The sequence below is a fragment of the Phoenix dactylifera genome, chromosome 1, assembly GCF_009389715.1.
Source record: "Phoenix dactylifera cultivar Barhee BC4 chromosome 1, palm_55x_up_171113_PBpolish2nd_filt_p, whole genome shotgun sequence".
Taxonomy (NCBI): domain Eukaryota; kingdom Viridiplantae; phylum Streptophyta; class Magnoliopsida; order Arecales; family Arecaceae; genus Phoenix; species Phoenix dactylifera.
In genome coordinates, this window is record NC_052392.1 from 15,777,450 (window position 1) to 16,064,964 (window position 287,515).

Here is a 287,515-nt window from a genome sequence, read left to right on the forward strand (position 1 = left end):
CCCATATCGGACACGGCCCAATGGGCCCGCATAGACTCGGCCTAATAGGGCCCCCAAGGTTGGCTTCTAATTGGTTCATTTATGCAATAAAATTTATTGCGGGGACTAATACTTAATTACAGGATGCTGTTCTATAATAAAACTTGAGTAAAGGAACCAAACAACATATTTGAGGACCTTTACGTAATAAATCTTTCTTATAGGGATCCATCATAAATTACAGAAGACCCTTTTTATGAAATAATATACTATCAGGGCTTAATTGCAAAATTCCATTTATTGGCTAAACAGGTTCCAGGTTTCGGGTCGGGTTTCGGATTTTTGGATTTCTGATTTCGGATTTTGGGTTTTTTTTTTAACCAGGCCCAAGTTGGGCCCACAGTGAACCGGGCCCAAGTCAGGCCCCCGGTGAACAAGGCCCATGCTTGGCCCTGTTCGGCTCGTAGGGGCCTTCTTCCTCCCCAAAACCCCACGGACAGGGAAGGGAGAGGAGGAAGAAGGAACATTGGGGGGAAGGAAGAGGGCCGGCATGATGGCCGGCCTGGGTGGCCGGAGGCCATCCCTCGGTCGATGGCCGGCCGACTGCGGTGGCGGCCGGTGGCCGCTGCGGTGGCCGGCGTCAAAAGAGTAACCGAGAATGATCTCGGTTTGGGGCCAAAATAAAGAAAATATGACATGATTGATCTTAGATTCAAAGGCTGGAGGGAGCTTACCGGCGGTGGCAGAGGCGGTGGGAGGAAGATCTCGACCGCGGGAGCCTCAATCCGATAGCAAGCGGCGGCGGCGACAACACTTTCCGAAGGAGAAGTGATCCAGAAACAGGGGAGGCTCGGGTGGTGGTGGTGGATGGCCGAGGCGGCTCACCGGCGACTTGGGAAGCTGGAGCAGATGAAGGAGAGGGAGAGGATAGGGAGGAGAGGAAGAAGAGGGGGCTTGGAGGTGACCGATTGAGGAGAAAATGAGGGTTTTTATCAACCCCCTCGTAACGGCTCTCCGCCGCGAAAATCACGGCGGTCGAGCGAAATCCACGGCCGTGGTTGGCTGCGGATTGACCGGAGGGGGGGTGCCGCGGGATACCCGCGGCACCCTTGCCCTGTTTTTTCCCGGAGAGGATCGCCATTGCGATCCTCTGTTCCGGCTCTTCCCAAAAGAAGAACGGGACTGAAGTCGGCAGCCGACTTCAGCTCATATCTTACACTATGTAAAGAATATTATTTGTTTAACTAAAACTCATTGGCGATGTTTCAACTAGTTGTGCAAGCTTTTGCCAAGACATGTATATTTTCAGTTTTTTTGGAACATACCCTTGCAAATATAGCTTATTATATTATTTATCCTTCAAAAATCACTATTTACAGACATACTCTGGAAAAACATAGATCTTCACAATATTAGTTAAAGTATTAGAATTTTCAAGGATATCACTGCATAAGGGTAAAAGTGTGTATTTATGCTTGAAATAATTATTTTTAACACTGTTGGTCAAAAATCTAAATGGGGGGTGTAATTGCAAATGAGGGATATATGTGCGGATATTGATTGTTGAGGAACAAATACGCAATGAGCCATATTTATAGGTGTATTTTTGCAAAAAAAATATATATATACTTTCCATATAAAAGAAAAACAAAAATTTCTTTGATGAGTGCCAACTAGCCCTAGCATGTTGTGTGCCGAGACTAGCTCATACATATTCGGCACTCTAAGTTCCAGCTAATCAATCCTGGTACTCTGCATGTCGAGACTAGCTCGTATTTTACGAAAACTTAGCATCGAAGTTCTAGCAAGTCCACACATGTAACATGCCAAAAATAGTTCATATTTGACATGAAAAAGGTAAGATGAGTTCTAACTAGTCCCAATACGTGACATGATGAGACTAGTTCATATTAATTTGACATTCCAACTAATATTCAAATTTGTCTCGATCGTTTGGACTCCATATGTTAATTTTTTCGAATGAAACTTTTAACTCAATGATTAGCTAAATTTCATCAAAAGTTATTTCATTTATCATTTGCATTACTGCAGTTACAGAGTAGGATAGCATTATAGAGACCTTCAGTCAATCATGATCTCTGTTGATACAAGTGATTGATGTTTTCCAAGAAGCAGTTACTTCATCGCCCGTCCAAACAGGGGACTGCAGGGATGACCGTACCGCGTGTCTTTCCATGTGCGTTCAAGCAGAAGGCTGTTGCTGGCCTTGCAGGGTCTGCAGATGTGATATTTACATTCGCCAATGTAATGCCTGTGCAAGCTGTGCTTTCGCTGCACCTTAGAACAATGGCTTCATTGTCAGCTGATGAACCTGCAACTCCGTCAAACTGCACATTGCTCACTTGAACGGCCGACGTCTTCATCACCATCGAATGCAACCAAGAAAAACAAGCTAAGTGATAAATTAGAAAAATTTGTACAGCCACCAGAAACCAAGATATGAAGTTATATTGCAACTATCTTGTTTTTTCCAATCATTTTGATGCAAGGAGTGCTACACCCATGCACACCTTGAGATGTGAAGCATCTACATGCATTGCATTAACTATTTTTCTTCATACATGCTCTTCTGTGTGGTCGATGCAAAAATAAGGCATCGTTGCAACTCACCAAGCAGGAGGTGATGTCATGTTCATATTGATTGCTGCATTGCTACATTATTGAAAAGGTGGACGTTTTACCTTGTTGGCACAGTTGTTGCGATGCTCGCAATAATATTGATCTATTATTATGGGCCTCCTCGCCGAAAACATAGTGAGATTCTTAAACGATATACCTTTTGCATAACCACGTCCACCCTGGCAGGAAGGAACTGAGTTAGTAGGGGGAAAAACTAAACTTTCGTACAAATATTGTAGAAGGACAAAAAGTACTATTCTAAGAACCAACTGCACTTAATTTCAGATGATTGGCATCTCTTCAGCAGAGAGATCCAGTCCGCAAATACACAATGCTTATTAATTTTTTACTATGAGAACAAATCCACATTGAGAGTTTACCTGCCATGTCTTTATTCTTGCACCATTGGTAGTCTGGTAGAAATTACAGGAGGAAACATGAATTTGCTCCACTTGTGCTATGGAGCCATTTCTACCCAAGCTTCCAATACTAGAAACAAGCAAGAAAACGAGGCTCGTTAGTTAAGACATGCTCTCAAAAAGAGTTAAGACATGTCAGGATGATACAGTCAGGTTCAACATGCCATCACTTATTTTTCAGAATTTTCAAAAAAAGATAGAGAGACCTATATTCCATGCTGCAGTTACCTAGCAAGATTGCAGATATTTGGAGATGCATCATTCAAGATTCAAACCTAGAACTTCCGATTACTAAGCACAAATGTATGATCGCCGAGGCACGTCCCGATTCATAGTTGTCATGACATTGCAAAGGCATAAGCATAGTGTTTTGATATAAAAGCTCAGACAAACAGTGTTTAATTTCCTCCGATTTTATAAGTTATTCAATTTATTTACATTTTGAAAACCATATTATAATATGCTGATCATCCGATTCGGATTTTGTTTTTACAATAAGCATTTTGTTTCCCATTTCATCGATCAACATAATGAGTGGTGGTTTTCATGGTCTCTTCACATATTTTCTCTCCATGACATTGCCTATGTGAAATGCTGCGACAAGCGGCGAAAACAAACCTTATGCCATGGCCTGGACCACAGTCTATCCAACTGACATTTAGGTTGTAAGTGCCGCTTCCAATGGATATGCAATCATCTCCTGTAGTCATAGAAAAACAGACACCAGCTTAGAGTCTAAAATTTCTGATGTTTCTAATATAGATTGTTTCTGTAGATCGTATTATTTGCAACAAACAGTCGTAATTTATAGTGAAGAGGAGATTACCTGTACCGATGGTAGAATGAGTGATTTGCACCTCCTGGCTTCTTTCGATGTGCACGCCATCTGTGTTTGGACTATCTGCAGGAGCTGATATGCGGAGCTTGGTAAGATTGGCACCAACAGTGTCGTGTACGGTTACATGCATCATGGGACTGTTCTTGAAACTTAAGCCTGACAGCTGGACGTGCATGCAATTTCCAATATTGAAGGCCTACATAAAACAAGTTTTATCATCTCCTGATGAATATAACAACTTCAGATCAAATCACATCTTCATGCGAGCACCGAGAACATGCTAGCTCTAGCTGCTCTTGTTTTGTTTCGTTTGGTTTTGTTATGACTCGGCGGCGGCGGCAACCATCTATTTATCGGATATTCTCAGAATTCTTTTGCAAACATGATGCATCAATCTTTAAACCTGAATGCATCACAAGAAGTAGGTTTGGCATATCAAGATTAGCAGCATCTCATGCTTCCTTCTATGGGTTGTTATATATGGAGGTTCCATATATACAATGAGATATTGCTCGCCCAGATGCTTGAGATATTTCATAATAATATTATCCATTTAAGTTTTATGATTGTCTTGGCTACTATCTAAGGTAAAAGAAAGTCTTGGCAATGACATGTTAGTAATAAACAGAATATACTTTGACCAACAGATCAACCAATATAACTGTTGCCATAATTGTGTTTAAGAAGTCATCAAAAGAAAATGATTCTACGAAGAATATATATAGATGTTAAATAAATTACCAGTAACAGTTGTAGGAATGAAATGTTCAATGTTTTTGACATAAAAATTGATTTGGCCATTGGAAACACAGAGATTAGTTAAATGGCTAATAATATAATCTCCAAAGCAAAATTCCAGGAATCATAGCTACCATTATATGCCATGCATACATGTTTATTTGTAGGAAGTTAACAGCACTCACCATGGGCGCTGTTGCACATTGCTGCGATAGAAAAGGAACAAAAAGAAACAATGAGCACAATTGATTGTCGAACAAAAGTAGTGGAATTTTGAAGTGAAATATATTCAAGCGAGAAGAGAAAATGACAACCTTCTGAGCTATACAATGCCACCAAATGGCACCTTGACCATCAATCACGCCCGATCCAGCGATGGTTAGACCCTTAATGAACATAAAGTTGATCCAGTGTACTTTGTTTAATATCCAAGTTTTATTGGGTGCCAAGATAGTTCCATCAATCTACATTCCAGGTCCCAAACAAATATATTAGAAATTCATCAGTACACCTGCCAAAGTCATTTCCGAATTTTTTTTTAGAGCACGAATCTCCTACGATGCACAATTTACACTGCAAAATGCTATATAGCACTCGGTGCACTCTATCAAAAGATGGATGGCTATCAAACAAGGCAGTCTTATATATGCAGTGCCTTGTAAAGAAAAATTCTAATTAGAAACTATATTTCCAACTCTATAATAGAGGATTATAAGTCAGTCGCATATCTTCTTAGGCCCCAACAAATCTATTGTCTTAAAATGAGGACATGTCTAGATACCAAACATCATATCCAACTTGTAATTATTTTCCAATAGTTGAGAACTAAGAACATTGGAGCAATACTAAGCACACATGTTTCATGTCCATAAATAATTCTTCTGCCACATGGCATGGGGGATTGGTCTAACTTACAATATTTGGTGCAATACATGGGGGAGAGGTTTGCTAATTACCGATGCAATATTAGCGCACATAAAGGACAATTCAAACCTATTTTCTTAGGGCTGTTAAATTTAAGAAATTATAAAGACCGAAAGCAATCGAAACATTGGTTCCCCCATCCTCAAATTCTTAAATTCGAACCATCTAAAATGTGACTTCTTCTCATTATTTTCAAAATCTAGAAATAAGGAAATCGAGCAGCCTGCATAGTTATGCTCTACCTTCAAACCTCCCCATTTCATCAACCCATCTCTTCAGTCCGGCATATTGTACGTATAATATTAGCAATACTACATACTTTTAATCGATAATTTCATAACTAATGCAAGAAATAGTACCTGTACATGGATAGAAGATTTGCAAGGCCCCTTGAAGGACACTGCACTTAGCAAGAATGTCTTCCCCGCAGGTACAAGGACGGACGTCCCAGCTTTAGAATCCGTGCATGCCGCATTCCATGCAGCCATGAATGCCTGCTTGGTAAGAGATACCATGAATACGTTATCCATATTATATCATGTAGCGCATTCGTTAACTAAATGTGGTTTTTTTGGATGGACGGTACGTGTGGCGTTGTTAGCTAATCTTGCCATATATAGCTTATTTTGCACTTAGGTGGATGAGAAGATGCATCCTTCTTTTTTCTTTTTTTTTTTTTTTTTTTTTTTTTTTTTTTTTTTTTTTTGCTAATGAAAAGGGATAGGGGGGAGGAAGGGACAAGCCCACCCCCGCGTAGCAGCTCCCACTGGGCCCCCGCCCCGCCAGGAGAATGTTCGATGTGGGCAGAAATAGCCGTGTGTTGAACACCCCGATCGGTTTTACTCAGAAGATGCATCCTTGCAAGTTGCGAAACAGACGACCAAAAATGGTCTGATGAACGTAGGAACCTTTTTGCCACTGTGAAACATATGCTGCTGTCATGCTATCAACAAGCCGAGCGAGCAGCTAAAAGAGTTCACGTCAGCAAAATCACATTGGTCTCCATGCATGTCCCCTAGAGACAAGAAAACGCTCCAAGATTTTCTTCTATATAGGGTCATTTGTCATATTCTGTCTTGAACTACGTGCATCCTTCACACATCTAAATCATTTCGTGTTTGCACGTGTTGAGAGAGAGAGAGACAGGGAGAGATTAGAAGTTCTACCTGGGTGTCATCCGTTCTGCCATCTCCTTTGGCTCCGTAGCCTGTAACGTTGTAAGTTGGACCTGACAAGACCCCAATAGCAAGTGAAGCAAAAACGAGAACGAGGAAAACGTTTGCAACTCCCTACAAATATATACAGAGATTATATCAAAAAAGAGACAAACGAACAAAGACGCGACTTGTTTAAGCGATATTGGAATCGAGATAAAATATAAAAACAAAATTATCAGCTCCATCACCATGCTATCCTTGGTTTAGTGGTACGTGACAAGTTGTACAAAGTTCCTCGAGAGTATACTCAGCCCATAAAAATGAATGAGAGCCCGTCCATTTTATAGAGATCTGGTTCATTGTACACGTCCTCTATCCTAATAAGAAAATTGTTATATAGTGCCCAAAAAAAAATGAAATTAATTGTTATATGGTCATATACACTGATTTTTTTTTTCCTTATATGGTGCAAATTCAAGGGAAGAGTGATTGCTTCCCAAAACTCTTGACCCGAATACTATGACGTTACAATATCATTTATTTTTCTACTAATATCGTTTAATGATGTATATTAATTTCTATCCCTTTTCTTATTATGTATCGCACAATGGTCATTTACTAGCATATAATACACAGCAATCCTTTTAATAACAAGTGGTATAATATTATAATGAATGCAGTATGATATTTTTGTTAGTTTAAGAAATAATATGCTTACTTATCAATTACGTTATTTATTTTTATCTTTATTTTATATCATAGTTATGGATAGTTAATTATATCAATATATTATTGCCAAAAATAGCTTTTGTCTTGAAAGTTTGAGTTAATTATATAAAACTCATGAGTAAGAAATGTAAATCTTGCCATAATAATAATGACAACAACAATAACGATGATGATGACAATGATCATTATGAAAACAAACAAAATTAAGAAGATAATGAAAAGTAGACAATTTATATGTTTAAACAGTTCTTACCATAATAATAATGGCAACAACAATGATGATGACAATGACAATGATCATTATAAAAGCAAACAAAATTAAGAAGATCATGAAAAGTGGAAACTTTATATCTTTAAACAGTTCTTACCATAATAATAATGACAACAACAATAATGATGATAATTACAATGATCATTATGAAAACAAACAAAATTAAGAATATAATGAAAGGTGAAAAATTTATATCTTTAAATAGTTTTTACTATAATAATAATGACAACAACAATAATGATGATGATTACAATGATCATTATAAAAACAAACAAAATTAAGAAGATAATGAAAGGTGAAAAATTTATATGTTTAAACGGTTCTTACCAGAATAATAATGACAACAACAATAATGATGATGATGACAATGATCATTATAAAAACAAACAAAATTAAAAAGATAATGAAAAGTAGAAAATTTATATCTTTAATTAGTTGGCTAGCAAATCAAATTAGCGAAGCCATTAAACCAATAGAAGAGAGAAGGAAATAGTTACCCTACCAAACACTACTTTGCCACTCGTTTGGTTCATGGGAAGAGGAGAGGAAAAGTATAGTCAACTAAAAAATAGAAAAATAGCTCATATTTGGTTGGAATTTTCAAATGAGAGAGATAGAGAAGTAGCTTTATCATGGAAATAAGGTTTCCACATTTCATGAGAAAAAATCTATATGAGATATGGAAAAATTTAATTCTCACCGGCTAGAAATTGGGATTTTTTTTCTAGAAGTGCTCTTTAGCTTTTAGATAGAATAGAATTAGGTTTTTTCTTTTATTAAGGGTATAATAGGTATTTTACATAACTTTTTCAGAAAAATAAATGCTCAACCAAATATCAGCCAATATGTAATGTGTTATTTTTTTATAGCCAACCAAACATGCGAAGACTACTTTTCCAGCATCATAGATTTCCAAATTTGCTCGACTTATCTGTCATCAGTTCATGAATCACGAAAAATTCAAAGCTCTCCCGTTAGTTGTTAACTGTTGCCATTCCAAAAAGTTATTAAAAAACAAATAATTAAATAATTAATGTGATGCGATGCGCCACCCATGCCCATACTCATCTCTTGGTACAGTCGCTCATGAGCTCTTCTGACTCCCTCCCTCTATCTATGTTTCTCTCACTCTCACTCCATTGCAACGGTTGCCACGTCATTCAAAAAAAAAAGAAGAAAAGTTACTAATTAATTATTGGGACCCATTCCCATCTGGGGCTCCCTCCCATTGGACCTCCACTCCATTTGATCCATTGGGCGACTCTTTGTTTCTATTTATTTCTGTAGTGTTTGTACTTATCAACACATACTAGGTGTTTATTCTAGGAGGTTTGTGTTTATTTTGGAATAGTTATTGCTTATTTATAAAAAGCTTTTGTTTATTTCTGAAGGGAAATACAGGAAGGTAGTGAGTATCCATGCAGTTTTTTGTTTCTTGCTCGCTAGTTTTTGTTTACTCTAAGAAGGTTTATATTTATTTTGGACCACTTATTATTGACTTCCTTCAAACTCTACATTTATCCATCAATGTTGGTGTTTACTGTGCTTGAGCCTTAACCTGATTGAGGGAGGGCACTCGAATTTTATTTATTTATATGGTGTTTGCATTATTGTTGCAGACTAGATGTATATCCTAAGAGGTTCATGTTTTTTTTTGCGTAGTTAGTATTTATTTTTGAGGAGTTTGTATTTATTTATGGAGGGGAATGTAGGAAGGTAGCAAGCATTTGTGCGGTTTTCTATTTATCGTTCACCTATTTTTATTTACTCTAAGGATGTTTTTTTAATTTTTGACTACATAGTGTTTACTACCTCCAAACTTTGTGTTTATCCTCCAACATCATTGTTTATTGTGAGCGAACCCTAACCTAACCAATGGTGGACAGTAGAGTTTCTACTTATCTCTACAATATTTGTATTTATTGCGAAAAACTAGGTATTTATCCTGAAAGGTTTGTGTTTATTCTGGAGTAGGCATCCATTGGAGGGGAGAGAGCCCGAGATGGGCATGGGTCTCAATAATTAATGATATCTTTTTTTGACTGTTGTTATAATGGAGAGAGAGAGAGAGAAAGAGCTTTGGAGTGGCATCATTAATTATTCAATTTGGTAGCTGCTGATGAACGCATCATATCTTGTCGCATTAATTAATTATTTTTTTTAATTTTTGGAATGACAGCAGTCAACAACTGGCAGGGGAGTTTTGGATTTCTCATGGTTTATGTCAAATGGATGATAGATAGGTTGATTGGATTTGGTGCTTACTACACTTAAGTGTAACATAGTCAATCTCTCGTTCTCTATATATAAAGAGAGAGGGAGTAGGGCTTGGCTATACTTGGATGGATGTCCACTCAGATCCTATCATATTTATATCGGATAATAGAGTTTCCATATCAATAATTCGAATCATTGGATATGATTTACTACCTCTAAGCTGCTTACACACCAAAAATTATATAATTTTAAAGCCCTTAGCTTACGTATCAAGTAATCAAAAGCACGTATAATTTAATTTTATTTAGACTGTCTAATTTTTTAACAGCACATAGGTGCTTCAAATAATATGAATTTTAGTATGTAAGTAATTCAGAAGGGTAGATCATATCCAATAGCTTGAATAATAGATGTGATCTTAGTGTCTAGTGTAGACTTGATCGAGTTTGAATAGAGATCCACTTAAGTGTAGCAAAGTGTGTGTGTGTGTGTGTATTTTTATTGCGATCTAGGTTTATTCCCTTGTCACTCGAAGCGAATTACGATAGAGGGATAGAAAGAGGGTGGAGACAATGGTGGAGAAGGTAAGCAAAGGGAGGAAGGAGCAGGTGGTGACAAGGGCGTACACCATCTATCTCCACAAACACCTTTCGGGATAGTTACACCTCCCCCCTCCCCCCCACCCCCCCACCCCCCCCCCAAAAAAAAAACTCTTTGGACAACTCTTAGCCTTTTATTAATTTTTTTGATCTCCAAATTTCGGTATCATCTTTATTGATTCATTTATCTCAAATATCTGCTATCGATAGCAAACTTGATTCAAGCAGTAATGAGGTATTACAACATGATTACGGTGCATTTTAATTTTAAATTTTAAATATTTAAATTTAAATTTGAAATGCACCAGAAATGATAATCATGTTGGCATATCTGACCATCAACTCTCCATACCAAGGCTCAAATAATGTGCAAATTTGAAATGGTGAAGGTGTGATCATCAAACACATTAGATCTTCTCATACCACCACTTTATCTCATAAATGACTCTACACGATACATGGATACCACAGCTACTTACCACATTACTATTGAACTCGAAATTTTAAGCCATCATGCTATACACAAGCATCTAAAGTTTCAGTAACATGCTGCTATGGATACTGAATTCACCACTCTCCAACACATTGGTACATGGTATCTCTCGTTCCATTTCTGTCCAATATGAATGTTGTAGGCTATAAGTGGTTGTATTATCTCAAGCAAAACCCTAATGGTTCCATCAATAAGTACAAGGCGTGTCTTGTTGCAAAAGGTTTTCATCAACAACCAAGAGTAGATTTCATTCAGACTTTTAGTTTTGTGGTGAGGCAAAATACTATTCATATCATGTTAACTTTGGCCCTCACCTTCAATTGTTCTCTTTGCCAACTCGATGTTAACAGTGCCTTCCTTCATGGAGATCTTCAAGAAGATATGTACATGGCACAACCACCTGACTATGTGGATCCATGGTGGCCCACACATGTTTACCACATGCATAAGTCTATTTAAAGTCTTCGATGGGCCCCTAAAGCATGGTATGAGAAAATTACTTCAAAACTTCTTAAGTTGGGTTTCTTCACATTCCGGTGTGAAACATCACTCTTCATTCGTCATGAGGGTCCCCACTCCATTTTTCTTCTCCTCTATGTTAATGATATTATTATCACTGGTAATAGCCCCACTTACATCTCTACTCTCATTACCAGGTTAAGCTTGCATTTCAAAATGAAATGCCTTGGACCCTTAACTTATTTCCTTAGTATTGAGATCCATCACCTTCATCATGGCCTTCAGCTTTCTCAAATTAAATATGCTCTTGACCTACTTAAATGGACTAAAATGCTTAGATATAAACCTATCAGCTCTCCAGCCGCTTCAACCAAGTTAGGCCACACCACTAGTCCCTTACTATCTGACCCAATCCACTAGCGCAGTGTTGGTGATGATTTGCAATGCATTTCCCTCACTAAGCCCGAGCTCTCCTTTGTAGTGAACTAATTTACCCAACACATACAATCCCCAACTGAAGACCATTGGATTGTTGTCAAATGCATCTTGTGTTACCTAAAAGCTACTCTCTCTCATGGGCTTTTCTTACAGCCTAGTCCCATTAAACTTGAAGCTTATAGTAATGCTGATTGGGTTAGCTACCCCATTGATCCTCGCTCAACAAGTGGTGGTTATCTTTGTCTTAAGTTTCTTGGTTTGTTACCGGATCATCTATGGAGATTGAATATTGAAGCTTGGTCCTCACAGCTGTTGAAATCACATAGATTTGCTTTCTCTTGGGTGAACTTTGCCTTCCACTCTAGACCACCCCTCTCGTTTGGTGTGATAGTGTTTCTGTCGTTTCCATCACATTCAATCCAATTTTTCATTGTTGCACTAAGCATATTAAGCTAGACTATCACTTTGTCCATGAAAAAGTGGCCCATAAAGAACTAGACATATTTTTACCAATGATCAAGTGGCTGACATCTTCACTAAAGGTCTATATCCTATCCGCCTACGCTATTAGCAAGGCAACCTCAACGTTTACGCTCGCCCATTAACTTGAGAGGGATGATAGCAGATTTGATCATTACTATTTTTGGTACATTTGAAATATGAATTTGAATTTCAAATATTAGTCATTGATAGCAGACTTGATTCATGCAATTGTGAAATATGCCACAATGATTACCATTAATGGTGCATTTCAAATTTGAATTTGAATTTTAAACATCATCAATGCAATCATCTTCCTTCAATCTTGGGATATGCAAAATTACCATTTCTATTGTATGTTAAATTTGAATCTAAAATTTGTAATTTAAACACAAATCAATTGGGTCAAACTTTCTATCTGTATTCTCTACAAATTCAATACAATTCAACGGTGGTAAACGCGACCATTATTCTCATTCTCAAAAATTTTCTGTTCTTTCTCAAAAATCTTCTTTTCTTTCTGGTCAATATTTGTGTAGAGATTGCACCTACTATCAATGTTTATGGGGATTTCTTATGATCACTATTGTGCCATTTATGTTTGTGATGATCTTCTGAAAAATATGAGCTCTCTCTCTTTCTCTCTCATCTTTGAGACACAGAAGCACACTGTATGAGCATAATTGTCTTCACCACCTCCCTCTCTCTCTCTCTCACGCACCTTTGAGACAGAAGCACACTTTTGCTTTTTGTTTTGTCTTTGTGAGCAAGCATTCTCAATTGTTTTATGAAAACCAGCATATCCGAACTGCAAACAAAATCTGATCCAATGGTACAAACCCTTCATTCTTGGTTTTATTGGAGATGTCAAAGGGAGAAAACTTTGTAGACCTGATCCTCTTTTGCTGATTTAAACCCTTGCTGTTGTTTTAGGCTGGCTTCTCGCAATATTATTTCTGAGGAGCACTTTCAGGAAGATGGCCCCCAAAGCCATGAAGGAGATTAGGAAGTTTGCACAGAAAGGAATGGATACATCAGATGTGAGAGTCGATGTGAAGCATAACAAGCACATCTGGAGTAGAGTGATTCGAAGCCTGCCAAGGCATGTGCATGTGAGAATCGCCCGCAAGAGGAATCAAGAGGAGGATGCCAAAGAAGAGCTCTACTCATTGGTCACGGTTGCAGAGGTTCCCCCATAGGGGTTTAAGGGGCTGGGAGGAGGCCGACTAAACTATCTTCCTTTGTTAATGTTGGTAAATGGTTGTACAAAGTCATTCATTGGAGATGTGATTAGTTTAGAATATTGACTGTTGGATCCAAATTCACTATTATGTCCAAATTTAGCGTAGTAAACTTTACAAAACAACAGTTTAATAATCTACCTGAATGGGCTAGAGGAGTGCATCTCCTCTCTAACTTAAAAAACCACCGACTCCCTTCAACTCGCATGATCTTTTTTCCTTTCCATCTATGTGTTACATGTGTATCATATATGTATTGTGAGATACGTTCAATTTAGAATATCTTGATCGAGGTACAAAAGTAAAACATGTTTTATATATCAATCAAACACTATAACATTACTGGAAGCCTTTTACTGGCAGCTCATCAAGAAGGCTGGAAGCCTTTTAGCAAGTTTTCTAGGATCGGTTGTGCAGAAAGGTCGGTTATGTCCGCTCAACTATACGAAGTGGAATGATATGTCGCCTTTGTATAAAGTTGAGCTTCTTAGAGTTATAGAGGTAAATAATTGAATTTGATATTGTATGTTAATTTGATTACTATCATAATTATAATTTTGATTTAACATTATTATAACATTCTTTATTTTAGTGTAGAGCAAGTTTGTACTCCCTCTAGACAGCCATGACTAGGTGCTAAAGTTTCTCAACCGCAAATGGAAAGAATAAAAGGAGAGTTGAAGACGGACTACAAGGGCGAGGGTATGACAGAGAAGGACATTGCTCATAATTGTCCTCCTGATGTATACGCTCATCAGTAGAGGGAACTTGTTCACTATTAGTTTTTCGAGAGATGACAGGTTGTGTATACTCTCTCAATACCTTATATTGTACTTATTATTAATATAGATTGCAAATATATACATCAAATATATTCATTGGTAGAGCTGCACAAGCATCTCAGGCATTTTCTCACACATTAGGCTCGAAAAGTTATGCAAGGCATAAAAATGAATTCATAAGTTTTTTTGAAACTCTTCTATCATATATTACGTATCATGAATGATATATATAGCTTGTCAATATACTTTTTATTGTAGATGAAAAAGCATGGGAGGGAGCCTGGCGAGGTGGAGTTCTACAGAATGACTCACACCCATCAAGATCGCAGCTTTGTCTAGGAGTCAAGCGATATGTTGTATGTATTCATCTTTAATTTGTGCAATAATTTTTATTAATTTTATTTTCTCAAACATTAATATGAGACTTTTTTTTCTAAAATATAAGACAGGGTTATATTCCTTATTTCGGAGCATATCGAGAAGTCACCATCATACGACGAGACCAGTTGCGTAAAAACTCAAATGTTCGGCGAATTGATGGGCTCAGAGCGTTATAGTCGAGTGAGGGGTTATGGCATTGAAGTTACCCTCACTTAATTATCTGTAGCGAGCAGATATACCCAAGACACCAAACGAAGTAGAGCACTATAGAAGTTTGTAGTCTGAAGGCAACGATGGAGGAGATGAGGCGAACCATCAGATAGAGACGGAGGAGATGAGGCAGAGCCATCAAATAGAGATACAATCTTTGAGGGCACAGCTTGACCAGATTGCATCTATGTTGCATAGGTTTGTCCCTCCTCGAGCAAATAACTACATCTATTTAAATATTTTACAAAATTATCATATATTTTTATATGAGCTTAATGATTTTCATATTCTTAACTTCTAAAATTTTTATTTTTTATTGTAGGTGCCTGATACTTTCTCTACTCGTAGAGATGATGATGATACCAACGACCGTTGATAGCTCTTAGACTATTTATTTAGAAGTTTTATATGTATATTTTTTATATTTTTTGAAGTATATTGTAAATGTAAATTGACAATATAAATATAATCATATTTGAAAATATGAATATTTTGAATAATCTGTTTGATTGTGACATATGTTATTATATGACTTTTGTTGTGTATGTATTTGGTAAATGTATACAAAGTTTTTAATTTTTTTAAAATATTTTTTAAAAAAATAATTTTTACGATGCTTTAAAGCGTCATTAAAATATATATTAGTGATGCTTATTAGCATCATTAATTAGAGACACAAATAAGTGTCACTGATATAAGACGCTTCATCGCCGATGCTTTTAAAAAGCATCGGCAATTAGCGACGCTTTCAAAAAATGTCGTAAAGTTTTTTTCGACATTAGCATAGCTGACGCTTTTGCAACGCTTTAGAAAGCGTCGGAAATAAAACTATTGGCGCTTATTGCATCGTTATATAGATTAAAAAGCATCGGCAATGTCTGATTTTTTTGTAGTGATTATAACATTACTCCTGGCAAGTGGCTATATGAGTATTGATGCCTGAATTTTGTTGGAGATATGTTCAATTTAGAATGTTGACTATTTGATCCAAATCTACTGTTGGATCCGAATGTAGTGCAATTTGCTTAATGATATGGTTCCCTTAGGATCTACTCAAGTGGACTAGAGAAGTGCATCTCCTCTTTGACTTAAACAAAACCACAAACTCCTTTCACTCTCATGATCTTTTTTTCCTTCTTATCTATATGTTACAATAGAATATTTTTTTCTAAAAAGATGATTTCTGAAAATATGATACCTGAAAAAATAGTTTTGGCATGTTTGATTGATCATGACAAAAGGACACCTTTTAGAGTGGCTTATGTTTGGTTGAGCAACTGCTTTCTTAGGAAAGTTGTATGAAATACATATTACGCGCTTAATAAAGAGAAATACATTATCTATAGATTTTGATGGCTTAATGGTATTTCAAAAAAAAAAAGACTCCAATTCGCAACCGGTAGGAAAGTACTTTTTTCATGTTCCTCATGAATTTTTCTTTTCCATAAAACATGAGAATTTTATTATCATATTAATGCTACTTTTTTATATTTTTTCTTTGAAAACTCCAACCAAACAAAAAATATTTTATTTAATTTTTTGTTGACCATACTTTTCTTCCTACTTTTTTCGCAAACCAAACGAGTCTGTATATTATGCATATACCGAGTAGCCCGAGATACATTGCTTTTGGCTCCTTTACAATAGCTACTTTGGATCCAGCTTTTGCAATAGCTACTTTGATGTTTTTGGTTTAGGGTTTAACCAACATCAAGAACTAAAGGTAAACAACTTTTTTATCTCACTCCCGCGCTTTAACAATGTTTCAATGCGGGCAAATGGTCTCCTGAGATATCCCATTAGCTAACGACCCTTATAACGGCCGTCAACAGCTATTCTTTTTTTTTTAAAATTGAAAGTCATCAACGGCTATTCTTTAATTCAATGCAGTGGTGATGTGGCGATTTGGTATTATGGTTTTATTATATAAATATATGTTTTTATACGACTTACACTGTATCCCTTGTAGCCGGTCCGTCCAAGTCTCGAGCGGAGCGTCAAACCGACCTCCTAGGTTTACACATAATAAGGTCTTTCTACGGGACTCACACCGTATCCCATCGTAGATTATAAAACGCCCCTCCCTCCCGCTTTCGAAAGCGGACGGGTTTCTTTTCCTCTTCCTTCTCCTTGAAGCTCTCAGGCTCCAATCTCATTCACCACCACCGACATCGAGCGGTCTCCTCCGTCCGCCGGAGAGGAATGACTGACGTCGTACGCATATGAATGTCCGCTTCTTTTCTTTGCGTCAAGGTATTAGTTCTTGGCCTTCTCCCCCGACCGTTCTTGGCGCTTCTTTAGATCTATCGCAAGAAAATATCCTCCTCGGTATCACCTTCTCTTTCGATAATTCTTTATGCTTCTTGAGATCGTTCTTGAGATAATTTGCAAGAAGATTTAGGCCTTCGGTTTAGGATTTCAGTAGATGTTCTTTTATTGTTTTTATTTCTCGTAGATCCATCGGTTTAATTGAGAAATTCGGGTTCCGATGCTACACATGTTGTGAAGTGAACTACTCATCTTTTAAGGCTGTTCACCAAGGAGTCGCTTAAAGATCGGACGAGCTGTGGGTATAGTCGGTCCGTCGGTTATTCAGGCTTTCTTTTGAGAGTTTTAAGCGATTTTTAGAAAAACTTTTTGAAAGTTATCTTTATGGTAGCCTATTCCGAATGGGGTATCTTGATGGTTTCCTGAACCCGCCTGCACCTATTTCTAGGGTTTCTCCATATGTGATTTTGTTCTGCTTTTCCTTGATCCCCAAACCGGTTTTTCTGCAGCCAGTGTTTAACCTGATTTAACTTTCTAGGCGCAAGATTTAGTTTTTCAAGAAATCATCTGTTTTAAATTCTTGATAACTTTGTGGGTTGTACACTTATTTGAACGTTGCTGATTTGCTTTGATTGTTGATCTAGTGGTATCACTAATTTGTAGTATCTGTTACTGAAGATTTTTTTTAACTAGGGATTACATTTGCGGAAATACAAATGGCCTCTCTATTTTATACATACTCATGTTGAGTGTTGACATCAGTTTGTGCGGGTGGTCCAAGAACATCTGATCATTTTGCAATAGTAACATGAAAATAGTTGTAGTCCTCATATGGTTGCCCAAGTTGGACTAACCTCAGCTAAATTTTTTTTTGTAAGTTCAAAGTTTTTCGCTGAAGAGCATATATTGGGTACAAGAAAGTTTTAACTCCATCTGTTAGTGTAATCACATTCTTGCCTATTAATTAGATAAGCTTATCTCCAATTTTACCCATTAATCTGATGATTTTACTGACGTAGGCTGAGGAATGTCCCAGTACGACAGGGAGTGGCTACATTGGGGGTATGATGCTTCTGATACATATTTGTTTGTTTGTTTACTTGTATTCAATGTTAATAACAGAAGAGTAAAGCATTTTTTGGCTGGATATTCTTACATCTCCTTTCCATGAATGGTTAGAATCTTCTCTCATTTTAACTTGTTCTATAATCATCTATATGCTTGATAGTTAATGCACAATCACACTAGCAACATCTGCATAAAGAATCTGTGATCTCCCTTATAAAGTGAGTTATCCTCTCTTCAATTGGTTCAGCAATCTGCTGTTGATTATGTTTTAAACTGTGTTTATAGCAGGCATGCATCCTGCTTTCCAAAGAAGCAACTTTGGAGAATATGGTATGAACCTTCGAGATGCTCTTATTTGGCTTCTAAACTACTATTTGTTTACTGTTTGCTTTAAAAGCAGGGAGATTGGATGAATGGGAGATACAAGGACCTGATGTCTCGATCAGACTCTGCAAAAACTAAGCTTGAAGAACTAGTAGCAAAAAAATCCGAAATTACTGCAGCCAGCAACAAGGTATAGCTTTTTATCACGGGTGACAGAACCAATTTATAAAGATGAGGTCTAATGTTCTAGAAGTTGAACATCCCACAAGAAGAAAATGGAAATGATTTTCATTTTCTTAACAGTTAAAGCAGCTTATCGAACAACTAAAGTACAAAATTGAGGACGTCCCAGTTAGTCTACAAAACCCAATTCATAGATGACCAATTATCATTTCTTCCAGGTTCCATTGTCCAGAAATCTTTTTCTGCTTCATGTTTATTGTCATGAGATGCGCTGGTGCACAGAGCCTCTTCTAAAGGAAATGGATGAGAATGCCATGGAAGAGGAATACAAGGCTCTGTTGGGTGATAAATCTGGAGAAATGGAATACTTGCACTCTCTACAGGATCAGATCTATCAACTATAAATGTAGTGGATTTCCGTTTCTAAATAAGCTCTAGTAAATATCACATTTATATGTGCTTAAAATTTGAGAATATGACCCCAATCCCTGAGTGTGGCCTGTCAAACACTCAAGAAAGGTCCAAAACAGCTGAAATGAATAATTAAATGCTAAACCAGTATCATAGACAGGTGACTATTTTTATAAGCACTAAATTGAATTTACTTGATGTGCTAATGCAGCACAGCAAGCCAGCTTCCCCAGTGAGAGGTTTGTGGTCTCTCGCAGCCTGCTCCTGGTGGACCAGGAACTCCGGCAGCTGTGCAGATTTAGCAGAGTTTATGAGCATTTGCCTGATGGCAAATACTTCCGTTTGTTTTCATGGATTTAATGGATTGAGCACCTTCTAGCTGGAGGAGCGCAAACACTCTTTAGAAAATAGGAGCTACTTGGGGATTCCAATCACAGGCAGACGCCTACGTAGGGCGGAGTGCATTTAGATGGAGCAGAGCATCATGCGCAAACTGGAGGGATGGCAGGCCAGTGCTCTCTCCATTACGGAGAGAGTCATCTCGATACGTTCAATCCTGAGCTCGATCCCTGTTTATTTGTTGTCCCATACCATGGTGCCATTGGCTGCATTGCGGTGTATGGAGAGACAATTCAGGAGCTTCCTGTGGGGGCGCCAGGGGGGCAGGAGTGGAGTTCATCTTTTGGCCTGGAAGACGGTCTGCCAATCGACCAGGAGTGAAGGTTTGGGGATTCACTCCCTGATTGAGAGACGGGAGGTGCTCGCGATCAAAGTAGCAGCCAGATTTCTCTTGTAGCTGAGCAGCCTTTGGGGTGCCCTGATACGGGCTAAGTACGGAGATCCAGCTGACGCATCTGTATTCCGTACTAGTTGTTGCAGCTTTTTTGTCTGGAGGGAGATCTGCGCCCGTGCCCCGGTGGTTCTACCGGAGATCAGATGGAAGATTGGGAATAGTCGGAGTATTAACATTTTGGAGGACAACTGGTTCTCTGAGGTCCCGCTTCATAGCTGGCCCACCATGATTGATGTCGACTGTCTGGAGGGGTGCAGACTTTATGATTTACTTACCCCGGGAGGGGGGGCAGGCATGGGACGAGGATCTTATTCGACAGGCCTTTGGGGAGCAGCTAGCCAAGCGCATCCTCTCTATACCGATTTTATCTATGGGGGCAGCAGATAGGAGTGTATGGAGCACGACGGAAAGTTCGGAGGTGAGGGCTCGGAACTTAGCCCAGGTGGTTAGGAGGTTTCCGACCCGACAGATTGAGGAAAGCTGGATCTGGAGGTTGCGCATCCATCCATGAGTGACTATGTTTGTTTGAAAGATGGCTTGGGGATGCTTACCCACCAGAGGTACGCTGGTTCGGCATGGGGTACATGTCCCCTTCGAGTGTCCGACGTGCCCGGAGGTGGAAGAGTCCATCTTTCATGCCATGTTTGGATGCCCGAGGGCCGCCCAGATCTGGGGATGTGCTTGGGGGCCCTATGATCCACGGCTGGGGTGGTCATCGACTAAGGACCTCCTGCTCTTCTTGGAGACTTCAGTGAGGAGGACGGGCCTGGAGGGACCAGGGATCAGAGTTGCCTACCTAGCCTATTACTGCTAGCTAGGTAGGAATGCCTGGATCTTCGATGACAGCAAAGTTCATTCAAGACTGGTTGCGAACAGGACCCTTCGTTATGCGGAGGAGATCCCCGCACTGTCACGCTGTCAAAGCTGCCTAGCTAGCCTACCATCACCAATACCGAGCGGTCTCCTCCATCCACCGGAGAGGAATGACTGACGTCATACGCATATGAATGTCCTCTTCTTTTTTTTGCGTCAAGGTATGAGTTCTTGGCCTTCTCCCCTTACCGTTCTTGGCGCTTCTTTAGATCTATCACAAGAAAATATCCTCCTCGGTATCACCTTCTCTTTCGATCATTCTTTATGCTTCTTGAGATCGTTCTTGAGATAATTTGCAAGAAGATTTAGGCCTTCGATTTAGGATTTCAGTAGATGTTCTTTTATTGTTTTTATTTCTCGTAGATTCATCGGTTTAATTGAGAAATTCGGGTTCCAATGCTACACATGTTGTGAAGTGAACTACTCATCTTTTAAGGCTGTTCACCAAGGAGCTGCTTAAAGATCAGACGAGCTGGGGAATAGTCGGTCCGTCGGTTATTCAGGCTTTCTTTTGAAAGTTTTAAGCGATTTTTAGAAAAACTTTTTGAAAGTTATCTTTATGATAGCCTATTCCGAATGGGGTATCTTGATGGTTTCCTGAACCCGCCTGCACCTATTTCTAAGGTCTCTCCATATGTGATTTTGTTCTGCTTTTCCTTGATCCCCAAACCAGTTTTTCTGCAGCCAGTGTTTAACCTGATTTATCTTTCTTGGTGCAAGATTTAGTTTTTCAAGAAATCATCTGTTTTAAATTCTTGATAACTTTGTGGGTTGTACACTTATTTGAACGTTGCTGTATTGCTTTGATTGTTGATCTAGTGTTATCACTAATTAATTTGTAGTATCTGTTACTGAAGATTTTTTTTTACTATGGATTACATTTACGGAAATACAAATGGCCTCTCTATTTTATACATACTCATGTTGACATCAGTTTGTGCGGGTGGTCCAAGAACATCTGATCTTTTTGCAATTCCTTTTTTTTTATTAAGTCATTTTTACTATAATCACCTTATTTATGGTGTCTATTACTGGAGATATCAATTTGTTTCCTCTAGAATTTGGCTTACAGAAGTAAATTTAGTTTCTCCGCTCTATATGTGCTATTTTTTTGCGGATTTGTGAAATATTGTGTTGTTTGCATTGTTGGTGGTCTTTCATCATCTGATCTTTTTTGCAATTACACTCTTGGTCATCATTAATTGTTATTATGTTTTGTCATCCTCTAACTTTTAATCTTTCACAACATTTAATCTTCAACCAACTTGGCCTCCATGAAATTCTGTCTCAAATGATAGATGCTACACTGCTTATATATTTTTAAGAAAAATGATAAGAAACAATGAAGGTCTTCAGTCATAGCCTAGACAACAATGTTGTTGTCTAATATTAAGTCACCGTCAACAAGTTTTCACTTTTGTCATAATTGCCAGCAGTAGTTTTTTCCTTTATATATATATTAGTCCATAAAAGTAGGTAATCGTTCCCTTTAGCATTATGTTAGAAATTAAATGAGCATCCATTCTCAGACTCATATGCCTGAATCGTTGATGACTAGAGAAGATTAAAGTTAACATGATGTGGAGTGTCTAACAGAGTTGCTCTCATAATTACTTAAGCACAAATAGTACTTTGTTAACACCGAACACTTCTATTGAAGCTCCAGGATCTTAGCTCCTCGTTCAAATCTCCAAGAGGAGGTGAGAGCTTTGGCTGAGCTTTTCCTTTCTTCTACCGTCCAAATTTTTCATCAGCATTTCTCTGTTCTTCCATAAAATTTCTCTCTATCAGATTCTTTGGTCTCTATAGCAAGCATATATTGAACAGAGATTGGTGCACGAGAGAGATGTTGATGGAGGTGTACGTGGAGAATATGAAGAGTTTGTGTGCTTAAATGAACTATGATTCCTTATACTCTCTTCTTTTGTTGCATTTGGATCTTTGGATCTCTATATATTTGTGGAGTTAGGTTTCGTGTAAGCTAATGAGTTTTCTTTGTTTTTTTCTCTATACATGTCTCGCTATCTTTTGTTTGGGGACTTAGTGATCAAGGAGTACATGGGCATGAGATCCATTGAGGAGCAAAAGTAGAAGCATTGATCAAGGCTTTAGAGAGAGAGAGAGCGCTACAGCTAGGTCTTCTTCTCCTGCCCCAGTTATCCCCTTTTTTGCTCTTGTATGTTTTCTTTTTAATTTCTCTTGTTGCTTTGGTGTCAAATCCTTCTCACACATGCAGATACACCAGTGCGCCCAAATACACAGTCTCACACTGCAGCATATATTAGCAACAGAATAGTCGTCTTTAGCTCTTAAGATGGAAAGAATGAAAGCTCTTTCTTTTTTATGAATCTGACCGGAGAAAGACTAAAATACGGCAAATTAATGGCTTTAAGGGCACATGCGAGCAAAGTAGCTCTTTTGTCATCTCTTCAAAGAAATGGCGGCAATCAGTTTCTTGCTGCCTCTTTGTTCTGGAAAGATCAGGTACAGCTATTCCTACCACCACAAGAGATTGTGGGCCCTCGTGCACTTGACACATGTCCAAAGTGGACTGCTTTTAGCTATTCAATTGTGGCATCCATATTTAGCAGTTGAATTACAATTCACCCGGCTATCTTTCTTGGTTGGCGGCTGACTTCAGCCAGGATCAAAACCCTGCCACCTTGCCCTACTATCTGAGCAAGCACTCGATTGTGTCTTTCTTTAGATTTCATTTAGACAGGTATGCAGTAGATGTTCATATTAAATATCTCGTTCTTCTACATGTTTCTTGTAATTACTTACAATAACTAGTGATATTGAAGGTAGGGAGCCTGGAGAGAGCGCGGCTGAACAAGGTGGTTGAAGATATGGTGAAGATAAAGCCTAGATTGACTCTGAGACAGTGGAGACGAAGCAGAGGAAGCTCTCTTACATGGAGAAAGAATCCTCTACCCTTTCCAATGTCATCATTTTCTAAGACATCCAAAGATATTAACTAGGTATATGATATTCTCATTGATCTTGCCATCAAAAAACAAAAAGATATACTCAATGATCTAAAAAGATATACCCTTCAACAAAAGAGATCTCACCCAACTGCATGTATAGTGTTGTTTCTTTATTTGCAAGTTATTGGAGAAGTATGATATATGGGTTGGCAGTGATTGACCTGGGGACAGGTAGGCAGCATATCTAGGTGTTGTTTAGGTATTTTGACAGCTTAACCATTCTTTTCTTTCTCTCTTCCTTTCTTTCTCCCTTCCTCTCTTTTTTTGTTTTGTTTTGTTTGTTTTTTTTTAAAGGTTGGGAGAACTCCAATCATCACTTATAGCCAGTTATTTCATTTGTCGAAACATTGGGATCTCTGCCAACTGCATGTATATTGCTTCTTTATTTGCAAATTTAATTGGAGAAGTATGATATGTGGTTGGCACTTGGCAGTGATTGACCTGGGGACAACTAGGCAGCATATGTGAGTGTTTTAGGTATTTTGACCGGTTAACTACTCTTTCTTTTCCCCTTCCTTTCTTTCTCTGTTTTGTTTTGGTTTGTTTTTTGTTTTTTGTCCTTGGGAGTACTCCAATTGGTTAACTATTGCAATTGGATCTTTTATAGTTGGAGCCAGGCATCACCTAGAGCCTAGTTACTCCATTGTTCAAAATGTGCACACCTCAGTTTCTCATTGAGTGGGTTTGAGATAGGCCTACCTTTTGGTCTGGAATAGAAATTGAATTGTTCTATATATATATTGCAACATATAATTGTTTGAGTTAGCCAGAATCAGTTTATGTGATTGGGACTCAACCTAAATTATTTTGCAGTGACAGCAAATAGACTCGGTGGTACCTGATTGCAATTCTTTTGCATCAATCTAATATATCTGGATTGCAACATGGATATATAAATATAGGATCATCTTAAACATTATCATCTACAAATATGTCTCAATACTTTGGAAGTCAGGTTTATTGCAGGTTGAAAAATCATTACAAAACCAAAACAAACTTTGAGATCTAATGGAACTTTCTTGACCATAAAAATAAAAGATATAATTAGCTTAGCTAGTTAGTTTTGTTTAGCATTTTCAGGAAATGATGCGCCTAAATCTGGATAATGTTTGTCTTGTTCCACAGATCTGCCACTTGCTTTTTGTGGTACCTGTTTCTTTTTATAAAAACATGTCCAAATTTAAATTTTCCACTACTTGCCCAGCCTTGTTTTTTGGGTCTGGTAATTGTTCTAGATGGTGATTAGCTTGAGGGAGGACTTGAGTTAAATTCAGTCTTTAACTTTTAAACCTTGATACCTCTATGAGGATCGCCTTAGCTAATGTTCTGCATGCCTGAATTTTCTTTTGTGATATTGCATGCAAGTCCCTCATCATGTGAGCATGAATGGTACTTGTCGGCTTGTAGCATTGTCTGTTCTAGGCTCAGCAAAGAGAACAGAAGAAAAGGGTAGGAAAATTTATACAGGTTCTGAATTGTATTGACTGATATTGATACATCCTGGTACTCACTTTTGTTTCTCTGCTTCATTGCAGACACTGGAGTTTCTTCAACAAGAAATGGCCATCCTATCAGAAGAAATAAAACAGAAAAAGGTATGCTGCAGTGAGAGTTCTATTACATTTTCTTCATATCGGTTACCAAATTTTTGGTTTTTAATAGATTATACTAATCAAAGATCACAGATGAGTTGAACATCAAACATTAGGCTCTGGTGAAGTCTTTCGAAGCTTTTTTGACCTGTCATATCTCCCCTTTGCTTGTCTTATGCTTCCTGTTTGCAATTCTGTATAACAAAAACTTTTAATATTCATATTTTCCGTTCTTTTTGCCTTGTCGTTAGGACTGGTTGAACTCACATAAGCAGAAAATGATAGAAGATGCTTGACTAGTAAGTTTCAGTAATATTCACTGGGATCCTATGCACACTTGGATACAATATTGAATTGCAAGCACTCCTTGTTTGTATGACTGGTTCAGCTGTACAATAGTAACATGAAAATAGGTACCATATCAATTTTCTTCCTATGAAAATAGTTGTAGTCCTCATATGCAGTTCTTGTTGCCCAAGTTGGACTAACCTCAGCTAATTTATTTTTTTTGTAAGTTAAAGTTTTTCGCTGTAGAGCATGGATTACTTGTATGTGTACAAGAAAGTTTTAACTCCATCTGTTAGTGTAATCACAGTCTTGCCTACTAATTAGATAAGCTTATCTCCAATTTTACCATTAATCTGATGATTTTACTGACGTAGGCTGAGGAATGTCCCAGTATGACAGTGAATGACTACATTGGTGGTTTGATGCTTCTGATACATATTTGTTTGTTTGTTTACTTGTATTCATTGTTAATAACAGAAGAGTGCAGCATTTTTTTTGGCCGGATATTCTTACATATCCTTTCTATGAATAGTTAGAATCATATCTTGTTTTAACTTATTCTATAATCATCTATATGCTTGATAGTTATGTACAATCGCATCAGCAACATCTGCATAAGAATCTGTGATCTCCTTTATAAAGTGAGTTATCCTCTCTTCATTTGGTTGAGCAATCTGCTGTGACCTGATGTCTCGATCGGACTCTGCAAAAAGCCAAAAACTAAGCTTGAAGAACTAGAAGCAAAAGAATCCGAAATTACTGCAGCCAAGAACAAGGTATACCTTTTTATCATGGGTGACAACGAATTTACAAAGATGAGATCTAATGTTCTAGAATACTTGCACTCTCTACAGGATCAGATCAATCAACTATAAATGTAGTAGACTTCTGTTTCTAAATAAGCTCCGGTAAAAATCACATTTATATGTGCTTAAAATTTGAGAATGTGACCCCAATCCCTGTGTGTGGCCTGTCAAACACTCAAGAAAGGTCCAAAACAGCTGAAATGAATAATTAAATGCTAAACCAGTATCATAGATTACTGATACACAGGTGACTATTTTTATAAGCACTAAATTTAATTTATTTGATGTGCTATTGCAGCACAGCAAGCCAACTTCCCCAATGAGAGGTTTGTGGTCTCTCGCAGCCTGCTCCTGGTGGACCAGGAACTCTGGCAGCTGTGCAGATTTAGCAGAGTTTATGAGCATTTGCCTGATGGCAAATACTTGCGTTTGTTTCCCTGGGTTTAATGGATTGAGCACCTTCTAGCTGGAGGAGCGTAAACACTCTTTGAAAAATAGCAGCTACTAGTTTTTCAGCCTGTAATAAAATCCTATAGATGGTAGTTACTGCAGCACCTGCGGTTTGGCAACCTTTGGTAATGATGTTGTAACTTTTGTATTGTATCTTCTTTGCCCACAGGGAATTTCACAAGCTGTTACATGACAATGTGGAGAAGAGTACAGGGTAGAGCTGATGGGTGAAGGTACGGGTTGCATGCTCAAGACCTCAATACTGTTCAAAACTGTGCAATGCACTGAACACTGGTCTTTGTAAAACTGGTAAACACAAAAAATTTGGGGAAAAAAGAAGAAAGAAAACTAATGGTTATATTATTGGTAGACTTGGACTGTGTGATGTGCTGTTAAATTCTACGTTCTTGGGTTCAGGTAAGTAATCATTGCTAAAGATTTGTCACTTGTTTTATTACTCAATTTGATGATCGATTAATCATGAAAAAGATCAGGTTCTTTATGTCCAGATATCACATGTACATGTAACTTGAAGCTGACAAATGTCAAGTAACTTGTGAGCAAATGACTCAATATCATGTTCAAACACAGATTTCAGAATTAGGAACAAATGCTGGAATATGCTGTAGAATGTGAAATGTAATTTGATAGAAGCTTGTGCGATAATAGGGGTGCAAATGGATCAGGTCGGGTCCTGAGTAATCTCGACTCGATCCAGTTTTTTGTTCGGATTCTAATTTTGGATCCAGATTCGACCCAATTGAAGATCGAGTCAGATTGTATCCAGGGCTACAATTTTTTATCCAACAAGTGATTCGGGTTGGGTCGGATTCATGTATAGCTCAAATCCGATCCAAAAAAATTCAGATCCAGATCAGGTCCAAGTCGGGTTCGGTCCAAGTCTGGATTATAACACAAAAAAAAAGAGCTGGAAAAAAGCACTGCACCAAAAAAAAAAAAATCCACATACACATGGGTTTTCAAGTTGTAGGGCTAAATGCCCAGTATTTTTATGTTGAGATCAAGGCTAAACTACTAGCCTAGGATCATAGGATTCTGTAAACAAATTTCAACATAAAAAGAAATGGTAATTCAAACAAGAAAGAAAAGGCTGAAATAAGGAAAGAGTGGAGAAGCCTTCGGGCTCGTTTGGTTCGCGGGAAGCATTTTCCTTCCTAGGAATATGATTCCTGGGAAACAAATTCCTAGGAAGAGAATGCCTAGGAAAGTAATTTTGGCATGTTTGGTTGACCATGGGAAAGTGACAAATTTCCAAGGTACTTATGTTTGGTTGGCCATCCACTTTCCTAGGAAAGTTATATATAATTTCTATTCTGCCCTTAATAAAAATTAGGTTTTTAATGCCTCTTTAATGCTTCTTTAATGCTGAAAGGACTTTTTGGGAAAAAGTAAAAATGGAGTGATTCCCACCTCATGGGAAAGTAACTTTCCCATGTTTCTCATGGGAAAGACTTTCCCATGAAATGTGGGAATCACATTCCCATGGGAATATAACTTTCCCTTCTCTCTCCTTTGAAAACTCCAACCAAACAAGAGGCATCTCATTACTTTCCCGTTGACCACACTTTCCCCCCTTCTTTTTCCGCGAACCAAACGAGCCCTTCAAGTAACCAAATCCCTCCTCTCTGTCTCTCCACCCAAAACAAACATACTGTCCCCAACTTCCCAATATGCCCCTATTCACGCTAGGAAATTCTCCATCTCCCTTCCATCAAGGGAAAGACTTGTAGCCAGCTCCTTTTCGCGTTTTATATGGGGCCTTTGCTGCCTTCTGGTCCCGGACCACGGTTGGACACAGAAAACAGGGCAAGGGACAAACTAGGGACTTCGATGCCGGTGGTCACATGCTTATGTCCTTTGTAGCATGTAGGGAGTCCCTTCTTTCTAGTCGGCACAACGGTCATCGCGAGTTGAAGATATAGGATTTCGGAGGAGGAAGATTTAGGGCTTCGGAGGAGGAAGGATGGAGGATAACAATGTAGAGCAAGTTGAAGATTTAGGATTTCGGAGGAGGAAGATACCTTGGGAGAAGGGACGATGCACGCAGCACGCTGAAGTTGCCGAATGCCGAAGAGGCTTGCTGAATCGCTGCAGATCTAGGGTTTTGCTCCGTAGGAAGGAAAGCTTGAAGGGGGAGAATGGAGATGGACCCGGGAATGAATGGTTCTCTAGGATTCCTCCGCCCCTCAGCACTCAAGGAAGGGAGGGTTCTACTTCTCTAGGGGACTCAAGGCTTTCGATTTAGGCCCTGTTTGGGGAGTTGTTGGCATTAGTGCTGTTGGAAGTAGAGTTGTTGGAAGTAGAGCTTTTATAAAAAGTTATTTGCTATTTGGTGGAGCTTTAACATTTGTTTGGTAAACAAACTGAGCAAGTACTTTTGTATAACAAAATGACCATAAAGGATATTACTAGTATTATACAACAGAGCATAATCAAATATAATATATATTAATATATAAATATATAATATAGTATAATATTAATGTAATGTAATATAATATTATTATAATATAGTACTATAACATTATATACTATAAGATAATAATTTAATATAATATTAAATTATTTAACACAATATATCAATGTATTATAATATTATATTATATTATATTATATTTATAGTATAATATAATAATAAATGTATAAAATATTATAATTATTAGCGTAAATTAATTTTCACTCCTCTGATGATCATTATCTCTCTAATAAATTTTCTAGCTAGGTGATAAAATTGGTTAAATAATTACTAATATTTATTTTATTTATTTTATTTATTATTTTATTTCATTGAAATATATTTATTTATTATCTTATTTATTTATTTATTCATTTATTTATATACAAATTTATTTATTTATTTATTCTTTTCTTTTCTTCTTTTTTTCTTTTCTTTTTTCTTCTCCTCTTCTCCTTCCTTCCTCTCTTTCCTTCTTCTCCTTTCTTCTCCTCCCGCGAGGCCGGCAACGCCGGAAGGGGGCCGGGATGGCGGACCGCAGCGCCTGCTAGGGAGGCGGCGGCCATGGCTGTCTCTTCCTCCCCTTCCTCTTTTTTTTTATTTGTTTTACTTCCCACCACCCGAAAGCTGTGGTGGGTCGCATCGACAAGCCGGATGTCTGTGCTGGCTCGCCGGGGCGACAGGCCACAGCGGCGGCTAGGGAGGTGGCCACTGGTGGTGGCTGCCACCGTGGGCAGCCACAAGCTGCCTCCCACAACAACCAAAAAAAAAAAAACACAGGGCCGACGGCGTTGAGAAGAAGAAGGAGATAGAGAGGGGGGAGAGAGAAAGGGAAGGGTGAGAGGGAAAGAGGCAGTGGGATGAAGGATTTTGGGAGGAAAAAGAGACTTTTAAATAGGGATATTTTGGTAAAAAAAAAGCTTTCTGATAAAGCTAAAAATAGCATTTTTGAAAAGCTCCAAAATAGAGCTTCTCCCAAAAAGCTGTTTTCAGCTTTCTGGAAAAGTTAAAACAGCTTTTCAAATTTTTTACCAAATATCGTTTTTCATCCAAAAATACTTTTGAAGGATTAGAAAGTACTTTTTGGCCCTTCAAAAGCTTCCTCAAATGGAGCCTTAATAAAGCTGCAAATAGGCTCATGAGTTATGGGCTTATGGCTGAATCGATGATGGCTCTGGCCTCTAGCTGATGCTTAATCAAATAATCAATAGAATGGGTTATGAGTTATGGGCCTGAAGACTAAAAAAAAATGGGTTAACCAATTAGTGAATAGGTTATGGGTTGCGACCTGCGAGCCTAAACGGATAATCCGGGTTTGGATCAGATCGAATCGGATCATTGGATAAACGATCCGCATTGACCCAAAAAAATGGATCGGATCGGGTCGGATCGAGATTGTGTTGACCCAGACCCAACCCGAAATACAGAACAGGTCCATGGGTCCTCTAAAACGGGTCGGACCAGATCTAACTGAATCGGATCGGGTCGGATCATGAATCTTCGGGTCATGGGTCGCCCGATCCATTCGTAGCCTTACATGATAATTGATAAAACAATACCTAATAAATGTGCCAAAAAGAGACCATTAATAAGTTCAATAACCTACATTGGCACATTGGTCGAGGTAGTTCTGTTAGGAACTTGGAAGATCATTGGGTGAGTGATGCATCTCAAAAGAGGTCAGCGGCTATGTTTGATATATATCAAATCCAAGACACTACAAAAGTCAGCGATTTCATCAGTCAAGAAGGAAATTTGTTTCAAGGACTATTGCAACCTGGATCCTCTCACTTCTTCCAGTGGATGAAATGCATGATGTTATTGGATGAAGAGTTATGAGAAGGTTTTAAGGTCTTCGATGTCTATAAGCAATTCTGATGATAAAAAAATTGGCGGGCAGAGGAAAGCTAGCACACTTTGTATTTTGGACCCTGATGACCATGCTGTCTCCCGGAGTCATAAATTCAGGGCCATAATTGCTATTCACTTGACTGTTTTATTTTTTATATCAATGTTTACTTTCTTAGAATTATGTCACGTTTACGTGTCTTTTTTTTTTTTTTTGGCTACAATATGACACTTTGGATGCAATGCCATCCGTAGCTAGGGGAACGGCCCTAGGTGTTGGAAACTTGTAAGGAATATGATCATGATTTAAGTCCTCTCTGCTTGCTCAATTGTTGCCAACCAAATCCACATTGGCACTTATTGTGGCCAAATCAGAAAATTGGCACTTATTGTGGCCAATTTGCCCACCCTACCCTCCAGATCCGACTCAAATTGGAACCGATCTCTCTCTCTCTCTCTCTCTCTCTCTCTTGTGCAAGGAGTAATACCATCCAATCAAGTGTTTGGTTGCTTTTCTATGATTTCATTTTGCACATATTGTATATATTCTTTAAATTTAGTGATAGGGTTGTATATTTCGTGTGAAAGAAAGATTCACCCTCTTTTTTTTTTTTTTACATAAATCCACCATTGGATCACCCATCATGTAGATCTTAAAACACTCCAAATTTTATTATTCATCCATCTATACAAAGCTTAAATTGGACAGTGGTGGATTTGCGTGAAGAAAGATGAATCCGAAGCCAACTCGTCCAATTTATCCCCTTCAAGGTTGGATAGCTAACCTGACTTGTGCCACAAACTCACGGCCAAAAGCTTAAATACTTTGCTTGTTCTTTGGTTGGGTAAGCTGAATTAACGTATGGTTGTTTACGGAATGGAAAGCCTATGACACAAGGTAGCCTAATGGTCCCATCTAAATGATATACATTGTTACAACAGGTCATGCTTCCAGGTTCCGATGAACCATAGAAACCATGGAAGTAGTCAAATGGACATCATCGACCTACGGCATGATTCGCGCCTGCCTCGGCCATGAGTCCCCAGCGCCCTCACCAATCGCTCGAGCCCCAGACATATTGTACAACTCCGCAACGATCTATATCAATTACGGCCTGTATGGATGGTGACGGCCCAATCCTTTGGGCCCATCTAGCGACGCAGGGATCTTTTGGGCTCATGTGGCGACGTAGGGATTTCGGCCCACGCGATCGCTTTTCCCTGGGAGGGAAGCTCTTCGTTCAATGCGAGCCTCCAAAATCAGCCGCGACCGCGCAAGCGAGCCAAAAAAAAGAGATCCAGAGAGAAAGGGTTTTTCTCTCCGAGGAAGAGATCTCTGGCCTCCGAGGTTGCTTTGGGCTCGGCTCTCGGCGAAGCTAGGGTTTCTCTTCTCATTCCCGGTGAGCATCTCTCTGATTCCTCCGCTCTGAAATCTCTACTGCAAATTTCGGTTTTTTTTTGAAAAAAAAATTACAAAAGAAAAAATACCTTTGTTTTGAGGGATGATCTTTGATTCGCGTCCGTTTGCTTTGGCGTTTCGATCCTAGAGGTAGGAAGATTAGGTTATGGACGCTCTCCAACATAGAGAGATAGGGTTTTGCTTCATTAACAAAGGCTGTTAAAAGGAGTTTTCCATATTAAATCACCACAGGTTTCGCTAATAATGAGTCATGTTGGAGTGCTATTTCTTCTCCCGTAAATCTTAGACAAAAGGTGTCTTTGAGCTCGAGAGTCGGTTTCGCTATAATGATGAGTCATATTGGAGTGCTATTTCTGCTCCCGTGAATCGTAGACCAGAGGTGTCTTTGATCTCGAGAGTCGGTTAGCGGTGGAAATTGATGACCGAATTGTGGAATGAGGTTCCAAGAAACCATAACAGATTCGAGCTCCAGTAGAAATAGGGTGCGTTGATATGTCCAACATTAAAGTGCAGTGATCTTAACTTGAAAACTTCGTGCTATGGATTGTGAAAGGGTGTTGACTAGAAAACTTATTTCAGTGGATGGTACAAGAAATTTAAAACATGTCTGACTACGTTCTTCTGATAAGGCTCAGATGGGAGCTCTTCTTTGCATTTCGTGGCATTGATGAGCTGTTTTGCAAATAAAAATCCTAAAGAAAATTTCCTGGACAATTTGAAGAGAATTTGCTTTATTTTGCATATTAATATTCGCTGTTATGTTTTAGTAATTTATAGTTCATACTGTTGCATCTTGTTCTGTTGATTATGCTTTTCTGCATTGTTGTTTGGACTTCTGTGTTTTTACCCATTAAGAAATATAAGAAAAAGGCAAATCATAAGCAGCAATCTGTCACGTTGTTCCCATTTCGACTTATTGATGAACAGATATATGGATTTATTCATGATTGTAATTGGTTATTTTATTATGACCGTAGATATGCAAGGGAACCTGCAGATCTCTCCAGATTTGGAGCACTCTACTGACAGTGGCGATTCTAAATACTTATGTGAGCTCAGCACCATTCTCGTTGCTACCATTCAAGAAGTAAAAGACCGGGTTTTCTCAAATAGAGTTTATTTTCTGCAGTCAGCTATATCCAAGTTTCCAATCAAGATCAAAAGTTCTACAGAGAAGTCTAGTTGATGCCAGGAAAGCCGCAGAGGATGAGTGGAAGAAAAAAGAAACTTCCCTCTTACATCGAATAGAAGAGATCACTGTCGAAAAGAAACATGATCAAGAAAGAATCCAGGAACTGAAGTGTTCTGCAGAAGAAAGTAAGGCCAGGTTAATGAGCACTGAGCAGTTGCTGAACAAACATGAAGTTGAGAAAAAACTTCTTTTGGATAAACTGGAAAGCATGGAGAGAAATGAAGAGATCATCGCTGAGCTCAGAAGGCAGCTTGAGCAAAAGACAAGGGAGATTGCTGAGGAAAAGGAGCTGCAACAAAAGTTATTGCAACAAATTGAGGTGAAAGATCAAAAATTGTTCGTAGAGCAGGGCAAAAGAAGAGCCTTAATCGAGGATTTTAGTAAATTGAAAGAAAGTTACAGACACTTAAAATCTCAATACTATTTTTTAGTTGGAAAGATTGGTGATACAACAGATAAAAAATATCATCCAGAGAGGATGGAAGATGAAAGGGCATCACCAAGGCCTCATCTGAACAAGAGAAGCCTCAATGGTAAGAGTTTATTGTTTAGCTTACCTTTTAATGTAAGTACATTTAAATTTTAAGAAAAAAGTCTCTAGAAAGCACTTGACCTAAATCAAGTTAGAAGAAATGTGTTCCAGAGAGGACTTTTCTTTTGGTGAATTTTCTAGTATAATGGACAAAAGCGTGATTATGTTAGGAAAGCCGCTAATATTTTACATGGGAATAGTTTTGTATGAATTTGTGAACTAAATGATGTTCATCCAGATTATTATGGTAGTTTGAATGCATAATTGAGATCGGCATTTTATGTGTTGTACTGTACTGGGCAATATGAATGTACTGTACTGGGCAGTATGGGATGTACTGTACTGACCTGTATGGTACTCATGCAGCATAAATGTTTGTTACGCCGTGATATCGACATATGGTATAGGTGATGTATTGACTTCAACCATGTACCACGTGTAGGTACAGCGGCATACCATACTGGCAAGATATCAGTAATACTTTAAACATCGAGACAAATAATCCTTTTCTCTGATTTTTTATCACTTGCAAATTGAGATAAAAAGGAGGGGCACCGAGCTTGCATCCATACCAAGTGAACTGAAGATTGGGAATATCCTTCAAGTATTATCAAGATATTAGATCACTTTAGTATTTTTTATAATGAAAGATGTCGTGCTTTTGTTAGAGAGAGAGTTTTATAATCACTCTCCAATACATAGTATTATAAGGAAATTCTTAATCAGATTTTCTTCATCCTGCCTATTTGTCCAGGACAACTATTTTTTTGAGAAGATATTAAATTAAAATTAAATTTTGACTGTGTTGTAGATATAAAAGAAAGTGATCAAGAGGTCACCCAGCTTGCTTCTAAGCCAAGAGAAAGGACTACTGATATTGTTCTCAATGAAAAGCCTGAGGCCAGCCGAGATTTGGAACTGGTTAAAGGTTCAAATACTGATTTCCGCATCAGTATATCATCGAATTCAAGTGTCCTCCAACCAAAGAGCGTTGCTGTTAATACAAAACCCGAGTCATTATCTGGCATGAGGCGAGCTAGTTCATGTTGGAGGAATACTAGGGCACGTCAAGGATCAGGGGTTGCAGATCCACATGATGACTTTCTTGACAGTCCTATGGAGACTCTGAAAAACTTGAACAGGGGCCTTCTTGAAGAAGCACAAGGTCTTCCTGTCCCTCCTCCGCAGGACATGGATTTTAATAACTCAGATGATGAGACACAAGATATGAATGCTGACGCTGCTCCACGGCAGCAGCATATTTCAATTCTAGATTCAACAAGCAAGGGATTTAAATATGTGGAGCCTGTGAGAAAGAAGGTTGAGCGGGAGAATCTCAAAGGAGTTGAGTGCAAGCAGTGCAAGAAGTTCTATGATGTGGTTTTACCTGATGGAAGTAGAGGAAAAGGAAGCAGTTTGGACACCGTAAGCATGCGTTGTGAGCATCATGATGGTGTTTCAAGGCATAGGTACAGGTATGCGCCTCCGATGACCCCTGAAGGATTTTGGAATATTGGATTTGATTCAGATGTATAAAGTCTTCTCTATAAGCATTCTTTGTTGATCGTGTAGACTGTTATCTGAAGTGGAAGCAATTCTTTTGTTGTTTGCTTATCTTTAATCATGACTGTTAATTTGCTTTTTGAGGTCCAATTAATGTTAGACTTGGGCAACATGAGGTTCTTAAAAGGTAATGGATGGAGTAACGTCTCTCAAATGTTGCTTCTAGAACATTAACTGTTGCAATCAGTTATGCAGCTGACGATTTAGCAATTTCTGGATCTTGAGCATTGGGATGGAAAATTGGCAATCTCTAAATCACTTATAAGTTCCAATATGGATTTACCTATGAGCATTTCCTCCCATTTTGTGACAGAAAGTAACCCCTTTGATCGAATAGACCTGATCGGGGTCATTTTTTTCAGCCATGTGAAACAGCATCAGATATGAATTACTTCTTTCTGATTTCATTTTACTTGCTTATTTAATGATGGTTCTCAGTCATGTTTTTTTTTATTGATTTGATTTTCTTTTCTTTTAAAGTTCCAAGTATATGCAAAACGTGTTTGCGTCGTATTGTGAAATTTGATTAGCATAATGAAGAACTTTAATTTTAGTAATATTTTCAAATTCAGATTCTCATGCACCGCATTTGTCATCTATATTTACAACTCTCCCTAGTAACCAATAGTTTCTTCCCAAAAATCTCACTTTCCAGAAATTTCAGATTAAAGGAATAAAAGAGCATGCTGGTCAATGGTTAAAACATAAAAGCATGCACCAGGCTCTAGACGTGTTGAACTTTGACAGTATGACTGAGATTTTGGATAGTTCCCTCCAGCTTTCCTCTTCTTTTTTCTTTTTTTTTTTTTTGACAAGGAACAAGTGAATGGGAAGCTATTTCAGACTTCAAGTTTCAAGTATTGTCAGATCCTCTCTCTTTCAAATGTAAGGCATTCATGAGTATTCAGTAGGGTATGGCTCTGGTTTCTATTGGTGTGTGCTTCAACAGAAATGTTGTTGATTATTGAGGATGTCCGAGAATGCCATGGCGAGAATTCTGTAAGATTAAGGTGCGGCTAACTATAAAACCCTACCCACATACATCTAGTCTTCTATATTTCCTTCTTTAACCGTTATTTTGCTGTATTTTGGAAATTAGGCCTCCCGCCATAGGCTGATGCCAATTTTTCATCTTGAGTTCTCATTACTTCTTCTGCCAAAAATTATATCATGGATGATACAATGATTTGTAAAACCTTTGAAAGCTCATGTGATTTTAAAGGAACATTTCATGAATGGTTGATATAAAATTATCTAAGTAGAATGACTGATGTAGGTTACATGCACATTAATTGTCATCATTCACGATGAACAAGCGAGAGAGATGCTTCCTTCATATGTTTATTGCTCTCATCGGAGAGGATTTTCATTTTTTCAGTAAACTGTTTTGAGGTTAACAGCAGCTATAAATATCCTTTGTGTAACTTACTACATGTGTACGTTCTTGGCTGCCTCTTTTCGTATGCCATATTTGAACTACTATCTTGGTTCTACTTCTGCCCTTCACCCTATTTATCAACCGATATGAAACTTCTGCACTTGATGTATCTAAAGAGGGCAGTGTGGTTGGGCTGAAATTTTTATATAACTGGTCAATATTTTACTGAAAAAATAATGAAATTACATCAAACTTGTTTTAATATTTATTTTTCCAACAAGAGTATAAAAATAAGAAAATGAAGAATGGGTTTTTTTTAAAAAAAAAGTGGGAACTAGGGAGCGATCCATGTCCACAACCTGGTCTTTGCTTGACATTCCCCTTCGACCACGAGCATGTTTGCAGGTGTCGCTTAACTGTTTACCTCTGCACTTTTATTTTTCCACGCCAATGTGATCTCCAATACCAGTTTTCTGTGTCCCTGCCTATGGAAACCTCGGTAAAATAGCCCTTTGTGAAAGTACGCTGAATTCTGTGATGCACTGGAAACTGAAAAAGATCAAATAAGCTAATTGCTGCCCTTCACTGTGCTATCCTAGACCAGTCAAAGTGGTGAGTCCATTCATCAGCTTTCAATGATCACAGCGCGTATCAGAATGGGCAGTGTCAGAAAGTGCATCCCACTTCCCAGCCATCAGTAGTGCTGTGAAGAGGTCACATGCTGCGCGTACAGATGTACTATTGATGATTAACGAATAAATTGCTCATTGGGATCAGGACCACAGCTATAAGAAATTAGTTGAGTATTGCTTATGGAGAAAATATATTGGTCCTGAAGTGCTTGCCGAATGACAAATCATGTAAATCATAACCACGGGCAGTTCGCATCATTGATTTTATTTTTGTTCGTAAATGTCGTTTATATGCTTGAGATTTTGCCATCAAATTTGATTTTTTGCACATGCTACCATGGCATCTTGTTCATATATAAAATTCTGTATACAGAAAAACATGAATGATATTTCTTTTCTTCCTATATGGTTATGTTTACTTGATCAAAGATTAGACTTGAGAGGGTAGATCTCACTAGCCATTACTAACCAAAAGTAAGGGTAAAAATTATACCTGAAAACTCGATAATCTGACCCAATTATTTTTCTCAGGCATATTTTTCTTAACAATCACCTATTGCTGTCTCAATTCCAAGATTCTAGCCTGCACTTAGATTATTATATTTCAATCAGACTAAATATAAATACAAACTTAAATCTGTTTTAAAATTGGTTGATTTTCTTTTACAAATTCAATCATTCACTTTCCATGTCGTACTATTCCTTTTCCATCACAATCTGCCATAATTTCACTGCATATGAAGGACTGTTGACCCTTAACCAGTTGGCACACTAAAATCATGCGCCAAATTGAACCTCAAAAAAACTTGGATCCGATTATTAGTCAAGTTGGGATACAAACTCAGATCTTACTCATTTTAATGGATCTGAATACCAATCTCATTCAATTTTCATATCAAGTTCAGATATGGATATAGCATAGATCCATTATATATCTGGCCCGTTTACAGCCCTAGCTCAAAGCATTAAATTTGGAATTAGTAAAAATATATCTGGTTCCCACATATAACTAAACAGGTATACAACTGCTGAGATAGCATACTGCCTGGTGAGACAAGAAAATAGTCAGATAACTACCACAGACAATAATTACTGGAGCTTGTTCTGCATGCCACAGTTTATATAAATTTGTAAGTTCTTACAACAAAATGTATATATGATCTACATTTTCTTAGCCACGAGAAGTTTAAATTCAGAAACTCATAATGTTGGTTCCCTGATCTAGATTCATCGTGCATTCTTTTTGAAGAAAGCCACACAACCTATGTTGAAGATCATGATGCCCTGTATTGTATTCATGGAGATTCAGAGTTATGTTTAAATTGGAATGCTGAAAACTGAGTAACAAGGATATCATATAAGAAAATAGGGTTTTATCATATTCTGCAATTAATGAGCAGAGAGCTGATAACTCTAAAGAATGTAGAGTTAATACTCTCATCTTCCACTCTACTCAATCTAACAATAGTATCTTTGCTATGTACATCATGAGCATGCTCATAATATGGCAGCAACCACCACTGCGACTTCAGAGTTCCGTCTTCAACTGGTTGGAGTGCAGCGATACTACTTCAGAAACAACAGAAACAGAACATGAAACAAGTCAGCCAAGCATTTCAGTGTTTACATCCCAAAATGGACCCAATGAAGTGCAATGAGACATTTGGTTGTGTGCATGGGTGGTTTTTTTTTATTAGGAGGGGGGATGAGCTGTAAGTTCCAAGGCCACGGCATGATCAAATATTAAAATTTGTAGAGATGCTCATAAACATCATCAGTTCAAATTTCATGACGATATGGTAGCAGGACTTGACTTATAATTATGACATTGAGATTGCTATAAACTTAATAGGCAACAAGCAGCCTCATCACATCATTGATTATATGGTTACAGACATCTTAAGGGACAGAATTAATGTCAGTAAGCAAGTGATCAAGTCTTATTTCCTATTCCAATCCAAGCTGATTCTCTATTTAAAAAATTGGATAGGTGTAGTATCTGGTATGGGACCAAAAAGATAATTGATGAATTGGATGAAGATGACCCTACTACTCAGGTGAACAAGCACCAGCAATAATTTACTAGAGACGTCATGTAGCCAGACGTACAGCAGCAGAACTTCTGAAATCTGGTCCCCATATTGTTTGGGTCCCCACTAGGTTTTATGAATCCATACCGTAGTCTGGGTGGTCCATTAAATCGATGAAGTTAATATGTACAATGGAGTGGTACAGACTCGAACTTCTTTTCAGGAATCTTCATGACCGTAGAGATCTGGGCTGAAATGCACTGCACCTATGCTCTTTCTAAAGCCATGCATCCAGCTCAGGGAGTGCATGTTTGAGTCATATTAGGATTAGTGCTAGCTGGGTTACCTAAAAGCCTAATTTGTTTCAAGTATTTCTGCTGAATAGCATTTTTTTCTTAGCAGCCTTCACTGTGAAAACAGTGGTAGAGAAGATTTGAGGGGAAAACAGAAAAAGGAAAAGATCTTAGAAATATTTCTTTAATTGATTATATACTGCAATCAATGAAGCTTAAGTCCAAGCTTGTCACTTCCTTGGAACTAAACGTACTTTTATCGTCCATCATACTCTCTTTAGGTTAACATATAAAGCATGTGGTGCCTTTTCAGTTCAGGGCCAACTATTCTTTTTGTTTTTGTTTTTCCTTTTTCTTTCCCATCAAGGGTTCAGATTCAGTTGTTGGTAGGTGAAGAGGAATCTAAAGTGAGAAGATAGTGCGTATTGTAGGTTGCTAAGTTTCCCTCTCTTTACTAGGTTGCCATCGGCCACTAATGCAATAGATGACAGTAACTAAAGAAGTACTGCTTGAGTAAAGATGTTAAATTGAGGTCGCCTTACCATATTAGAGGTGAATCTGCTACAGGATTCAGGGATTATAAACATTATGAACTGATCTTTCAATCTCCAGTTGTTTGTGGACCCTCTCAAACATGTATTGGAAACCACTCCCTAACTTTTCGGATGCTTAGCAGTAAGTCTAAAAATTTATTAGAGGTTCTGCAGAAGCAAATGTTCAACAAAAGGTTTCTCAAAAGACCTAGGTGCTAAGCAAGGGGCCCAAGATGCTAAATACAGATGTAAATTCCTCAAATTCAAGGTAAAATTCAAACTCATCTTTCATGATGTGTCGAATGAAAGCAACTGGGGCTGTGAATGGTCCAAAGAACTGGCCCTAGGGCCAGCAGTATTGTGGATCAGATTATATTACAGCAGTGATAAATAGACTTGCGTGTGAGCTGGTTTGCACCAACCTCAGTGTCACAACAGCTGGCCCTAAGATAAGCAGTTTATAAGCGCAAGATCCAATGAGATAGCGAGAGTTAATACGAGGACTTATTTTGGAGTATGGGGTTTGGAACATCAGAGAAAAAAAAGGAGCCATGCTCGGCGACAAAAGACAGTTGTACAAGAGATGGCGGGGAGGGACCACGCGGGGGGGGGGGGGGGGGGGGGGGGGGGGGGGGGGGGGGGGGGGGGGGGGGAGGGGCGAGATTTGAATTGCGGTGGGACGAGTAAATGCGACAGCCCCGTTGCTGCAAGCAATCATTTATAGACTCGGGCCCCACACGGAAAGGAAATGTCACGCCCCACGCCCACCAATCGTGACCGCTGCAGCGAGGGTTCGTAGGGCAGCGGATCTCCAGTTGCCCAAAACCACTCCTCTCTGAATAAATTCTATAGGTTTCCCAGTCTCACGTACCATTTCCCTATTTCTACTGCTGCCATTTAGTACTCAAAAAATCCCAACTGAGTAACTTTCAACGCGGTTATATTTTCACCAGACGACCATAAACAATAGAATATAATAAGAAAGTCAAGCGGTCCAGGGCATACCGGAATTGGCGGGGTCGTAGCCGAAAAGCGAGGTCCCCGGGTGGACAAAGAGGTGGGGCGAGTCGACCCTTTCCCACACCGACGGCGTCTGATGCGGGTGCACCAAATCGACGTGCCAGATCTGCTGCTGCGGCTGCCGTCGACTCTCGTCCGTGGCCTCCGTCCACGCAGACTGCTCCATTCCACCCCCGCCCCGTCCGTTACCCACCGACACCCGTCCACACTGTACCCCAATCACCAAAAACGCCAGTGGTCATGCCTTTTTTTTCTCTTTCAATTTCTTTTTAAAAAAAACACGGAAATAAAGAAAAGGCGCGAGTGGATTCCACGGTGGATGACTAAGGAGAGAGGGTGGGAGGATGCGCGGCTAGACGGTAACAGGGGAAACTCGTGCGAGGATACAAGTTCGTTTACTGTAATACAAAATTTATTATATTTTTCTTACGCCAGCTGTTTCGGGGGTTTCAGATTTGAAGACACTGCTGACCTGAATCCCTAAAACGCCGTGCTGGGCATCAACTCAGAAGAAAAAAAAAAAAAAAAAAACGTTGTGCTGGACCGAGCTGTAATTTAGTAGGCGACAAGGCCGAGCAATCTGCACTCCAGCGGAAGCGAAGGAGGGAAAAGCATTACGGGTTCGGGTAGTGAGATCGGCCGTCCGTTCCACGGCCGGCATTCCTTCCGGCCAATTAAATTCCCGGTGCTGCTGTTTGCTTGCTCGCAGAGTAGCATTGTGATTGATTGATTGATTTATTATTATTTTCAGATGGCGGCATGTGATTCAGAGAAGGGGGTCGGGACGCAGAGAGAACGGCGCCCGAGGCGTTACCTCTGCCGATAAAAAGCTGTCGAGGCCGCTAAAGTCGATCCGGGGGTGCACCGCTGCCAGCCTCATCGACAAGAGCTGAAATCCAGAGTTGTTATTATTAATAATACAGTCAATCATTTATCATTCGATAAAAAAACAGAAGAACCGGGGCAAAAAAATAAAGGACAAGAAGAATCAACAACGAAAGCCCACCCCATGGCACTAACAGGGGATTTAGTAATTTACGAAATGCTCTAAGAGGGTGGGCATTTTGGTAAATTCGATGGTGTGTTAATTTGGAGGGGAGGGAAGTTGTGGGGGGTGGTGGGACCGTAAAGACGTACCTCAACCTGTCGTTGGAGGGACTGTACGTGGTTGATGATTTCATCCAGCACTAGGGCCGTACCCGATATCTGCAACACAAATGGGCAAGGCTGACTATAGTTTTCTTTTTTTTCCTCCGTCAACTGCGAGTTATGCTCTCATGGCAGATCAAATCCAAAAAACTTTCAGGGACTCCGAAAAATTACAATAAGATGTGATTTGCGAAAGAAGAGAAAGAGCAAACTGAGAGTCCATTTAGCATATGCAAACAATCTGGCAAAGATCCTGTGCCCACGCCCAATCTGGACTTGTGTTGAACTCAAATTGAGCTTGACCACAACTCAAGTAATTTCAAATCTACAACAAGCTGTTAATGTTTAAAAAAACAATTACAAAATTCGTTCTAGAATCACAAAAAGCGATTAAGAAGATATAAAACGTTGCCTACTTTGCTATATTTCGAGCACAAAACAACAGCTAACGGGACAAGTCTCTCGCGCCATGTTTCTGTGTTTCTATTTTCATGTTCTAGGCACGAGTTTAACTAGATTACAAATCAAGTTTACTACTTTGTCAGCACGGGAGGAAAGAAGTTTGATTTTGTATATAGGACTTAACGAGTAAATTATAAAAAAAAAAATTAAAATTTATGTTTATTATATTTATACCTAATAGTTTTATAAAATCTACACTTACATTCAATTAAATTAACGGCGTTCGTGAATCCATTTACCTCCTATTAAAAGTCAAAATTGTCCTTGAGTAATGAGTAAATTATAAAAAAAACTCTGAGATTAGGAATAAATTATACTTACATCCAATAATTTGAAAAATCTACGCTTATTCCTTTAAGATTTATTTATTGAACACTTTAACTCATAACTTACAGAATGTTAGCCAAATCGTTAACTTAAATAGAACCTAAATGCCATATAATAAAAATTTTGAAAAAGACCAAATTAGTCTTAAATGATATAATATCCACCCAATGAGGAAAACAGCTATAGGCACCATGGATTTGGAGCTTGATCTTAATGAATCATAAAAAAAAAGCTATATGCTAAGAAAAAAGCAATCTACATCTATCAAGTAAATAGATGCCTCTAAAATTTTTTGCCGCAGAAAACTAATATTAAGAATTTTATCGCTTGAGCTAACCTGTTTATGGTCCACGCCAGTCTATGAAATTGCAACTGATGCACCCTCAAAAAAAAAAAGAAAAGAATTCTTAAGTACGTACTAATTTGGATCCTTTTGATGATATGCTACTAGAGCCATCATAATTCTATATGTAAATATAAAAATCCTCATGTTAAGGAATCATGTTTACGATATTGGACAAATAGAACTTAGAATCAGCGAATGATATACCGACATTCATGATATTTGTGACGTGATGGGTGAAAAAGTGAAAACAAAACCTGATCAAGAAGGATGCTTGTTACTGAATGCTAGTTGAGAATTAAGAATGCTCGTCGCCATATGTCGATTGAGAAAAAAATTTATCGTCATTCACTTGTTAGGAAAGTACATTCATGGTGAGGTGGCGAAGCGAGAAAAAAATCCGAGCCATTCAATCTCGAAAAAAAGAAGACCCTTAAAAACGGAAGATTTCAAAGAACTTAAAATTTATTCAGCTACAGGGTGATGTACAAATTTCATTTTATAATGGTTGGTGGAGGGGAGCTGCGTCTGTCACCTGCGGTAACAAAAAGATAAATCTTTCTCAAATCCGAAAAAGGCCACCCAAAAAAGAGCCCCCGAATCACATCGTGTTTACTTGCACTTCGTTTCCAGCTACAGATTGCAACTGAAGGCCCAACATCAAAGCATGCGAACCAAGCCAACCGTCGTTCCGTAGGCCTACCCGGAACCACGAATCATGTGGCTCCATTTGATCCCAGCCGTCCAGCTACCAACCTCACAGATCAGCCCCAATCCATAGCAAATTTACGAAAAGATAAAAAAAAAAATTTTGCATGAATACTTTTTTTTTTTAATATCGACTTTTGCATGAATAGTTTTTTAAAAATCAATATTTGCATGCATCTAAAACACTTATTTTGCTATTTATTTTTTTTATTTTTATTTTTACATATATATACTCATGATATTTAGCACCGTTAAAAAAATTAACAGTTTCAAATTAAAATAATTAAAATATTTTTAATAAATAGATGTGAAAAAAATATTTATAACATGATCGCGATTAAAAACAAAAACAAAAAACAAAATTATATTTTATTTTTAATTAAAATAAATGTGGTTCTTATTAATAGTATTAGAAGAACGGTAATATTAGACGCATTTGTAAAAAATAATATTTTATAAAAATACAAAACTAAATATAAATTTTAAAAAAGTGTTTATATAAATTTAAATATTTAAAAAATACCCATGCCAAAAAAAAAACCCAAAATAAATAATCATGTAGGTAGACCAAGTCATCCCGAGTGTTTCCAAGATGTCCTAAAGTTCCTAGAATAAATAATTTTTACCGCACTACCTTACTGCGGCCGGCAAAATCGTATCTTTTTAAATAGTTATGAGCAATAAGAAAGGAAGGCTCCATTTGATCTCGACCGTCCAACCACCGGCCTTCAAAAATCACACCCAAATTCCACGACAAATTTACAGAATCCTACAGGAGGACCTATAATTACACGTCCTTCCTTTAATAATCTACTGCTCCGACGCTGTGATTTTGCTTAATTTTTAATAAGACGGAGTAGGAGAGTTGGCTAATAGAGGGGAGTAATTATATCAAACCTAGAGGAAATCAAGAACTAACCTTGCTGCAACCGGGGACCAGCTCTTGCAGGAGCTTCATCCGTGCACTTATTTTTTCCCTCCTCGCCTGAAAAATAAATAATAATTAATTTAATTAAAACATGAGTACTTTATTTTAAAATAATCCGGTGATGGAGATGGCTTAATTAATTCAGGAATATCCGCTAATCAAGGGTGATTACCCTCTCCGCGAGGCTGTGGCTATCCGTGGCCTGGCCTCGACGAGCTCGGACGTGCACGTAGGGAAGCTTCTCTCCGGCGGTGTTCTCCTCGGCACCCTTCGCGCTCCCCTCCTCCGCGCTCTTGGTCTTCTTCGCGGCTCCTTTCACCTGCAAAATTCCAGAGATAGAAACAGTTCGCGCCCGAAACCCAGTTACCAGAAGCGGAAACCCTTGAACTCTTCGTTACCTTGTTGCCCTTCTCCGCCTCTTTCCTCTTCGCCGGCCGCTGCGGCCGCTCGCCGGGGATTGGGCAGATCGGCTGGGAGTCGGAGTCCGCTGGCTCCGCCTTGGGCTTCGGAAAGCGGTCGCCGGAGTGGGACGGGACGGAGGCCGCCTCCGGCGAGTCCTCGGCGGCGAAAACGGAAAGCCTCGCCGCCCGCTCCACGAGGGCGGCGTTGGAAGGGAAGGTCGGGGAGAAGCCGGAGGGGAGGGTCAGGGCTTTGGGGTCCCTCAGCCGGAACCGCCACAACTCTCTGCCGGAGGTTGCAGCGGCGGCGACCGCCGGGGAATCGTCGGAATCCGGCTGGTGCAGGAGCTCCACGGCCTGGTTGGCCGGGAGGCCGAGGAGGGCAGTGAAGGAGCTGCTGCCGCCGCCGCCGCCGCTCGCCGGCGGAGGCTCAAGGCTGGGGTGCATCGTGTTGTCCCTCATCAGACTCTGGATCTCCTCCTCGAACCGGAGGGATTCCTCGATTTCCGGCGTGTACGTGCCGGAATTTCCAGATCCGGCGCCGGAGCTTCGCGTGGGTTCCATGGATCACCTCGAACCGAGCAGTTCCTCCCTAAATCCAGCGTCAATTCCCCAGATTCCCTCAAATCTCCAGACCCCTTAGACTTCAGGGAGATCAAAAACTAATTCTCCTCGGAATCAGGAGATGAAACTTAGAACGCCTCCCAGAAGCGATCGGAAACCTGGCGAGAGAGGCGGCGGCCTCGAATTCTTGCGAGGGAATCTGGGAATCGCGTTGGAAACCCGGTAAACACCGGAGAAAACCGGGCTCTGGGCTTGGGAGACCGCCCTCGCAAGCAAAGCGGCAGAGGAAAGGACCGCTAAGTCGAGCTCGAGAGCATTATATAAAGAAGATAAGAGAAGAGGAGCTCTCCGTCTCTGTCTCTCTTCTTTTCCTCGCTACGGTTTTTACCACCTGAAAGAGAAGCTCACCGAAAGGAACCTCCGAAAACCGTGTGAAAAAGATTTGAGCGACAGATATCCGAAAAAGGGAAGAGGAATATGGTCACCTGCGGTGAGGATAAGAACGCGTTTTACCTTTTACGTACAGCAGTAGAGTTTACAAGTACACCCTTGGATTCTTTGTTTTTTTTCAATGGGGTACGAATTTCTATTTTATTTCAGTTCATAAGGATCGCAGTAACGTACATTTTTCCAGCTAGATGGCTCACCAAAGTTAAATGGAAAACATCGCGAGATCGGTTATTAGAAGTGAAAGTTTACTTACACTATAGATGCATGGTGTTTTGAGTCATCACCCAAAAAAAAAAAAAAATCTTTGCCTTGCAACGAAGTAAAGTATCTTTAAATCAATCAACAAGAATTTCACTTGTGATTACCAGAATTTCACTTGTGATTACCACCAAAGTATTGACGACAACTACTATTCTAAAATAGTCTTCACCAACGATAGGATCAGTAAAATCTAATTTACAACTTCAAAATTAGCGCGCTAATAATTCTTTCCCTTTGAAATCTTGGTATTGTTTAGAACATGTGCCTCATTTCTTCCATAAAAAATGCACCTCCTCCGAATTAAGAGTTGTTATAAGCAGACCTAACTCAAGATTGTCATTTTGTTGAATCAAGAGCTACAAATAATTTCAAACCCTCCTTTATAGTGCTCTGCGTGATACTTTTTGATTCTAGTCATAATTAACAAATTAATGAAAAGAACTATAGTCAATTTGGATATCAATCTTTTCATGGGGATACATTGATTGTATTGATTTTTCAATATAAAAATGGCCCACTCGATGTTTTTAACTTAGTTAAGAATCCAAGTATATCTACTCAAGTACATATAACTATTTTACGTCTTAGAAAATTCTTTAAAAATTTTAATTTTAGCCTTTTTTTTAGAAAAAGCATGCAAGTATATTTTCTAAAACGTATATATAGTACACATGTATAAACTTATATGCACACAAACTATTGCCAATCATATTGTCCACATTCGAAAGGTAGCAGAGTTAGATATGATCTTCCATCTAATCAGACAATTTTTCTACTCTTTATATGATTTATAAATGAATACATTACTAAATATGGAAATATTAACAAACTCGTGGAGAATGAAAATGTATGGAGGTGGTCACAAGTTAAGCCAAGGATTCATGATATGATATTACAATATATGTATATAATTCTGCAAGGTTAACGTCTTCATTAAACTAAACCCCATAAAAGGAAAAAATGCAATAAAATTATTTAATTTTCTTGGATGTCTTGAGATAGTTTGCGAGGGAGGAAATTTGGATATGAAATACAGCATGGTGTTGTTAATACAGTGCAAGCATTATAGTTTGCTGCACCAATTCACTTGATTTTGTACATAAATATAGAAGATTATGCAATAACAAAATTATATTTATTTTTGAATAGTTAGCATTCTTCTTTTTCATTGCCAAATTTTCTAGCCTTATTGATGTGTTCTTAAGTCAACGATGCACAGATGTGTGCATATGTTGTAGCTAATATTCTTATGACAAGAAATGTGATGATCTTAAGTGAAGCAGACTATAAAAATGGAAAGCCCCATTTGTCATAATTTTGTAAATGAAATGCTAGTTGGTATGGCTTTAGTAATCTTTGTTGGTTATTAGCTTAGCCCTGCTTCACATTCATGGAAATAAGTTTTCTTGTTTTATATAATTGATTCTTAGAAAAAAAAACTCCTGGTACATCTATAAGGTTTTAGAAAGAAATTACAAGAGATCCTGTAAAAAAAATGAAAAGGAAACATGTCAATTCTGAATCCTATGTTTATAATTTTTTTATATTTATTTGTATGTCACTATGATAATTATTGCACATAGTTTATATCCCAAAACAATTTTATAAGATAATGGGAAAGTATCATAGATAATTGGTACATCTCTAATCGTCAAATATTCTAAAACTCCTTTCACTTCAAGGTTGTTTTACAACTCTAATCGTCAAATATTCTGAAAATCCTTTCTCTTTGAATCTTCTAACAATACTAACCCAAAAATCTAAAGAAATAGGTTTCTAGAAGACATCGGAACCAAACAACTCAATTTTATTGTGAGCCCAAACCCAAGCAGCCAAACAAATTGGTTTTATTATGTTTCCAGCTGGTTGACTCAACGTTGCATATACTGGCATGCATGAGTTTGGGCCTATATCTGAAAATTGAACTAAGTCAGCATTTTTAGCTATCTTGGATCGAATTGAAAATAGAATTAAGTCTATTTTGGTTCCACTTTTTAAGAACTCAATTGGATTGGGTTAAGGAGTAGGGTAACCTAGTCACTAGATGACCCAGTCCACACATACATACATACCTACATACATACATATAGTTGAATGTATATATATCTATGCATAGGCATACTCATATGCAAACAAATATTAAAATTAGTAAGAGATTAATATATAAAATATAGTTAATTTTAAAGATTCTTCCTTCGTGATCTTGAGAAAATATATTAAAAAATGCTTTTCAATTGATCTCATCCTTATAATAATAATTTTTCTTTTTATGATAATAACTCAATTTTTTAATAAAATATTCATAATATATGCATGTATATATATATGAATACGAATATTAGGAGATGCAAATAGGTTGGATTCTGGGTGATCCTAATTCGATCCGATTTTTTGTTCGGATTCTAATTTTGGATCCAGATCCGATCCGGTTGAAGATCGGGTCGGATTGGGTCGGATCCGAGTCGGATCGGGTTCGGATCTGAATTGGATCAATTTTTTTTTGCTTTTGGGGAAGAATTTGGCAAATCTAATTTGGTGATGTCATAATTATGAGGTGCTGGGTGATCCCTGACTTGAAAGACTTGCAATTGACCTCCGGTCAGAACAGAGGACCGCTGACTTACTAACTAAGTCGGTCAACAAGCCAAATTTCATATCACACTATTTTTTGTCCATATGACTGATTGGACGGAACTTGGTGTCTCCCAGCTCCCCTCTCATGAGGACAAAAAAAATCTCAGACCTTCCAAAATCCAATTCCATTGCAGAAAACTGGCACATGACCCATATTCAGTTCAGCGTTCCCTCACTTCCTCCCTGCAGAAGTTTTAAAAAACAAAAACCAAAAAAAAAAAAGGAAAAAAAAAAAAAAAAAAAAAAAGCCAGCTACCGAGACACCAGAGGTATCAACAGTGTAATAGATCGAGAGAGGATCTTAACGGACCAATAGTGCCACGACCCACAAAATAAAAAAAAAACTCTTTTTTGCTTTTTTCCCTTCTCTTTCTCTCTTCGGGTCCATTTGGATCGGATTGGATCCGTTCGGTAAACCCGGACCCGACCTAGAAAATGATTCGGATCCAATTTTAGGATCCGACCCGATCCGCGGGTCCTAAAATTCGAATCAGGTCGGATCTACGCGGGTCGGATCTCGGATCGACCCGACCCATTTGCAGCCTTAACAAATATAGTAGAGAAAGAATAGATGAAGATCTTTTTTTATTTTATAAAATTTTTTATTCATTCATTCGATTATTATATTCTATTTCTTTTGTTCATGTTTTTTTGATTCTAGAAGAAGGTATTTGGAAAAAAAAATTAAAGAATTAATTCGTTCTTGATAATCATTTCTTTAATTAGTGAATAGGAGCATACTCGTTATCAGAATCATGGCGAGGTATTTCTTGATCGTTTCTATAAACTTAAAGTCCTTATTATGACTCAAAATTTTGCTTACGATACCTCATGCAACAAATTTAAAAGTTATTGCAATATAAAGTATAATATTTTATAAGCACTATAAAGTATCAGTACAATATAACAACTTTTATTAGCATTCTGCAAAGCTGCATCATTATGCACTTACTATGTTAGCTTTTAAAGTACTACTATAAATTGCCGTCTTTTGTTACGATTATAAGGTACCATAGTAATCAAAAAATATATTTAGTAACATCCATGAATAACTGTTGCAAAGTTGTACACCCTTTTTAATAGTTTCTAAAATCATTATTGCATAGCATCATCTTTTGTAACGGGTACAAAATATCAAAGCCGTTACGATATTATAAATTTTTTATAATATTTTTTAAAATTGCCACTATCAAATATAATTTTTTGTAACGGCTATAAGATGCCGTTGCTATTTTCAAAAAATTATTATTAAAAAATATTTATATGATAAATTTTATCGAATGGTAACCAAAAACTATATTTGCTGTAGTGCCTCCATCTCTCCCGTGAATTAATAAATAAGCCATAAGTCGACCCAACTCGTAAAGCACTGATCTTGTACCGCCCCGGCACTAATCAAGAGGGAGCAACGACCAACCTTCCGTTTGTCGTGATAAATATTAAATAGCAACTTGAAAACGGGGTAAGTTCACCGGACGTCAACTTGAATGCCTGACACTAGAGATCGAGGAAATAAATGTCAAAGGACGAGAAGATTAAGAGAGCAGCAGGAAACGGGAACAGGGAAAGGTGCTAAGAAATTAGAAGAACTTGGGGAGGACAAAGGACGTTTGGGCGCTGGCTTTTTGAAACGGCGGTTTTGGGGGACGGGGGCAGAGGAGTGGATCAGGGGCCGTATGCTTCTCCGTACGCTGTCGCTGTCTCTATACGGGGGGTATATATCCGTAATTCCGTATGTGGGGTCGCACGGGGGGACCGAGCTTCGTCGTCAAAAAAAGAAAAAAAGCCGACACCCTTTTTTTAAGCCGGCGCCTCGACGCGCCGTTTCCCCGGCGTTTATTGGTTTAAGCGTCGGATCCACGCCGTCCGTTTGATTGCCTTTTTTTTGTTTTTTGCTTCCGCGACGCCGTTTTTCCGTCATGACGCCGTCGACGGTTGGTGGGGAGTCATCCCCCGAGTAAGGGTTTATTTTACCAAATTCTCAAACATGACCGTAAAATAGTGTTATTCCGATAAACTTTTTCATTCTAAGTTCTATTTTGTTAAAATGATAAAATAGAATTATTTTACATAGTAGGAGAACTAACCCATCCTTAGTGCAATTTTGTCCCTATCTTATCTTTAGACGTATTGGCAGGAGGGTAATTTTATTCTTGTAGTAAAATCTAAAAAATTATGGAAGTCTGAATCCACTTACTCCTAAAGATGTAGAGCCAAGCAGGCTCTCTACTACTGGGGACTCTCCTCCACATTAGGTTCCCATGCATATAGCCTTTCTAAGTGAACTCATCCATCCCTCTTTTACTTGGTCGGAGAAAGCAGATATTGCTAGATATTTTTGATATATTTCGGAATCGACATATGCTGACAAGACGAGCCGATCAATAAAAGTTTGCTATCTAACCGCAAACTAACTACTCAAAATTTGCAATGTGGTCCATCTAAAACGTATGAGGAAAGTCCTCTGCATCCTGAACTCTCTTCATAAATAGCAACAACTTGGCCATATCTCTAGCTATTTTCTAACACACATGGGCGAATACTGCTACGAAAAACATGGAAGAAATCTATGGACAAGATATGTTACCTTATCAACAAGCGTATGCCCCTCAAACTACTCCACGATGGGTTCTAGCGCTCACATGCATTCTTGGAGCCCTTCAGATAAGTTCTCTTTCGACTCTCTCATGCTACATCTCTCCTTTTCTCAAACTTGCTCTTATTTTCTGAAAATCATGTCTAACTTAGGCATCGGTGGATTTCCCATCAGAGTTCTTTATGTTTTTATTTTTGCTTGAAGCCAGCATCGGAGCGTTGTCCGAAGCCGTATTCGTTAAATCAGTTGCTTTTTTTTATTTTTTATTCAAGAACTTCTTCGATTTATTAAATCTCTTCCACCTTTTAACTCCGTCTGAGCATTGCCATGGAAGCATACGACGATCATATCCAATCTCTCCAACTCGGACAGCAGGCGAGCCAGAAACTCTAGTGATCACCACTAACGTGGTACGTAGATCCAAAATATCTAGTGGTTTTCTTAAAAACATCGAGTGGTTAACTTCGTCATTTTAGCTTGAGAGCTAGAGGGGTTTAATCACATATATAACTAAACTCAAGAATTTATAGCGGTTCAATACAACTTCAATGGTTTTGCTTAGGAACGGCAATGAGTCGAAGCAGGATTAGACGAGCAGAATTAAACAAAGTGAGTTGAATGGATCAGATAGGATAAAGTTATAATTTTTTTTATAATTTTTTTTTATACTCCAAAAAGAAGATTTATGAAAAGTTATATATCCGGATTATGTTAAAAGTTAATTCTATCATTATCCCTATCTATTGCGGGTAGGATAAAATTTATCCTATTCACTATGTAAGTATAATATTTTAAATATTGGCTATAAAAAAAAAAAAAAAGAAGACAGAAAGCCTTATCCAACAGGTACTGGATTTAAATATGTGGAGCTTGGCTTTTAGAGTTTATAAATAATTCTTTGTTTGTATCGAAGGCTTATGCTGTGAAAGACAGGCTTCAATCCTGTAGCATCACACAAGAAATCGGGACAGGCGCGCTGCAGCAATTTAGACCGTCCAAATAAATACACCACGTCAATGGACCCAATTCCAGTCTGGTTCTACTCATCATCCTGTCTGTTAAGATTCTATCCAAAGGACAAGCCCATCCGTCTCGGCCATCAGCCAATTGATTTCCTTTTTTGTAAGGGTAAGAATTGATGCATTTATGATCAGTGGTCCCCAGCCGTCCATTAGATGTACCCCGGAAGATCTCGCGCTCCAGAATCCCACAAGTGGATGGGACCCGTCCGATGGACGGCCCAAATAAGCCGAGGATACACTGATCACAAGGTGTGCAGGGGAAAGATTCGGTGGCCCCGGTGTACTCCCTTCCACAGAGATCTGCCCGCTGCCCGGGCCGGCCTGCCCGGCCCCGACACGAACACGGCAACTGAAACAGCGATAACAGAACCTGTCCCCATACGGTACCTTATACTCGCGAACCGTATATAACCTTGGGCGGATATCGCCTTTTACGGGTGTGATCGGTATGCGGGCAGTATCAGATTTCCGACCGATGGGCCTGGCCCACTGCTCCGCTCTTCCTTATCCATTATCGCGGGCCCAATGCACCGGTTACCATTGGCTAGGTCCTGTAAAACAGGAAACGCCGTTGGCAACTAATGAGCGGCCGACATGTAATGACCGGGAGGTCAGGGTACATATCATCCACTTCAAGGCAGTAAGAGCTAAACTTCCTAACCTGATCATCATTCTGTTGGACTCATAGATAACACAGTGATGTCACTAAAGCAGCTCGAATCTTAAAGTCCATGCACTTGCATAAGTATATCGTTTACATGAATGGGAATTTCTACCAGGGCAAAGCATCTAGATTTGCATTTCCAATAGAATATACACGATGAGCTTGGGCTCATATTTGCTTCATTTACAATTAAATTGTTGCAGCAAAGTTGGTGTTTGACGCGATGATGGCTATTACCTATTGAGAGTACTCTTTTTTTATATATAAAAAAACAAGAAGATAGGGGGTATATCTAGATATGTGATTGAAATTGGGTGAGAATGAGACTTAAATTCAAGTCATTGTACTAACCTTCGATGATTTTATTAATTATACTAGTCAGCACACTTAAGCACCTTCTTGTGCTATTTGTACATCTTTTATGATTAAGATTTTTGACCCCAATACTAACCAAGATCCTTTTTTTTTTACCATCCTCAATTATATGGTTCAATGGGAGGATTGCTCATAAATCAAATTTGTAACATTTGTTTGACGATATTTTAAGCATGGTAGGTTACGAGAAATCTTATTCCGATTAGGTTAGACTAGTTGGAAACGAACTTTTAAGTGGATGATTGAGTTCCCATGAAAGCTAGCTCAGGCTACATAATTACACGATATCTTGTCGAGTATGATTTTACAAAGATTGTAATTTTAAAAATCTCCATTGATGGTAAAATCAAAGCTAACCCAACTGGTTGCATATTTCTTAGCCCGGCATGCAATTCATATGAATGATTTTTGAAGCATGGATAAAAGAACCCTACTTTATTGTAGAGTAGCTGCTCATTGGAGCTTCTTCTTGATCTTTTAACATAACTTTTCCATCTTTCTATCATAAAAGGAAAAAACGGGGCATAACTAGAAAGCTCTACCAGTAAGCTAATTGCATGCAAGTGGCTCAATTTAGATTGAAGATAGTGAGCTTTAAAGTAAGTCATGCTGAATTAACATAAGGGGAGGGCATTCATCTTTCCAATTGGATACTTCATTGCAAATGCCGATTCCTAATTTAGTTCACAATTAAGCCATATGGTAGCTGAAAAATCATGATATAGTCATAGCATATTCTTGAATAAAAGAACACTGCACTCATGTATCCGCTAACAAAACAAAAGCAACAAGATGAAGATGAATATATATATATAAAGTAAATTATCAACTAATATCAAAAATAAGCTCACCTTCCTCTAGACAAATCAATCCATCCTTGAAGACTTCAGGCGTCCCTTTTCTACCTTCAGCAGTGGTTTATGGTCCTCTCAAATAGAAAGCTAGAGCAGTCTTCAGGTCTAGGACACTGCTAGTGCTTTTAGAAGTCTTCTCTTAGCCTTGAAATGTCAAATATAATATCCCCATATCTTGAATGCCTCAATTAAGCTTGGATGAGGTAACAATAGACCCTAGTTGCTCGATTAAATAAAGGAGCCATCAAGCTGGAGATTCAAGAGGGGTTTGTTCGTTCGTTAGAACCTATGTGCTTTCGGAGCTGGATCCATCCTCCCTTTTCCTCAAAGAGCAAGTTTTGGTTGAGTTTTTTTTTTTACATATTTATTTTTTAAAAAATAATTTTAATTTTTATAAATAATTAATAGTTGTTAGCTCAGTTGGTTGGTAACTTTCTTCTAAAATTTTGCTTGCGGGAGAGGTTTAGATCAAACGACCGTATTTAAGTCATAGCCGAGCTAAACTTATCAAAATTATATCTACGCTTGAATCTAATTGTCCCTGCGACTCCTTTTTTTTTTTTTTTTATGTATATATTGGAAGTGTAATAACGAGACATTCAAGCATTAGTTAGGCCAGAATAAGCACAAAGCTAGTAAGCACAATAAATTTTGGTAATTGCCCTCTTCAACTTTGGGGAAGCAAGTTGACATCTTCAAATCAGCCTTATTTTGAGGGTGATGGAGGTCATGTCATGCGACCCATCGAGGTCTATTCAGCAACCACACCATGAACAAAGGCCTGTAGTTGGGGCCTGATTTGTGACCACTCCCTCTTTGTTGCTTACTGTCTGATATCACCCCTAAAGAGGCTTTGGATGTGATGGTGAGGGATCCTTTCCTTGTGGTCCACTTGGCTCCACTTCTGGAACCATACCATCAGTCCAGCTATTTCCGTTTCCCCATCAGCCTTTGCATCGCCTAATGGAGTCCCCATCATGTCCTGCACTGTCTGGTTGCCCCAGCTTTTCTCCAATGATTAAACCCTTAATCCTGGAGCCTTTTCAAATGCCCACAAAAGGCATGATTAGAATACCCCACCAATCCAAAAAAACATTTCTGTTTCCTTCCTTGCATTTTTCTCGATTGGTGCTTTTTTTTTTTTTTTTTTTTAGCTAATGCGGATGGATCATACCTGACGGATACGGATACGCCCAATAAATCAAAAAATAGGATACCTCAGAGTACCAAAAGCAGCTCCCCATCTCCAGTCCACGAGGTACCTCCGGAATGACGAGCTACATACGCAACCACCCAATCCGCAGCACCATTGGCTTCACGGTAGATATGCTTGGCCTGAAAAGCCCATCCATCCCTCACCATAGCCCAAATGTTACGGAGTAAGGGATGGTCACTGCCGTCACCCGTAGGACCCCCCAATCCATTGGTGCTTGTTTGCCACAAGTGATTGTGGTTCTTTCTGAAGATAAAACTCATGATCCCTTCATCATTATATATATATATATATATATATATATATATATATATATATATATATATATATATGTATGTATGTACGTATGTATGTATGTATGTATGTTTTCGTATTTATTTTTATCATTGATGCTCGTATTCCCTACATTTTTTCAAGGATGGCTTTGAGACTTCTTTTACCTTAACATACTGCTCCATTTCACCAAGTATGATGGCTATGAATCATAGTTTAATTAACAGTTTTCAAGAGAGTAATAATGAAATATATTTCATGATGTAATAATGAAATGACCAGTCTTTTAGATGGTGTTATACAATAGCCTAAAACATTTGTTATGTGATCTCTTCACCTTTTGTGCTTAATTAACATCAATTTCAGCATTCTGGATTTCAATAGCAGCTGCTGTATATTGACAAACAAACAAAATAGTCAAGCATCTGGAGCTTTGATGTCAATTTTATTTCTGACGACGCGTATAAGCGGCGTCTTAGGTCACAATCTATGATAACGCTAATTAGCATCGTTTATGGCTGATGCTTTTTAAAGGCGTCGGCAAATTTTGGTAGACTGAAAATCGCCGCCGCTTGTAAGAAGCGTCGGCAAAAAAGAGTAGTTAAAGAACGTTTTTTCTGTAGTGCCAAAGAGCTGTTAATCATGACATTGATTATAACGTGTAACAACAAACTAAAGATTTGAACGTGGCCACTGCATGACAGATTACGGTGTCCTCGTGACCATGTTATAAACCCCAACATTTTATTGAAGAAATGCAATTAGAGAACTTGTCCCTAGAGGTTTGGTGCAGCATCGGATACCGTGGTGTTCAGGTACCCAAGAACGTACGTCATGAGTTTTTAGCACCCTAAGTTTTTGCCTAGTGACATGCTATTTTAATTCGAATGTCCATCTCCTCTCTTCTGTGGTCCAAACTTAATTACAACATGAAGTTGATGGACTTAATGCACCCAACAAAGATAAACATGCAGTGTCTAAATTTCCTTGTGCCTCTCTATAGTCCACATTAGGGGTGGCAATCGGGTCGGGTCAGATACAAATCGGGTCAAAAAATTATAAATCTGAACCCGACCTGTTTATTAAACAGATCAGGAATTACAACCTAAATCCGACCTGTTTAATAAACAGATCACCTGACCCGATCCGTTTAAGATCCGTTTAAGAAAAAAAATGGAGGCCGGCGGGATGGGAGGGGAAGAGAGAGAGAGAGAGAGAGAGAGAGAGAGAGAGAGGATGAGAGACCGAGAGAGAGAGGCAGAAGGGTAAAGGAGAAAAAAATATTAACTGCTCATCTTCTTCCCCGATCGGCCTCCCTCGCCACGGCTGCGCCCGAGCCGCCACCCCGCACCGCCCGCGGCCTCCCTCGCCATGGCTGCGCCCGAGCCGCAACCCCGCACCGCCCGTGGCCTCCGCCTTGCCGCGTCGTCGCCGGAGCTTTACCAGTCGAACCACTGCCTCAAGATCTGCCGTGACCGCCGCTGTGCCGCCGTTGCAGCGCCGCACCGAGCCACCACCGCTGAGCGCTGTTGCCTCCATCGAGCGCTGCCGCTTTCGTCGAGCGCCGCCGCTTCTACCGCTCCGCTGCTCGAATCCAACGCTCCCTCGCCTTTCCGATCGGACGCTCCACCGCCTTATTCGAGCCGCTCGCCTTTCCGTTCGGGGCTCGTGATTTCTTTCGACAAGAGAGGGAGAGCCGAAGAGGTGGGAGGCGAGGGGGATTCGACGGAGAGAGAGAGAGAGAGAGCCAGGTCCATGGAGGGTTCAACGCGACGAAGGGAGGGATGAGGAGGTTCCCTGACGGTCTGACGAAGGGAGGGATGAGGGTTCAACGCGACGAAGGGAGAGATGAGGGTTCAACGCGACGCCCTGACCCCATCCCATCTCATTAAATCATGCTGGACCTATGGGCTAAGCAACCTGTGGGCTGTGGAGATAGGTAGTAAACAACAGCTATTGCTTTTCTTTGGGCCGAGGCTTGGGCCGGCCCTGTTTGATCCAATCCAACTCATATATTAAACGGGTTAAACGGGTCAGACATTTAAAATATGTATCCGACTCAATTAATAAACAGGTTAAAGGGGTCAAACTGTTTATGACCCGAACTTGTTTAGGCCAAATCCGAACCTGTTTATGGCGGGTCGAACACGGGTCGGGTTGGCGGGTCCGGTCATATTTTGCCACCCCTAGTCTACATCTTGGTTCCTACATAGAATACATGTCGGCGCATAGCCGTAAAACTTATTATGTAGGCAGAGTAAATTTGTGTTCATGTTTATTTGAATGCATGGCTTCTTTTTCTTTTCTTGATAAAATATGTGCATCCTAATATTTGCCATAATTAGGTTTAGTAGGATAAGGTTTCAAACGATTCGGCTGACTCAAGCAAGCTTGGTTGATTATAAGCTTGTGTTACTATTGGGTTGGATTGATTCACTTCTGGCTTGACATTGATTTGTGTCTTCTGGCTTGACATTGATTCACATACATGGAGATATCATTACAACAAAAATAACTTTTGGCGGCAAAATACTTATGACATTTCTTATTAAATACCATTATTCTTTTTTTTGCTGCATTATAGTATAAATGCCACTATTTTTCAACAAGTATTGTTTTATTTGTAGTACTTTATTATAAATGCTGCTATAAGTTTATATTCTACATCATATAACTTGAAGTGCTGAAAAATAGAGCTGCGATTTTGGCATTCAACTAATAGGCGGGTAAATAATATCATAATTTATGTGATGTTGGACAATTGCCACTAAACTTTAAATTATTAATTTTTACATAAAACTTGAGTTTGGTCACACCAATGCCATCAAATTTGTTATCGTACACATATCTTCTTAGCATTAGTACATATAGGTTATTGGTTTGATCAAGCTTGTATTAAAATAGTAAAAATCAAAAATTATTTAAGATAAAAATGTAATGTAAAAAAATACTATCATTTTTTGTATAAAAAATAATGATTACTTTTTATTATAGCATAAATAAAAGTAATCATGAATTAACTATTCTTAAAGAGTTTGTAAAAAAATAATATATATGAATATGTGACAACAAAAGTTAATTTTTAAATATTTTTAACAATAAAACTTTGTAACTATCATAAATAATTAAATAAATTAAGTTTATTTTTGATTTTTATGAAAAATAAAAGTTTTTTTAAATAATGATTAAAATATGAAATATTAAAATGTACATCAAATATTTATTTAATGACATGAATGTGAGTTAATAGGTTAATAAAACAATTTTTATTTAATAACAATACAAGTTGTGACTTGGTGGTTAATATAGTTTAATTTTGATATTTTTTATTGATATTTTTTTGAAAATGCTGATAATTAATTGTCAAACCATCTTAAGCCAATGCATATGGAAATATCATAAAAAATTCTGGTAAAGGTATTTGTGGCATTCTTTCTAGCTTATGGTAGTATTTAAAAATATCGCAAATAATCGTTTTGCTGTAATGTATCTAGAAGATAAATGTTACATCAAGCTATTTGTGAGGCATGATGAGCAAGCTTTTACGGTGCACAATAGCACAATATGCCAATCTTCATCATTGATCTGATTGGGAAGAAAGAAGATTTTTTTCAACCCGCTCAACTTGAATCTTTCGAAAGATAACTATAAGAAGATAGATGATAAGGACATTAGAGCCTTTCATTCTGATGATCTTAAGCCACCGGATTGAGTCAGACCCAGATTGGGTCCATTTGAATCTGAGTCACTTTTATTTTATTACATTATTTGTTTTTGTTTTAGTCAAGATAATTTGGTCATTTTTTTTGTTATTAGACTAGTCAATTGGATTTATGTAGTTGGATCAATTTAGTGGACCAATTTTGGTAAGGGATTAATTGATATAAGGGTCCAAATTTGGTTAGTGTCAATTGATTGATTTGGTCAATTGATTACTTGATTTGGTCAAAATGTAAGGTCTATATAAAGACCATCACTCTCATGTATAATGCAATAGATGATTGAATGAAAAAATTCTAGCATTCTTTTTGTTCTTCTTTTTCTTCCTCCTCTTCTTTTCTTTCCGTGTCTCTATAACCTCTTTTTCCTTCTCTTTCTTTTCTTCTTCCTCTCTCTCTTCCTCCTTACAGTGGTCCGCCATCAATAGATTAATTGTGAAAGTATGCTTGAAGTCCTATTTTCTTTCATTGATGATCAACGCCTCTTAAACTGAAATACATAGCCTCTATCATAATACTAGCAAGATCCCTTATTTAACAATTTGGGTTGAATTCCTATTCTAGTTCGAATATGACTAGATATCCTAAAATAAACACAACTAATAGAAATATTCTAAAAAAGGCTAAAATTTAGAAATATTTTTTACAAAATAAAAATTTTTGAGAAGGTAGATCTCGACTTCTACATTAACTTTGCCTTCTGTCGCTCTATCTGATTTTTCTCGGATAGAGAGCTATACCCAGTCAAAGTCTTACTCGAAAAAGAAACTTTCGATTTTACTAGCTTGTTTTGGGGCCTAATAATGGAATTTCATCCCAAATCAATCTTTTAGTTGTAAATCTTGAAAATTTATCCAATTAAAAAAAGAGTGAACATCTTAATCGGGTATCGTATGACCAAGTTATGGCCTCGGAAAGTTTGACCCGTGACTCGGCTTTCCAATATGGCAGATCTCACTTCTGAACCCTATTCAGCCTGCTTGTAGTGGCCCAAGTGTTCTACATCGGGTCTGATGATCTTCCTAAATACTTGTAGTGGCCAAAGTGATTCACATTGAGTTTGGTGATCTTTTTGAATATTTGTAGTGGCCAAAATAATCCACATCGAGTCTAATGGTTTTTCTGAATAGTCGTAGTGGCCAAAGTATTCAACATCGAGTCTGGTGATCCTCCCAAAGTAGTCTATGTCGAGTCCAGTGATCCTTCTAGATTAGTCAGTAAAAAATATAATAGATTCACTGCAAAATATGAACTCATGAGATTTTTCAAATTTTATTATGTCTTATTACAGTCCTTGTCAAAAGGTGGGCATAATGATTCATTTATCTTCGATAGGTAGCAGAGACTTGATGGTCAAGTTCAAGGCTTTTATTGAAAGAGATAGGTTTTTAAATATAAAAATCATCACACATTATATGATGAAAGCCCTAAGCGAAAAATGATAGACAAAACCCATGAAATCCATGCAAGTAAAGGGCTATTCACAACATCTATGCAAACAGTGAGCCTTGCAATACCCTTACTATGTCAAGATTTTTTTCGACACATCCTGCAAAGAGAAAGGTGATGCAGAGATAGGTTACAAGACTGGTGACCGTGGCATCTGCATTTTGTTGGTTGGTGCTACAAGTTTACATGATTAGATAGTCTCACCGGCACAACTATGGACAAGTAGGATGAGGCTACAGTCAACTACCATTCAGGCCATTGATGTTTGGTTAGATGGTCCCCCTCTTTGATTACTGTAAGGGATATTTCTAGTGCTCTACAAGGCTAGTCTTCATCATTTTAAAGTATCCTACACCTTCAAAAAGGCAAGTCGTGTTTAGGTTAAAGAATCATAAATCTTCTTTCGCGATGCCAACCATTGGATACATCTTGCACATATTTTGAAGTAGTTCAATTTTTTTCTTTTATCTATCTGCACAGATCTTAGAGTAGCTATTGCATGACCCAATAGTTGATGTTGCGGGAATCATTCTTTCGTGCAAAAGATACAACCCGAACCCTAGATATAATGCTGGGAATCCATAATATCAAGTAACCCAGCCCAACTCTAATCAAGTTTAGGCTAAAGCCCAAGCTTTCTTCGGCCCAGAAGAACAACCTAGCCAGGTGGGCCTTCTCCTGTAGGCTGGAGCGCTTGCATTCCCATTTCCAAACCACTCTTTACAGGTGAAAGAAACGGAAAACATGGCGGCAAGGAGACCTCTGTCTTCTTTCATCCCTCGCCTGGCGCTCCGTTCGTTCGCTTATGATCTGTTTTCCTTCGCTTCCTGGGTTGTTATATTATAGTTTTCTAACAGCCACGAAGCCTTCCGCCGAGATGGGAGCCTCATTCCTCTCCCTTAGCCTAGCCCAAGCACAGATCCCGAGCTCCCCCCCGGCTTCCGCCTTCCGCCGGGTTCGGTCCTCCGTCGAAGACCTCAAGGGTCAGAGAGTTGCGGTCAGTCTCCCCACTCATCTGGATTCTTGTTCTTTTTTTTTTTTAAAAAAATAAATTTTTAGAAACAGAATGCGGGAGTTCTACTGATCTGGTTCAGTCTCTTGCACTGATTAGCAGCTATTCATTCACAGGAGCCACATAGTACCGGTGTTGCGCTTCTTTCTAATTTAATGCAATTTCAGTCTATCTATCATAGGATCGATCAAGATTTAGTGAAATTCAATGAAAAGATTGAGTCCTGTGTGAGGAAGTGGTTTTTAGGATGTATAGGGACCATTCTACTGTGTTTAATGTTTGTAGTATGAGCAATATTTAGTCTCATTATTTATTTCTTGGGAAAGCTATACGTTTTTACTTGTTCTTTTTTTTTCTTCTTCTCGTTTATCTATATATAGATTCGTAGCAGGATGGCATCGTAGCTGCCATCCATTTTCACTTAAAAATTATTTTTATTTTGTCGAGCAATTTCAATCTAAGAAACTTATCCATAGGCATTGTTCCTAATTGGAGATGGAAACTATGTAGAATGGAGAGGGTAGGGCGCAACTAACTGGCTGGTTTAGTGTTATTTTATTGAACCAGGCTCTTTCAGTCCAATGCTGGTAGAATGATGTGGTACCTTTGTAAGAACATCTATAAATAGGATCATGAACCAGTCTTCAAATAAAGGAAGCGTACCTGGATCCATTGTTTTCAGGATGATCAAGTCCTTAGTTCGTATCTCCCTCTTGGCCCCTGTTCGAACACCCGGTGATGGAGACCGATGCAGTGTTCCCTATCTAGGCAGAGGGTGAGACCCGTTATGTTATCCTACCATCAAGGATAATGCCTCCACTTCTCACGGGATCGTAACTGACCACGATGTGGTCATGTGGGTCAAAACCCAACATTCTCCCACTTGACCCATATGACCATACTTTGGTTAGAAATGATATAAACATTAGGCGCGCATCATTCTAATCCATAGTCAGTTGGGTCATCATAATACCATAATTAAACAGCTTACTAATGCGAGTCAAGGCGGTTCCATATCAATATAATGACATAGTTCCTTCCAAGTACTACAACACTAGCAAATTATTTAATCATAGTCCATAAATGAGAAGTATCTTTAATAGTCAAACATTATGTCTTTGTCAAAGACAATTCCTGTAATCATACATTCAAACCCATACATGTACATATATTTGAAGAACAGGAAAATCAGAAACATAATCAATTATATCTAAGTGTCAAAGAAATAAACATAATACAATCCTCAACTAATATCATGGATTATAACTAAGACCCATTCTTTCAACATGCTCTTTAAAAGTCTTCGGTTGTAAACCTTTTGTCAAAGGATCTGCAATCATGAGCTCTGTCCTCATATTTTCTATAGACACATTTTGTTTCTGAACTTCCTCCTTGACAACAAAATATTTAAGTTCGATGTGCTTGGCACCATTAGAATATTTGTCGTTTCTGGAGAAATGGACGGCTGCAGTATTGTCACAAAAGATTCTCAGCGGCCTGGCAATAGAGTCGACAATCCCAAGTCCCGAGATGAAGTTACGCAGCCACAAACTATGAACCGTGGCCTCAAAGCATGCCACAAATTCTGCTTCCATGGTGGACGAAGCAGTGCTTGTCTGTTTGGCACTTTTCCATGAGATTGCTCCTCCAGCTAATAGGAACAAATAGCCAAACGTTGACTTTCTACTATCCACACATCCAGCAAAGTCTGAATCCGAATAGCCAATCACCTCAAGGCTATCTGACTTTCTATATGTAAGCATGTAATTCTTTGTTCCTTGCAAGTATCTCATCACCTTCTTTGCAGCTTTCCAGTGATCCATCCCTGGATTACTTTGGTATCTTCCTAGCATTCCAACTGCAAAACTGATGTCCGGTCTGGTACAGGTCTGAGCGTACATCAAGCTACCAACTGCAGAAGCATAAGGTATATTTTCCATCTGCTTACGTTCCAATTCATTCTGTGGGCATTGCATGAGACTAAATTTATCCCCTTTCTGAATTGGAACAACACTGGCTGAACAGTTCTCCATACCAAATCTCTCTAGAACTCTGTCTATATATGCCTTTTGAGACAACCCTAACAATCCACGTGATCGATCACGAAATATTTCAATGCCTATCACGTAGGTTGCCTCATTCATATCTTTCATTTCAAAGTTCTTTGAGAGAAAAACCTTAGTTTCATACAATAAGCCAAGATCACTACTGGCAAGCAATATATCATCAACATATAGGACCAAAAAGATAAACTTGCTCCCACTGACCTTCAGGTATATACACCGATCAACAGTGTTTTCCTTAAAACCGAAGGAAATGATGGTATCATTGAACTTGCGATACCATTGTCGGAAAGCTTGTTTAAGACCATATATTGACTTCTTTAATTTGCAAACCATGTGTTCTTTTCCCTTTAATGGAAAACCTTCGGGCTGGTCCATATAGACTTCTTCATCTAAACTTCCATTTAGAAAAGCAGTTTTTACATCCATTTGGTGCAATTCTAAATCATAATGTGCAACCAAAGCCATAATAATTCTAAATAAGTCCTTTTTAGATACAGGAGAAAAGGTCTCTTTATAATCAATGCCTCCTTTCTGAGTGAAACCTTTGGCCACCAGTCTGGCTTTATGTCGTTCAACATTACCCTTTGAGTCGAGCTTGGTCTTAAAGACCCACTTACACCCAACTGTTTTACAACCTTCGGGCAAATCAACGACATCCCAGACTTCATTCTGATCCATTGATTTCAACTCATCTTCCATGGCATCAATCCATTTAGTAGAATCAACACTTTCTATGGCTTGTTTAAAAGAAACCGGATCTTTTCTTGTCCCTATATCAAAATCAAATTCTTGTAGATAAACCATATAATCATTTGGAATGGCAGATCTTCTTTCTCTTTGAGATCTCCTTAATGTCATCCCTTGTGGTTCCTCTACAACTTGTTCAGTGGTGATAACTTCATTATGGAGTGTTTGATCATTAATTTGTTGTTCATTGTTATTAAACTGTGTGACAATTGTAGGAACAACAATTTTCTTAGAAGTCATGGGTAAAGGGACTTGCACCCTAACTTCTTGAATTTTCACATTTTGTAGTTTATCACTCCCACTGGTTTCACCATTCTCAATGAATTTGACATTACCGGTCTCTATAATTCTTGTACTATGGTTAGGACAGTAAATCCTATACCCTTTGGATTTTTCGGGATAACCTATAAAGTATCCACTAATCGTTCTAAAATCCAATTTCTTTTCATGTGGATTATAAATTCTGGCCTCCGCCGGACAACCCCAAACATGCAGGTGTCTTAAACTCGGTTTCCTTCCTGTCCATAACTCAAAAGGAGTTTTTGGAACTGCCTTACTAGGAACCCGGTTTAATATGTATACAGCGGTCTTAAGGGCTTCCATCCACAACGATATGGGTAACGGAAAATTACTTAACATACTCCTAACCATATCCATAAGTGTACGATTACGCCTTTCATCTACTCCATTCTGCTGTGGCGTTCCTGGCATAGTGTATTGAGCACGTATGCCATGCTTTTCTAAGAGTTTAGCAAATGGGCCAGGGTGTTGTCCTGTTTCATCATACCTACCATAATATTCACCACCTCTATCAGACCTGACAATTTTCACCTTTCTATCTAATTGTCTTTCAACCTCAGTAATGTATACCTCTAGGACATCCACTGCCTGAGATTTTTCATGCAACAAATAGACATAACCATAACGTGAAAAATCATCAATAAAGGTGATAAAATACTTCTCTCCACCAAATGATGGGGAGTCAAAAGGCCCACAAATGTCTGTATGGATAATTTCAAGAAGTTCTTCACTTCTTGTGGCAACTTTCTTTGTGTGTTTGGTTTGCTTTCCCTTAATGCAGTCTACACACATACCGAGATCAGTAAAGTCTAAGTTTGACAAAATCCCATCCTTTACTAATCTCTCTAATCTTTCTTTGGATATATGACCCAATCTTTTATGCCACAAGTTAGAAGATTTTTCATTTATCATGTTTCGTTTAATTCCAACATTACGATGCAAGGTCATAAGAGTTTCAGCAAAATGATTATCAAGATTTACTTTATATAAACCATCACACAAAACACCAGAACCAAGAAAGACATTGTCTTTGAAAAGACGCAAACTATCATTCCCAATTTTAAAGAAATATCCTTTAACATCAAGTTTAGAAACAGAAATTAAATTTCTAGAAATAGAAGGAACATAAAGAGTCTGAAGCAAATCTAAATGACAACCAGTATTTAAAAGCAAACGATAGGTTCCAACAGCTGTTACAGGAACTCTAACTCCATTCCCCAAAACGATAAAACTCTCATTTGGATCTTGCATCTGGGTTGTAAGGAATCCCTGCATCGTATTTGAAACATGAACATTAGAACCTGAGTCAAACCACCAAGTATTAGAAGGAACTTCAGTAAGGTTTGATTCAAAACATACATAAGCCAAAGGCTTACTTTTCTTTTCAAACCATGCCTTGCGTTTATGGCAGTCCTTTTGATAGTGTCCCAATTTTTTGCAGAAATGGCATCTATCTTTGTTTTGTTTCTTCTTATGAACCTCGGTATCATGATGAGGCTCTTTACCCTTGGATGGTCCACTCTTCATGCCCTTTCTTGGCTTCTTCCATTTCTTCTTGGCTCCATGACTTACAAGATTGACAGAATGATATCCTTGTTGCTTAAGTCTTGTCTCCTCTTGAACAAGCATACTGGTCAATTCATTCACATTCCACTTATCCTTAATAGTGTTATAGTGAATTTGAAATGATCCAAATTGAGGAGGCAAGGAGTTCAAAATAAATTGAACTAAAAAGGATTCATTCACATCCATCCCAAGAGCCTTCAGCTTAGCAGCTATATTTGTCATTTCAAGGATATGCTCATGCATCCCACAAGTACCATCAAATTTCATGGTGGTAAGTTTAGCCATTAATGTCCCAGCCAGAGACTTATCAGCAGATCGAAAACGTTCTTCCACAGTTTTCAATAATGCTTGAGCACTGTCACATTCAGGAAGCGTTGACTTGATATTGTTCGCTATACTCATCCGCATAAACATAATGCTCAATCTGTTCGATCTTTCCCAAGTCTTATAAAAAGACCTTTCTTCCGAGCTGCTCAAATCAGTAATGTCAGCCGGTTTCTCAGATCGGAGTGCTAAATCAAGATCCAGAACACCTAGGTGAAACTGGACTTGTTCATTCCATTCTGAGAAATTAGTTCCATTAAAGATCGTAACAGATGAAGCTTGCGAATGAAGCGAAACAGGAATAGATACTGCAATAAGAAAATTAACAATAAGAAAATGCTTACAATATTAACACTTTGAGTTAGCAATAATGATGAATAACATAAACAGTATTACCATAATACACCTTTGGGTAGTAATTATGAAACACTAAATTACTATTATGGTGATTCCCAATTCACCTAGGAATAATTAATGATATAGGTCCAAAATTTAAATAGGTCTGTTGCCTTTGAGCATCCAATACCTATTAAATCAAGGATACTCATTAATTATCCTAACTCAGCAAATCAATCATTTGAAAGTGGTGCACCTTTGGGCCAATCCATAATATCTCATGATTGAAAAACTGTAAGTCATAATTTGCAAAGTCATTATCTTAATACCTGGGATTAGAGTATTTGATGACTTGATGTCTATTAAACATTCTAGTTGGGTTACTTTGGCAACTACCAAACTATATCATAATATAGACATCAAATTAAAATAATAACATTGCACATAATTGACAATTCATAATATGACAAATTAAAATAAAACATGTATTTAATATTTTACAAATCTACACAATCAGTACATGTGTCATATCATGCTATCAAGTATATTAAAATGTAAAATAAATGACAATTTTTTTTTTATTATTATTATTATTTTTTTTTATCACATTATCCTACAAGGACCTCTGCATAAATAATATGTTTTACAGGGACTAAATTAACATATTTTGAGGACCTCTGCATAAATGATATGCTTTACAGGGACTAAATTAACATATTTTGTTTCTTACAGCCCTGGAAGGATGTCAGCATAAATAAAATATTTCACAGGGGCTTAACAGAAACAATTTCATCTTTTAACAGGCCTCTAGGGATTTCAGTATAAATAAAATACTTTACAGGGACTTAATAGAAATATTTTCATTTTGTAACAGCCCTCTAAGACTTTAGTATAAATAGAATGTTTCACAGGGACTTAAACAGAAACATTTCATTCTTTTAACATCCCCGGGAGGGCTGTATGAAAAAATAAAATGTTTCATAAGGGCTTAACGGAAAATTTCCCTTCTATTGGCTAAACGAATTCGGGTTTCGGATCGAAACCCAAAAAAAAAAAAACCCGAACCCATTATGCCTGTTATGCCCTTTTAAATGCAGCGGGTTAACGATTACGGGTTCGGGTTAAAACTCAAAACCCGGACCCGTTATGAATAATTTAATATTTTTTTTTTTTTTTAAAAAAGAACTGAAGACGGGTCGATCCCGACCCGTCTTCCTCCTCTTTTAGCGGCGGGCTAGGGTTCCGCCGAACCCAGCCCGCCAGCCTCCGGTCGCCGGGCGACGAGCGCGCCGCCTCCTTCCGGTGGACTCGCCGCCCGGAGGCGAGCCCACCGGCGGTCGCACGCCAGCAGGGGCAACGCCGGCGGGCTAGGGTTCCGCCGAACCCAGCCCGTCGGCCCTTAGGAGAGGCGGGCGGCGATCATGCCGCCGGACGAAGTGCCGCCCGACGGCGCCACCGGGATGGGCCCGACGCCGGACGAAACGCCGCCCGACGGCGTCACCCGCAGGAATACGCCGACCGACGGCGATCATCCGGTGAGTTTTATCTTCCGACCCGTCCCTTTTTTTTTTTTTAGGAGTGGGAGGGAGACCATGGCCGGCGTCTACGCCGGATCCTCTTATGGCTCACGGCGACATATGCCGGCCAGATCCGGCGTCAGCAGGGTCAAAGCACCAGTGTTGGCTGCCCCCTCCTTTATCAAAGGGCCAGAAGGTGATGAGATCGCCTCTATGGTGCCAAAGCCATCCAGGGACAACGCAATGGTCGACTCTCGGCACAGTATCCCGGCATCCCAGTGACGGCCGGTCAACATGGCGATGATCAGATCGCCTCTATGCTGGCCAAAACGATCATTGCCTTGTCCCTGTGATCTACCCTTTCACTGTGATCTGGTTCTAGGATGAACCAGGCTCTGATACCACATGTAAGAACATCTATAAATAGGATCATGAACCAGTCTTCCTATAAAGGAAGCGTACCTGGATCCATTGTTTTCAGGATGATCAAGTCCTTAGTTCGTATCTCCCTCTTGGCCCCTGTTCGAACACCCGGTGATGGAGACCGATGCAGTGTTCCCTATCTAGGCAGAGGGTGAGACCCGTTATGTTATCCTACCATCAAGGATAATGCCTCCACTTCTCACGGGATCGTAACTGACCACGATGTGGTCATGTGGGTCAAAACCCAACAACCTTAATATTGCCTGTAGTTTCTTGCTTATAACTCCGAATTTGTAAACATGGGAGTGAAGCATAGGCAAATCTAAATCTTATTAATCTCAGATTCTGCAGACCAGACTTTTTGGCAATCAATGATGAATGACGGTTGTTACGGCATTTACATAGGCTGTTGCTGAAAGAAATCAAAACTGACTACGTAACTCACCTGAGATTAGAAAAGGAATAGTGATATATGAACACCAAGCTGGACTGTTCATGAGTGATGTTCAACTGGTATTGGACCTACATGATATATGTATACTTTGGTGCAGGCATGCAGCTCTGTTTAAGCAGTTTTTGTTGCCACTCTGGTTTCTTTTGTTCATTTTTGTAATGTTTTGGCAGGTTGTAGGCCTAGGGGCATCTGGGAGGGCTGCAGCAAGGCTTGCTCTTGCTAGAGGTGCTTGTGTTCTTGCCATTGATAAGAATGAAGAGTTGGTCCCTTTAGAAGTATGTCTAATTATGATTGGATTATCAGAAAAGACTGTTCTTTTTATTTAAACCTCTTTAATGACCATGATTTTTTATGGTTCCAGAACGATCCTCTATTTGCGGAATATGCTGATTTGCAAACAAATCTTGGTTATTGTAATGATATGCTTTTAGAAAGCGCAGACAGGATAGTTGTTTCTCCTGGAGTTCCTCTTGAGGAGTATGGTCTTTCTAATTTGCTGCACTCTGTATGTTCTCCTGACCAACCCTTTTCCTTTCTGTTCTTGTTGTTTTTGATGTTGTTTGTGCCTGTTACTGAAGATGTTGTTTAGTCTACTTTTGGCATCTCAATATGCATCCGGTGTTTTCACTGCACAGAGAGAGAAAGATAGAGAGAGCATCCTGCGTGTCGACAATTTACCAAATTCACCATATCATGTCGTAATTTTTGTTGCTTGAAATAAACCTTTTCTACATACTTAAATACATTCCTATGTGAATTATGACTCTGACTAATATCCACCACCACTGTTACATTGGACTTCATTTAAAGAAGCTTGCATTTTCTAAGGATTCAACCTTCATAGGAAAAATATGGACTGGAATTCTTAAAACGAACCCGGGTCAATAGGATGTCACATGTTCATTTGAAATTTTTACAATCTGAAAAGTTAGAGGCAGATTATGATGTTTCACTGACTAAACAATATTTGTTTACTTAATCTATCAGATATGGATTATTCCATCTCTTAAACATACTATTGTTGCTAAAAGGAGGTTGCTTTGCTAATGTGAAATTGCAGGGATGGCAAGTGATGTCGGAGTTGGACTTTGCCGCGGAAGTGTTGCCTCAAAATATCAAAGTTTTGGCAGTGACTGGCACAAATGGGAAATCCACTGTGACTTCTTTTGCTGGACAGGTAACTAGATCTTCTTATCCTCTCCAAGGACTGAGAGTTTTCCCCATTGACCACTTCTTGCAAAATCTTCTAACAGATTCTATGTTTTCTGGCCAAAGAAAAATTTTGAAGGGTGGGTATTATCATCTTCCAATTAGAATGACTAAAAGTTATATACCCAAATTATGTTTCTATGGATATTTGCTTCATTAACCATGTTAGAATAGAATAGGAGCTAATATTTTGATATTATTGCTACCAACCTTTCATTAAAATTGGAAAACATTGGATGCTATACTTGTTGTAGAGTAAACTCTACTTTCTTAGGTAATTGCCAAATGTGGCATCATCTCTCTCTCTCTCTCTCTCTCTGTGTGTGTGTGTGTGTCTGTGTGTGTGTGTGTAAGTTGGACAGTTAAGATGAGGGCGAGTCTTGGCATAATGGTAAGGTTGCTCCATTGTGACCTGGGTGTAAGGTTGCATATATCTGACCCTTCCTAGACCATGTAGTGGCAAGAGCCTCGTGCATGGAATGCCCCTTTTTCAGACAGTTGAGATCCAAACTAGGATTTGGTTGTGAATGGAAAAGGGATTTCTTGAAGTATAGGGCTAGGGTGTAATGTTCTTATATAACTATTATGGAAAATGATTTGGTCAACTGAATAATTGAAAGTTCATTGAAATTTTCGAGTATATATATATATATATTGTGCACTGAGATTCCCTTTTTTTAGGCAGTTAGGATCTAATCTAGGATCTGGTTGTGAATGGAAAAAGGCTTTCTTGTAGTATAAGGCTAGGTATAATGTTCTTATATAACTATTCAGGGAAATGAATTTGTCCACTCTGGATAACTAAAAGTTCATTGAAATTCTTGAGTTTCATGGCAGCTGCCAAATATCAAACTCTCTCTCTCTCTCTCTCTCTCTCTCACGCCCTCCCTCTCTCTCTCTCCCTCCCTCCCTCCCTCCCCCCCTCCCCCCCTCCTCACGTAATCTTTATCTCATTGCAGTTTGTGTTTATATGAATATGCATGATATTCACAGGAACCACAAATCTGTTATGAACATCAACAAAGGATATAACCAAGATTTACCCTGCTAGTTTTGTCAAACAAAAATTTTGGTTCAACTTTTTCTGTCATACAAAGATATATGTATGCTGATTCTTGTGCAGTTAAGTTATCGTTTCATAAACTTTTTCTGCCATGAGCTGGGTTGATATCCAAATACAGTTGATTACTTATTATATTGGCCTATACTGGATGCAGATGCTTCATCATTTGGGCATTGAAACCTTTGTTGGAGGAAACCTTGGAAGGCCACTCTCAGATGCTGCCATTCAGTGCTTACAATCATCTTCAGGAAGGGACATATGTCAGGCAAATATCTTTCTCCCTTGATAGAACATAATCATTGGAATTCTTGTAATTAAAGACATATTGTGTTCACAAATAACATATAAATGCTTTGCCGATGGTTCTGTGCTCAGAGATCTATTTTCTAGTCCATATGGGGCTATCATACAATGCAGTCTTTTGTCTATGTTTTGCCAACCATATGAATTTCTTGTCTGTTAAACTTCATGTGTTGCTTTTGCATGAGAGCCATGAGGAAGGACTGTAGTTCAAATGACTAAAAATTTTTTTTTTTTTGGCTAGGAATCATTGCTAATCATATTGATCTTGAGAGTGATGGCATACAGAAGTGTTAATGGTTTGGTGATTTTTACACTTTAAGCAAACAAGGTGAACTTGGGAAACGCTGACTCACAAACCCTTGTGAGGAGGCCTATTGGCAGTTCCTTGGGTACTTCTGTTTGGATTCTAGCTAATTTTCTGCATCCTCATTGTCTTTTAGTGTCCAATCCATGATAGTTCAAAGAAAGTTGTTAGTTTAAAGTAAGTGGACGGTTATTTGTCATGTCTAATGGTTGTTTTAGACTAGTTAGTTGTTAATAGGTTATTAGACTTTTGGACCTATAATATATATCTTCTCATTCTCTTGTTGTACTTTTGCCAACATAACTAAGGGGCCATAGCTTGGTGCAATAGTAAAAGGCTTGGGCCGACAAGTGCAATGGCACGGGTTCATGTCCTGGGGCAGCCACTATGTTAAAAAATGTCAAGATTAGGTATGTCCCTAATCCACCTCTCCTAGGACCCAGGATTGTCGGAACCATAACTAGGTGATAGCCTTGAGGATGAGCCTTGGCAGAACGATAAGGTTGCTCTGTAGATGACTTTGGTGTCACAGGTTTAAAACACGAAAGCAGCCTTTCCGTGTGTCGGGCTAAGCCGGCATACATCCGACCCTTCCTAGACCTTGCAGTGACATGAGCCTTGTGCACCAGGATGCCCATCTTTAACTAAGAAGTAGAAAACAGCAGCACTAGTTTTATTTGGCCTGCTAAGTTCAGTTGATTTGGAACTTCTTATTTTTGAAGAGTACCTCAAATGCCTCCCTTTTACTTAAATCTAGTGCTCAAACATCTTCTCGGATTTCTTCTTCTGATTAGTTTTAACTTATACAGTTTCATATTCATAGGTAGCTGTGGTGGAGGTTAGCAGCTATCAGATGGAAATTCCAATTAAGTACTTTTCTCCTGCAGTAAGTTGGATTTGGAGATTTCAATTATGTTTATATGAGCATCTAATAATCAAATCATTCTTCAATATTTTTTTTATTACTGTAAAGGTTGCAGTGGTTTTAAACCTCACCCCTGATCATCTAGAGAGGCACAAGACAATGCAGAATTATGCTGCTATGAAATGCCGTCTGTTTTCTCATATGAAGCATAGCAAACTTGCAGTCCTTCCAGTTGGTATTCCCATATGTACCCCCCTGTGAAATTTTGGGATCTTTAAAAATATAAAATAATGTTGCTTTTATTGAGATCAAGTTTTGACAATGCCTTTTCCATGACATTTTCCAGCAAATAATTTTGTAACCTCTAGCTATTTATGTGAAAATGGAAAAATTATTGCATTTGATTCTATTTGTATTTTTTTAAAACTTATTTTCAATTTATTTGATGCTGACAGTAGACAATGCTTATCCATATGTTAGATTGTCTATTCCCATGACGCAGAAGCATATAATTGTTCCAGAGGAGAATATAATTGTTCAAGGGAGACAGAAGTGCATACCTTTGTAAGACAAGCCTTTGTTCTTGTATGTATGACTCTGATTCTCTTCTAGTCAGAAGTCTAGGTGGGTGTTCATGCTTCTTGTTCATGTACTTGACTCTCATGTGAAGCAGTAACTTGAACTTCCTATCAGATTTTAGGCTCTATTACAATGTCTCTTTCGTATTCTATCATAGATTTATGGCTTTTGTCCATAAACCATCAAGATTAGATACACAAAATCATGAGTCTTTCCTTTGATGAGAGTTTGATTATCATTTCCACTATCATAAAGGCTGAGGAAAATAAAAGAGAGTTGTGTAGGACTTTTGAGTCACCCTATAGTATAGGTTAAAGATTGACTTTTTAATTGAACTCCCCTAACCATTTCTGTCTCCAAGATTGAAATAAGGAGCTATATGATGGACTACATTTACAGCTGTAGTATTTATTTCCTTATTCTATATTGTTTGGCTGCTTTTTAGTCATTTTTGTGTTTTGTAAGTGAGCATGAACCAATGAAGTAACATCGTACAGACCTCCCAAATACTGACAAACTAACATTCAACTGCCTGTGAAGGCCTCAAACTATTATAGTTGTGTAATGCAACTCTTCAGTCTAAGTTGTCCGTTTTTGGGCTCGACTATTCCTCCTCTAGGTGAACCTTGGAGGCTTGCTACCCAGTTGCATGACCATAAGTTAAATAGTCAAAATGGTGGACCTACAAATACACCGGTGAAGTAACATTCAACTGTACTTGTGAAGGCCTTGAACTATTATAGTTGTGTAATGCATCTCTTCAATCTGAGTTGTCCATCCTTGGTTCAACTATTCCTTATCTAGATGAACCTTGGAGGCTTGTTACTGAGTTTGAATAGTCAAAATGTTATGTCACCTAGCAGCAAACTGGCCTTTAAGGTTTCATGTAACTGCTTCTCTTGCACCAAGTTGCTTTGTCTAGGAATTTGTTACAACTTCTTGAGGGTTGATATCAGGCTAAAAGCTGGTTGTAGAATGTTCTTATATATAGATCAATCTTGCCTTAACTTTAAAGCCATCCACACATAGCTGGGACAAAGCTAGTTGGTTAAAGTTATATGGAATCAATCTTCAATATCTTGTTTCTAAGGAACCAGAGGATGAAAATAGGCAGAAATATGATACACATATTTCAAGTTGGCATTTGCAGTATGATATAACTGAATGTCTTTACTCATTCTCTTGAATTATAGCATACTTGTAGTTGTCTCAGTGACAATTTGCCACCAATTGTGCTGAATGATGGTATTGGAAAAAATTGTTTCAGGAAATCATTACTTAAATGAAGCTCTTAGCAGTCACGCAAACAGGTGTAATGTTGCTTGGATAGGAGATCATCCAGGCATTAAAGTAAACATTCTCTTTTAGAGTGGGCTCATGCATTTTTGGTCGTACCACCACTTGACCACAACATTTATTTGTGACCTTGTATAGATAGATATTGAGACAAAAGTTGCAATACTCAGCATTCCCACATCTGAATCAGTCACGCGTCTTCAACTGGGATCTCTGAAGGCGATAGGCACCCACAACTATGGTAATGCAGCAGTGGCTGCATTTTCAGTTCTTGGATTGGATGTTGGAATTGATACTGATTCCATCAATTCCACTGTGGAAATCCTAAGCATCTTGCCTCATAGGATGCAAGTTGGTAAGCATTTTTTATCCTTCGTCATGATTAAGCTTTGAATTATATCATGTACCTAGCTATTATGGAGCATGATGAGAGTGAGAGCGAGTACATATGTATGGATGTATGATCACATAAATATATGGCACTAAACTGTTTAGACTCCATTTTTCTTAAAGTAAATTCTATCTTGTTTATAATTGACAACACGATTTTCAATTCTCTACTACAGCTGCTTAATTATGCATTTATGAAAACTAAATGCAACCATCATGAAGTCCCCATTATCAAGAATCTCTTCAAGTTGACTTCAATTATAAAGTTCCAAACATTCGCTTCAAGTTGGTCTAGGAGCATAGGAAAATTTAGAAACATTAACTTGGTGCCACTAGGACCATCATTTCCCTTATTCTGCTAATGTATGCTTTAAAGCCATTAGTGCATATGTTAAAGTTGATGCATCCACAGGCTATTTCACTATCATTGCCTGTTGAGTGATGTACAAGTTCTATATTGACAAATTTAGATGCCCAAATCAGGAATATAATTAGCTCTAGAGCCTCAGTAAACAAACTTTATAAAATTAAACAAGAAGGGTAGTTGCTGAATTCTGTTGCTAGTTGATCGCAACAGTTGTGATGATTTCTTACTGCACAACAGTCTAGATATTGCATGTTATCTTAGGCCCAAACCAATTAAAAATATTTTGTTCGAAGGGTTTACTTTTGTTCCTTTTTAGAAAAGTTTTTATGATGGCTAAATAAATGATATGCACTGGAATGCATGTAATAAACAACAAGCCCCATCTGTTGCTGGCCAGCATCATTGTTTGATTCATGAAGACAATTGGATCAAATTTTGGGTCATGATCTAGGTGAGTCAAGATCTGGCAATATGATTCTCTAAAGAAAAAGGGAAAAAATGCGATGTTTAGCAAAGAGGTTTTTACCATTCACTTGCACTGGTATAAACTGTCTTGTTTGATCTACATTCAAACTTCTATATCATTTCATATTTTTTTTGATGTTCAAATGTAGTTTTCATGGATGCTCATGGAGTGACATGGGTGGATGACAGCAAAGCTACAAATGTTGAATCAACATATACAGGATTAATGGGTCTCAAAGATCACAAGGCAGTCATCCTTCTTGGTGGCCTTGCGAAGGTAACTCCATTTCACTTTCATATTTATAACAAGGGACATGCTTAGTTATTAACCAGTCTTTACTTCTTCTTCTTTTTTTGATTTTTGGAAAAGAATGTGAAAACCTAAATATTTTGAATGTTCAAGAAAAAGCAAACTTATTAGACAAGTCAGACTGCTAGAACCAGCTTTGGTTCATTCGGTAATTGTGTTCAAATAATAAATAGCATCCTTGTTTGTAGAGGGAAACTTTGGAGGGAACCAACTAGTAGATGGTTCAATTAGTCATTTGCCCCTATCCAAGTCAAATGAATGATTTGCCTGTTGGTCCCATTTTGGACCTCCATTATGTTTCCTGTGGCTTTGCCTCTCTATGGCATAGTTCCCAATTTTTTTAAAAAATCCTTATTTTTTGCAACATGTAATAGAAAATTGTCTATTGCGGCAATGTTCTGCAGTATATCAAAGTTACAGCCTCCAATATTAGTTTTACAAATTTATATTAGAAGAATCTATGAGTTCCCTATACATCTTACATTCCATTCTTTTTTGCTTCTTTAGGTCTTAAGCAGTGAAGGATCCAATGGTTTCGAACAACTAGTTGAGCTTCTTAATCATCACAGAGGTGTCATCACTGTAAGTTTTCTGCAGATATATAGCCATTTGTCATTGTTTTATCTAATTAATGAATTGTTCATGGATAAGCTGGCAAACTGACAAAGATGTGGGTAATTGTTCATAGTTTGGATCTTCAGGTGCTATGATCCAAAAGACATTGGGTGATGGTGGACTTAGTATTCCTTGTGTTAGAGCTGTGAACCTCGAGGAAGCTGTGAACTGTGCAAGAAGCATGGCCAGACATGGTTTGTCATCTTCTTGCTGTTAAAAATAAGCATTCATAGTTTACCTTTGTAATGAGTATCATTCAGTGACATATTGCCCTGCCTAGGACTTTTCTGTTCCAGATGTTTATACTAAACTGTACTTAGGACAGTTGCCTGTCTAGCTGTAGGTCTACCTGTTATGTTTTCCCCTTTATATTTCCTTTTTTTTCTGTTATTTGACTACTTTCAGTGTGGACTCTTATTATCTTGACCAGAAACTAATCTCTCTCTCTCCCTCTTGCTCTCTCTTTTAATCTTGTGCAGGAGATACTATTCTTTTGAGCCCAGGCTGTGCTAGCTTTGATGAGTTCAGAAATTTTGAACACCGAGGGAAAGTCTTCCAAGAATTAGCACTTTCATTGTAGTAGATCAAGTGGATTCCGACTCCAAACTTCCATTGTAGGGGGCAACGTAGCAGACCCAGTATGCGATCTGCCTTGTGTTGTAGACATCAGAAATTGACAATGAACCTTTATCACAACTATAATCAGATAAGAAATTCAAGATTTGGAGTTTCTAGCTTTTCAGTCCATTCAGTGCCTCTATTTGGAATCTGCATGCCATCTTTTGTTACAGTTATTAATGAAACACTGATTTATTTTGGGTATAACTGTGGGAGCACCACAATTTGTCTGTGGGAACATTATGTTTATTTCCCGACGACTTAGAACTATGTTTGTTTATAATGGATTTTTAGGTTATACGTGGTAACCTGAATATTTTAAGATTGCAAGATTCTGAACCAGGGCCGGCCCGAGCCCTAGGCGACCGAGGCGGTCGCCTAAGGCCCCGGGCCAATGGAAGGCCCCGGGAGGCTGGCCAAAAAGAAGCAAAGGCCCCATATAAAACGGGATCAGGGGCTGGCTACGAGTCTTCCCCCTTGATGGAAGAGAGGTGGAGAGTTTCCTGACCTGCGGAGGGGCAATAGTTTTGTTTTGGGTGGGGAGAGAGAGAGAGAGGAGGGATTTGGTTGGCTTGATAGACGCCTGAAGTCACTCTTATCTTTCATCCCTTCTCTTTTTTGGTTTTGGTCTTGGTTTTCCCTCCCTCACATTACTCCTGAACCAGCTGGGCCATCCGGAAGAAAGATAGGGGGATTGGAGATGGACTTCTTGGAGGGTGGAGATTCTTTTAGTTTTCTCCTCTCGGTTTCTTCTCCCCTCTTGGGTGGTAGAGAGAGAAAAGGAGGGAGGGGGTTGAATGGCTGCCGTGCTGCGATGTTGCAGTTGCTGCTTGGGTACTCACTTGAAGGGGAGATGGTGGGACGGGACTTTTATTGATTAGATGGAGTGAATTTCCCATAATGACCCTACTTTCTCTTATAGTGACCTTTTTCTATCCGGCTCTTGCTTGACATGGTAAACAGTATTGCTAGGCATTATCTCAGTTATTTAATCAATTTCATGGCCCTTTATTTAGAGTAATTACTTTTATGTGCTTCCATTTAAAAATTATATTAAATTGAAAATGCTTCTTTTCTATCTTGGTTAGATTCATATATCTTTATTGAAATAATATACTTAATAGCTATCTATTTTCATATATTTTTTTAAATATTTTATATTTATTAAAAAAATTATTATTAAAAAAAAGGCCTCGTTCGTTGGATTCGCCTTAGGCCCCGGAATGTATTGGGCCGCCCCTGTTCTGAACCTCAACAATTTTTGAAACATCATTTCTTTCATCTCTTTTCACTGTCAGAAATTGTTTTGTTTCGACATTTCATCCTCATATTTAATTAAATTGAGGCAGCAGATGTATACGTACTGCATGCATGTTTGCTCTTGTAATCTTGTACTTGTTAATGATCATCTCCCTTCCTCTCTTTCTCACCTTTCAGGCCGAAATAAAAGACCCTTAGACTGTTAATCAGGTAAATGATGGAGTTCAAAATTGTTCAATGGGTCACTTCCGGCTTGCAATTTGCTTGACCTATTGAATTGTCAGGTTGTATCTTATTAGGTGTCTGAATTTTCCAATCAGTATAAAGTATAAAGATTATAATGTAAGAAAATTTTACTTCAAAAATATAAAGATGGCATGTGCTATTCGATATGTAACTTAGAGACATTTTGGTCATTCACTTCTATATATTCTGTAAGATGTCCAAATCGAGAAACAAACTGCAGGAACCTACCAGCGACAAAATAATACAGAATCTATTCAGAAACTTATAATTTTTTTTCCTGCATATATATTTCATGTAGAGACTAGACTACTCACAAGCTGCATATATGAAATTAATGATTGGGAATAAGCAATTGCCGACTTAGCACTCATTTTTTGATTATAAAAACTGAAGAATTTTCAGTCATTGCATGAAATTAGTAACTTTGAAAAATAACTGATATATCATTTTACATAGCGTTTAAATTAAAATTAATTTTCGCCAACATACTTTCAGTTTTGGATCTCTATATAAAATTATATTAATAACTCAAAAAAATGCTAGGTAAGCTAAAAAATAACTATGGACCTTTAACTAATTTTTCTCTAAAGGAATTTCATAGCGAGCGCAGCCATATGCGTTTTTAACGCGAACAGCTCAGGGACCTATGGGTAATAAAATATTTCGCTAGGGATGAAAATGATTTTTCCGTCTACCGTGCGGCGGTACGGGGCTTTGTATCGTCGTCATCGGGTCGCCAATAAAACACCACCCTCGACCCTTCGTCTTCTAGTTCCCTCTAATTCCTATTAACCTCCCTTGGTCCTCACCCCCTCTTCTCTCTCTGTGTCTCTGCGAGGCATCCCAAGATTCCATCAGAGGATCGAATCCTGTGGCTCGGCTTCCTTGAAATCTAGGGTTTTCTCGATTCTCCTCTTCCCCTTCTGTCTCAATTATTCTTCTAAGTCGACGACTCTCGGAGATCCGAGGTATGCGAAAATAGGATCTTGACGAAATTATTCATTCGATCTTTTACGATTTTGCTGTTTTTCTCTAGACTCTCAATCTAAGGTTTCGGGATTATTACGAGAACGACTTCTGCTCTTTTTTGAATAGGGAGCGGATTGGGGTTTCTACGTTGTTGATTTTTCGAGTAAAATTCGATTTTATTATCGCCCTTCAATTGGGGTCTGATCGGGTTTTTTTTTTCTTTTCAATTGGGGCCTGATCGGGTTTTTTCTTTCCTTGGTATGGATTGGGTTTGTTAGTTACCAAGGTGGTTAGAGTTTTGTTGTTTGTTTTATTATTTCTTGATTGACCGAGAGAGCTAGGGTTTTTATTTTTTGCTTCATTAGTGCTCTTCTAATCCGTTCTTAAAGAATGCAGCTTATTTTCATTCCCAAATATAGCTTATTTCTATTGTCTGCACCACGAGAAACCGACCATGGAGAAAGGAGTTGGATCTGACCTCTTTGTAAACGATGGTTCTTTTATGGAAAAGTTTAAGCAACTCCAGCAAGAAAAGCAAGAAAACGCGGAAGCTGAGAAGCCTAAATCTAGTACTCCGGCTGGCTCTTCTGTTTTTGTGAAGCCAGCCGTTTTAGGGAACAAGAGGACATTGGATATGAAGACGAAGACCAACCCTCCTGTATCTGGTGGAAAGTTTGCCTTCAGCTTGAAACAGAAGTCCAAGATTGCGGTGGCCCCTGTAAAATTTGTTGCTGATGAAGAGGAGGAAGGAGAGGATGTAGAGGCTGGATCTAATGACGAGCCAGCAAAGCGGCAGAAATTCAGTCAAGAGGATGCCTCTAAGCCATCATCACATCAGGGGGATGTTGGTAATTGCTCGTTTTCCTGTCTGGTATATGCTGCAATTGTGGGTTAGGAAAGCCTTAATATTTTTAGACTATTGCTATTTTCCAGTAATTGCTGGTTGGTAAGGAAATATTAGAATATTTTGCTTAGTCCCATTCTTAAATGGAAGCTGATTCACAAAACATGCCTAGACATTAGAAGAGATATGGGAACTTTTGGACAGAAACTATGAAACTTGTTCTTTTATTTATATTCAATTTGATGAAAATTTTTTTCTCATTACTTTCTATTTTTGCATGCCTGCATGCATGAGCTTATGAATGTAAATGGTTGAATTGGCTGATTCATAAAGTTTTTGCTATTACTTTTTTGTTTTTCTTTTCGGGGGGATGGTTGGATTAAGTCTTGTCAAATATTTCTTTTCCTGTAAATGGTTCTGCTTCAATTGGCATATTATAATTTATATTGTTTTATTTATTGACTCTTTGTGGGTATGATGTTATACGTAAATATGCATTGCAAGCTTGTTCATCTCTCTCTCTCTCTCTCTGTATCTATCTCTGTCTCTCTCTCTCACTCTCACTCTCACTCTCTGTGAACCTGAGATGACCTTTAAGTGGATTTTGTGGGGGGCTGACCTTTAAAGTTAACTATTTCAGAAAGTTCGTATAGGAGACTAGGCCAGTGCTCTATCCTTTTTATATATGATGGTTTTTATATAACATTTTCTTGGATATTAGTTATGACTGTTTTCATTATTTTTAATAGCCATTCATGTTGAGTGATGCATGGCATTGCTGTGAGAATTTCTTCAGAAATATTCTTAAATGTTTGCGCTAAAATCAAATTGAATAACTTATTCCTGTGAAAATTAATTCTCTGTTTACATTTCTATCAGATTATTTGTTACATTGATGATTAACATCCATCATTTTCAGCTGTAATACCTCAGAATTCGGTGCCTTCATAGTTTTTTGCAACTGAATATATTTTTCATTGCATGAGTTATAGGCCTGCAGTATTTTCTTTGAGAAATTGGAGGTGATTTTGTATAGGAGCCAGCATTACCGTTTTCTCCCATCAAATTAACCATTTTTCTTAGGCTTTAACAAATCTTGAAGTCACCTACTGGCATTTGTCTACGAGAGAAAGCAGAAATGTTTTAGTATACTGACTGAAAAGCACTGGAAAGTGCACAGGAGGCCAACTTTCCTGTTCTACCTCTTCATTCTTTTCCTTCTCAAGTTTAGTAAGCGCTCTTCAAACTTCAGATTGTTAGTGTAATTAAGACACCCTTTAGTCTACCACCAGGGTTGTATGTTTCTCATGATGATCCACTAAGAATGGATGGTGTGCTGAAAAATTTGCAAGATCCTTAATCCTACTAGGTTTTGTCTTCCATGTTACCAAATTCAGATGACTCTTTCTTACATAATTCAGCAATGTTGCTGATTTTATCCTAACCTTACTATTTAGGTTCATATCTTGTATATTTTCTAGAAGAAACCAAAATGTCTGATTTTTATTGAAAATGCGAGGGAGCAGCTCTGACAAAGAAGGTGGAACCGTTTCGAACCGCCCGATTCAGGGCACACGGACAATTTCGGCAATGAAATCGAGAAGCCGATGGAGGGGGAGAGAGAAGGAAAGAGAAGAAAAGAGAGAGAGAGAGGAGCGAGGGAGAGGGAGGATGGTGGATGGCTGGTGGAGGGCCGTGGAGTCGCACATAGGGGTGGAGGAGGGGCTTCGTCTCTAGTTTTCCTATTTTGTTCAAAACAAGGATCTCGGAGGGGGGAGGGGCCCTTTTTTAATTTTGAAAATTTTAAGTGAAGTTGGCTACCCTCTTGTCGACTTTATTTTTTATTTTAAAAAAATTAAGTGAAGTTGGCAAGAAAGTTGCCAACTTCACGTAAAATTTTTAAAATTAAAAAAGGGCCCCTTTTCAGAATGCGGAGCACCTCCTCCGCCTCTTTGCACGACTCTGTGGCCCTCCGCCGGACGTCCGCCACCCTCCTCTCTCCCTCCCTTCCTCTCCCTCTCCCTCCCTCCTCCTCTTTTCCCCCCTCCAGTTGTCCCTCTCCCCTGCCTCTATGCGTGTCAGGTTGCGCTCTATTGGTCTTCTCCCTCTCTCTCCCTTCCTCCCTCCCTCTCTTTTCCTCTATCTTGTTCTCCCTCCCCCGTCGCCCACCCCCCCCCCCCCCCCCCCCCCCGCCCCACCCTCTCTATTGTGTAGGTATAGGCCTGGCATGGACCGACACAGGAGCATATGAATTGTTGCTGAGCAACCGGTCCGGACCTTCCGGTACTGGCACTACAATCCTTGCTTTGATGCTTGACATGTTCACATGCATATTACTACATTTTTCGGCATCACGACTTGCACTCCTTGCTCCATTGCACTAGAGGAGTTTTTATCACATGTAAGATGTGTGCCAGGCTTTCTTGAAGGTTCTTGTCTCATGAATGCAGCTTGTATCTTAAATATCTATCGACCTTGGTGGAAAGAGATGCTGATTGAAAGAATTGGAAAAATATGGCACGCCTGCTACAACAGTAATTTGCATTTCTTTGTTCATTCTCCTGGTATTAATGAGTTCTTTAAGTGATATGCAGCACCATCTCCCCAAGTGATCCTGCAGTGAGGAAAGTTGCTGACAAATTGGCAAGTTTTGTCGCAAAAAATGGTAGGCAGTTTGAGCACATCACGTGTCAAAGAAATCCTGGAGATACTCCTTTCAAGTATGTATGCTTTCTTACTATGTCTATGCAGATATAAATTGTTTTGCTATAAAGCATGTTTGTGCAGCAGATCTGATGTCTCTACATGGTAGATTTTTAACTCTGTTGTTATAGAATGCTGCTTTCAAATTAATGCGTGTATATTTTGCTATTAGTAATGCATTATATATGATCGATATTCAGCTTCAATGTAAATTATTAATTTGGTTTCTAAAGAAGGAACAGTCACAGACTCGCAGTATTCCCTGTTGCATCTCATTCTGTAAAGATGTGGACTCAAATAGAGTGGATAAAGGTCCTTTATTTTTATTCATTTGCTGTTCCTTTTATCTGTTTGATTTGTTGTAAGTGGGCTGAGTGGGAACTGACTTCGCTGAGGGGACTTTGGCTCCTTACCAGCTGAAGTCACTGCTGGTCCTTGAGCTCAATTTCATTTGGAGTGGGAATTCAGCCACTTCATGGTAACCAATGCCCCCAAAGTAACTTCAAGGTGCTCACTCACGAGCAACCGAACATGCCTTTATGCTAACTCATGGATGCATGTCTGTCTGTCTCGGAGGAGTGGAATAAAATTTGCCATGTTGATACAATGTTAACCAAAGGATTTAACGATAGTGCAAGTTTTTTAGTGTAAAGCTTGTTCTGATAGCTAGGAAATGAGTAAATTTGAGTAGGCAATACAAAATAAAGTGACGGGAATTGGTTGAGATGGTACGGAGAAAAATAATCAAATAATTACCAACTTCAGTAGTGCATGAGCATTTCTTACACAAGAGTCCCTATCTGGTAAGGTTTTGAATATAAACTTGTATATAATGAGTTTCATGTTTTGATAGCTTGATAGTTAGTTGTAAAATATTCTCAAACTTTATTGGGCCACTGGTAAACCACTCAGCACTGGTAATGTATCTTTACTAGCATAAGTTAATACAACACCTTATAACTGTACTTGAGTCGTTATTCTAGATTGCAGAGAAAGGGTAACCATATAAAGGTTTGTGCTTTCATAAATTGGTCTCTCTATTTTCTATTTTTAAGATTTGTTTGAGAATTATCTATCAATGTTATTTTTTTGTCGGCAACACGAATCAAGAGAGTGGCATGCCAAGCTAGTATACTGTTTGGCATCATTCTAGCATCAGGCTGGCAACATGACCAATACAATGCTTGATACCTGTATCGCAATGTATGCAAAAATGACGGGAGGAGGGCATCATAAGAGATGGATTTGTTTGGAAAAGACTTAATTATTGGATAATTTAGTTAACATGATTTGGTAGAATAAAATCCTTGTCAAGAATGAATAGTGATAAAGAAATGTTGAGTCTGACTTAAATATACAACAAGCTTTATTTTGTAGTTTTGCATGGGTGAACCTTATTGTGACACATTATTTTGGAAGTTGGAGAACTTTGGAAATTTGATATGTGATTTGGGGTTGGAATTTGAGTACATGCAATGGTGTCATTTTTAGTTACTTCAGAATTTTGAGGACTTGATGTTCTATTCCTCTGCTCCTGTTTGGTTTAGTGAGACTGGGTTAAGTGGAACAACTTTGGGGCAGAAATGAAGGGCAAATTGGAATAATAAACAGATCCTGGCATTTTAGCAGAATCGTTGTATTCAAGTTTATCAATGCCAAGTGGAGTTAATAAGGAAAAGTCAGATGTGAGTTTTTCTGAAATCCTCCTGTTGCTGCTCCTTTTGCCTCCTTTATAGTGGAGGAAAGATTGTTACTTAGCAGGGTGAGCTGGCATTAACTGGTTTAATTTGTTTGTTCTGTATTATTCTCAAAATAAGGAGGGACTTGAGAGTATATAATGTAAAGAACTTGCATTTTCTTTTTCTATTATAACTTGAATTGTGCATCCCAGTGAAATAAGCTTTCCCTATTGATTATGATATCACATGTATTTAGGAGAACAGGAAGATGAGATTCTTACAGATTAAATAAAAAAAATACATAGTGCCACATGATATCCGATTCCCCTAGGGGTCTTGATTTCATGATGATGGTGCTTATTTACCAAAAAACATGTGCTAGTTTTGATCTGCTCAGGGATGGAGCCAAGATTTTTCCTGAGGGACAATAACAAGTAAACAAAGTCTAAACAAGGCAAAACTTTATTGATTACAAAATGTATTATATATTGAATTTGTGCATTACATTCATAAAAGAAGCTTTATCAAACATTACATTATTTTTTAGATTTGAGCATTTAGATAACAAAAATTGTAGTTTCTAAATATCATATCCCAGTTATGATGAAACATTTTTGATATGTTGATGTGTGTACAGGAAGTTGAATTTTTCATCCAACAAAGGCAAGTGAAATTAAGTGAAATTGAGCTAGAAGAATAGATAAAAGGGTGCATTAAGAGAATAATTTTAAAAGATGATGAGCATGACATAGCCATTCTTGATGAGAAGATATACTCCCCACTGACCCGCCGCGTCCATGGTACCACTTGATTCTATATGTAACATAGCCTCTCTATCCCCCCCCCCCCAAAAAAAAAAAAAAAAAAACTCTCCCCCCTCTTCTTTGTGAAGACTAATCTATGTAAAATCTAGACTAGTCGTTATACCTTTCTTTCCTACAGCTAGATTCGACAAGAATATAAGAATATTAGGTTTTTCCGGTCTTTTCTTCTTTCTAAAGAACCAGCGATTTGAGACGTATAAACTATTCCACTTTAAGGCATGCCTCGACCCCTCCCACATGACGGGCCTTGATGTCGATAAAGTCGAGCTGGTCATCGATCAGGGTAGTCAATTTGTTCCTTATTTACTGCCATGTCGCCACCTCTCTGCTCTCTCTTTCTTATTAGTGGGTGCAAACCCTCTTCTCCTCTCTTCCTTTCTAATAGCCATGCCAATTCTCTCCCTTATTTAATTTCCCATCTTAACTACCACAAAATATTTCAATCTTTCCATACTCTGTCTCTCTGTACTCTCTTTGCCTCTTTCCTTTATATTCAAGGAAGCTGATAAAAGAGCCCTAATTGCTGAAGAAGTGGACTTGAACATGATACGTTGGTGACATGCTACTTGATGATAATCACAAAGAGGGGCCATACTCATGAACTTTTAAGAGATTGTTCCAAGCCTGGGGAGCTGTCCTTGGGTATGCCTTTTTCATAGAATTCAAACATCTTTGTAAAGATGATATGTCGGTGTTGCTGGAAATTGGACCCGGGGGCAATCTTCGGTCGAGGGAGAGGGAGCTGCGGGTCACCACGGCGGGGCGGCGACCAGTCGGCGGGCGGCGTCCTTCGTCTGGGGTGGCCGGAGAGAGGGAGCTGGGGGTCCTCACGGCGGGACAGCGATCCGTCAGCGGGCGGCATCCTCCGTCTGGGTGCCTGCAGACAAACCGGTGGCCGGGTTTTCCGGCGCCGGCCCTCCGACGCTCAAGTCAGGGAGGGGGCAGATAGTGTAAGGAGGAGATGAACAGTACTTGTAAGGCGCGGAATTTTCCAACCCCCTCCTGAGAGGCCAAGGCTCCCTTTTATAGGTGGGGGTCGGTTTACCTGTGATGTAACAGGGCGAGGCCATAGTACGGCTCGGCATGTGGCTCAGGTCGGCGCACGGTCAGGCGAATCATTGTACTGATGTCGGCGGTGAGGGCGTCGTACGACCCGAACCAGTACGCTACCAGGCGAATCATTGCATTGGTGTCGGAAGTATGGCCGAGATCAGAGACTTATCATGGTTGACCAGACTCTGCTGGGCTAACTTGCCGTGGAGAGCCGAGGATCCGTAGATGTCAGGAGCCATGCGCATTAATGGTGGAGTAAGCCGGAGATCCACATTAATTGTAGAGTAAGCTGGAGATCCGCATTAATGGTGGAGTAAGCCGGAGATCCGCATTAATTGTAGAGTGAACCGGAGGGTTACAGCGGCCATGCGCAATAAATGCTGAAGCAGTGGCAGGGTATGGTCCTCAGTTGGACCTCAGAGGAGTACGGCCGTAGTAGGTGGCTGGCAAGGGTAGACCTTGAGCATCAAGATTTTTCTAGGTCGGACGTCTTGAGGTCGGACGTTCCGAGGTCGGACGCCGACTTCGGCTGTTCAGGGTCGGCGATCGTGCGGCTTCTTGGGGGCATTTGTGTCACTTGGGGGGAAAAATCTTATTCCCCCAACACTACCCCCCGACTTCCGAGTTCGAGCGGCTTGCGGGCTCGGACGTGGGAAGTAAAGTCTATCATTAAAGTTGGGGGGCGAATCTCGTCCGCGCCCTCATGTTTCTCGGAGTGTTTATGGCGAGACCCGCGCCCTTGGGCGTTTCGAGGTTGCTTTATTCAGCGAACTTATGGTGGAGCTCGTGTCTTTACGTTTCTCGGAGCGGGTGTAACGGGGGTGGCGTCTCTTGGATCGCCAAGATCGCTTTGTGCGGCGGACTCATGATGAGGGTCCTTTGTAGGGAGCGCGGACTAATAGTCGAATTATCGCCGAAGGTTTTCATAGTTATTGCTCTCGGACTCTGCCGAGATTTCAGTGAATAAGGCTGGAATCTCTGAAGATCGCCTTAGTATCTGTGTTCGGCTGGTGCACTTGCGGCCGGGACCGCTTTCTCAGCTAGACATCGGAGTCTATGTATGGGGGCCGAGTTGGGCCCCAACTTACGAAGACTTTGCTCAAGTTGAGACTTGACGAGTGGAGACTTGTCGAACGGAGCATGCATAATGTAATTAGGAGATCGGTCTTAAGCCGACCCATTGGAGTAGCCCGACTTTGGGGCGAGATAGGACTCCAACGTTAGATGATTAGCGGTATGTAGATAAAATTTGACAAGGAGGGCATCGAGTTGGATGTACCTCTTGCATTCTCGGAGTTGTGTTTCACATGGCGGAGTAGGTTGCTTCCCTTTCTCGTCGTCCTCCGGAGTCATTTTGACTTGTAAGGGGGCTCGGGCTTCTCACGGACCCGACGACACCCACCGAAGTTGAGAGGATCTGGGGAGGCTTTATTGATCTACAGTTCTTTTCGAGGTCGAGGGAGCTTGGGACCTTCTGGTCGGACCTCGGGGCGCCCCAACCTTAGTTGAGGAGTCTTGTGTCAGGTCGGCGGGCCTGTGGGCGCTCTACCGAAGTAGGGTGCGCGCTAGTTCAATGGCAGAGCTCTGCTTCAGAAAGTATTGTCCGCTTCGGAGATCGGGGATCGTCGACCGCTCCCGGGGCTCCACTTTGTGGCGCCCCGGGTGGAACCACCCTTTCCACCCCTCACGGCTTCGTCCCGAGGTCGAGGGAGTTTGGAACTCAGCGGTCGACCCTCGGGGCATCCCGACCTTAGTCGAGGGATCGTTCGTCAGGTCGGTGGGTCTGGGCACGCTCTACCGACCTGCGACGCTTCCCGAGGTCGAGGGAGTCTGGTTCTCTACGGGTTCTCTACGGTCGACCCTCGGGGCATCCCGACCTTAGTCGAGGGATCCTTGCGTCAAGCCGATGTTTCATCGTCCTGCGATACTTCTCGAGGTCGAGGGAGTTTGGGACTCTACGGTCGAGTCTCGAGGCATCCCGATTTTGGCCGGAGAATCTGAGGATCACAGACGGCCCAACATTAGAAGAGAATTACAGTCATCAAGATAAGAGAATTATTTGCAGAAAAGGAACTGAGCCCATTGTCCTGATTGTCTTGAACCCCTAGGGGTTTTACTGGTAGTACATTCGTAGATTCTCGGAGTTCCAGCTTTGCGGGATCAGGGTCCCCTCTAGGGACTTTAATTTATACGCCCCTGGTCGTTGCACCCGGGCGATTTGATACGGTCCTTCCCAATTTGGGGCGAGCTTTCCTTGCTCGGTCGGTTGAGAAGCCTCGGCTCTCCTGAGGACGAGGTCCCCTACTTTGAAGAGCTTGGGCTTGACTCTGGAGTTGTAGTATTGGGCCGTTCGCTGTTGGTATCTTGCCATGCGGACCCGGGCGACCTCTCGTGTCTCTTCGACGAGGTCCAAGTTGCTCCTGAGCTGGGAGGAATTGGTGTCGGGGTCATAATGCTTCACCCTTGGAGAAGGCAGGCCGATCTCCAACGGGATGACGGCCTCAGTGCCGTATGCTAGGTTGAAGGGGGTCTCTCCCGTGGGCAGTCGGAACGTGGTCCGGTACGCCCAAAGGACATTGTACAAGTCCTCGACCCACTGTCCTTTGGACCGGTCAAGCCTAGCCTTGAGTCCCTGCAAAATAGTGCGGTTAGTTACCTCAGTTTTCCCGTTTGTCTGGGGGTGAGCAACCGAGGTGAAGCGGTGATCAATGCCGAGCTCGGAGCAAAATTTCCTGAAATGGACATTGTCAAATTGTCGACCATTGTCGGATATAAGGATACGGGGTAGTCCGAATCTGCAGATTATGGACTTCCACACGAAGTCCCGCATCTTTTGCTCGGTGATCCGGGCGACGGGTTCGGCCTCGACCCATTTGGTGGAGTAGTCGATGGAGACGACCAGGAACTTTCTTTGTCCGGAGGCTTGGGGAAAGGGCCCCAGGATGTCGATCCCCCATTGGGCAAATGGCCAGGGGGCGATGATAGAAGTCAGCAGGGCCGAAGGTCGGCGCTGGATATTGGCGTTTCGCTGGCACCGATCGCATTTCCGGACGAAATCCGTCGCATCCTTCTGGAGTGTGGGCCAGTAATATCCTTGCCGCAGGATCTTATGGGCCAGTGCCCGACTCCCCATGTGATTTCCGCAGATCCCTTCATGGACCTCTCGGAGGGCAAAGTCCGCCTCGGAGGGGCGGAGGCATCTGAGAAGGGGAGAAGTGAATGATCGACGATAAAGTCTATTCTCGTACAGGACATACCGGGGGGCTTGGCGCTTGATTCGGCGAGCCTCCGTCTCGTCATGAGGTAAGGTCCCGTCTTGGAGGTAGCGGACGAGCCCATCGATCCAGCTTGGCTCGGAGTCGATGCACATGGTGGGCTCGGGTTCCTCCGTGCTGGGGATCTGGAGATACTCGAGCGTTGTTCCCTTGGGAAGCTCGCTCATGCGGGAGGTTGCCAATTTGGATAGCTGGTCTGCCCTGAAGTTTTTCGCCCTGGGAATGTACTGAATATTGAAAGAATTCAGGGCAGACGTAAGTTCCCGCACCTTTTGGAGATACTTTTGCATGGATGGCTCTTTAGCTTCAAAGTCTCCTTGGATCTGGTTCACTACCAGCTGGGAGTCGCTGAAGGCCGTCAGGTCTTCCACTTTCAGTTCTTTCGCCAGCTTGAGCCCGGCGATGAGGGCCTCATACTCGGCCTCGTTGTTCGAAGCCGGGAACTCGAGGCGCAAGGCTTGCTCGGCCACCACTCCGTCTGGACTGGTGAGGATGAGTCCGGCTCCACCTGAGGCATTTTGAACCTTGCGGGAACCGGCTCATCCTCGATCCGGCAGGAGAAGGGGGACTTGGTAGTGAACTCAAAGTCTCCCTCCTGCCTCGCCTTCTTACTGTGGAGCGCTGCAATTTGGCGCTCCAAGTGCTCAACCTTTCTGTCGAGCTCCCCCACCCGCGGGATTGTCGCCGCGGTTTACGCCGGCTCACGGCGGTCCGGGGCTGACTCAGCCTCAGAAGGCTGGAGTCTTCTGTTGAGATCCTCCCCCGGTAGCTCTCTCTGGGGGGAAGTCCGTTCTTCGTTATTGGCTCTGGAGGAGCCATGTAGATTCTGGCCGGGGAGAACCGGGCCGTTGGGAAGAAATTCCGGCGGGACCTGGGCCTGCGGGGGAAGCGTTGGTAAAGCTTCCTCGCGTCGCAGGCCCTGAACGGCGGCGGCCAGGGCCTGGACTTACTGTACTAAGGCGTTGAACTGTTCCGGCTGGACCTGAGGAACTGGGTCAGCCGGAGTTGGAGAATTCTGGACAGAGCGTCCAGGACTTTGCGGGGGACGCCGGGAGACGTTGGAGGCTCCCTTACTTCTCAACTTCATGACTGCTACTCGGTCCCTTCCTCTAGCGCCAACTGTTGCTGGAAATTGGACCCGGGGGCAATCTTCGGTCGAGGGAGAGGGAGCTGCGGGTCACCACGGCGGGGCGGCGACCAGTCGGCGGGCGGCGTCCTTCGTCTGGGGTGGCTGGAGAGAGGGAGCTGGGGGTCCTCACGGCGGGACAGCGATCCGTCAGCGGGCGGTGTCCTCCGTCTGGGTGCCTGCAGACAAACCGGTGGCCGGGTTTTCCGGCGCCGGCCCTCCGACGCTCAAGTCAGGGAGGGGGCAGATAGTGTAAGGAGGAGATGAACAGTACTTGTAAGGCGCGGAATTTCCCAACCCCCTCCTGAGAGGCCAAGGCTCCCTTTTGTAGGTGGGGGTCGGTTTACCTGTGATGTAACAGGGCGAGGCCATAGTACGGCTCGGCATGTGGCTCGGGTCGGCGCACGGTCAGGCGAATCATTGTACTGATGTCGGCGGTGAGGGCGTCGTACGACCCGAACCAGTACGCTACCAGGCGAATCATTGCATTGGTGTCGGAGGTATGGCCGAGATCAGAGACTTATCATGGTTGACCAGACTCTGCTGGGCTAACTTGCCGTGGAGAGCCAAGGATCCGTAGATGTCAGGAGCCATGCGCATTAATGGTGGAGTAAGCCGGAGATCCACATTAATTGTAGAGTAAGCCGGAGATCCGCATTAATGGTGGAGTAAGCCGGAGATCCGCATTAATTGTAGAGTGAACCGGAGGGTTACAGCGGCCATGCGCAATAAATGCTGAAGCAGTGGCAGGGTATGGTCCTCAGTTGGACCTCAGAGGAGTACGGCCGTAGTAGGTGGCTGGCAAGGGTAGACCTTGAGCATCAAGATTTTCCTAGGTCGGACGTCTTGAGGTCGGACGTTCCGAGGTCGGACGCCGACTTCGGCTGTTCAGGGTCGGCGATCGTGCGGCTTCTTGGGGGCATTTGTGTCACTTGGGGGAAAAAATCTTATTCCCCCAACAGTCGGCATTTGCATTTTCTCCAGATTTGCAAGTTAAACTGAAAGGATTTGGGCTTCATATGCAATATGATAAGAGTGACTGTGGGAATAGATTCTAGGCTTACAATGTGCTTGATCAGCTGAAATTGTGCCTTGACAAGTTCAGGGCACTCTAAAGAAGAAAATGTTAAGTTATAGAGGGCTAAACAGATTTGAAATGCTGTGGGAGAATAGTTTAAATTTATGTAGCATATAGAGGTTTGACTTCAGGTGTTTTTTTGGCAAAATACTGATCGTGAACAGAAGGAAGAAGCTTTGCGTTTAAATCCTGAAAATGTGTTATATTGTAGCAAACCTTAAATGAATTGGTAGAAAGTGCCATTGGATAATCTGATGACATGATTATTCAGGATCTACTCATTATTGAGAACTTGCTGCAAATGCCTCACCTTCGACACGATTCCACATAAAAATACTATCTTATCACTTCCATGCCCATTGATTAATGCTTATTCGTGTATATGGACACAAGCAAGGATGTATCCTAGTCCTATATATCTGAAGCAGCACATGATGTGGGTCCTTTTTTCAGGAGGAGCCAGTTGTGGATAAAAGTTGGATTTGGGGTTGCCTTACCTGTTTTACAGTAGTTCTAAGAGCACTTGTTCTTGCACAACAATTGGATTTGGGGCTGCCCTGCCTGATTCTATGATAGTTATATGGACGGTTTCTGCATAACTTAGTTTTCTTAAGAGTTTCTTCATTTGCCTTTTTATGCTATTTTTAGACCTACAGATTGACCAAATCTTTGATAGTAGACCATTTGAATGAACATGATCTTTAGGGGCCTAGACATTGTGTGTAAGATAGTTTTTCACATACTCTGGAATATGGATTTTCATTTTTTATCTAGTATATTAATGATTTTTTATTGACATTTTGTGCTTTGCAGATTTTTGTTTGATTCAAGCTGTCCAGATTATAAATACTACGAGTATCGGCTTCTTGAGGAGGAAAAGGCACTTGCGCTGTCAAAGGATTCTCAGGCATCACAAGCTGGTTAGTAATAGCACATGCCTGACTCCATCTTTTCCAAATTCTGAGTAGCTTATTCGATTTGAAGACAGAAGAAAGGAATTTTCTGGCCTGAATGCAATCTGATATATTTAGGTGGTAATTTCAAAGTTATAACCTTCTCTTTCTGACAGCTAATGCAAGTGCTTCAACTTCTAGAACATCAAGTGGTTCTCAAAGGAGCAACTCCCAACAACATTCTAATTACCAAACTCCTGCTTTGGCGTTATATGGGACTTATGAGGAGCCTGCATCTGCAGGAAGAGCCTCCACTAATGGTATGCCCCTTCACTTTCTATTATTTAATTAACTGTTTCAATTGACATCCTCGAGTAAATCTATTTACGTTAATGATTTCACTTTGAGCTAGTTGTAATGTAATTTTCATGAATTAGCTGCCTCTGGATTTGGCATTTTCCTTGCAAGTTTAATGTTGGTGGCATTTTTAGAGGCACTTATAGAAGTGTTCTTGCTCTGTGATGTCCCCAACGCTTATTGATTGAACAACATCAAAGCCAATACCTTTCTTCTGTTTGACTGTTTGCCTTGTTGGCATGTGCTGGTAGAGATAGAGAGGTGCTTGCATAATCATTTTTTTGTTATCGGTATTCATGACCATTGGAGAGTCATTTTTTTTCTTTTGCAAAATTAAATAATAGGTTGATTTTTCTTTGTGAGATTAAACATAATAGGTATTTCTTAGCAAGGATGTTGTTTGACATTTTTTTTGTTGCATGATTATAAAATCGCATCACGACTAGCTGTCTCGCCACAAGATCTAGACTTCCATATTTGTTTCTTTATTACATCATTCCCTGTTGATGATTTTATACCATTTGTTGAAACAAAAGATAATTGAAATTTGCAACATGTAATGCTCTCGGAAAGTTTTGATCTTTCCTTTGACCAAAATGACTCATCATAATCTTTGTAAGTTGCACCAAACTTGGATCAGGTTGAAGTTTTGGGAATCCGGAATTGGACAGTAATATTTTCATGGCTAACCATGAAGAAGACCTCTTTTTTTAATATATATATATATATATATATATATATATATATATATATGTTGATTTCTAGTGAACGCGGATCTGAGATCCTGGAGGACAGAAGTTGTGATTACAGTAGCAGGGTGAGCATGCTTTGTCTTTTTCGTTTAGATGCTGGCATCTTTTTCTTTTTCTGATATTTAATTTGTAGTCGAGTTTTACTCAGTTTTTACTCTATTGTTATGTGGTTTTTGCACATGAGGATAAATTTCTGGATTTGTAGTTCTGCCATGCTCAGGTTTTTGATGATTGTTAGTGTTGTCAAAATCCAAAGGTTTGATGGAAGGATAAAATTGAACTATTTGATACAATAATGAAGTTAGGGGAGGTTTGGATAATTTTTGCCATGTTCCCATGCAGCCACAATATGGCTTGTCATATGCCGTAGGCATGGCTCTTTTTGATTTGCTTGATTCAGGGTCTATGGCACCTTTCTCTTGTGCTTGTTGATGAAGGAACAAGAGGAGAGCAATCTAGGGCATGCCTGCTTTTCTGCATTCAACACCTCCTCCTAAAGCCATGGCAATGGTTGTAATGCTTTCTAATGCCTAATTACTTCTTGAGGGGTCAAGGGTGGCAGGAACATGTATTCGAGTGTCTTGTGCGGTTTTGGGGATGTGGCAACTAGTGATAGAGAGAGAGGGCGGTGATTGCCATTCTGATAGGATAGGCGAGGTCAAAAAAGGATATGGCCAAAAGGTCTGCCCAATATAGATCCAAACCAAAAATGTGGTAGCAGTGTATGCCGAACCGGCCCATACCGGCCGGTACGGGCCGGTACAAACCAGTCCGGCCAGCTACCGGTACGGCGGAGCCGTGGAAACCGGTACAGGCCGGTTTCTTGCCGGAGACGAAGAAGACGAGGAGAAAAAGAGAGAGCGCGGGGAAGAGAGGGAGGGAGCCCACCTTCGGCCGCCATCGGAGAGCCGCGGAGGGGCGTCGGAGGCCGGTGGGGGGCGGCGGAGGCCGGCGGGGGGTGGCGGAGCCCGCGGGGGCGCTGTGGAGCCCGCGCTCTCTCTGGTTCTCTTCTTCTTCCCCGGTTCCGGCGGGGAAGAGCTTCCCGGTTCGTACCGCCCGGAGCACGGTATGAACCGGCCCGTACCGGTCCGGTAGGCAACTGGTACGCCTACCGGATCCGGTACGGCGGACCTTGTATGGTAGTTAACATGGACCCAAACAAAATATAGCCCCAAAAATCTGTTGCTTAGATGTAGTCTAAATATGTTAAAGTCTGCATGAATAACTTTAAGACTCAAAATGGTTTTAAAGAACTTCAGTATGTCTACATATAGAGAGAGTAAAGCGATTGTGTGGGCACAATTGTGAGGTTGGTCTTGATCGGACGATAGGGGCCCAACACTGACGATCCATGCTGTTAGATGTGATGTACTATCAGAAAATCATGTGTTCTGGAGATCTCTAGCCTACGCATCTAGCGGTCAAAAAACATGCTTTGTTTCATGTTATTTGAACTAACATTTTTTGACAACTCGATACATAAGCTGGGAGTTTCTATCAGATGATAATTGGTTTGTAAGTACTGCTATGGGACACTTGACGGTCATGTTCCATTTTCAGGTGACACGGGTCCTCAGATTTGAGATAGGGTGGGGAGCCAACAACCTTTTCCCTGTATTCCACAAAAACAAATCATACTCATTAATAATTCTAGTTTCAAAAAATGAACTCTGCGCTCATTATGCAGGTTAAGCTATATGCAGCTTTTCTTACTCTTCCCTGAGATGGATGTGGAAGTTGTAGTGACTGATTGACCTAATCTTGTTGAATTATATAGTTTTAGAAACTAAATAACTTCTCCAATTGGTTGCGATATGTGGATCAGAATAAAAATTGCTAGAATAATGTATGCTATGATTGTTTGAACAAGTTCAACCTTCCTTCATGTTGTCTCCCGAATACAAATTGGAATGGATGCATTCTCTTGCAGGTGATTCCAGTGGACCTTCAGGTGCAGATCCTATAGCAATGATGGAATATTACATGAAGAAAGCTGCACAAGAAGAACAAAAGAGGCAACCTAAGCAGTCAAAAGATGAAATGCCACCACCTGCCTCTCTACAAGGTCTTACTTTCTCACTATTTTTTTTTTATATTCTATCTGTTATGTTTCTATTAAGTGATCGAAGGGTTGCATGGTATCAAAAGGACTAAGTTGGTGGAGTTCGAAACTTAAAATCCTACGATAAAGCTACCTCCAGTTCTTGTCCTTTTTCTGATTTAGGACTCGCTGAAAGTACTTTGTGATGACTATATTATATAATTCACAAATAGCTGCGAGCAAAGGGCGCTGATATTACTTAGAGCTTTTGAGGCTTCTATTTTTCTTTTCTTTGTGGTTTTGCAGCTCCTGTCAAGAAGGGCCATCACATGGGTGACTACATTCCACCGGAAGAGCTGGAGAAGTTTCTAGCTGCTTGCAATGATGCTGCTGCACAGAAAGCAGCTAGAGAGGCTGCAGAGAAGGCTAAAATCCAGGCTGACAATATTGGACACAAGCTTTTATCTAAAATGGGCTGGAAGGAAGGTAATATCAATGAATGCCTTTTTAGCTTCAAATGATTGCTGAATAAATTTTGCCTTTCCACTCGTGGAGGCTAGAGCTGGAAAGACTGGCTGCTTTTGTCTCTCTCAGTGAAGCCTAATCTACTTCCAAGATTACCTTGGGTGATAGACCTCACCTTATGGTGACAATCTCTTGTATGGAATCATCCATGTCTTTGCAAAACTGCAGTTGATTAATCACTTTTCTTTTGCTGAGATATGCTCTACTCAAAATTACAATGTTCCCTGCTGAGATTGATGATAGCTTCTTGTACTCAAGAAAGTTCTTGTGCATCATTTTTCCCCTGCTGGAAGCTGATCGAACTGTCTCCTCATTTTTGACAGTAAACTGACATCTTATGGATCATCATATTGTATGACAATTTTTTGTTGGATATAACCTATGTTTTACTTGCAGGGGAGGGGCTTGGCAGTGATAAGAGCGGCCGTGCAGATCCTGTGATGGCAGGAAATGTCAAGTTGGATAACTTGGGTGTTGGTGCACATCAACCTGGTGAGGTCACACCAGAGGATGACATCTATGAGCAGTACAAGAAGCGGATGATGCTTGGTTACCGTTATAGGCCAAACCCACTGGTAAATCTCCGTTTCATTTCAATCACCTGTGACAACCATTAAACATATGCGATGCAATATCTGACCTTCTGGTCTATTCTTATGCAGAACAATCCCCGGAAAGCATATTACTAAGGAGAACACCTGTGGCCTGGTCAAGCTGTAAGTCAGCCATCCGTTGTGTGCTTTTAAAGTTGGCCTCTATTAATGGAGTGATAATTATGAACTTTCATGATAGAATCCGATGGAAAAAAATATTTAAATATGAGGCAACATTCTCAAACTGTATGTATATTACTAATCTCTTCTAGTGGATTTGGTCTTTGACAGGTTTGTGATTCGATGCTTGATCTTTTCATCTTGCAGAAAAAATTGTGGGTTTGTGATTCCAATATTCGTTGTAAGAAAATTAGGAGTTAGAGGATTGTTCAGATATTGTGATTAGTCAGAGTATATGTTGTGTACCGAGCATGCAGTGGTTTTGAACTAGCAGAAAGGGGAAAACATATAACTCATTTAATCTTATTTGTTTCGTCTTCGTTTCCTCAAATTTGACATGTTTCAGTGTGCATAAGTTCAAAATTGTTATTTTTTTTGAAGTCCTTTAAATTATTTTCATCTATTTTGCTATCAGGGAGGAATGCTTGTTTGTAAGAATTTTAAGCTCGGTCCTAGAGTCTTTTTTATTTTTTTTTATTTTTACTACGACGGGTAATTCATACAACATGTGTATGGATACACCCAATAAAGTTAGAAAACAAAATATCATAGAGTTTTTGAGGCAGCTCCCCATTTTCTGTCCATACAGTGCTGCCGGCATGGTTGGCCACATAGGTGGCCATCTAGTCCACAACTTCATTGGCTTTTCTAAACATATGCTTAGTCTGGGCAATACTAGCATCTTTCATCATCATTCAGATATCATAAAGCAATGGATGGTCATCGGTAGCGACTCTTGGACTTTCCTAAATCTAACTGATGACTGTGGTTGAGTCACTTTCTAAAATGACTTAATTAGTTGATAGCGTGCATGCTGAAGATTCGTCCAAGGCTGCAAGGTAAAGGAGAGACTGCTTTTGTTCAACTAAAGTATGATTGTAATAAGGAGTTAACTCATGAATTATTCAGTGCCCCCCATGTGAGAAGATTTACTTTCTTCATGCTGTTATAAATTAGGGGATGGTCAGGTCAGATGGTGTCGTACTGCAATAGAGAGAAAAAAAAAGGGTGGGAATTTCAGATTTGTCCACCGATTTTCTGCAACTGCTTCGCCTAGTGGATGCTACGTGTAGATGGATCATCGCCCGCGCGCGCCCCCATCAGCCCTCGTCTTATCTTTGCATGGAAGCGTGAAGCTAATGTTTCATGTTTGTGTAGCTCTTATCCTATGGTAAATGCAATACGTACAGAGACAAAACTTTTGCCCCCATCAGATGTAACTAGGATAATTTCCAAAAGCAGCCCTTTATCATTGGAATCAGGTCTTATCGGCGTTTCTTAAAAATAATCAGAAAACATTTTGTAAAGAACAGTTTGATCCAAAGTCGGCAAAGGCCGGGCCAGCGGTGAATGCAAGAGTCGAGGCGTCTTTTGGGGCCCCGCAGAGCTCTGACTTTGCTCCGGTGGAGAGCCTCCCTTCCTCTGCGGCTAGGACGCAGATCATAAGTCTAAGGTGCGACGGATCAAGGCAGTGCTCGAGAGTGGTCCGCGGAGCTCAGAAGTGGTGAGCCAGTCTCGGTTAGATGAGTTGTGAGCAAGTCTCGGTTAGATGAGTGGCGGTCGGAGGGAGGCTGTTAGCCGGAGTGGAGGCATCACAACCACCGTCATCCCCTCTTTTATGATGAGGTTATGTTTTGGAGCTGAAGGGGGGATGGAGAAGCCCTCCTTCCTTTCTTCTTTTGGAAAACTTGTGGAATTGCATAACCCAGATCTTTGTTTGTTGTTTGAAACACAGCTTTTGGGTAGACGCTTACTCCAGGTCCAGCGTTGTTTCTCGGCGTCCCGAGCCTTCTATGTCATCAGGCTAGTTGAAGTAGTTTATTCATTTGGTGAGACATTTGCACCTACGCTTTGAGAATAACGGCTAATACGAGAAGGCTGATTGTGGACGGGCAGAATGTCGATGTGACAAAGGGATACTTGGTTGTCTAATATCTGGTTGAGGTAGTGGCTGGCCATAGCTCACACGAAAACTGTGGCTGGTACGTGGGTTTGCGATCTATTAATGCCTAGGGAGGGGAGGTGGAATTTTGCTCGGGTTGTCCACCTTTTTGGGGAGCGATTGGCAAGGAGGGTACTGTCTCTTGCGATGCTTAAGCATGGTGCTCCTGATGTAAGGGTTTAGAGATCCTCTTGTAGCTTGAGGGTGAGGGCTAGAGACCTTTATAATCTCTTTTAGAGGAGAGGCAGTGCAAGGCTTCATTATGCTTGGATATGGATGTTTGGTGTCCATTTAAGAGTTGCACTCTTTATCTAGAAGGTGGCTTAAGGTTGCTTTCCAACCAAGAGTGTAACAACTTAGGACCTCACTGAACAAGACTAGTTGGAAGGTATTATTTGAGCTTTTTGGCTTTATATAAATACCCAATGTCTACTTAGTATATAACTGTTGGGGGACTAAACACATAACTTCATGGGTCATCACTTACTCTCTCCATTTAAGCTTTGGCATCCTTGCCAAGCTAAGAATCCAAATTCATTTAAATCTAGGCACAAATACCTCAAATTCAATCTAGACCTATGCTGCAGCATCCTCCAATTCATATGGGCCATGGATTAGGTCTATTCTGATATTGTTTTGCAACAATCCATGACTTCACCCAAAAAGGCTACTTAGAAAGTACTATTTGAGCTCTTTAGTCCTGTATAAGTATCTAAGATTTACTTAGTGCATAGCCGATGTGGAAACTAAACACATGCCTATAGTGGTCCTCACAAGGGGTACTCTAAGCAGATGCAAGTTGAACATCCCATTAGCTTGTTCTTGCTGTGAGGTGGAGTTTGTTGTTCATATTCTTTTCCAGTGCATAGGGGTGGTGCAGGTATGGAGGCCCACTAGCAGTCTTTTGGAGATGCTTCAGTTGGCAACCTAGTTGAGACCTTCCTTGCATACCTAAAGGGTAGCAAGAGTGGACTGTCCATTAGACCTCCCAGTATTAGGGTTGTATATGTTGCCTACGATATTTGGTTAGCTAGGAATGATTGAATTTTTGAGGATAGCAACCAGCCGCTGAGATTTATTTTGAAGAGAACTCTAGCTCAGACTGCTAAGATCATCCACCTACCTACTGTTGAAGAGCTTATGATAGCTCGGGACATCTGGGACTTCTTTTCAGCTCCTGCAGCGACTCAGATGGTTTTAATCACTTGGGAGCACCCACCCTCGAGCTTCCTTAATATCAACTTCGACGATAGTGTGATAAATGATGGCAATAGAGGCGAAGCAAGGTTTATGATCAAAGACTTGGATTCTAGGCTCTTAGCTGCAAGCGGAAGTCCGATTTTTGGTACCTCAATCTCCGGAGCAAAACTGAGCGCAACTTGGGTGGGCATCATTTATGCATTGCCAGTCTTGAGAGTTGATTTCATTTATGTTGAGGGCAACTTTGCTATGGTGGTTGGGTGGATCCAGAAATAGAATAGGGCGGTAGTTACACACCCTCTTTTGCAGGATACTTGGAGGTTGGAGAGGAAGGGCACTTCATTCTTTACCGGGCATGATTACAGTGAGGAGAACAAGGCTACAGACTTCGTGGCTTCATTCATGGCAGAGCATTCTGGTGAGGTGCTAAGGACTGACTTAGTAGCAATTTTGATGGCTCTTTATGATATTTTATTTTTTAATTTTGTTGGATGTATTCATACTAGATTAGTATGAGTCATCTATCCTAGCAAAAAAAAAGAGAGTACAATTTGATTTGTTGGCACCAATAAGATCATGGAGGTACCATCCCAGCAACTTGTCGTAATCCATAATTGTCTTGGATATGATTTTTTCCTTGAATAAATGTTACTAAGCATAGTCTTAAATCAAAAAAAGTTTCAGCACACTCGGCTTGCAGTATGGTGTAAAAAAAGAAGTTTATACATGCCAAAAATTGATATCAACTCCAAATAATTTGAGCAGTTGTGCCAATTGAAAGCTTAGTTTCTATTTTAGATGTGTGACACAATATTAGCTTCAAAATTTTTAGAGTCATAAAAATTTTAAATTTAGATTTGCTAACATAAAAGCTTAGTTTATATTCCATATTTGGAAGCACTATAATCTTCAAAAATTTCTCGAACAATGGCTCTCCTGTAATTTCCGGATTTTGTTTTTTATTTTTATTCTAAAAATTTCACGACCCCCTCTTCCCCCCACGGGCATGCTACAGCTTTGCTACCAAAATTTCTCTTTCTTTTTTTATTTTTTTGCCAACCAGATTTTCGCCAAATGCCGAACTTTTTGCTCTCTTCTCCTGGAGAATATTATTGTCTCGTCCACCACGTGGCCGCGTATACCGCACCGTGATACGTGTTTGCTGAATGGAAGCCTTCGGAACCAGTGGGCGTTGATTGGCTTCGTGCACGGCCACGCAGTGTGGGCAAAAATTTCTCGTTATTTTGACGGCTAGTAATCTCTCCATTGAAAGAGCAGACCTCATCATCGTCCACGTGGCATCACCCCATTTCCGAATCCTTCACTCCCAGCGCCCAAAATTTGAAACCCCCCCTCCCTACAAAATCGCGCCTCCGTCGCCCTCTCTTCCGCCTTTCTCCTCCCCGGCCATCTCGCCATGGAGAACGACGAAGACGCCAACCGGCTCGGCTGGGGCGCGACTCGCGCGCGCCCTGCCGTCGTCTCTTTCGGCCTCCTCTCCGCCCGCTGCCTCTCGAGCTGCTTCAGCGAGACGAGCCGGGTGGTCCCGGTGGCGAGGAGGACGCTGGCCTGGGTCTCCCTCCAGGGCCGGCTGGTCGGCGCCCAGGAGGCCACGTCGGCGAGTGCCGTGGGTCAGGGCTTGAGCCCAGTGGAGGCCGCGGCTTGGGAGATCTTCAGCCCCCTCCATCGCGTCCTCATAGTCGCGATCGTTGCCGTCGCGGTCGCCGAGTCCAAGAAATCTCAGAAGATATCTCAGTTGCGGCGATCCGCTGATCTCAGGGTTACGCTTTATTTTTAACGAACAATATTTCTTTTTAACTCAAACTTTCGTGGAGATTTCGTGAATACGCCGCATCCTGTGATTATATTTGTATAATTCCTCTTCCTTTTTCAACACATTGTCTATATACTTTGCGTCTTTTGGAGGTTTGCTTTTATTGAAATAGATTCCTGTGGCGTTTTGGTTGGGACTGCCGAGCTCTCTCGATTTTTTTTTTCTTTTTTTGCTTCTATTTTCTTTTACTCTGTTCTGGGCTCTTGAAAATTTAGGTGCTTTGAAGTTTTCTTTTTGAATGAAAAAAACTATAAAACAGAAACAGAGGTGGTTCTTTGTGGAAAGGAAGAGCCTTTTCTTTTATAGTTCTAATTGTCTTCTATCTATCAGTAGGAGATAATTATTATGTCAGGATTTCCTTTAAGTTGTTTTCTTGAAGGTTCTGTGATTGCAGGGCTTTCTGTCTACTTTGTTTATGCCCAAGGAGTTCAATAGATATCAGGTCTTTTTACTTGGTGCTATTTGATCCTGCAGGACCAAGTGCTTCTAAGCATGCAGCAGAAACTTGATGACCTGTGTGAACAGTTGAACTCTTCGAAGTATGAATCCATGGAAAATGCTAGAGAGTCTTGCCCAGTGGATGATCAGTTTGCAGCTGATGGAATGCTAAAACAGAAAGGAGCTGCATTTTGCAGCCATGACCATCCATTTCCTGAGCTGAATCCAGAAAGTGGGATTATTCCTCTTTCTAAGAATTTATCCACTTGGACAAGGGTAGGAGTGCTACATTGTCTGGATAGAGAATATAATTTGTGGTGTTGCTATGAATGCTTTTTTTGATCTCTTGCTATTTTTGCAGGATGTTAATGAAACGGACACTGCTAAGGACGATGTTTTTAAGACAACCCACGTGAACATAGGAGAGCAAGAGGAACGCAGGATGTCTGATCTTTCTGATATTTGTTCCAGCATCACATCTTCCATGGACATTCAGGTGAGGTTGCTCTTGGAACATGATTTTGATTTGACTTATCAAGTTTGTGGGGTATTTGTGCATAATCTTGGCTTAAATATTATATGTTGGTTGCATTGAGATTAAACTTTTAACAAGGTTGTTACCCTATCTAAGACTTGGATTTAGTGTTTTTTTTGTTTTTAAATAACGTTTTTGGGTGTAAACATTTTGGGAGTCTTTTATGCATGGATTTCCTAATTGTAAAGAAATAGATGCATCATGGAAACCCATATTAGTGTTGACCATGAAAGACGATTGCTGAATGGGAAAAGGACCAAGCAATCTATGGTTTAAAAATTAAAATCTTCCTCAATAATTTTGGTTTTTCTTGCCATGGTGGAAATGTTGGCTCACTCCCACATTTAAGGTGTGAAAGAGGGGTGGAGGCCTGTTGTGTGTGAGGCTGGACTATGCCCTTCACTAAACCAGGCTCCACGTGAGGCTTCTCCAAATTATACGAACATGAAAAGGAGAACCAATAGCTCACATACACTTGAGCATATATATAAAAAAAAGAAAAAGAATGGAATGAAAAGAAAAGGAGCAAGGAGCCTGCATCTGAAGAGGAACGATCTGACAATCCATTCAAATCAACTTACAATTTAATCCAAGTCATATAAACAGTCTGGTTTTCACTTTTCACTGTGGTCTTGCTCCAAAGTCTTTGCATTTCAGGCTGTGGGTTTCTGAACTATTGGACCGAGAGTCTAAGACTCTTTCGTAAATGTTGAAAAAGAGGACAAATAGCTGTAATATTTCATCTCAACAAATGTCTAAGGCCTCATTTGGTACTTAGGTTTCAGAACAAGAAAGCAAATTTAGCTAGATTAAGTGGAGTAAGTTGGAGGAAGAAATGGAGGGTAAAAACTATTCCACCTTTTTAAACTTTCAAGAAAGCATTATTCCTTGGTCAAGTGGGTTATGAGGGCTAGGAGGTGAGAAAATGAAGCATTTACTGCATACCAGATTTTAAGAAAACTTATTTTGCCTTTGAGAAAAAGTGGTTTAACCCAGCTTCACAAATGACTGTTTGGCTGAAAAGATGGAATAGATGGGTTAACTTTCATCACAACTTAACCCTGGAACGCAGCCTGAAGGTATCTCTTATTTTAGATAAGTAGAGGGATGGACGAAGCCAGAACATAATGTCTGTTGGCTATATTCTCTCTCTTAAGCCATTTTTTTCCTATTTTAAATTATTATCCTTGTCCCTATTTCTGTTGGCGCTTTGGCCTTCTAGGTTTCTAGGGAGTGTAACCCCTAGAGATCTTGAATGTGTTAGACATTGTATTATGATATTGGATTTCCATAATTTCATATGCATTTACAGTTGGAAAATCTCTATCTTAAGGAGAATCTTTATTTAGGGCATCTTCCTAACAATCTTTTTTCATTCCTTCTTCTGTCCTTTCCTTTCTAGCTTCTACATCTCCATAATTCATCTTTTCAACACTTGCAGCATTTGAGGAATCATAAATTGGCACCAGTATTGAGCCTTTTTGTCCCCCATTTTGGATAAAGAAAGGTCTCTTTGTTTTAATAAAGTGCTCTATTACGAGGAGACACTTTTGCTATGTACTTGATGCGAAGTGGATTTTTCATAATATCACTTTGCTGTATGGAGTGGTTGCTATTATTCATTCAGATTTCATATGGTTGATTATGAACTGTTTTGATCACATTATAGATACACAGGTGTTGTAATATTTTCATCATTTGCAATTTGCAGTAGTAAAATTTCTATCTACATTTTTAGGTTGATTACCTGAATGTACAGGCAGTTTTTCTTTGGTCATATGCGCCTAGGGGATTGTCCAGTTGACTACTTAGATGCATTGGCTTGGTAGTTTTTCCTTCTTTCTTTTTTTAAACCTTTGGAATGTGGTTTTGCATACAGCTGAGTGCACTGGCAGAAGGGCAAGAGTTTTACAATCTCAGAAAGGAATGTGAAGAGAAAGATGCCACCATAAAGGAACTGACTGCTGCTGCACATGCATCTAGTGCTGCTGCCTCCAAGGTATTTATGTATTTTAATCTTGTTTAGCTTAAAGGATATGATGGTGGGTTTCTCATCTTTTTTTTGTCCCCTCTATGACAGAGAATTGCAGAGCTGGAAGAGATCATAAAAAGGAAAAACATGGTGATCACAAGATTAAAGAAAGATATGGTAGTTCTAGAGCAAAAGGTGAAACTGAACAATGCTGATTGCTAAAGTTTGTAAAACATAAAGATCATCATTTCTTTCTCTAGATGTGTCTGTACTGAATTCAAATGTAATACAGGCTATTCAACTGATGAGGCTTCAGAGGCCATCTTCTGCTGCATCAAACAGTAGTTTGCAACTTCCAGTCATGGCAAGTAATATTCTCTACGACTTGAGCAGCACAAGTCCATCGTCGTCAGATTCTGATTCTCCAGTTGAGCATAAAGAATGCCGTCGTCGCAGTCTGGTTACACATGATAGTCCTCAATGGTACAAATCGGGAGCTGTTACAAGTCTGACATCAGCAAAATCATGTGGTTCCTCAAACATCTCGACAGATAGATTCCCGAATCAACATTCTGTTAGTCCTGCTAAAGAGTCCCGTGATCCACATAAATATGACACTGTGCAAGATTGCAGCGCAGAAGCAATCAAGAGTCAGGCTCAACCTTCAGCAAATTCTGCTAGTTCCTTGTCCAGATCAAGAGATAGCTTCCTGAAGCGGAGATCTGTTAATCCTGTTGTACAAAGTTATAGTACTCACAGAGCTGACTCAGCTGTGGCATTGAAACCAAGGAGATCAGAATCTTCTGGTGGAGATTTCAAAAGAGCTAGAAGGCATAATCAGTCAGAATCAAAGAGCAGAGTTTCACAAAAGAGATGGGTTTAGATTCTCAATATCACCTTGGTATTTTCTCTGTTTGATCTTTATATGCAACTATATTCTTAGTTCATATTGCAATTCTTTGCCGTAAATGTCAGAGACTTTTAAAACATTGCACTAAAGAACTCAACCAAGCTTTAGAACGGCCATTATATTTCTTATTTGTTGCAGACCAGAGTAGGTGCTTGCCAGGCTAGAGAAATAACTAAAGAGATCAAAAGAGATGTTAATTAGGAAGAATTTAGGTCAATAATATTTCAATCTTGATATCAAAGTTTGCTGAACTAGTATAGAGGATCGTACCAACCAGCTACCGGTTCAATATGATATCGGTAGGTATCATACCAACTTGAGCTGCACTAGAACTGGTGGGAGGGAGAGTGAGAGGAGGGAGAGGGAGAAGGGGAGGGAGGGAGAGAGAGAGAGGAAAGAAGCTAGGGGGTTCAGGGATTTTGGGCAAAGTTGGGTTTGCATGGGCAAGGCTTCGAGGGAGGGGTAGGGGTGTTGAGGGTTTCTAGGATATCAAGTTATGTCGAATGGAGAGTGGAAGAGAGAGATGTGGAGGAAGGGATGCATAGTGGTGGTCCATGGTTGTCATTTTCGATTATAGTTGCAATGACGGAACCTTAACCCTAGCATGAGAGAGACAACACGGATCGGAAGATAAGAAGGTTTAAGATTGAAGACCCAAATTGCTCGAACCACCCTGAACCAAGTGGAATGAGGTAGTCCGCTTGATTTGAGCCGGTTCGAGAACTGTACCAACCCAAACTCTCCTAGTAACCGATGAGCTCGGATTGGTATGCCCCGAATCAGACAGTTTGAGACGAGATGGCTGACCTTGTTTGACGTTATGGATATAGGTCTAGGTGCAGTTTTGCAAATGTTTGAGATTGAGGGGCTACTTCATCCAACTTTTTAGTAGTTTCATGACGCTTTCACCGGTACAACTTAGCATAGTCTCAAATGGGCAGCCTAGTGAACGAGGTTTCCACCATTGTGGGGATTAAGGAGGGTTAAATTTATGCAATCCTTACCCTTGTATGTAGAGAGGTTGTTTTCATGTTCTCAATCTATGACATTCAGGTCACAATAGAACAACCTTACCATTGCAATAAGGCTCACCCTCCCGAGCCTCAAATAACTAAGGAAAAAAGAATGAACAAAAGCTATGATGTTCTTAAAATGATAAATCATTTGGTAGTTTATAATGCATATGTTACATGGAAATATTAGAATCCAACATAATATAAATTTGTCGTGAATGTTTGTTCTACTTTTCTTTTTCTGTATATTAATTTCTGTTGAGGTTTTGTTTGATTGAATAATTGTGCTTTGCTTGGGTCCCACGTGAAAGAGTGTAACCCATGCAAGAGATGTGTATGAAACAGTGCTGTGAAAAGGTGCTATGTTCAAGTTCAAATACTTATAGCCAATATTTGTTTAACGGTGCAAATTTCAAGTTTAAATCCATATGCTAGTAACTGTTTTGTACGGTTAAAATAACTTCAATTATTTGGCAAGGGTTGTGACTCTTGAAAAAGACATCTGAAACTCAATAAATAGAAGACTCTCTATGTTCTTCAAACACTACAACAACAATAACCTATCAGAAGAGTTTTTGTTTAGAAAGACTTCTTGTGAAAGTCCTTCAATTTTGGTAGTTGCAGTACCTTATTTCATTAGGCTTTGTTGTGTCCTGGGAACGTATTTTTCTGTAACGCATTAGCAAACTTTTAGGAGTGGGGACAAATAACGTTCTAAAGATAGTGTCTTTAGATACGCCTCAAAGCCTACAGGTTTCTATCTCTATTTTATTTATTTTATTTTTACACCTACTATCTCAACAATTTTAGAACGTTATTTGCAACTATGGAGATAGAAACGAGTGTGGCTTCAATCAAAATGATGAATCAAGATCTCATCAAACTTGATCAATTTGATGGTAGCAATTTCACCCGTTGGCAAGACAAGATGATTTTTCTTCTCACTGCAATGAAGGTGTATTATATTTTGGATCCCAATCTTACACCTCTCCCTGAACCATCAAATAATGAAATTGCAAACAAAAGGAGGAAAGGGCGAAACGTTCTGAAGACGAACTTCTATGCCGTGGGTACATCTTGAATGGTTTGTCTAATCATCTATATAATTTCTACAAGAAAATGAAGTCTGCTATAGAAATTTGGAAAGCATTGGATTTCAAGTATAAGGTTCAAGAAGAAGGTATGAATAAATTTTTAATTGCTGATTTTTTTGATTTTTGTATGGTTGATAACAAACCTATACTCGATCAAGTTCACGAGTTACAAGGTATTGTTAATAAAATTTGTGCTTCAAAATTAGTCTTTCTGAATCATTCTAAGTTGGAGCAATTATTGCAAAACTTCCACCATCTTGGAAAGATCATAGGAAGTAGCTTCTGCATAAGGTGGAAGATTTTTCATCAGAACCGATTCAGAAACATCTTCAAATCAAAGAGGAATCTTGTAACTGGGATAAAAGAGGAGAAATTTGGTCTAATTCTAATGTTCAGGTTGTTGAGGCCGGATCTAGCCATACAAATAAGAAAAATTACGAAACATCTAAGAACCATGCCAACAACAAAAGGAATAGAAAGAACGACAAATGTTACAATTGCAGTAAAAAGGGGCATCATGCCAAAGAATGTCGTTCAAGGAAGAAATTGAAAGAGTCTGCAAATATAGTGGAAGAAAAACTTGTGGCCATGGTGACTAAAATTAACATGGCAGACACATCTTTTGGGTAGTGGTTTGACTCTAGGGCTACATTTCATGTGTGTAAAGATAGATCTCTTTTCAAGACATATGAATAAGTAACTAATAGCCAAGAGGTGCAAATGGGAAACCATGTTCGTGCCAAGGTTGCTGGAAAAGGCAGTGTTGAGTTGAACTTCACTTTGGGAAAGACAATGACTCTCTCGAATGTTTTTCATTTTCCTGATATGAGAAAAAATTTGGTCTCAATTCATCTTGTATTTAAGAGAGGCTTTTGGGTTGTTTTTGAATCTGATAAGCTAGTCTTGACAAAGAATGGGACATTTGTTGGGAAGGGTTATGGTTGTAATGGGACATTTAAATTAAGTATTAATGAGAATAATATTTCTTCTTCTTATATTGTTGAGTCCTTTTCTTTATGGCATAGTAGATTAACACATTTAAATTTTAGATCAATTAAGAACATGAGCAAACTTGGATTAATTGATTACCATGATTCTGATTGTGATAAATGTGAAATATGTGTGAAATCTAAAATAGTTAAAAAACCTTTTCCTGGAGTTAAAAGAACCATTGAACTTTTAGATTTAATATATTTTGATCTTTGTGAGTTCAATGGTGTCTTAACTCGTGGTGGAAAAAGATACTTCATCACCTTTATTGATGACTTTTCTAGATATACATATGTTTATCTTATGAAAACAAAAGATGAAGTATTTGGAAAATTTCAAATTTATAAGGCTGAAGTTGAACATCAACTGAATAAAACAATTAAAGTTTTAGAAGTGATAAAGGTTTAGAATATTTTTCAAATGAGTTTGATAATTTTTTTGAAATGCATGGTATCATACATGTTAATTCTGCACCTTACACGCCATAATAAAATGGTTTGGCGGAAAGAAAAAATTGTACTCTTGTTGAAATGGTAAATTGTATGATTATGCATGCTATGTTGCCTTTGAATTTGTCAGGTGAAGCTTTATGTACAGCATGTTACTTGTATAATAGAATAATTTCTAGAAAAACTAATCTTTGTCCATATGAATTGTGGAAGGGTAGGAAGCCCAATTTATCATACCTCAAAGTGTGGGGGTGTTTGGCATATTATAAGGTTCCTGACCCTAAGAGAACTAAATTAGGTCCTAGAGCACTAAGAAGTGTCTTTGTTGGCTATGCTGAACACAGCAAAGCGTATAGATTTCTTGACTTGGAGTCAAATACAATTGTAGAATCCCGTGATGTTGAATTTTTTGAAAATGAATTTTATTCAGATTCTAAAGTTGTAGCGACCCAAAATTCCGAACCTTTGAATAATGTAAAGAAGTCTTTGATTCTTAGTGAAGAACCTAGAAGAAGTCAAAGATCAAGAAAAGAGAAGGATTTACCTCCAGACTTTATCTCATCTCAATCAATAAACTTTCTAGCTGAAGGAGATAGAGAAAAATTGACAAATAAAATGCCTATAGTACTTAACATTGAGGCTGATCCTTAGACATATTTAGAGGCCATTTGTTCTAGAGATGGTGCATTTTGGAGAGAAGCCATAAATGATGAGATGGATTCAATTATGTCTAATAACACTTGGACATTAGTTGACCTACCCCCATTTTCTAAACCTATTGGCTGCAAATGGGTTTTCAAAAGAAAATATGGTTCATATAATTTTGTGCAAATGTTTAAAGCCAGATTAGTAGCCAAAGGTTTTAAACAAAAGGAGGTATAGACTACTTTGATACATATGCTCCTGTGGCTAGAATAACTTCTATCAGAATTCTTATGGCATTGTCTTCTATATATCATTTGCAAATACATCAAATGGATGTTAAAACTGCGTTTTTAAATGGTGATATCAATGAAGAGTTGTACATGGAACAACCAGAAGAGTTTGTCCTTTCAGAAATTGAGAATAAAGTGTGTAAATTGAATAAATTATTATATGGTTTAAAACAAGCGCATAAACAATGGCATGAAAAATTTGACAAATGTGTTTTGTCTAATGGGTTTCTCCATAATGGTGTTGATAAATGCATTTATTCAAAGTTCAAATAGAATATGGTGTGATAGTATGTTTGTATGTCGATGATATGTTGATCATAGGTACAAACATGTTGGGCATACTTGAATCTAAGAAGTATCTAAATTCTAATTTTAAAATGAAAGATCTGGGAGAAGTTGACACTATCTTAGGAATTAAAGTTAGAAAACATAGTGGGGGCTATGCTTTGTATCAAGCACATGATATTGAGAAGATGCTTTTGAAATTCAAACATCTTGGCCATAAAAAATTTAACACACTTTTTGACTCAAGTGTTAAATTAATTGAGAATTCCGGTAGAGCAATTGCACAACTTGAGTATGCTAGTGCTATTGGTAGTTTAATGTATCTTGTGCATTGTACTAGATCGAATATTGCTTTTTCTGTTCGTAAATTGAGTCAATTACAAGTAATCCCAGTGGAGAGCATTGGAAGGCAGTCAGTAGAGTCTTTGGTTATCTTAAGAGGACCATGGGACTTTCTTGTTGCACTTGAAGGTTACATGGATGCTAGTTGGATAACTAACATGGGAGATATTGTCTCAACTGGATGGTTATTCCTCCTTGGTGGTGGAGCTATTTCATGGGCATCTAAGAAGCAGACTTGTATATCTCACTCAACTATAGAATCTGAATTCATAGCGTTAGCGGCAACAGGCAAGGAGGTCGAATGGATTAGAAACTTATTATTGGATATTAAGTTGCGGCCTAATCCAATGCCACCAATTTCTATTCCTTGTGATAGTGAAGATACCCTATCAAGAGCTTACAGTAGTACATACAATGGCAAGACACATAAGTCTAAGACATGAGTTTGTAAGACGATTGATACGTGATGGAATAATAACAATTAGATATGTGAAGTCAAGTAAGAACTTGGCTGACCCTTTTTACCAATGGCCTACCTAGAGAAGTGGTAAGGGTAACATCTAATGAGATGGGGCTAAAACCTTTTCCTTTTTTTTTTTTTTTTGCTAATGCGGGTGGATCATACCTGACGGGTACGGATACGCCCAATAAAGTCAAAAAATAGGATACCTCGGAGTGCCAAAGGCAGCTCCCCATCTTTAGTCCACGAGGTGCCTCCGGAATGACGAGCTACACACGTAGCCACCCAATCCGCAGCACCATTAGCTTCACGATAGATATGCTTGGCCTGAAAGGCCCGTCCATCCCTCACCATAGCCCAAATATCACGGAGCAAGGGATGGTCACTGCCGTCACCCCTAGGACCCTCCGGATCCAACTGATAACGGTGGCTGAATCACCCTCTAGAATGATAGACCTGGCCTGTAACACACACCGGGCGTGTCGAAGGCCCGCCCAGGCAGCTCTCAGCTCCGCACTCGGAACCGAAGTGTCAAATAAATGACTACCCCCAGCAGCCACAACCCTAGCAGACGGGTTCCGAATAACGAAACCCGCGCCACCCCTCGTGCCACCATCTAGGACTAAAACCTTTTCCTTTAGTCACCAACAATCGTAACCCAACCCAAAAGCAGAAATTTACTAGTCAAAGGTTTAATGGGTAAAAACAAATTGTTGATAAGTGACTTAGCAACACTGATATAAATTGTGCGCTCCACTCAAGAAATTTTCTATGAAAAGATGTGCATCAGTGTTGTCCATTACGTTAAAAGAGGGATGAATTACATTCCTAATGAGGTTTAAAGTGTTTAAGCAATGGAGGCACAAAGGGACTTCACTTATATGAACGTAGAGGTGGTGCCGCTTCTCACGACAATTTAGGTTTGCTCTCTGGATTGTTCATGAAACCAGGAATAGCACATGGCCATAATAGTGCTAAAGCATTTTATTTGAAGTCTTTGTTAACAAGATGTCATTATGTGTATAGTATTTCCGTTTTGTCATTATAGAGTAATTGGTTTAAAGATAAGGCCACCAATGACTCTGACACAACTTGATGTACTTTTACTAATTGAAGGTTTAAGTTGTTATACACCTTCTTGTATTCATAATGATATGATTATTCTTCTAATATAAAATTGTTGACAATTATACAATCAAAGTGGGAGATTGTTGAGGTTTTGTTTGATTGAATAATTGGGCTTTGCATAGGTCCCACGTGAAGGAGTGTAACTCATGTAAGAGATGTGTATGAAACAGTGCTGTAAAAAGGTGCTATTGTTCAAGTTCAAATACTCACAACCAATATTTATTTAAATGGTGCAAATTTCAAGTTTAAATCTATCTGCCAGTAACTGTTTTGTACGGTTAAAATAACTTCAATTATTTGGCAAGGGTTGTGACTCTTGAAAAAGACATATGAAATTCTATAAATAGAAGACTCCCTGTGTTCTTCAAACACTACAACAACAATAGCATATCAGAATAGGCTTTGTTAGTTGTAGTACTTTATTTCATTAGGCTTGTTGTGTTCTAGGAACGTATTTGTCTGTAACCCATTAGCAAACTCTTAGGAGTGGGGACAAATAACGTTCTAAAGATAGTGTCTTTAGATACGCCTCAAAGCCTACAAGTTTCTATCTCTATTTTTTTTTTTTTTTATACACCTACTGTCCCAACAATTTCTTAGGTATATGCCAAAACTTATACATTTAATATTGCTAGGTATATGCCTAAACTTATACATTTAATATTGCTAATTTGACCAACTTTTGCATAATATACCATGGGAATATATGTATTATCAATGATAGTTTATAGTTGGTATATGTACTCACAAATGCATAAGCTCTGCTGTTTTGTTTACATTATCATATGCATCCAAGTGGGCCTTGTGCAGTGCATTCACCATATATATGTCTAGAGAAGCACTCCATATGCGATTGCTGCAGTTGTTCCACCAGACCCCATCACATTGGCAGATAGCTAACTGACAGGTAGATTTGAGGCTGGTTACTCCTTGCAACAACTGTGCCCCTTGAACATGATGCAGGCAGTGGATTTTCATTATTTTACTGTTTTTTTTTTTTTTGCATTGGCGACAGGTTTTGGCCCTTACTGTAACCAATTTTGATTGCATAGGAATAGGAGTTTGTTTAAAGAGGATTCTCGATCACACATATATTAACACTCATGTTAGAAATATAGTTTTGTGATGGTGATATTACATACTGCATGATCAGGTCGTATGGTTGAGCTAAAAAGCTATTGCTGTTGCCAATAAGTTGACCTAGGGCTGTTGCATTGGACAACCAGTAAGGCAATGGGACCATTAATTTTTGCTAGTTCTGCAATCCTAATGAAGTTTTGACAATTTAATGGTAGTCTTATGATCAAGAACTTTGCCAAGTTTACACAATATTATGCTATTGAACATTGGGATGCTTTATGGTTTTCTTGAAATTTGAAAATTTAGAAGTATGTTCTGTTGAGATTCGACCATCGGTTTATGGTTTAAATATATCTAGTATTTACATGCTCGAAAATATCTTGTAACCTTCTTTTATCAACTGATCCTTTTAAATCTGTTTCTGTTTTGTGATTAATCCTGATCTAAGTTTCCCTGATACTTGACTTTTTCATTTTCAGATATTGGAATTAAAGAAAGGTGGCATATAAAGCTAGTGCTTGAAGATATTGATGCCATGCCATCTGTATGGGCAGTGGTTGATCAAACATTACTCAGAGAAGTATAAGAAGGAAAGACATCGCTCAAGCTAGATACTACATTATTCCTTCCATCGGCAGTCACTATATGATATTTTCGATACTTTACTCCTATATTTTCTTCTCTGTTCTGACAATATGATACCTTCGGTCTTAAATTGATTCCAGCACTCTTTTGAAAGAAAAGATTCCATTCAGTTTTGATAGGAAGAGGTTAATACTTCGCTGCTTTGCTGCATACTAGGCTATCCAATTAGTTTTTCGTGTGATGCATGAGATCTTGATATTGCTTCATCTGCTTGTAGTAGACTGCAGTTCAAGATACTGGCTCTCAGATTAAGATAAAAAAAAAGCTCTGGCGAAACAATTTTGATCTCTTAATTGATGGTAATATACTCCTGACCAGGTAAATCGATTTCCTATGGTTCTTCGGATTTGACAAATCCTGTCCCGCACCATTAACTTTCATGGTGATTACAAAATATTATGTCAGTGTCATCTGCCACCTCTTTGCATGTAACAAGGCAGGGATGCTGAAGGTGTATAATTATATTCTAACACTGCTTGAAATCGGCTAATATTATACCTTGCCACTGTGCTTTGACATGGAGATAGAATCGATAGATAGCAGGATGTGAAAATGAGATTCCAGACAGAGCCTTTGAATAGGGTAAATAAACTAGTTCTCTCTCTTGCTCAATTTTACTTGAATAATAAATCCACGAAATACTCACTCAACTTCTTTCCACCATTCACTTTGCTTCATTTTTTTGGCACAATTCACCATACCATTTCAAAGGTATTTTTGAGTTATTACAAGCATTTTTAGTTTGGCTGCATGGTTTTTCCAGGCGAGCTCTTAGAACTTTGTTTTATGAGATTCCAGACCGAGCCTTTGAATAGCGCAAATAAACTGGTTCTCTTACTCAATTCACAAAAAAAGTTGCCACATGACTCCAGTTCGATTCTTAAAGCACATAATTACGCATGCATATGCGCACGTGCTACGACCTACGCAGTGGAGATCTCAACAAATTGTAGTGTCTCTCGTTTAGGCTTTAGTTTTGGAGATTCTTAACATCATAAATTGGCCTCCACTACGTGAGCCCGCTTTGTCTGGAATCGCATTGACGCGAAGTTTGCAGAGGCGACCCGGCACGATGGGAGTATAAAAATCTTCGTGGAAAACTTAGAATGCGGAAATGACCGCACGAGTCGAGCCGTGGGACCTTGCGTGCGCTGCCATGTCAAAAGCGTGCGCATGATCGCACCGCACCTTGCTCTCTTCTTCCTTTATTTTTTTGCCTTACCATTTCTCCTCGATCCTCTCTTCTATTATATTTCAGGGAATATAAAAGTAGAAGTGGTGGAAGAGAGAACAGAGGAGAAGAGAGGGAGATCCATATCAGATGGTCTTCACCTCCTCCTGGATATCTCCTGATCGGATTCGGATCTCCTGTCGGTCGTCGACTCGGTCGTAGAGTAAGGAGAGGGAAGCGAGGATGTCGAATCTTTACGGGGAATTCAACCAGAAGATCGACTATGTGTTTAAGGTGGTGCTGATCGGGGACTCGGCGGTCGGGAAATCGCAGCTGCTAGCGCGCTTCGCCCGCAACGAATTCAGCCTGGATTCCAAGGCCACCATCGGCGTCGAGTTCCAGACCCGCACCCTCACCATCGACCACAAGACCGTCAAGGCTCAGATTTGGGACACCGCCGGCCAAGAACGGTAGCGTTTTATTGTCTCTTGATTTTGTTTCTTGGGAAATTCTGTTTGGTTTATTATTAATTTATTATTATTATTATTATTATTATTATCAGAGTTTCATGGGTCTCGGATTTAGGTGTTGTTGGTTGGTGCAGAATTGGGTAGCATGGTGGTGTAACTAAATTTTGATAATTGTTTAGGTTTGATGGGCTTTCTCTTTGGAATTCTGGATCTAGGTTAGCTGCTGTTGTCGAATCTACAAAAGGATTGATTTGGGTTCTTGAACTTGAAAATCTTTGTCGGCCCTATCTAACCTTTCGTGAGTTTTTTTTATTTGAATAAATCTCTTGGCTTTGATAGGTCTTCTTTGTTTCCGTTATGGGTCTGACTTAGATATTTAGATTGATCAACCATGGATGATGGGCTTACTTTTTCATTCCTTTTATTTCTTAACTGAGATTTATGGTTCTGTGATTTGAGTTTCTGCGATTTTGTTTTCAATTCTCTCTGGGAGATCACAAGCTTTTCTATTGGAAGGATCAATGCCACCACAATTATTTTATGATGTAATGGTGTTCAATTCTCTCTTACGATTGCAATTTCTTATGTAAAAAAAAAGGCCTCTAAATTGAGTTTTTCATGACGTTTTTATTGTCTCCATTTCTATAAATCATAATAGATGGTAATCTTTTCTAACTTCAAATATTTTGGAGATTAAGATTTGTAAAGAACGAGCCATGTTTGCCGGTTGAAGTATTATGGGTTAATTTGAGTCATTAAGTGAAAACAAGATGGAGACTAAAACATAAGTCTTTTGTTGCAGGATCTCTGGGTCTTATCACTGTTAGGGTATAATAAAACCTCTGAGCTTTTGAGATTTAAGACATTTGCTGGTATAAAAAGTTACTATTTGACCTAATCCAGAGATCTGGATCTTATATTTGAGTTGGAAAATCGATCATATTTTGCTAAAATTCAAACCCAAACTATCTTTTATCAAACTCAATGAAGGGTTTTTTCTTATTTATATTGTAATTTCTTGAGCAAATGGACACTTATTTAATTTTCTATATAAATAAGATTTGTTATGTATACTTCTTGAGTCTTAGTCTTAACCCAATGTACACATATTGGGAAGGGAATCAAAGATTAACACCTTTTGTATGGTACTTGGTACCAATCCCATGCTGGTTGCTGGCACGGGCTTCGTGCGGTATCTTCCCGCTGATATGCGCTAACACTTAAATCCTAGTAAGACCTATCTGTTGGAAATCAACATATGGAGATTTTACGAATATGCAGGGCTATATCTGGCCTAAATTCCCTTATTAAGTTTCCTGCTTTTGTTTAATCTGTAATTTGTTACTGGTTCTCTTATTAGAGTAAGATTTGGAAGAGAGAAAGGCCTGATGCTATCTTTTTCGAAAGGCTTCATAGTTTCCTTTTCATTCTCACACTTAATCTTGGTCAAACTATCTGATGAAAATTTGGTCGCCTTGCATCAGTTTTGGCTGGATCACATTAAGAATGTTTTAGATTTTAAGGTTTGCGATATGATTCCCACTACTTGGTGAGAGGTGCAGAAGAAGCTGAACAAGCTCAATTTGGGTCTTATGATTCTGGCTATGTGATGAGAATGCTTTGGATCTTTGATGACGTTTCTGGACGGATCGACTCCTTGGCTATCTTGTCTTCTTGTTATTATATTTGCTTGTCTTTTACTTATACTAGTCCTCAGGCACATGCAATGCTCAGCGAGTCTAATAAGAATTGAAAAATGGATTAGTGAATATAAAAACACTTCTTTCATAAGATGAAAACACCATTTTGGGATTTGGGAGGTGGCTATGATTGGGAAGATACATGCCATGATGATGGTTGGAGAAGTGAGAGAGTGATGGCTATCAGGACGGTTAGGTGATAGAGAGGAAAACGAGGTAATTTGAACAGTATTCTTATGCACCTCTTTGTAGATTTAAATAAGATTGTTTTCTAATAAGAGAACTATTTATAATTCCAACTTTACACATGGGGACAATCTATATAATACTAAGTTTCATTAATTGTATTAAATATTTTCTGATATGGTCAAATTTGACTGACCGAAAAACCTCGGCTCACACTTTTTAATATAGTATAGACAGACCTAGTTCCCTGTTATATATGTTTCTTAATTTTATGAACCAATATTTATGCCCTAAAAATGGAATTTCAGCTGTGGTTGCTTTCTCATTCATTTTGTTATGACATTCTCATGACTGTCTGCGAAGTCCTTTCAGATAGTGAATGATCCTCAACTCCAGCCACAAAGTTTGAGATTTCCTTGTTTGTTATAGCCTCCTTAAGTATTTTATGCTGAATTTTTTAAAATAAGATTGCATTTAAGCACCAAGCCGATATGTCATAAGAATTATCTGTGAAGCTCAATACCTGCAACCTTAAGGAAATGTGTCCAGCTTACTCTTGAACTCCTTCAGCTATCCTGTAAGTTAAACATAGAAAGAAAATTAGGCAAACAGAATCAATTATTTCTCAAGAAATTGAAACTAGTCGCCTTTTTAGCTCTGGAAGCTATCTTTTGAAGGGCAGTCCATTCTAAGAAACTACAAAGAGCCATTAATTGTGAAGCTAAGCTATTTACGTCATTATTTTCCTTATAATTGGAGGAACTGTTTCCTCTCAAGTTCCTTGGCAATTCTAATGCTGATGCTCTGGCTGGTGATGGGTGCTAGGTACCGGGCAGTGACAAGTGCATACTACAGAGGTGCAGTGGGGGCATTGCTGGTCTATGATATGACCAAGCGCCAGTCATTTGATCACATGGCAAGGTGGCTGGAGGAACTACGTGGGCATGCCGACAAGAACATAGTTATCATGCTCATTGGGAACAAGTCGGACCTTGGGACCCTTCGTGCCATCCCCACAGAGGATGCAAAGGAATTTGCGCAGCGTGAGAACCTCTTCTTCATGGAGACATCTGCACTCGAGGCCACTAATGTTGAGACTGCTTTCCTGACTGTCCTCACTGAGATTTACCGCATCATTAGCAAGAAGGCTCTTGTTGCCAATGAGGAGCCTGAATCCGGGGGGAACTCAAGCCTACTAAAAGGAACTAAGATAGTTGTCCCTGGACAGGAGCAACCAAGTGGGACCAAATCTGCATGTTGTATGTCCTCGTAGGTGGCATGGTCTCTCATCAGGCTACCTTCTTTTGTCAAGTCTTGGTTGATTTTTCCATATTCCGAGTTTTTGCATGCTTGCCATTTTTTAAAAGTTTACTAGGAACCGTCATTTACTGGATTATTGAATGCTGTACTCTTTCCTTTCTTTCTTTTTCCTTCCTTGTCCCTGATTCCATCTTCTGTAACGTAACGAGAGCACATGGAATGATTCTAAAGTGCAGAAAGTAGTGGATTTATAGTCCCATGTCTTATGCGTTTTCCAATTTTATCAAACTAATCATTTTTAATCTTGTAATTGATCCTTTTGACTTATGAAATTTCTGATGACGAGAAAACACTGGAATTTGAGTTTGTTTACTCTGGGGTTTCATGATGTAGATCACTGGGCCCCAAAAGGATCATTTAATCTGAAGCAGAGTTTGTTTCTGCAAGGTTTGTATGTTGTAGGTTACACTTCACAGGCCCTTAGCCATATTTGTGGTCTTGTTTATAAGTTTTCTGCACTTTTATCTTGAAATAGAACGTTCTTGGTATATATTTAGTTGATGAGCTTAACTTGTTTTCCCGATTCACATTTTTTTAAAATATTTCTACCATCATGTAACAGTTAACTGAAACCAAGATCCCATTAGTACCGTTGCCGGCATTTCATAATTTCTTGTCCATTTGAGACTGAAAACTTGTGTTTGAAGACTTCCTTGTCCACAAAGACCAAATCGTAGCATCTGATAGGAGCAATTATTTTTTCTGTCCATCAACAATACCAATAAGAAATGCGTATGAACAAGGATCTATTTAAGCATGTAAGATTTTGGAAGCACTTAAACTACCATGGAGGGCCACATGAAACCCAATTTTCTGGTAGAGGTTTATTAGCTATAACCCAATTATGGAGGGTCACATGACACTCGTCTCTTTGATTCATCAAAGAGACGACTGTCTTTAACATGAGTCACAAAAGTTACTTACTTTTCCCACTTCTAGTGGATTTTTCGTAGTTTCTTATGTGCGGTTGGTTACCATCTGATCTTGGACACGTTGCTAGTTCACGTCTTTTTCTTGGGAAGTTTCCCGTTTGCGGATGTATGGTTTTTGTTAAACGAGGATGAGGATTGATATAGCTGACATGAATACTTGGGATAAAGCTTGATGGTAATGGTCCTGGGTTTTGTTAAATCATAATGCCTTTAATTCACTCAGTCAGTCACGTTACTGCACTTCAATGGTTGTCATTCATTAACTGTATAATTTGTATTGTAGAAATGATGCAAATTTGTTCATTTATCATCCTATAAACTGACATGTAAAAATAAATAAAGATTTAGTACTCCATCCCGTCTGTAACTAGAGTCCTACCTTTTTCTGTGCACCAATTTATTGTCATATACTGAATAGTTGTCTAGTAGACAAGTATAATGTAATTGTCAATATATATGAACACCATTTCAAATTTTTAAAAAATCACTGTTACATTTCAAATTATAAAATCAAAGTAAAATCACCATGGACAAGCTTGTCTTCTTGCTCTTCCAGACAAATTTTCATGTCATTTTGGCACAACTGGCTATCACCAACTTGTATGACTCCTGGCTTACAAAGGAAATTTTGCTTCAGATGAATTGAGGGAGTAGGTTCAATTCTGTCTTCTATTTCTCTGCCGCGCCATAAAAAACTGCTGCTATTCCTCCTTGTTTGAGTTGACCGTGGTGCATTTTTGGACCGTTAACAGTTGTTACTTGAGAAGGACCTTCCTGCCTTTTTTTTTCTTCTCTTTGTTTTGGCTGCTTCTGTAATTGTAGCGTGGATCAGGCAGCAATTTCCTAACCGATGTACCCCTGAGGCCATCTCCTGATTTGGTTCATGAGAAAGGAACTTCATCTAAGTCTACACGAAGGTAGTGGCCAGTAACGCAACCGTCCTGTTTCTTTTTGAAAAAAACAAAAGAAGAAACAGAAATTTTAATTATTTCTTTGACTGTTCTGAAGTTTTTTTTTTTTTTTTTTTTGAGGTAAAGGGAGGCAAAAAGAAGCTATCCGACTTTGATTGAAGATTATCGTATTTACAACTGAGTTACATTGTCATGGGAAGAGATGAATAGATGCGAGAAAAAGAAGCTAAATGGTTCTAAATCAAGTATCTGCTAATTAGGACAAAGAATGTTGATGCTCGTAAAAAGAAACAGTGGAGAAAAGAATCTCATTTAGACCAATAAGCAGGAGCATTCATTGTTTGGAAGTTTCAAGTAATTTTATAAAGATTTCCAATCCAACATTTTCTTGCTATACTATTAAGAGCGTTGTTTGGTTGATCTCAGAAGACTAATCTACTGTACCTCTTTCTATATCGGAATCAGACCTTAAGAAAAGTACTAGAACTCATAATGACCACGAGCTTCAAATTTTCTGGAAGGATCTCTCGAGAGAGAGTTTGACTTGACTGTTCTAAAGTTGAAACAAAACTTGTATGTAAAAAAAAAAAATTGAAACAAAGCCAGAATTCCCTGGAGGAGAGGGGGGGAAAAAAGAAAGAATATTTTAAAATGCATTGCGGAATCCTAATAATGCTTCCATTCTAACTTTCTAAGTAGCTTTGGAGAGAGCAACACCCATCCACCTCGGCACGCTTGTACAAAACCAGATTGGATTAAACAAACATCCTATGGCATGCATCGGGCATGGAAGGAAAAAATAAAAAAAAAAGGTTGAGATGATAGTTTTGACGACGTAACCTCACATGCTGGAACTTTGATATCCTATATTTTATTTTAGTTTATTTTTGAAATTCATAGCTATATTTTATTGAGATGTGAGCTCTAGGCTATTAATAAAGTGAAACTCTATCCTCCGTCTTCTAAAACACATGAACCTGATACTACTTGATTCTCCACTCCAAGGAAGATTGACAGTTTGACACAGGCCAAAAAAAAAAAAAAATCCTTAGAAAAATTAATGTAGGTGTTGGGAGAAAAACCCCAAGTCATACCGCCACGGAGGCGCTCGGCTAGAGAACGCCGACCGGAAAGGCGCTCGACTAAAGGACGCCGACCAGAGAGAGCGCCAAGAGGCGCCCAACCAAAATAACCAAGTAGGGATGCTCGGCTAGAAAGAGCCGACCAGAAGACGCCGACCAAAGAAGCGCTCGAACTAGGAAGCGCCGACCAGAGACAAAGCGCCAAATAGAGGCGCTCGGCTAGAAGGTGCTCGCCCAAAGGGCGTCGACCAGAAGTACTAGAAGCAACCCCGCCACAGGGCGCCCCTCTGGGCGACCAGCTCGGCTCGGCACCTTTGCCGAGCCGATGCCTTGACTAATACTCCTCCCCGCCAAGCTTTCTCGAAAGGTCCGGCGGCTATACACGCGACTCTACTACAACCTGCCACTATCTCCAAGCCATCAAGGCATAAGATCTCCGCAGGTATTCGGCACGACCTGTCATTAATGCATGAGACTCCCTCAAGTCTCCAATGCACTCAGTCATTTAATGAACACGGCTCAAGACGATCTCCGGATCGCTGAACTATCAAAGCGTATGGCTCTCCCTGACCGTCGGTTCATTCGGTAATAAATGCACTTACCATCCACAGACCCTAGGCCCACCACAGCCGGCGGTTCAACCACTCCAACAGGTCCGATCGACCATGACAACTCCCTGGTTCCGGTCTGATTCGGTCCCGTTCTCCACTACGCCATTAATGGGCCAAATCATGCCCAATTATGACGAAAAGAGACAAATTCCCCTGCCACCTCCCAGATAACGTAATCCCCTTCTATAAAAGGAAACCTGGGAGAAGGGAAGGGGGGGCCCCCGGACAGAACCCTCCTGGACCGGGTGAAAAGAAGCAAACAACACAGACACAATGGAGGATATCATCCTCTTCATCTTCTTCATCTTATCCAAATATTCCTGCTGTCTTCTCCATATACTCTCTTCCTTGCTCTCTCCACATATCTGCCCCCTCTGACTTAAGCATCGGAGGGCCGGCGCCGGGGAGCCCGGCCACCGGCTTTTTGCAGGACTTGCGCCCCCAGGAGGACGCCACCAGCCAGCGCACCGTCGACCACCGTTCCTGCGGCGGACTTACACCCCTCCAAGAGGACGTCACCAGTCGGCGCGCCGCCGACCACCGTCCCTGCAGCGAAGCTCCTCCTTCCCCGGCTTCGCGGTAGCCCCCGGGTCCAATTTCCAGCAACAGTAGGGATAAGGTGCCAATATCTGTAATGTACGTGCATGCCACAAATCATGATTATCGATCTAAATTCCATTTTTTTGGTACTAATTTGCGGAGCTTTTCCTGTGACTTGTTTCATCTTGTACTTTTGTTAAAAAGATTTGGGCTGGTGGGAAAATATGGTCAAGACTCAAAGCTTAGAGACAAAAGCACCAAGTCACCATTGGTGGATGCTCTAGAATCTAAATTCCAACTGATTGAAAGGTCTTCAAGATCTTATCTCCATCTGAAACCACCTTGGTATCGCAGCCAAATGGAACTTACCACGTAGCTCGGTTGCAGGAATTTCTTATTATTCACAGTTAAAATGGAGCAGCCACCGAAGCCTCAAGTAACTTGACCTGACCCCTCATCCTTGGATGGATGTGACTCGTGGCTTTCCCGGCCCCTTGACAGCCATATCTCTAGAAGACTAGAACCCAACGGCTGAAACGCACTTTGGGGAGCCTTATTCGTTTCCCCGGCGGCTTAAACCCAATCCGAAGGCCGTCTTCCCTTTCTCCCAAACGGCGTACGCGTGTTCCCTCGGCATAGCGGACCGGTCCAAGCTTGGGAACCACGAAACCGACGGCCCTTGATTAATCTGTTCTATTTTCTTAGTTCACAGTCAACTTACGCCCCTATATAATTTGACAGGCGATTGTGTAATCGCCTTCCTTCGATTAACAGCACCAATTACTCCTGCCTTGGGTTTTAAGGTCTCTGCTTCTCTTTCTCCTCCCGTCCGTTTCTTCTACTTCTCGTCGTTGGGTTTAAATAAAAGCACTTTTTTTTGGGCATTTTCTCTCCTTAATTCTTCGTTACTTTTCGATCGACGAATTCTTGTGGAAACATGACGAAGAAAAATCGTTTCTTTTGCTGTAAAGAAAACGCCTTCTTTTTCACCCTTCCTATCGCCTGTTCTTTGTAAAGGATTTGGCCGAAAAAGATCTTTGTTTTTCTCGGGTCCGATCATTAGGCGGAAGGGGGTAGTAGAGAAGAGGAGGGGTAGAGATGCCGGTGGATGGGGGGGCGGCGGCGGTGGTGGCGATCGAGTGCGTGGCGGGGAGCAGCAAGGCGGATGAGTGGAGCGGCGGCGGGGAGGCGCTGCTGCAGACGGGGGATGTCGTGGAGGAGATCAGGATCGGGAACTCCCCCGCCGTCCGATCGCCGTTCAAGGGCGGGCGTGCCGGCGTCCAGAAGCTCCTCCACGCAGCCTTCAAGCGCGGCGACACCTCCATCCACGTCCGCGCCCGCCGGGGCCACGGCAACGACGCCGCCGCCGACCTCCAGGCCTGCATCGTGCCCCACCCCGCCGCCGGCCGCCGCCAGTACGTCCTCCGCTCCCTCCAAGATCCCAATTACGCCGTCGGCTTCGTCGACCGCTCCGAGAGAGACTGCATCGCGATCCAAGGTAAAAGCCCCCCAAACGTCCTCATAGAACTTTTTATGCGATTCATTTTGCCGTCTAGAAATATCTCGCACCCCCCCCCCCCCCCCGCCGCACAGTTCTTGGGCTCTTCGCATATAACCCCTTGGATAAATCCGCATTTACGATAGAGTACACTCACTTTGGAGAACACCCGCACATGGTGTTTCGGATATCGAGTGACCATAACTTGGAAGCGTATTTTGTGCAATTGACTACCGCGGAGCCAGGAATGATGAGTTTAATGTTATTTTAAGGGTTTTATGTGTGAAAAAAATTTAGAATCGTTTCTATTACATGGGCTCGGCCTCTGGGCCCGGCATTTAGTTTTATGTAATGCAGTAGGTGGTGTGTTCATTGGTGCGCCGGTTCAAAGAATTTACTTATTCCACCGTTGACTTTGTAGTTTGTTGACTCCGTTATATATCTAGGAAATGATTCTAGTATATTCTAATCTACGTGTCTTTTGCTGAGAAATATTGGTAGTATCCTTGGATTGATTGGAATATTATAAGACCATACTATTAGAATATTAGGCCAGGATGGGTGGTGGGGCCAAGACCAGCTTGTCTTGAAGTTGATAAGATGCTTGTCATTCTGCTTAGGATTTCTTCTTAATTCTTATTGGTTTGTTAATGTTTTGATACTATTATATGCAGCTGCAGTGTGAGAGCATTTGCTGTAAGCTATTCTTATTTGTTTGTTAATGTTTTGATACTATTAGTCCTATCTATTTCTAAAGTTATTATAAGAAGAGGAAGATTTGAGCACCATAACGTACTATTTCTGTTTCTTGAAAAGTTAACAACTGCTATTAGCCCTTATGGCGGTAATGGTATTCCTTTATGGTGTTATCCCTATTGGTGTAATGCATCGATCGGAATTGTGTTGATTTGGATAAATCGAAGCTATTTTGGAACTGCAATGAAGTGTTTTTCATGAATTTACAATGATTAATATAGTTGTTTCATGGATGAAATTTACTTATTTTTGGTAATACTGGATGGAATTTATCTAGTTTGCAGTAATCTAACTCAATTAACTATCGAATCAATTTCAGCTTGCATTTTGATTGGAAATATAAGAAAATTTTCTTACGATATGCCTTCTAGAAATCTGACCAGGTCGTCCGACCAGTCAAATCATTTAATGGCAAAGGAAATCCTTCGATATGCCTTCCACTAGGGATTGTGATCAATAAAGAGTTAAATAATTTAATTAGTTTACAAATCATGCCTATTCGTTGTCATAAAACAATTCACAATACCTTGAGTGTGCATAGAAATTAATCCTGGTCTCCTAGATGATTCAATGTATTAAGAACTCTTATCTCTTTTTCCTTGTTTAGTTAGACGAAAGGCGAGAATTATCTGTCTGCTACGGAACCTCCAACATTAGTAAAAAAATTACTCCATAAATTAGTCAAGTACAACTCTATTAAACTTACTCTATTTCCACTAATCACTGGCTTCTCCATGATCGGCTGAAAGAACTGGCAGGAGTAACTAACGGTACTTATTCCCTCAAAGAAAAGGAGTAACCAACACTTGCCTTGTTCTACAAATGATAAAATAAGGCTGTTATCTCTACATCTGTTCACAGTTGGAATTCTTACACTCATACATTATACCTTCATTTGAAAAGGCTCGAGGAGCTCGAGGGTGATCTGTGCACTGAGCAAAGCTCAGCTTCAGGACGGTTATGTGTCATATCCTTGGGAGAAGAAGATGAGGGAGTCGCTGTCCATACCACGCTCGAGCTGCGTCCTGTCGCTGCTTGTACTTCCCAAGGCATCGGACCCTTCAGCCACTCGCTACAACTCTCCTGAGGACACCTTAACCCGGGCCAATGCTTGGCTCAATTCCTGTCAGACCTCTGGGGTTCCCATTGTGTTCATGAATATCCAGACTGAGGCCCTACTCACCAAGGTAAGCTCAAGGCCTGAAATCTCTGCATGGGAAGGAAACAAAAAGATTTTCTGAAGACGCTGCAATGAGGCTTTTCCTATAGTTTGCAAGTAAGAACTGAAAAGAATGTTTTCTCTTGACAGATCTCTGGGGAGACAGCTTCCTCTACCGTAAACATGGGATCACTGACTGACCTCTCAAACTTGGCGAACGTGAGTCTGTATGGGTTTGAGGATTACCATGGTGTGGACATTGGGGTGGTAAGGGCAGTTCGGCTCTGGTACACTCCAGCCGCAGGGGAAATGGCAGTGGAGATCAAGCTGCAGGAAGGCGATACCAGGCTCGGCTTTGCAATCAGTCGCACCGAAGAGGTATTTTCTTGCTCCTTTTGACCATTTTCTGCTAGATGTTTTTATTCTAATGCATTATCCCATATTCCTTGGGCCATGTTCTCTCTCTCTTGATTTCTATTATCAGATGAAAATATTCATCTCCACTGCTGTAAAGCTCACGAACGTTGTCGTACTTCACAGTATTTACATATACCTCACATGTTGTATTCATGATTTCTTCATGAATATATTTATGGACACTTCATTGCTATTTTAGTTGCTGTCTTTCTTGTCATCTCTCATCAACATTATTCGATGGCATGCTTATATTAAAATTTCACATCTCTAGCTTTCAATGCCGGCTTGCTGCACTAAATTTTCAGGGACCTTGATTTTTAGTTTGGTGGCTATGCTTGAAACACAACATTCAGTTTACGGAGAATACCACCTATTCATATAATCATATAACGGAGTGGACTTCCTTTCATACTCCTTGAAACATGCAGATGATGTATGCTCTTCTAAACTCTCTCTTGTTTCCAGGGTTTTATCTACATATCATCAGTAACAGACGATGACGGCACGGAAGTGGCTGCAGCTCGATCAGGGCTGAGGGAGCTGTATAAAGAAGCAGCAAGAGCGTCGAAGTTGTTGGTGATCTCGAGGGTTGGGAACGAGAAGGTCCTTCCATGGATGGTGTCCACCTCGGGAGCCATCCGATGCTTCGACACGGTCTCTCTCAGCCAGAAGCTCTCGCTGCACCGCCATGCACTGCGGCCCATTTTGCTCTACGTGTTCATGTGGGAGACGTCTCCATCCGATCTCGGCAGAGGGGTCGAACGGTACGAGACTTCGGCTCCTCCACCATCCTTTGCGCCGCCGCCTCCAGCGGATGAACTGCCAAGGAATTTGTACTTCGCGGATGGATCCCAGCCGGCGCTTGGTAGGGACACGGCTGGGGATGCGTCCTTCAGATTCCACGACTTCTCGCTTCCGAATAATTGGGTATGATCTTCTTCAACTATACCAGCTTATACTACTATGTATGTATGGAGCGTTCTGTGAGAAGGTCCTTGCCTCTTCGTTAGCTGTTATCGCTCTCCCTTTGTGCTTGATTCATTCATGGGGAGATTTGTGGAAACAGAGGTTCAGCTATATATCTAGCTTGCTTTGATGTGTCTTAAAATACTAGGTATGCTGTCACCTGGTTCCTGTTGCAAATTGAAGCTAGAACCAGTTTGTTAAGAGGGTTCTTGAGTTCTAAAGAGAATAAGCTTGTGTACATTTATGCACACCTCGTCTTGATCCATTTTTGGCTGCTGCAGGACACTAGCATAGCAAGGAACCATTAGGAGTACATATTTGGCTGTTTGCATAGGTTACTGTTGGTTTAAATGAGGTGAGAGAATTTTGTGACTTGGGAAACCATGGATAACAACATAATCCCTAAAACATTTGGTATGGCATCTAATCTCTCTCACACTAATCACGATCGCCTATGTTGAGTTTATCCAACGGATAACATATCCCGGAATAGGGAATCCTAGAAGGCATAAGAGTTGCACTTTTTTGTTTCTGGGTTACAATTGCACCCCTCCTTCAAGCAGGAGTTTCTGGGTTTGAGCTAAGGTGGTTTGTGACGTCTGGTGGTCCAGCAAAACATACGGTCTTGGAACCAATATGAAACCTTTTATATCATATTTTCAAGATCCTTAAATCTTAAAATAATCATAATAACAAAATATAACCGAAAAAATTTTAAAAATTGAATTGACACCGTATCAGTATATTTCCATGTATCAAGTACCAGTACCCTATCATACGGTATTGTATCAATCCGCTACTATCAAACCCAGCATCATGATTGCGTATCTTGAGTACTACCTAAGTTAACTAATCATTATTCTGAAGTCAAGAGTACTTACGGCATATATAATCTGTGCGAGGAGTCTAACGTTTTAGTTTGATTTTCATAATTACGTGTTGGGCTCCAAACATTGTTTCTGTCACATATGAAAAGAAAAGCAAAAAAAGAAAAAAACTAATCCCGTATGTGTGAGAGAGACAATTTTAAAGCCGATTACCACCACCTACGTTCCAATCTAAGCCAATTAAGCCTTTCCGAGCTATAGTGCTAAAGAAATTCTGGGACAGATCCCTTCTTCCGCTGCCACTACAAGAAAATACACTTTCAGCGACCACTTTCGGCGACTAAATGAATTGTGGTCGCTGCAAATGAGACTATTTGCGACCAACATCCTTGTTAGTTACTGAATGATTGTCCTACATCGGCGGGGTGGAGGTAACACGTTTGGCGACTAAAGTTTGGTCGCGGCAAATAAGGCTATCTGCGACCAACATTCTTGTTAGTTACTAAATAATTATCCTACACCGTCTAAATGCATATTTCGTCATGGAAAAGCAATACCAAGTTGGCACGAGTCCAATATTTCGGGCGGGCTGGAGGTAAAACTTTTGGCGACTAAATTTTGGTCCTTAAAGGTTCACCTCCAGTGACTAAAAAAAATTTAGTCCAGAAAAACTTTTATGAATGGCGCCTTTTTCCGATGAAAAAATTGGGCAGAAAGTTTGAGTTTTTTAGTGACCAAACTTTTGGTAGTGGAAGGTTCCCGTAAAACCGAACGATGTTGTATTAGCCCCTGTAAGATACTATTATACTAATTTCTAAGTTCAAAAAAAAAAATTGCTTATTTTTCAAATGGTGCTGTTTGACACCTTAATTCACTTAGGCATGCATATCCTCGTCTCTTCGGCTAAATCTCAATCCTACAACTTTTCTTCATACTTAAATTTTTTTTTATTTTTATTATTATAATATAATTTTAAAAGCTCAAGCTTGGTGCTTGACTCCTTGTCAAATAAATATACGGATCGACAGGATATGCGGCATACGGACGTGGAAATGGGAATCCGCTTAGAAATACATAGAATTCCTGGACATCCTACTGGCAGGATCGAAAATCCGCTTAGAAATAAATTTGCACGCATCCTTGTTAGTTACTGAATGATTGTCCTACACCAACTAAATGCATATTTGATCGCGGAAAATCAAAACCAAGTTTGCACGAGTCCAATATTTTGTATGGGCTGGAGGTAAAATTTTTGGCGACTAAATTTTGGTTCCTAAAATTTCACTCCAGCGATTAAAAAAAATTTAGTCGAGAAAAGTACGCATGCAGGGGAGTTGTCAGAAATCAAACAAACCCTAATTTTCTATTCTGCTTTAACCCGTCGCCTTCACCCTATTCGGCTTGAACCCGTCGCCCTCACCCGTCGCGTTCGCCGTTCGCCCCTTCACCCGTCGCGTTCGCCGTTCGCCTGTTCGCCCCTCTTTCGCCGTTTGCCGTTCGCCTGTTCGCTCACCTCTTCGGCGTCGGCGTCCCAAGGTATGTGTTCTCCATTTTATGATTTAGCAGAGGCCGGGAGGGAGAGGGAGAGGGAGAGGGGAGAGGTGGCCAGGGTCCTCCGTTATTTGATTTAGCAGAGGCCGGGAGGGAGAGGGAGAGGGAGAGGGAGAGGTGGGGGTCCTCTGTTATTTGATTTAGCGGAGGCCGGGAGGGAGAGGGAGAGGGAGAGGGAGAGGTGGGGGTCGTCGGGGGTTGTCGGGAGATTTGGAGGCGAGGCGGGAGAAGAAGAAACCCAGGAGGGTTTTGTCCTTCGCCGCCGCTGCAGCCACCGCAGCCACCGTGGAGAGGTGGGGTTCGTCGGGGCCGGGTCGTCGCCGCCTCCTTCGCCGCCACCGCAGCCACCACAGCCTACCGCGGGGCTTCTCCTCCTTCGCCTTCGCCGCCGCCGCCGCCGCAGCCACCACAGAGCTTCGCTTTGTCCATTCCGGTTAGGCCGGCAGGGAGAGAGAGCGAGGAGAAGAAGGGAATTTGGGGCGACGGCCTTTTCTTGGGCTGGCAGGGAGAGAGAGCGAGGAGGGATTTGGGTGGAGATATGAGATTGAAGCCTTTTCTTGGGCCTTTTCTTACACCGTATGCATGTTTCTTTCATGAGTCCAATACTGTAGATTGAAGCCTTAGTCATGTTCATAGCTTGTTGATCCAAGTAAATGATTTGATAATAAATATTATGAGGAACTATAATTCAAATCTTGCATGATAGCTTCCATGGACTTACCTACATTAGCTTGTGAAACTATGATAACCACTATCATTGTAGGAAATAAGTATTTGTAGATTGTTATCCATTTGCATCTCTTATTAATGGTACCATGCATGCGTAATATATTTATAAAGTTCATACATAATCATCTGAAAAATAATAATTAGTAAATTTCTTATCAATTTTACATTGCCAAATCTTTGAACATTCCTTGTTTGTCTGTCATTCCCGCTGATCATTGCATTCTAAATCAAAAATAAATCTATAAACTAATCAATCTAACTTGATGAAGTACTTTGTAGGTCAGTCAAAATGGACAAGAGTTGGATGACAATAAAAAATAGAATGAAGAGTAAAGAGTATAGAGAAGGGGTGAAGTCCTTTATTGAATTTGCGGTGGCAAATTTAGGCTCAGCAAATGATATTTGGTGTCCTTGTGTCGAGTGCATGAATGACAAAAAACAAAGCATTCAAGTTGTCAAGATTCATTTGATGTTGAAAGGAATCTCGCCTTCTTACAAGACTTGGGTGCAACATGGAGAATCTGTTCACGTGTATCAACAATCTTGTGTTTCAAATGATGCTAACTATGACAATGGTAAAGGTGTTGAGGATAGAATGGCTGGGGATGGCACCGATGATAGGGACGAATTGTCTAATATGCTGGAAGCTGTTTACATGGGCGCTTTCATGAATGACGATATTGACGAATTGCCTAATAACTTGGGGAGGAAGGATGCACAAAATTTTGATAAGTTGTTCGATGATGCTCAACGACCCGTTTATCCTGGTTGCAAAACTTTTACAGTATTATCATTCGTTATTAAAATGCTTCATATTAAGGTGTACAACCAGTGGAGCAATTCCTCTTTTGACATTGTAAAATAGACAATTTGCTGCAAGTAGATTTGGCTATTGTAAAATAGACAATTTGCTGCAAGTAGATTTTTTATTCTAGTTTGCTGCAAGCATATTTTTGGAATTCTTTTATGCAAGTAGATCAGACAGTTATTCTAGTTTTCTTATTATATAGTGGCTATATGCTAATCTAAATTACACTTTGCAGCCGGAGTTTAATGGTTCTGAAAACTTTGAATTTTCAGAATTCTATAAGAAAACTCATATCAAGAAGAATAAAGAGTGGATTGATCCTATTTGCACCGTGAAACATGTAGGTATCTAAAATCTCAATAATCATTTAAATTAGTTTCTGCTTTTGTAAGGTTATATACATTTAATTTTGTTGTTACCTTTGCATTGACAGTCAAAGATGTTGAGCTTGCAAGAAGAATCTTTCCAATCTGGTGTGCAATTAACATCAGAGGAGATGTCTAGGCAGGCACTTGGAAAAAGGAAGAGATACATTCTTGGATTTGGGGATGGGCCGAAGCCCTCTTCCTCTTCTTCTACACCTAGTCATGTGTCACAAGACCATGTTGGGAAGTTGCAGAAACTTAAAGTTGAGATGGAGGAGATGAAGATCGAGCGTGAGATGGAGCGTGAGGAGCTGCGGAGGCAATTGGAGCAGGAGAGAAGAGAGCGTGAGGAGGAAAAGAAAGAGCGAGAGGAAGAACAGAAGCAAATTGCACATCTTACAAGTTTGGTGACAGAGTTCTTAAAAGGAAAGACTCAAACGCACAAGTCATCTATCCATCATGATGGGGCCATGTATTCAACTGGTGGTACAAATACTCGTTGGTATGTATTCTTATTTATATTACATAGGTTATTTAGAGATTTGGACCAAATTAAACGAAATGTCATTGTGAACTTATACTTGAATTTTAGTTTATTATTTTTCACATGTGGTTATTGATTGTGGATTCTTTTTTGCTTTCTCAGATACATGGTGGAGTTATGAGCATGTGAAATCTAGTTTCTGGTACATGGATAGCTTTTGTTCAGATGATCATGGTAGAGTTGTCTACAAGCAGATTCCAGTTTTTGGTTTATTCATATTTTTGTCTACATGATGGTTGTTTGGATGAATAGCAAGATCAGATATTTTGGGATTTTTAATTTACATTTTGATGTGTTTGGTGATGATTATCACCTTAACATATGGTATAGATGAAACATTTTGATGAATGGTTAATAGGTATGCTTGACTTTAGACTTATAGATGATGATATTTATAATGAATGATTATGGATTCTCCAACATTGTGTATACTTCTATTTGGATGAGCAAATGTATTGTGCAATATGGATATTGGATAAGCTGTGTTGGTTGTGCAGGATTTGGAACAAGCCCAAAAATAAATATTAAGCTTATAATTTGAATTGTAAATAAAATACAGGTTAATACTTTCTGCCACCAACAATTGTTTGTTGCCAATGCATTCCCATACATTCTGCGACCAAACTATTGGTGGAGGAAGATAGACATTCAGTGACCTTTTTTTGGTAGCGGAAGACCAACCTTCCAAATGGTATCAGATGGTGACATAGCTCTCTTAACTTCAATCATTCCCTAATCACCTTCCATGTGAATCCCTCTAGCTGGAACTCAAAGTGGGGCTACCCAAATGGTTAGAAAACCAATTACAGATCAAGTTTCTACAGTGCTCATAGACTGATCATAATTCCAAGATGGTTGATCGCAATCTCGACCTTTATAAGTAATATGAGCTCTGTTTGTTGGTGGTCTTGTAATATTCCATGGAACAATAATATTAGCATCAGATTGCTTCTGAATACAACATCTTTACACAGATTACGATCTTAAACCCATATGTGCATGATTCCAACCAAACAAATCTCTCTCCAGAACCTATCCCATGTAAATATTGATGAACCACTCCCCCCTCAATATATCCCCACCCTCTCAACATAAGCCCTCATGAAGTATGAACACAGCAACAACTTTTAACTGCCCATCCAAACTCATGCAATCGATACAGTCCTGGTGCATGCATCTCGGCGCAGGCACCAACCAGCCTGCCATGAGAATCCCATGAATTCAGGCACTTCGCAGCCCTCGTCTATTTAACCATCCCCGCAACCTCGCCGAGTCCTGCATCCCAGAAGGCGCGCACCTGTCAGCTAACTCGGTCGACGTAGCCATGGAGATCGGTGCTGCTACCTGCAAGACCGCCAGGGCCAGAGTCAGCTGGCTTGTGATGCTACTGTTGGCCGCAGGCTTGGCGGGCGAGGCGGCGGGCCAGGTGTGCACAAGCACCTTCTTCTCGGCCCTGCTGCAGCTGACGCCGTGCAGGCCGGCGGTCACACCCTTCAGTCCAGCCCCGCCAAGCGAAGCCTGCTGCAATGCCGTCAAGACTTTAGGGCAGCCCTGCCTCTGCCAACTTGTGAACGGACCCCCCATCACTGGTGTCGATCGCAATATGGCCATGCAGCTCCCAGGCAAATGCACCGTCAACTTCGAGCCATGTGAGCTATCTCGATCCCTTACTTAATTTCCTCACTTCCCATATTGTTTGCTGCCCAATATCATTCCTTCGGTTGATAGATTCGCTTTACTGATTTGGTGGTTTCCTTGTGGTATGTGCAGGTACTTCCAGGGTCTGAGCAAAGGAGTTTGGCGTTATATTCCTTTGATAATAAGTTAGCTGGGAGCGGAAAACCACCTTATTTCCTTAATCATATCTGCTATATATGTTAAGGAGCTGGGAGCCATAAGTCGAGAGTAGGTTATCATAAAAACTATGACTATGTACTGAATGTCTGTGAGTTTGGATCACTTAATGGAGCTTTCTACTCTATATTTCGTCAATTCAACTCCCTAACTAATTTGTTCTGCGACTTCTATCCGGAATGGGACCATTCGAGCAAATCATAAATGGCTGCTTGCATGGAAAATTTACCAATGGATGAATATAGGCCGAGCAGGAAGTTTCTGCCAGTTCTAAAGTTGAACTAAATTCCGTGACACTCTCCTCAGTTCCCAGCCTACGGGGCGAGAGCGTGGCATGTTATGGTTCGACCACCCAACAATGGGAATTTACCAGGGATTTTAGTGGTTCACTTAGCATTGCTTTCACCTAATAATTCACGTACAGATCTATTCTAGCGTTTCCAAGAATTGGCTACGCCTCTCGCTGCACCTCATCATCTCATCATGATGATCCCGTTAATATATATCAGGACGCTCTACTTCTCCTCACACATCTAATGGTGAGCATTCTTACGTTGGCATTGCTGCACCTCATCCTCACATAACATGATTATCCAAAGAATAATTTGGTTCATACCATGCGACTAGATATGAGTGACTAATATTATAATTTGATGGAGTTTCCATCAAAAAAAGACTTACTGATGGAGTAGGGTTGTTGTAACTAAATTTTCACCCATCCCATTTTGATAATAAAATCCTTCGGGTGATCTACGACCTCCCATTTACTTCAAAAAATTCGATGGAGTAGGGTGGATATTGTGAGACCTGATATGTTTATAGAAATAGAACGAGATGTTGCCATTGCTAAGTAAATAAAGGCGGAAGTTGCACCTTCGTGCCTTTCTGCAGTTTGATCCCCGTGGCGACCGAACCTTTTCATGTTTTTTGTTAATCTTCTTTTGAAGGGTTACAGTGAGATATATATTGCCGTTGTGCGACTTCATATTCCTGTTCTTTCCAAATGAAAGTGAGGAATATAGTACGTTATCAGAATGATAAATCATGTAAAGCATCAGAGGGCAGGTTGAATACTTACCCATGCATGAAAAAGAAGATGAAATAAGTGGTTGAAATTGAGTAACATGACATTATAAGATTGAAAATTAAGCATGTTATCAAATGTATGGCATCCCCGTAAAAGCCAGATATGTCAACAATTTTTTAGTATATTTGGTTGGCATCTTACTTCCAAGGCTTGCTCTTCAGGAAAGCTAGGATTTAAATTGATATCATGTTCATCATCATAGGTTAATGCTCTATTTTGAATCTTTGATAATACTGGGCAGGATCGCCGGGGACCTCTAATGGCTTCATATTTTGATTCCATGTTGGCCATTGATCATGCATCAATCAATAAGCAAAGAACTAACCATCAGTATTGCTCAAAAAACATATAAAAGTTGAAAGGTGCACATTAGACGTAATCTCTTGTTTTTTATGATATTATTATCATAGTTATACAATGCTCTCTTTTGATAAGATGGAGAGGTCGGTTGGTTTGGCACTTGTTGCATAATTTTCATGATTTGATAATGTGATTATATGGTGGTCAGTGTCATGTATCAATTAATATATGACAAAAAAAAACTACTAAGGTTTTGCTTTGGAAGGTCTTATCCCTTGCCTCTTAGGTAGGAAGGAGGGTTCCATTCAAGATAGTGTTGTCCACTGCTTTCATCCTCACAAATAGGGTAGAAATAAAATAGTGGGGTGAGGATTGACCCGGCCCTCTCAATAATATGTATGTATGTATATATATAAATACACAAATATGTACATATATTCATACATGCATCATACATACGTACGTACAAAAGAGAGCTGGAATTGGTTAACTAAAGTAGGTCTCCACTGATATCCAGTCAACTTTAGATTGAATAATGAGAGCTAGCTCCATATTGATGATCTAAGTTATTAGATATAATGTATAATCTCTAAATTATTTACATACAAAAAAATTATATAATTTAGAAATCCATAGTTTATGTATCAAGCGATCAAAACATATATAATTTGATAATATTTAGACTGTCCAATTTTTTTTGACCAATTGGTTAGGAGTCTCAAATCATATGATTTTTGATGTATAAGCAGTTTAAATATAATAGACTACATCTAACAAATTATCAGTTAAAATTCTTATCGTCCAATCCAAATCTGACTGTATCTTAGTAAAGATCTATTCGAATGTAGTTAAATCTATCTCTTTCTAAATAGATAAATAGATAGATAGATAAATATTATTTTTCTCAACAAGAGAATATCTACTCATGTCAATCTTTAAAAACTTTATCATGTATTTTAGCAATAGTAGTATAATAAAAAACACTCATTTTGACCACTAAAAATATATAATATTTTATTTCTATAAATTTTATTAATAAAGATCATGATCAATGTTGTAGATTTTTTATTATATAATAATTTTTTTAGTTTGGACTAGAAAAAATTTATGTATTCTCTCCTCTCAATTTTTTGTTCAATTAATGTTTGGGTTAATGATCACTAATATATATGTATATATATTCTAAATATTTTTTGCACTTGATTACGATGAACTGTAATGCAAAGAAAAGCTCTATCCAGGAATTTAATTCTCGGTCTCTTTAAATTACTTCAAAAGGATAGGTGTCGAGTCTCAAATCATGAGTCGAGTTTGGGCGCAGAAGATTTCAAATTTTAATTATATTTAGTCCACAACTCGACTAAAAATAGGTATAATTTAGGCTGAAGGTACGGAAACGTCGCCGTCTTATCCCAATCTGGCGGCTCACGCCACATCGGACACAGCGGGATGCCGTCCGCCTGGCGCTGCCGCGGGACCCACGACAGGTCCGCCATCGTACGGCTCCCGTTCGATCCGCCCTCGCCGCTGGATTGATCCCACTTCCCGCTCCAAGACCCAGGTTTTCTCGGGAGCCCGCTGGATTTGATGCTGGATCGTGCTTCTCTTTCGCCTTTCAACGCCCCTCGGATCCCCCGCTAACTTTCTTTCTTCCGTTCCCAGTCGCCGGTTTCTTCGATTTTGTTCGCGTTTACGATATATTTCTTGAGCAAGTCTCGGATTTTTCCGCGATTTATAGCCGGAAAGATCGCCTTTTGGATGTTGGTAAGAATCCTCAGGTACTCGATTCGCAACGCATTGTATTGGAGTCTTTCAGATTTACCTAATTTTTGGTAATAGTTTGGTGTTTTCGGTACTTGATTATTATGAGATCCTGTTTGATTTGATTAGGATTTTGGAGCGGTTTCAAATAAAATTATGCAAATTCGGATTGTACTTGAGGTTTTATAGAAGTTTTTTTCCCCTTTTTCTAGAACGATGTTTGAATGGCTGTTTGGGATTGCTCTCCATTAGTTCTGTTCGGATATAGTGTTGCAAATTTATCCTTTAGTATTATATGATTAATTCGCCACATTCCACGCTTTAGGTGATCTGGGAGCGAGTATTGGCTGTAGAGGATTATTGATTTGTGAGTTCAGGTGTTATAATTGCATTGTGATAAATCTGTTTTTGTTGTTGATAAGATGTTAGGGATTGTTTTCAAGTTTGACTTTTTGCACAATTTATAGATCTTATTGGGTGCAATCTTATTTGTTACTTAATTCAGATATTGAAAGAAATTATAATGCTACTTCAGGCATGCTAGCTCCATTTTAGCGATGCAATATCTATGACAGCATTGGTGCGAACGGGAATTCCATTTTGAGATTGATTCGATGATTCAAATTCTTAATATTTGAACCCTTTCTTTTTGAAAGTTTGTAGATATCATTGAATTAGTATGTTTGATTGGTCACCTTCAGTGTGTCTCTGTGCTGCAAAAGTGTTTTAAGAAGGGTATCTAGTCCTCTTCTTTCCCAAATGAGGAGTGTCTCTCCATTTGGATGATGCATGTGCTTCATTCTCCCAAATATTTAGTTGGGATTTTTATCAATATTGCTGTCATGCTTCAGCTGTTCTTAACATTGTAGATCATGATTGTTCCAATCAGATTTATGGGTGGAACTCTGTATTTTTCTGGCCCTTAAATTTGTCTTTTATTTCTCCTTTTCCCGAGTAATCTGACCTATAATGTACCATTACACAGCCATGCATGAGTATCCAGGGATTGCTTCAGCAGAAAACCATACTGTTGCTGTTAGTTCTAGCATATATGACATTACTGGTCTTTCATTTGATTCATATGTTTCTGTTCACATGCTTTCATGGTCCGCAATTTGTTTTCATTTTTGTTTCCTTTTTATTTTGGAAGGAAATTTTAACTTAAGGGCAACTATTTCTGTCGCTCTTATATGTTTCTTGCTTTAAGGAGGACTAAAATTATTTTGACTTTGAATTTGTAGGTTATCTTCCCTTTGCTGGTGCTATGACTAAATTAAGGGTTCTGTGGTGGATTGGATGATGAATAGCATTTTTTTTATTGTAAGATTGTGCATTTGAAGTTGCATGACGTTCTCTAGAGATGGTATCTGCAAATCTAGGTGTTTTCTATTATGTGCTGGACCACATCTATGCAACTTTTCTCCACCGGACAAAGTTAAGTACACCATTTTTCTCGAGGGGATGGGGAGGGAGCAAACTTGATCTGTTGGAGAGAATGGCAAAGCAGCTGTTTCCACAGGCTGCTGCCCAGAGCTGGCCACCCAATCTGGTGCAGCCTATCTGGAAAACAGTATGGGAGACAAAAGATGCTTGCCTGAGGGAGGGTATTTTCAGGACTCCATGTGATGAGGAACTAATCAATGCATTGCCTCCAGAGAGTCACAATGCAAGGGTTGCTTTCCTTGCACCAAAGTTTGTTCCACCTCAGAAGATGGCTTGTGTGGTTCACCTAGCAGGTAATCTAATGCCTTTTTGTTGGTTTCAGAATGTGTCTATGACCATGTGGTTATGTCGTTACAGTTCTGTGGTTTGCTGGAATAACTAAAATGGCAGAGATTTTAAGTTGGCTTGAATCATTTACATCCTGAGGCATGTTTTCTGCATGAATCTCAGTCATTGATTTATTTTAAAATTGTTTTTTTTACCAATACATAGTACATTCTGTCAAATATACATACATTTGTGAGTACATACTTATGTATGTATGTATGTATGTATGTATGTACATATATATATGCTGCAGATATCAGTATTTCACTTCATTTTTTTGTTGTCAAAGTAGCCGATTTTTCTGATAAGTATCTTCTTATGTTAGTTGTTTAAATATCATCCACTAATCTTTAGGTCTGTTAGGCATTGTTGTTTCCTAGTAAGAATGTTTTAGCAATATTCATTTGCATAATACAGCTCTGAGAATCTGGCCTTTTTTTTAGGCATTGTCCTTTCACTGCTGCAATCCATCCCAAGAATCGGCTGCCTGACTAGGAAACATATGTCACTTATAAAGTCATGGTTACCTTGACTTATACTTGGACATAAACAGATTGATGCTTGTCAATTTTAATCTCAACTGTTCTATACTGTTGACTTAATCTTCGATTACCAACAGAATATCCCAAACAATTCAGTTTTACTGCCTCAGTATGTGACTGTCCTTTTTGCAATTCATTTATCATGTAATTTATCTTTAAATTTCAAATTTACTGGTTAAGGAACAAAAAAAAATTGTTGTATCGTGACAATGCAAATAGGGATAAGGACTGATTCATGTAAATCTTGACTAGAAAGGATTTTCATATCGGCCCTTTGTTCAAACCTCAATAGCATACTGATATTGGAAACTGACTGCTTCTTGTTGGAAACATAAACAAAACCAATTTGCAGTTCTGAAGAAAACATAAGAAGCATTTAGATTTCAAGATGTCTACCATTGCTGGGGCTTGACTTTTTATGATAACACATGACAGTGGAAACTTCACAAATACAACAGATTCTAGAAACAGCAGCAACTAGAAGAGGCAGTCTTCTACCTGAAAGATATACCAATTAAATAACCCTTTTATAAATCAGCTCCTTTTATTAACTATCCATAAACTGATGTATTTGTTTCACAATCCTCCTTTTAAGTTGCAGTTTGCAAAGGCTGCAAGATTCCATTTTGCTGCCCTCCTCTTCAACCCAAACACCATTCAAATTGTTGAGGAATGTGCAAATGGAACTTGGAGCACTTCAAGGCATTCCACATATGAGCACAGACCTCTCCCATATAGCCCTTAAAACTGATAAAGATATGATGAGATTTGCTCCTTTTCTATATACCAGATAGGCAAACTTCCATCACATCTTGAATATTATTTTAGGTAAAGGTCTATCTTGGTATTATTGTACAGGCAGGTACCTGAATTTTCCACGGAAATGCTGAATTACACATCATCATCTTCTAAGATAGAAATCAGTGCCTGCCTTTGATGAGGCATACAAAGTTTTTGTAGCAAAATTAGTTTTGGCCGCTCAACTTTGGAAGGGTTTTAAGGACAAATTCATTAAGTTTCCCATATGTAAGATATGTCATCTCTGCTTAATTTAAAAAGAATCCTTTACTGACACTTCCAACGTGGTAGCACATGGAAAAAGAGTTAAGTAACATCTAGGGGAGTACTGCAATTGCTCATCCGTTCAAAATCTAACTCTGTTTTTGCTTCTCCCCTTATCCAGCATTATACCTTAATGAAATCTGGCTTCTATGGCCTTTCTTTGTAGAATTGCTGTCCCATCTCTTTTCATACTATACAAACTCTACCATTAAGACAATGTCAATCATCACCATATGCTTGTTAATTGTAGGATCTCTCTGACTTCTAACTTTACACAATTAATCGCTCTTGGGAAGATGTAATCCAGCCCAAATGTCAACCTGCTTCTGCCTTTTTTCCATTTCTTTGAGCTTCTCAGCCATTCCCTACCTAAACTATACGGATAACTTTGTAAGTCAGATTTGACACGAGTCATTCTGCCACTAACTAACCAGAAATCTCTCCGTCGCTTGTCTTTCTGCTACTGAACTCTTCACCATATGATCCTAAATGCTGTCCTCAGTTGTCAATTTCTAAATGAAATAAAGTCTTTCATCAGAAAATGTATGTAGTGCATCACCAGCACTTTGCCATTCATAACATGCTTGGTAGGCATGTTACTCTTTTACTCATATAATAATGCAAAGTTGCATGAAATTTTGAAAACCTTTGAGCTGTTTGATATGGGCATGGAGAAATATCAGTTTGAGGAGTTGATTGTTCTTTGTTCAGTATAATAATGCAAAGTTGCATGAAATTTTGAAAACCTTTGAGCTGTTTGATATGCACATGGAGAAATATCAGTTTGAGGAGTTGATTGTTCTCTGTTCAGCATGATCTTCATTTTAAGATTCCCTAGTGCTTAAACATTTCCAAGAAACAGTCCACACAAGACATTAGGGCATGACCTATGAAATTGCCAGCAGTGAAGGTGAACCAAAGGAATGCGAGGTAACCCATCTAAAACCATTAGCTGTTTTGGGAGCAACTTTTCCATAATCTGATAACTAGGGTGCAGGAAGAGGCACAAAAGCTTTTCCCCTCACCAATTCATTTAGTACATGAACAATGTTTGTAAGTATATTTCTTGCTGTGCTTTTGTTCCACATCTTTGGAGCTTTCAGCATTCATTTTTCATGAACTGAGATGACCTATTTGAAATATTTTAGGCACTGGGGATCATACTTTTGAGCGACGGTTGCGACTTGGTGGTCCGTTATTGAAGCAAAACATTGCAACTATGGTGCTTGAAAGGTGAGCAGTCTTGCATGTCTACTGTTTACAAATTTAGATGTCCTTGAAATGCATAAACTGTGCGTTTCCCTTTTTTTATTAAAAAAAAAGATTTTAATCTTTGCTACCTGTGCTACAGCCCATTCTATGGACACCGGCGTCCTAGACTGCAGTGTGGTGCAAAGCTTCTATGTGTGAGTGACTTGCTACTGTTAGGAAGAGCTACTATTGACGAATCCCGGAGCCTCCTGCACTGGCTAGAGGTTGAGGCTGGTTTTGGCAAGACAGGCATATGCGGGCTTAGCATGGGTAATGAAAAAAATTATCTACTATCACTCCGTGGGCAATTGGAATTGTTTAGTGCTGTGAACAGAGCCTGCTTATGCCTCCTGTTGTTGACAGATTGGTCCTAGACTCCTAGTTCTTAAGTATTGTAGTACAACCAATTTTCAAAAGTTTAAATATTCTTTGGTATTTTTACTAATCATGAAAGTTTTATTTCTTTATTTTGCTAAACAAATGTTTTCTTGTTTTTAAACTTGTTTAATTTTGTCTCTTTTTTACTTAGCACTAGCCTCATGTTTTTGTTGGTAATATGGGAAATTTCCAGAACTTCTGCAATAGATGTGTTGATAATTGCAGGAGGTGTACATGCTGCAATGGTCGGATCTCTGCATCCTACACCAATTGCCACACTACCATTTCTTGCTCCACATTCTGCAGTAGTGGCTTTCTGTGAAGGAGTCTTCAAGTATGCCACTGCCTGGGAGGCACTAAGAGAAGATGCAGCGCAAAAGACTGGAATGACACTAGAGCAAGTTAGAGAGCGGTTGCGGTCAGTTTTGTCCCTGACAGATGTTACACGCTTCCCAATCCCCAAAAATCCTCAGGCAGTCATATTTGTTGCTGCTACGGTAAGTCCATCTCTTCTTCATGCCATTATATTATTTGTTCCTGCCATCATATGTTCCATATTCATACCTCACAATCTTGATCCACATATTATTTCACCTGCCTTTGTTGAAATTTTGGAGCACCTTTTGTCATCAGAATGTATTTATCATAGTCACTGCTACACACCCACACACACATAGGCATATAACATACATGTACATCAGTACATGTGTATGTACCTGCATTTACATACATATGTATGTATGTGTAGGTCGGGCAATGTCTCTGTGGTAATCTTGAGTCTCTTGGTAGTGATTTATTGAACTTTCAGCAAATGATAATTGGTTAGAGTGTCAAAAAGCTGTACCCATACTTCTCAAATGTATGAGCATAGGGATGCATGCTTCCTGTTATTTGTTGCTGATGTCTCTTCGGTGGTTGCACGTGTAACTATTACGGTGTGATATGCTTATACCCATTCTTTTCATCGTCTGGTGCACTGTCTTCAGTCAACTTATCCTATGTATTCTTCTTAGAAAAGTTGTAATACAGATTTAAACTTCTGCTAATTTTTATCAAGTTCTTTCAAATTTTTACAACTTACTAAGAATGAAAGGCAAAGTTCTCTCTGTATCTTATGCTTCTTAGTCATCTCTGATTGATCCTGTACTCCTTCGCATGGCTTACAAACTACCTCTTTTTATTGAGCCTGACATAATTCTCTTGACCTTAGGATGATGGCTACATTCCGAAACATTCTGTCCTGGAGCTTCAGAGGGCATGGCCAGGCTCAGAAGTAAGGTGGGTGACCGGTGGGCACGTCTCATCTTTTCTTCTCCACAATGATGCATTTCGCAAGGCAATTGTTGATGCTCTCAACATGTTAGAATGGAGAGAATCGTAACTATAACCAGTTGTGCCAAGTGGCTCTGGCTCATTATTCTTCTTTAGGAATTGATGTGTTGCGATGAGTTGTAACTTCAACATTCACAATGGCTGACATTCTAGCTCCCTTGAAAAGGGGGGAGAAGAACAGGGGAACTGGAGCTGAATGGCTCAATTGCTTGCTTGCCTAGTTTAATTCAAAGGCACTTTCCCTTGATTCAAAGGGAATGATGTACATGAACTTAAAATATATCATGACCAGTTGACGGCACAAATAATCTTTAGAAGTGATCAACTATATCTTTTATTGTTTTCTTCCTTCGTAGGTAAAAACTGTGAGCATTTCCAAGCATTATGCATTTCTTCTCATGTTCTCATCATGCTAAACTAACAGTTATAGCGAGTGTTGAGCTGCGGGATATGCCTTTGATCTCAAAATTGTTCACCCGTTTATAATAAATTTAAATTTTTGAAATATTTGAACGTTAACTTCTCTTTTTCTTTCTTTTTCTTTCTGCTATTCTGTTTTTTGTGCTCGGTGAATGGAAAAAACTATTAGCAGTTTAAGGTAAGGATTGCCTGGAATTTAAGAGATTGGTTACCTTGGGACATGACGCATCACTTCCAATTAGACGAGTGATCTAGAAATCGGTGGTGATTGACACATGGACTTTGAAGAACGATAATGGGTAGACCCCGAAGGTAGAATGGTAGAACTTTTTTCTGAAGATTTTTTTTGGACCCAACGGTCCTCTATTTCTTCTGGTTTATATAGTGTTCTTAATAGTGATGCCGCTGGCTGTGCTCGTGCGAGACCAGTGTAAATAGTCGATATATCAAAAAAAAAACTTTAGAAATTAGTTTTTTTTTCCTTTTTTGGCCATAATAATTGTGTTACATGCAACGCTGCACGGAATAAAACGTTTATAAAGCAAATAGCTAATTTTACGTCGGCATTCCTCCCGACGAATTTTTCCACTATTCAACACGAATGCTCCTACCAAATAAATAAGTAAGATAAATGTGTTAGGCAAGAATAAAATATAATCACCCTTCAACATTTGTTTTATCTGGAAATGAAGATATTTATCAAAAAAATGAAAAAAAAAATGAAGGCGAAGATCATCTGTCTCAATTATCATGTTTGTGATATAAAGAAAAGCATATACCAAGCGGTCTTATCATTTTATTTTGTGTGTTGAGTATATATGGAATGGAAGGGAAGTCTCATTAGAAGCATACTTGATACAGCTCCGGTCAAGGTAAAAATTGAATTTAAGGAGCACCATTTACAATAGGTTGGAGAAGCTGACAATTGACATTGCTCCAAGCTCCTATTGAGAATTTTTTATAAATATATATTTTTGATATTTAGACAAAATTGTTTATAGTAGAACATGATTTTTAAGTGGATCGAAAGGATATATATAGCCCATGATTTTTAAGTCTTACCTTTTTTTTTTTACAATGGAAAGAGACGGAAAAAAAAAAGTAGTCGGCAAAAAAAAAAAAAAAAAAAAAATCTATAGTTGGAATTTTTAAAGAAAAACTAGCTTTTTCATTAAATGAGATTTCTACATTTTATGAAAAAAAATTATATAAGATATAAAAAATATTAATTTTTATTGGTTAGATATTTGAGGGATTTTTTTTTGCCAAAAATACTTTTAACCTTTTATGTAAAATATAATAATTTTTTAAAAAAATATAATATATATTTTATATAACTTTTTTTTAAAAAAATAAAAGTCTTTAAAGACTTTCGTATCATCAATTAAATATGTAAAAATTATTTTTCATGCATCATATATCTAAATATTAATTTTTTTAAATGAATTTTAGTAATATATATATATATATAATGGCGGGAGAAGGGGGAATCAAATAAATCGCAAAAAATAATAGGCTCCCAATCCAAGCTGTTCCTTCGGCAAAACGATACGTTGAACCCCAGCCCCAGTTGATTGTTGATTGCTGATCAGATGCCACGACTCACAGCTGATTGCTGCTGGTGGGCGACAGATTGATAGGCTTTCAGCTACAGGGATGGAGCTAAGGGCGGCATGGGAGTAGGGCTGTCAACGGGCCGAGTTGCTCGAGCTTGGCTCGGGCCCGCCTTGGTAGCCCGGCTTGAGCTCGACTTGTTAGTCAAACGAGCCCGAGCCCAAAATGAGGCCCGTTTAAATCCGAGCCCGAGCCCGAGCAGCTCGCAAGCCCAAACGAACCCAAAAGAGGGCTCAGTCCAATTAACAATTTAATTGGGTTCCAATTAAATTTGGACTCAACCTAATTAAATTTTATTTGGCTTAATCAATTTAAATCCCAATCTGATTGAACTTAGTTGGATTTAAATCAGACCCAACCCGAGCTAACCCTAATCCATTTAATTTCTTTAAATCGAATTGGATTGGTTCGGGTTCGGACTCAGCCTGTTAACCCAAACCCAATCCGTTAACCCTTCCCACCACCTCCTCTTTCTTTTTGTTTTCTTCTCCTTTCTAGTATCTTCTCGATTTCTCCAGAAGCTTCCCGCACCGGCGCACTGGGTGTCTCTCCCCTCCCCTCTCACCTTCCTCCTCTGCCGAGGCCCCTCCCCCTCTTTCTTCTCCGTTTCTCCCCCTCCCTTTTTCTCTCTTTGCCGACTCCTCCACGGGCGAGACTGTAACAGAGGAGGGGAGTACCTCGCACGGGAGAGTCGGGCCACGGCCGACGACGCCCGCGGCGCCCGTGGCGTCCTCGGCTGTGCCTGCGGCTGATGCCCGTGCCAGCGGTGCTCGCGGTCGAAGCCGACGGCCGTCTTACGCGACGAGGTGAGTCCATTCTTCTCTCTTTTTTATTTCTTTTTTCTTTCTTTTGTTCCTTCTATCTTCTCTTCTTTTTCTTTTCTTTCTTTCTTTCCTTCATTCTTCTCTCCATCGACGAACCGTCGGAACTGAGCTCGGTTGCTCGTTCTTCTCTTCGACAGAGACGGGACGGGGACGGGGATGGGGATGGGGACGGGGCGGGCTTGGGCTCGCCGCTCGGGCTCGGGCTCGCCGCTCGGGCTCAGGCTCAGGCAAACGAGCTTTACGAGCCCGAGCCTGAGCCAGGCTGTGCCGCCTGAGCCCGAGCCCAATACAGGGCTCGGCATCGAATCGAGGAATTTGTGAAATGAGCCAAGCCGAGCCTGCGAAGGCTCGGGCTCGGCTCGGCTCGTTAACAGCTCTACATGGGAGGGGGTCTTTTATGCGAGACGGAGGTTAGGAGCCGAGCACATTATCTTGGAGGGTGACTCAGCCACAGTAATCGATTGGATACAGGAGGAGGGATGAAGGGAGATGACAGTCTCCTGCTATGCGACATCAGATTGATGCTGAGAGATTGCAGCGCCTTTCAAGTAGTGCACGTGTACCGGAAAGCGAATATGGCTGCAGACTGGGTTGTATATTACGTTGCGCAGCACTCTGGAGAGATATTTTGGCTACATCGGGAGGGGCCTCCCTCGCTTTTGAGTCAGGTTCTAGTTTTTGATCCTGTTTGCATGTCCTACACTGAAGTAGGGTAAGGTGCCCGTGTACCAAAAAAAAAAAAAAAAAACACGCAGCCCCAGGCTAGAAAACAACCCGTGTCGGTCCACCTCTCTCCCTACCGTTGCGGCTGTCCGGTGGGGAAACTTTTACACAAAGAAAATATAATAATAATTGTAATTAAATAGTTCAGCGTTAGAATATTATAAAGACATGTTAAGAATAATTAAAAACATGTTTGTTCTCCTATATAATTCTTGGGCATTAGGAAGAGGCCGCTTCTTGATCTTTATCTCCACGAGGCGGGGTCCTCCGATCATCCCCACCAAGCGCCGCCTCTCCTCCTCCTCCTCAACATCCATCCTCTCTCTCTCTCTCTCTCTCTCTCTCTCTCTCAGGTTCTCTTCCATCTCTGCTATTTTTGACCCTACTCCTTGGCATCACTTAGCTTCTAATGCTGCTTCTTGGGATCGATGGAGGAGCGTGTTCTTAACTAAAATTTCTTGGTTTCTTTAAATTTTTCTTGTTTTCTTCAAAGTTTGCTCGTGTTCTTTAAATTGTTGGTCTTCTACGCGAATGTGGTTTGACGATCTCTTTGCGTCCACTTATCCCGATTCTTGATGTATGGAGAAGAGAAGACTGCCTTATCTTGATTTCCCTTTTTTCCAGATGCTAATTTAAAAAAAAGATGAACTGGTTTTACGAGAATATTTGTTCTTGAAGTAATGGGATATTGCTGCTTCGTAATTTTGATGCTATTCTTCCACTGACGTTCATTTGATCATTTTCCTAAGGTGATTTCGAGTTGAAAACCCGGTTCTTGGCTTCAAAAAGAATCGGCAGTAAATATTTTACTGTCACTTATGCTTTGGAAAATTTTGTAGGACTGATAAAGAGATGTTTTAGACATATTATTACCTTCTTGTTTTTAATAATGAATTTTATTTTTAATTTTTTTTTCCAAGAAAAGTAACCAGCCTCATAGTGATGGTGTTTGTTCCGTTGTTTTTGGTACTTTGAGCCAATTTGTTTTATTTCTTACGTTTATCTTTTAGATGATCCTTGGGTTCGTCAACTCGAAAGATAATGCTGCGCGTGTGGCAATATCTCAGGTAACAGAGAACCCCTTTTTTTTCGGAGCTAGATAGAGGAGGAATCTTAACAAGATTTCTGGTCGAATCATGTGGATGGAATTTTATTTCATTTACTTTCTGCTGAATATAGATTGGTTTCTGCACAAAGTTTAAGGTTCAAAATGGCTAGAAAAAATGAACAGGGGGACGAAGAACCATTGATTTCAACTCTTCGATTCTTCAGAACCACAGATAAAAGGCCTCTTGGTAGTGCTGGTGTCCTGGATTCCGTTACTGGAGGCGCCAATGGAGTTGGAGACTCCGAAGGTATGGCTATTACAGTTAACAGATAGTTGATAACGAGGCAGAGACTGCAGATGCTACAGAAAAGACATCCCTCCAATCTTCGGGTGAAAAATCTGGTAGGCATTTCATGTTCTGTCGCTAGAGAATTGTTTACATCTTTCCCCCTTTAGTGTTAAGGTAATTGTTCTTTTGGTTATGGCCCATTGTAGGGTTGCAACTTCCAGGTTCTAGAAACTAGAAACCATTCTCCTTCTTGCACATCGAAAGAAAGTTTTACTCTTAGGTTTAATTGTATACATGGGCCTGTCTATGATTTCCATTTTTAGATAGTTGAACTCAAAAGGCGTCATATGCATTCTAACTACAATGGGTTATATTCCCTGCACACAAATGCACGCTTAAATTCAGTTGAATTGGATGATGGTATATATTCATGAAAACCTATAGTTGCTGTCACAGATTGATACATCGAATGGTTCTGTGTCAAATGCTGTGTGAATTACTGCCAGACCTATTTTCCTTCATGCACCATAAGACTTGACTTAGAAATCCCGATTAATGAAAACAATCTTTGTTATTGCATAAGTTACCTTCTCTTCCATCTTTCAGCTTTAGAACAGATTCTTATGCGGAGCTGCTTTATAGAAAATCTTATAGTTATAGAGATCAAATCTAGGAATTTAAAATTCATTGCAATTCTGTTGGAGGACAGGTGAGCTTCATCTTTATCCTGTATGTGTCAAGGCACAATATGGAGGCGATATAATTGCAGGTCATTTGATTTCATATATAATGTTACTGCTGTGGTTTCTCTCTTATTAATTTTTTTTTTTGTGATTAGCAGGCAATTAACATAGGAAAACAAATTGAACGGGCACTTTTAGGGCAATATAAGGAAATGCAAGTGTCTTCTTTAAGGAATGTTATTATCAATAATGTAGTTATACTGATATCAGCAAACTTTGTTGGAATCTTAGAATGTACACATGCTCGAATATCTATACCTATACTGAAAATACTGATGGTCAAGGTTTTAAGAACCGGTAATGGAGGGCAATACTGATTTTCTGAAAAACCAGTATGGTACCAGGTATACCGACGCATGACATTGGACTGTTTCCATTACTGACACACCATGTATCAGTGCCAGTTTTCTAGGGATGATGTGATACTGCTTATACTGTCCCGTTCCAGTGGTTTTTAAAACCTTGTCGATGGTATTAGGAGCTTCGTTTTTCCATTTTACATAACATGAATCTCGATGTGATCTTTCGAAAAAGGGCATGCCTATGGTTTCCATTAAATGAACTTCCAAAGCTGGCATTTAATGTACACATTCTGCTCAGAGCATAGAAATTTGTGGTAGAGAACTTGATCACCATATACTTGGCTATGAAGTGTTTATTTACGGCACTTCCTGTCACTTGGCTATGAAGTAACTCGCTATTTAGGAGTTAGGGAATGTTGGTGGACAAAGGAATTGCCTAATACTGTTTTTATTGTCCTCCCATGTTGTTTCTGCCTGTGTAGCTTTGGACAACACTGTTTTGAGTTCCATGTCATTAGAAAACTATTTTCTTTTCTGAATAACTGCTCTGATTTGTCAAAACATTGACTTTGGTCTTGACATACAGCTAAGTGCAGGAGACTCCATGATGGTGTTGAACAGTTCCTTCTTGAGGCTTCTGAGACTTGTTTTTCTACCTGCTATGATTTGATTCTGCATGCTAAAGATGGTTCAATTCATTGCATAGATGATCATAGGGAAATTTCTGAATTTGCAGAATTACTATTGGCGATTTCTCCTCAATATATGGTTCCTGGTAGTTCAACCGTCTCCCTTTATCTTACTCCCTTGATTTTCTTTAGTCCTATATGTACTATGCAGTAATAATTATGTTCAATCCACACTCCAGCACCATGGTGACAGATCCATAAGTCTCATATCTGTTGAGCCCGAGATTTGCTATCTCTTTCCAATCATCATCTATCATTATCAACATCACTAGCCTTGCAGCATGAGTCTACAGAACATGAAACTACAGGTCCTTATATGTTTTTGTATATCCCACCCACCCCAACAAAAAAGAAAAAAAAAATGCATGTGAAGCTTTTCTTTACAATTCTTAATTCTTCTGAACCGAAAGATCAATGCATGCAATGTTGTTTCTTTCGTTCTTGCTTATTGCAATCTATGTATATATTATGTGTTTTGTATGCATGATTGCAAATGGGTGTGGTTCTCTCTCATGATTTCATTTGGAAAGCAGAAATGGTGAAAATAGAAGAACAGCTTGGGCTTCATGGAAGATATTACTGGTTCCGTCTGCAATATGGTGACTTCATCACCTCAAGAGATCTAATGTGTGGAAAGCATTACGTTTTTTTCTTTTAGCCTCCTCCCAGCTATGGTAGGTACGTTGCTCTTCTCCCTTTTTTTCTTGCCTTTAATTGGATTTCACTGTGAGTAGATAAGCATGCAGATTTCTGCTCTATATACTGGATTTCAGAGGTCTGCTATTTTGATACCCCTGTATACATTTAGAACTTACCCATCATATAAAGGACTTATAATTTCTGTGTCTTGAGACTCTTGAAACAACTGGAAGCCTTTTTGACATTACAATTTTGTGGAACTTAGCCATAGAAATGATTACAGTAATGTGTTGTTTTGCAAAATCTACTTTAGCCTTTTTTGGCATTCTAATTTGTTGAAGACTGAAATTTTCTCATAGAATTTATGTAATTGATATTTTTGCCTGTTGCCCTCTTTTATAACCTACTTCGTTATGTAATTGGTGTTAACAAGAGAAAAGCGGAGGGAGGGGGTGTGAAGAAAAGGTCTTGCTGTTTGCTACCTTTATGATGCCTTAAACCTGGCACCTCTGAGTGAAATCACAGGACATTATTCTATACCTGATCTGTACTTGGAGATCCTTCAACCAATCTGCATGGTGCTCGTCTCCTTTTTCTTTCTTTTTTCTTTTTTGATGGATGGGGAAGTGCACAACTTACCAGTTGTTGGGCTTTCTTCAGGCTACTTGGAGATTTGATCTTATGGATGTGGTAACCTTAGAAGGAAATGCCTTCTACATCACCGGGACACAAAAGGTTTTTATGTGAACTTGAGCACCGGAAATGTACTAGATCTGAAACCGGCAAAGCCTGCTAATGAGGCGAGAACACTTGTTGGTTGTTGAATCAGTCCACACAAAGGAGATTGACTCTCCAGAACAAGAGGAGACCAAGTCTTCAGCTGAGAAGACGAAATCCTAGGACTCTGGGCTGTTACTTGAGTAATCTGAATTCTGTTGAAATATCTTGTAAATCTAGTCACATATCACGTAGAGTTTGTTACATCACTCCTATAAATTAGAAGGCTTGTACATCAAATCAAAACGATAACAAAAAAGAGAAATAGAGTTTTTTTGTAACCTCTATTTAAATTTCCATACGGTATCAGAGCCCCTCTCAGACATACGTCCCAAAATGTCTTCTCTAGTCTCCTCTACCTCATCTGAAACCATGACCTCCCAGCTACCTCTGTTCAACCCCAATTCCACAGTCCACATCACCTAACTTACCCGTACAAATTAACCAATTTGGAAAGCACAAATGCTTCCCTACCTCAAGGGCCAAAATGTTTTTGGCTATATTGATGGCACCCTAAAAATGCCCCCCATGGAAATCTCATCCTCTGATGACCCCACTATCAAACTTCCCAATCCTGACTATGCAATTTGGGATAGACAGGATAATCTCATCTTGAGTGCCATTAACTCTTCTTTGATAGATGAAGTTCTTGCACATGTCTTCCACTGCACCTCCTCTCGTGAAATCTGGTTTGCACTAGAGCAGTGTTTTGCTGCTCAGTCTCGTGCACGAGTTGTACAGATTTGATCCCAACTCGCAACTGCATGCAAAGGCAGTCAATCTGCCATGGAGTATTTCATGGGCATCAAGAGGCTAACTGATGAGTTAGCTATCGCAGGACAAGCCATACACAATGATGACATCCTCACCTATGTTCTTGCAGGACTTGGCCAAGAATATGACTCCCTGGTAGCCACCCTCTCTGCTTGCCAAGATGTCACCTTCCGTGGACGTGGCCACGGACATTCTACCAATTTCAGAGGCAGGGGGCGCAACTCTTACAACAATGGCCGCAGTGGTAATTATGGTCGAGGTAACAATTCCAATTCTATTCATGGTAACAATGGCAATACCCTGTGGTGCAACTCTGTGAAAAGCCTGGTCATACGGTGCACAGGTGCTATCACCGTTTTGATATTACCTACCTTCAGCCCACCAACCAAAATGCCCAAGCAATGGTTGCTTCCAACCAGCAGAAAACAGATGCCAATTGGCACCCCGACACAGGATCAATGCATCATATGACCTCCGACTTCAATCAACTCAATCTGTGTGCTGATGAGTACAATGGATCAGACCAAATCCAAGTGGGCAACGGTGCAGGTTTGAATATTTCTCACTGTGGTAGTACCAAACTTATAACCCCTTCACGTTCCTTTATTCTTAATCAGGTTCTTGTTGTCCCTGAAATAAAAAAAAAACTCCTTTCCGTACATAAATTTGCTCAAGACAACCATGTTTATTTTGGATTTCACGATTTCTTTTTTGTGATTAAGGACTACTTGGGGAGCATCCTGCATAAAGGTTATCTCAATGACGGCCTATATTGCTTTCTCAACCCTTGCAAAAATTAGCTTCAGCTTTCATTGGTATCAAGCTTTTTGTTTCGGATTGGCATCGCCGTTTAGGTCATGCTGCATTTCCAGTTGTGCAACGTGTTCTAGCTGCAAATAAAGTTTCAGTTGTTGATAATAAAAGACCAATAGTGTGTTCTGAATGTCAAATGGCTAAAAGCCATAACTTACTTTTCCATGTTTCTCCTTTAACGTCCCCAAAACCTTTTGATTTACTTTTCTCTGATGTCTGGGGACCAACGTCTGTCTACTTATGGGTTCAGATATTATGTAAGTTTCGTTGATGATCATACTAAATTTATCTAGCTATTTTCTGTCAAACTCAAGTCTGATGTTGAATCTGTCTTTTTGCAATTCCAGCAGTATGTTGAGCGCCACTTCAACACTACAATTAAATCAATTCAAACTGATTGGGGTGGTGAGTATAGACGCTTAAATACGTACTTCAAAAATACAGGAATACAACATCGTATTGCCTATCCTCACACCCATGAATAAATAGGTTCAGTTGAAAGGCGTCACCGTCAGGTTGTCGAAATGGGCCTCGCCCTATTGGCACATTCTCACCTTTCTCAAAATTATTAGGAAGACGCTTTTCTTACTGCTGCTCATATCATAAATCGACTTTCTACAAAAATTCTTCAATGTAAATCCCCTTTTGAAATGGTTTATCATAGGAAGCCTGATTATATATTTTTACGTGTGTTTGGGTGTGCATGTTGGCCAAATCTTAGATCATTCAAGAAACACAAAATTGATTTTAGATCAAAAACATGCATTTTTCTTGGCTACAGCCTTTGCCATCAGGGATACAAGTGTCTTGACGTCACAACTAGGAAAGTATTTATCTCTAGGCATGTTGTCTTCAACGAGACCTTATTCCCTTACAAGTCTAAAGCCAATGACACTCCCTCATCACTCACACCCACTGTCACCTTACCCACAAGTATCCAACCTTTCTCTATTTTTCCTATTTCAGCTACAAACCTTGCAGGTACTATTCCTCACGCTGCGCCTGAATCGCCACCACCTGCTCTCTTTGATCCTTGTACTCATCTCAATGCCCAAACGTCTAATGATACGCCAGTTCCTACAAGGGATGCTGATATTTCCATTGATCCAATGGTGGACAACCCTCCTCCACCTTCTAGTGTGCCTATTATAGCCCCACCTCGACATCAGATGGTTACAAGATCTAAAACAAACTCTCTTTGGCCCAAAACTCCCTTTGCTGGTATGGTACAGTACCCCTTACCAAAGGCTTTGGTTGCTACCTCAGATTCTTCTCTTGTAGAACCTTCGAGCTACACAGAAGCTATGAAAAGTCCACAATGGCGAGAAGACATGAACAAAGAATTTGATGCTCTGCTTCGAAATGGAACTTGGACATTGGTTCCACCCCACGACAACATCAATTTAGTTGGCAATAAATGGGTCTTTCGGATCGAACGCTATGCTGATGGTCGTCTTGAATGATTCGAGGCCAGATTGGTGGCCAAAGGCTACCACCAACAGAGAGGGCTTGACTTCAATGAGACTTTCTATCCAGTAATAAAACCTGCCACAATACATTTGGTGCTATCTATATCAATCCGAAGGAATTGGCCACTGCGTCAAATTAACATTCAGGACGCGTTCCTCCACGGTGTTCTTGAAGAAGTAGTTTTTATGTGCCAACCACAAAGTTTTGTTCATCCTGACTATCCGAACCATATCTTCGCCTTCACAAAAGTTTATGTGGTCTTCGCTAAGGCGCCTCGAGCTTGGTTCTCTAAGCTTACTGATCAGCTTCTTTCACTTAGTTTCCAAGCTTCACAGGCTGACAACTCTCTGTATGTCCTACACAATAGTCAAGTTATCGTCTACTTTCTAATTTACGTAGACAACATTCTTCTCACTGGATCAGATAATGTGTTCATTGATCGCATTCTGAAGCATTGAAGTATGCATTTTCCCATCAAAGATCTCGGCAAACTGAACTATTTTCTTGGAGTTGAAGCATTGGCTGCCCCTCACAGCCTCTTTATAACTCAGCGGAAATATATTGTTGACCTATTGAAGAAAATTGGCCTTGATCAAGCCAAGCCCTGCCTCACCCCGATGGCAACATTGAGTGATCTTTCAGCATATGAAGGCGCAGCTTTTGAAGACCCTCTGCTTTATCGCAGCACCGTCGGAGCATTACAATACTTATCTTTCACACGGCCAGATATAGCCTATGTCGTTCATCGGGTCGGCAAGTTCATGCACTTAGCCAAGGAGCCCCACTGGCAAGCTGTAAAACGCATTCTGCGTTATCTCAAGAGTTCAGTTTCTCATGGTTTACATATCACAGCTCATTCCTCACATGATCTCCAAAGTTTTTCAGATGCGGATTGAGCCGGCGATAAGGATGATCGCCGCTCTGTCAGTGCTTATTGCATTTTCTATGGCAAAAACCTCATTAGTTGGAGCTGTAAGCAGCAAAATACACTCGCAAGAAGCAGCACCGAAGCTGAATACAAAACCATGTCTACTGCTGAACTTCAATGGTTGCAAGCTCTTTTAACCGATTTGCACATGCCTTTAGCTCAACCAGCGATCCTCTGGTGTGATAACATCAGGGCCACTTGCCTCTCCTCTAATCCGGTGTTTCACGCGTGAACAAAGCATATTGAAATAAGCTTCCATCATGTTCGCGATCAGGTTCTCAGAAAACAGTTGAAGGTCTGTCTCATCTCATCCAAAGATCAGTTAGCTGATCTCTTAACAAAGCCGTTAGCAGGCAAACGGTTCGCTCATCTTCGGAGCAATCTTCGTGTACATGAGCTGCCCACTCGATTGCGGGGGCATGTTGAATCAGTCCACACAAAGGAGATTGACTCTCCAGAACAAGAGGAGACCAAGTCTTCAGCTGAGAAGACGAAATCCTAGGACTCTGGGCTGTTACTTGAGTAATCTGAATTCTGTTGAAATATCTTCTAATTCTAGCCACATATCACATAGAGTTTGTTACATCACTCCTTCTATAAATTAGAAGGCTTGTACATCAAATCAGAAAGATAACAAACAAAGAGAAATGGAGTTTTTTTTTAACCTCATCCTATCAGTTTAAGCTTTTGGGAGAAGCGGTGATTTCAACACTACTGCAAAAGATTACCTCCAAATTTATAACAGGTAGCACAACTTTATGGACATGTTAATTGTTGCAAGGGTCTGGTGTTGCTTAATTATTTAGTTGCTTCATATAACACATGAACTTTTGGAAGTTTTCGTGAGATCTTGTAAAGGAAAGCTTACCCATCCTTCTGAAAATATCCAACCTCTTCTGCAGCCATACTCATGGCCAGGGGTTTATCCAATTCAAGGTAGATAAAAGGACATTGTACATAGGCTGTCAGACTCCTGTTAGAATGCTGTTTACTTTGCATGCTTGGGTGCATACCTTCTAATTAGAATTTAATTTTCTCATGGTTAGTGCAACTTTCTTTATCTCTAGTTTTAAATTACCTTCTGATTCAATGCTTTTGTTCTTTAATTATTTTCTATTCTATTAGCATCCAACATCTTAGCATTACTGGGATGTATCAGCTTAATGGTAAAAGTAATGCCATAAAATGATATTTCATGGATAATTTCACTTGACATTACTTTGCAGTTCACAGCATACTGTCTCACAAGCCTTATTTTTATTAAGAAGCTTAAATTTACTATTCTTCAATTCCTCACAAAATCAGAGCAAGCTAGTGCCAGAGTCTCTGAGGTCTGGATCACCATCAATGAATATAAAAATACGAACATTGCACTCAACCTGTCACCATTTTTCTTTTTAATAGGTATGTGGTTTTAAAGTTGAATAAATATATAATTATTTCCTCTCTTTTTCTCTTAGTTTATGTTCTCTTGCTCATAGCAGTACTTGTAAATTGTGCTGAATGGCCTTTTTTATTTGGATTTGAGTATATTCCACCCTTCTCATTTTTTTGAAAATCATCCACCTTGCTGCAAACATGTCAATCTAGCCTTGACCCAACGTCTAATTTCTCCTCGGGCTGGTTTGTCGCATTGACATTTTCCTTGTAATATTCTTATCATATGGGATCATAGTGAAAAGATTTTAGATGAAGGTGGCAGCAGAAACAAAATAGGATCTTATTTTCATCCTCAACCTTTTCAGCAATATGAGCATGTCCTTTTGATTTATCATAAGCATGTTGATAAACAACGCTAAGTGTCTTTCTTCATATGTTACTACAGATATAGTTGGTCTATGAGGAGCTTTCTCATGTTCAGTCACCAAGCATTTAAAGCTTCATGAAAGATTTTAAGAGGTTACGTACCAAACAATGAAGAATAATGGTCATGCTTGGATTCTAACTCTTCCCAGTCCTTACTAAGGATAGACATTACTTCTTTCTTTTCCATACCACCATGTTTTAAGAATCATTGGGTTATGGGATATGCCCAATTTCTTTTTGGTATTTACATCCTTAAGCTCATATGAATGTATTATATAAATAAGGAGCCTAGCTCTAATCATGGTTAATCTGTGAACTACCATTGGCAAAACGTAAAGTACCTGACATTTAATGTCAGCAAGAATGACCAAGTTAGGTTGATTCAGGGTTAGTAGCTTTGTCAACGCACCAAGTAGGTCTAAGCAGTCTGAAGTCCTGACCAGGAAAAGAAAAGAAAAAAAAGAGAGAGAGATTAAATTTTAGGCCCTAAAACCTGATTAGGCTCAAAACCTAGGAAGCCCAAGTTCGTTTAGGCCTGGTTGGGCTAAAAGTCTCTGCTGAAAATGAAAGGCCCTTATTTGAGACTGAGCTGGCCCCAAAAACTGACCCAGGTTTGGGTTGGTCTTGAGTCTGGTATCCTCGAGGCTTGTTCCGACCAGGCCGGCTTGAGGTATAAACTGCTGGCTATATCCATCCCTAGGTTTGATCCAGTCCCTTGACACCCCCACTGGTTGGGGAACAATCTTGAATAACAGTTTTCTGTCAGGCCTATAATTGATCTGGACCTACATTTGAGGTAGCACTAAGTGTGTGTGTAAATGATCGGGATTTATCAGGACATGAAAAGAATGCCACCACTTGTTTAGGATGGAAGGCTATTGTTATAAGTAAATCCTTTTTCTTCCTGAATCAACTGGATCTTTTAGATGGGTCACAAAAAACTGCCACCTGTGATGGGAAAAAAGTTAAGGTTATCTTTGGTTTTGCATTGAATAGTAGGTTGGGACATTGTCTGTCTGTTGACCCAGCTCTTGGTTAGCAGTTATATCTGAAATCAATTTGGATATAAATATGAGCACCCCTCTCCCCAAAGAAACTTGCCACCCCCTTTCAAAAACAAGCTAGGCACAACAATGATTTTAAATTGAGCAAAGTATTTTAGACTTTGTACATGTGCAATGTGGCTAAGAAACATCTTTAATGAGGATAAGATCTCAAGTTCAGGTTTTATGGTTGGAGTGAAGGTGCAGACATAATCATGTGGATTTATGGAGATGGACAACATGACTACTTTGAAAAAAAAAATTGACGAATAGAAACCTATTTGAAGATGTTACCTATGAAGCAGACTCTAGATTGATAAGATCTGGCTTATTATCTAGTTTGTTGTTTGCTTATTAAAAAGGATATAAATATTTAAGTTACCTAAAAACAAAAAAGGCTGTGAACTAATAATATCTGAGAAACTTTACATTGACTTTTTCTTTTTAATTGTGTCCAAGTATTGCATAATTGTGCATTTATACGATATACTTTCCTTGCTTTTCCTTGTTCCATGGTTATTACTTTAGACTGTCTGGCTTATTGGGCTCAACATATATGATTGTTCAGTGAGTTCTATTTCTGTAGTTTAGTTTTAATTGCCCATTTATTTCTGGATTGATTTTTTTGTCTAATTCTACCGTTACTATGCTTGACAAATTGGCGTGGTTTCAATGTTCGTAGATCATAAACAGGATGCAGCTAAAGCAGAAGATGTGCTAGTTCTTCATATGGAAGCAGGCCAATTGGTATGCAGAGGGACTTAAATGAGGAATTACAGTCCTGTTGGGAATTACCTCATAAGAAACTTCAAGAAAGGTGGATAAATCAATCAGTTTGCTTTGTTTATGTTTTTTTCCCTTTTCAAATCTTAGTTCCTATTGGTGATGAAATTGTTTTTAGAAATGAGTTTTTGTACTTAAAGGAGAAATATGTTTCAAGTGATTCATAATGTGGAAATCAATTAAGACAATGAGATGCATCCCTTACATGGCATATTTTTGCAGGCTCTTGGGTGACTGGGCTCTTTATGAAGTAACATGTGATTTTGTTGAAGCAGCAACTAATGGCGCTATTGGAGTCATCAGCAGGCGTACACTTCCTATCAATCCAACCAATCCAGTGTGTTTCCACATGTGAGTACACTGAAGGATGTGCATATGCATGTTTCATCTATCTCCCTTTAATCAGATGACTGCTTATTACCAATCAATGATCAGAAAACTACAGGATTTTACATTCTTGGAGCCAACTTCTTCTCGGAGAAGCTAATATTTCATATTCTTGCTCTTTTCTATCCATGTTTTCTATGCCCTTCTTAGATGAAATATTTGAACTTTAACAAGTTATTCATGTGGTCTTATATAATGAAGAATTGTGTATGGTTCTGTATGCATGTCTTAGATTCTAATCTCTAATAGACAATATGTAACACTTTAAAGTAAGCTTAACTTATAATTTATCTTGTAATACATCTGATATGCAACTAAAAATGTTTGAAGTACTCAGGACTGCCCGAGTTTTGCTTTCTGTTTTATTTAAGATAGTGCCTCAATGTAGTTTAGTACAGCATGCTGTCATCTTAGCTTTTGGTATTCTATTTTTACCATGTCTTATTATTCTCCAATTTTTTAATGTCTTCATGCATGTACAATGTACTTGCTTTTCAACATATAATAATAATATAATATTTCTCTCATATTTATTAGTCATGTGATTTTTTTACTAACTAATGCTTATAGGTATGTGCATAATAATATATCTTTAGTTTTGCTGTGGATGCCGACCTTGGACACATGCCCAAAGGTCATACATTTAGTATCAACTTAAGCTCCCAGACATGCTGCACGTAGTGAGGAAATAGTCACTATACCAAATTCTTCAGTAATGTCGTCCTTCAATTCGTTCATTGGAATAAAATAGTCTCCTGTGTTGCATATACATCCGAGAGCTCTCATGCTGCAGGTACTGTTTGTATTAATTCATCTGCTACTGCTGAGGCACAGATTGCTTACTGTAAGCAGGCTACGTATGCTTCTGAAATAATGATTTGGAAGGAACCGGAGCTTGCCAAGAAGCTGATGTTCCTGGAATTTATAATCTCACCATGGCAATTATTTTGATTACAGAGGCCTTATGGTGGTTGCTCAGGTGTGTACTAAGGAGAAAACAATTTTAATTTGATTCTAATATTTGCGCAGGTCAAGATATGTTGTCTCAGTATTGAGCCTCGTACTAATGCCATATTGTCACTATATTGGTACGGTATGGTATGAGGCTGGTTTGGCGTACCAAGTATTGATATGCCCTTCATACCGTTTATCGGTATCAAATCGGTATGGTATAGTACGCTCCGTACCTTTCGATTCGGTACAGCATGGTGAACCTTAGCACAATTGCTCTAGCTATAGTACCGACATGTATTGATTGTTCAAGGGCTATATTGTTTGACATTGCGAATCAGTTTCTGTGACCTGTGGTTTATTTATTGTTATTCTGGTGAAATGGCTTTATATGGTTCATCTGATGATTCCTTAAGGTAATCATTATACAATTCAGTGTTTTCACTATTATAACATTTCTAAGTTAAATTTAGACTGCTTGGTTCCTTTACATCATTAGATTTCTCGCATATGAAGAAGAAACATCTAGGTTCTCGGGCAGCCTTTGATCTCTTCGAAAGAGTGGCAGCTGGTTAAATGGAGGAAGAGAGAGGGAGAGAGAGGAGGCAGGCGAGGTGAAAGGTCAGGGACAATAAAAAATTGCATTAGCGAATGCTTCGTTGATCTGAACTTCATTTTGTAAAGCCACACTTGTAGGTGTGGTTTTGATATTTGAAACTACACTTAGAGCATTCATAAGTATTTTCAACTGTGCATAGCTGCAGAATGAAGGATCTTTTCGTCCATTAAATCCAAAAAAATGAAATTCCTGATTGATCTAAAAAAGAGGCACGAGTAGCAATGAAAGTTCATGGTAGAGTCGAGGGTCAGGCAACTTGCATCAAGGACTAATGAAAGAAGAAAAGGGAAACGTTTTGAGTTTAGTTACACATGGAGTGTTTGTTCCCTGCTCGTTTGCTATTGTTTTATTATTTATTCCTCTTTTTATCCAGGTAAAAAAATTTGGTGTCACTCTAATTGTAAGCCATTTGTAGTTTTGTTGACAGTGCTTTTCTGTGGGTGCTTTGTTTTGAATTTTGAGCAGTCATCTTAGAACTTCTGTCTAATATATTTTATTTTCAGAGCATTATACCTGGATTCCTCCAAGGAGATAAATCAGGTATCTTACATGGTTCTGTTGACAATGGCAAAAAAACAAAAAAAATGCTGGGATGAATCATTTCGTTCCAAGGCGAGTCACTTGTAGTTAGGTATTTTCTTTTATCCCAATCCTGTACTAATTTTTTTCTCCTGCATGAGAAAGACCTATGCCTGTGACTTAATCTGGCTTCTATAGCTTGAATTATACTTATGACGGCCGCTTGTTTTGCCTCTCTACTCTGAGAAAGCTGGTAATGGATAAAAGTACGGTCGGTGACTGAGAAGCATCCCATGAGCTTTCCTGACATTTGATTCGATGCTTTGTTCGTATGAAGGAATAGCTCAACTCCTTAATCTAAACCCCTTAAAATCTCAAGCTCTATGGAAGAAAGTGCCTCAAAACACAGCTTCTCCACGACAGAAATCATATTACCTTCCTATTGCTGCTAGATTTTGGATCGGCACTCTGCTTGCTGTTCGTTGAGGTCGGTTGGAATTGAAGTACGCTGAGGTCGGATGAGCAGCTCATCCAGATTGTCACAATAAAGAACCTCGAAACAACCCCAAAGTTGTTACACTTTGAGAAGATTAATTGGCGCATTAAAACTTCCTTCTAGATAATTTGTCCTCAGTCAAGATAACGATACAATTTCCATCCCTCGAACTAAAATTATATTACTCAGAAGTAGGAGGGTAAGTAATGGAAAGAATATTGGACATCTTAATCTCAGATTGAACCAACTTCTTTGACTTCGGCTATGGCCGAAGTGAATGACTTTGGTATGGACCGAAGTGCTATTCCACTTGATGTAGTAAAAATTAACAGTTACACAAAATTGTAGTTAACACATAATTGGTGCTATTGCTGTCGTGTGCTAATCACGCGAAGTAGTTACCATATCGTTAATGTACAATCAATCGTTTTCATCCAGTTATGGCATGTTCCGCCAAATCAAGTAACGAACATCTATCTTACCCTATATAAGGATGACCCAGAGATCCTCAGATAAGCACTCCGAAACTCCTCTCAACACATTCTACTCTCTCTTTTATTGGTACTCTAAATCTCTTACTTAAGTATTGGAAGGTCTTCCGTCAGAAACCTTCCGACAAGTAGATTTCTTTACAGGTCGACACCACCCTCCATCTTAGTTTCAATTGATCTCAGATTACTTCGGTCTCATCCGACCTCAACACACAGCAAGCGGAGTCTGACCTCAACCCAGAATCTAGTAGCAACAGATTAGTGCTAAAGGTAGGGCAGCAAACCCACACTGAGGAAGGGAGAGATTGACCTATCTTTCAACAATCCGTCACTAGAAAGTCGCGGAGAAGTCGAGGAGCATCCAATGCTTCGTAGCGATGGGCTCCTGCATCTCATGTTTCTGTATAGAGCCCGGCATACGCACCATCACCATCACAACTGGCAACACTTATGAATATCGAGCAATTCAATATGCTCGTAAAAAGCTTTGACAGCATTGGTTCAGGGCGTGCAGCAGACAACAATATGGCAGACACTGACCTTGCCTGAACCAGTGAACCTGCTCAGCCAAGCCACCACTCCCAACTACAAATGCATCATAGGCATCTATCCAGTCACCATTCTCCTCCACGAAGCCCTGAACGATCTCGACAGAGCCAGCACACCCGATGAAGAAGTGCTCATCAGGACGAAAAGCAACATACTCTGAGCTCCCCTTTTAACAAGGATTTTACTCCGGGTGATTCGTCTCCTCGTCAGAGAGAACATGTATCATGGCAAGAAGCCAACTTTGATCAGAAGATCAAGGAGATAGGATGCTAGATTGAGGCGTTGAAAGGCTTGCAAATGACCTTGAGGCATTGAAAGGGTGTCTGTCAAGGACAAGGAGATGGCGGGCAGAGATAACTACGAGGAGAGGGTGGCAAGTCCATGGTCTGCCTCTACGGCCACTCACTGCTGCCCAAGTTTGCGCGGGCCAGTTGGGCAGCCTAAGGTACCACCGCTAAGAAAGGAGCTGGGCGTGTGGAGCACGATGAAGAAGGATCATGTTCTCGCGCTCGACAATGATTTGGCCTCCCACTGGAAGAACCCAATCACTGAGTCCCCCCTCCTCCATCTGCTGCTGATGACAAGATTGATTCTGTAATCTTTGCGATTCAGAAGCATAGTAATCTTTGCGATTCAGATGGGACTTAACAGCCAATTCTACCATACAACAAATATTTGATTAAAATTTTTCCCTTGACTAACAAGATTAATTCTGTAACAAAATCGAAGTTCCTTCTTGCCATTCGAAATTAAAAGTACATCCATCTCGGCTGCATCTAAAATATAGAATTTTAGCGGGAAAAGGGTTAAGATAAATGTCTTCTTCTCCTTTTAGAAGACAAGCTCATGGGGTTTCATGCCTGCTCTAAGTGAAAATCTGGCACCTAGATAGGTCTTCAAGTCCGGAACAGCATCAATGGCTTTTATCAAAGGAATATCCACACCCTTCTGATCATCCTTCTTCTCTTGTGGGAGTGCTTTTGTTTCCTATATTTTTTACCAACATAAAAAAAACGAAAAAAGAATAAGCACGAGAAAGAAACTATATATAACAACCAAAAATCAGTAGCATAAACAGGTGAAGATAAACCTCCTTCTCGGTCTCAAAAAATTCACTTTCCCCCTTATTGTTCTTCTTCTTCTTTTCCTTCGTGAAGTACTTGTCGTCAAACTTCTCCGCACTGACTCCAGATATGTCAACCTTAGTGGATGTTGCAATGACATAAGCTTGATTTACCCGTCTTAGAGGCACCCCATTGATCTTGAAAGGTCCTACAACAACACGAAGGTAATGAGAAACAGAACCCAGAAAAGAAAGAAATAAAAAAAAAGAAAAAGGCAATGGTAAAAAGAATTATTTCTGGTCGCATATTAGACTGCAATCACTTGGTTAAAAACAATATTTACAATTTCATCTACCAAATGATATGTAGATACAAATCTTTTCTGCCACTTAAGGAAGAACCATGAAATAGCTAAAAGAGTTTACACTCATAAACATAGAGAAGACTTTCCAGTTACGAGCAAGCATTCAGGTTCACGCCTCACCATTTGATAAACTAGAGAAAATGTTTACTCGATAAGTGATTATTTAGAGAGCTTAATATGCTCTACAAGACAGTAGTGAACTTTCCACTCAGCCTAAAATAGTAAACTAAATACCCAATGGAGAAAGAGAAGGAACAAAGAAATATTTTGAAAGAACACAACATTTTTTCATTATGAAATGAATTCAGGCTGACTGACCATTATAACAAACAGTACTGCTGTAATCCTCTGAAAGAAGGCCCTACCAACATATAGGATATGACAAATCTAAAACCTCAACCAAACTAACAGAGCAAATTCTACTAATCAGAAAAGATGCAATATTTCCCTCTTGTATTTCTCCTCTCTTTGTGCCACAAAGATTTAAACCATTAAATAGAACTCGCTGATATAGTAGTCAATGACCAAAAGTTTCGGCATACATCTTTCACATTGTCCTTTCTATATAAGTTCCCAACACATGCAATAAGCATTTGATGTACATGCAAAATATTATACTGAAAAGGACGAAACAATTAAAAAGTACAATACCACATTTGGCAGGGAACCTGTATATGATGGTCCGAGCAAAGCAAAAGTAAAAATATGAAGTGTTCTTTACAAGGTCTAGTCACTCTTGAGAACAAAAAGTTACCTAAAGCAACAAATGGGTAAGATTGGCCTGTGACTTAATCCAGTTCCAATCCTATTAGGTCCAAACCAATCAGTATTTGAAGACCTAAGGAATGGGTCAGGTTCAAAAATTGGACCCAATCTAAAATTAGGTCCAGGTCTAGTATTTTGTAATCCAACCCAGCCTAACCAGCCCATATATAATCCAGTTCTAATTTGGGTCAACAAAAAATGAGTCCGACCCTCCCCGAATGCAATTTGGCCGAATCCAATACCCCAATCATATAAACCTTCTCTCATTCACTCTAAATATCTTTCCCGCTTCATTGAATAAACTCTCATTTAAACTAATTCTTTTTTCCCATCTCATCAGCCACATCTCTCATCTATTTTCACTTAATTATATTTAAATAAATATATTTATTATTTGTTTTGATGGATTCTTATTTATAATACCCTCAAGAATATTGAATTATCAATATAACCTAATTTGTAAACTTAAGAATGATCGATTATTTGGATGAAATTAATTTTTTTGAATAAAAAATCAAGTGTAAATTGATTCTTTTTAGTTTTTAGTGAATTTGTATTTATCAATCATTATATTTTTAGTTATAAAAGAATAGCTATATGCTTGACTTGAACCACAACCCTAACAAGATCATGACCCAAACCCAAACATTTCAAGTTGCGTCTAGGTTAAACATGGCCTCGACCCAACTCGAAAGAATTGCTGGATCTAAAATCTTAAGGATTGACTTGTTGGCAGCCCTAATTACCTATGAGATTTTTTATTGTGATTAAAAATACTAGTAAATTTAAAAACTCAGGTGCAAAAAACACAAAAGTTTTTGATTAGTTATTACGGATAGATTACAAGACGGGAGCAACAGTACACGTCTTTTTTAATTTTAGAACATTCTTATTTGACAAAACCCTCTATCTAATCCCATTTGGCAAAACATACACGAAGTTATGGCTAGTAAGATTATGCGGCTTAGTCCTTCAATTTTACCTGCAAGTTTTCCGAGCTGCATGGTACACATCCTAATAATAAAAATTTGAAAAATTAATTTGCCACATATACTCATCAGTCTTCCGGTCCATGCCTCCCACTGACCAATAATTAAAGGTAATAGACAACAAATCCTAATACAAGTCTAATAGGAGTTTTTAAGATGACATCCTTTAAGACTAAGGAGAAATACCAAGAGAACATCTTTTAATTTTGTTGAACCAAATATCATTCTTCTAATTCATAACAGGGTCTACTGAGTTTCCTAGACCTTGGCATTTTTTGAATTCAAAAAGAGGCATCTTTTGGATTGGCAACAAAAACACTTTAAAGCAAGATTCAACTTTCATAATCTTGAAAGACATGTTCTTGACAAACTAAAATACAATACATTTTTTGACTTTTCATCACTTTCTTATCCTTACCCACCTATAATATATGCATACTGTTAAATATGTGGAACCTAAAGGGCAAATGATACATTTACAACAGAAAAAATCATATCATAATGGTTTACTACAGAGAAAAAGTTATATTCATTAAGAACGAAGCATGACCACGAACTCTCACTCAACCTATTTCCAGCCTAACTATACAAAACTATTTCTTGTTCACAGGAATAACTTCGGCACCTGACCTCAGCCCAAGAATTGTAGAGGGTGAGGATTCTCATTCCTAATTTCCTCAAGCGAAAACAAAGCATGACGCAATTCAAATTTCCAATTATCTCCAAGTTTTAACAGGTATGTACTAGTGAAAGCATTAATTTTCTACTTTGGAATCATTAAAGAAGAGAAACGGAACCAACTTACAAATCAAGCTGAAGTGCAACAAAATCTATTTTCCACTTGACATTACAAACACAAACACGCAAAACTCGGAATCTAATATGAAGTAATAAAAATCAAAACCACTGCAATAATGACACTAGACAATTTGCATTTCTTTTCTCCAACAGGATCAGTGAACACCGAATAAGTCATCCTCAGGAGCAGAAAATAAAAACATATAACGTTACAAATTAAGCCCTAAAACCAAACAACAGCAAAACAAAAACAGATCATCCATTCATAACAATTTTCCATCTTGAGCTTAAATGCTTCACAAATTCGGTTAAAAAAATTGAAATTTGTAACGGCGTATACGCTAATAAGCCTACAAAATCTCACCAGTAACGAGAAGCAATCCCGAGGGGAGCTGCTTCAAGAAGACGACCCTCTTCCCCATGAACCTCCCGGCGAGAAGGATGAGAACCGTCCCTGGAGTAATACTCGCCCTAATCGCCAAAACAAACAGCGCAAACCCTAAATCAAGAGCAGAATAACGGAAAAGAGAAGCGATCAGGAATCGGGAAGGGATCGGGACCTGAGCTTGGTGGGCTTGTGCTTGTGGTGGTTGGGGATGGGTTGCTTGACGTCGTCAGCGGGGTAGTATTTGGGGGGCTTCTCGGCGGGCTTGGGCGGCGCCGCCTTGGGCTCGTGGCGGGGAAAGACACCGCCGTGCTTGGCCTTGATCGCCCAGACCCCGCGCTTGTGGTACATCTTCGACCGCGAGTACTTCCCGATCCCGCGTATGAGCTCGGGATTCCGGCTCGAAGCCCTAGGTTTCCTCGGCGCCATGGCGAGGAGAAGCGAGCAAAGAGGGGAGGGGAACAAACCCTAGAAATGGAGGAGGGACGAAGGCCGAAGAAGCAAAACCCATGCGAGGTGATGGCTTTTATTGAGAGGAGGCGGACGAAACCCTAGTGGAGATCTTATCTGGACCGTCCGTTTGGCTTATGGGCTGTTTGATTTGTCGTCCCGGCTAGTGCATGTTCTCATACTCCTGGTATCAGATTAGGCACAAATAATGGGCCAGATTCAATTACAAACTGGGCTTCAGGCACCAGTCAAATTGGACTTCTTGGATGTAGAGGATGACTTGAATGGCTTGTTCAATTTTCTTATGTATTTCCTTTGTAACTTTGGGTAGAAATTATTTGGATGTCTTGTTCAATTCTCTTATGTATTTCCTTTTGAACTTCGGATAGAAAGTTTTAAAGCCAAAAATTGCTTCTCTGTTGCACTTCATAAATTACTTAGGAATTAGGATGATTGCTGTTTGTGCAAGAAAAAAAACCTAAAGTTTAGGACTTGTTTGGTATCAATCTTATTTTCTTTATTTTCAAAGCATGTTAAGAAAAATGAATTAAATTGGAAAATATGTATGATGAAACATTTTTATCTTTGAAATTGATCTGGACAAACTTTTAGAGCTTTTGATGATAAATATTTATCGCTAAGTGTGAAAACAAAAGTAAAGAATAGTAGAAGTTTTGTGCAAATGCTATTTCAACATTAACCTCCATATAATTTTTCACTAATTTGAAGAGAGATAAAAATATGAAAACAACAACGATACAAAACAGGCTCTTGCTCTCCATTTATTTGGTTCGGTAGAAAATTAATGTTTACATCCTCCTCCTCCTCCTCCTCCTCCCTTTCTCTCTCTCTCTCTCTCTGGGGTCCAGTGAAAAATAAATCTCTATTAATAAAGTTTTAATGAAAATTACGAATTTTTGTTTGAAAAAAATAATAGATATGTTAAAATAAGGAAGATAAAGATATTGTCTCCGTTATATTTCTCAATATAGTTTAGAGAGTTTTTTCCGTAATGGTACTTGAAATCTTCCTTATGTATACATTTGTCCCTTGATCCATAAGTTTGCTTTATAATCTCTAAAGTTGTTGCATGCAGGTCTTCGTGGTCGAGTTAGCCACAAATCGTTAACTTAAAGCAAATATTCATCAAGCATCCTCTAACAAGTATTAAGTTTCTAGCTGTGCATTTTTAGACCATTTTATCTTTAAATTATATAATAGTCTCTTGCATATAAATTCCTAAAATCTTCTTAACTTAAATCTTAATCCCTTAACTCATTAAAATTTACACGTTGGTCCTTATAAACATGTAACCCATCACATATACATCCACTGACTTAATTCTATATTGGAATTTTTTTCATTTACATGCTTTGAAGAACAATTCAAACACACATCTTTCTTTTATAGAATGTTTATCAATAGAGATTAAAGAACAATCATTTAAAAGTATTCTAAAAACATAAAGGACAAGAAAGAAGTGAGAGTGTTGCAATGGTGGAGTTCGTGCAGGTTGGTAATAGTGATGCTTGCAATATCCTAGCAAGGCCGTAAGAGAGTTCTCACAAAGTTTGAGCATCACCTAGTGCAATTTGTGTAGGTTTGTGATAGACTTCTTTGCAATATATATTCTTGTAGGATTGTGAGAGAGTTCTCATAATATTCATGCATTGTAATAGTGCAGTTTGTACTAGTTTTAACAGAGTTATTTTCGACATTCTTGCAAGTCTGTAAGAGAGATCTCACCAATTTGGTAAGAGAGAGATCACAATCCTAAACTTGGTAGAAAAACTTATTCATATCTCTCTAGTCTAAAAAGTTGAACAAAAATATATAGGTCAATTTAACCATACAGGCCATGGGAAGAGACCGAACAAATAGATTTCTAGAGATCAATATGCAAATTTAAAGAATCAATAGAATGATATATAAATAATATTTTTTAAGGATTATTAAAATATTCCGATCTTTCACTAAAATGAAATGGCAAATCTAATTCTACATGAGGCCAAATAGGATTTTTTCCCAAAACATAGCTCATTCTCATTTTTAATTGCTCATGCATATAACCCCAAACAGTTATTTTGGGAGAAAAAAATGAACCCATGTATGACTGGTATGTTTCAAGGTCCAAACGATGGAATTTCAGTACGTTTCAACCTCTTAAGAAGCTGGTGCTAAGTTATAGATCTTAAAAAGCTACTTGATTTCGAAATAAAAGATCATCTTAATTGAGGATTGTATGGCCAAGTTATGACCTTCGGTAGTTTGGCTTGTAACTTGGCTTCGCGATGTGATGTATCTCACTCCTAAATCTTGTCCGGCCTTTTCCGTAATGGCCAATGTAATCCACATCGAATCCGGTGATCCTTATAGATCATTGGGCCTATTTCTTAGGCTCGAACTTAATACTTACTCGGGCTTCAGGCTAGGTCTCGAGCTTTCTTATTTTCTTATTTAAAAAAATATAAAGATATGTTTGGCTATTTCTACAAGATTGGGCTAAAAATTCTGTAGAACTCGGGTCTGTTGTCTTATCTATCTTGTATTTTCTAAGAGTCTATTTAAACTCAGCCTGGATTCTAGTCTTTGAGTTATAGGGAGAAAAACAAAAGACTCATGGTTTTTTTCTCCCCATAAGATTTGGGGTGGGTAGTGTTTGATTGTTGTAGAGTCATGATCCTTTTTTTTTTTTTTTTTTTGGTACAAGTTGGGGGGGGGGGGGTGTGCCGAGTGCAACCCCAAAAACAAAAAAGGAATTAGAAAAGCAACTAGTAGCGTGGGCATTGAATTCCCACTATATCAGCAAAAATCAAAGTTTTAGTATGCTGGAGAAGCGCATCACCATGAAAATGGAGGGCATTCTACATCATACGAGCTGATTCATCTACAAGTTAATTGCCTTCTCTAAACACATGTAAAACAGGCCCTAAATGGACAACCCAATGCATGGATCCAATGGATTTCCAACCTAATCAGCCAATCCTATAAGAATATCCAAACATACCCTAAATTGTGGAAGGAAAGAAGGGAGAAAAGGAAGAGACAGGAGGAGGAGGAGGTAGAAGGGGGATGGAGGAGGTCGGAGAGGGAGGATAGACGAGGAGTAGGGTGAAAGGAGGACGGTGGGCACTTAGGGTGAAAGGATACCCTAAATAGTCATAAATTGTAATGAGGAGACATCCAAGCTTTAAATAAAAGTTACCTTCTTCATTTGCAAAAAAAATATTTCTTATCTTTTCTCCCACTTCCATTGGATTGCAAATCGATCTAAGCGGTATCAATGGAGGAGAAGAAGGAGAAAAAGGAGGAGGATGGGAGGAGGAGGGCAGAAGAGGAAGGAGTAGGAGGACGGAGGACCGAGCTCAGGACAGGCTGACCAAAATCTGAGTCTGGTTTGTTTTATAGGTAGGCTCATATTTCAGGCCTGGTCTGGCCCTCTGAATATATAATTCAATTTTAGGCCCGTCTAACATGTGTCGAGCTTGAGCAGGCCGGTGGGCTATCCAGCCCGTGAACAAGTCTAGAGATGTCTTTCCAACCTCAGAATAAAACCCCTTTCTCAGTACATAAATAACAATGCCCTACTTTGGCACTTGTTCTTAGTACTAAAATTAGGTAGAAGCCTTCTATCCTCCCATCAAAGCTCGGGAAAAAGTCTCCTCCAACAAACAAGGCAAGAATTTTTTTTTATTTTTTTTTGAAAGATTTCATTGGCAAAGTCAGTACAGTGGACGCGTCCGCTTTGGGCACTCATTCCCGACATTTAAATAAGCATGAATAGGTTTTAATATGTGTGTCCATCGGTGTAACGCGTGGGACTGTCGGAGTTGACTTTGTTACAGTTAATTATACGGATAACTACCCAATGAGAAAAAAAAGGCACCCGACTTTTTGACACCCACCATGAAAGCTCTTGCAGTTTTGTGAATTGCCCCGCTCCATCTTTCTTATTTGCAACGCAATCCAATAGCTAATGTGACTCACAAGTATGTCTCTCAATGAAACAAAGTTTAGTCCAAGCAGAGGTGGGCGATGCAAAGGAGAAGAGTATTATTTGGTGTGCTGTCCCAAACCAGAGATATAACTTTCAATGCCATGCCATGATTTACACATGAGATGAGACATGCAAGAAAGTATGTGCATGCATGGGAGTTTTGGCATTCATGTTAAAGATTAATGAGTGGATATGCATGGGATATTTATGCCAGATGCGGTTACCTAACCCACATCTTAACCACTATTCCATCTACTTCTAGTGAAGGGACTAGCTCTACTTAATTTGAAAAAGGTATGATAGATACCTTATACCGAAACTATATTATAGGATTCCACAGCCGATCCTTTTTTTTCCTCAATTTTTGAATATTTTATTTTCTGATCTCATGAATATATTTATTCCATATTGGTTCGATTTTATCCGATTTACCAAAAAAAAAAAAAGATATGATAGATTTAAGTGAAAACCCCCACAACTAAATTAATCTCTTGAATGGTGCAAAATGTTGTGCCTTGATAGACTTTTAAGGACATAAAAGTCTGCCTCACTAGATTGTCAAAACGGAAAAGGCACAATGTCTGAAATCTGGCAAAATGTGCTGCAGGCTGTAGGAATACGTGGTTGGATTCCTCTGCATTTCCCTAATAATTGAGACCTTCAGAGCTTGTATTAAGAGTATTAAGAGTTGGTGCAGATTAGGTAAACCATTTACCATCACTTGTAAATTTTATCAAATACATGTCTAATGATGATATTTTGGACAAAGTGAGATGCATGAGATGTAGTTATCACTGTGACATTATCCCAAGACAATCAACACAAGCAAGCTTTTTTTAAAAAATATAAAATAAAAAATAAAAACCATCCATATCAGGATGGGGAATTGGCAACCAATGCGCATTCAAGTCAAAAGATACAATGTACAAAGCCAAGCTGGAAAGTCATGCAAGTTGAAACTTGCCCAAGTTAATTGCATTATGAATTTCTTATAGCTAGGAACGCGGATGATTGGAAGCATATATATATTGCTGTAAGAATTTGCATTGCAAAATTTCTGCATTAGACTAGCGAGCTTGGAAGCAATCAAATTTTCTGGTAACTTGTAGGCATAGTGGAGCAGTAAACCACTATTTTGTTGATCAAGCATCGCCTTGGTGGGGTACAAACGACTGTTAAGAAATTTGCCTAAGTTTAAAGCGAAAAATTCAACAGCCTGCATTCGCACAACCATCTTTAGAGGAGACCCTAGAAAATGGCAACAGGGGCATGCAGTAAAAGAAAAAGAACAAGCTACACTAGTATCATCATGATATCATCAGCCAAGGTTCAGTAGAAAGCCGGCCCTCTCTTTGCCACCTTCACCAGATGTTTCAGAGGCTACCCACTCATCGATCCCTCTCCATTCTACCACCTAGCCTGTGAGGCAAAGGCATGCACCCACGCACCTGACCCTAGGACATTATTGAAGAAGTTAATTACAAGAAAAAAGAAAATAAAATAAAGAAAACTCCTCCTCCTCCTTCTTCCAAGATCTTAGCCCTCTTAGTCTGAAAAGGCTGCTCAAAGAGGTCCCCTCAGCACGAGTTTGTTTTCCTCTCACAGACAGGAAAGCTAAGAAAGAGAAGATGAGAATGGGAGACCCTACCCCATGCTTAATTCCTTGTAAAGCATCCATTCTATGCGGATACCCATCTACAGAACTCTACAAAAGATGAAAGGCCTGGGCCTCCTACATCTCTATGAATCCTTTGTGATTAAAAGAAATAGGTGAGAATGTTGGAACTTGTCTGTAATGTTTTCTTTTTGGTTTCATAATTTCCCTGATTGAGTCATCTGGCCTCTTTCCCTGCATGTGTGTCTTTAGGATTTCTAATATCACTCCTGCCTTGGCCGAGCAAGCCACAGCGAGCTCAGCGAGCGGAGGCGGTGGAAATGCTCGGCCATCGCCAAGAAGCACCGAGCTGCCTGACTGGGGGTTAGCATCTGGTGAAGCCTGTGGAGGGTCTGCTGCCGCAGATTATCTGCCTGTAAGTTAAAAAAAAAAAAAAAAAAACCAAATTCAGTTATACATACAAGCCAGCATTTGAATATCTGTTCATATAAATATAATTTAGATAATTTTTAATTTGCTTCATTAGAAATATATAATGCACTTTATATATATATAATAGCCGTGGACCATACCAATCATCTCATCTCATTTCCATAGGCTCCATTCATCGTACACTCGTCTCGATGATTAACTAGCAGAAAGTAGATGAGCTGATTGGCGTGGTGCATGTAGTGTATGGTATAATTTGCCTTCGCATTGTTAAAAATATGGCAGTACAAGGTTAAATCTAAAATTTCAGTAGAGGAGAAAAATAGAGAGGAGTGTCTCTGAGATATAAAATAAGTGGCTATTCGGCGACTACATCTGTATAGAAAACAGAATTGTCAAGTATGAAAATTGGAAGGTTTGGTTAAGCTAATGTTTGACGAGTGTGGTGGATGAAGGTTGATTCTAAAACCTAGGGTCGAAAAATAGGGAAGGGGTGTTAAAATAGGCTTCGAGAGGTTAGGTAAAGGTTCCTTTAATGTACTACAAGATAATGTGCTGTTGGCTAATGGGAACATATCTTCTGTATAAGTTATCTATTGCATATGAATGCTAGAATTACATGCATGTGATGCTGCCATACATCACATGCAACATGATGTCATGGTCATTACAGCACGCAAGTTGACATATGTTATCACACTTGCCTTTGTTTTTTTATACATGCATGAAGAAAAGAAGTTTAAAATAACTTTATATATATGCTTTTGAAACAAAAGATGCTACAACTATAATGTAAACATTAGGTATTAATTCAAACTAATTATCCAAAATTATAGAGAACGGTCAACCCTGCCCAAATCATTGGCACAAATATTATTAGTTGACCCAACTGCCTGCTCATAAAATTCAGGTAGAAAGTCAAGTCTTATTATAATGGACATGCCAATAACCCTAAATATATAGTAAAATAAGTCCTATTATGATGGAACGAACGTTGTTGTATTGAGTTGAATCTGCAACCTAATGGGATGAACACTGTATTGAGATTACGATCCATCAACAGAATTTATTAACACCAGCTGACTCTATAGAATACACTTAACATGATAAAATCTACTCGGCAATCGTCTCGAATTATCCGCTAAAATTCGATAGTAAGTAATTAAAATAGCATATGATCAATAATTTAGTCACTGAAAACTAGAGAGGTAGCAATGGTGATGATAGTGAGGGAGGTGTTTCTTACCTGTCTAACGAAACCTTCAAGAGCAGAGAGCTTGTTAACGGCTACGGCCATCTGGCCCATGTAGTTGGCCATGTTGGACGGACAGTTCAATGCATCAGAGATGACGGTGTCAGAAAGGGATCTATAAAGGGCTTCAAGGCCTTGGCTCAAGGCTTCCTCCGTCTCATGGACGGACTGTTGCAGGCCACAGACTCCCAGTATCTGCTGCTCCGTAAGTGGCTCTGTGTGTCTTAGGGCAATCTAAACACAAATCCAACGACCAAACAAGAAAAGGATAAGAAAAACTAGCAGAAAAAAACTCATTCTTGAGTTTAATTTGATACTCAAATAAAGAAGGCATCAATCAATCCTCAAGGCAGTCACCATTCTATACAAAAAAGAACGTATTGTATTAAAAATTTTGATCTTATATTAATCAAGGAAGATAATATTGTTTTAATAATACACACTTGAAAAACAAGGATTTATTTTGCATAATTTTCCCTCAGATATGATCATGAACTTTGGCTGAAGGCATCCTTCATAAGCATCAAGCCAGATGATTTTTTTTTTTTTTCAAAACGAAAATATCACATCTGTTACATCAAAATAAATAAAATAAAAAGATAGCCATGAACTTTAACCTCAGGGATATTGAGATGGAAGGAAAAGATGATATGGAATGCCATGATCGCCAACAAATAATACCTTAAAACATGCAGCCTTTTCTATTTTTCCGGCTACTCTTGAAAGCAGATAGTGCTAGATTTCCCACTTTTCCATATACAGAATTATAAGTTTTATTATATTTTGATAAAAAATAATGTGGCAGTATATTTAAACATCATGATGCAAGGCTGGCTTAAGAAATAGGAAGAATAGGGTGCTCTGATACCAAATTGACATAGAACAGAAGAAGGAGAGAGAGGAGAAAAAAAAAGGGCAAGAAAGAGAAGAGATGAAGGAGGAGAAGAAGACAGGGAGGGAGGGAGGGAAGGCAACTCAATATTCTATATTCTCGTATCTCAGTAATGCAAATTGTGTTCTCAATGAATATAGCAATGGGTTTATATCAACAACCTAAAATTCTAATAAGAGTCTCATGAAAATAAAATACTGAAATCCTCATAAAATTCTAGTCCTAAAGTCCATATAAAAATAAATTTTTCTTATTTCCAAATAGAAAAAATTGTTTCTATATTTTTGTACTTAATAGAAGTGCATCTAGATTTCTTATTAGATAGTCCTCCATCATATCAAATAGTAATCTTAACCTTCTAGCTGGTCTTTTTTGGGTGAGGTCCTACAATTAATGTTATAATATTCTTTTACTAGCAGCAAAAGGAAAAATAGAAAAGCAAACTATGTGTGTGTGTGTGTGTGGGGGGGGGGGGGGGGGAGGATCAAGTTACACATAATGTAACTTTTATAAACCTACATCTTTCTGAATTTGATGATGGAGGTTCTATATCAATTACCCGAGCTATGGGACATAATCTAGTATGTTTAAACTATTTATATATCAAAAATTACATGATTTGGAGACCTTAGCCTATGCATCAAGTAATCAATTTTTTCATGTTATTTAGACTTTCTAATCACTTGACATCGGATAAGGTTCTCCCAATTGCATAATTTTTGGTGCGTAAGTAGTTTACAGATAGTAGATCATATTTAATAGCTCAGATCATCGATGTGTGACTCTCAATCAGCCAATTCAAAAAAGGTATAACTCTATAAGTGTCACACTAGATATAGCTCTATAAGATTTACACTAAATATGATAAGAGTTTGATATATATCTTGTGTAACTATATATGAAGAATTTTATATCGGTGATCCGAGTTGTTAGATGTAATCTACTATCTCTAAATTCTCACATACCAAAAATCATATAATTTAGAAATTCCTAATCTATTCATGAAGTGATCAAAAATTAGACAATTTAAACAACATAAAAAATACATATTGTTTGATCGCCTAATGCAAAAGTTAGGGATCTTTAAATTCTATGATTTTTAATATATAAGCAGTTTAGAGATGATAGATCACATTTTGTTATTCAAATTATTGTTGTGGGACTCATCGTACAATTCAAAAAATATATATAACTCTATAAAAAGTTACACCAAATGTAAGTTGTTCCTGACCTATATATATTATCATCTCTTAGGTTGACATGAAAATAAAAGAAGAGGAGATAAAGATTATAAAATAGTGCTTGCATAGTTCTATCTATGATTGCTTTAATTTAGGTTTCACTCTTTAATTTTTACCATTCTATATAGAGCCCAGTGGCATCATATAGAATACATGACTGTAAGACTACACCACACAATTGTTCGAAAGCCCTTCTCCCGATCTACCTAACGTCCACACCACCACCTACTCTCCAGTATGGACATCAATACTTTACGACAAGAGGAACAAGCCAAAGTCTCCACAAAAGAATAATCCCACCTTCCTCCTTTGAACTAATCTGAAGAGCAAAATGGCCCTTCCATCAATTGGGACCTTCCACCACGTTAGCTCATCCATCACCCATTTTCCACGCCAAAATGTATGGCACTAATAATATTATGTCTGATGCCCCTCAAACTTGCAGATATATCAAAGCTAGCTATCCAATGGTTGCGATAGCTACCGTTCTAGCACTCCATCCCCAGAGCAACGACAGCCAACCACCAGAGTCTACAATGGCGAAGATTTCAACATGATGGTGGACGCAGAAATAAACTTAAGTTGTCGGAAACGTCGACGATCGTACTGTCAGTATGATATAGATTCTCAACCATATAGACTGGACGCAATAAGTTGGTGGTTTGTCACTAAAACGAATCACTTGCATGCTTGCATGTCTTCACGGACAGACTCGGAGATCTACAGTGGCAACCTAATGTCGTCGATTCCCTTAACAATGATTTCCATCAAATTTTCTTAAGTGCTAAATGTAGTGCTTTACGTATGAGGACGAGCTAAGGAAAATGCTTCCTGCGTCCATTTGTTACTGATCAAGTTCCTCATGTTCTTTTTTTTCTTTTCTTTTCTTTTTCTTTTTTTTTGATGATGAAAGGGGAAGGTCATGCAAGATTTGATATGATTTATGGTTGTGCGAAGTACCTTGATGATCTCGGAGGGGCGGAAGCCACCAATCCACATGAAGCAGCGTTCCGCGGGGGTCTTCCACATGCCGGAGAGGAGATGGAAGACATCACACCGGGCGATTATGCTCTTGAGGCTCGTCATGGCATCGTAGTGTCCCAGACAGTTCTGTACAAGCATCCGCAGCTCGTTGTCTGGCGAGTGCTCCTGCACTGCAGTCCTCAGGTCGCACATCAGCCGGTGATGATCCTCAAGCCATCTCCCATACTCCATGTCGAACATCGCGGCAGCTATACAATGCGTAAAAATTGAAAAAAAAAAATAAAATCAAAGTTCTTTATGTTAGTAATGGAGCATACATACAAGAACAACTAAATGTATACATCAAAGTTTTTCTTTTCTGAAGATTATGCCTGCAGTATTGAGCCCACCATTGCCGCCGGCGAGGCCTTGATCCCCGCTGATAACGCCTCCGCCACCAACAAGTAAACCCTAGTTAATCAACATTGGATATGATCAGTACAATCTAAAGGGAAAGATTAAATGGTCCAGTAGTGGTGCAACATTATCGGGGTCGGCACCTGAGCTCTTGCCCTTTGTAGCTCTTGTTCTAGCTGACTTAGCCTCATTTTACTAGTCTCTAGTTGTTGAATATAAGCCTGTGGAAGGAAAAGACAGAGGCAAAGGTGAAATAAGACACTAAAACCAGGAATAAGAGGTATAAGCGGCGAAAGAAGAGGAAAGAGGCGTGTCTAGAATTTTAGTTGGTTCATTTTTCTTCGTTCTTTCCTTTTACTTTCCTTTAGGTTGACCGACTCACTGACCTTCTTCCTGAGCCGGCTTTTTCTTGCTGCCTCCCTATTCTGAGCAAGCCTTCGCAATGTCTGCCAGGAAATGGATCAGTGACGTACGCTGCTTGGAAGAGCTCAAGCTATAGGTATCTACCTCTCTTTTGAGTGATAAAATGCAGCTTACCTTTGCGTCTGGTGTTCTGGGCCCTTCTTGATCTGAGCTTGCTGTGCCCTTCCTATTCCCTTCCCTCTGCTCCCAAACCAGGACAGAGGTCAAACTTATATATTTTTATCAAACTACCAAACCCATCAGGGGTTTAATTCGTCTCAAATAATATCAAATGGCAGAATTATATATATCCAAGACACTTGAAAGAGAAAGGAAAAATATTTAACCGTAAATTCAGGTCATTACCTTCACTGCGGCCTTGACATCCGTTTGTGGTTCAGGTAGAGCTGCGACATCATCACTTATTGGGTTCGCTAGATCTATGGACTGCTTAGATGAACTGCTTGTCGGGGAGAGTAAGCTCATTTCACCCTATACGTGTATTAAAGATTGTTAAGCACGAAGCGACTCGTTTTGAAACATTACGAGTGCAGCAGCCTATCAAAAAGCACACACGGAAAGAAATTAAAGGAGAAGTTGGAGATGAAGGGCGTGTTTTGTTGCCCAGCATACCTTGGGGGTTGGTACTACGTGCATGGGCTGAGAAGGGAAAATGTTGAGAGTCTCTGCATACATGAATTCCTGCAAGCATTAGATTTCCCGTAGGTGCAATCCACCACATCCCAAATGAAGAGTTTGAGCAGATAATTGACTCCTTAAAGAAACAAAGCATCGCCCTCTCTTTTCTTGGACACGATCATCATTAAAGATAGATATAAAGATCGACAGATCATTCCATAAATATAAAGAAAGGAAAAATGAAACGAGAAGAAAGAGAGACACCCGGGGGGGTGGATGGATGAATGCGGACTGAACAGCACAGCCTTCTTAGCTGTCCATGCATGTTTATCTCAACGCCATGGAGAAAAAAATGAGAAGAAAAAGGATGAAGATAGAGGGAAAAATAATCCATATGCAACTTTTTGATTGTAGGAATTTGCAAAAGAAGTTGATGGGGTTCTACCCCATCTGTTCTCCCAAAAAAAAAGGAAAAAGAATGAAAGAACATAACAAATGGATGATAAAAAGTTTGTTACAGATAATAATTTAACCACCCAAAAAAAAGTTGAGAAGCAATATGCTATTAATGTTAAATTAGATATAAAACTAATTTTCTCAATCATTTTCCAACAATCTAGATGTCCAAGTATTTCTTCGAGCATCCAGTCAAATACAGTACAAGGTTTGGTGGCCATGATCACTTCATGACCCCTGAAAGAAACCCAGGAGCGTTATTATTCTCCCCACCTCTCTTACCTACTTCCCTATGGATTTTTATCATATGATGTCCAAAAAATTAGATCAATAAAGCCAACAGGGGCACAAAATTATGAGAAAGAAAAGGAAAATTAGGAAAACTAGAAGGAGACTCACGTCGCTGCTCTTGAACTGATGAGTGATCTTGCGCATCTAGATACAGAAACAAGGCCGGATCCAACTCTCCCAAGTCATACGGTGCAACGTCCTTACTCCTGCAGGCCAATCGAAAAAATAGCCAGGCAAGAATGAAAATCTTCTTTTTTTCAATTTTAAGAAATAGATATCTAAAACAGTTTTGCACCGTTAAAATCAGCCTATTTTGCCTATGAAAAACATATTCTAACCCGACTTCTCCTCTCCTTGCTATCTCTTTCTCTATCCTTCCTCTACTGCGACATAAAATCCACCGATTTGCTCTACAAAAACTAGGATTCTGAAACATGGGTATCTCTGCAGGCCGTCTCCAATCTCTCTTACTAAAAGTTAGATGTTGAAAGGAAAGAAAAGTAAGGAAAATTAAGAAATAAAATTAAGCAGACATGATATCCACCTTCCTTCCATGGAACAAAAGGAGGGGGAAAAAAGAAACGACTACATGGATGGGTACATGATATCCATCGAAACTAAAGTAAATTCTAAGACATGGGTTTTCTCAACTTTTTCTCATCCACCCTACATACTATATGATCAGAATATTTCTAAGAGAAGAAAGAAAAAAGAACACAGAGACAGTCCCGAAGAAACGGTTATCTCGATCCAATAGAAATTATAGAATATTTCTAACATATAACCTCTTTGTATATCGCATAAAATAGACAAATCTAAGACCAAAGTTGTTTTCTACAACTAACACTTGTACTATTTTCCTGGCTATTACATGAAGTTTGCATACATGGTGGAGCTCATGGAGGAGGCACGGATCATCCCAAAGGAACTCCGGTGCTCTTGCTGCTGCCCCTCTTTGGACCTTCCTTTTCCTCCCAGTGAAACCCTCCAGAAATCCAAAGGGAACTTTTTGTTCTTTTCTCACCACCTCCCAGAGGATCAGAGCAGCCCATTAATGGTGAAACAAACTTCTGTTATCTCCCATCCGAGCTCTCTCTGCAATAAAGCGATATATCAAAAAGCCACCTTTATCCTCCTCTTTTCTTCCCTCCGGATGTCTCCCAAGTCTCTCCCTCCTCTTCTGACCCAAAGACTTCGGCGAAACCGTTGCAAGATAAGGTGGTGTGGGCGGGGGGTACGTTTACCGGCTCCCAACCGATCCCTTGGACGAGGACAAAAGTCGCCGTAAACCAATGAGAAAGCGGTTCGGCGAGAGGTTAAAAGTAAAAAACAGCCAACGAAGGTGAGCTGACCGCCAACGGCGGTTTTCCGACCCCGGGTTCCGCCGTATGCAGTTTGTTTGACCAATACACCCTCGATTACGTGCCCCCGTGCATGTGTCTGTATGCATACCCCCTCTCCCTGCACCGCTCACACATGTTTCCATTTCGTGAGGCACCGTGCGTAAGTTTTTTTCTTTTTTTCTCCTCTAAAATGGGCATTTTATATTCTTAATAAAATCAAAAAACAACGAGTCACAAAATGCTCTAAATTAACAACTTTCTTTCTCTAGTCTATAGGGGCCATATAAGAAGCCATCCAGTCCACGACCTCGTTGGTCCCTGTCTTAGACTACAATAGGTGAATGAGAAAATAGGTTGCAAAATGACCCACTTGAAAGGATGCTTCTTAGAAGAGGTGTCTCTCTTCAAAAGAGTTGCATCAAAAAAGATGCATCGATTTATTTGAATGGATGCGTTTTTTCATTGCATCTTTGTATGGACGCATCTTTTCATTAAAAGGCATGACTATTAGCATGAAAGACATGACTATTCATAGGGATGTGTTTATTCATTTGAATAGAAAAGACATGTCTCTTCACTTGGTGTCTGTTCTGAAAAGTCACCATAAACTCTATAAATAGAGCCTTCCTCCAACTATTCTATACACCGATTTTTTTCAATTCATCTAGTTCTCTTATTCTAGAGTTCTTAGAGAGTATTAGTGAGTTCGTTCAAATAGAGTACAAAAACTCAGTTTTTGGTTCACCGTACAAACAAATTGGTGTGCTCTTTTTGTTTGTGAAGATCATTGTATCCTAGGAGGCAAACGCTCAAGAGATCCAAAACACCTATGTGGAGGGCGAAATCTGTCTTAAGGACATAGTGTCAAACACTAATCTTGATCTTACATAGTTGAATATTCATTTGAGGCCAGATTTATTTATTCATCTATTTATTATTCAATTTATTTTACAAATTCACAATACACACAGCCAACACTTTGAACACTAGCTTAGCCTAAAAAACTATTGTATCTCTTACCATCACCCAAATATCACAAAGCAGAAGGTGTCCCCCTCCATCATGCAAAGCCTTCGGCGCGGTATTGCAACCCTACCATCGGACAATTAGATGGAGCCGGAAAATTTTTAGGTGGTGCACGATTGACGCATCTTCGCAATGCATCACACAGGGAGCCATGTAAAAATCACACGTGTAGCAAATCACATAGCTAATCGGCAACCATGCGGGTCCCGAATTGTTTCTCACATGGGAGCCATTTAAAGCCATGGCACGATGCAAATCGTCACGCTACCGCTTATTGTACACCAAGATACATACAAGCTTCGAGTCACCTATTCAAAGGTGATAGCAAATTTTCAATTTAAATTTTTTTTTTCCTTACCAAAATATGAATTATCGTGCATGGTCAGCTATCTACAGTGGTGCCGTGTTAGCATTCTAAGTGTAAAACTTAGTTATCATGAAAGTGATGCATTGCTAACTAGCCTTGGTTAGCATCCCCTTCAATTAGGAGAATTCTAGGTTTCCAAACTAATGGATTGATGACATCTTTATTGTACTTTTTAAACAATAAAAAGATTATGCATTTCATATAGATTAAAACTTATATTTCTTATATGATGCATTATTTCTTGGTTCTTTTATATTTTTCATTGCAAACTTTATATTAATCATGAGATATGCATGCCCACCTGACGGGCTAGCAAATGATATTTGCAGCAAAAGTTTCATGCCTACCTAATTAACCTTGCACTGATAAAACTTTTTGATACATTTCTGATGTAATCCATGTTGGATCCTATTTAATTAAACCCTGATCCCATTTAATTAGAACCCACATTTGACAAGTGTCCTTGAATTTCGTAAATTCTGATGATCTTAAGGGGATTAGGGTAATTTCACAACAGTGAAGAGTTATCTTAATTGGGGGTGACTTTTCACGGATGTAACCACCTACAGCGTTTGGTCCCTGAAGAGGGCTATAAATAGCCTGTAAGACCCCTTCTTTAATATACGCATTAAGAACTCTCTCTCTCTCTCTCTCCAGAAGATCTCTCGCTAATTTCTGTCCAGATCAGAACTGTTTTCGATTGATCGCACGGATCAGATTGCACGCATCTCAAATTTCAAGATGAATTTAGCGAGTGAAGGTATGATTTATAATTTCTTAAGATTAATTATTCCATCAATGGTATCAAAGTGGTGGATTTCAAAATAAATTATACTCTTAATGTCTAGAAGACACAACAGACTCACAACACATGTTATTTAAACATGTGAAGAATTTTTGGCTGGCCGATGTATAATCACACTTGGGAGAAAGTCGATATTTTCTTCTAAAAGATGGAAATCTCTGAACACTTGTTTGAATAAAATGGGAAGAATAATAATATAAACAAGCTCTTGGCTCTCTATATAGCTTACTTCGTTCTAATATGATTGTGTCTAATTCTGGACTCAAATAAGAATTAGATCATATATAGATGACTCATCTTTAGTCTTACTCGTTAGTCTTTAATAGCATGGACATAACATAAAAGTTTTGAATTTTCTGAAGGACACGTACTGAGACTAGAATTCAAATACTTCTTACTTGTTTTTGTCGTTAATAGACATTACATCTTAACATTTGATCATAATAATAATCTAGTCCTTACTTGCGACATAATTTTCCAACAGTTTTCAAGTCCTTGATCATGCAAATCACCAATTATAACAAACTAATTTCATGATATTTTAGGTTAACAAGTAGATTATCATAAAACAGGGCCGGCAAAGTAAATGGACATTCCTATATATTTAAAACAGGCTATGGAACAGCTTTTATTAGAAGTTCATTCCATGTTTAACAAGTACAGTCAAAGTAGCTTTCCTTCTAAAATCTACATGACTTAAAAGTTTTTTTTTCGATAAGCTGCGCATGATTAAAAGTTTGATGTTACATTTTTCTACAAAAGTCAGTCAAAATGTACAATAAGGTAAACAAAATACTGGAATTTTTCTTCTCATGATGTTGATCATTTCAACAATTTTTTTCGTTTAAGAGGCAGGCTTATCTCTAAAATTATTAAGAGATAGCAGGTGGGGGAATGGAAAACGGCATTGGCAGTCCTTCCCAGTGATTTAAATAAATCCGTGGGACATTTCGGTCAATAGCCGTTTCCTGGACCCAAAACTACGAAGCAAGGCGGCCTATAATACCTAACCGCCGCCGGAAAACTGACACATGCGTGACGTAGGGGACCCGGAGACTCCACGCCACGTGGCCACCATTCATTTGAAGGTCTGGATAGGCGTTAGGAGGTGGGCTCCACCGGGCCCCAGCAGCTCCTCTTCCAACTACCACAAGATGCGGGTCGCTACTTACCGCCACCTTGTCTCCACACTTCTTCTCCTTGTGGTTTTGGCTATATTAGTTTTTTATACCATATCAATTCAGGAATAAGCTTTAAGTTAAGACGAGCAAGGATTAAAGCAAAAAGAAAGGCAAAGGAAGAAGAAGTCAAATAAAGGTTCCCCACGATAATAGAAGATCTGATGATCAGGTGGTCGTATGGTTTTATATTGAAAAGTCAAAAAAAAAATCCACAAAGAAGAACAAAACAATCTCAACTTTCCGAATTGCTCTATTGCAATCCTAAATAAAAAGGAGTAGAAGAATGGATAGCTTTTTTGCACTGAAAAAAAGAAGAACGGATGGCTTTCTAATGATGGATTGTTGAGGAACAGCTGCATGCATTTGCTAGTTCATTTGTTCCATGTTACGGGTCATGATAAAAATCAAAGGAAACTCAGCTTGCTTCTTTGAGTCCTTAAATTGACATTTCTCTCTTTCACAAAGCTATCATTTAAGCTCTAAGCTTTTGAATTGAGAGTTAGAAATATGGCTCTGAAGTCTACAAGCAAACAGGAAGCAAACAGAGCCAAGCTCCAGTTGAGCCCGATGCCTAAAATCTTTATCTTGAGAGAAGGAAGGCGAAGCTCGGCCTGTTGACACTGAAAAGTTGACAAGTTCATATCAACAACATTGTCCATTTTGAACCTTACCTACCCTAATGATCAATAGCTAAGAAAGTTCTTTAATATCTCATTTGTATTTTCATGTAGTCATCATTAAAATCACCATACATATGCATGTATTTATATAGGTAAAAACATGCATACTAGTGTACGTATGTGTCCGTCTGATCCTCTTTGATGATTGTTGTACTAGTATTGCCAGTGTAACTTTAATCTTACTAATAAATCAATTAAGAAACTCTAGTAGGTTAGAGCTGTTCTTCTGAAGGGCGACTCTGCGATGGTCATTAGATAGCTTCTACAGACCTCAGACAGGATCGGCGATTACCACCCATTAGTGAGAGATGTCCGGGCTATGGTGCATGATGGGATGGACATTCAGGTGGAGCATGTGTTCAAAGAAGCGAATGGGGCTGTGGATTGGGTGGCTTCCTATGTCACCAACCATTCAGGAGACCATCTATAGGTGGGAGAGGCGGAGTTGCCCAGTGGCCTCCGCGATATTTTGTTTTTTGACTTTTTTGGTTGTATCCATATACGTTATGTATGATATTTCGGTTTTTAGCAGCCAAAAAAAAAAAAAAGAAAAAAAGGAACTTTGGTAGACTGTATTATCTTACATGTCCATAGATGAACTTCAGCACTTCAATTTTGGAGAAATCTAGTTTTCTTGAAACATGGATAGCTACTCTAGTAAATAAAAACAAACTTCAAATGAAAACAAAGATGAGGTTCTATCAAGAGATATTAATTGGTATGTATGCAGTGATCGATACGACAAACTGAAAACACAACACGCCAAAAATGAAATCAGAGGGGGAAAATACTGGGGGGAACTTGATAGTATAATTAGACAATTAGAACAAGTAAAGTTAGGTAAATTCATATTAAATGAATCCATAACTTCAATATTAATTAAGAATAAGAATGTATTCTATCCTTCCGGTTCTTTTTCTTGTCAAAGTTTTCACCTCTTTTTACAACATCACAAAAGAAAAATAGAAGAACGTATCAAGACATAGGCTTTGCGTTCATGCATGTGTTTCTGAATTTGACTCTTATGCAATATACATAAGAAAAGAAATCTCAAGACAACATCACAATTTCAACTCTCTCATATTCAATTCTATGTGTCAGCATCACCGGGGTTATACTAAAAATGTTGTTTAGGAAGCGAAAACAAAGAAGATAATCTCCCGTCCTTGTTGCGTGGCCTACAAACAAGTTTCTTCAGGTATTGAGAGAAAATTATTGGATTAGGTGTATCAAAAACACAACCAACGAAACAAACTAGTCTTCTAAATTATCATATTAAGCTCTCACCCACTCCCCCGCAGGAGCCGGGAAGCTGACTTGACAAGGATAGCCTACAAAAGTTCTCTCAGGCACTTTTCATAATTTGTATTAAGTCTCTCTAGGGTCTTTTGGCAAATTGCCAGGGGCCAATTTGTTATATCCAGAACCTCTAGGTGCGTACAAAATTCAGGTTCTTGTCTTACTTTTCTTTTATTTCTTCTTCCCCTTACGATGTATAGCAACAGTAAGAAGAAGAAAACCTTGTTCCAAAAAAAAACAAAAGGAAGAAAAGAGCAACAGCAACCCAAGCCCTCAATTTATCATAAGACTGACCTCTCGGAAAATTGGATATTTGGATTTATTGCCCGGGCGGATTGGCCCCATTGAGAAAACTCGTTGCTGACTAAAGTTTCAGGCCCGAGCCCATGAAAGCTCAATGTTGGCCCACACCTGGGATTCCAAAGTTGTCCCCAAATCAATTTGGATTCCCACAAGTTGCAGAGCCGGACCAGGCCGACATCGAGCCTTGGCTTGACAGCCTTGACTGGTCCCACTGACAACCTCAGCCATCATGCATCTTGAGCTTCAAATATAAGCTCCATCATTATGCACAATATAATAAATATATATGCATCATGAGCAGCAAACATGAACCCTACCATTATGTATGACATAATAAATGATTAAATAAATAAATAAACTAACTTTTATTATAGTATTTGTTCACTGCATGTATGGTAAAGATAGGCCAGTGCAAGCTTATCCTATATGCTGCATATATCATAATAAAGCAAGCTCATCTCTTCATTGCACCCATATTACGACTGATGATAGTTCATTCAGTTGTTTGGCCATGAATTGTAGTAAATTATTGCCTATGCTATATCATTCTTGTGATATTTTCGATAATTGCCGTCGATGTTTCAAGAAAAAAAAGTGTACACCCTGACCAAATGAGATGTGAGATGCCAATACTTTATGTTGTGTTAAAAAAAAAAATGGAAAACAGAAGTCCAGTGCAAGTGAGTTCTTGCAACAAGAACAACGTGGGGAAGCAGTATCACCATTTACCGTTTTGTGGTATTGTGGTCCCTTTTCTATTGAACAAAACCGAACGTGATCATCCATTTACCTGCAGGGCTCTCTCAAGATAAAATTCTGACAAGCTGCAGTGATGGCTCATGTTATCCGGGTCACAGTCGCCAGGTTGTTGCTTTCCGATGCCAAATGATCCCATCATCAAGCTATCGGACTCGAACTCATCTTACAAGTATTTCTGCATGCATCAAGTCGTGCAACGGTGGATAGCATCAAGCTTTGTTGTTCTCGATTTATTAGAATTCATTGATTGATTGATTGTGTCAAACTTAGTCGGTCTTACTAAGCTTCACTTTGATTGATTGTGCTAAAGTCGATCTTACCAAACTTCGTAAGCCTCCTAGTCTATACAAAGGCTACTCTTGTACATTGTAACAAACAGGCAAAAATACAATTTTGGTTATTAACTTAACGGTCGGAGGAAAGTCCTGTCATAACCAACAATCAAATAAATAAATTTTTAAAATTTTTTCATGATATCCTGCAGGGTCCGCTGTAATGGCTCGTGGGCTAGATTTGCTCATAACTTTGTCCCGTGCCACGCTGTCTTTTTGTACAGCATCCATGCTTGTCTCTTGGGTACCGCATGTGTCATTACTCCTTAGGATTGCCATACAAGTAACCAATGTCACAGGCACAGCCATATCGCATCTTCTTCGCAGAAGTTAGGAAGTAACATCCCGCATTCATATCTCTCTTTAAATTGAATTGGATTGTCCCCCTCGCATCTTCTTCACAGAAGTTAGGAAGTAACATCCAGCAGTCATGTCTCTTTCAATTGAATTGGATTCACGAGCTAATAACAGCCAGGCTGGTAGGATCTTAGCAAGAATGGGAGAAACTAGAAGAAAAGGTGATTTAGCAACCTACGGTGGATAAAGAACAGCAGCAACATTAACCTCCTTTACATACTCGTGTGGAGAAAGACAGCCATAGAACAAGGGGGAATGACAGCAAGCATTTACAGAGCCAAACCAGCATGATTCATGAGTTCAAAGGCATCATTTTGTAATTTATGTCTTGATGTCAACCATGAGGGGTTTACAAGATCAACTTTTGTAGTCAAGTGAGTACATAAAACAGGCTAAGAGCAGGAGAATGGGCTGCTCTGCTCTGACAACAAAATAAGCTCTAACTCTTCATTTAACATGAAAACGGTAGCCACATTCTGTATATATCTGCTCCTGCACACTGTTTGGGAAGAAAAATAAAAGAAAAACACTAATTTCTGTTGCTAAACAAGAATCACAAGACCTAGATGCATATATAAAAGCCTGAATTAGATCTTCGTCCGAGAACAATTGGCGTAAAAGCATCTTGAATCTGATGCAATAAACAATGATGGCCTTCTGGCAAAAAGAAACAATGATCGCCAACCTACGTCATCTCACTTAAAATACAGGCATTATCAGATATCTCCTCATCTGGTCAATTACCAAATTTGCCGCTAAGTACATGGTGACGAATTGAGACAGTAAAAGTCTTGCCATCCGGCAGTCAGTTTATGAAAGTGACATCCAAGACTTACTCGAAGAGAGAGCAGAATTTCTTCGACACACCAGCACCAAGGTGAAGTATACATATCACAGTGATATCCATTAAGAGGAATCCAGTAGGAGAGGAAGAAAAAAAAAAGGACAGCAAGCTTCTGTTCTACTTCCTGCATCATCTCATAAAGCCAACACAGGAGAGTTTGTTACAAACTAAAAGAAAAACCTTGCATTACATGCAATTCATTTCATGACATGCCAGGTGCTCTAGAAGACAAGATCCTGGATAAGCAGCAACAAGAAAAGTTATAGTCAAAAAGGCAGAGTTCCGAAATGGCCTGACAAAAGAAAGGTAGCTAAACTCAGAAAGGGAAGATTCGAAACATCAGCACTCCCCAAAGATTTTAGAATTAGGGAATATTGCACACTATACTTGGCCACTAGCTATTAAAATTTGAATTAGATGGGGCAAAGAAATATATACATACATGCACACGCGCACATCCCTGTTGGAAGGAAAACCATATCAAATCAGATGCAGTACATGATAACAGAAAATTTAACTAATTACAGTACATGATCATATAGTATCTATAACACTTAACAGTGTTCGCAACTGATACAAAACTACTAATAAGAATTAATAGGTTAAGAGATTAAAAGAGCACCATGGATTAACAGAGAAATATATAAGAAAGTAATGCATCAAAAAGTGAAACCTAGGAGTAACATGAAGAGAAAAGCTACAGTTCAACAAGACCAACATACTAGGTGAAGGTTACAGAAACACAGACATCTAACAACGGCTGCCCATCGAAAAAGAAACAACTGAATGTCTTCATCAGACCACTCTGCTGCAACTTGGAATCCAACCAGGAACAGTTTGGTACAGGAGGAAAAAAAAAAAAAACAGAAAGGCCTTCTCATAACATGCTATCTGTTCTAGCAGGCAACCTCCTAAAGAAGTTAAGTGGCACTGAGGGAAGCTTATGGCGGAACCTCGGATGTCTCAGCACATATAAACCGGTGAGCAGGGCCACAACACGGAATGGTGTAACATAGAGCACAATGGCAGCAATCAAGCAGAAGGTCACAAACAAGGCAGTTGCTCTTGGGTCTCTCCAGCTCAACAGAGATTGTAACCTCTCCCCTTGTGTCGCCAGATCACCAACCACAGTCTGTATCCTCCCCGCGACACTCCTTAAACGGTCATACCTCATCCTCACAAGATCAGGGGGGCGAGATGTAGGAAAAGTATCAAATTCTTCATCTAGCTCATCAGGATGTGCAGACTCTGCATGAGAGAGCCGAGTGTCCATGTGAGGAGGATGCCTGGGCCTCCAACGAAAGTACCAGACACCAATCAAAAACAGGTACAGGAAAATTGTCGGGAGTATCAATTCTGGGTACAAAACCAATATCACGAAGAGAATGTGAATAAGTATTGTAGTCAAAGGGTTCCTCCAATGGCAAATCTGATCAAACCATTTTCCAACTGCAATCAAAGGGCTCAAGACACCCATGATCCTGAAAAAGTTAGCTTTGCTCTTCCGCATGCTCCACATGTGAGAATCCACATCCAACATATACTCCACAACCTCCTTTCTCAATGGTGGCTCCGCACGGCTCAGCCTCATTGATACTATCTGAGTGGCCTGGTGCCTCAGGTTATCAAGCTGAACAACAGACAAGGGGTAGAGGTAATGCATCTTTGGCAGTAATGGCTGGGAATACATGTGCAACATATTAATCAAAGAGGAGCATGTGAAGCGGACAGCAAGCTGAACTTCTCCCATCTTCTTCACCCCCGAAGGAAGCAACACTATAAGAGGGTAAGAATGGGGTGTAAACCCGATCAGTTTCAAGTGTAGAAAGACGGATCCTCACCTTCCCTATTCTGGTGTCCCTTGTACCAGCTGCCTTCTCCCCTCCCTGCAAGTGACAGTTATCAAATACACCGATTGTAATAACTGTACATGGGTCATATACCTCCCATGTGTATTGTTCATTCCACTTTGGAGTAAAGCTATCTATAATAGTCCTTGTACGGACCCATTTCTGTCCATATTTAGCAACACAGTAAGCATCAGTTGTCCCACGCCCATCCTTAGTCTTCATCGGCAACAACCCCTGAGCATTCAAGATGCCCAGTTCCAAAACTCCAATACTTGGCTTCCACAACGGTTTTGCCGTTGGCCTAAGATCGCTGCTATAGTGCGTCGACTCATCCAAAACATGGTAGCCACCATCTAAACAAATCCTCAGATGAATACGACTAGAGAACTTCACCTCCTTCTTCTTCTGTTCTCCATCCACAATCACATGCTTCTCGAGATTATACCACCTACTATTGACAGGCTTGTAGTCCAGCCTCCTGTCCACATTCTGCAGGGGAATGATAGTCCTCCCCAGTACCTCATCCTTGCTGGGTGCCACCCGATCTTCAACACTCAGAATCAAGTGCTCCTCAAAAGGTTCAGCTGCTACAAACATCAAATCCTCATTCCACATAGGATTAAGGGTCCTGCTCTGTGATATTCTAGTTCTGAGAACTTGATTTCCAAGCATAACTTTAACAAAGACTTCAGGGAACCTACTTTTATCACTAGGCTGCAAGTCCTGGGCTTCAATAACATTAACCCTAACATACCAAAGCTTAGGAGTGAGATATACCTTTGACCTTATACTCGCAAGGCCATCACCAGGAACGGTTGCAGCATCTGAATGCCAAGCTTCCGGAAATGCTTCATCTGCTTGGGTGCCCATCCAAACTGCTAACATCAGCTCTCCCTTCACCTTATCCCCCTTCCGGTCTTCCAACCTATACCATTGCGGAGCCAATGGGCTGTCTGGTGGAACTCGCTTCGGAATCTCATTTAGATCAAACAAGACCCGACCGATGAAATCATCCTTTACAGAATCCTTATCTTTGACAATGACTTCCATAGAGGAAGCTTGGATCCGCTCCTTTGAGAAGGCAAAGACTTGGTTCCATTCAGGATTGGTCTTCTTCTCAAAATAGCGGGTTGTGCCCTTGTAGTTCCCCAGCTTTACCTCCACATAAGGGTCACAACTTCCAGTTACATCCTTGACTGGCAGATCTTTAGCCTTCACGACCCGGACATAGAGATACTGCATCTGCTCCACGAGGTCATATGTGGTGGTGAGCTTGTCACCAGCAACTCCACCACCACCAAGGTGAGGAGAGGTCTCCTTTAAGGAGTACTCCTGGGGAGGAAGAGGCCTCTGCATCATCTGAGACTATGGACAGGAAAGGAACAGACAGGCCTCCAACTCAAATGATCGGAAAGGTAAAAGAGCACGATTTCAGATCTCAGAGGTGAAAGGAATTTTGAAGAAGTACACAAAATTTGAACTTTCTTGAAGTGGAGAGGAAAACCTTAATATAATCCACAATAACACAAAATGCGGATCAAAACAGAGTGAATTTTGAACTTAAGCCTGGATGTCCGCAGGAGAAAGCAAAAAGGAAGGTAGAAAAGAAGTCCAGCACCTAGATTCTGGTGCGAAAGAAAGGGGACGGTAGAGATCTCAGAGTACCAGACTTGATCGCGCCAACCATAAACCAAGGCCCCAAGTTAGAAGCCAAAAACCGAAGAGGCAAAAACGTCATACATTTCATCCGAACCCACCGCCAAGCAACGAAACGAGCTTGATCCCCTGAAATTAAAACAAATGCGATCAGCTCTGTTAGCTAGGAGCTCAAAACCCTAAACATCCCATCAGCTTCGCCTAAGAAAAACCGACAAAAAACAAAAAACAAAAAAAAACATACGCCCTAGCCATGGAAATGCCTCACTCTTCTAATAAATATATGCATTCATCGAAAGAATTTTAGATCTTAATCAGAATTTAACTCTGAACCCTAAAATTAAAAAAATGCCTGCTTTTGATAGAAATAATCAAACATGGACTCACAGCATTCTCTGCTCAAATACTAGAAAAGAAAAATCACACAAGAAACAAGTAAAAGTTCGCAAACATTTCCACAGCGTTCAAACCCTACCTACAGAAAAGAATCAAAGATCTCAAACGGATATTCAAAAGAAGAGCAAAAGTAGAGACGGAAAGAACAGAAAATGAAGAGAGAGAAAGAGAGGAGGCAGAGAGATTCCGAACCTCGATCGATCGATCGCCGCCGAGAAGGAGCTCTCCGGAAAGGGCCCTTAGAAACCCTAACCCGGGGGTTCTCGAGGGTTCTCCGATGGAAAATCGTCCAATTCTTCGAGATTTTCCGGAAGAGGGTAAAGGGGAACGGTGATGGAGCCAAGCGAAGAGAAGTGGAGAGCAGGGAGTGAGCTCCAAAGTCTAAAAACCCCAACCTTTTTATCACCTTTTCTTTTTTTAGTTTCACTTTTGTGTTTCCCCCTTTAGGGGGAACCCGAGGCGGTCGTGGGCTCGTGGTAGGACCCCGGTAGGTCAAGTCGCACGTCCGACGGTCTCCTTTTTATCGATAGCCGAGATATCGAACTTTAAATTATATCTTCTCTTCTTCTCAACTCGACGTGGCGGGATCTTGGCCGTTGAGAGGGGGGCGGTCCGGTGGGAGTCATGTGATAGGGAGCCGTTCTTTCGGTGGTCCATTTTTGGACGGTTGTGATTTATTTACTATTTAGGTGTGTGATTTTATTATATCGGTTGGGACCAGGGAGCGGTCACCCGATACGACACCGTGGAAGAATTTAAACAAATAACGTGACGTTAACCCGGACATCCCTGTCACGGATTTAATCCCATCATCATCCGATGTGCTGTCGCCCTCTGATATCCCGATCACCTGATGGATGCAAATGGCGACTTTCAGCGGACTAGGTAGCACTCGGGATGTTACATCCCAAGTATAGATCCCAAATCACCATCAAGCAAGCATCTCAATGCATCATCGTAAAAATAAATGGTTATGATTGGTAGTATGCTCGGCCATACAATGCACATAGTATAGAAAATAAGTTCTCTCCTTAAAATGGGAGCACCGACGCATGAATATGTTTGTGATTGATTGGAGGGGAAGGAATATCTTAGAACTATTCGCATTAGGTTTTCGCATAATGGTAAATTGATGATACCATCTACTTTTTGCTAAGAAAGGTTTTTTTACTATGGTGGAAGATATGTTAAGAAATAGAGGATATATAGGTTGGAAGTAGATGAGGCCACAACATGAGGCATTTTTCTTAAGCATAGTTGGATGCAGGGTAGCTATCTTAGCAGCGTTAGCACATTTTGCTATATATAGTTCATGAATTTTTTGAAAAAGCATCTTTTGACTCCTCACTTTATCCATGTTACAATTACACCCATTCCATTTTAAGGGTTTTCAATTTGATCTTTGACATTATGTTTCGTTGCAATCTAATTCTTCTTTCTATCTTTTCTTTGATGTCATCAATGACCATATGCAAATAATATTTTTGAGAAAAACCTCAACTTTCTATTTTTTCCTCTTCTCATAATTTTCTTTCTCTTTCACTAAGAAGGCCACTGCTAAGTGTTAACACCTCCACCCACCCACCTCAACTTTACCATGTCATTATAGCAACTATTACCATCACCATTCATATTATTACAATCATTAGTAACATTGTCACCACTACCATCACCTAGACAATCACCACCATCATCCTTTATTCTCGAGGAGTCTCAGCTATCTCTCTCTCTAAGAAACTAATAACCAATCTCTCTTCCTCATTATTTATCCAATTTTTAAATAGTTTTACATCTGAAACCCTCAACATCATTATCTTGTTGCTACGAATCTAATATTCTTAATTGCTCTCTTACTAAAATTAGAAAGGAAAAAGAATTCTGACTACAATCTTATATTGTCGACCACCAAAATGCACTACTGTTGTAGCTTCCTCCCATCTTAGCCTTTGCTATGAACATCTCGGTTAAGATAAAAAACTTGGAGTAAAAGGAAGAGGGGAAAAAAGCTACTAAACAAATATAGAAATTGAGGGGTTCAGATTGAAACAAAGGAGTTATATAGCAAAAAAGGGAGAGGGGGGGTTTAGCAAAAAAAAAAAAAAAAAAAAAGGGAGAGGGGGAGAGAGAGAGAGAGAGAGAATAAGAAAAATAGGGATAGAAATAGGGAGTTGAGATTGGACTTGGAAGTTTCCAAAAGCTCATACAATCTCAAGTTGACGGTCACCAAACCGCACAACCCCTGTCCTCTCATCTTGGCTTTCTCTACTAATGTCTCAATTTAAGATTAACAAACTTAGTCCAAGGGAAAGGAAAAAAATTAAACTGCGAGTTGGGATTGAAACACGAGAAATTGGATAGCAAAAAAGAAAAAGGGTAGAAATAGTGGATCATGATTGGAGTAGGAAAATCACAAGGCCCACACTTGTTGAGGTCAAGTGCGGCAATCCCAAACCCTAGTGGAAGGAAATCAATGAAGAAAAACTCTTAAGGGATATAATAAGAATCCTCTAGGCTAATTCCTTAACTTCTATGACTATTCATGCCTCCTCATCTACCTTGATTTAAATGTCTTACTCTCCAACAACCTCACATCTATGGCACCATAATCAACATCATCTTGCGCTAGAGTTGATCATGAGTTGAGCTTGGGCACAAAAAAAAATATCAAATTTTAAATAAGCCTGGCCTAAAGCCCAACTAAAAATAAATATAGTTTAGGCTCAAGGCCCAGCTCACGATCAGCTCTATTTTGCACTACCTCATCTTTTTAGTTGTTACCAGTGGCCTCCCTCTGACCTATTTCTTTGAATAAATGTACCATCATCTAGCTAGAATTACATCTTGTCGAAGGAGGGGCAGAGTTATATTGAAGGATCGGATCATGATTCATAAGAGAGTCCCTGGTGATGGAGGTGTCAGGTGCTATCCATTGTAATTGTTTTGTTTATTCTCTCTTGCTGTTCATTTCTCATTGAGCTTTTAAGAAGAGGAGGGTGAAGGGAAGGGGGGGATGGATGAGACTTGGATTCTATCATCATTTACATGGAACGGAGAATTTAAACCAACCTAAACCAGCAAAAAACTAGGGCATTTTGATCCTAAAGTTAGTTTTAAGTTACCATGTGATAATTATATGACATAATCTCTTAACTCTTTGTTAACAAAGATGGATGGAAGTATTATATTGCAACAAAGTGGAACATTGAAAATCTAATAAAAAAAATTAAGATGAAGGAAATATAGACGAAACATAAGAAAAATCGAGAGGGTCAAAAGTTATTTTTCCATTTTTCCATAACATCATTACTTTTAGCTTGTTTAGAGCAGCAAAAGTGACAAGACTAAAAGCTACCAAGTGACTGGCACCAGCCTCTTCTCATCGCCTTTGCAAGATATCAATTTTTATATCAAATATTATGGATAATAAAAATCATTTACATATGCATATTTTAATAATAATTATAAAATAGGCTGGCAGACTATAGGTAAACTGGTCTAAATATAAATCTTGAACTAAGACTTGACTAAACTCCGTTGATATTAAATACAAATATTGCAAAACTGTCACAAACCCAATGAAGCCTAATGGACTAGTAGATCCTAGCATGACCCAATAACTGAGTTCTAGCACTGCTTTTTTCACACCCAAACAACACTTGATGGCAAAAGGATGTCCTTGTGGACGTGCTTCATGAACTAATTGGACTAGTTACCAGTTAGATCACAAACTCCAAGCCAATTTGAGTGTTATTCTTGATCCCACTCATATAAGAAAATATAAAATATATAAATAAATCTACCTTAGCCTATCAACTTAAGCTTTTAGGACAAGTGGTAATTTCAACATGGTATCAGAGCAGAGGTCCTGAGTTCGAACCCTATCTCCGCACTCTTTGACCCCATTATTAAAAATTTCACATGTTGGGCTCACCCATTAAAAAGAAAGTCCGGCCCACATGTGAGGAGGAGTGTAAGAAAATATAAAATATATAAATAAATCTACCTCATCCTATCAGCTTAAGCTTTTAAGACAAGTGGTAATTTCAACAACTCAGACCAAGCTAGATTCAATTCGAGTCCAAACCATTTGGAAACATGCAATTCAATGATTGGAAACCTAGACCGAGCCCATTTCCTCATGGAACCCGCCATCAGTTCCTAGGGGGGAGGACTTTCTCTCATCATACCTGTTGCTGGAAATTGGACCCGGGGGCCACCGCGAAGCCGGGGAAGGAGGAGCTCCGCTGCTGCAGGGGGCGGACGGCGGTGCGCCGGCTGGCTGCGTCCTTCGCCGGGGGGCGTGGGAGCGTCCGAAGAGGGGTGGTGCGTCCAGTCCTGTCCTGTCCTGCAAAAAAGCCGGTGGCCGGGCTCCCCGGCGCCGGCCCTCCGATGCCTAAGTCAGAGGGGGCAAGTATGTGGAGAGAGCAGGGAAGAGAGTATGTGGAGAAGACAGGGAGAGCTTCGGGTTTTTCCTCCCGTTTTTTGGTCCCCCTTTCCTCTTCCCCCCAGGTTCCCTTTTATAGGAGGATTCGGTTACCTGGGAGGTGACATGAGGTTTGTCCTGTTATGTGATAATTGGGCACGATTTGGCCCATTAATGGCGTGGTGGAAAATAAGGCCGAATCAGACCGGAACCAGGGAGTTGTCACGGTCGACCGGACCTGTTGGAGTGGTTGAACCGCCGGCCGTAGCGGGCCTGGGGTCTGTGGATGGTAAGTGCATTTATTACCGAATGAACCGGCGGTCAGGTAGAGCCATGCGCTCTGATGGTTCAGTGATCCGGAGATCGTCTTGGGCCGTGTTCATTAAATGACTGAGTGCATCGGAGACTTGAGAGAGTCTCGTGCATTAATGGCAGGTCGTGCCGAATACCTGCAAAGATCTTATGCCTTGATGGCTTGGAGATAGTGGCAGGTTCGCAAGCCGTAGGAGTTGTCAGTCCCTTGGACTTTAGGCGGAGGTTTAAACATTTGGTTAAGGCATCGGCTCGGCAAGAGTGCCGAGCCGAGCTGGTCGCCCAATGGGGCGCCCTGTGGCGGGGTTGCTTCAAGTACTCCTGGTCGGCGCCCTTTAGGCGAGCACCTTCTAGCAGAGCGCCTTGGCGCTGTCTTTGGTCGGCACTTTCTAACCGAGCAGCTTTGGGTGGGGCACCTCTTGGCGCGCGCTCTGGTCGATGCCCTCTAGTCGAGTGCCTTCCCTGGTCGGCATCCTTTGGCCGAGCAGCTTTCCGGTCGGCGCTCTTCGGCCGAGTGGCTTTCCAGTCGGCACTTCTTGGCCGAGCAGCTTTTCGGTCGGCGCTCTTCGGCCGAGCGCCTCTGTGGATATATGACTTAGGGTTTTTCCCCTAACATACCTGAAACAACTAGAGTATCGACATTGCTATTACATAAGGTAGCCAGGGCAAGCATTCCTTGTCGATCCCTATTGTATAGCATGCTCACTATACCTTACTGCCAACAACGAGCAAGAGTCCCAACGAATAATTACTGCTTGTTACATCATTTATAATATTTGGTTGGCTAGAAATACAACACCTACGAGAATGTGAATCGAGGTCTTTGCACTATGGTTATGAAAGCTTAGGTGCAGGTTGTTGATCATACTTGCTCTCATGCTATTTAAAGGATTGAGATAGCCAGGAAAACCTGGGACTCCCACCATGCAGTGTGTGAGTCTCCTAGGGTGATTCATTTCATTTGAGAGCTCCCACCCTTGGGTAACCTCAAGATTAATTTTGACGGCAGTGTGCGGAACAGAGGTGAATATGGAGGGGCCAACTATATGATTCGTAATTAGGAGTCCTCCCTCATGGCAATGAGGAGCTCATCTTTGTTGAAATATTTGTAGAAGAAGAGAAAAACAAGAGAAAAAGAAGGGAGAGAGAGAAAAAAGTGACTTTATTTCTCAGTTCCAGTACATTTGTAACATCTCAGGAATTATCTATACTCGTGTACAAACTTCATTTCATGAAAATAATACTGACTGATACATGATCACACTAATAAAAAAAAATATTATGAGCTGATATAAGTTGTTATGCGATCCCTAAAATTACACTAATATCCTCCTTTAAACTCAAGTGGTTTATAGGTGCCAACTTGAGTTTGGAAACTACATCACGAATGTACCCAGAAACTGACACATTAAATCAAGAGCAGAAGTAGCAGCTCATAAACTAACATAATAGACTATGAGCTGACATAGCAACTTAGAGGCTAACATGGTTGTAGATCAAGATCTAACATGGCAGCATAAAGCCTAATGTGGCAGAATACGAGCTGTTATGACAGCTCAAAAGCTGATGTAGTAGATTGGAACTTGACACAACAATATATAATTTGATATGACAGAACCAAAGTTGACATAGCAGCTTAGAAATTGATGCGACATATCAGAAAGCTATCACATCAAATTGATGCATTTGGCAATACTGACGTAGTAGACTAATGCGTCCACTGATATGACTAACTAATATAGCAAACTGATGTGTTTGTCAATGTGTCTAATTGACGTAACAGACCGACGTATTTGCCAATGTGGCTAATTGACTTGTCTGATGATGTGGCAGCGAGAAGACATATAGAAGATGGCAATTGCAGTGAGGACATAATTCTGAGAGAAGGCAACCGAAGGTTGACTATCCTCGTAGATAAAGACACCATGGAATAGGAGCAAGAGAACTCAAACTAGATGATGAAGGAGCTGGAGGCAGCAAATAAAATCAGAGATGGATGGAAAGGGGGCGAGTGATAGTAAAGAGAGACGACCGAAGATCTAAAGCTGAGGAAAAAATTGGTGGCGAGGAACTGCAAATCTATTAGAAAATAAAGAATCTTTGGATATTAATCTATCAAAAATAGAGGATATGCGGATCTATAAAGAAATATGAGATCTTTGAATATTGATTCATTAGTAAATAGCAGATCTGTGGAAAAATAGAAAATCTTTGGGTGTTAATTCACCAGAAAACATAGATTGATAAATCGACAATAAGGCTCTTCAAAACTTCTAAACATGGCAACCATGGCTATAATAAAGGCGGAAAAGATGGCAACAGTAGATTACGTGATCAATTGCTCTAATATCATGTTGAAATATTTGCAGAAGAAGAATAAATAAGAAAAAAAAGGAAGAATAAAATAAGAGAAAAAGGAAAAAAATGATTTTATTTTTCTATTTCAGTATATTCGGTATATCCTAGGAATTATATATACTCGTATAAAACTTCCATAAAAAAAAATATAGGTTAATATATGATCATGCTAATAAAAAAAATAATACTTGTCGATATGAGTTATTATATGATTTCTAAAATTACTCTAACAAGATAATGCTAATAAAGAAAAATAAAACTAACTGATATATATCATGCTAATAAAAAAATATTATAAACTGATATAGATTATTATGTGATTCTTAAAATTATATTAACAAAAAGTTAAATATTATACGGGATGGAGACTCAAAAATTGTCATTGGGGGGTTAGGTAGAGCGCCATCCGTCTCAATTCTCCCTCACTCCTATCTTGGAGGATATGGTGAGACACGTTGAGATACCTTGAGATGCCTTGAGGCATTTGAGGCAGTCGAGTCCGTATCTACATGGAGGAGAATGACCCCACTTGAGTTAAATGATGTATTCCATGTTGATGCTATGCGACAGTTTTATCGTACCGCCTAAAAATTATTAAAAAAAGGGGGATTGCCGATATATCACAGCGATTACTCCGACGCGATATCTCGGCCTCCCGGGTGCGTGCAGCCTTTCCGTTGAGGGATACAGCTGTAGGTCTCTTTTTTCCAGGAAGAGATAAATAGAAACTGTACCTCCTCCTCGTGGACTACATTATTGTGACCCGCCAATAGTACCACGAGCATCGACCGGGGGCCACCTAAAAAGCTGTCCGCACTCCGCGGTTAAATTCCGCGGACCCTTCGGGACCTCTCTGGACCGATGACGTGTGAGATTATCATTGGACGAAAATACAGGATGGACCTCGGCAGATTGCACTCCATCCAGGCCGTTCCTACGCTGCGGTTGCCAGATGTGCTACACGTACACCGACAGATGTTCCTCAGGAATTAAAACACCAACGGTCCCGTGACGAAAGTTATGTCCGATGGCAGACTCACCAGGCCCTGTCATTCCAGTTCATGCCACGGAGGACCAGTGACGGCTCCGTTAAGCAACACACGGTGCCACAAAATAAAGAGTAATTCGGCAAAAAAAAAAAAGAAAAGAAAAATCTATCCATGAACAAAACTTTTAGAACAGTAGTAAGAAAATATCACGAATTTTATGTATGGTGTTTGTTGGGGAAATAAGATTTTTCCCCCACGTGACACAAATGCCCCCAAGAAGCCGCACAATCGCCGACCCTGAACAGCCGAAGTCGGAACGCCCGACCTCAAGACATCCGACCTCGAGACCTCCGATCTAGGAAAGTCCTGATGCTCAAGGTCTACCCTTGTCAGCCACCTACTACGGCCGTATTCCTCCGAGGTCCAACTGAGGACCATACCCTGCCACTGCTTCAGCATTTATTGCGCATGGCCGCTGTAACCCTCCGGTTCACTCTACAATTAATGCGGATCTCCGGCTTACTCCACAATTAATGCGGATCTCCGGCTTACTCCACCATTAATGCGGATCTCCGGCTTACCTACAATTAATGTGGATCTCCGGTTTACTCCACCATTAATGCGCATGGCTCCTGACATCTACGGATCCTCGGCTCTCCACGGCAAGTTAGCCCAGCAGAGTCCTGGTCAACCATGATAAGTCTCTGATCTCGGCCATACCTCCGACACCAATGCAATGATTCGCCTGGTAGCGTACTGGTTCGGGTCGTACGACGCCCTCACCGCCGACATCAGTACAATGATTCGCCTGACCGTGCGCCGACCTGAGCCACATGCCGAGCCGTACTATGGCCTCGCCCTGTTACATCACAGGTAAACCGACCCCCACCTATAAAAGGGAGCCTTGGCTTCTCAGGAGGGGGTTGGGAAATTCCGCGCCTTACAAGTACTGTTCATCTCCTCCTTACACTATCTGCCCCCTCCCTGACTTGAGCGTCGGAGGGCCGGCGCCGGAAAACCCGGCCACCGGTTTGTCTGCAGGCACCCAGACGGAGGACGCCGCCCGCTGACGGATCGCTGCCCCGCCGTGAGGACCTCCTGCTCCCTCTCTCCAGCCACCCCAGACGGAGGACGCCGCCCGCCGACTGGTCGCCGCCCCGCCGTGGTGACCCGCAGCTCCCTCTCCCTCGACCGAAGATTGCCCCCGGGTCCAATTTCCAGCAACAGTTGGCGCTAGAGGAAGGGACCGAGTAGCAGTTATGAAGTTGAGAAGTAAGGGAGCCTCCAACGTCTCCCGGCGTCCCCCACAAGGTCCTGGACGCTCTGTCCAGAATTCTCCAACTCCGGCTGACCCAGTTCCTCAGGTCCAGCCGGAACAGTTCAACGCCTTAGTACAGCAAGTCCAGGCCCTGGCCGCCGCCGTTCAGGGCCTGCGACGCGAGGAAGCTTTACCAACGCTTCCCCCGCGGGCCCAGGTCCCGCAGGAATTTCTTCCCAACGGCCCGGTTCTCCCCGGCCAGAATCTACATGGCTCCTCCAGAGCCAATAACGAAGAACGGACTTCCCCCCAGAGAGAGCTACCGGGGGAGGATCTCAACAGAAGACTCCGGCCTTCTGAGGCTGAGTCAGCCCCGGACCGCCGTGAGCCGGCGCAAACCGCGGCGACAATCCCGCGGGTGGGGGAGCTCGACAGAAAGGTTGAGCACTTGGAGCGCCAAATTGCAGCGCTCCACAGTAAGAAGGCGAGGCAGGAGGGAGACTTTGAGTTCACTACCAAGTCCCCCTTCTCCTGCCGGATCGAGGATGAGCCGGTTCCCGCAAGGTTCAAAATGCCTCAGGTGGAGCCCTACAGCGGAATCACCGACCCTCTCAACCACTTGGAGAGCTATCGGGCCCTCATGGCCCTACAAGGGTCCTCGGAGGCCATACTTTGCAAGGCCTTCCCAGCAACCCTCCGAGGGACCGCTCGGCTTTGGTTTTCTGGACTGAAGCCGAACACGGTGTCCTCTTTTGAGCAACTCGGCAGGCAGTTCGCCACCAACTTTGCTGCTAGCCGGCGCCAGCGACGGACGTCAGACTCCCTCCTCGACATCAAATAGAAAGAGGGGGAGTCCCTCAAGGAATACCTGGACCGCTTCACCGCCGCCACATGGGAGGTTCGCGAGCTGGACCAGTCGATAGCCATGTCGGCTCTGAAGACTGGGGTTCGCTCCTACCGATTCCTCTTCTCCATCGAGAAGAGCTTCCCGGCCGACTTCACCGAAATGTTGGCCCGGGCCCGGAAGTATGCCAAGGCCGAAGAGGCAGTTGCCTCTAGGCGGGGAGCAATCGAGCCCGCCTCTAAGAAGCAGAAGAAGCGCCGCGAGGAGCGCGGCCAACAGAGGAGCCGATCCCCTCGCCATGAGAAGAATCTCCCCAGACTGAGGAGCCCGCCCCGTCAGCAGGGGCGACCTCAGCGGAGGACCCCTCCTCGACCGAGGTCCCCACCACGGCCTCGGACGTACCCGGAAAAGTACGAGAACTATACACCCGTTAACGCCCCCCGGGCCGAGATCCTGATGAAAATTGAGGGTCGGGACTTCTTCCGACCCCCGCCGCCTATGCGAGATACGGGATTTTCCCGTAATCCCAGGAAGTACTGTCGCTTCCACCGAGACCGTGGGCACGACACGGAGGACTGCTTCCAGCTCCGGGACGAGATAGAAGCACTCATCCATCGAGGAGTACTCAACCGGTTCGTGAGAAACCGGCGCGAGGAAAGGAGGCCGGCGGAGGATGTCGTACCAACCGAAAATCCGGACGACAACAGGCCCATTGCCGGCACCATCAACATGATTGGAAGGGCCTCAGCAGGAGCAGCCGCCCCGGGAGCACCCCCGAAACACCCACGCACTGATGAAGTCATCTCGTTCTCGGACGAGGACTTAGAAGGGGTCGAGACCCCTCACGATGACGCTGTGGTCATCTCAATGATTGTAAATAAGTTCGATGTAAAGCGTGTCCTAGTTGACAATGGAAGCTCAGCCAACATTTTGTATTATCATGCCTACCAAAAAATGGGGTTGACAGAAGGACATCTCTGGAGGATCAACACCCCATTGGTCGGGTTCACCGGAGATTCGGTCCCGGTCGAAGGTGAGACCAGCTTCCTTGTCACAGTTGGCCTCGCCCCCCGGGAGAGCACTGTGAGGACGGACTTCTTGGTGGTCCGACTGCCCTCGGTCTACAACGCCATCCTTGGGCGGCCAGGGCTGAATGCCCTTCGAGCCGTAGTTTCAACCCACCATCTGCTCATGCGGTTCCCTACCGGCCAAGGAGTAGGCGAGGTCCGAGGAGACCAGCTGGTCGCCAAGCAATGCTACACGGCGGCCCATGGAGTAAAGCAACCGACCGAGGCGACAATTCAGCCAACGGGCCCTTCATTGCCCATAGAAACCCTCGATGCGAGGGACACCCTCTGGAAGAAGCAAGTAGAGCCCGGTGAGCTTCTTGTTCAAGTTCCACTAAAAGAAAATTTTCCCGAGCTAACCGTGCAGGTCGGCTCCGGCCTCGGCGCCCGCGAGAGGGATCGCCTCGTCAGCTTCCTGCGGGACAATGCTGACGTCTTCGCCTGGTCGCCTGCGGACTTGCCGGGAATTGACCCTGAGGTCATGGTTCACCAACTCCAGGTGAGGCCAACCAGCAGGCCTGTAAAGCAGAAGAAAAGGGGCTCCGCCCCGGAACGGCAACGTGCTGCGGCCGAGGAGGTGGACAAACTCCTCGAAGCCGGCTTCATCCGGGAGGTCTCCTACCCGGACTGGCTCGCCAACGTAGTCCTCGTAAAGAAGGCCAACGGGAAATGGCGTATGTGCGTGGACTACACCGACCTGAACAAGGCCTGCCCGAAAGACAGCTTTCCCCTTCCAAGCATTGACCAGCCCGTCGACTCTACTTCAGGGCACCAACTGCTAACTTTTATGGACGCCTTTTCAGGGTACAATCAAATCCGAATGGCGCCAGAAGACGAGGAAAAGACGGCCTTCATCACCGACAAGGGCACCTACTGCTACAAGGTGATGCCCTTTGGCCTGAAAAACGCTGGGGCCACCTATCAGAGACTGGTCAGCCAAATTTTCAAAGACCAGATCAGCCGAAATATGGAAGTCTACGTGGATGACATGCTGGTGAAAAGCCGAGCGGCAGAACACCACATAGCCGATCTCGACGAGACATTCGCCAAGCTCAGAAGATATAAAATGAAGCTCAACCCGGCGAAATGTGCGTTCGGGGTCACCTCGGGCAAGTTCCTGGGTTTCATAGTGACCCAGCGCGGAATTGAAGCCAACCCGGAGAAAATCCGGGCACTGCAAGAGATGTCGCCTCCGAAGACAGTTAAGGAAGTGCAGCGGCTCGCAGGGCGAGTTGCCGCCTTGGGAAGGTTCGTCTCTCGGTCAGCCGAGCGCTGCCTCCCTTTCTTCAAAAGCCTCAAACGGCCGAAAGACTTCCGGTGGTCAGAAGAATGCCAGCGAGCCTTTGAAGAGCTCCGGAGCCTTCTGGCCTCTCCCCCGCTGCTCACCAAGCCCCAGAAGGGCGAGGTTCTTTATCTATACCTGGCCGTCTCCCCGGCCGCAGTGAGCTCAGTCCTCGTCCGGGAAGAGGACAAGCTCCAAAAGCCGGTCTATTACACCAGCCGCGTTCTCAGGGATGCTGAGACCCGATATTCTAAACTTGAGAAGACCATCTTCGCTCTCATCATCTCGGCTCGGAGACTCAGGCCTTACTTCCAAGCCCACACAATAGCTATATTGACCGACCAGCCTATGAAGCAAATATTGCAAAGGTCGGATCGTGCGGGGAGGATCGCCAAATGGGCGGTTGAGCTCGGGGAATTTGACCTCGAGTATCGGCCCAGGCCGGCTATCAAGGCCCAAATACTCGCCGACTTCATCGTGGAGTGTACCCTGCCGGACGACTCCGAGTTGCCGCCCGTATCCGCGGAGGAAGCCCCGAGGCAGCCATGGGTCCTGCACTCGGACGGGTCTTCAACCTCGGGGGGTAGTGGAGCCGGACTCATCCTCACCAGTCCAGACGGAGTGGTGGCCGAGCAAGCCTTGCGCCTCGAGTTCCCGGCTTCGAACAACGAGGCCGAGTATGAGGCCCTCATCGCCGGGCTCAAGCTGGCGAAAGAACTGAAAGTGGAAGACCTGACGGCCTTCAGCGACTCCCAGCTGGTAGTGAACCAGATCCAAGGAGACTTTGAAGCTAAAGAGCCATCCATGCAAAAGTATCTCCAAAAGGTGCGGGAACTTACGTCTGCCCTGAATTCTTTCAATATTCAGTACATTCCCAGGGCGGAAAACTTCAGGGCAGACCAGCTATCCAAATTGGCAACCTCCCGCATGAGCGAGCTTCCCAAGGGAACAACGCTCGAGTATCTCCAGATCCCCAGCACGGAGGAACCCGAGCCCACCATGTGCATCGACTCTGAGCCAAGCTGGATCGATGGGCTCGTCCGCTACCTCCAAGACGGGACCTTACCTCATGACGAGACGGAGGCTCGCCGAATCAAGCGCCAAGCCCCCCGGTATGTCCTGTACGAGAATAGACTTTATCGTCGATCATTCACTTCTCCCCTTCTCAGATGCCTCCGCCCCTCCGAGGCGGACTATGCCCTCCGAGAGGTCCATGAAGGGATCTGCGGAAATCACATGGGGAGTCGGGCACTGGCCCACAAGATCCTGCGGCAAGGATATTACTGGCCCACACTCCAGAAGGATGCGACGGATTTCGTCCGAAAATGCGATCGGTGCCAGCGAAACGCCAATATCCAGCGCCGACCTTCGGCCCTGCTGACTTCTATCATCGCCCCCTGGCCATTTGCCCAATGGGGGATCGACATCCTGGGGCCCTTTCTCCAAGCCTCCGGACAAAGAAAGTTCCTGGTCGTCTCCATCGACTACTTCACCAAATGGGTCGAGGCCGAACCCGTCGCCCGGATCACCGAGCAAAAGATGCGGGACTTCGTATGGAAAACCATAATCTGCAGATTCGGACTACCCCGTATCCTTATATCTGACAATGGTCGACAATTTGACAATGTTCATTTCAGGGAATTTTGCTCCGAGCTCGGCATTGATCACCGCTTCACCTCAGTTGCTCACCCCCAGACAAACGGGGAAACTGAGGTAACTAACCGCACTATTTTGCAGGGACTCAAGGCTAGGCTTGATCGGTCCAAAGGACAGTGGGTCGAGGACTTGTACAATGTCCTTTGGGCGTACCGGACCACGTTCCGACTGCCCACAGGAGAGACCCCCTTCAACCTAGCATACGGCACTGAGGCCGTCATCCCGTTGGAGATCGGCCTGCCTTCTCCAAGGGTGGAGCATTATGACCCCGACACCAATTCCTCCCAGCTCAGGAGCAACTTGAACCTCGTCGAAGAGACACGAGAGGTCGCCCGGGTCCGCATGGCAAGATACCAACAGCGAACGGCCCAATACTACAACTCCAGAGTCAAGCCCAAGCTCTTCAAAGTAGGGGACCTCGTCCTCAGGAAAGCCGAGGCTTCTCAACCGACCGAGCAAGGAAAGCTCGCCCCGAATTGGGAAGGGCCGTATCAAATCGCCCGGGTACAACGACCAGGGGCATACAAATTGAAGTCCCTGGAGGGGACCCTGATCCCGCGAAGCTGGAACTCCGAGAATCTACGAATGTACTACCAGTAAAACCCCTAGGGGTTCAAGACAATCAGGACAATGGGCTCAGTTCCTTTTCTGCAAATAATTCTCTTATCTTGATGACTGTAATTCTCTTCTAATGTTGGGTCGTCTGTGATCCTCAGATTCTCCGGCCAAAATCGGGATGCCTCGAGACTCGACCGTAGAGTCCCAAACTCCCTCGACCTCGAGAAGTATCGCAGGACGATGAAACATCGGCTTGACGCAAGGATCCCTCGACTAAGGTCGGGATGCCCCGAGGGTCGACCGTAGAGAACCAGACTCCCTCGACCTCGGGAAGAAGCCGTGAGGGGTGGAAAGGGTGGTTCCACCCGGGGCGCCACAAAGTGGACCCCCGGGAGCGGTCGACGATCCCCGATCCCCGAAGCGGACAATACTTTCCCTCGACTAAGGTCGGGATGCCCCGAGGGTCGACCGTAGAGAACCAGACTCCCTCGACCTCGGAAAGAAGCCGTGAGGGGTGGAAAGGGTGGTTCCACCCGGGGCGCCACAAAGTGGACCCCCGGGAGCGGTCGACGATCCCCGATCCCCGAAGCGGACAATACTTTCCCTCGACTAAGGTCGGGATGCCCCGAGGGTCGACCGTAGAGAACCAGACTCCCTCGACCTCGGGAAGAAGCCGTGAGGGGTGGAAAGGGTGGTTCCACCCGAGGCGCCACAAAGTGGACCCCCGGGAGCGGTCGACGATCCCCGATCCCCGAAGCGGACAATACTTTCCCTCGACTAAGGTCGGGATGCCCCGAGGGTCGACCGTAGAGAATCAGACTCTCTCGACCTCAGAAAGAAGCCGTGAGGGGTGGAAAGGGTGGTTCCACCCGGGGCGCCACAAAGTGGACCCCCGGGAGCGGTCGACGATCTCCGATCCCCGAAGCGGACAATACTTTCCCTCGACTAAGGTCGGGATGCCCCGAGGGTCGACCGTAGAGAACCAGACTCCCTCGACCTCGGGAAGAAGCCGTGAGGGGTGGAAAGGGTGGTTCCACCCGGGGCGCCACAAAGTGGACCCCCGGGAGCGGTCGACGATCTCCGATCCCCGAAGCGGACAATACTTTCCCTCGACTAAGGTCGGGATGCCCCGAGGGTCGATTGAGAGAACCAGACTCCCTCGACCTCGGGAAGAAGCCGTGAGGGGTGGAAAGGGTGGTTCCACCCGGGGCGCCACAAAGTGGACCCCCGGGAGCGGTCGACGATCCCCGATCCCCTGACGAACGATCCCTCGACTAAGGTCGGGATGCCCCGAGGGTCGACCGTAGAGTCTCAAACTCCCTCGACCTCGGGACGAAGCCGTGAAGGGTGGAAAGGGTGGTTCCACCCGGGGCGCCACAAAGTGGACCCCCGGGAGCGGTCGACGATCCCCGATCCTCGAAGCGGACAATACTTTCTGAAGCAGAGCTCTGCCATTGAACTAGCGCGCACCCTACTTCGGTAGAGCGCCCAAAGGCCCACCGACCTGACACAAGACTCCTCGACTAAGGTTGAGGCACCCCGGGGTCCGACCAGAGGGTCTCAAGCTCCCTCGACCTCGAAAAGAACTGTAGATCAATAAAGCCTCCCCAGATCCTCTCAACTTCGGTGGGTGTCGTCGGGCGTAAGAAGCCCGAGCCCCCTTTACAAGTCAAAATGACTCCGGAGGACGACGAGGAAGGGAAGCAACCTACTCCGCCATGTGGAACACAACTCCGAGAATGCAAGAGGTACATCTAACTCGATGCCCTCCTTGTCAAATTTTATCTACATACCACTAATCATCTAACGTTGGAGTCCTATCCCGCCCCAAAGTCGGGCTACTCCAATGGGTCGGCTTAAGACCGATCTCCTAACTACATTATGCATGCTCCGTTCGACAAGTCTCCACTCGTCAAGTCTCAACTTGAACAAAGTCTTCGTAAGTTAGGGCCCAGCTCGGCCCCCATACATAGACTCCGATGTCTAGCTGAGAAAGCGGTCCCGGCCGCGAGTGCACCAGCCGAACACAGACACTAAGGCGATCTTCAGAGATTCCAGCCTTACTCACTGAAATCTCGGCAGAGTCCGAGAACAATAACTATGAAAACCTTCGGCGATAATTTGACTATTAGCCCGCGCTCCCTACAAAGGACCCGGAAGTCAAGTTCGGAAAACCGACTAGACTCCCCCGAGTAGCGGCACGAACAGACCTAGCCCGGTCCTACTCAAAAGGCTAAGGCCCGACCCCAATGCCTTGGAATTTTTCTAAAGGCCGAACGTGACGACTTTCGCGATTCTAAGGTCCGAGTTATAGGACCTAGGAAAATTTTCTGGAAACCTAAGCTCGGAGCTCCCTTTGCTCGGAATGACTAAGATCCGAGAAGGCTAAGGTATAACTCAGGAAAAGGGCAACTTCGTTAAGTGGCCCGAGAACTAAAATACAGAGTTAGAGGTCGTCGAGGCGGTTAGCTAAGACTCTAGCCTCATTCACGACAAGAAAGGGAAAGACGAGCACAAAATGACAAAAGTATTTTTCATTGACAAAGGGCCGGAAGGCCAATTACAAAATTGGAGGTCGGCCATTCAAGAGCCGACCTCGGATACAATGAAAAAGAAAAAATACGCCAAGTCTTAAGCGGCGGCAGTAACATCCGCGGGGTCGTCCGTGGCGATGGCCTCAGGACCTTCAGCCGGCACAGGCTCGGGGTCTTCTCCAACTGACTTAGCACTTCCCAGATCATGCCATCCCCCTTCCCGTTTCAAGTCAGCACTTTTCTTTCTCCCTGACTTGTCTTGCCCACGCTTCTTTAGCATCTCTATCAGGGAAGGATCCATCTTCTCCGCCTGTGCCTCCACAATCTCGCCCGCTGACATGAAAAATGCGCCAAGCCTTAAGCGGCGGCAGCTGCATCCGGGGGATCGTCTGGCACTGTGATGACCTCGGGATCTTCAGCCGGCACAGGCTCGGGGTCGGGGGCAGGGGCCTCGGGTGCCGCCTCCGGGACGTCGTCCGTCTCGGCCGCCGGTGCCGCCTTCGGTACACCCTCCGTATCGGCCGCCCTCGTCGAAGGCTCGGCGGGGTCTTGTTCGTACAATCCTGCCTCGGATGTCAAAATGGCAGGAAGGTCTTCCGTGTCGGACCCGTAGCCCGCGTCCATCCTCGGACGGACCGTCGAAAAGTCGTACTGGGGGTAGTACCGGATCACCTGCAGCCGGAAGTTCTCGAAACTCCGGAGAAACCCGTCGACCGTCTCCTCCTCTAGCATGTCGCGGAACTCCTGCGACCCCTTGAAGAGCTCCACGGCATGATCAGCTCGCTCGAGTGCCCTCCTCTCTCGGGCCTCGAGCTGCTCGATTCGGAGGCGGGAAACCCCGTCCTCATACTTGAGGCCCGCAACCTCGGATTGGACCTCCCCCAGGCGCGCCTCCGAGGCGCGCAAGGCCGACCTGGTTAGGGCGTGAGCAGCCTTCTCCTCCTTGAGCCCCTCCGCCATAGCGAGGCGCTCGGCCTCGGTGGCCGCCCTCCGAGCCTCGGCCTCGGCCAACGCCGCCTCCAGCTCGGCGATCCTTTTCTTAGCCGGCTCCAATTGCCGGCTGACCCGCCGGGTCTCTTCCTGGCATCCCTGGGCGATAAACACCAGGGTGTCGAGCTCGTGAACATGCTGTAAAAAAAGAGACAAAATGATCGTGAGTTAAAAACATACGGATTCACTAACAACTTTAAGGAAATCGAAAAAAGGACTTACCCGGGCGGTGTTGCAGTAGGTACTGTCAACGACCTCTTCCAGCGAAATGTTCCGGAATTCGGCCCGGTCCGCCGGAAGCATCACACGCCGGAGCACGGCGCGTGCGACCTCAGCATCATGAATAGCTGAACTCCCCTCGGGGATAGGGGAGTCCAGCTCATCCGACTCCTCTTGAAAGTACCTTGAGGAGCTCGGCTCGTCCGGCCTCGGGACCCTGGGGCCGCTTGCCTCAGGGCCCCTGGTCGGCTCGGGCCCCGGGCGCTGTGAGGAACCCGAAGCCGGGCCCTCCCGCTGGGAAACGGGGGCAGGGCAAGGAGGGGCCGACGGGCCCGCGTCGTCGACGACCCACGCCCGCCTCGGGTCGGCTGAGGAGGCCCCCGCCTCGGGGCCGCTCGTCTCGGCCGACGTAGAAGCGCCGGCCAGCCTCGCCTTCTTCCGAGGCCGGGGTATAGCTCCCCCGGCCTCGGCCTTCCGCCTCCTCAGGCGAGAAAAAAGCGACGTGTTGCTGATCGGCATATGGGGAATATCTGAAATCAAAAATATCGTCAAGTGTTAGACCATTAGCAGTAAGAACAAAGGACAAAAAAAAAGGGGGTAATGTAACTACCCTTACCCTCGGGGCGCGCCGAGCTCAGACCCACGCTCGCCAGGGCGTCCTCCCGTAGGAGCTCGGTCAGGTCGTAGCCCTTCCCGAGGGCTCGGAGAGAATCCAGGGTCCTCTGCTCCCTCCCCGAGGGCTCGGAGAGCTTGTTAAGGGCCTTCAACCGAGGGTGTCCCCACCTCGGATTAAACCCCCACGGCGCCTCAGACGTCAGAAAGAAAAATTTCCCCTTCCACTCGTGTATAGAGGAAGGGGCCCCGCGGAAGAGCGACATACCGCCTCGGAAGGCAAAGTATAGCCACTCCGCGTCCGCCGGGTTCTTCTTCAATAGAAAACACCGGCGGAAAATACTCACTGAAATCGGGACCCCATGCCCAAGGCACAGAGACAGGAACCCGATGATGGTTCTCCACGAGTTCGGAGCGAGCTGTGCTGGGACAAGTTGGTACTCGACCAGCAAGTCGTTCACAAACCTGTGGACGGGGAACCGCAGGCCGGCCCAGAGGGTCTCGCGGTGAATCGCGATCCGACCTGGGGGCGGCCGCGTCACCCTGTCTTCCGACCCCGCAGTTTCGAGACGAAACCCGGGCTGGAAGAAAAACCGGAAGCGGATTAACTCCAACTCCTCCCCTGACAGGCTGGACCCTACCTCCTCCGGACCAAGACCCATTTTACAGGAGCGAAGTGAAATCGAAAGCATAGAATGAAAACTGGGGAAGGAAAAGGAAGGGGAACCCTAGCAGTTGCAGGGTAGGAACCTACTAGACATCGCCGGAAATCGCTCCGGGCACCGACGGCGAGGTTCGGTTGAGGAAGGAAGCGAGGGAGAAAGACAACGAAAATAAGAAGCAGCCAAGTAAAACCCTTAGGGCAAACTCGAGGGGTTTATATAGACCCCCTCGGCGGTCCAGATCGGCAGGGTCGATTCCCATCCCCCGATCGGATTGCGCCACGTGTTGACCTCGGAGACCGAGGCACCGTATTCTCTCCGGATCAATAAATCGGGTACGAAATCGAAGCCCTGTCCCATCGGATCTCGGGGCCTCATTATGGGTCTGCAGAATCGAATCGCCTTGAAGAACGAACGGACGGCACCTCCGCTCCCCTCATTTAATAAGGCCCTGGGGCACGTGGAGCCCCGACGTAGCCTTCACCTCGCCGGATCCATGATCCAGTAATACGGGATCGGAAGCGTCCGATCCTAGGTCACGCCGCGTGTCCATTTTGAACCCCGTAACGGCACGCTCATTGATGAGCGGAGAATTCCGATTACGGGATCGAGGCGTCGCCTCGTCGAGCCCAAGGACCCTCATCATGAGTCCGCCGCACGAAGCGATCTTGGCGATCCAAGAGACGCCACCCCCGTTACACCCGCTCCGAGAAACGTAAAGACACGAGCTCCACCATAAGTTCGCTGAATAAAGCAACCTCGAAACGCCCAAGGGCGCGGGTCTCGCTATAAACACTCCGAGAAACACGAGAGCGCAGACGAGATTCGCCCCCCAACTTTAATGATAGACTTTACTTCCCACGTCCGAGCCCGCAAGCCGCTCGAACTCGGAAGTCGGGGGGTAGTGTTGGGGGAATAAGATTTTTCCCCCCACGTGACACAAATGCCCCCAAGAAGCCGCACAATCGCCGACCCTGAACAGCCGAAGTCGGAACGCCCGACCTCAAGACATCCGACCTCGAGACCTCTGACCTAGGAAAGTCCTGATGCTCAAGGTCTACCCTTGTCAGCCACCTACTACGGCCGTACTCCTCCGAGGTCCAACTGAGGACCATACCCTGCCACTGCTTCAGCATTTATTGCGCATGGCTGCTGTAACCCTCCGGTTCACTCTACAATTAATGCGGATCTCCGGCTTACTCCACAATTAATGCGGATCTCCGGCTTACTCAACCATTAATGCGGATCTCCGGCTTACTCTACAATTAATGTGGATCTCCGGCTTACTCCACCATTAATGCGCATGGCTCCTGACATCTACGGATCCTCGGCTCTCCACGGCAAGTTAGCCCAGCAGAGTCTGGTCAACCATGATAAGTCTCTGATCTCGGCCATACCTCCGACACCAATGCAATGATTCGCCTGGTAGCGTACTGGTTCGGGTCGTACGACGCCCTCACCGCCGACATCAGTACAATGATTCGCCTGACCATGCGCCGACCTGAGCCACATGCCGAGCCGTACTATGGCCTCGCCCTGTTACATCACAGGTAAACCGATCCCCACCTATAAAAGGGAGCCTTGGCTTCTCAGAAGGGGGTTGGAAAATTCCGCGCCTTACAAGTACTGTTCATCTCCTCCTTACACTATCTGCCCCCTCCCTGACTTGAGCGTCGGAGGGCCGGCGCCGGAAAACCCGGCCACCGGTTTGTCTGCAGACACCCAGACGGAGGACGCCGCCCGCTGACGGATCGCTGCCCCGCCGTGAGGACCTCCTGCTCCCTCTCTCCAGCCACCCCAGACGGAGGACGCCGCCCGCCGACTGGTCGCCGCCCCGTCGTGGTGACCCGCAGCTCCCTCTCCCTCGACCGAAGATTGCTCCCGGGTCCAATTTCCAGCAACAGTGTTACTCTGGTTCTATAATAAATTAATAATCTTGCTGCTCATATTGGTGGCGCGGCGTGCCACCGCTTGAAACAAAATCCATGAGGCTTTTTTAGATTCTTGTTGTTTTAAATGGTCAATTGACTATTCAGCATCTTGTAACTATTAAAGAACGTTAATACATGTAGCTTGTAAAGGAACAATTTTGTATCATCTTCTTGATTGTTTTCCCCTCGGATACAAGTGTTGCCGCCGCCAAAATCCAAGCTACAAAGATCGGATGAGCTGGACAGATGGCGAGTGCTCGGCTGTGCTCAAATGAAGAAGCAAGCTTGACGCTAGCTGTCCGACTGAAAAACAAGAGAGAAAACCTGGAAGAATTGTTGGAATTTGTTCAACGATAGACCATCCGATTCGATGCCTAAGTACGTCAAGAATTTTCAGAAAACAACAGAGATTTCAGAAAAATAAAAGTAGTAGAGTATAAGTAAAAACAATAGTACCTGAATGTCCCCTGGATGTTGTTTATATAAAATAAAAATCAGCGTCCGTTGCTGAGTAAGGCAGACGTGTACCTTAACTGCTCGATAACCGTCAGTACATTGCACATCGTGGGGCTTAATCGTGCATGTTCATGCGTTGAGTTACAATAGTCAGCTCGTTGGAAAGGTTTTAAACATCTTTCTAGCATAGCTGTGAGTGCTCGGAGCTATCATTAGCCGGTTAGATGACGTCAGCAGAGATCATATGAGGATTCGTGCAGCGTGTATTGAGTCCCACATCGGTTATTCGCTGGATAGATCTTAGATACTTACATAGGACTAAATAACTCAAAAAATACCTTCCGGATAGTCATTTGGGGTGAGATCCTGGATTGTTGCAAATAGTATCAGAGTGGGCCCGGTCCATAACTTATGTGAATTAGGGGATACTGCAGTACAAATCCATTGGGGTTAACTACGGGCTATTTGTGGTGCTTGTGATTAGATTTGAATGGATTTAAATTTTTAGCGTGATGAGGACGTCAAGTTTTAAATTAGGGAAGTATGTAAGTACTCGCACGGGCGTGTATTTAGTCTCATATTCGTTATTCGCTGGATAGATCTTAGGTACTTATACAGAATTAAAGAGCTCAAATAATACCTTCCGACTAGCTATTTTGGATGAGATTCTAGATTGTTACGGATCGGATCCGAAATATATCAACAAGCATATGATGATGAGTAGCCATCTTTTCTAAACAATAATTCATCATTCATAAATTAATAATTTTTGCATCCATGATTCTATATCTCGTGCCCTCATTCAACAGCACACCAACTTCTTTAAGTATTATGTTTTTTCTTTCTAGCCGTCTCTTTTTTATATTTCTATATATTAACAAGCTTTTCTTTTCTTTAGACTAAAAAAATTTGAATTACGCAATAATATAAACCTTGTAACGGCTTCAGCACCCAAAATCTCTTGGAGTTCTCCCAAGGAAGAAGTGACGAAAGTCCCAAAAACACATACCCGCATAATGAGAATGCTGCAAACCTTTGGCCGTTACCTTCCTTTTACTTATTTATTTTTACATCATATTCATTACCTTGTTATTAAATAATCATTGTTGATTTTACACCATTTATTATTGTGTCCACAAATTTCAAATACCTTTTAGATAAAATCCTTGATAAAATGCAAACCATCTAACTTCCTTATCCAAGTCTAAAGCAGATGCTCCTTGTATTTTATTCTTGTTTTTTCCCATGTTTTATACTTTGACCATGAAATGATTACATGATCACTCTGCAGAAATATAAAATTTTAAGATCTAATATAAAAATATTTATGGTCATTATATAATAAATAAGAGATTAAATAGAGACAGATCTCTCTATATTTCATTTGCCAAATTTTATATCCATAATTTTAGCATCCATTCCATGATCACCATATGAGACATAGAAAATAAAATCTAGTAATAAATCTTTCTATTCTTTACTGATCATATTTATACCAAAAGTTACGTTTTCATATAGTAACTACATATCTTTCCATATGATTCTTTGATTACTATATAGAATATGAAAAATAAAATGTAATAGTAGATCATGTTTTATTTTATTAATTATATTAATTAAGGTCAAAACTTTATATATATGGAATCGCCAAATGCTCTCTTAGTGAAATGGAAACAAAATCAACTTTAGAAAGTCCCTCTCCAGTCTATTGATCGTGATAAGATCTAAATTTCATGTTTCTATATAATGATAAGAACCATTTATTGATTGTTGCCTGAAACTTGGGTAAGAAAATTTAAAGAGTAGTGTCTCTATTGGACATTTATTATACTATGACCCAACTTTTTTTGTTTTTCTATAAAAGTCATGCATATAGTTACCATTAAACCATTTCATAGTCATCATATGAAAATAAAAATAAAAGTTTTTGACATTATTAAAAGAAAATAAAATCTTAATGTTCGGTACCTTTGTGGTCGATCAAGTATAATAAAACCAAATCTTTATGTTTGCATGTAGTTAACACATGACTATGTCATATTCATTACATGAAATACAAGAAATAAAATTTAATGATAAGCCATTTTATAATTTCATTGATTATAAAGCGATTTGAATTTTGCATTTTCGTATGGTGAGCACATAATCTCTGTATGGCCCCTATATAGTACAGTTATTATATTAAAACCTAACTTTTAAATTTTATATAGAAATCGCGCATACAATTACCATGAAACTATTCCATGTTCACTATTTAGAAATGGGAAGTAGAATATATTGACATTACCAAATGATAAGGAACGCCCAGTGACAAAAACCTTTGTAACTGATTGAGTATAATAAAGCCAAGCTTCTATGTTTTTGTATATTTAGAATGATATCATTTCATGTTCGCTGCATAAAAATATAGAAAATAAAATTTAATGATAAGCCCTTTACGTTTGCATTGATTATACGGAGACTTGAATTTTGTGTTTTCTTACACATAATCTTTGAACGGCCATTGTATGAAATATTTGAAGTCAAATTTAAAGATGTATCATTCTATAGTTCACTAATCGTAACGAGTCTTGGATAATGTGTTTCCATATAATGACCAAAGGACTATTCCATGGTCAGTACATAATACTTAAAGATAAAATTTCACTATAGATTTTTCATATTTCATTTTTTTAAATTAAGGTATAAATTTTGTTATATCAATATTTGCACCATCTTTTTTTTTTTTTGGGTGAAAACGGCAATTTATATAGCTCTAACGTAAGTACATCCTGCTAACTCAGAAGAAAGTAAAAAAGAACAATGAGAGCAGTAAATCTAATACGGACGTCCAAAATATCTCTCCGGAATGTCGTGCAACAAAGGAGGCGACCCAGTTTGCTGCCTTGTTCGCCTTTCGGAACACATGTGCCGCTTGAAACTCATCCAACTCCATAACCAGCTTGTGAGTCTCACGAATAAGAGGATGACCATCTCCATATTTATCCGTACCCGGGATCCAATTGATCACCATCGATGAGTCCCCCTCGAGGTACACCCACTCGGCACTAGGAGCCCGCCTCGCGTAGGATATACCCTCCCAAGCTGCCCGCAGCTCTGCCCCAACTGCAGTAAGTCCGACCGTACGACGTTCCCCAGCTCTGCACCACCCTTGATAAATACCTAATCTACTCCACGAGTGCTTTTTGCCAAATTGAGCATGGCATGATATATTGCTTGAATGAAGCGCTTAGGAAAACTCATATCTATTTCTTGCCATCGCTAGTTACTCGTCACATGTTTATTATGCTCGATGCCTTCATTAAAATAGAAAAAACCCGTATAAAAGGTTCCACCGATTGCTGGTGAAACCGATTGAAATCAAGAATTTAGTATAGAAGATTTTGATAATTGATAATGAAATCAAACCCCACAAATACATGCAAAGACAAGTAAAAAGAATATCAATAATAATAAGAGCCTCTACCATAAGCAAATGTCATGGTCAATTTAAAATAGAAGAATACTAGACACAATTTGTTGTGAATACTTCGTCATGGTGAGTCAAACTTCAAAAATCTAAATGGGGATACACTCGGCCTAGAGTCAGCATGCAATCTCTTAAAAATAGCAAGCTCATAATGGTCTAAAAAAATACATTTGCATTAGTAATAATTGATATTAAATAGATGCATTTAGCACACACTCTATTAAACCTGATTGGTTATAAATGTTTCTCTTTTCTTAATAGGTACTACACTCCCCAGTTGATCATAGATTACTCAGGATAATGCTAGCTAAAAAAGATTGAAGTGCGAAATTAGTAGATAAGAACTGGGGATTTTGACACTCCAAGGTCCAACTAAAGAAATATAGATCCAATGACGTGGCGGCTCGCCATAGCACAGTCCACTCCGTCGGTACGCAGAAAAAAACGCGCCCGAAACCAAATTTCCTGTCGGGGAGCTGCGACGTGTCAAAAAAAATCCAGTACCCGCGAGTGATACGAACGCCTCCACCATCCCAATTCCCCGAAACCTCCGCGCGGTGTCGCTCAAGATCCGTCTCGAAGGGGAAATCAAGAAGGAGGAGGAAGAAGAAGACGATATGACCGAAGACCGGATCGATTCCTCCACCTCCGCCTCTGACACCACCGGCGCCGCCGAGAAGGACCCCGCCGCGGCGCCCTCCTCGCTCCTCCGCCCTCGCCGCGAGCTCTTCGAGCACGGCCTCCTCCCCATCTCCAAGCTCATCTTCTCCGATGGAACCCTAACCCTAGCCTCCATCAAGAACAAGCTCCTCCAGCGATCCATCCCCTCCCCCAACCGCGTGGACGCCCCGACCATCGCTGACACCCTCCAGATCTCGCCTGACATTGCCTTTCTCGTCCTCGACACCCTTGCCGCCGTCCTCCCCTCCGATTCCGGCTCCGCTGGCACCGCGGACGTCCACGACCTCGTTCTCTTCCTCTATATCCAGTCGTATAAGCGCCTCGTTCCTCGGGCGCACAAGGACTCGGCTGCCGTCGCTGATGTTTGGCCCTCCACCTCGGCTTTCGATGGATACCTATCCGCCCTCTCGCCGCTTCAGGTAGGGGATTCTTTCCGTTCGTATCTCTCTTTTTCGAATCTCCAACATTCGATCCAAACAAGCTGCTTTTGATGTCGTGTAGCTGCTCTTGATTTCGTGTTTTTGAAATATAAAATGATGGAATTGATGATTTCTAGTGCAGACCGGGGGAGAAAGTTAATTCAATAAGTTCTACACCACAAGTGTTTGATGGTACGTTAGAAGTTGGGCGGTATACAGCTCCGATTACCGTTTCATAATCTAAAACTGTTGCTCGCAGAAATTGATCTACATGCAATCTAAAACAGTCATTGTTACAGGAAAATAAAACATTTGGAAGAAGGAATTTAGTTAGGGCAGAAAAGTTCGGATTAAATTGTCTTTGTTTTCTATTGGACATTCAGCAAGATGAGAAAATCAGTGCGAACTGATGATGAATTATACAAATGGTTGTTTATTTATTTAGTTAGTTATTTTTACTTATGGAGCTAATGCCATCAGCTTCATCCCCTTCTTTTTTTCGGGGATGTGAATGACGCCCATGGTGCTACATCCAGTCATCTATGGTATATTTGAGTCCATAAGATTTCATCTTGTACACTAGATAACTGTTGGAAGTGTGAAATTGTATATCAAAAATTTGGGGCAAGCCAATCAACAGTCTTGTTAAGTATCTTGCCAAAAAGGGGAGGAATTTAATTCCTATATGATTCAACATCCATTTATGGCATAAATGTAATATAAAACCTTTATGAACAGTATCTCTTAAGATACAATTCTTGTTGACTAGTTCTTGTGGGTGATGAGTTTTGATGGAAGATTCCAATGATATAAATCTTGAGACGTGTTTCTTGTTTGCTGCTGTCAACATTGTTTCCACCCTCATTCATGTTAAGAGTGCGAGGTCCTTTATATCGAGCTCTTAAATAAATGATTCAGCATCATTTATTTGATGAAATAGGGAACTTGTTTATTATCAACTATTTTCGCTTTCTGGACTTCACCCCTTTTTTTGGTTTGTTCTTTTTTCTTTCACTTTCAAAGTTGGTAATAGAATGTTGAAGCAAATTTGCAACTGAAGAAGATTTGATGCTTTGAATTGCCATAGGCATTTTCTAATAAAAATTGCTGGTACAATCATATTAAATCAATACAGTAATGACAAAGAATTGAAAGTAACTGAAGAATAAGTCTAGACCATAAATGTCTCACATGAAACCCTTTTTCGTTTTCTTGGAGTTTCTTATGATAATACGATTAAAGATTGATCTGTAGGAATGAATCATCATTTGCTGATCTTCTTAAATAATCATGATGAAAATTTCTTTTGCAATTGCACCTGATGAGTTAAATGACCTTCTTCCTTTTAGTGATCATATACTACCTGCAAGTAGGTATTTTTGGGATCCTGTAGTTTATTGCTGCAAGTATCTGAACTTCTGCATTTGATTGATTATAACCCCCCAAAGCCTGGAGTTCCCTTGAGCGTGTGCTTTCTTAAGATCAACATAATGAATGGAGCATTTCAGATGATGAGTTTAGAAATTAAGGTCCGTTTGGGGGAGCTTTTGGAGTGCCAGAAAGTGCAGGGCCAAAAAGCAATTTCTGGCCCTCCAAAATCACTTTTAGATGAAATAGGGGTATTTGGTAAAAATTTCGAAAAGCTGTTTTAGCTTTTCCAGAAGGCTAAAAACAGTTTTTTGGGAGAAGTTCTATTTTGGAGCTTTCCGAAAAATCACTTTTAGGCCCGATCGGGAAGCTGTTTTCTTAACCAATATACTCGTGATAAAATATAACAATTACACAAAATGTCTCTTTAATAATTGCTTAATCAATTTTATTACATAGCTAGAAAATTTGTTATATTATGAAAAATTAATTTACGCTAATAGTTATAATATTTTATATCTTTATTATTGTATTATACTATAAATATAAATATTATATTACATTATATCATAATACATTTATATGTTATATTAAATAATTTAATAGTATAATAAATTATTATGCTATAGTATACAATATTATATTACTATATTATAGTAATATTATATTATAATAATATTATATTATATTATATTACACTATATCATATATTTATGTTTTAATACATATTATATTTTATTATGCTCTGTTGTATAATACTATGCAACGTCTTTTATGATCATCTTGTTATACCAAAAGTACTTTGTTAGTTTGTCTACCAAATATATGTTAAAGTGACACAACACCTTAGAAATGTAGTTACCAAACAACAAACAATTTTTTTATAAAAGCTCTACTTCAGAAAGCTCTACTTCCAAATGTTCTACTTCCAAAAGCTCTACTGCCAACAGTTCTCCCAAACGGGGCTTAATTCTTATATCGGCAAACTTATGAAGAACGTTGAAAGTTGTCAGAAGGAAACCTTGCATTTAAATTGTTAAATTCAGTCATCATGTTACCTCAGCTCTGGATATCATCAATTGCTTGTGTTCAATTATTACAGCTCTTATAATAGATTCCTGTAAGATATATAATTTTGCTAAGAATTTACTCCCTTTGTTGTAATTCTGTGCCTTCTCCATTGCAGCTTGTACGAAGTAATAGTCCGTCGTTCTATGCCTTCACAAGCAGATGAAGAAGCCCATCAGTTATCATATTTACAGAAGCATATGGCCAACATACTTACTCTGTTGGCAGAGTCTGTTGAAGGCGAGGGTGATGAGTCTCTGGTTGTTCCACTAGGATATACTGCTAATTTTTTTTCATTCTATCTCTACTGAAATTATTATGTTTTAAGAATAAAAGCATATAAAACATGTTTTGAATTTTGTTCTTTCTATTTTCTCATGATGGGGATATGTTAGAAGTGTACTTATTGTTTAGTTTAGTTAAGTCATGTGGGCCAACATTGGACCTGATATACTGAGAAATTCTGTTCTGAGTTTTTCCCAATACAGATCGTAAAATAGGTTGTGAAATCGGAATTACTTTCAGATTTTGCAGAAATACCTGCAACAGATTGAAGCATCTATCAAGTAGAGGTGAATCTTTTGTCCCAGATGGATAACAAGGATCGAAATACCAAGCATACTTGTGTATCAAACACAACCCCCCCCTCCCCCTCTTTTGAGATTGATTCCTAGCCCGAGCCAGCCATGAATCGACCTCATACTGCTCACTACTGAGCTTCAACTTGTCTTGACACTTTTTTTTTTCTTTTTTTTTTGCATACTACTAAACTGGGCAGAGTGTCTGTATGGTATGTACTGCAGTAATACTGCATCATCCAATGACCGGTATGGACCTATAGGGCAGTTTCTAAAACCTTGAAGGATACAAGAAATGATAAGGAATATTGAGGGAACAAGCCTGGAGTTTACAGTTTCAGTCCAAAAATTACAGCCATAGATAACCCCTCCCCCGTTTTAAAATTCTGAATTGTTAAACTGGTGCAATTTTTATGTTTATATGACGCTGTTGATTGAGATTATATTTATGTTCATGTTGCACCATGCATCTGTGATGCACTAAGCAGGTTGTGGGCAGGTTTATGATGCATCCCAAGCATCACAGATAAGGGACATGTGAGAAGTAGAGAGACGTTTATGTTTAAGCTTGCTTTGCTTTTGTTTTGAAATTTATGTAGAGTCATTGCTACTTTATTGCGCGCTGCTAGTTCACTTTTTTGCACCAAATTTTTGGATCAGTATATAATGCTTTGTTTAAAATGCAATAATGATCTAAAAGTTAGTTCCTTTTTTCATTATTGTCCATAATTTACTTATTTATTTAAAATACATAAATGTGTATTTATTTACTTATCAAGCCAATGTTCTCATTGCATATTATGGATCTTCAGTAACATTATATCAGAGCCTGATGCTTGTCTTAGGTCAACCATTTGGAGACGATAGAAGTGTAATTTTGGCTTGTTTGTAGGTGATACCATTGGAAAGGTTTGAGCACCTTGGGTTCCTTATTCAGTTCTCTGATGGAATTCCATTGAAGGAAGCAGCTCTCTTTTTTGCAAATTCAGATCCAGTGATGCCCGCTGTAGCTGTCCCTGCTGCCCATGTTCATGACTGGGTTTTGCAGCACATAACTGTTTCATTAGAGCATAATGCTGAGAGGGTATCAGCAAAAGAAAATGGTCCACAAAATTTCTCAGATCTGGATGTGCCTATGTTTGATGCCTCTGTAAGGGTACAAAGCAGCAGCTCACCGACTGTGGTCTCTGTGAAAAACAGTCCTGCATATTCTAGAAGTCAAACTTTTGTAGAGGGTATCTCAAAAGCTTCTGTGGTTAAGCAGGAATGTGATATTAAAGGACATTCTGTAAAGGTAGTGCTACATCACCAATTCTTTTGTCAACATATTTGCATATTGATCTTTTGTTTTTTCTGTAGTGTGCACTTGTTCATTGCTTAGTTGGATGATCATCAGTTTAGATTTTGCCATGTCTAGAAAATTTTGATTGTAACCCATAAGCACTTTATAATGTCTATTTGACAAGCTGTTTTTTAATCAACTCTTAGAAAATAAGATTATACAGAACCTGATTTTAGTAAGTTTTAGTTCATATTGTTTGATAAGATGTCAAACCAGGTTTTAAGACCCAATATTGGGTTTCATTACTACCTTCTAGAAACCAAATTTTCATTGCCTGATCACAACTTACTATGTCAAGGAAAAGCTTGACTCCCACACTGCTCCCTCGTTTTCCTTTGCCCCTTCTTCATTTCCTTCTCTTCTTCCATTTCCACCCTCTTTGCCTTTGTATTTTCAATCAATGGAATATAATTTCAACTCCAATTGGCTGTTGATGTTGTAATAGTCATCTCTGTTAGCACAGTTGTGTAGGTGTTTGAAAAATTCCCAGGAATCCATAACTTTGGAAGCCAACATATTTGAATTTGTAGGCTGAAACTAACTGATGTAATGTCAAAGCCTATGAATTCTTCTATCAATGGTTTGGGAGGACTGACTTAACATAATGGCCCTTCCTGAACAATTTTTTGGGCGCTCACCTACTTCATGAATCATTCTGCATTTCTTTTTATAAGAACATAAGATTCACAAACAATATGAACTGTGCTTGAAGTAAATGATGCAGTGGAATTTATCTTTCCCAAATATAACAGAAATATGCAAATAAATAATCATAATTCCCCCTCTCCCAAGAGAATGAAGAGAAAGCACACTTTAAAGAACTTGTGACTTTTCAGGAGAAAAAGAAGCTACCATCATGTTATCTGGAGTCTGAAAGCTAAGTCATGATGCTTATGAGGGAGTTTACCAGATATTACAAGAACAGAGTTCTTTAGGGATCAATGTTTTACAGTACAGTGACATGATGAAGGTGCTCAAATCACTCTCTACATCTTAAAAGACTCCATTATGTATCGGGAAGTGGAAGCAACCTTTAGAGAGTATCCAGTAAGTGGGAGAAAGGATAGTTGACACCTTACTAGACTGAATGTACCAGTCATCCAGGGGAATCTAGTGGTAGTGAGGGTTGCAAGATGGAAAACAAAAAGTTGTTTTTCTTTGTGGGGTTAATCAGAAAGCCTCTGAGCTTGGAAAAAGGGAAAAAACCTTTTTTTTCCCCTCCATACCAGTGTGCTGGATCTCATTTTTTTTGTCTGGATTCCAAGAATTCTTATGAACTTGACATCAGAACAAGGGAAGGAAGTTTGCCTTTATTGCACTTATTCCCAAGAAGGATGGACTGGGGAGTTTTTTGTACTTTTGACCTTAATCTTTAAAGATGTTCTTTAATAGCAACTCATATATTTGCTGAAATGATTTTACGTGGTCATTTTACATCACTAAAGTGTTTTTTAGAGGAGACATATGCTTTGCTCTGTAAATAATGGAATCAAATTCTAGGAGCTTTTGGTAAACATGACCTATGAAAAGCATTTGACACGGTTGACTTGAGCATGATGGAGGTTTCTGGAGAGATGAAAGTCATGCACGCTGTGTTTCCTTGGTTTTGTTTGTGTTGTGACTAAGAGGACTTCAAAAAGATTTTTAGTTCCTGGACACATGCACAAAGATTTTAAGTGAAATGTTCCTAATGGCTATGATAGTTAACCTCATAGAAGTCTTCAAGTTTCCACTTTTTGAATTCATTTTGCATTTGGTGATCATTATTTCTTTATGGACCATCATCGAATGGATTCAATTTAAAAATTTTGAATTTTGGGTGGTCCAAGTTGATGAGGTATTGTTTTTGAAAACAAAACTGGTTCCTTTATTTTTTAGAATTATAAATAAATTTGATCACATACCAGATTGCCACCGCCAACCTTGTTACCTTGTAACAAAGAAAAGAAGAGAAAATGAAGGATCATACTATTGCACAGACTGTTTCTAGGAGTAAGGTAGATTGGTGCAACATTGGACTACATCTATACAGAAACTTGTGCACCTGATTTGGGAGCACTGTCATGAATGCGAACTTATGATAAAGTTAAGTTGCTGGTGTAGGATTGTCGATTACATGCTAACGAGTGACAGGTATGGTTCTAACTATAATGCTCGGGTACCGACATGATCCTTTAAGCCCTCAACTTGAATTTGAATGGGACAAACAGATTCTAGAACTTTATATTCTTATTGCTTGAATGAAAAGAAAGCATGTTAAATTATAAACAAGAGCTAGAAGGAGTTTGAGATAACTAGTAGCTATACCTTACTATTGAAGGTTGATTGACATTCAAAATCTATCAGAGCCTTCGAAAGGTTGTTTGCAGCTCCCCAGAAACCATCAGGTTGATGACGAATGATCTTCAGAATCTATCAGAGCTTGCTTGGATCCATGTAGAGAGGACATTAAAGTTTGCCTAAGAATTAAACTTTTTTATTTTCTTTAATTAAAAATAAAACTGAGTGTGAAAGAGGATTTTATAGGCTCCAGTGCCTTACACTGATGGGAATCTGTGGATTCACTGAAAATTTGATGTGAACTAGGACAACTTACACAAAAAAAATATATCCTGAAACCAATTTCCAAGCTATTTTCAGGTTACACTATTGGACAATAGAGTTACCTATGGTTTACCTTAAGTTACGATATGATAGATTGCTTCCATCATTTCTGGATTTTCAGTTAGTTTGAACGATATCCAATAATTATTTGAAAATGGCATGAATAGGAAACAAATTATAAACCATTTTCATGCCATATGTAGATACACTAACATGTCTGCTGGAAAATTTTCTTTGTTTCCTCAACAAATGCTATAAATGTCCTAAAGCATTTGTTCCGACATATTCTTATATGCCGTACATATGCTGAAAATTTTAATTTACTTCTTTGAAGCCTGATTTGGTTTTGGCCATCACAATTAGTTGTCATTTGCAGGTTTTAAACTGCCATGACTCGGTGATATACATTCTAGCACCGTTGAGGTATGCTACTGTTTATGGATGTTCTGATGCAACCATCATTCTTGGTGCTATTGGTAAGGTATGTTTGGTAACTTTGGGTGATTTATCATTACTATTATTTGGTAAAATTTTGTAGAAGTTTCTTCATTTTGTTTTTTTTATGAAATTCATCAATTTGAACAATTTCTGTAAATATGTTGGATAATTCTGTACGTTATTGTCACATGTTTATCAGTTTTGAGTTGTGTAAACACATCAATTTACACAATTTCTACATGTTTTTAAAGTAATTCTGCACACTGTCTTGTTAGTTTTCCTGGATTCTTGTTCCATTTCTGCATCAACCTGATCTCATTCATTTGATATATTCACCTGATGAAGCAACTGGGCCAACTCAGTAACTTCTTCTTGATCCTCCTCTGTTAATAGATGTCTAAACATAGGCTAAACAGAAGCTGCTCCACTAACCTCTGTCACATAATCAGCCGCCAAACTATTCTGATTCTCTGCAAGCTGAAACAATCTAGGAAACATCTGATTCAATATGAGTTTCCCTTCCCTATCCAACGATCCTTCCAGGGCAGAGTGTCTTCTCCAATTCTCACCTTTACCTTTTATTCCTTAAAAAATTCTTTTCTGTTCTCAGAACATTTTTCCAGATAGATCATGTATTTTTCTAATGTACAAAGAGGAACTATCCAATCTCCTCCTTTTATAATAAATAAGCGTGACGAAAAGTTTCCAGGGTAAGCTTCGTTCTTGATGTAGGCGTCACCACTACTTAGACATCAGAGCTTCATCGAACAATTTCAGATCATTCACCCCAGCCCCTCTTCTTCTTTCAGCCTATCAACCATCCTCCAATAAGCTAGATGCTGGCCCCTTTTGACTCCATTCCCTTTCCAGAGGATGCTTCTTTTCGGCGCATCAATTCTCTTCCTTACCCAATTTGGTAACAGAAATGCAGAGATGAAGTACACTGGAATAAATGAGAGTACATAACTGACTGCAGCCTCCCTCCCAATGAGAGAAAGCTTGTTTTCCATCCAGCCAGCTTCTTTTCTACTTTCTCAGTTAACATCTGTATGGGATGAACTTTGATAATCATTTGAGCGCATTGTTAATCCACTTTTGGATATATTTTTTTCGCTTGTTGGTTTCCTATGTAAGAAATAAAGAAGTAATCATAATATGTTGTAGAGCAATATGATATATTATCTTTTTGTTGCTGCTACCAGTTATGTAAAGAAATCTATAGTCAGCGCTTGCATATTGTCAATCAAGATTGCTTTGTTTCTACATTTGTCTCTCATCTGTGTATGCATACATGTTCTATATGCTCTTTCTGTTAATAATAAATAACTCATTCATTTACACTTCTAGTTTGCCATTCTGAAGTCATACTTATGGTTCTTGCATTTTTTCAGGCTGTAAGAGTGGAGCATTGTGAAAGGGTACAAGTTATTACAGCTGCAAAATGCATTTGTATTGCTAATTGTCCGTGAATGTGTGTTTTTCCTGGGGGTAAATCAGCGACCTCTTATTGTTGGGGATAATCATAAATTACAAGTAAGCAATTTGTTATTCATGCTGGTGCCTTCTTCGTTTTTTGTCTGCCTGTTTATTATACATACGTACGTACATGAGTGCTTGCTTGCATGGATGCATGAATGATGGAGTCCAATAATGCAGGTTAATCGTGGTAGAGATTGGTGTTTTGGTGCATGTATTGTAGAATTCATTGAGGATAGGTTGAGGAACGTGAGTCTCTAGGAAGTTTTGGAGTTGCATCAATTAAGTACTAACTATGAAGTGAGAATTCACCAAGATGATCAGGAATATAAACAGAATCTGGTGGTTCATCACAAGGAGAGGGACTCAGATCCTTTTGGAGGGTCACAGAAGAAGACGGAAAAATAATAATGTGGATGAAAGATGTGTGATAATTTGGAAAAGTTAGTTGTGACTAGACCATAATTGGAATGAATGATTAAAAAGGACTCTCGAAGAAGAGACCTGGACAGTTAGGAGAAAGGGCTTGTTAATTATGTTTTTTAGTTGATCATGAATTCTGTTAGTCAGAAATATATCTTCTAGTCATGTAGCAGGTGGCTCCATGCAATAGAATATGTAGCAGGGGGCTCCACACAATTGAACACCTTGCCTTGAATCCAGCAGCCAACAAGTCCTAATAGCCACTTGTCCAAGGTCCTTCAAGCTATATTTAATACCTCCATTAGTAAAAGAAAGAAATTAAATCCTTCTACTTTGGCAAAAGACCCATAACCATGTTAAGTATATCCCCCCACCCTATCTTAAGAATTATTTTCTTGACCTTAAACTTTTATTTTAGTCATGCCAACAATATGTCTTATAACCATCAGATTGTGGAAAAAGGCTTGAAAGGAATCTGAAAAATGCTGTTAAATTTGAAACATATTCTTCAAAACCCTTAGGAATTAGGATGAAGTCTTTCGTATATTTTTGACTGTTTTTTGGTAGGGCTTGATTGATGTCACTAAAGAATATATATATATAGATGGACTTTGCTCCTCTTGAGAGAAGAGGATATCCATTCATCTTGACTCCAAAATCAATGATGGCACATCCAAATTGACGTTTTACACTATTGATCATGATCTATACCAAGGTTTTAAATATTGATATTGAATCCATGTCGTTCTTCTGATGGAATGGCATGGTATTGGTATCTATAGTACTACCAAAACTGATAGCTTCCAAAAGAATGAAAAACGATATAGTCGGTACATTACCATCAGTTACCATCAGTATGCACCAGTGTGAACCAATATGACAGGTATGTATCGGCATAGCTGTTTTAGTATTCGAGCAACCATGCCGATGCCAATTTTTCTCTAGAACTGTACGTACTGGTCTTACCATCTAGTTCCGATGGTTTTTGAAACCATGATCTATACTACTGAAAACATCTAGCAATCAAAAATTACATATTTTTGTGGTCTCTCTACCTCTGACACAAAAATGGACGGTTTTTATTGAGCTAGTTTGCTAATACATGAGAGTATTTAAATTGAGAATCCATCTTAATGATTATACTCTAGAACTTGTTAAAATATGTAGAGATTGAAAATTAATAGATTTTATGCTTAGATCATAGCAAACATGGCCTTATATCATTTTAGCCGTTCATTTTTGCACATACTTGATATATAGGTTAGATATTACCAAAATATAGGATTGTTGGTTTCTAGGCATTTCTAGCAATATAGATCGCGAGTAACTTTGTGAATCTTCAATTTGGATGTTTTGTTATTGATTTTGGAATCGAGAGGAGTATATACTTTCTCCTCTTAAGAGGAACATAATCCATATATAATTTTGCAATGATGTCACCATCTACTGATGACAGTTGATTCTTTGCAGCCTAGAGTACAATATTTTTTTCTTAGATGATATTCTCTCTTTACCTCATTCGACTTCAGAATTGTTCAAGAGACTCCATCTCTCATATCCTCAATCTGTTAGGATTCTAAATATGCTAATACTTGATCTGTGAACATGCTCTGCCTCCCTATTGTGAAAAGAAATTTGACAAAGAAACTATCCTGGTTATGATCACTGTTGGGAATCTATCAGTGAAATCTGAACACCAACTATCAACCCCGAAATAATCTATTTTGTAAATAATCAATAGGCTATTCTGGAACCCCTGCAACCTGTGCAATAGGATGTAGACAACTTCTTGTCAGAATTTTCTGGTAACATCATGTGTCCTGACAGTGTTCCAAAATATCCGGACTATGATGAGCACTAAGAAGCACCAGCACATGCAAAACTAATCTATTTCTTGACATAAGAAATAAAAATGTTGACGTTACCAGTACTAATTCAAATTATTCAAAAATAGTTGTGCATATACATCTTTAGTTTTTCGTGCAACATTGAATTTCTGCCCGCTTTGTCCAACAGGTGGCACCATTCAATACCTATTATTCTCAGTTGGAGGAGCACATTGCTCAAGTTGGTGTGGATTTAACTGTCAACAAATGGGATGAACCATTGGTGCTTGGAATGGTTGATCCTCATGATTCATTATCTCACCCTGCTGGGGTTTCTGATGTCCAAGCTGAGTCTGCAACATGCCTTGATCCTGATCAATTCACTATTTTTTTGGTATGCCTCAACTTTACTAGGCTGATCCATGTAGACAGTGTTGATACGTATGTACGTATGTGTACATACGTATGTATACGTATGTATGTATGTATATGTGTATATGTGTCTACATATATATATATCATGGTATATCGTACCGGGCGTACCGTACCGGTTCGATACCGGTACCGGTGGTATACCAACACTCGGTATACCAAAAAAACTGCATACTGTACCGTACCGACACTGTGCTAGTGTGGCACTGGTATGGGGTCCGGTACCAAGATGACGAACCTTACTATATATATTTCCATTATGACATTTTTTTGAATTCTTGGACATCTTTCTTTTTTAACTTCTTATTTTATCAGGCCTCAGTTATTCCGCCGCAACTTTTTTGACTTGTCAACTCCCAATATTCCTGATACCATTAATTTATTTTTTTTTTTCAGTCGTCATAATGGGATGTATAACTGTTGCCCGAAATAAGAACCCTCACTTGATCTGCTGTCCGCAGATGTCTCTTGAATATTTGCCATTCTGCTCAAATGTGAAATCTGGTGACTTAATCTTCTATCTTCTGTCCAGATTCCGAAGTGTTTGGGAGCTGAATCCCCACAGCCCACAAAATACATCCCGTTTCGATTGCCTGAAATTTACTCAGAGTCCCAAAAGAGAAAGGTAAGAAGTATGCTAGAATATTAATACCGCATAGTTTGCATGCACTACTCTTATGCGTAGGTTCTCTCTTTATTTAATAAATTTTAACTCTGGTGTCACATTTTAATTAGTCAATTTCTGTCTAAATCAACATGTATGTTGGTTTTTGTTAACAATTCCAGTGCTGGTATTTGGCTTTTTTTTTCTTCTTTTACATGCAAGCTATTGTATTTTCTTCTAACTTATTTACATGTAATATAATTAAATTTCAGCATTCGGTTCTGAGTGATATCCAACAAGCTCTCAGGGATGTGCAACTTGATGCAAATCGGAAACGAGACTTAGCAATGGCATTGCATGTACATTTTAAAGACTGGTTATATGGTAATTCTTAGATGCTTAGTTTCTATTTAACAATCCCCCACCCCTCTGTATCAATATCACATGTCTAGAACATCAGTTAGTCATTATGAAAAAAAAAATATTTTGACAATGGAATATTTATCTTTATATAACCAATATCCTCATGTATTTTATTATTTTTAACCAAAAAAATTTCTGTTAACAATATGCATGTCCCATAATATCTCATGTTCCAATATGAGATGGTGGTTCACTCATGATCACGAATTTCATAGCTAAAAGATCCGCAGAACTGATGATGCCTGTAATGCCATAGACAACCACCTTGTGTGTCTGTGCATATGTGTGTGTGTGTGTACATATGTGCATGTATAGCACTTGAATTTCGATATATTTGTGACAGTAAAAAACTATCTACTGCAAACACCTTTGGTTTCCCAAAAGAAAGACATGGAATAGGCTATGTTTATACTGGTGTAGATGGACATACAATTCCTAAAAATTTAAGTTGGCATTTTTTCATTGTTTACTCTTTGGGACCACATGCTCAGGATTTTTCATGTTTATAGGTAAAGGTGGGATTCTTGAATTCAGAATGTGTTCTGCAACTGTAAACAGAACTTTCCCTGTTAATATGATAGTGCAGTATGCTGCTATTTGTATTTGCCAATTAGGTTCTGCAGTATGATTATCAGTTTTTCCTTCACGATGGTTCTAATTGCAGTTGTTTTATGGTCCTGAAAACATTTTGCATCATAACTTGTTTCTTGTCTGTTGGTTTCAGTTTGGTATTCTCGTCAGCAATCTTATTCCGTAACTCTGCTCTGTTGTTGGGTTAACATGGTTGTTCCGTTTATATATTTTATCAAAATACACCAATAGTGAAGGATCAGGGGCTTTAGCCCCCAGATTTAGAATATTGCATTTACCCAAGAATTTTTTCTATGTTCCCTTATTGCTACAGAGTTTTGAATTATTTGGATGTGAGAACACCAAGTAGTGTTGGTCATAATACTTGAATTAGAAAAATAGGTATAATTATATAGCATATTCTGATGCAATGAAAAATATGTGACTTGTTATCTGGTGTTATAATGTTTCATTTTCTGTTGTAATCAGTTAAGAGTGACTGATTGCAAGTTTTGTATCTGAATGATAACTAAATTTAACATTGAAGTGGAAGTAGCATAACTATTTTTTCTTGCAATGCCTTTTTCATCTTATTACTAATTTATCTGTAGCGTCAGATGATACCATATATGTTCTGGAGACACTAATGCTCATGTGGACTGCTGCTTTTTTTCAGATAGAAACAGGTAGAAGTTTGACTGTGCCAACTTTTTAATCTATTTTGCAGCTTCTGGAAATATACGCCAGCTTTATTGTCTACAAGGGGATTGAACTGATGAACTGATGAGTATTTATTGTGGAAGGTGTAATTCTAGGCTTCCTAGGTTTTGTAAAGTAAGACCTCAGCTCAACACCTCTGTATCGCTTCTGAGCCGCCGTCAAAATTTTCATCCATTGCAGTTGCTGGTGTGATTCTGTGTATTTTATGACTGGATATATATCTGGTTACCCCATTTGTAGTGGGTCAACAGAAGCAACGGGAATATGCATGCATGTTCTTTTGTTATTAAGGTGGGGTTTTTTGGATACACCTTAGGGCTTGTGGGTGGTTTGTGTGAGGATGTTGTGGTACATAACTGGGTAGAGATGCTGGTAGCTGCACTGGAATCGATTTGTTTGCTGCTGAGAAATAAATCAATTATCTAAATCAACTTATATATATATATATATATATATATATATATATATATATATACCTTGTGTGACAATTGATTTTGGCATGAACATTTAAATTGGTACCATGGTACGGAAACTTGGAGTTTGTCTGCTAGCTGCTTGCCTTAAGCCTTGCGTTTAAAATTTTGTTAAATCATGTACAATTGTCAGCAAATCATCTAAGCAATGTTTCAGATTTCATCAAGGGTGTTTTTATCATGTTTGCATGGGTCAATATTTAACTTTTTTTCCTGTAAATCTTATTTGCTGTTGGGGCTACAGTGATGGGACTTGTGTATATGTTATTGTCCACAGGCTTGTCTGGATGTTAGAATATGTTACTGTCGAATTAAAGAATTTTTCAATCCATGATTTCTTTAATCAGATAAAGATATATAGTTCTTCTTGCAACGCTCACGACCCAGCATTAACGAAATGCAAGGGTAAGATAAAGGAGCAACGAAACAGGCCCTAATTGAACCATACGAATCATATTCATAAGGGACTGCTTAATCTATACCAGTGGTTGTGCCTGCAACCAAAACTTGTTTCAATCTAATCCCCGTCTTCCGTAGAATGAATAATTCTTTTCAACAGAATATTTTTCACCAATAAAAACTCATGTACCTACAAAGGAAACAAAGGGGAAAAAGGGACTTCTGCTGCATATGTTGACACAAGAAATTCAGCTCACTGTAGCAAACAGAAGTATAAAAGACCAAATGTTAATTTTTTAGCAAATAAGCAGGATTTGACCCAGTTCCCTGGTACCAATCCTCAGTGACTTCCCAATCCAGTCAGTTGGCACCAACTCAACTTATATTTCTTCTCAACTGCATTGAAATTTCAACCAATATGCCAGAGCAATTTGCGAATTCTTTTTATCGCCAACAGCCTCATCCCTCTATCTCAGGCTTCTAGTTTTTTGCAGTATTATGCAGAATACCGGAACTCTGAAACCCCATGAGAATTTCCTATAAGAAGTTCCATGCGCAAAATTCTGATCAAGACTTAAATTCTATACTTTATAATTTCAGATGCATAAGTATAGAAAAATTAGAAGGATACTGCTGCTGCTGTTAGACCAGGAATTCAGCAGGTTCTTTCAAAGACTAAGGCCCTAATGTTACCACTTTGAAATAAATGACTGGAATCATTGGTTCTGAAAGGGCATACAGTTGCATCAGCTAAATCCAAGAACCAACTAAAAGACCTGACTGGATCAATCGATGAACTATTTGATCTGAGTCCTAGTAGCAGCAGCTTTATCTATTAAATGTGGGGCTGAGACATTAGCTTTTCTGACAGATATTGACCTGCTGCACACGATGATGTTGCCTAGAATTTTTTCACATGGACCTGAGCTCCTTGCTTTCTGCTTGATTCAAGCATGGCTTCTAAAACAGCGACATCTCGGGCACCTTCAACATAAGAACTGCGTGGTTCAGCTTTCTGGCCAGCAACGCCTTCCTGCACAAAACAAAGCTCAATTAGAGATCTGTTTCTTAAAAATAGACCTCAGAATCTCTCTGTAACAATTATTTCAGACATTAGAATTGCTGGATTTAAGCCAATTCTTTTCTTTGTTGGGTGTGTTTTTGTTGTACCCGCAGGGGATGGGTGGGTGGGTGGGTGGGTGGGTGGCACGTTGTGTTGGTGGGGTGGTTGTGTGTTTGGAGGGGTCCGACCCAATTGGGATCCATGGCCCTCCTCATACTAGCAAATTGACATCCTTGTTAGTCTAGGTCTAACATTCACCAAAACAGACCTGACTTATGTGAGTCCAAATACCCGTGGTCATGCAACCCAGTGATGCAATTAGGGAAAAGGATGCTTATTATCACCTCTCTCTCTCTCTCTGAACTGGAGATGGTATCCTTGAAACTGATGATGAAGCACCAAAGAAAACTAGAATAGCAAAATATTATGCGGCTTGCGTAGTTCATTTTGATACTGAATGCACCTAGTGATTGGCAAATCATCTGAGTGCATTCAAAGATTTTGACAGTGAGAGATGTAACTGGTTTTTGATTAATTTTAACCCATGACTCAAAATCAATGTAATTTTAACTAGTTTCCAAGAAAATACAAAGTAAAACATGAAATTTTCACGTGTATTTCCTTCTCCTTTATATAGTTAAAGCAAATAATAGCAAATGGACATGCACATCTTCATGTATTAGGATTCACTTTCATCGTAGAAAAAGATGTTAGTTCATGGATACTATATTGCTAATTAGATGCAACAGAATCAAGATGTTTGTTGTAACATTTGCTTAGTGTAAGATGATTAGTTTGTGAAGAATTGGTGAAATAACACAGGTGAGCAAAGCAGAACTATTGAAATGCACAATCTTTTGTTTCTAAAGAATGGTAGTAAAAATTTGACATAGATAAAAGAAAATCAAAATGGAATGATAAGGTAAGTCAACGGTTTAAAGAGCAAAAATACCTTACTAGTAGCTTGCGTAATGTCCTGAACAAAAGCCTTCAATTCTTCATTCACTCCAGAGAATGGATGGAAGGTTCTTTGACAATGTCCATCAGCCTTATATAACAGAACCTGCAACAACAACACATTATATCTGCCAAATTATTATGCATAACTTCAGCAGGAGCATGATACAAATCAATTTGTAGAGAGAAAAGAACCATGGAGTTATATGGAAAAGCTGTGTTCTACTATACCATGTAGCCATGCTGCCCATTATCACTCCCACGCTCAATTTGAAGTGTTCCATTTGATCCATCAACTCGCCAATAGATCTGAGAACACAAGAAACAACAGTCAAAATGATAGATGTATTTGGTGAAAATACATCCCAGAAAGAAAACAAAAGACATTCTTTATTGTAAAACAGGTGGTTCCAAGTACTTTATAAGGGATAAAAAGATTCCATTTATTGCCACTACAAAAGTAATTGCAACATTTATTTACACAAGTGCTGTATTGTTGATGAAGACGCATATTTATATAGAGATTTGTATAAAATTTATTTAGCACACCTTGGGTGATGCTGAGGATACTACCATGACAAACACCCCAGCGCAGCCATTTTCCACTTGGCTACACATAAAAGAATAGCCCATCAAAAGTGGTTAGGATATTTTTAATTTCCAGAAATTAATTCAGAAACTTTACATTGCAGAAACTTACAAAAGGGCACATATATTATCAGGAGGCGGCAGAGCCATATCCACATGACGGGCAATAGCAGATACTGTGGTAATCTCACATCCAACAATCTGCCCAAGTATAGGAAAGATATTTATATAGGTATACCAAGGAGTTGCTGTCAAGTAAGACCATGTCTATGTACTTTCTGGATACCTCATTGAGATATAAGTTCAAAATGAGTAATCATGCACAACTAAATAAATCAGGAAAATAATGTATACGTGGTTGCTTGAATCATGAAGCAAGCTTAAATTTGGATAATTTATTGTCCACTATCCACATAATCTCAAGGCACATAAAGGAAAAATACCATTTTCATGACATGCTCATATCATGCTAGAAAGAAAATGAACAAAGGGCTCCAACATAATCTGAGATCCTTTATTCTCTTTTGGCTGGTTACTAAAAAGTCCTATCGCAATCTTGTTAGTTATTATTGTCAACTTTATGTATCTTAGTTCTCCATTCATTTTTATCAAAAGCTATGATTCTTTTCAGATTCTATGATCGAATGCCCCCAGGCTGCTCTACATCTTTGTTTCTACCGATCGAACCATCAGGACCACATCGCCTATGTTTGGGCAACATCTAGGCTCAGTTTGATTTAGTTCTGACTTCATCCTTTTTAACTTTGTTTTGTCCAATCATCAGATCCAAGGATTATCTTCATATACATGCATTTCCCCATAATTAGAATTTATACAACACAACTCATCTCACAAAGCATTCTCTTGAGCCTAATTTGGCATAACATGAACATGTCACCTTCTAGAAATGTGAGTTCAGTTACTTAGCTCTAATCATACTATTGCTCATTTTCCATCTTTCTGTAAAACATAAGCAGGATGATGAAACAATTTTGTAGGTAGATTTCTGCCATTGAATCTAGGCCCAGTCTTATACATAATTAAATAACAATAAAATATTGTTTAGGAGGAATCATGTAAGCTATTGTAGTTTTAAACCTTGTATCTATGGGAATCTTAGGGTGATGAATCATTTTGTTACTCTGCCATCATAACATAAGCTAATCTAGAAGGAGAAATTCATATTCTTTATAAAAGAAAGGTTATAAGAAAATATAGAGGTGAAACGGTCATGGCTCCTTCCGTACAACATGGAGATTAAGTACAGAAGGTAAAGGCTATTCCATAAATCATTCCTCTCAAATACAGTAATTTGCAAGAGAATTGCCAAATTCACATTATGTTGGACATTTTTGAAAGTGACTTTTTTCACCTAGGAGATACGATTCATATCTTTGTTCATGATATGGTAATTTTGGTAAGATCTTCCAGCATGAATCACTCCTAAGAAACAATGTTGTACAAAGCTCCTTCCACAATGTAGACATCACTTAAGTAACTATAATCAAAACACAATCTTCCAGGCATAGCCTTCTCCAGGTTTTATTTATTATATACACATGCATGTGTATGTGCGTGTATTCCTTTGGATAGAGCTGAATAAGGCAAGGCAAATTCTTTCAGAGATAGGAAAAGTCTAATACATGTTATGTCTTCCTTCTGTCGAACATAGCTTTCTTTAATTTGCGTCAACTACATGCAAGATTATGTTTTAGATTATGCAAAACTTCAAGAAGGTCCAGTTTATTCCAAGAAGTACCTCCAGAATGTCTGGAATCCTGCTCTCATACTATATACTCCTTAATTTTTTGTCCCCACTCTGCTGTTGTTGTCTTATAGATATTCCCAATTTTAATAATGGATGAGGTCTTGTGGCCATAGTTGTGACCCTTTCATAAAAGACACATTTCAAGAAATACTTGCCATCATTCAAATAAGCTTTCTGATTCATTTTGACTTCAATATGACTATATAATACCTTTATGTTGAGACAAAGTCTAAAAAGCACTCCAAAGTTTAATCTGAGAAGTCATTTCAACTATATGGGACTTTTTATTTCCTTTCATTCTTCCCTATACATGGGATAGGGCATGCAGGGCAACAGTAAGGTTTATTTGATATCCTACAATATTTCCTTAGACATGTCAGAAAGGTATAAGGTTGCCAACCATGATTACGACTTCACCAATATTCTCAAGATATAATATTAACTTTTCAATACGTTAACCATAAGTCACAAGTTCTTGTGCTTGCAAGACTTATTCCACAGCATGACTACATAGTTGAACCATCTTTTAGCCAATAAAGTTCCCAATTCAACTTGAGAATAACTAAAAACATTATCCAACAGCTACTTCAAGACTGCAGAGTTATGTTTCTCCTCTGAAAACAAAGCCAACAAAGGAGCTTCTGACCGAAACTGCACCTTAAAACAACCCTACAAAGACCGAGAGCGTAACAAGATAGTTGCAGTTTGCTAAGCCCAACTACTTCTAGAATATTTGGAATTTCAAGAAAGGCAAATCATTTCTTCTAATTCTAAATATCAACTATGCCTCTCTTTTAAGGTCAATGAAGCTAAGATACTTGACATTGTCACTTAAGCATCATTAATTGTGAACACCAGCAAATCACTAGTTCCCAAGATTTTCTAGCTTTATTTACCATAAGAAAATTAGAATTAACGTAAAAGACCAGATTTGACACATATAAAAAGAAAAAGAATCAAGAAGCTTGATTTTAAGTAGAAGAAAACACAGGAATGTTTTTGTAAATATAAACATTTTTTTCGCCATTATGACAGGATTCTCAGCTCATCGGTGTCTACTCCCTAGTATCTACCCATTAAGACCCTTACATGCAAATGATACTACTTATCGAACATGATAGCCCAGAATCAGCAGAGTGGCATTACCTTTGGTCAGCTGTAGCTAGCTGACGTATAGCCATTCCATATGTTCTTACACTGAGATTTCTTAAAATGATTTGATTTTGAAAAGATTGCATTGTCACTCAGAGTAATTGCCTTGGGTCTATGCCAAAGAATGAATTTTCAGTTATTATCAAGAAAAAAAAAACTTTTATTCATTTTCAGACTGATAGCCAGCATTAAGAAGACTTGAAAGGTTGGTAGTTGAAATCCTGTGTGTAATGGACAGAAATATTTAAGAAAGAAAAAGAAAAAAACTAAGATGTTAAACCCGATTAGCAACATTTTCACAGAGATAACCAACAAACTGATCCTCGCCTATCTCACTTTGCAGGATAATTAAGTCAATCTAGTTCAACCAAAATCAAGCTACCTGTAAACTTCAGCAATAATGGAGAAACCTACCATTCTCAATCCGGCAATGAAGTGTACACCCATATCTAGAATAAAACCACCCTGCAAAATTGAATAAGTCATTTTACGGGAGGATATGGAATCTGACATGACCAAGTTCAGCTACACATGAAGCTCAAGGTGGCCTGGCTTGTTATCTGGCTAAATCTTATTCTGCAAACAGCAAGTACAGGGTGACAGATACTTGCACAAGATCTAAGAGATGTGTGCATGCACCAATTAATGAAGAATTGAAGAGGTAAGTTTAAACTACCAAAGAAAGCGAGAAAATGTTCGATATGCTTTGTTTATATAAACGACATGGAAAAGCCCATACATCACCAGATTTGTAAGACAATTGAAAAGACAACAAACAAAGCGGGGGCAACCAAGTCCAACTTTATCAGATGATAAACTTACAAGAAAAGTACATGATTAATGCCCCATTTGAGGTTGCTTATTGTGAGCAATAGATAGATGTTTGGTAAAAAATCTGAAATTTTTGGTCCTCCCAGAAGATGAAAAACCTCTACTTAGTAAAAGCTTCAATTTGGAGCTTCTCCCTATAAATGCTTTCTGAAGCATGTTCGTTGACTAATATACCCTTAATATATATTACTAAAATAGTAATATTACATTCATATATTGCAATAATATTATATTATATAATAATATAGTAATATATAATAATTGTTCAATACTTTATATCAAAATATTATATTATAACTATTAACTAATAATAGATACAGTATATTATATGTATTTTATTTTCTTATGCTATACTATACAATACTATATTATATTATATTATACTAATATTTTAACAATGTTACGTTATTACCATTATTATATCATAATAATCATAATTTAATAATATAACATTATTATATTCCTATAATATTATACTACTATATTACAATATTATATTATTCAAAATAGATAGTCTGTAAATTAAGAACACTTTATAATAATAGTTCATGATAGTACAAAGAGTTTTAAAAAATTGAAATCACCATGCAATATTTTTTATTGTCATTTTCTCAGACTAAAAGCACTTTCTTAGTTTGGTTACGAAATAGATATTAAAGTTTTACAATACTTTAGAAATGTAGTTACTAAATAACAAAAAAAATTTTGTTAAAACTATACTAGCGAAAGCTCTACTGACAAAAGCTATACCACCAACACCAACACTAAATAAGGCCTAAGTCCAACACGATCCAAAAAGTTTAGCAGCAAGTTTTCTGGCATAGAGGAGTAAATTTAAACTTCAGCAGAATTCACACAAAATGCAATGGAGGTTTGCCCAGTCTAATTTTGTTATTTGGATAAGTGAAATGCAACACTTACTGCACAAAAACAGAACTTATGTCTATGCCTAACTATACTCCATGCATTCTGTTTGCAATCACTAGTAGAACTTTTTAACATATTTAGAGAAAAGAAATTCGTCTTTAAGGGTGCCATACATAGAAAAGTTGTATTATATTTTCAGTGAAGATTTAGGTTTTATTATGACGTCGTGGTTTAGAAGAATAATATTAACAAAAGAGGCCAAAGCAAATAAAACATTCTGATCTTCTCAATTGGTTGGAAATAATACACAGCCCCAGAATTCTGAGATTTAAATTTAAACTATGAAAGTATTGAAGTGCATTAATCAATCGCTAGACCAGCATATGCAACAGATGCAAATAGCAAGCAATTTTGCCTATGTAAATCCTTACAGCAAATTTTCGCCTCCAAGAGCTAGAGAAGTAAGGGTTTGAACTATTCATTGATCCTTCGACAATAACTTGGATGTTTATCATATCACCAATTTCATTTACTAATTTTCTGGCCTGCAGAACAGAGTTAAGAGAATATTCCTAAGAAAACTGTTTACATAGAATCAAGTAAAAATAGCAAAAAGTGGATACCTCCACAAATGCAGGTTCAAAGCGGTAATTTTCTGCAACAGCCCAAATTGGTTGGCTGGGGAAATGGTCGCACAAAGATTTATAACACGACAGTGCAGTGTCTGCCTCAATAGTTGCTGATAGTTCAATAGGGAGATTGATTTATTGTTTGAATGACATGCGACCACATGAAAATAATACATCAAGTATATATATTTTATATCAATTATTAAGAAAAAAAGAGAGTTAATATTAAAAAACATAATAAGCTTACTTGAGTTTTATTGTGTTTACCTTCAGGAGCAAAATGCTATTTCTTCCCTAAATAATTCTACTCTCATCATGTTGTTTCATTACAATATATTAGAATGAGCAAAAACATGTTTTATTCAAGAAAAGTGAACATATTATGTTTGGAGAGGCAAACTAGCGAGAAGATATAAGTAAAAAAAAAACAAGCATATATCTAGAGGCTTTTTTGAAAATGTAACAAACAAAGATGAACAAATGCTTCAGAATTGGTTCTGACTTGGCAGAACGCCAAAATCTTCAAACTTGTCTTGTTTCTGTAACGAACAAATACACATCCCTTGCCAAGTTGTCACGAAGAGTAAATGGTATTAGAGGTAGCAAATCGCATTTGGGTGCACCAGCAGTGGTTGTGCCTGATTGGCACTATTGGTGTCACTGGTAGCAATCAGAGTGGCAACTATCTACCATTCGCATTGTCAGCCCTGTAAATAGCACCAGAACAACCACCATGGAAAAATGGCACGTGATTGTTGGTGCTCTGCCATGCACTTAGTGCATGAAATAAAATGCTGCAGATCATAACTAACATCAGGTGATAATTAATGTGAATATATGGTTCAGTATTTGACTGTTCTACTTACTTGAATTTGTCAAATACTTAACCTTTCCCAATTGACAAAGAAATTTAAATATAGACAGATGATACAAAGAATAATATTAAAGAGATATGTGTGGAAAGAAGATGGTGTAGTGTGACCTAACAAGGCTGTCTCTCATAATTAATTGTATCCTACATGCTACCATGTCAACTTATAAGTGCTTTATTAAAGCTTCATAGGCTAATAACAAACGAATGAAGGAAGACTTCAGCTCAGACTAGACCTCAGATCTAGCATACTCTATTATCAGAAGTTCCTCCATGTTTCTTCCCAACAAATATCCTCGCAAATAGCAGGAAGACAAAAAATATAACTACCCAAACAAGAATTAGACCACAAGAGGAAGTAGAAATGCATTTGGGAAGACACTAGAGGTCCATAAATAAGTGGGCAAGATGCAAAAAAAAAAAAACAAAAAGCAGACACTCTCTTTACAGAGAAATGGCATGACTTTTGTTCATAAAGTAAGCTAAAGGTACATACTACATAGAAACTAAAAGAAATATGCTTTTTAAGGAGCATGGCATATAATCTTGATAAAAGCATAAAAGAGTATTGCATCACTGCAGCATCAGTGTAAATTTATGACGAACAGACATGTAATTCGAGATAGAGACTCTCATAAAACAAGGAAGCATATAACAATGAAGAATTTCCATCTAAATGTTAGCCACTAAATCATGCCAAAGTTCTGGATCTAAGTCATAAGAACTAAAGGATACTTACATTCAGCAGCAGGTTTCTCTTTCGCCCAACATATCCATTAGTCATGCAGAAGATAAAAAAACAAATTAGAATTTGTATGATAAATAGTGAAAAAAAATTAGTTCAAATCTCAGAACAAAATGACCACAATAACAACTGACATATATTTCCTCAACAAAGCAAAGATGGGTGATACAACCATAACCAACAAGCTTTATTTCATCTATTTGGGATTGGCAAAAATGTGATAAGATCCTCTAAAGGAAAAGATTATATTGCCAAGGTTGTCTTCACTGTTCTCCAAAATACCTTGAATTACATGCTTTCCCATCCTTAACAATTTCAGGGAAATATCAACCTGCAAGTTTAATTAGCTATATCAGTAGCAACTTTCTTTGAACCATAAAAGAAACTAAACAATAATTGAGTTTCATGCCATGTATAAGAAAGCTGTATTGGTTGCTAGAGTAGGAAGAAGGAAAACTTTTAACTTCTAAAAAGTACCAGAGTAACAAGCAGCTCCAAAAGGACACAATTTAGAGAAATGTGGGGTGTTAACCTTCTTTAGTAAAATCTTTTTCCATCTCGTTATATCATCTGTTGTGTCATATGCTTATATTTGAAAAGAAAAGAAAATTAGGAAATAAGAGCAACCTCTTGGATAATTTGTAGAATATAAACATGCAGAGAGATACAGAACCAGATACATCGATGCCAGGTAGGTGCTTCCTCCATAATAGTAGGTAAAACTAAAATGTGATGATGTCCACTTTGGAGACTATAGGAGGCATGGAATAAAGATATTGCATGAATGCTCTTCAGAAAAGATTATGGTTGTTCCAGACTAGTCAATGTCACTGACTTCAGTAGAGCTGAACACTTTCCCATATTTATGGTCTTAAGCTCCCAGTAAGATTACCTATGATAGGGCTGTGATCGAGGATCAGACAACTTAATGCACTTAAAACCGACATTCCTTAATAAAATACAGGTGGTTCTCAGTGGACCTCACTGGGGATATATATAGCCTACAGTGGTTGCCAGCCTACACGTTATGCATGTAATAAGAAGTGGCAACATGGTTGAGGATACGTTGGCAAACAAGGAGGCAATTGCATATTGGTGATTTAGCCAAGCAGATGTCTTGTCACCTTTTGTTCTCATACTTTCTGAATGGCTGATGCAGTGACTTTATTAACATTTTTTAAAGTTAATTACATCTTTATTATTCTACTTTCTCACTTTGTTTTCCTTGCACAAGTTTTTAAGCCTTAAACAAAGTTATATTATTAATCAAATTACAAAACCAACTTTCTTTCAAGCACTTAAAAAGTGATTGAATCATCTGTCTTTTCCAGTATTTGGGGAATCCTACCTTGGGTCGACAAATTTCAAGAGGTCTAGAAAATGTTATGGTCCTTGAAAATGGAGTGTTGACAACAGGATGTAACCATCTCAATCTCCAGGACTTTGTAACTACTAGTAAACTTGTGCCAGCATGAGAAGTCTTGTAATCCGGACCAAAGTAGTTACTGATTTTGCATAAGCATGCTCAATTTTTCTTTTTCTTTTTTCTAAGTGCAGGTTGCGGAAGGCAGGGGGAATTGCACATCACCAAACAATGTTTCATTGACATATTTATAGTTGCAATAGCACGTAACATCAAGTTTGCACCCAAACCTGAACTTGCCCAGCAAGGACGACTGCAACTCCTTTTATCGAACTATCCTGAATAATATCTTCAAGGCCTGAGTCACCCCATTTACATTCAACTTTTGGCGCAAAATCACGTGCAAGTTCCACAGCAGCTTTTGCAGATTCCTAGTTAGAATGCCACATGACAATAGGTAATGCAGATGCATGCTACAAAAACTGTTGTAGAAAAACAATCCAGTGTTACTAGGGAACGAATAACATACCTCGCTACGACTCCAAATTGCTTTAATAATCACATGATCAGCTATCTCCCTTAGCCTAGGAATATATTGTGTGCGCACAAAGATACCCGCACCAATTATCGCAATCTGGGGAAGCATGACATCTGGAGTAGCCATGTTCCCTTCAAATCACTGCTGCAAGCTCATTCACATGTTTGAAAAATAATTATTAGAAAACAAAAAAAATACCCAATGCTCCCACCAGAGCAAATCAAAGATTGGTTTAGTAGAATTATCAGTGATTTCGAATAGTAAATGATCAATCTGATTACATTTTTTTTAATAGAACAGAGCAGTTGCAAAATTGCTTAAAATATACCAATACCCTTGAAAAAACCAAGATGTAATATTATATCAAATTCAATCAAATATACTTCAGAATCAGAAGCAAACCATTACAAATTTCCACAAATGAGAAATGGATGTAATGCATGTTTCGTTCAACTGCCCAAAATTACAAAGCAACTAAGACTAATAGCAAGATCTGCAAGAATATATTTAGATACGATACCAGATAAAATATCGGGCAAGGAGCATTTGCCAAATCAACCAAGTAGACTTGCGGAAAATAAACTCAGATGGCCATCCAACACGAAAACGGAGAAAAATAAGTTTATGAGCACCTTTAGCACATACCCTCAAACGACTCAGCCAACATGCTAAGAGGAAGTATTCTTTAAACCACTGCATTTGTCGCATCAGATCGAATCAGTGGGCAGGAGAGGAAAACATTAAAAGAAAGGAAAAAGAAAAAGGAAAAGAAAACTGAACGCGGATCCGCTGATATTTTCCTACAAGAACTCATTTTCTTGATCTTCTTTTATATATCATATAGATTTGTACTCCTTCTCACCGATCCCAAGAATTTCTACCGCACAGTTTTTACAATGATAGAAATCTTAGAAAAAATTCATAATTAATGAAAAACCAATACCGTTTCAAGCACAAAAAATCCGAGGGATCCATATTAGTTCAAGAACTACGTAGATCAAGAGATAGGAAAGATCGAGTTTTACCTTCTCTTATTTTCCTTTTTTTAAAACTTCTCTTTTCTTGAATCTTGAATCTAATATGGAGGAGAAGCTTGACGTCCGCCCATTTCAATTGTAGATCCCCGGGCGCGGTAGGGTTTTTCCGTTGCTCTATAGATTTATTGTGACACCCAGCTGGGCTCGGTCCATTTGACCGGCCCAGAGTTTTTGGTCCAGATAGTTTGGCCCAAAAAAATAATAAAAGTAAAATCTCACATGCTTGGCATGTGCAGAGAGGGAAGAAGACTCTGGTCCTTCAGACCTCGTCAGAATCCGACCATGAGCCTGATTCTAGCACTCTTTGACTCCATTTAGAGCCACGTCGAGCTTCTTCTCGATCCCACCGGAGAACCCAGACCCCCTAATCAAAGCCTGTCACTGGATATTTCCTTAAATTCCTCCACAATCGTCGATCATGTCGTACCGCCGCTGGAAAGCCAGGTAAGAACCAGACAATCCTTGGATAACCTTTGTCTCCCTCTTCTATGACCTTTGGAAGTTCGATTTTCATTGGTAATCGCCGAAATTTGGCCGAGAAGGAGCAAAGCTCATGTTTCCCCTATTTTGTGAAAGTCAGCCTTCTTCTTTTGTTTTCCGATAGGTTCCGCCACCGGTTTTTGTCTCCGAGGCCTCCCTCCATTCCTTTGCAACGGCCTGTGGTCATGGCCAGAGATTTAGCCACCGGATTTGCAATTTCATGACTTGAGGAGTTGGAACCCTTGTTTTTGACTATTTTTGGTGCTAGCGACCGGTCGTTGTCAGCTGCCTATTGGCCGACCATGGATCCCTGGCCTTGGGCACCACCTGCAACCACCTTTTCTTCTCCTTTCTTCCTTGGCTAGAGAGAGACTTGTTCTCTCTTCCTCTCTTCTTTCTCTCTCTTCCCCACCCCTTCTCTCTTATTTCTCTCCCTACAAAGTTTCTCTCTTTAACTGGACTTTCTCTCACTAGGGTTGATTGGACTCCATAACTCTTAGTGATTTTTGGATCGACCTAGGTAAAGAGTCCTGATCTAGGATTGTCGGGCAGTGTGTCAGCCCTCACAGTAACTCTTGTCAAACATTATTAAATTTGATCACCTTCGATCTTTATTAAATCATCTATGCCTTAGTTTAAGCATGACTTGATGACATCATCTTGAGTTGACTAACCAGGATGCCGTGCACTTCCGTTAGGTCAGCCCTATAAGGGCATTAGAATTAGGATTCTATTCTTAGAATAATCATGATAAATTCTGATTGAAAGTATAATTTTTAAATATCTCTGATAAGAATTTTTGAAATTGATTGGAGTGATAATTTGGGTTCGCTCGCAAGGTAAGTAATGATCTACCTTTTCTAAATTCTTTATTTACATAATATTATTTTTTCATCGAATAAATTGTTAATAGATTTATATGTGATTTATGAATTTTACGAGATGGTGATTTGAATAAAAATAGATATATAAATTGAAGTAATAGTTTTCAGACTATTGTTAATTATTTACTATTTTTATATTGTATATGCATATTTTGATTGGATTATGATACACATATTATTTTATAAAAAGAATTTTGATGTATATTAGATTTGAACTCTCAGCCTAACTACATTCTGAACCTTGCCAATTGGGAATATGCATCAGCACTCTAACTATTATTAATTCTGGCCCCACCACAGAGTGTAAATGTGGTTTCTGGCTCACTTCATAGGGTATAAGTATAACATTTTGGCCTACTTTATAAGGTATAAGTGCGGTATTCTGACCCACTCCGTAGGGTACAAGTATGGTATTCTGGCTCACTCCACAGGGATAAGTGTGGTTCTTTTTTTGGCTTAGCCACAGAATATAAATGTGACCATAGTTAAAAGTTGTTGAGTTGAATGTGATTTGTTTCAAATCAGATTTATGATTACGTAAATGGATATTTGAAAGATATGGATTTATATTTTGAAACGGAATTGATTATGTATTTATACCGATTCATCGTAATTTATATTTATATTTTATGTTATTATATGTATTATTTAATTAAGATATTGATTATTTATTGGATATAATATTTATTATTGTTTTTATAGATCTGAAGAATTAACTCGTCCTATTTATTATGGAAAAACGATTAGAGACAAGATTTTAACTTATTTATTTAGACTAAATTTTATTTTAGAGTGATAGATTTTAGGATATTATTGAATTTATAAAACTTTTTGCTCTATTATTTAATTAAAATTAAAATATTATTATTTAAATTATTTTTGTTGTGTTATGATAAGATGTTTTATATGAGAGTTTTTATATAAATAAGCGGCGGTTGCCGCTACCCGAACCATGATCTCGGACCGGGGGCGTTTAACAGACACCCGAAATGCCGCTCGATGCTCACTTTCCGAACTGCGTGAGTACAAAGCGGCTCCACTCAAACACGGCAAAAATTTCTTATCCATACAACGGTAACATAATATGCGCCCTTCCAAATTTGGGCCACTTGCTGAGCTGGACGGCCATATCAATAATGCTGTTAATACAACTCTTTATTTGCAATAATAAGTAAGACTGTTATTTAAAACTATTGTTTATTTTGGACTGTAGTTCTTTATTATAAATAATCTATTATATATATATATATATATATATATATATATATATATATATATATATCTAAAATGATCATAATCATTTAAGAAACTTTTTTACTTTTAATAAAAATTGATTATATTTATCAAAAAATTCTTGCTCTTAATAAATTTATAAAATCTCAATACTTTCTTTTTAAATAAATAAATTTCTTATTTTTGATGAATAAATCTCTTATAACATATTATTTAGCATTATAACAGTTAATTTGATGCCAATAACAATTGTTATTTTCATTTGTATTATTTTAACTAAATATTTTTCAAAGTTCATTTTTTTCATCAATTTTTTTCTAAAAGAATCATATACTTTAAAAATTTATTTTTGCATTAAGTGAAAGATGACTAAAAAAAGTACTATTATTATATTTTTATTATGATCTATTACTTATATCAATCATCACAATAATAATTTTAAATGAATTTGTGAATAGATTTGAATGAATTTGAATCTTAGCCTGACGAGGACGTCAAGGTTTGAATGGAGAGAGTATATACAGGATCTTGGGCATATGTTTAGTCCTACATCGGTTATTCGTTGGGTAGATCTTGAATACTTATACATGATCAAGTAATCCAAATAATACCTTCTGGCTAGTCATTTTGGGTGAGGTCATGGGTTGTTATACTCTATCAATCTACTTGTCTTCATCATACCATTAATTATTGTAGATTTGTCCCTTCTGCAAGCTGAAGAATCTAAATTTATTGACAGCCCACACAAGTTTTTGTTGGTAATCTTGCAAAGACAGTGACCTCTGAGGTAGTTAGCAAATTCTTCTCCAATAAGGAAAAGGTTCTTAGTGCAAAATTGTCTAGAGTGCCAGGAACTAGAAAATCTAGTGGCTTCGGCTTTGTTACATTTTCATTTGATGAGGATGTAGAAGCTGCTACTTTTTCATTTAATAATGCTGCAAGTATGCTGCCTTTTTCAAAGAACACAGACAAATAAACCGCCTTTTGTATTTGCACACTTTGTTTACTAACTCTGGATACCATTTGCATTTTGTGTCACATGCTACAGTAAAATATTCGTGCAACTATTTTTTTTTTCAATAACCAAGAAGAAAAATCCATTACCTGAGGGTCCAATTGTACAATGCTAACTGCATCTAGAGCCTGGTTAGTGTATTCCTGTGAACATAAAGTTCTTTGTCTACCTTCCCTACCTCTCCCTCCATTTCATAGGTTGGTTCCTTCCCTCGACAAACTTCCTGTAATCACAGTTACCGCTACTTAGTGATCCTTTGTATTCTTCTTAAATTCTGTAAACCTCTCTCCTCCTTAAGTTTTTTTTTTTTTGGTTAAACGGTCGGTCATGTTAATCTAGCGTGAGTGCAATAACAGTCAAGATACAATATATGGCATAAAGATGAGGGTACAATCTCAGAACATTTTTGTTTGTTGTACTCTGCCCTGATTAATGGACTTGTTCAAGTATTTCTTGGCCAAACGAAGTTAGAGGTGAATCTAATGGGACCTCATGGACTCTATTAGCCAGGCAGTGATTCCACTCAGCAGTCCCCATCCAGCTTGCTTGCTCTTCAGTGAATCTCTTATAGCATATGTCTTCTTCCAACACATGCTTGCAGGTTCATTTCACTTGCACCACATATCTGCTGTAAATATAGAAATGACTTGAATTTGCTCCAACACAAGCATCATGTATCACTAGCATAGGTATTTTTTAATATTTTTGTTGCTTTCAGGTGTTAGAAAGGCAGAAGATTCGGGTCAACAGAGCTTAGTGATGCTAATTGAGCACTTGGGAGCATGGAAAGGGTTGTATGTTTTGTTAGTGAGACAGGTTTTGCTTATTAAAAGAATAATTTTGAAAAAGTTAAAAGAGTTGTAATCAAATAACTTTAGTCTTGTGTCCATAATTTTGGTACAAATTTTATCTTGTCAAAATTAAATGTGAAACGAAATGCGTGTCAACTTTCAGAATTTGTGAATATATGTCAACTCTGAGAATTAATCAATTAAAACTCGAGCCTTCTCATGTATGTAGAATCTAGGAGATGTGCTCGGCAAATTAAACAACAATGGCACACCTGCAAGTGGAAATAGATTTTTGATTTGGGGCTGTGGCTTCATCATCTTGTTTGGAGTTCACTTGAAGTGGCACCACTTCCCTCTTTCTTTTCTTTTTTTTGGGAGAAACGCACCACCTTGGTTTCTGAATCTAAACAGAAATAACCTTGGTTTCTGAATTCTAAATTTCTTCAGAGCACGCAATCTTTCTAACGTTGCATAGGAACAAAACAGCCGACCTATTATGGTAAGGGTGATGGTAATAAGAAGTGTAACGAGAAGGAATTAAGTACATGGGAAGGACCAAACGATAGATTTCAATCTATAACTTGATCAAGCTTCTGAGGCACTCCTTCACATTTCAAGCTATACATTTAAGTACGGGGTATGTTTGGTTGCAACGGAATCCACAGAAAAAGGAGTAATTTTCATAGAAAAGAAAGAGTTTTTGAGCTTTCCAGACTCGGTAACTGTTTTTTGAAACATGTAAAAAAAAAATGAGAACCTTTATTTGAATAAAAAATCACTATGATCTTCAATTATTAGTTCCTTTTTTAGCTAGATTCTTACAAGCAGATCAACTGGAGAAATCATGTGGGCGGCTCTGGCGTTCAAAAGTCAAGATCATGTGCAAAGTCAGGTGATAGAAAACGTGGATTGTAAAGTCCCAGGTCAGCAATGGAAATCGAGATGGGGGCCCACGGGAATCCTGTTAACCGATAGTTCAACGCCACGTGCAACACCAGCTAACGGATGGGGGACGAGGGTGCAAGGACCTGTCGATCTTTTCTCTCTATTTTTGTTCCATATGATAGAGTTCTAATTTTTAACTTTTCTTATGGAGGAGTAGGCCTGTTAACGAGCCGAGCTGCTCAGGCTCGGTTCAGTAAAAGCGCGGCTCGCGCTCGGCTCGTTAGTTAAAGGAGCCCGATCCCGAGCCCAAAATGAGACCCGTTTAAATCCGAGCCCGAACAGCTCATGAGACCAAAAACAAAAACAAATCAGGGCTCTGGAGAGACCTTGGACCTCTTCTTCCCTCGAAAGAAACCCTTGACGAAGGCATCCACGATCCGGTGCTAGGAATTGAGGATCATTCGGTGCGCTTCAACTCCATCTCCATCCTCACCTTCTCCATCTCCACCTTCATCTATTCCATCCGCAAGAATCCATCACCTAGCATCCTCAGCGCCGAGACCATCTCCCCGACTGCATCCGGAGAGTCTCTCTTCCTTCTCCTCCGGCTCTTCTCCAGCCGCCTCTTTATCTCCTCCATCGCCGGCCTTGCCCCGCCATAGCCCCTGAAGAACCGGTTGGTAGGGCTAGGGTTCATGACGGGATTGGGGCCCTCTCCTCGACCCTAGATCCGGTGGTGATCTTGGACCGCACCGCCTTCGAGATCGTTAACCTGAGCCTGCCGCCGATCTTGCCTCCGTTGGCCATGAGGCGGTGGAGGTTGCGGGTATTGCCACTGCCGACTCCGCCGACACAGGCGCCGCCATCGTCATCGCCTCGTTCATGACATTGTCGTCCTTGTCGGAGCAAGAGCGCAGTGGAGTGGGGGAGGGGGAGGGGGAGGGGGAGGGGCGGGAGGCGGCAGAGGCTGAAGCGTAAGGGGCGGATGAACACTGCCATGCTCCATGGCATCCATCTTGCGGAAGTAGATCTAGGAGGATGTGGGAGGGGTGGAGAGATCATGAGCGAGCGACCGGGGCTCGAGCTCGGGCTGGAGCTCGTAATTGAAATGAGCTTTACGAGCTTAAGATCGAGCCTTTGCTTTGCCAAGCAAACTCGAGCTCGAGCTCAATACAGAGCTCGGTACCTAGCCTGAGCCCGAGCTTCTCGGCTCGGCTCGGCTCGTCTCGTTAACAGGCCTATAGAGGAGGCTCTTCGGACTTGTTTGGTTCACCAAAAAATTTTCACCTTGGATTGTTTTTCATGAAAAATTGATGCCTATGGTACTAGGAAGTGAATTTTAAAATGTTTAGTTGATCAGTGATATATTTCAAAATAATTAATATTTAGTTGAGCATATACTTTCTTCGAAAAGCTATATAAAATACATGTTATGCTCTTAATAAAAAAAAATCTTATCTCATTTATCTAAAAGCTTAATAGCACTTTTGGATAAAAAAATACACCAAGTTCCAACCGATGGAAATTGGACTTTTTCAGGCTTTTTTTCCCTATGAATTATAGAAATTTTATTCCTATAAAAAATCTACTTTTTCATTTCTCTTTCCTTTAAAAACTTCAGCTAAATATAAGGTATTTCTTTATTTTTTTATTGACCATACTTTCCCCTCCCCCTCCCCTCTTCCGGAGAATCAAAAACGAGTCCTTAATTCAATTACACGGGTTTCTAAGCTGCCAATCTCAGACGGTTCACTTCTTTTACTCCAGAGGATCCGAGGAAGCAACTTAGTTCACAAGGAGTTGCATTGGCAAGATAGGACTGCAAGAATTTATTTTTTTTATTTTTTATTTTTATTTTGGTAGGGAAGTGCGAGAACAACTTAAACTGTTAGTAGGTGCAGATGGCTGGACACGGGATCAAACTAGAGCCTGGGAAGACAATGGAATGCATACTGCAATGCAGAATTATGTTGAACAAAAGGTCGTTTGATTCCTTGCAGTTAGAAATACGATGCAATAGAATGTGCACGTAAGTACAGTTGTAGCTATTATACTTGCTTGTTGCTAAACTTCAATTGCAGGGATACATGCAGTTGTAGTTTGTAAGCACATAAAAATATTTTTTGTTGGATCATTTGAAGTGTGATCATCACTGTAATAGGATGGTCTGCTTACCACGGCCTTGTGCTTATTTTCAATCAAAATATATGATTATAATAAAATAGATATACATAAAATAAGAAATATTATTAAAAAAAATTATGTTTCTCATAAAATCGTATTCTATTTCAGAGAAAAAATAAATTAAATCCACCAAAAAAACTATTTTTGAAAAAAATGGAAGCAGATCAAGATGCCTTAGTGGCATTACATCAAGGTCATTGATAAAAATTAGGTTTCCATTGGTGGAAGCGGCGAGGAAGCAAATAAAGGTGATGAAGCTGGCTAGAAGTTCGCGGTTCATGGGACATGGCCATACTTGGAAAAGGGGGCGATTAGAATGACATACCATACACCTAGATTTCTTTCATCAAACAACTAGTAGGCACGCTGATATCGCATTTTGAGTAGAGATAAATGAGGAAATTGCCGACAGAGGACGAGGCATCATACTTGGACTTTACACTACCAGCATGGACATGGCAGCCAAGGTTAAGAAGGGTGGCGATGCTATGGACGTTGATTGCATAGGAATAGCTAAATTTGTCGAAGCTAAGTATCATACTCTTATATTAGCTAATAAAAGAGGTGCCATATAGATTTATTAACCAGGGCATTCCTTCATTCAGTAACTAAAATTTTTGGGCTATGAGTTTGTATAAGTGATATCAAAGCTAGACTTAATGTGCTTCATATCCTTATTAGTTATATGGCCCCTTATTAGGAGATATCAGAGTTGAGTAAGATCCGATACGATAGAATAAGATCCAAGCCAATAACGAGCCCCCACCTGATTAGGAGCCCGTCCATGATGAGAGCATCATGAGAGTAGTAGAGAGGGGCACACTTAACATAGGTAAAAGCAACAATAAAGATGAACACATTGGTGGGCCAAAAAAAAAGGGAAGTTAGGGTGAAGGTGGCGGAGGGGAGAGGGTGGTTAGAGGGCGGGCATAGCATGAAGGGAAAAAAAAAGGAGAGGAGATGCGAGCACACAGGAGAGATACCCTGAAGGTTGCACGAAGAAACAAAGCTAAGACACTGCAGCATGAGATGAATCTCGTCCAGCAGCTTCCGTTGCTGCAGCTCTCGTCCATTCAGCTGCTCCTTGACCTGCAGCAACCCAAACAATTTATGAATTTTGAGACAGCAGGAATGTATGAGCATGACAAAATGAACTCAACAAAGTAATTCAAGTCAACCAATTTTGCCAGCAAAATTTTCGCTGCCTCATCACATACAATCAATCGAGCTATGACCATATTGTTAGATTGTTAATTTTTGACAAACCATTATCCTGTGAATACATTCTTGACAATGTTACATTCGCCAATCATTACAATAGAGAAAAAAGAAAAACAAAGAAATAAGATCTTCCTTCAAAGGCTGCAAAGGCAGCAACAGACTTCCCAAACGGGACGGGGAAAAAAAAAAAACAAGAGAAACAAATGGGGACCCTCTAACATTTCCACAGCACCATGACCTAACCTGTTGACAGGAATACAACTACCTTTTCTTTGTACAGGTAATCAGTTAACAGAAGGCCTTTTCTCTGTAAGGTAAGTACTTTTCACTGGTCATGAGTCTTGTCATCTGACAAGCAATGTTCCAGCACTGCAGAAGTGAAAGCCAGAGCAGATCCACAAAAAAGAGCTGATGAAATGCTCCTACCTGTAAATTTAAAAGTATGACCTGATGATAAATATATATATGGTACCGAACAATGAAGATGAGATATGGTCGTAGATCTTATTTCACTAAAAAGATTTAATATGCAATGGAAACTCGGGAACAGAGGTTAAGAGAGAGAAATCTCAGATAAGCTAATTTCTTGAAGCTGATCGAGATGCACTGATTTTTACTTCAATACTTGGATTAAAATAGAAGTATAAGCTTGACAAAGTGGGACAAAAAGTTTAAGCAGCGTCTACTGCAATTTCCAACTCCCGGGAGCAGAAACGTAAGCTCCTATTTTTTTGGTGGGGTACGGTATTATCAAACTTATTTATTCAGAGGATCTATCTGCTGCTATTCTTATATTTAGATACAAAGGATATGCATAAAGTCCCACTTTTCTCTCCAAACGAAAGAATCAACATATATATTACAGTAATTTTTTTTTAGATATAAGATTTTGCTCTTCAATATAACTAGCAAGCTAATAGAACAGGTAAAATATTGATGATACGTACATTATAATATCCAACAACTTTTCAGATATTTCAAGTTCAATTGGCCATAATTCCAACACTACCAGGTTCAGTTTCCAAATTAGTTTGTCTGATAACAATCACTTTTCTTTTCAGCATGTAGGTTTAACCATCTAGCATCACTAATCACAACATTTTGGTAAACTGATAATTCATTAGTTAAAACATAGATATAACAGATGCCTAAATATACCAAAACACATATTGGCACCAACACAATTTGAACTTCACACCATCAACTACAGAATAATGTAATAAAGAAAGCATGTTGAATACTGAAGTGTAAATCATGCAAAGGCTTTTCTTCAATAAACCAGATGATTTATTACACAAACAATTCAAATTTACAAGATCTTAATTTGTCTTTGGACAAAATATGGCAAATTACTGTTGTAGGGAAAAGTCAAAGTGTTCAAAAGCTAGACTTCAACATGCTCCAAATGTTCATCCAGAAAAACAAGGTTTGCTAGCAATATTGAAGGCAGTGTTTGCCAAGCTAACCCAAACTGGGCGGTTCGGCCTATACCGAACTGAACCAATACAAAATCGGGATGGTTCGGTTATAAAAATCTCTTCGATACTCTCTTTCCTCTTCGACACTCTCGCCCTCTCTCTCCCCCTTTTTTGATGCTGACCAACGTCGACCGACGTTATCTCCCTCGAATGACTTCAACTACAACACCGTCGCCCTTGATCAACATTGAAGGCAATGCCATCGTCCTTGTCGACATTTTTGGCTCCGATCGATGGTTAGGGTTAGGATTTCGACTGTTGCTGCTCTCACTCTCTCTCCCCTCTCTCTCTCTCTCTTCCTCCCTCTCCCCCTCCCTCTTCATAAGCCCCCTCTCTCTATCTATCTGTCTCTCCCTTCCTCTCTCTCCCTCTCTATAAGCCCCCTCTCTCCCTCCCTCTTTCACTCCCTCCTCTTTATCTCTTCGCCTCTCTCCTTCTCCCTTTATCCCCTCTCCCTTTCCCTCCCCCTGGTTTCGTACACCTTGGTTTGGTAAGTTGCGTACCGGTACCGTACCGCATAGACCACCAGCCAATACGAGCCTTGGTACAAGTTCTGTGAACCAAAGTCAAGATGAACCATTCCAAATTAATAATGATTTCCAATAATACATAAGAATCTTAAGCTAAATACTTTTCGGGTCTAATGCTTGCATTCCCACTTTTTTTTCACCTTTAATAGCAAAATAGTAAATATCTAAAGGTTGTGTTTTCCTAATAATTCATCAATGTTCATGACAATCTAGAAAATGAGTCAAAACTGAAGACATGTCCGGGCTAATTTAAGCATACATAACCATGGAACTTAACAAAATAGTGAATAGTAGGGAAATACTATACTAACACAAACCCTCCAGATTCCAAATGTTCCATTAGTACTAGCCCCAATTAATTAGTTATCCAACATAAAGGTTTCTTGTTGTATGTCAGCAATAAATAGTAAATTCTAACAATCAATCATCTTTCTGCACATCCTCTTTTTACTTTTAATCATGGCTTGCAACTTGCAAATATCAATAAAGAGGAAAGGACTTTAGAACGTTCAAAGACAGAGGAAAAGAATTCCACCAAAAAAAAAAAAGACGGAAAGAAAGAGATTTGCATAAGTGTCAATATAAACATGAGAATTTATATAGAATGGGAAGCTGTAGGATACAGCATTGTCGTATGAACATTGTTGGTGATAATTTTGTATGAATTGCATTTCATTCATCTCAGTGAATTAAAGCTGCATAATAGTTCAGAATACAGAAAAAACTTAACTTTATAAATGTAGTCTGATAAACAACTCAAGGAAGAGAAGAAAATAACAAACCTTTGAAACCCAAAACAGAAGCTCCAGCAACAAAAGCACCCACAGCACCATTAATGAAGTCCTTCTTCTTTCTCTGCTTTTCCAACAGTTGATCCACACCTGCATATATACCTCCAAGGGCAGCAAAAGTAAGTCCATAGTTACCACACACCTTGAGGGTTCTCATAAGCTCTGGATGTGTCACGTTTTTATTCACAGGGGGCACATCACGATCAAACAGAGTAGCCACAATTGCACCCGTTACAGTCCCTGCAGTTAAACCCATTGTTGCTCCCTTGACTGTGACCATGATTGGAGTATGTTGATCTAACAAGTCTCTAACTTTTGAGTGCTCCATGCCTTTCTTTCGTGCACAAACTAATCATGAAAGAAGAGAAAAAAGCCAAAAAAAAAAGAAAAAAAGAAAAAAAAGATTTGTGTGATTAAACATAAGCCATTGTTAAATACAAAAAATGAAATAATTGCAGGACAAGAAAGAAACACAAAAACAAAGAAAAATAATTTCCTCAAGAAAAAAAACAATAGAGTAAAGTTAAAGAAACTGAACTTTTCTCATCTTACATCTTTGAAGTCTAAAATTCAATCATACAGATATTCTTTTGTACGTCCCAAATACTCAAACATTAACAATTATCCCATCCAATGGTAATGGCTTAAGATCTTACATTTGCAGGTAAGGGGAGTTTAGAGATAATATGGCTAAATTTTATTAATTCCATCAACCTGCAAGAGCACTTTGTGACTGCATCTCAACCTGGCACCAGAACTCCACGAAAATGTCACAAAATCGTTGGCCAAGGTAACCATGAGGAAAAGAAGGGTTCACTCGAAACTTAGAAGGCCACTTCATGGGGTAGTTAGACCAACCTTAATTTTCACATGGTCAAAGCTCATATAAACGGATAGTAATTTCCCTAGGTTAAATTCACTTAAAGGCCAAAATTACAAAACAGTAGCTAAAAAGAAAATGGAGGGCACTTACCCTTTGGAATTAAATATGAAATTTCTTTTGAAACATACATAGAGTCTTTCATAAGAAAACAATCAAGAATTTGGATACAACATCTTCAGCAAAGGTGAAGATGTCACTCTCTAGTTGCTCCAACAAACTAGGTACGTTCAGTAAGTCATTAGTTCCTCTACAAGGCCTATCTTTTTCGAGGCCAAACCCCTAATATACATTATCGATCCCTTCCCTAGAAGCTTAATCCCATTGAGGTATAGTGGTAATATAATATGGTATTAGAGCCAAAGGTCAGGAATTTAAATCTCCATTCAGGCCAATTTTACCAATTCATTTTCCCAAGTTTTTTCTTCCCTTAACTCCTTTTTGGTTGAGCCAATAATAACTCGTTCTTATCATGTGACTCAGAACGAAAATCCGATGGGCTAGAAAGATTTAGACAAGTCTGAAAAATTGGAGAAAAATATTTGAAAAATCTTATTAATGTCGAACCGTCTCGATTGCGTGGTTGCAATGAGTATTTATAGAGATATTCTTCCTCTAGAATAAGAAACTTGCTATAGAGATATCCTCCCTCTAGAATGAGAAACTTGCTATACAGATATTCTCCCTCTAGAGTAAGAAACTTGCTAAGCTATGAAAGTGCAGAAAAACATGCCTTAGCTATGATCACTAAATTAGGCCACGCTTGACTTTCGCTTAGACTGCCGACGATCCCACTATTCAAGGAAATTTATGGAAACTTGTTCTACATCATCTTGAGTCCTTGATTCATTTATACCTTTGCATGGTCCTGGCAGCACGTGAGGGAGGTGTTAAGGACTTATATGTATTCTTAACCCCTTCCCACATGGAAATCTACAGCATTAGGTGTTAAGGACTCATTTATATTGTTTCACCCCTTCCCAATGGAATTCTGCAGCATTACTATCCATAGTGCATAGAGTTTCAGACGATCCTATCAACAATCTTTAATCGGAAACAAGTTACCTTACTAAAAATTTGTATTTACGAGCTTCTCTTGTACATCAAACAAAATTTGTCGTTTCGGTACTGAAGCCCGTACCAGTGCCATATAAGCTCAGTATCAGTACGGTATGGTACAGAATTTTTTTAGCATGCCCGAGTGTTAGTACCGGTACTCAGTACTCGGTATGTCATTTATACTGGATACCAGCACCAAACTAATATACTACAGTATGCCCTGTATCGTCCAATTCAGGCCGGTACAATGTACCTTGACATCAAATGTATGCAGCTGAATGACTTCTTGAAGACCCCTCTCTTTATTTTTTTCCCTAGAAACTCATAGCAGTCGTATGAAGAGAAATCGTTTAGAAAAAAACCCTAGAAATCCACATCGAACGATAAATAAACAATCTTATGATCAATATGAAAAGGAGAACAAAAACGAAATTAAATATTAAAAAACAGTTCCATAAACAGAATATTCAGCATTTTGTACTCCATGCCAGGAAACAAGAAAGAGATGGAAAGAAAGAAACGATTCCAGACAAGAAGAACACGAAGCACCAATTCTAGATAGAAAAGTATATCAATATCGATTTCAGAAAGGGAAAAACCAGAAATAAAATCATACGTACTCCATTCAAAGGATCAAGAAACATATGAACGGGAAAAAATCGATCGAATCGAGAAGAATAAGAAACCAAAAGCAAGAATATTCTGTATTAAGAGGAAAATAGAAATCAAAGCGGATCAATTCCACAACCAAAAATCACAAGAACAACGAAGAGCAAAATTAAAATCAGATAAATAAACTAATAAAAATTATGAATAGATTAGAGAAACAATCACCAACCTTTTTGCGCGGGGGGGAGCGCTCGGCCCCTCTTCGGAGCGTTTGGAGCTCTTGAAGGAGAGCTTTTTGGACCTCAAGAGAATAATGGTAATAGGTGAAAATTAGGAAGAAACGCTCTCCCACCGCTTACGAACCGAGATCGGACGGCTGACAGACCAGTTCTGCGTCTTGATGCATCGTTGCACTGATTTGGATCGTCCGATTGAGAGACCGAGTGTGACGATGCGATTGCTTGCCCCCGCCGACCCTGAACGCCTTATAAAACGGCCCATGGGCTCACAGGATGGGCTCGTTACTACAGGATGGGAAACAAATGCAACCCAACCCGATCCAATCCAATATCCAACTCATTGGCTGTGATGGCATACGGATATACCATCAAAGGAAAAATGGAGGCAGTGCAATTAGGGCAAGCACCTTTTATCATGTGCTTCTTTTGAACCTAAGTTTACATCACAGGCAGACTTTTGTGCAAAATGTACTTGATTATTGATTTCATGAGGAAAAAAGCTTTTTTATTTTCTTTCTCCTTCTTCTTTTTTTTTTTGTAGAACGATACATATTTAAGAAATGATCTTGTCTCTCCATCTAAGTATGGGACAGAATATGATATACAAACTTCAAAACCTAATATATTTATTATGGATATCCAATGTATATTTATTTAATAGACTACCATCCATCTCATATGTATTTATCTAGGAGTGAAATTGTTGAACCCTAAATGTGTTCATTTTGTCAAAGAAAAATCAATCTTTTCTTCTAAAATCAATAATTGAATGGATTTTTTGTGCAAAATCTATATATCACAGAGTAATCTTTTGTGTAACTAAAATAAAGAGAGAGATGCTGCCTGTCCCATGATCCATAACAAAATAGTTTTGATATCTTTGGCCTCATTATTATAGTTATCATACATGCATGAAATGATATGAGTGGAAAAAAAAAATCATCCAAATAATTTCCAATTGTTGGGAAAAAAATACAATCAAGAAATAATGATGCTGCAAACTTCTTCTTTCTCTTTGTGTAATTAAATAAAATATCACTCACTAAGCAACAATAATCTTTTTCAATCTACTCAAGCAAAACAAGTAAAATAATTAAGCAATCCACACACAAGAGACAATACAATTTTTTTTTAACATGAAAAATTCTTCGATGTGAAGGAAAAAATCACGGAACCTAGTCCATCCAAAAAATTTTACTATTTAAAATAATAGGATTACAATAGATTCTTTCTAGTTCAACTAGAGATTGCCACAAATATCAACAAGATTTAATTTTGGCTTCTACAACAAGAACATTCATCACTAATATGGTGGAATTTTAATAATAAAATCAAAGAGAAGGATTTTCAAAGATTCAAACATTGAGGTAGCTCTCAATGCCCGGAAACAACATAATTAAATTTCAACCAAAATCTGGATAAAATCAACTATTCGATAATCCGACAAAGTAGCACATTTTCTTCTTCTCTATTTTTCTTTCTTTTTTCCCTTCATCATTTTCCGTTGAGACCCAGACTCCCCCCATTTCTTTTGCGATTACCTCACCCAAGCCAATGATTTGAAATTACCTTCTTATCCTTTTTTTTAAAAATTCAAATGAGGTGGGTTCCCACATGAGGAGGGACCACACCAACAAATCTTTTCCTTCTTATTCATGTGGGAGGTTCCACCAAGCCCGCTTTCTCTCTACAAGCAATAATTTTTTTTTCCATAGGCAAGATTTTAGTCATCATATCCAACCCATTATCATCAGTATGATTTTTCAAGACATAGTAACTTCATCTCCAAAGCATCCCGAACCCAATGATATCTCACATCAATATGCTTAGATCTCGAATAAAATATAGGATTCTTTGAGAGATAGATGACCACCCTTGACTATCACAATAAAGCATGTATTTCTCTTATTCTAGACCTAACTCTTATCTAAAATTTTTCATCCACAAAAGTTCTTTACAAGCTTATGTAACTACAGTATACTCGGCCTCCATAGTGGACAAAGCAACACATTTTTGTAACTTAAATTATCATAACACAGCTCCCCCTGAAAATGTCATCAAGTATCTTGATGTTGACTTTCTAGAATCTATAACATCAGCCATTTCTGCATTTGTGTACCAATCCAACACATGTTTACCATTACCAAAATATAAACAGACTTTATACGTACCTCTAAGATACCTGAGAATCCATCTGACAACTGCCCTAGCTTTGTAACGCTAAACCTCCGAATCAGGAATTGTACTAGAGTTAGAAAAAAAATCGACTTACAACACCAACTGCATGAGCAATATCCGGCCTTGTGCAAACCATAGCGTACATCAAACTGCCAACTGCGGATGCATAAAAAAATTTCTTCATTTCTTCTTTATCTTTCCGACTTGTAAGATACTGCTTGAAACTTAACTTAAAGTGACTTGCCCAGTAGAGAGCAAACTGGGTTGGACTTGCTCATGTTGAACTTTTCTAATACTTTTCCAATATACATCTCTTGGGATAACCAAAGCTTTCCATTCTTTCTGTCACGAGTAATTCTAATGCTAAGAATTTGTTTACCCGGCCCTAAGTCCTTTATGACAAAGAACTTGCTTAAATCTCTTTTTAAGCTTTCAATCTTCTTATCATCATAGCCAACAATCAACATGTCATCCACATAGAGCAAGAAAATAATAAAATATGCATTAGAGAATCTCTTCATAAATACATAATGATCAAAAGTGGTTTTACTATACCCATGGTCAATCATAAATGAATCAAACCTTTTATACCACCGCTGAGGTGCCTGCTTGAGCCCATACATGTTCTTCTTTAATCTGCACATGAGATACTCTTTTTCTTTAACTATGAACCCTTCTAGCTGCTCCATGTAAATTTTCTCCTCCAAGTCACCATGAAGAAAGACAGTTTTCACATCAAATTGTTCAATGTCTAAATTTATGCTTGCAGATAAACCAAGAATAACTCAAATTGAAGACATTTTGACCACAAGTAAGAAAATTTCTTCAAAGTCAATACCTTTTTTTTTACCAAAACCTTTCACAACCAATTATGCCTTGTACCTTGGCTGTGATTTCTTCTCTTGAATCTTCAATTTGAACACCCACTTATTCTTGAGTGCTCTCTTATTCTTAGGTAGTTCCATCAACTCAAATGTGCGGCTCTCATTTAAGGATTTTATCTCCTCCTGCATAGCTTTTAACCACACTCTCTTTCTTTTGTTTATAACTTATAGCATCTTGGTAGCATTCTGGTTCTCTCCCATCAGTGATCATCACATGCTCATGAGAAGAATATTTTGGAAAAGGTTAGTGCTTTCTAGTAGATCTTCTCAATTGAGGCTCAACTAGTGGTTCTGGAGGGCTTGCTCAACATGCTCATTCGGCATATCATTGTCAATTGTGGGCTCATCAACTGTGTTATCATTATCTTCTTGCACATTTTTTCTATTGTCATTATTCATCATGGTTGGAGACACTAGACCCACATCAACATAATTTCTACTGAGAGACTTTGGCTTTTCAACTTTTGTAAAATCTTCAATCATCTGGTCTTCTAGAAACACAACATTCTGCTTTTGATCACTTTCTTATTAACTGAATCCCATAATCTATAACCAAACTCTTCATGTATATAACCCAAAAAGATACACTATTTAGACTTGCCATCAAGCTTGGATCTCTCATCCTTAGGAATGTGAATAAATGTTCTGCAGCGAAATACTCTCAAGTGATCATATGACACATCTTTTCTAAGATATACTTTTTCTGGTACATCAGCTTTAAGAGAAATTGAAGGAGAAAGGTCTCCATTTGTTAGAGCTTTTGGAGAGCCAGACAATACTTTCTGACCCTTCAAAAGCACATTTAGATAGAATAGAGGTGTTTGGTAAAAAAATGAAAAACTATTTTAGCTTTGCTAGAAAGCTAAAAATAGCTTTTCGGGTTTTTTTGGAGATTTTTCAAAAAAGTACTTTTAGGCCCCATCGGATTTAACTTATAATTTTTTTTGGACCAAAATATCCATGATAAAATATATAATTACAAAATGATAATATTAATATATAATGATAATAAATATAATATTTTATACTTTATTATTGTATTATACTATAAATATACTATTATATACATTATATCATAATACATTGATATATTATATTATATAATATCAAATTATGTTAATTATTATGCTATAGTATACAATATTATATTACTATATTATAATAATATTATATTACATTACAGTAATATTATACTATATTATATATTTATGGATTAATACATACTATATTTTATTATGCTCTCTTGTATAATACTATGTAATATTCTTTATGGTCATTTTGTTATACCAAAAGTATTTTTTCAGTTTGTTTACCTAATATATATTAAAGCCTCATAGCACTTTAAAAATATAATTACCAAAACAACAAATAGTTTTTTTATAAAAGCTCTAATTTAAAAAGCTCTACTTCAAAAGGCTTTACTTTTGAAAGTTCTACTGCTAACAACTCTGCTAAATGGGGCTGCAGTTCTCATTGCTTCACCCTAAAAAGATTTAGGCAATTTAGCATGATAGAGCATACACCAAATTCTTTTACAAATAGTATGATTTATTCTCTCAGCAACTCTATTATATTGAGGTATTTTAGGAACGATTTTCTCAAGCCTGATGCCATGATCTCGACAATATTTCTCAAATGGACCTTTATATTCATCACCAGTATCTGCTCAAATATACTTCAGTTGTTTTTTCCATTTTTCTTTCAACACTAGTATTAAAATGCTTGAATACATTGAGCACATGGTCTTTAAATTTAAAGCAAAAGCTCTACTTTTCCAAAATGATCATCAATAAAAGTAATAAAATATAAAGCACCACCAAGAGTTCTAGCATCCATAGTGCAAACATCAGTATGAATTAAATCCAAAATATGTGATCTTCTATATTGAGGAATTTATAAAATGTAGCTCTATGTTGTTTGCCAGCTAAACCAATGAGTATAAGTTTTTAGGAGCGTTTCTTTATAGAAAGAAGTTTTTTTGGCTAGAATATTAAGTCTATTCTCACTCATGTGTCCATGCCGCTTATGTCATAATTTAATGGAGGAGTCTTGAATTGCATTCACCTCCTCTTGCACAATTTTGCTCGCATCATGTATAGTGTGCTTGATTTCTTTCCTCTTGTTACCACTAAAGAACCTTTGGCAAGCTTCCATTTTTCTTCACGGAAGTTATTGTTGCAAACCTTCATCATCAAGTACTCTAGTAGAGATCAAGTGAGGCAGATATATGGAACATGTTCTACATTTTTTAGCAATAGTTGACACCCAATGCTAGTTTCTAAGGAAACGTCTCCCATGTCCACAATCTTAATTACTCCATTATTTCTCATCCTGACCCTGCCAAAATCACCACTAGTGTAAGATGTGAAGAAGTCCAGTCAAGAAGTAACATGAAAGAGGTACCTAAGTCAACAACCCAAGCACAATCCTAACATTTAAGATTCACACAAGCATCATCACAAATAATACTAACATCACCATTAGATGCAACTGTTGTTTTATCATTTTCTTTCTTCTTTTCTTCACCTCTTTCCTTTGATTACTCTCTTTAAATTTTCTTCACTCTCTTTTCATGTGTTTTGGTTTGCCGCAATAAAAATATTTGATCTCTTTTTGAATTTGGACCTTCCCCTTGACTTATCATGATAGTTAGAGTTTCGCAAGATTCTACTTTTACTCTCCTCCATCTTTTTGTAACCAATGCCTCTGACTATGTAGTCACACCATGTTCTCTTTTTCTTCTGATCTCCTCATTAAGCATACTATTTTTTATCATTTTCAATGTTATTACACTATTAGGAGTTGAATTACTAAGTGATACGACTAAAGTTTTCCAACTATCAAGCAAGGAGCGGAGCAACAACAATACTTGCAACTCATCATCTAACGTCATGTTTATAGTATTTAGCTGATTTACCACATCATGAAATCTACTCAAATGCTCGGCCACTAAACTTTCCTCTTTATACTTCATATGCGCAAGCTTTCTGATCATGAATATCTTGTTCTGTGCAGTCTTTTGCTCATAGAGACTATCTAATTTCTTCCATAAACTATGGACATTAATCTTCATGGCAACAATGATGAAAAACACTATCATCTATTCGCTGCCTAATTAAACCAACCGTCTTCCTATCTTTTTCTCCTACTCTTGTTGAGTTTTGTCACTTGGTTTACACTATCTCCTTCAATAGGATCATACAAATCTTTGCAAAACAGTAAATCTTCCATTTGGGGCTTCCAAATTAAATAATTAAAATATATGAGTTTAACTATACTGCCACCTGAATGCTCTTTCATTTAATTAACACAAGAAAAAATTTAGCCACTAGCAACCTGCTCTAATACCACTTTGTTGGAAAAAAATGCAATCAAAAAATAATAATACCACAAACTTTTTTTCTCTCTTTATGTAATTAAATGGGATATCACTTACCAAGCAACAAAAATCTTTTTCAATCTACTCAAGCAATTAACAAGTAAAATAATCAAGCAATCCAACACAAGAGGCAACACAATTTTTTTTTAATGCAAAAAAAATCTTCGATGTGAAGAGAAAAATTACGGGACCTAGTTCAACCGAAAACTTCCACTATTTAGAATAATAAGATTATAATAGATCCTATCTAGTTCAACTAGAGACTGTACGGATATCAATAAGATTTAATCTTAACTTCCACAACAAGAATATTCATCATCAATATAACGGATTTTAACAATAAACAACAAAATAAAGAATAGATTTCACCAATTGTTGATGCTTGAAATAATCAATAGCGAAAGCTTTTTAAAGATCCAAATTGTTCAAATCTGTAGCTCTCCAATACCGAAAACAACATATTAAAATTTCAACCAAAATCTAGATAAAATCAACCATCCGATCATCCAATAAAGTAGCACCTTTTCATCTTCTCTGTTTTTCTTTCTTTTTCCTTTACCGTTTTCCCATAGAGCCCAAGGAGGGACCACACCAACGCCAAGATGCCTGGGTTTTTCAATCACCACAATATATCTTCCTTATCCTCGCACGGTGGCACCTGCTATTTAGAGTGATGCATGGATTGACATTACTAAAACACAAGCTTATGTCCCCACGAGAGCTTCTACTGAGGAAACCCTCCATGCTCGAGATGATGAGCACCGACATGATTTAGTCAAACACATTGGCAGAAACATGTGCCACTTGATATCGTAACAACTCTCTTCCATGATTTAAAATACCTTGGTTGACTTCCTTCCAATTGAGTGTGGCTGCCTGACTGGAGCACTCCCCAGTGTCAAGAAAACTAAGGCCCATTTGGAAAAGCTGTTGGCAGTAGAGCATTTGGAAGTAGAGCTTTTATAAAAAGTTGTTTGTTGTTTGGTAACTATATTTCTAAAGTGCTGTGCTACTTTAACATGATAAACAAACTGAGAAGTACTTTTGGCATGACAAAATGACCATAAAGAATATTGCATAATATTATACAACATAGCATAATAAAATATAATATGTATTAATACATAAATATATAATATAGTAATATAATATTGTATACTATAGCATAATAATTTAATATAATATTAAATTATTTAACATAACATATCAATGTATTATGATATAATGTAATATAATATTATATTATAGTATAATACAATAATAAAAAATATAAAATATTATAATTATTAGCGTAAATAAATTTCTACAATATAACAAATTTCTTCGGTAGATGATAAAATTGGTTTAAACAATTATTAAAAAGGACATTTTGTATAATTGTTATATTTTATTATAGGTATTTTGATCAAAAAAAATAGCCTTCTGACTAGATCTAAAAGTATTTTTTTGAAAAGTTTTTTATGAAGTTTTTTTTCAAAAAGCTATTTTTAGTTTCAAAATATATCTAGATGCCTTTCAGAAACCGACGAACTCTTTGGGAAAGCGAAAGCGTGATTTGCTCGATTCTTATCCATTTTGTTCTGTCACCTTTGTCGCCTACCTATGAGTAGATAAAGGATGGATGGACTGCAGGTTCCCACGAGTGCCTGTCCGGAGGATAACATTATCCTCGGGTCCCAAATCTTGGCATGACGAATGGGGCCAACCGAACCTAATTGTGAAAGTAGTCAGTACACCAACTTCCGGATCCACACCATAGAACCCAGCTGGACAAATTAGTTGGAAGTAATTACTATATATCCAACCAAAACTGGGGGTTGGCTGGTAGGTGGAACTACGTCGCCTAAGCTCATTCCAACCACCCATCTATCCTAATATTTCTTAGCATTCATATTTAAAATACCTTTGATGATTCAAATCTATTATATTATGAGATTAATTTTACGAGATCTAATGCCCCGTGAATGATGATGGATCCTGTCCCGTGAATGACAGGCAGCATGTCATGTCATATCTCGTGGCCGCTGCCATCTTCCATCCTATTAAATAATTTGGAACTTCAGGGTGATGGTCCAGCTAGCCCGCTAGTGTTAGGTTTGTGCTTGGCTGTATCGCGTAGCTGCAGCTACAATTATTTATCTTTTTCATTGCAGATCGTAAATTACAGTATGTATAGATAGATGGTTAATAATATTTGGGAAATGATTTCGTCGGAAGACATCAGAGTTCTGTTTTCTTTTTTTTTTTTTTTTTTTGTCAAAACGGCATTTCATTTCTAATAAATCAAAATTAAGTACATCTTGCTAAGTCAAAACAAATAATAATGCAATAAATGGGGAACACCTGCTAGACTCATCCAGATGACGTCTCCAGAAAGACGAGCCACATATGAGGCGACCCAGTCCGCAGCTCTGTTCATCTCACGACATATATGATCAATTTGAACAGCTTACCATCTTCTGAATCAGTCTGCAAGTATTCCAAATTAAAGAGTGACCGTCACCATATTAATCTACTCCATGTATCAAAGAGTGATGAGTTTTGTTTTACTATCATGGATTTCTAGCTACAATGGCTAATAAAAATTACCCGTAGCAACTATAACTTTATTTCCGGAAGAAATTCAATTTAAAGGTAAACGACAAGTGTTAAGAGGAGAAGCCATTCATTATACGTTTAACAATCAATGGCAATGATTTAGAGGAAGGGTTACAAACTAGTAATATATTTGCCTCCTTGGAGCAGTGAAGTTAGAAAGGGAATAAAGAGCGTACATATATAAGGGGGGGATTACTTAGGGATTTGCACCTGGATTTGAGTCCATAACTAGGGCTGGTTGCAGCAGTTTCTAATGGCGGAAAAGCTAGGGTTGGTTACAGCACTTAATAATCTCGTAGTTACCTAGCTCACAATAATGGTCCAAATCAATTTGCACCCTGTTACGTTCTCTAAGATGATCAAACCAAGGTTTTCACTTAAACCAGTGCATCTTCAACAGCAGAACCTAAGCACTGAAAGGACTTCTGGTTGATGAAAAACTGCCATAAAATTCCTTTGAATGCGTAGAATGGAGAATTGAACTATCTACAACCCCAGAACCAATAAATTGGTTTGCCAATACACTTCGGAGACGTGCCAATTCCTTTTAATCTTGAGTATCTTTTTAATGAAGAAAAATAGCACCAATCACTTCCATTTTCATCATTAGCAGCATTCAACATTTGTTTGAGGAATCTAAAGGGAAAAAAAAGCATCTGGGAGGAAAAAAAAACAATTATTATGAGAGCTAGATAATGTACCTATCGAGATAGGCTGGATAATATCTACCAGTAAAAGTCGCAAAGAGTACAAACAAAAAGCCCCCATCAGACTTCTCAGACCTTTTGTTATTGTTTTGGGATCCTGAAAATGATTTCATCGTTGGTGCCTGCAATTATAGCTCACAAGATGGTGCGGGGGTGCAAACTCTTGCATCATCATGCTTGTGCCTAAAATGAAACGGGCGGTGAGCAGATAATGCAATGTTTTTTTTTAAAAAAAAAATATAGGAAGATAATGTAATAGATTTAGAAGTAGAGGATTTTGTAGATGTGGTGCGTGAATACAAGTTCGGTCATGTATGGACCTTTGTTTTCTTCTCTTTTGTCTTTGGTGGAGCACTCGACGTAGTATAAGAATATATAAAATATATAAATAGATCTATCTCATTCTATCAATTTAAGCTTTTAGGACAAGTGGTGGTTTCAATATGATATCAGAGCGAGGTTGCAGGTTCGAACTCCTACGATGTCACTTGGGGGGGAGATTGTTGGAATTTTTTCAAGCCTCCCCTTAGGGGTTCGCTGCCACGTATGGCTTATGGAAGCCACATGGTGGCATCGGTGCTTGACAGCCCAGCCTGCAGATGCGCTTATGGGGGCGCATTGCAAAGCCCCTCCTGCCCACCTGTCGCTTAGTACGGGCTCTGCTTCGCCGTTGATAGCCGTCGGGGGTGCTCTGCGGTGGCCAGCCTCGGCTTAAGAAAATAAAGTTGCGCATCTACTAACAGCAGTTGCTTTTGGTATGGTGGTAAGCGCTTGATCCAACAAGTAATATCAGAGCAGAGGTCCTGAGTTCGAGCTTTATCTCCGCACTCTTTGACCTCATTATTAAAAAAAATTTCACATATTGGGCTCACCTATTAAAAAAAAAGTTCGACCCATATGTGAGGAAGAGTGTAAGAACTTTTAGGATAAGTGGTGATTTCAACAGACGTAACAAAACGATGAGACGTGAAAACACCCGATCACCCCCTCCGTTATCTTCTTGTAGACTTGAGGATGACTTAAAAAGGATGTCGTTGTCAAAATTTCAAACCAACAAACAAATATTTTTATGTTACTCTTACCATCCTCTGTTCGATGAATAGTGGTTGTAGGAGGTCGATCCACAGGAAGGCAATTGAAGCACACAAATAAAGAATAGAAACTTCATTAAGTTTCATGGCAATATATATATTTTTTCTTTTTAAAATAATTTCTAGAGGATATTTGATTAATCTCTAATCAACCAGAAGTAGTTTTTTATTAAAAAAAAAACTTATTATGTATGTATGTATGTATGTATAGCTAGTAATGCAAGAACTAGTAATGCATGAATAGGTAATTGCTCCGCGACGAGAGTGATTCCTATATAAAGAACAAAGAAATTCTGTCTCTCTAACAGTTGCATATACATAAACATACCGGTTGTTCTTTAAAATTTTCAGTATTTTTTAAAATAAAATATTACTTATACCTCAAAAATGAATAATATGATATTATTATTGATGAATAACAAAAGGGCTTAAAAATGTCGTTATTTAAATTTGGTAATTTTTCTTTTGTTTTAACAACATATACAAAAGTAATACATTAATATAGCAACGAAAAGTAAACTATATCTAAATTTCACCCCTATTAATAAGACAATGACATGCTGTTATAAATATTTTTCACGAGCCATAATGCTTCCAAACCGTGGCCATCATATGATAGCTTTTTATATTAGGCACGTGTAGCACGTGTTCTTCCAATAAAGAGAGAGATGGAAAAAAATCGGCCTCTTGCTATCAAATAGCGTAGTTTTTTTTGTGGAGACCTTATTTTTGGAAGAAATTTTTTTGTCTTCATCCCTAGTATTAGGTGCGTACGTGTTGCACACGTTCTTCGCGGCTCATCATTCAGAATACATCCTTTGGGTGGGGGAAGGGGAGCTGCCACTGGCTCTTCGTGAGTTAGTATTTTTTGACTTTATTGGATGTATTCGTACACGTATTGTATGAAAATCCGTCTTTAGCAAAAAAAAAAATAATTGAACTCTCGCTATTAAATAATATAGTATTTTTGCGGAGGTGGAGTCCCGTGTTGCACGCGATCTTTGAATACACAGAGATCGAGAAAAATCGGCCTCTCGCTATTAAACAATGTATAATTTTCCGTGTTACACGTGTTAGATCGGGAAAAATCAGCCTCTCGCTATTAAATAACTTACAATTTTTTGTGTTGCACGTGCTAGATCGGAAAAAATCGGCCTTTCGTACAATTTTTCGTGTTACACATGTTAGATCGGAAAAATCGGCCTTTCGCTATTAAATAACATACAATTTTTTTGTGTTGCACGTGCTAGATCGGGAAAAATCGGCCTCTCTCTACTAAATAACATACAATTTTGGTGGAGCTCCGATTTTTTTGATCGAAAAAATTTGGGCGCTAGTATCGGGTACGGAAAAATCCCCTATTTTTTCTCTCCTATATATAGCAACTACCAAGTCCCCGAACCCCATTAAAAAAATTCGAACCGTCTCATCTCACCTTCTTCTTCCCTCGAAACCATCTCAAAAAGAATGATGTTGAAGCCTTTGCTCCAAGCTCCAAACCAAGCCTCCTCCCTCTTCTTCTCACACAGGTGGCCTTCATCAAGCCATGGCAGGTCATCGACCAAAGCCCGGCCATCATCATCGGTTCGACAGCGAAGGCCTTCGAGGCGTGGCCGGACTTACTGTACAATGGAGGAGGCTCGGGTGGCTGTAGGTGGCCCCAAGAAGAGCCCGGTCACGGTCAGGGCAGTGGTGAGAGTGAAGCTCCCGACTGGAGGGACGTTGTCGAACCTCGGCCTCGGTGATGCTTTTGCCGACTTGCTCGGAAAATCCCTCCTCCTCGAGCTCGTGAGCTCCGAGCTAGATCCGAGTAAGTTTTTAATAATGAAGCGCACGTAAGAATTCCCAGGTACATGGGGCTAAGTTGCATGACTGGCTGTAGGAGTAATTTGAGGGATTTTGCTGCGTGGACCTATTGACTGCTTCTTTTGCCCACCTTATCATCAGGAGGACTGCTGTTTTTTCAGTTTTCTATTTTTTATTTTTAAGAAAATTCATTCAACAAGAAAGCATGGGTTATGTGGCAGGCCTTTGAACAATTATGGACCTCCAGATAAAGTACAACTACTACCTGCCAAACTAAGCAAAAAAAATATGAAAATAAAAATAAAACACATTCATATGTCCTTTTGTTTTCTAAATCACAATTTTTCGCCATTTATTATTTGAGATTTTGGAAAAACAGTAGTATTTAATTAATCCCCCCCCACCCCCCCCCCCCCCCCCCTCTCTCTCTCTCTCTCTCTCTCTCTCTCTCTCTCTCTCTCTCTCTCTCTCTCTCTCTCTCTCTCTCCCCTCCTTGTTTTATGTTTTTTTTAGATTTTGAAGTTAAAGTTGCTTCTACCTCTTTTTCTTTTTTTTCTTCTTCTGGCTCTCTCTCTCTCTCTCTCTCTCTCTCTCAATCTGTGTGTGACAATAAAAATATGTCTCTAGCTATTCTAAGTATCCTCTCTTTTTTTTTCTCCTCCTTGTTTAATGGCTTTTTTCGAATTTTGAAGTTAAAGTTTAGGAGGTCAAGTAAGTTTGATGTGATTTAGTTTCTTACTTCTTCTTCTCCTTGTTGTCACCTCTGGCAACTTTAAACGAAATTAGACACTGTACGGTTCACTCTGCCACCTTTCATGTCTTCCTTATGTATTAATTTGTTTACAAGGAACAAAGTAAACTTGGAAACTTGGTCAAAGAACCACGCACGCACCATAAACATAAACATGTGCCTTGAGTTACCATTTTTCTGGTAATAATATGGACGTTATTTACTTCTCCACTTCTCTTTAGGTTAAAATAATTTTTGAACTCAAATTTCATGCTAGGGAGAAATTTTTGCATGATGAAGTTTTAGGTCTCTGTCCTTACCATTAACGTACCAAACAAGATGTTTGTTTTCCCTAAGAAAAACTAAGCAGAAAAGACGAAGAATTCCAGAATAGATGTTGACGGAGCTCTGCAAAGAGGATGACGTATTTTTCACCATTTGTTTTGATTTGGATTCCCCAAGTTTCCCATCAAATGGGACCGCTGCGCAGGCCAGACGACTGAGGATCGGACAAGAAACTCAAATATCGTGAGACCCCACCGCTCGGCACCAGCTGTGGTGCCCCGTGATTAAAATTGCCAAAACCTGGAGAAGAAAAAAAATTATATATATTTTTATAAAAATAATATTTTTTATTTAAAAAGATTCTACTGATCCTGTCTTAAATTTAATTGAGTTGATAAGTCATTAGATCCGTGCCAAAAAAATAATACAGCACATATATAAATTTTTTGTCTTTCATCTATCAAAAAATATCACAGGTATCTAAAAAATATATTATTAACAAATTATGAATTGTATATACATATATATTCTTGGCATACATGCGACACTAACCTGTGCTTGGTCCAGCCCATCACCAACTGCCATGTTGGATGAAAAAAAATTCTAAGATCGACCACCCGCCAATCCTAAAAGCAATATGAACTGACTTGAAGATAAAATGAGAAGCACGGTCAAATAGATGTTGACGGAACTTTAAGGATTATAGAATAGATGTTGACGGAACTCTGCAAACAAGATGACGATTTTTTCACCATTTGTTTTGATTTCAAATTTGCCAAGTTTCCCATCAAGTGGGACCACTGCGCAGGCCAGACGACTGAGGATCGGACAAGAAACTAAAAAATCGTAGGACCCCCACTGCCCGGCACCGCGGTGATTATTATTTTTCTATTGTGATTAACATTTAGATTATTCATTAGTTATCTACAATTTTTTTAGAGAAAAAAAAAGATTGTGCAGTGCGTACTAGCTAGACTTTCATGCTATCTGATTTAATCCAACTAAATTTGGGTGCAGGTGGGTTAGATAAGTTCAATCGCATATGCTATGTGGATTCCACAAAAGTATGACCCTGTAGATAGCTATGATAATGAAAAATTTTTAGTTGCACTGGGTCAACCGCTGAGTAAGTGGGTCGATCCAACCACAAACCAATATGGAGAAAGAAGGCTCCAGCTTTTTTTTTTTTTTTTTCCCTTTGCCAAACACGGTGGGGAAAAAAAAAAAAAAAAAAAAGAAGGAAAAGGAGACGGGGTGCCTCTTTCTCCATATTGTGCTTAATTACACTTGATTGGACCAAGCTACTATTATCTGGTACCTTGTGCACCATTTAATTGATTCAACAGGGAATCCAACAAAATAAGCGGCTTGATAAGATACGGACCCAAACTCCTTCCTCAAAAAAAAAAAAAAAGAAAAAAAGAAGGGAAAGAAATAAATAAAAAATATATGGACCAAGCCGGACTCTCAATTTAGCACAATTCATTCATTATGAGAAACGAACCCAACTTATTATATACTTCAAATCGATATATGCATCATGTCTAGTATGAAAGATTGAAAAAGACTGATTCTCCATGACCTAAACCAATATCCTTAATTTAATACGGATATATATATAGAACATGCTCCGCGCAGATACTTGAACCATTTTTTTTTATATTAAGGACGATCTTCAGAAGAAACTAATCATAGCTCGAGATTAATACGTTTATCGACATTTACTTCAGAAACAGGATTAGAGAAGAAGACAGTACAGGATTATGCTCACAAAATAAGCCAGGATGATGATCAAGCCAAGTACGAGGGCAACTTCACTGTCCCTGCCAATTTTGGTGATATTGGAGCAGTTTTGGTGACCAATGAGCATCGCAAGGAAATGTTTCTCAAAGATATTGTCCTCATGACTGATGATGGCTATCTTACTATTGATTGCCAATCTTGGGTGCACTCCAAGTACGATAACCGTGAGAAAAGGATCTTCTTCACCGGAAAGGTACCTCTCTCTCTCTCTCTCTCTCTCTCTCTCTCTCTCTCTCTCTCTCTCTCTCTCTACTTCATCCACAATTACTATATCAAGTATATTTATCAAATAATTTGGGAAATATAATAGGATAATTTACCATAAGTGCCCAAAGAATTTCAGATAATCATAGATTTAGAAAAATAACAAAGGCTGTAAAATTGTTGTTTTATCTTTATGTTTTTATGGTAAAATCATGTATGATCAGGAGAAACGAGGACAATAAATAATAGCAAAATGATGCCACCACCAAGGACAAATAGCATGATTAATTTGTAATCTTGGGGTATTTCTTTAAATTAGTTGGGAATAATTCATTAACAAACATTAAATTTAGTAATTAAGTAGATGTTGATTAATTTATAACTTATGAATAATTAGGAGAATCATTAGGGTCAACTAAAAAGTTGAAAGTAATGGTAGGATATCTTAGCAATCCCAAGAGAATGGTCACTACGGTTTGAAGATACAAAGCAATGAAAAATTATTATTATTATTATTATTATAAGCTTAAAATAATAGCAAAAATGAGCCATAGTTGTGAAGAGCTAGCATTATCGACCACAGGTATTTAGTTATCATAATGGTTAATGTATGAACAACGACCACCATTTTTAGGTACTACTACATATTTGGACATAATAGGGATGTTCTTAGACTAGATTTGTCACGACCCAAAATCGGGACATAACACGACTATGCTATCGAAGGGTAGCGGCCCTTCAATAACTGTAATAAAATAATACGAAAAGTCTTGATCAGACATATGGTGGTTTCGTATAGGTTAGGTCTTGACGATTCGCTTAATGAATCAGACTCAATCAGAGCCAAAATTAATCAACATCGTTCAATGAAGGTTTCAAAAATATTCAACGGGGCCAGGATGATCGGTCTAGTAGGCAGCCCAGGTATCAGGGCGGATTAGGGCTCTTTGCAGGGATTAACTCGGATTTACAGATCTGGTCGATAGGACCTGATACTAGGTTTTATAGATCTTTTAGAGAGAGAAAGTAGAGAAACTAGGTTTTATAGATCTTTTAGAGAGAGAAAGTAGAGAAAGGAGAGAGAAAGAGCGAGAAAACAAAGAAGAGGTGAGAATCCTTTTTCCTATTTCTTTTCTTCCTTCCCCCTCGTCGGTAATAGGCGGCAGTTATGGTGACCAAGTTGCCCACTAGACGGCGGCCTTAGGTGACCACAACTCTAGCCAAACCAGGCAGCTGACGGTGGCTAATCATGACTGAAACAAGGGTGCTCCATTTCGGATGAAGCTCGGGCTTTTCCCAATTTGGAAAGAAAGGGCACTCCTAGCCAGAGTCTTCTCCCAATTCATCACGTGCAGTGCATGCGAAGGGTTGAGTTGGCCTCTTCAGGCCGTCCCACAAGCCCAAATCAAATGTGGGCCGGTCAAGGGACCAGACCCTCACAAGATTTATTCATTCATAACATTTGGTTCAGCATTTGATTGTCATAACAAATCAAAAATCCACCTTCTATTTTGAATGGGTTCCTATATATATATATATATATATATATATATATATATATATATATATTATATATATATATATATATATATATATATATATATATATATATATATATGCGGATGAAGATGACTTATAACATTGCACCAAAGATTATCATCTAACAAGCAACATAACTTGAACCTCTATTTAGTTATACCGTCCAATTAATGCACTTGTTCTTTAGGTCTAACCTTTAATAATTGTATTTTATAAACACAAGCAAGCATGCCAAGTCTTTGTAACGCACTGCTGTTTGTTCTATGTGGAGCAGTCCTACTTGCCATCCCAGACCCCAAATGGTCTTCAGAGGCGAAGAAAGGACGAACTGGAGAACATGCGGGGAGATGGAAGAGGGGAGCGCAAGGCCTTCGAGAGGATCTACGACTACGACAAATATAACGATCTCGGCCAGCCGGACAAGAGCGACGACTTGAAGAGGCCGGTCCTCGGCGGTAGCAAAGAATTCCCATATCCAAGGCGTTGTCGGACCGGACGTCCGAGGAGCTGGAAAGGTACCCAAAGGGCAAAACCACATTAATGGCAAATATTTTCGAGGATATGCCATGTTATAACACAATTCCATGACCTAGCCAAGTACAGGATTAGGTTATATGTTAACAAGTAACAACCTCCCATCTTTTTGGATGATCGTACATTTCAATGTTGTGACATGGGTATGTCGTCATGATATAACCTTTTGTATGTTTGGATCCACTGAACTTAAATGGGAGCATATGCTTGCACTTGCAGACCCTCAATCAGAATCATGGAGTGGCAACAACTACATTCCCAGGGACGAGGCTTTCTCGGAGGTGAAGCAGGAGTCATTCTCACCCTTGCGATCAGCAATCCCCGCGCTACTACCTTATATTGATGGAATGGTAGCTGATCCGAAGCTTGGCTTTCCCTACTTCACCTCCATTGATGCGCTGTACAACGAGGGCATGAGGTTTCCAAAGAAGGAGGGGCTCGACTTGGTGCTTACCTTCGTACCAAGGCTAGTCAAGACACTTGCTGAGACCGCTGAACAAATCTTACGCTTTGAGACCCCAGAAATGATCGACAGTAAATTTCTCACTCTCCCCTGGCATTGCATGACGAAGACAAGAAATGCCATGCAGCGTGCATGCAATAGACCACGGATACAAAAAAATGTTTCCCATAGCAATATTCTAGCAATCATATCAGAGGAGGAACTACGAGATCTTGTGATTAAATAACAAGAATCATAACAATATTAATTAAGCATCAATCCAAATGATCAGGATTGGCTCTTCGAATCCTTTTCTATATTAATTGCACCAACTTGGCTGCCTTGATTGCAGGGGACAAGTTCGCATGGTTTAGAGATGAAGAGTTCGCTCGGCAAACTTTGGCAGGCCTAAATCCCTTCAGCATTCAACTAGTTACGGTATGCTCTGCTTCAAAGATTGCATTCCGTGCAAGATCTAGCTGAACAAAAATTGAACTCGATCGGTTCACAAATATAGTAATGTATCCAAATCACTCACATGCCACCTGTTTGGGTCATCCGACCTGCTAGGTCACAAGTAACGATGTCAATTGGTCTTTAATCTACCGTTTTAGAAATCTATGAATAGGCCTGACCTGACAAATGTATTAAGACGATATCAGTGCAATGCAAAATTACTCATGCTATCTTATTTATTTATGTGCTATGAAGTGATTTGAACTTGCTTTCTGACATTGTGCAGGAATTTCCAATGGTTAGCAAACTTGATCATAAAGTTTATGGTCCACCAGAGTCGAAAATCACTGAAGAACTGATTGAACGGGAAATAAAAGGAGTCATGACAGTTCAAGAGGTAAAATTTATAACAACATATACAAATATACGTACTTCCATAGTATATTTCCATGTGCACAGAGCAAATGCTATTGTAACTTGGGAAGAATCACGCGGAAAAGTCACTGAGGTTCCTTCCACCAATCATTTTCCCTTCGATTAATGGCATACTTCTCAAGGCCAATTAAAATGAATCAATGGTAATTAATACACCACGCCAGGCAAGTGACCCTTTGAGTTGAAGCATTTTCCTAATTAGGAATGCAGGAATGCATGTTGCCATGTTGGATTGTAAGATTTTATGCAGCACAGTTTCTTCTTTTTGCAAATTTGGTGTAACATTAGGACATAGATAGCTTTGTTGATGAAATACACTTCCTTAGTCCATAGCCTTCTGTATCATCTCATCATCAAGTCTTGTGCACCATCGCCAATAAATAGATATGCAACTTAATTTCAAATACTCATTTCACAGGCCCACGAATTGAAACAATTAAAAGAGGCGGCTTTCTTAAATCTGATCATCCACAACCGCAGAATGTCTAATTGCCATTCGTATGTCCATTTTTGGTTTATAACAACCATCGTCATTATTATCTCCAGCAAAGTCTTTTTTTGTTTTGTTTTGTTTTCCTTTCCCCTATAATATCCTTTGTCTCTCAATGGCGTGAGTAGCTGAACCACACTTATTATGTTGGGTCTCTTGACTTTCAGGCACTGGAACAAAAGAGATTGTTCATGCTAGATTACCACGATCTTCTGCTACCTTACGTGCACAAGGTCAGAGAGCAAGAGGGCACCACGTTGTATGGATCCCGAACACTCTTCTTCCTCACATTGGAGGGTACGTTGAGGCCTCTTGCTATCGAGCTCACCCGCCCAGCATCCCCCGCGAAGCCCCAGTGGAAGGAAGTCTTCACTCCCTGCTGGGATGCCACCGGAGCCTGGCTGTGGAAGCTTGCGAAAACACACGTCTGCGCCCACGACGCCGGCTATCACCAGCTCGTCGTCCACTGGTAAGATTAAGGCCCCACCCTCGCTTCCCTCCCTGTGAATAAATTTGAAGGATTACGTACGACCAAGGCAGCAACATCACAGCACCACCACCGAGTAGTGAGTACTGATCACTACATAAATGAGATCGGCACCAAGCTAGTTTCTTAGGGGTAAAGGATTCGGGCTTATAAGCTTGGGCAGACCACTACGGCCAAACTTATTAATGACTTGCAAAATTAATGGTCAAATGCTAGAGCACCTGTAGACTGTTTTTGTCCGACCGCAGCTCACCTAACTGAGCTATTCTCTTCTCTGTGGCTCGACAGGTTAAGGACTCACTGCTGCATCGAGCCATACATAATCGCAGCAAACCGGCAACTCAGTGCGATGCACCCAATATATCGGTTGCTGCAGCCCCATTTCAGATATACCATGGAGATCAATGCAAACGCACGCGAACAACTCATCAATGCAGGCGGTGTCATCGAGACAACATTCTCTCCTGGCAAATATTCTGTCGAGTTAAGCTCCGTTGCCTATAAGCAGCAATGGCGATTCGACATGGAGGGCCTGCCTGCCGACCTGATCCGGAGGTAAACCACGTCAACAATTCATCAACCACTGCCTTTTGTATATATATATATGCTATCCCCATATACAGGGCAGGCCCAACACTTTGGTGACTGAGCCGGTTGCCTAAGACTCCGGCCCAAAGAAGGCTCACCGCAGGAAAGACCTCAAAAATAAAATAGAAGAACAAAAAAGGTTCCTCTGTGAGTTTGTTTTAGGCCAGCGCACTACTGAAAAAACCTCAAAAGATAAAACAACCTTAAGCTCCAAATATATTGGGCCACTTCTATCCATACAAATACTCAGGACTATATGATAGTTGAGAAAAGGCGGGTTGAATCAGCATGTAACTCAACTCCTAACTGAGCTATCAGCTATCAGTTAGTTGGCGTTGAGAACTTTCTCGCCTTCGCCTTCTAAAAGGCCTACTGACCTGCCGGTGAACTACCGGTTACTAAATGAATAATAAGACGGCGTGAAAAAAAAAGTACCAAAATAACTGAACCAACGTCCTACTGTGTAAGAGTTTCCTGCTCCTATGAATCTTGAGCTAGAGGTCTCATCTTTTTTTCATAGGTAGGGTCAACCACACCAAAGTGGTATTATCTTTTTTTCAATGGATAAGGTCAACCACACCAAAGTGGAAGGGCCACTATCTAAGTAGGTTTTGAGCCGAATGATTAGTTCATGAGCTACTTGGCCCTAAGGTTTTAAAATTGCACCACAGTTCAGGGATGGGCCATACCTAATATGAATTGGAAGTTATGCGAAATGAGTTTATATATAGGTCTAACAGTGACAGGTCTCCTCTTTTCTCTACAGAAAATCTAATAATATTTTTCAATCAGGATCCTCTGTGGTGCACGGGCCACACCGTAGAGTGCTGTGCGTCCCTGGATGGCCGTCATTAAGAGATGGGCGGCCATCAAACAATGCGCACCGTGTATGACACGGCATGTGCTTGTGGATTATTTTGTTTGATAGTCATCCATCTTCTGATGGCAGCCATTTATACAATACTCTACGGTGCCGCATGTGTGCCTAGAGGATTTGTGCTCAATATTTTTGATGTTAGTTGAGAGCAATAAAACTAAAAAAATCTATAAGCTAGTTGGTTGGCACCTCACTCCTGAAAGATTGAAAATTTATGTGGTTCATAGAACTTCATAAGTCTCCTAAACTTGTTTGTTTTTTATTGTACTAAAATGTCTAGAATTTCAATTTTGGTTGAAATTAAAAAAAAAACTAAAATTCCCACTAAATAAGATTAAAAAGTTAAATCTTTGTTACTATATATATATATATGGCTTAAGCAATAGTAAGCTTTATCTAACCAAAATTGAGTTTTTCTAAATTATCAGGGGAATGGCAGTGGAGGATCCGACAGCAGAGTGTGGATTACGTCTCACAATAGAAGACTATCCTTTCGCTAACGATGGCCTTCTGGTGTGGTCAGCAATCAAGCAGTGGGTT

The 287,515-nt window shown here is 39.7% G+C and overlaps 17 protein-coding genes, 2 long non-coding RNA genes and 1 pseudogene across 57 annotated transcripts in view; 13 read left to right on the forward strand and 7 right to left on the reverse strand.

The window, feature by feature from the left end:
- Positions 1-2,077: 2,077 nt before the first annotated feature.
- Positions 2,078-13,228, reverse strand: LOC103705435 (polygalacturonase ADPG1-like). The gene is made up of 10 exons (XM_039124640.1): positions 13,103-13,228; positions 6,705-6,827; positions 5,898-6,032; positions 4,929-5,078; positions 4,800-4,820; positions 3,865-4,072; positions 3,657-3,738; positions 3,000-3,108; positions 2,682-2,798; positions 2,078-2,357 (listed from the first exon to the last, which is right to left on the reverse strand). The coding sequence occupies exons 1-10, from the start codon at positions 13,226-13,228 to the stop codon at positions 2,121-2,123; spliced, it is 1,308 nt and encodes a 435-aa protein (XP_038980568.1). The 3' UTR covers positions 2,078-2,120.
- Positions 13,229-20,844: 7,616 nt separating this feature from the next.
- LOC103705367 lies at positions 20,845-27,529 on the forward strand. Of its 12 annotated transcripts, none has more exons than XR_005512413.1 (8): positions 20,846-21,076; positions 22,582-22,615; positions 22,707-23,051; positions 23,152-23,399; positions 23,557-23,637; positions 23,720-23,896; positions 25,441-26,561; positions 27,211-27,529. It is a non-coding gene; the product is annotated as an uncharacterized LOC103705367 (long non-coding RNA). The 12 variants fall into 12 exon arrangements; XR_005512402.1 differs by adding an exon at positions 25,271-25,354 and having other exon boundaries at positions 20,853-23,051; positions 25,441-25,500; positions 26,371-26,561; XR_005512412.1 differs by adding an exon at positions 26,890-27,130 and having other exon boundaries at positions 20,845-23,051.
- A 5,096-nt stretch (positions 27,530-32,625) lies between these two features.
- LOC103705368 (protein gamma response 1) lies at positions 32,626-36,226 on the forward strand. The gene is made up of 3 exons (XM_008789044.4): positions 32,626-32,765; positions 33,763-34,510; positions 35,321-36,226. The coding sequence occupies exons 2-3, from the start codon at positions 34,117-34,119 to the stop codon at positions 36,043-36,045; spliced, it is 1,119 nt and encodes a 372-aa protein (XP_008787266.2). The 5' UTR covers positions 32,626-32,765; positions 33,763-34,116; the 3' UTR covers positions 36,046-36,226.
- A 2,937-nt stretch (positions 36,227-39,163) lies between these two features.
- Positions 39,164-47,243, reverse strand: LOC103705369 (transcription factor bHLH48-like). 5 transcript variants are annotated; one of them, XM_026803980.2, is made up of 7 exons: positions 46,274-47,243; positions 46,048-46,194; positions 45,867-45,932; positions 43,096-43,164; positions 42,773-42,847; positions 41,944-42,166; positions 39,164-39,366 (listed from the first exon to the last, which is right to left on the reverse strand). In XM_026803980.2, the coding sequence occupies exons 1-7, from the start codon at positions 46,835-46,837 to the stop codon at positions 39,275-39,277; spliced, it is 1,236 nt and encodes a 411-aa protein (XP_026659781.2). In that variant the 5' UTR covers positions 46,838-47,243; the 3' UTR covers positions 39,164-39,274. The 5 variants fall into 5 exon arrangements, with proteins under 5 accessions (XP_026659781.2, XP_008787268.2, XP_008787267.2 ...); XM_008789046.4 differs by lacking the exon at positions 39,164-39,366 and adding an exon at positions 39,411-39,648 and having other exon boundaries at positions 46,274-47,241; XM_008789045.4 differs by lacking the exon at positions 39,164-39,366 and adding an exon at positions 39,411-39,651 and having other exon boundaries at positions 46,274-47,241.
- Positions 47,244-63,048: 15,805 nt separating this feature from the next.
- LOC103705436 (UDP-N-acetylmuramoylalanine--D-glutamate ligase-like) lies at positions 63,049-79,600 on the forward strand. Of its 3 annotated transcripts, none has more exons than XR_005512419.1 (13): positions 63,049-63,344; positions 71,263-71,367; positions 71,454-71,597; positions 72,153-72,269; positions 73,519-73,629; positions 74,795-74,857; positions 74,945-75,071; positions 76,683-76,765; positions 76,850-77,066; positions 78,083-78,210; positions 78,751-78,825; positions 78,945-79,052; positions 79,338-79,600. XR_005512419.1 is itself a non-coding variant. In XM_026803981.2 (13 exons), exons 1-13 carry the CDS (start codon positions 63,153-63,155, stop codon positions 79,436-79,438), a joined length of 1,584 nt encoding a protein of 527 aa, XP_026659782.2. In that variant the 5' UTR covers positions 63,050-63,152; the 3' UTR covers positions 79,439-79,600. The 3 variants fall into 3 exon arrangements, 2 of the variants coding, with proteins under 2 accessions (XP_038983816.1, XP_026659782.2); XM_026803981.2 differs by having other exon boundaries at positions 63,050-63,344; positions 78,932-79,052; XM_039127888.1 differs by lacking the exons at positions 76,683-76,765; positions 76,850-77,066 and having other exon boundaries at positions 78,932-79,052.
- Positions 79,601-81,730: 2,130 nt separating this feature from the next.
- Positions 81,731-100,237, forward strand: LOC103705370 (SURP and G-patch domain-containing protein 1-like protein). The gene is made up of 9 exons (XM_039127903.1): positions 81,731-82,809; positions 85,390-85,515; positions 95,347-95,453; positions 95,603-95,746; positions 98,466-98,600; positions 98,883-99,062; positions 99,498-99,676; positions 99,764-99,817; positions 99,986-100,237. The coding sequence occupies exons 1-8, from the start codon at positions 82,406-82,408 to the stop codon at positions 99,788-99,790; spliced, it is 1,302 nt and encodes a 433-aa protein (XP_038983831.1). The 5' UTR covers positions 81,731-82,405; the 3' UTR covers positions 99,791-99,817; positions 99,986-100,237.
- A 4,135-nt stretch (positions 100,238-104,372) lies between these two features.
- On the forward strand, positions 104,373-117,256 carry LOC103705371. Its single transcript, XM_008789056.3, has 7 exons — positions 104,373-104,796; positions 105,325-105,564; positions 105,650-105,784; positions 107,703-107,822; positions 107,904-107,990; positions 108,088-108,696; positions 116,961-117,256. The coding sequence occupies exons 1-6, from the start codon at positions 104,434-104,436 to the stop codon at positions 108,676-108,678; spliced, it is 1,536 nt and encodes a 511-aa protein (XP_008787278.1). The 5' UTR covers positions 104,373-104,433; the 3' UTR covers positions 108,679-108,696; positions 116,961-117,256.
- Positions 117,257-118,239: 983 nt separating this feature from the next.
- Positions 118,240-122,223, forward strand: LOC103705373 (ras-related protein RGP1). Its single transcript, XM_008789058.4, has 2 exons — positions 118,240-118,767; positions 121,479-122,223. Exons 1-2 carry the CDS (start codon positions 118,541-118,543, stop codon positions 121,924-121,926), a joined length of 675 nt encoding a protein of 224 aa, XP_008787280.1. The 5' UTR covers positions 118,240-118,540; the 3' UTR covers positions 121,927-122,223.
- Positions 122,224-126,729: 4,506 nt separating this feature from the next.
- On the forward strand, positions 126,730-131,093 carry LOC103705374. The gene is made up of 5 exons (XM_008789062.4): positions 126,730-126,852; positions 127,113-127,547; positions 129,207-129,490; positions 129,613-129,840; positions 130,345-131,093. The coding sequence occupies exons 2-5, from the start codon at positions 127,148-127,150 to the stop codon at positions 130,810-130,812; spliced, it is 1,380 nt and encodes a 459-aa protein (XP_008787284.2). The 5' UTR covers positions 126,730-126,852; positions 127,113-127,147; the 3' UTR covers positions 130,813-131,093.
- A 1,969-nt stretch (positions 131,094-133,062) lies between these two features.
- Positions 133,063-135,831, forward strand: LOC113462599 (ribosomal biogenesis protein LAS1L-like). The gene is made up of 4 exons (XM_039127910.1): positions 133,063-133,208; positions 134,996-135,100; positions 135,194-135,627; positions 135,772-135,831. Coding segments are annotated over exons 3-4 (429 nt in total). The 5' UTR covers positions 133,063-133,208; positions 134,996-135,100; positions 135,194-135,199; the 3' UTR covers positions 135,773-135,831.
- A 983-nt stretch (positions 135,832-136,814) lies between these two features.
- On the forward strand, positions 136,815-137,456 carry LOC103705438 (protein LIM2). The gene is made up of 2 exons (XM_008789146.3): positions 136,815-137,318; positions 137,440-137,456. The coding sequence occupies exons 1-2, from the start codon at positions 136,994-136,996 to the stop codon at positions 137,454-137,456; spliced, it is 342 nt and encodes a 113-aa protein (XP_008787368.1). The 5' UTR covers positions 136,815-136,993.
- Positions 137,457-140,307: 2,851 nt separating this feature from the next.
- Positions 140,308-147,337, forward strand: LOC103705375 (protein ABHD18-like). 2 transcript variants are annotated; one of them, XM_008789064.4, is made up of 6 exons: positions 140,308-140,674; positions 141,913-142,407; positions 145,194-145,278; positions 145,397-145,566; positions 145,900-146,171; positions 146,885-147,337. In XM_008789064.4, exons 2-6 carry the CDS (start codon positions 142,032-142,034, stop codon positions 147,053-147,055), a joined length of 1,074 nt encoding a protein of 357 aa, XP_008787286.2. In that variant the 5' UTR covers positions 140,308-140,674; positions 141,913-142,031; the 3' UTR covers positions 147,056-147,337. The 2 variants fall into 2 exon arrangements, with proteins under 2 accessions (XP_008787286.2, XP_008787285.2); XM_008789063.4 differs by having other exon boundaries at positions 140,317-140,688.
- Positions 147,338-150,815: 3,478 nt separating this feature from the next.
- On the forward strand, positions 150,816-165,128 carry LOC120111291. Of its 13 annotated transcripts, none has more exons than XR_005512442.1 (4): positions 150,816-156,397; positions 156,571-159,804; positions 162,591-162,725; positions 162,914-165,128. It is a non-coding gene; the product is annotated as an uncharacterized LOC120111291 (long non-coding RNA). The 13 variants fall into 13 exon arrangements; XR_005512441.1 differs by having other exon boundaries at positions 150,816-156,107; positions 156,192-159,804; XR_005512431.1 differs by having other exon boundaries at positions 150,816-154,875; positions 154,958-159,804.
- Positions 165,129-167,358: 2,230 nt separating this feature from the next.
- On the reverse strand, positions 167,359-171,585 carry LOC103705376 (60S ribosomal protein L6-like). The gene is made up of 4 exons (XM_008789067.4): positions 171,244-171,585; positions 171,048-171,154; positions 167,794-167,975; positions 167,359-167,690 (listed from the first exon to the last, which is right to left on the reverse strand). The coding sequence occupies exons 1-4, from the start codon at positions 171,495-171,497 to the stop codon at positions 167,535-167,537; spliced, it is 699 nt and encodes a 232-aa protein (XP_008787289.1). The 5' UTR covers positions 171,498-171,585; the 3' UTR covers positions 167,359-167,534.
- A 4,938-nt stretch (positions 171,586-176,523) lies between these two features.
- Positions 176,524-185,278, reverse strand: LOC103705377 (bZIP transcription factor TGA10-like). 3 transcript variants are annotated; one of them, XM_017842332.3, is made up of 11 exons: positions 184,999-185,278; positions 184,221-184,318; positions 183,360-183,412; positions 183,093-183,218; positions 182,862-182,927; positions 182,711-182,770; positions 182,468-182,545; positions 182,300-182,378; positions 181,905-182,176; positions 178,806-179,045; positions 176,524-177,543 (listed from the first exon to the last, which is right to left on the reverse strand). In XM_017842332.3, the coding sequence occupies exons 1-11, from the start codon at positions 185,028-185,030 to the stop codon at positions 177,394-177,396; spliced, it is 1,254 nt and encodes a 417-aa protein (XP_017697821.2). In that variant the 5' UTR covers positions 185,031-185,278; the 3' UTR covers positions 176,524-177,393. The 3 variants fall into 3 exon arrangements, with proteins under 3 accessions (XP_017697821.2, XP_017697822.2, XP_017697820.2); XM_017842333.3 differs by having other exon boundaries at positions 182,318-182,378; positions 184,984-185,278; XM_017842331.3 differs by having other exon boundaries at positions 184,984-185,278.
- Positions 185,279-194,010: 8,732 nt separating this feature from the next.
- LOC103705378 (FT-interacting protein 7-like) lies at positions 194,011-197,697 on the reverse strand. Its single transcript, XM_008789069.3, is given in 3 exon segments — positions 194,011-195,203; positions 195,205-197,043; positions 197,503-197,697. Coding segments are annotated over 2 exon segments (2,331 nt in total). The 5' UTR covers positions 196,618-197,043; positions 197,503-197,697; the 3' UTR covers positions 194,011-194,285.
- Positions 197,698-223,383: 25,686 nt separating this feature from the next.
- Positions 223,384-238,345, forward strand: LOC103705380 (annotated as a pseudogene).
- A 537-nt stretch (positions 238,346-238,882) lies between these two features.
- Positions 238,883-251,322, reverse strand: LOC103705381. Of its 5 annotated transcripts, none has more exons than XM_008789076.4 (14): positions 251,172-251,313; positions 250,138-250,290; positions 249,899-250,039; positions 248,528-248,576; positions 248,240-248,257; positions 246,624-246,739; positions 246,432-246,545; positions 244,717-244,767; positions 241,495-241,583; positions 241,344-241,404; positions 241,026-241,103; positions 240,790-240,900; positions 239,654-239,807; positions 238,883-239,311 (listed from the first exon to the last, which is right to left on the reverse strand). In XM_008789076.4, exons 2-13 carry the CDS (start codon positions 250,270-250,272, stop codon positions 239,676-239,678), a joined length of 1,095 nt encoding a protein of 364 aa, XP_008787298.2. In that variant the 5' UTR covers positions 250,273-250,290; positions 251,172-251,313; the 3' UTR covers positions 238,883-239,311; positions 239,654-239,675. The 5 variants fall into 5 exon arrangements, with proteins under 5 accessions (XP_008787298.2, XP_038983888.1, XP_038983887.1 ...); XM_039127960.1 differs by lacking the exon at positions 238,883-239,311 and adding an exon at positions 250,792-250,839 and having other exon boundaries at positions 239,336-239,807; positions 250,138-250,287; positions 251,172-251,294; XM_039127959.1 differs by lacking the exon at positions 238,883-239,311 and adding an exon at positions 250,792-250,839 and having other exon boundaries at positions 239,336-239,807; positions 251,172-251,294.
- Positions 251,323-259,367: 8,045 nt separating this feature from the next.
- LOC103705382 (outer envelope pore protein 16-3, chloroplastic/mitochondrial-like) lies at positions 259,368-265,556 on the reverse strand. Of its 3 annotated transcripts, XR_005512459.1 has the most exons (4): positions 265,453-265,555; positions 262,667-263,023; positions 260,142-260,302; positions 259,611-259,744 (listed from the first exon to the last, which is right to left on the reverse strand). XR_005512459.1 is itself a non-coding variant. In XM_017842319.3 (3 exons), exons 2-3 carry the CDS (start codon positions 263,001-263,003, stop codon positions 259,665-259,667), a joined length of 417 nt encoding a protein of 138 aa, XP_017697808.2. In that variant the 5' UTR covers positions 263,004-263,023; positions 265,453-265,556; the 3' UTR covers positions 259,368-259,664. The 3 variants fall into 3 exon arrangements, 2 of the variants coding, with proteins under 2 accessions (XP_017697808.2, XP_008787301.1); XM_017842319.3 differs by lacking the exon at positions 260,142-260,302 and having other exon boundaries at positions 259,368-259,744; positions 265,453-265,556; XM_008789079.4 differs by lacking the exon at positions 259,611-259,744 and having other exon boundaries at positions 259,837-260,302.
- A 12,144-nt stretch (positions 265,557-277,700) lies between these two features.
- LOC103705383 (linoleate 13S-lipoxygenase 2-1, chloroplastic-like) overlaps positions 277,701-287,515 on the forward strand; it is a 10,591-nt gene continuing 776 nt past the window's right edge. Inside the window, exons 1-9 of the mRNA XM_008789080.4 lie at positions 277,701-278,109; positions 280,851-281,116; positions 282,941-283,181; positions 283,420-283,734; positions 283,995-284,080; positions 284,385-284,495; positions 285,191-285,492; positions 285,799-286,065; positions 287,404-287,515. The exon at positions 287,404-287,515 is cut by the window's right edge and continues 776 nt beyond it. Coding sequence (XP_008787302.2) covers positions 277,767-278,109; positions 280,851-281,116; positions 282,941-283,181; positions 283,420-283,734; positions 283,995-284,080; positions 284,385-284,495; positions 285,191-285,492; positions 285,799-286,065; positions 287,404-287,515 — 2,043 coding nt within the window. The 5' untranslated portion in view covers positions 277,701-277,766. The remainder of the gene's footprint in view (positions 278,110-280,850; positions 281,117-282,940; positions 283,182-283,419; positions 283,735-283,994; positions 284,081-284,384; positions 284,496-285,190; positions 285,493-285,798; positions 286,066-287,403) is intronic.

Coding starts and splice junctions, on each gene's coding strand:
- LOC103705381 (XM_008789076.4), bottom strand. CDS start 250,272: ATGGCTACTCCAGATGTCATGCTTCCCCAGATTGCGATAATTGGTGCG. Junction 250,040..250,137: donor CAATTTGGAGTCGTAGCGAG/GTATGTTATTCG, acceptor CATTCTAACTAG/GAATCTGCAAAAGCTGCTGT. Junction 244,768..246,431: donor CTTGGAGGCGAAAATTTGCT/GTAAGGATTTAC, acceptor TCAATTTTGCAG/GGTGGTTTTATTCTAGATAT.
- LOC103705373 (XM_008789058.4), top strand. CDS start 118,541: ATGTCGAATCTTTACGGGGAATTCAACCAGAAGATCGACTATGTGTTT. Junction 118,768..121,478: donor GACACCGCCGGCCAAGAACG/GTAGCGTTTTAT, acceptor GATGGGTGCTAG/GTACCGGGCAGTGACAAGTG.
- LOC103705438 (XM_008789146.3), top strand. CDS start 136,994: ATGGAGATCGGTGCTGCTACCTGCAAGACCGCCAGGGCCAGAGTCAGC.
- LOC103705375 (XM_008789064.4), top strand. CDS start 142,032: ATGGTATCTGCAAATCTAGGTGTTTTCTATTATGTGCTGGACCACATC. Junction 145,279..145,396: donor GCAACTATGGTGCTTGAAAG/GTGAGCAGTCTT, acceptor CCTGTGCTACAG/CCCATTCTATGGACACCGGC. Junction 145,567..145,899: donor CATATGCGGGCTTAGCATGG/GTAATGAAAAAA, acceptor TGATAATTGCAG/GAGGTGTACATGCTGCAATG.
- LOC103705436 (XM_026803981.2), top strand. CDS start 63,153: ATGATCTGTTTTCCTTCGCTTCCTGGGTTGTTATATTATAGTTTTCTA. Junction 71,598..72,152: donor TTTCTAATTTGCTGCACTCT/GTATGTTCTCCT, acceptor GTGAAATTGCAG/GGATGGCAAGTGATGTCGGA. Junction 79,053..79,337: donor AAGAAGCATGGCCAGACATG/GTTTGTCATCTT, acceptor AATCTTGTGCAG/GAGATACTATTCTTTTGAGC.
- LOC103705370 (XM_039127903.1), top strand. CDS start 82,406: ATGGAGAAAGGAGTTGGATCTGACCTCTTTGTAAACGATGGTTCTTTT. Junction 85,516..95,346: donor CCTGGAGATACTCCTTTCAA/GTATGTATGCTT, acceptor TGTGCTTTGCAG/ATTTTTGTTTGATTCAAGCT. Junction 99,063..99,497: donor TAAAATGGGCTGGAAGGAAG/GTAATATCAATG, acceptor TTTTACTTGCAG/GGGAGGGGCTTGGCAGTGAT.
- LOC103705369 (XM_026803980.2), bottom strand. CDS start 46,837: ATGGAACCCACGCGAAGCTCCGGCGCCGGATCTGGAAATTCCGGCACG. Junction 46,195..46,273: donor AGGCGGAGAAGGGCAACAAG/GTAACGAAGAGT, acceptor GGAATTTTGCAG/GTGAAAGGAGCCGCGAAGAA. Junction 39,367..41,943: donor CTACGACCCCGCCAATTCCG/GTATGCCCTGGA, acceptor AATACAATACAG/GGCATCATGATCTTCAACAT.
- LOC103705377 (XM_017842331.3), bottom strand. CDS start 185,030: ATGATCCGTGCCTCCTCCATGAGCTCCACCATGTATGCAAACTTCAT. Junction 182,928..183,092: donor ATGTCAAGGCCGCAGTGAAG/GTAATGACCTGA, acceptor GTTTGGGAGCAG/AGGGAAGGGAATAGGAAGGG. Junction 182,771..182,861: donor CCAGAACACCAGACGCAAAG/GTAAGCTGCATT, acceptor ATTTCCTGGCAG/ACATTGCGAAGGCTTGCTCA.
- LOC103705368 (XM_008789044.4), top strand. CDS start 34,117: ATGAGCACTGAGCAGTTGCTGAACAAACATGAAGTTGAGAAAAAACTT. Junction 34,511..35,320: donor GAACAAGAGAAGCCTCAATG/GTAAGAGTTTAT, acceptor ACTGTGTTGTAG/ATATAAAAGAAAGTGATCAA.
- LOC103705371 (XM_008789056.3), top strand. CDS start 104,434: ATGGAGAACGACGAAGACGCCAACCGGCTCGGCTGGGGCGCGACTCGC. Junction 104,797..105,324: donor GGCGATCCGCTGATCTCAGG/GTTACGCTTTAT, acceptor TTGATCCTGCAG/GACCAAGTGCTTCTAAGCAT. Junction 105,565..105,649: donor ATTTATCCACTTGGACAAGG/GTAGGAGTGCTA, acceptor CTATTTTTGCAG/GATGTTAATGAAACGGACAC.
- LOC103705374 (XM_008789062.4), top strand. CDS start 127,148: ATGCCGGTGGATGGGGGGGCGGCGGCGGTGGTGGCGATCGAGTGCGTG. Junction 127,548..129,206: donor AGACTGCATCGCGATCCAAG/GTAAAAGCCCCC, acceptor TCATTTGAAAAG/GCTCGAGGAGCTCGAGGGTG. Junction 129,491..129,612: donor CTGAGGCCCTACTCACCAAG/GTAAGCTCAAGG, acceptor TTCTCTTGACAG/ATCTCTGGGGAGACAGCTTC.
- LOC103705435 (XM_039124640.1), bottom strand. CDS start 13,228: ATGAAGGGTTTGTACCATTGGATCAGATTTTGTTTGCAGTTCGGATAT. Junction 3,739..3,864: donor TCATTCTACCATCGGTACAG/GTAATCTCCTCT, acceptor CTATGACTACAG/GAGATGATTGCATATCCATT. Junction 2,799..2,999: donor CAAGAATAAAGACATGGCAG/GTAAACTCTCAA, acceptor CCTTCCTGCCAG/GGTGGACGTGGTTATGCAAA.
- LOC113462599 (XM_039127910.1), top strand. CDS start 135,200: ATGTTGAGCTTGCAAGAAGAATCTTTCCAATCTGGTGTGCAATTAACA.
- LOC103705376 (XM_008789067.4), bottom strand. CDS start 171,497: ATGGCGCCGAGGAAACCTAGGGCTTCGAGCCGGAATCCCGAGCTCATA. Junction 171,155..171,243: donor CACAAGCCCACCAAGCTCAG/GTCCCGATCCCT, acceptor TTTGGCGATTAG/GGCGAGTATTACTCCAGGGA. Junction 167,691..167,793: donor TTTTTGAGACCGAGAAGGAG/GTTTATCTTCAC, acceptor TAAAAAATATAG/GAAACAAAAGCACTCCCACA.
- LOC103705382 (XM_008789079.4), bottom strand. CDS start 263,003: ATGGAGCACTCAAAAGTTAGAGACTTGTTAGATCAACATACTCCAATC. Junction 260,303..262,666: donor TTCTGTTTTGGGTTTCAAAG/GTTTGTTATTTT, acceptor TTAAATTTACAG/GTAGGAGCATTTCATCAGCT.